Source organism: Lissotriton vulgaris, chromosome 9 (assembly GCF_964263255.1).
Source record: "Lissotriton vulgaris chromosome 9, aLisVul1.2, whole genome shotgun sequence".
In the NCBI taxonomy this organism is placed as follows: Eukaryota; Metazoa; Chordata; class Amphibia; order Caudata; family Salamandridae; genus Lissotriton; species Lissotriton vulgaris.
In genome coordinates this window covers 662985860-663274217 of record NC_141697.1, presented here as the reverse complement: position 1 = coordinate 663274217, position 288358 = coordinate 662985860, and the positions used below count along the sequence as shown (strand labels likewise).

The 288358-nt window shown below is 46.4% G+C and overlaps 1 protein-coding gene and 1 long non-coding RNA gene across 3 annotated transcripts; one reads left to right on the top strand and one right to left on the bottom strand.

The window, feature by feature from the left end:
* The first annotated feature begins 84699 nt into the window (after positions 1-84699).
* On the top strand, positions 84700-288057 carry LOC147692067 (CLOCK-interacting pacemaker-like). Its single transcript, XM_086938369.1, has 5 exons — positions 84700-84861; positions 233604-233819; positions 263449-263624; positions 283449-284420; positions 287827-288057. The coding sequence occupies exons 2-4, from the start codon at positions 233621-233623 to the stop codon at positions 284352-284354; spliced, it is 1281 nt and encodes a 426-aa protein (XP_086794495.1). The 5' UTR covers positions 84700-84861; positions 233604-233620; the 3' UTR covers positions 284355-284420; positions 287827-288057.
* LOC147692068 (uncharacterized) lies at positions 159592-161511 on the bottom strand. Of its 2 annotated transcripts, XR_015299809.1 has the most exons (5): positions 161322-161511; positions 161115-161217; positions 160768-160848; positions 160374-160465; positions 159592-159777 (listed from the first exon to the last, which is right to left on the bottom strand). It is a non-coding gene; the product is annotated as an uncharacterized LOC147692068 (long non-coding RNA). The 2 variants fall into 2 exon arrangements; XR_015299808.1 differs by lacking the exons at positions 160374-160465; positions 160768-160848 and having other exon boundaries at positions 161322-161490.
* Positions 288058-288358: the final 301 nt, after the last annotated feature.

The window sequence follows — 288358 nt, the reverse complement described above, 5'->3', positions numbered from 1 at the left end:
CAACATCACATTGGGCAATTGGGTGCTGCAAATTGTGCGAAGGGGCTACTCCCTCCCCTTCAAGACTACCCCTCCAGCCATGCCACCTCAGTACCAATGCATGTCAGGGGACCATCTTGCGCTTCTTCAGCAGTATGTCGTGGCCCTCTTGGCCAAGGGGGCCATTGAGCGCGTTCCTGAACGTCAATCGCTTCCTCCGAAGGAGAAGTTCAAGATGTTGATGCTAGCTCTGGTCTTGTCTGCCCTCAACCATGGCGTCTAGATGGTAGCATTGTACTTGCAGCACGCATATTTCCACATCCCCGTCCTGTTGGCCTACCGGCGTTACCTGCAATTCAGTAGGCCATGAGTACTTTCAGTTTACCGTGCTCCCCATCGGCCTTACCATCGCCCCTAAGGTGTTCATGAAGGTGATGGCGGTGGTCGCAGCTCATCTGCGCAGATCAGGGGTTCCAGTCTTCCCCTATCTCGACAACTTGTTGAAGGTGGGCTCACACCAGGCATTCGTCTCCTACCTCCAGACTACGGCCAACCTCCTACATTTGCTGAGGTTCTCCATCAACGTGCCAAGTCGCACCTGATTCCCTCTCAGGCGCTAATCTTCATCGGATCAGTTCTTGACTCAGCGCAGTTTTGGGTTTATCTTAATGAGCAGCGAGTCTGGGATATTCAGGCTATGATTCTGATCTTTCAGCCTCTATCCCGGGTTTCGGTGAGAATGACCCTCCGTCTACTGGGTCTGATGGCCTCCTGCATCTTGTTAGTGGATCATGCCAGATGGCATATGCAGACTCTGCAGTGGGACCTGATGTTCCAGTGGGCACAACATCAGGGCAACCTGTCCGACCACGTCCAGATCTCGGAGGGCACTGCGCAACAATTGCAGTGGTGGCCCTCTCTGCCCCGCTTTCAGAGGTCCTTCTCTTTCTCCTTTCTTTGTCCCAGCAGGGCTCTGCTCTGTGCACTATCAAGGGCTATCTCTCGGCTATTTCAGGCTTTTTACAGCTTCCCGATCAGCCTTCCCTTTTAAGTCCTGTTGTAAGTAGATTCTTAAAAGGCATTACTCATCTTTTCCCTCCTGTTCCTTTCATAATGCCTCAGTGGGACTTGAATCTGGTTCTCGCATATCTGATGTGTGCTCCCTTTGAGCCACTTCACAACTGTCCTCTTTGTCTTCTTACTTTAAAGACCGCTTTCCCTATGACGAATCACCTCTAACAGAAGAGTGAGTGAGCTCCAGGCCCTTTCTTCTAAACCTCCTTTTCTCTCTGTCCTTCCGGACAAAGTTGTACTAAGGACTTGTCCTTCTTTTCTGCCAAAGGTTGTCACTGCCTTTCACATTGGGTAGATGTGAGAAGTTGGCCTGATATATGATGTCTCCAATTCTGGGGGCACCTTGTATCAGTCCAAACAATCCCTTATGGTGTCTGGTTGTAAGTCAACCTTATAGACAAGCTATCCTAAGGGTAGCATGGACTAAGCAGCATTAAAGGCTTAACTCAAGAGGTAGTGTTAAGCAAGCTGTTTTACCAATCACAATCCTGTAATATCAAATGAAAGGACACCACACAAGTTATATATTATGAAAAAATATGTATTTATTACTAGAATAATCCTCTGTACTCTTTATGAGTGCAGAGGCACAAGCGTTTAACAAAAGCACAGTTAAACATATAAAAGTTGCACAATTAAGGATGAGGCCGGGGGCCACGCAAACCATATATTAAAAAAGTGGTATAAGTATCACTAATTGAACAGTGGTCAGGCCTAGGGCCTGGGGAATCGCTGGGAGCAATCGGGACTAGCAATGCTGAAGTCGGGAAAAGCCCACGGGAATCGGGTGCAGCGCTTAAAGCAGACACATGCACCAATGCAAAGTCAATGGTGCGTAAAAGTTATCGAGCTACTGTTTTAAGAGTCTTCTGACTGACCTAGAAGGACAAAACTTTAGACTTAGACACTAGAGGTGTATACCAGTACAGGAGCACCAGCGTTTATGAGTTACCTCACCCACAGGAAGCAGGTGCACAGGTGCAAAGTAGTGTCGGCTTTCGTCGTGTAGATCTATGGAGCCTGGAGATGAAGATGCTGTAGGCGGCCAGAAGAGAAGTGTCCGGTGCGATCCAAGGGTGGATCGAAGATGTAGATGACCTGAAAGCAGAGGGGACAGAGTCTGGGTCACTCAGCAGTGACCAGGGTGGAACCAGGAAGGAACCAGGCAATGTCGGGCGCAATCAGGTCAATGTGGTGAAGCTTGTCTCCGCTGCCACGTGGACTCTGGGACACCGAGGACGTCCAGGAGTAGATCACAAGCTGTCCCACAAAGGTTCTCGCTGTCGGCCGTGTCGGCTTCTAGATTGGAGAGAACAAACCTTGGCAAGCACGACCCACGCAGGATTCGAAGATCGCTTCTTACTCGGACCAGGAGGGTCCGAGTGGGTGCTCCTTTTCAGGGGAGCGAGGGCAAGTCTGGAGCAACCAGACTCACAAGTTAGATTTAAAGGTTCGTCGGTACTGGGGGCGTTAGCCAGCGGGCAAGCGACCGGACCAACGTGTTGAGCCAAAAGATGCAGAAGGGCCCCACGCAGCACTCGGCAAGTGTAGAGGGGTGAGCTTTGGTGCAGGAGTAGCTCAGGGCTGGGGCTTCTCAAACCTCAATGCACAGCTTCGAGGGAGCCTCGGAAGCTGCACGGTCAGCGCCTCGTGGTCTTTCCAAGATGGCCGGCCCCACACTTCAGGTCGCCTCCACGGGTCTCAGCTCTGCAGGGATTGTGGATCGGGTTGTTAGAAAGCAGGCACGCTGGATCTTGTCGATCTCTGTCACTCGAGTTTGGGCGGGAACTGCAACAAAGCAAATGTTGAGGTGCTGGATGGTGCCTGTTTGCACAGGGTGGTCACTCCTTGACCACAAGGGAGATTCTTCAGTCTTCTACATCGAGTAGGATGTCGAAGGGTCCAGAGTTTTGTTTCATAACTTTCAGTCAGGATAATCTGATGTGCGTTGGCACTGCTCCCACTCTTATACCAATCTAGTGGGCTGGATTACCTGCTAGGTCCCTCCTATGGGTGGGACCCAGGAAGGGGGTGGTTACACCCCTTTCCCTTTGTCCAGGGTCGCTCTGGGACTGGGGCTGGTGTGCCCCAGAACCGGTTTGACCGGATTATGCAAGGGGAAGCCTTGTGCGCCCCAGGCAGTGTCTAGTTTCTTTCAGCCCTCCCTGCCCCAATACACTATCTCCTGTCTGGGGAGGTGTAGCACCTCCCTGCGACAGGAAACCGTTTGTCCAGGCCTCCTCTGCCAAGTTTCGGCCAGCAGCAGGAGGTCAGACTTGTGTCGGTGGCAGCAGCATCCATTTTGTGATGCTGAGGCTCTGGTTAGGATTAACCATGTTTTAGTAAAGTAACATGTCTTCTCCCTCTAGAAGGGTGGAATGCTATCCCTGTTGCCAGGACTGGCGAGGGGATAGTATTCCAAATCGTATGACACCTTACACGACATGTTTTGATAAAGCCAAACCAAAGTTAGCTCAAAACCGCGATGGATTATAATGCATTTAAGAGTATATGGCATGGCATTATCCCGGAACAGCTTAGGGAATTGGTCCTGACAGCTGCAGACAGGCTCAGCTCATGATAGAGCACCATCTCACATAAAACCACGCACTCTGCCTCCAGGATTGTAAAGGCCTGCTATAGGAGTGACTTATAGGTATATATGTGTCCAGATATAGGTTTAGATATAGGTATACTATATCTAAGCAAGGGGTGATTACACCACCTTGCCCCAGCTGAGTGATCAGCCAGTTGTGTCGATTTAAGTACCAGCCAGGGGTGGCAAAAGATATGCTGCAGCCCCTGGTAGGCCTTGTTGGCACCTATGCCCTGAGCACCTATAGTGCATGGTACAGAGGCTGACAAGGTGTCCAGTTCCAATTGGGTTATGTACCTATAGTACATGTATGTGAATTTAGAGAGAGAATGGCAGGCTGTGGGTCTGATTAGCAGGCCCACAGCCACATTAAGTCGAAAACCATTGAAGCAAAAAGCAAAAATTTGGGGTGACCATAGGATAGCAGACCCTACTCTCCTACACAACCCCACCCCCAAACGCAGGGACATTAAACTTAACCTTGACCAGATAAGTCTTCATGTTCTAAGTGGAAATACCTGGAGAGACCATCCGCATTACCATGGTCAGTCCCTGGGTGGTGTTCCACTGTAAAGTCCATCCCCTGTAGGGAAATGGACCACCTGAGCAGTTTGGGGTTTTCACCCTTCATCTGATTTAGCCACAAGAGGGCCTCATTGTCTGTCTGAATTAGGAAGTGAGTGCCAAACAAGTATGGTCTCAACTTCTTCAGGGCCCAAACCACAGCAAATGCCTCCCTCTCAATAGCTGACCAACGTTTCTCCCTGGGGGTCAGCCTTCTGCTAATAAAAGCAATGGGCTGGTCTTGACCATCTACATTAAGTTGTGAAAGCACAGCTCCCACCCCCAACTCAGAAGCATCTGTTTGAACAATGAACTGTTTGGAGTAGTCAGGACTCTTCAGGATAGGTGCAGAGCACATGGCCTTCTTCAGGTCATCAAATGCCTTTTGACAGCTAACTGTCCACTGAACCTTTTTTGGCATCTTCTTGGATGTCAAGTCATTTAATGGTGTCACAATGGACCCATAGTCCTTTACAAACGTCCTGTAATACCCAGTCAGGCCCAAGAAGGCTCTGACTTGTGTCTGGGAAGTTGGAGGAGCCCAGTCCTTGATGGTCTGGATCTTACTCTCCAGTGGTTGAACCTGACCCCCACCAACTAGGTGGCCCAGGTACACAACCTTGCTCTGCCCTATCTGGCACTTGGTAGCCTTGATAGTCAGGCCTGCCTTTTGCAGGGCCTCCAGAACCTTCCTCAGGTGGATCAGGTGATCCTTCCAGGTGGAGCTAAAGACAGCAATATCATCTAGATATGCTGTACAAAAGTCATCCAACCCAGCAAGGACTTGATTCACCAACCTTTGGAAGGCGGCAGGTGCATTCTTCAAACCAAAGGACATCACCACAAACTGATAATGTCCACTAGGGGTAGAGAATGCTGTTTTGGCTTTAGACTCTTCAGCTAACCTGATTTGCCAATAGCCAGCTGTCAAATCAAATGTACTCAGAAATTTGGCAGAAGCCAACTTATCAAGGAGCTCATCTGCCCTTGGAATGGGATGAGCATCTGTCCTAGTGACAGCATTGAGACCTCTGTAGTCCACACAAAACCTAATTTTTCTCTTTCCATCTTTGGTATGGGGTTTTGGCACAAGGACTACTGGGCTGGCCCATGGGCTCTCTGATGGCTCAATCACTCCAGGTTCAAGCATTTTCTGCACCTCAGCCATTATACAATCCCTGACATGGTCAGGTTGCCTGTAGTTTTTATTCTTCACAGGCAGACTGTCACCAGTGTCCACCTCATGGGTGCACCAGTTAGTTTGACTCGGTGTGAGAGAAAACATATGTCTATGGGCCTGCAACACCTGTCTACAGTCCATCTGTTGCTGGTCAGTGAGGCTGCCTGCCAAGGCTACTCCGTCAACTGAACCATCATCAGGGATCTGGGACAACAAGCCTGGGAGAAGGTCACTCTCTTCCTCCTGTTCCCCATCTGTGGCCATGAGCAAGCTCATGTCCTCCCTGTCAACAAATGCTTTCAATCTTTTCACATGGAGCACCCTGTGGGGGCTCCTAGGGGTGCCAAAATCAACCACATAGGTGACTTCTCCCTTTTTCTCCAGTATGGTGTAGGGTCCAGACCATTTGTCTTGGAGAGCTGCTGGGGCCACTGGCTCCAACACCCACACCTTCTGCCCTGGCTGGAACTCAACCAGAACAGCCTTTTGGTCATGCCAAGCTTTCTGTAATTCTTGGCTGGCCTTCAGGTTTTTTGATGCTCTCTCCATGTACTCTGCCATCCTGGAGCAGAGACCAAGTACATAGTCCACAACATCTAGCTTAGGCTTTTTGAGAGGTAACTCCCATCCTTCCAAAATTTTGAAAATATAGCGTGGGATTCGTATTTTTGTTTTTGTAAATATTAAACATTTTAATGTCATTTTTTTATGTCAATCATATATTTTACATTTTTATTGGTTTAATGCAGTTCAAATATTTGTACTGGAACTGAACAACTCTAATGTTGCAGACTGGAGTGGGAATAGTAAATTCGGCACCTCCCCTATGCAGCGGATGGGGTTGTATTCCCTACCGTGGTGGTGGTGCTTACCAGGCACCGCCATAGGGATTACAATATGCCTCACTGTCCGCATTTTCATGGTGGGTAAACCGCCATGAAAAGGCAGGCAGAAAGCGACTTTAAGGGGCTGTAGCGTGCCCCCTGGACCTCCGATAGGGGTGGCACCATTGGTCCCCCCGCATATCTCTACACCATGTGGCAGGAATATGTCATGTGTCCCTATTTTGCATTGCGGCGGGTGATGCATCCAGCAGCAACTGCTGAAAAGCGAAGTTTAGGCATTGCGTCCGCCGTGGTGGAAGTCACATCAAAATGCCTGTTGGCACCACTGACAGCCTTTTGGGAGGTCCTGTTGAAGGATAATGCCTGCAACCATCCTAATCAGCCCCTATAATTTGTATTTCTTTGTTGTTTGGTCCCAGTGAATCAAAACTTCATAGGTTGGTTAGAACTTATTTTTCAAAAAAATATAATTGCAGGGAACTTACTCGAAAACCATGCAGCGAGTGAGCTGGTGTCTTGTAATCTCTTCCGTTGAAAGTGGATGAATCCTGAGGTGTGATATTAATTTGAGGGGTGTAAGTTGATGAAAAGCCAGGGTGTGTTCACGGAGTGCACCAAGGCCTCAATCCGATGTCTGGTGGCACCATCTCGGAATCTGGACCCTCTTCGGTCAGATTTCCATTGACTCCTATGGGAGCCTGTGTTCCGCCTGACAGCACAGGCTCCATTGGGGAAAATGGAGGTGTGTGAAAATCTCTGCACCCTGTCACTGGCACCCCATTGTGCCTGTGACACAGTGCAACATTTTACAGGGTGGTCCCTTAGGTACCCTCTCTGCCCTCAACTGGAGGCCTCAGGATGAAAGGGGCCCTGCTTGTCGCACCATTCCCGCTTCGTGGTTTTGACAACTAGATGCTCTACTGTGAGATTAGATATGGTAAAACGGGAGGAGGCAAGTAGCCCTGCTGATCCTACAACGCCCATCCGCAGAAGGAGGACTTGTAGTGCCTAACTTCGAGCTATATTTTTTAGTTTTTCAACTCCAGCGGCTGGTTCAATGGTTGGCAGATAGTGGCCCAATAGGCACTGACCAAGGGATCCGTACGGGTCTGATGCTGGCAAAGATGCTAGTACATTGCCATCTCCTCTATCCCTGCTGCAGACTACTGCTCTACACTGTTGGAAATGCTGTCTCTTTAAAGAAGGGAAATCTCTCCTATATGCCCCGGCACTGCCCCTGGTGGGCCTCCCCGCCGGGAACACCAGGAAGATATTAACCCCAAAATTCTTGAAGACCTGGACTGAGGCCAGACAGGAAAATGTTGAGGATTGCTACCAGCAAGCAACCCTGGCTCAATTTGAAGACCTACTTGAGAGCTACAACATACAACGAGGCCAATTCTTAACCTATCAGATAATACTGCGCACCTTTAGAGGGCTATTGGGGTGGTTGAGACAACAGGATCCTAAATCACACTCTATTTTACACTCTGTCCTTACATTAGGCACTGCAAGACACCAGCTAAAATGGTTCTATACATCGCAAATGGAGATGGTCTCCACAACCCTAACAAAACTGCGCACCTGTTAAGAGTGCTCTGGGTAGACCCATCACAGACCCAGAGTGGGCCAAAATGTTGGCATACCCTAAAAGTCTCACGCAATACTAGATTGAAGTACACACAGTTTAATTACATGCACATGACACCTTATGAACTTCAGCTTGACTTTGGAGACACTGGATACAAATGCCAAATATGCGACCGTGTAGACTCAGAGTTCATACACATAACTTGGGATTGTGCCCAACTACGTAAGTTCTGGGAGGAAACGATACAACTCATGTGTGCAGCTGTGGGGCGCATACTAGAACCAACAATGGGAGCATGCATGTTTGGGCTCTTTCCCTGTTCTTCTAAAAGGAAATCAGTAAACAGATTCCTAGATGTAGCCCTGGTCTTAGCCTGGAGAAGAATAGCACTGGCCTGGAAATTCGTACACGGACCAGCAATGGAAGCCGGGAAATGAAATGTAACCCATTGGGCATAGGGGGCAGAAGTCAGAGTACTGACGAGGGAAGAGGGGCTTGGATTGAGGCAATGCACCCTTGCTGACCTCCAGAAACATATACTGGAGGCATGTGAAAACACAGACCGAGACAGGAGCGACCGAGGGGGCGAGCGAAGAGGGAACAAAAACAAGCGGCGAAGATGACAAAAGATATGATGCCTAAATAAAAACACTGAGTTGACCTTCATAAAAACACTACTGCAAACAGACCCTTATATACCACACGACAATGGCCAGATAGGGAATGCACAAACTGCCCAGCTCACACATAAAACTTGGGGACACTGTGAACCTACGGCCCGACGTGTGTATAATGACCCACTGGTGGTCTAGCGCCCACCCGGCCCCACGCATCTCATGCACACGCCTGCTTAACGTATTAGCAAATTCACAACCCTTAGCTCCACTGCTGTTAGATAATTACATAGTATGATTCACCAGTTGTATTGCTTTCTTTTATTAAATCTGTCGGATATTTACAGACTGACAAATTATATGTGACTGTATACATTTACCAAAATAACCTTTTCCTAAAACTTACAGGTGAAATAAGACTTGAACGTATGAGACTGATTTTATGTGTAAGTACTTTTATGGATAACCTTCTCTATGGCTTGTTCGAATTGTAACTAAAGTTAGTACAGGACAATTTTATATATGCCAAAGAAGTGCTGTATTGTGATATATCACTAATTGCTGAACTATATTATTATGGATGTATATTAAAATAAATGGCAATAAAAATGTTGAAAAAAAGGTATCCATGCAATAGATATCTGGGCTTTGCGGGGACAGGGGCGGAGAAGGGAGGAAAAACGTACTGTATGAGAAACTCTGTCGGGCATAAGTTCCCGCCAGAGTGTCTCTTTAGTTTGAGTATGACGTGCTGGTCAAGTAACCTGAAAGTGGTTTGTATTGACAGTCTAGTCCAGAAACCCTGGAAAGCAGCCAGTGACTAGAATGCTAACTACTGTCTGGTATACAAGCGCATCTAGGCATGTAATTCAGTACGCAGTACCAGCAGCCGCTATGGAGAGCCGTTCTGTACAGTCGACTGGAATGCTGACTGCTGTCCTGTGCACATGCGTGAGTTTAGCAAGTAATATAATGCTTACATTCAGAGACCTAGTAACCTTATAGCAGCACAATACATGCTGCATCTCTAAGGGGCCCTCCTCAGGACCCATGCCCTACATACCAAAAGGTACCCCTTACTAGGGACTTACAGCGGTGCAAAGGGCCTTGCCAATTGTGGAACAATTGGGTATTTACATAATTTTTGTGAAATAATACTAGCACTGGCAACCTGGTTAGCAGGAACTCAGTGCTCTTCAAAGTTGCATCAGATATCAGGCAAATCATGGGGGTAACAATGTCCAAAAGGGGCACTTTCATACAGGCATTTTTATAAAAACCTCCTAAACATGACTAAGGGCCTGATTACGAATTTAGCGCTGCAACAACGGCACAATGCAGCCTTTGCTGCGCAAGCACCGCCGACTGTATTACGAGTTGGAAATGTTCAGCTTGTAATATGGTTGGCAGTTCTTTGGCCGTTCCCATGGTGGTGCACCGCAGTGGGAACTGGCAAAATGTTCCAGCATGGCATGGACGGTGACTTCCATGCCGTGCTTTAACTGGGGGAAATATATTCATGGGGGGCACATGTTGTACCATCCTGGATGTATTCCCGGGGCATGGGGGCCCTGTAGTTCTTGCAGCACCAGCTTATTCATGGTGGGGCTCTGCCATGAAATTGCTGGTGGTGGAAGAACTCAAAGTATGCTGCTCGGGACTTTGCCAGTCCCTGCTCAGTATATTGTGTTGTGGCGCTCGTGCACCACTGACAGGGAATCACTGTTCCCTTGTGCAGCTGGTGTTCCACTGGCAAGATAAAACTTTGTTAGTTGTAAACTGCAGTACAGTGGAACCCTCTCACCCCTCGTGTCCCACCTCCATACTCATAATTATGCCCTTAAGTTAGCAAAGTTAGGAGGAGCTTCGCGCGCAACCAAGATGGTCGCGTGAGCACAGGGCTCCCGAGACCCTCGCCACCTCCCGCATCTATCCTGAATTTTATCCTGACTACGACGACGGGTTATTGACAACGTCGCCCAGCTGATCTAATAGCTGTTTCCAGAAATTGATTTGGACTCCGGGAACCGCAACTACGATACTCTGAACTTTTGTGGTCTGCTCCATGGAACTGCCCGGGGCTCGAGTCATCATGGTGCCCAGGTGGTAGTTGAACAACAACGGCTAGCGGAGTCCCGCTAACGACCCCAGAGTTAACTTTCGGTTTCATTTTTGGTTCCCTTTGCCTCCTCCTATTCCTGCATTGCTTTGCCAGCCCGGGAACCGGACCTCGCAGCTTCACTTTGAGCCAACTTCAGGGTGTCCCGGGTCGTGGGATACCCAGCCGGGACTCGCATCCGGTGATCCCCGTGGATGAATTGTGAGGAGTCATTTTTACCAGGTCCCAAAGGTCCCTTCGGGGCGCAGCACCCGATATGGCGGGCAAGCCTGACAGTGAGAAGCGAAAGACCAAGACCGTTCACCGTGGAGGCACTATTTAAATGAACATAATGGATCACTACACCCATCCTAAAGGGTCCCCCGGTGGCGCGAGTCGGTCTCTGGAGGACGCCGGCAACTCCTCAACTGCTGTGGATGATTTGACCCTTCACGATGTTATGGGCGCCATTGCTAGTATGAAAACATCCATTGGTCAACAATATGAGGCTCTGGCTCTAAAGCTGGACACCGTGGCAATTGATGTCAACCTGATCAGGACTGACCTATCGAAAACCAACGAGAAGGTCAAATCCTAGGATCTTAAGACCTCCAGCCTTACGACTGATGTCTCCGATTTAAAGACGGAGGTTCGCAACTTGCGATCCTCCAATGATCTCTTCGCCCGTCGGCTGGAGGATTTTGAAAGTCGGGCCAGACGTAATAACATACGTATCATTGGGGTCCCTGAAAAATCGGAAGACTTCACCGCGGATCTCCTCCTAGAGGATCTCCTCTTGAGCCATCTCGCCCTCAAAGGCCTGAGCAACTTCTTTGCGGTGGAACTCGCATACAGAGTGCCGGGTGGGAAGGCGAAACTCGGTGCCCCGCCGCGGCCTATAATTGCCAGAATCTTCAATTTCAGAGATAGAGACGCTATCCTGCAGGCATGGCGAGTGGGTGGCCCCACGAAGTTTGAAAACACTATGGTGAGCTTCTACCCTGACTTTACCCGGTTTGTTCAGAAACAAAGGATGGGATTCTTGGGAGTGAACCGGCGACTGCGAGACATGGGTATGAAATATGCGATGCTTTTTCCAACTCAGCTAGGTGTTGAACACAATGAACGGACGTTCTTCTTTGATCGCCCCGAGAACGTGAGTGACTGACTGGCTTGACACCTTGCCCGCACAGCGTGATCACTCGGAACATTTCGGTGGGACTGAAGGAGCCGAGGGTGGCCCGCCGGAACAGGAATGAGAAGTGGGAGCTGTTTTTCAGACAATGTACAGAACTGGCAGCTGTGGTTTCATGACTTTTGCGATACTTATGGTACTGTACCCAGATGTGGCGAGGGCACACTGCAAGTTGGGGTGGCTTTTGAGTCTATCGCAGGGGTGCAGGGTGGAGGGGTGTATTTTTGGGCTTTGTTTGGGGGTGGGGGGGAGGTTTGGGTTTGTTTCATTTTGTTTCAAGGCAACACATCATCGTACATCTTGATCTGGGTGTTCTGTTCGCTGTGGGGTAGATTCGTCACTTGCTCTTGGGATGGGGGGTACGGGGTTGAAATTATTGTGCTGGAATGTCAATGGGTTGGGGGACAGGATAAAACGTGGGGTTGTGTTACAACTATTGAGACGCCTCTCCCCTGATATAGTTTTATTGCAAGAGACACATTTGATTGGCAACACATGCCATGCTATGAATCGGCGAGGATATCGCCTGATTGCACATTCTGGATTCACCACTGGATCTAGAGGGGTGGGTATACTAGTCAGGAGTTCCCTCCCACTGGAGGTGGACGACATAATCCTTGATGATAGGGGACGCTATGCTGTGCTCACCGGTAGGTGGGAGGGTAAGACCATCTCACTGCTCTCTGTGTATGTTCCACCTGGGCTGCAGACCATGACCTTTGCTGAACTGGGGAGGGTGGTTCTAGGGCTCCCTGAGGGCACTCTGATTATGGGTGGAGATTTTAACTCTGTTGTTTCCAGTAGGGAGGACCGCAGCCCCCCAGGGACCTCCCGAAATAACAGTCATGGTTAGGTGAATTTTTGCAGATGCTGGGACTGGTAGATTGTTGGAGGCTAATGCATCCAGGACAGGCGCAATTCACCTTTCACTCTGGCGCTCACAGTAGCCTCTCAAGGCTTGATTATATCTTAATGCCAGCGGCGCAGGCCCCTTTGGTTAGGGAAGTTAGACATCTTGCCAGGGGTATTTCCGACCACTCCCCACTGTGGCTTTTGATGGACACGAGGATGGGTGCTGAGGGTCGAGTGGCTCCGATTAACCCTTGGTACCTCCGTAACCCCAAAACCAGGGCTGAATTGATTAAGTCTTTGTATCATTATTTCACTGAGAATGTGGGGTCTGTATCCTCTTCTGTTTCATTGTGGGAGGCTTTCAATACTGTTATCCGTGGACAGGCACTATCGCTAATCTCTGCTGCTAAAAAAGGCAAACATGAGGCAGTGGTCCGCCTAGAGGCTGAAATAGCTGAGTTGGAAGGGGATTTAGAAGTGGTTTTCTTTTTTTTTTTTTTTTTTAATTAAAAAAAAAAAAGTTAGCAAAGTTAAAAGTTTTGGTCTGAATAATATGCAAACTGACTAACTTATTATTAATTTTTTGTTTGATGTGTTTCCTTTTCCAACAGGTACTATGGGGCTCATTATGATCGCGGACGGACTTGAGTCCGTCTGCGTCCATAGAGGAGGAGGGAACCACAGCATGGCCTGCGGAGTTCCCTCCTGTCCAATTAGGATGTGACCGCCACCCTGGCGGTCACATCCTCTATTTGTACCATTGCTGCGGGTGTGGCTTCAAGCTGCACCGCCACAATGGTAAAAATGCATACATTGCGTTGCCTGCCGATTACTGCATACAAATGCAGGGGGGTACCATAGGTACCCCCATGTGCACCCCCCACCCCCCCTTCACCCAGGGGGCCCCAAACGGACCCCCGCAGTGAAGTTCCACATGCTTTTTCATGGCGGAAAAGCAGCTGTGGAAAAGCATCTCTTTTACACCATCCTAATATGGCTGGCGGTGTCTGATAGACACCGCCCGCCATGTTACAGCTTTTCCGCCGCGGTTGTAAGTCTACCGCAGCGGATAAGCGGCGGACTGAAACCGGACCAACCAGCCATCCTAATGAGGCAGTGGGTCTTTGGTGGGTCCGCAGAGGATTTTCCGCATTCTCCTGGCCGGCGGTGGCTTCCGCCGGCCCGGAGGATGCGGAAAATCCTCCATCATAATCAGCCCCTATCTGTTTAATTCTTCAGATGGATACATTTACAATGCTGTCAAACAGAAGAGGCAACCTTACTAAAGCTGTAAGAGTTCCAATGTAGGTATTAATAATCTTTTGAGTAATAAATGCAGAGGTATAACCCCATTATGCTCTCAGAGTACCGAATACGAAAATCGTGATATGTAGGAGGTAGAATCTTAATGTGTTTACAATAATATAAATATCTGCGTTGCTCATTGTTCTAGTTTCATAAGTAAAAGTTTTATTTCATATTTATCTACCAATTGTAGCCCCCTTTGTTTCCATAAGTGGAAAGTTTACAGTAAACATTTGAAAAGTGATTTGTGGTTTTCCTTTATATTGTCCTGGGTGTATCAATCTGTATATGCAACAACAAGGTCAATTTCCCAGTCGTCACTGAGCGAGAGTCTGACTTTGCGTACCAACGATAAAAAAGACCATTATCACCATTTAAACGCATGGGAAACTTCTACCATTAAAAAAAAATGTATTTATTATAATAAAGGCTTGTACAAATATCTAAGCAAACTGCCAATTTATCAAGTAATTGCGAATAAAAAAATTAAAATGTGTTTTTTTTGTTTCCTGTTACTCACTCTAAAATAAAGTGTATCGCTGTAATTATTATTTATTCATAATTATTGTGGTTTTAAAATTGAAATGTCTCTTGAAATCTCACTGTTGTATTCATTTTTCCCTCTAAAATACATTTCAGTTAGTTGGTAAAAATTAAGTATTAACTGGGTATTAATATAATACCCCGCCCATTACCCCTATATCCTGTCGCTAAAGGTGAATCTAGCAGTGCTATTAAACATTATTGAAATTTAATACTAAAATAAAATTTATTTAGACACCAAGGGGCTTATGACAATCTCTATTGTAAACCCTCCGACCTTAGGTCAGAGGCTTTACAACCGAGGTAGCCCATTTCATTTCTGACCAGCTGATTACCATACAGCCGGTCAGAATTGAAACTGGCCAGTCATTGCAGGTGGATTGCGACAGGCTCCAGGAGCCCATTAGCCATTCAGAGACCGGCCTGTAGTCCCATAGGAAGGTGTTTCCACCTTTAAGATTAGGATGCTTGGTTTCCCACAGTCTTTCTGACATGGTAAGCCTGATGGAAAGCGAGTTTGGGGGCCCCCTTGTACTTGCGGCCTCCCACCTTGAGGTGCCTGCCAAGAGTGCACAAATTAACACAATCTTTCAATCAATCAAGGCATTTATAGAGCGCGCTACTTACCCAGAGGGTCTCAAGGCGCTTGGGGGAGAGGGTGGGGTGCCGCTACTGCTCGAACAGCCAGGTCTTGAGCTTCTTCCTGAAGGAGAGGTGGTCTTGGGTCAGGCGGAGGTCGGTAGGGAGGGTGTTCCAGGTGTTGGCGGCCAGGTAGGAGAAGGACCTTCCTCCTGTTGTTGCTCTTCGGATGCGGGGGACGGCGGCGAGGGCGTGGTTGGTTGATCGAAGGTGGCGTTTGGGAGCGTAGAAGTTGAGGCGGTTGTTGAGGTAGCTCGGGCCTTGGTCGTGTAGGGCTTTGTGTGCGTGGGTGAGGAGACGGAAGGTGATTCTCTTGTTGACGGGGAGCCAGTGCAGGTCTCTCAGGTGTCCGGAGATGTGGCTGCGTCGGGGGATGTCGAGGATGAGTCTGGCTGAGGCGTTCTGGATCCGCTGGAGTCTCTTCTGGAGCTTGGCGGTGGTTCCGGCGTAGACGGCGTTGCCGTAGTCTAGTCGGCTGGTGACGAGGGCCTGGGTGACCGTCTTCCTGGTCTCGATGGGGATCCACCGGAAGATCTTCCGTAGCATGCGTAGGATGTTGAAACAGGACGCGGAGATGGCGTTGACTTGTCTGGTCATGGAGAGGGAGGAGTCCAGGATGAAGCCCAGGTTGCGTGCGTGGTCTGTCGGTTTGGGTGCGGTGCCCAGGGCGGGGGCCACCAGGAGTCATCCCAGGCGGAGGGCGAGGAGCCAAGGATGAGGACTTCCGTCTTGTCTGAGTTCAGTTTCAGGCGGCTGGTCGTCATCCACTCGGCTACGTCTTTCATCCCTTCGTGGAGGTTGGTTCTGGCGGCGGCGGGGTCGTTGGTCAGGGAGAGGATCAGCTGGGTGTCGTCGGCGTAGGAGATTATGTTGAGGTATTTTGTGTTCTGCCCGGTTTACGGGTGTAACAGAAGCCAGAGAATGTGACTGCACCTGCTGCGGTTTCATCGTAATAGTGGTGTCTGACATCGTAAATGTGCCCCTAGTAATTAGTACTCGGCAATTAAAAGTTAGATCTGGGTATTAATACAATTTCATCTCCGTACCCTAATATTATTTCCACTTCGTCCCTAAATTTGTTAATGCTGGGTTTAAAAAAATGTATGCTTAATAATTTAAAATTACATTTAAAAGCCAATTTAATTAGTCGAACTTGACTAGTACACAGAAATGACATAGTATTCCCGTCCCTAAAGGTGAGTTACATTAGTTCAAAAATATATTTAAGTTTAAAGGTAAAATAAGGTATATTGGGGTGACATCCACAGGTGCTCAGGGTTTCTGACAAAATAAAGAGAGGAAAAAAACCTAAAATAAAGGATTGCTCAAAAGGCCCTAAAAATAACTCCAATGATGGTAGGGGTAACCAGTCCGAGAATGATCTTAAAATGGGTTCCTTAACCATAGGAAAAGGAGGGTTGCACCTCAATGTACAGAGTGCTACAAATATGGGCACACCAAGGTGAACGCAAATGTCCCATAAGGGCACACCCGCTACCTGTGGGCAGACACCTGGGTTGTCGAGTCTAGTGCTCATGGAAGCGGTAGCCACCGTTACTTTTGGGGTTGACGGGCAGAGGTGACTCTAGTTTCCATGGGTGAAAGAGAAATGGAACCATAAGCCCACAAGCCTTCAAATGCTTCCAGATGTAGACAGTGGAACACCATTAACAGTTGGAGGCTCTGTGAGACACTGAATCCAGCATGACAACTGTCAACTGTTATATGTAGAGCAGGTCCTAATAAACACATTCCACCAAGTCCTAATTGCCGGCTGCCATGCAAAACATCTACCAGTGTCTCCGGTCCCCTTTGAAGGGGGGGAGGGGAATCTTCATAAGTTCACTGGTCAATGTTGTCAACATACAGTTCCACAATATGAGCAAAGGCGTGCAATAGAGCACGCAGGGTTGATGCTTATGGTAGATGGGAACATGGGTTTGCGATTGAAGCTACGCATGGATGAAAAGTTATTAAAAATCTGAAATGCTACAAGCTTCGCTGTGTTGAAACAGGTGAACTCCAAGAAGGTGAGATAGCGGGTGCCAAACCTAATGAAATGTAACTTTTACGCGAAGTAAGTTGTGGGAGTTGTTGCATCGCCATCACAGCCCATGGGCGGTGAAACATTAAGTTATCTGGAGGGCAGTTGTCTTATTCAACTATATTAATATCAACTGTGCAACGTTCAGTATGTGAATAATAAGCTTCCAGTCGGTGTGGGTCAGCGCTTCCAAGGCAAGGTGTTGCACACTTAGTGTAATTGTGAGGTAATAGGCAGGGAATGGATCCCCTATGGTGACCTTGTTCCAGGATCCCTTTTCAAGATGTAGTAATGAGGCTGCAGGAGCATGAGGTGGTCAGTATATCCCACTACTAGCATGCACTGATGTCAGAGGGAAGATGTGGATGGGTATATGCTGGACAAGTAAGCTGGTGTATAATACCATTGAACCATGATGTTATATTTTCCATTTTCCATTTACATGTGGAATTTTAAGATGCATAGAAAGTATTTTCAAAATGTTATAAAGAATATCTGTTTGTGGTGCACATATTTAATCTTATTTATGTAAATATATATTTTATTATTAATTTTCAATTAGCTGAATACAATTTTCTTTGAGTGTAAATATTTTTGTAAACGTTTGATAATTCAGTTAATATGGTTTGACTGTGTATTGCCTTTGATGCATTAATTAAACAACTGCATGGAGAAAATCACTTTCCGCAGATGTTTTGACAACGTGCAGCAATGGTATAATCAATCATCCTTTATTATCAAAGAGACACTTGTTGAATTATTGATTTTCCCTGAGTTTAGACTTACATAAGAACAATAGCAAATAAAACATGCTGCAACATTCTTCTTTGTTTACTATATTGTCATTGCAGTCTGTTAATATAATACAGCCACTAAATCTACATGGTCTGTGAGCGATCCAATAGCAATGTACAAAAACTTAGATTGTTGAGGCAGGTAGTGCTATAAACCTTCTTTTCTTAGTGCATCATAAGCAATAAAAGCACAGTTGTTGCATTAGTGTTCGTTTTGACCAAGACTTAAGACTTACCTAAGAACAATGGCAAATGAAACGAGCTTCAACATTCTTCTATTTTAACTATGTTGGTAGTAAAAAAGTAAATCGCCTAAATCTACATAGCGTTTGAAAGAAAAAAAGAGGTATGTACAAAAGCAAAGAATGTTAATGCAGTTACAGCTGTAACCCGTCTTTCCCTAGTGCATCTTAAGCAATGCATATATTTTAATGCAAAATAAAAAGTATTATTAAATAGAAAATGGGGCACATTGAAAACAACCAACATAAAGGACAAGTTTCTTACCTTCTGTAATGCATAGTATGGTAGAGACATGAACTACTAGAGATTCATTAACTTTCACATACCGGACGTCATGCTCGATTATGAAGATTATTGATAATGGAAATCCTGTGTCCCAAGAGGTGTTGCCAGTGTACTTTGCGTGATGTCTTAGGATTATTGTGCACCATCATTGTGAGATTTGCTTTGACTATAAAGCCACCACTCTTTTCCGCCTATCTCAGTGCTCCGGAAAATATTCAAATGGCTCCCCATCAACACCAGACGCACCATCATCCAAGCCCTCATCAATAGCTGCCTGGACTACTGAAACTCCATCTACGTGGACCACTTTACATGCCATAAGCGCATAGCCATGAATTGACTGACTGGAGTATTACCCAATACAGCTATGGCCCTAAAGGGAATTGCCCTTGACCCAAAAAATCCTCCGTGCTGAGATGAAAAAGTGGGTCAGTAAGGAATGTGCAGGTAGGTCATATCTACCAGATAATACGTTACCTTTATGATCGAGATAGAGTGCTGAGAGATGACTTACCTTTGAACAGATACCCAAGCAATACCTTCCACGGAGTTGGGACCATGTAAAGTTTAGAACAATAAATCATGCAAAACATACCAGACAAACAGGCCATCTGTGAAAACATGAGAATCCAGGAAATAGTGTGCCTTGGCCCTGTGCTAGGATGGTCAAGTAAACAGTTGGTAGTATTCTGTAATGAGAACACTGCTTGAGAGCTGTGGTGGCTGCCTTTGCCCTGGCAGAATGGTCCATAAGACCATTATAAGGTTGTTTCTACGCTAAGGTGTAACTGATCTTGATATAGAGGATGACCCTGCAGGACAAGGTCTTTATTTAGAATGTACATCCCCTTCTTTGCTCCAGCGTACTCTAATTAGAGTTGTTGATTCCCCATGGAAAAATCTTCTTGTAATTTAGATAGACTATGCAAGTGTAGGTTACAAACAGTTGAAACGTCACTCTACCTTGGAACGGAGTGGAGGTGCATAGAAAGTGGGAATAGTAAATGAGCGTTCAATTTGAAAATGTGTTACCACCTTTGGAATAAATAACTTACATTGTGTGTAGCACCACTTTCTCTACAAAGTTAGGTGTCTGCAGCTCACTCATCCCTCTTGCATGTTTTATTGTCAGTAAAAGAGCTCATTTGATAGTGAGCAAACATATAAGAAATTTGCAAAGTTGTTTAACAAAGGTGTGGATATCCAGAAAGTGACAATAAAAATAAGGTCCCACTAAGGCATATTAAAGGTGGAAGACAAAAAATACAGATTTTACACCGTTAAAAATCTATGCGCAAAAAGGGCACTTATAAAGAGATGGCTGGTGGTGCAGCCGAAGTAAAGATACAAGGGCCAAAAAGTAGACATTCAAAGTTCTCAGGGAAGAACCTTGGATGGCCAAAGAAAGGATTAATGAGACAATATCTGACATATAGGCAGATAGGTGGTTAACAACCCATTCGTTATAGGTACAATTATTTTTCCTTTGGCGATATGTGGAGGTGACTCTCTTCAGAAAAGAGTGAGTAGAGGACACAGGTAGATGTTGAAGAAGGTTTATTGAAGAGCAAGCGTTAATGAGACCCCATCCAGTCTGACACAAAGCTCGACTGCCACACAAGCAGTTCAACTCATTGCCCAGCAACCAAGTCTACATTCTGGAACAATAGGAATGCAGGCCTCTGACATTCAGGACACCACACAGTCATATACTGACTTTGTGGCAGAATTGACTGGCTGCCAGAATAACTTGATAGACTTTGTTATGAAGGTTGAACCCCTCTGGTGCTGCGACAGAAGATCCTCCTTAAGTAATGAAAATGTACAACATGGTATTATACGTTCAACATTTTAGAATCACAAATAAAATAATTTTTTCAAATTACTTTGTGAATTTTTTTTGTTATTAAAAGTTGTTGTCTTTTTCCACGTTCCAAAATGTTTTTTAAATGACTATAGATGGGGTGTTATTTCTATACTGAAGTTGATAATAAAATGAAGAATATTGCTTCACCTATTATCCCTTTCCTAATATTGTACTGTTAAAATTTAAATAGACTTCTTTTCTGAAACTCACTATTATTGTAATTTATTTAAATTCTGTTTATATTTGTATTATTTTGCATTTATAAATAGACATGTATTAAAATTATTACCTGTGTAAAAAAAGAATAAAACGTCCATTACCTCATATCACTTGAGTACTGTCCATAAAGGCTATTATATTTTAGCACATTATGAAGGCGGGAGGATCGCCACCGACGGCCCGGGGATGGCGACCCTCCCGCCATCATAATAACCCCTAGGTGTTGTCATTAGCATGAAGAAATTGCAAAGGCCATTGACAAGATAACAACTTTGAAGGCCCCAATAGACAATAGTGTTCCATTTCATTTCTACAAAGTCCTTAACACATCTTAGTGCCTTTTTTGGGGGCAAACTGTTAAGAGATATATCCACAGGCACAGCTCCTCTTGCCGAACTTAGTAGGGGGGTAATTTCATTATTTTTTCAAACCTGGCAGAGAACCACTTCAAGGATCCCACCGAGAACCGATATCCCTCGTAAAAATAGAGTTGGGGATCATGGCGAAGGTTTTGGTAATGTGAAAAATCACTTATAAATAATGATCACTTTAAAAGTTTTTAAACCCTCTGAATGACATTAGGATGTCATGTGGACCTCCACTAAGATGCCGTCTGTGGTGGTCCTCCATAAATCATAATAAAGCTTCGACTGCTAGATTTTAAAAGCGACGGTCTGAGCGTAAGGTCCAGTGACTCCAACTGGGTCAAGCAACCAATTGGTGAGGCTGTTGGACAGTAATGTATACAATGAAGGTGTTGCCTGTGCAAGAGCCGTCATATTGTTTACAACGTTCATGTCCCATAGCCTTGTCCCAGTTGTCCAACTGCATCATAAACTGTAGCAAATCTAGTTTTGCTGTTCATAACAGGGGCAACACAAGCATTCGAAATATATCCTTAACCGTAAAAACTGTTCTATTTCCATGCTATCGCTGAGGGTGAGAGTAGCAGTAGTATTTTAATTTTGATAAATCTGTTATTTTTCATTTATTTTATTTATTTATTTAAAACATTCTACAAATAAGCATGTATTACTAATAATTACTAAATATGAATCCGCAAGATCACTCTCTACCCATGTATACCTTAAATATGGTCACAAAAAGTTAGTGTGGGAGAGGGTTTCCCACAATTGTAATTTAAATGTTAAACTAAGAATTTTGTTTTATGTTTGAATCAACTAAAATGAATAAGCATGAATTAAAGAAAAAATATTACCTAATGCCAAGGTATTTATACTAAAAACAGATTTTTAAAATTAGTTACCCCCATTAATTCCAGTAAGCTTGCTTTATGTCCACAGACCTCGCCAAGCTTTAAAACATTTTTTTTTTACTTAAAGAACCAAATAAATTTTTAAGAAATATTAACCATCTGGTAATTATAACCAACTCTTTGTATTAATAGCTGAGTGTTGATGCACTCTACTTGCCATTTACACTATTTTCCTAACCTCATGTCACTAAGGGCCCGATTACGATGCTGTACGCAGTCTATGAACAGCATTTCCTCTACATACATTATTTAAGCAAAATACCCTTAATAAAGCAAGTTTAAAGCACTTACCGTGTCCGGGGCTCGTCCGGGGCTCCCTCTAAGAATCGCGTCGTCATGGATACCAATGCGCATGCGCGGTCGGTCGCGCATGCGCATTTCTCCCGAGAAATGCGCATGCGCGGTCGGCCGCGCATGCGCATTGGTATCTATGAAGGGACGCTATTCCAAAAGGGAGCCCCTGACGAGCCCCGGACACGGTAACTGCTTTAAACTTGTTTTATTAAGGGTATTTTGCTTAAATAATGTATGTAGGGGAGGGCGGGAGGGAGGCGGGTGGCGGCCGACACGGCTACGCACACGGAGTGGGCGTAGTGTTGCCGGCTACGCTGTCTACGCAAAATGCGTAGGAGGCAACACTACGCCTACTCCGTGGGCGTAGCCGATTCGGACGCCCAGGCCTAATTATTACCTGAAATCCCATTTGTAAACCACATTTCAGATCGACTCAGACACTTTTACCAACGACTTATTCCGATGGCTGGAAAGCGTTTGAACTGTCAGACTTTGATTCGAATGGCATTGGGAGTAACCGAATCCTTGAAAGCCGAATGGTAGCTGTAAATGGCCTGCATTTCCAGCTGAGCTAAAAGGATCTCAGATTTTGACAGCATTTCCGAATCGGTGTGTCCAAACATGAAAAGGCACACGACAGGGTGCAAGGTTTTCAAGAGATTATTTTCCCCATACACAACACTGTTGTTGCACAGAACAGGGTTTCCCATAGGAGTCAATGGAATGTCAATGGGAGTCCTTCCAAACAGGGTTTGGTAGCATTGTAATTGGTCGGGTTTCACCGCCAGTCTGTTGTATCTGAATCCGAGACAGTGTCGGGACGAATTATTCAGCCCAACATCTTTGTGAGACCCATAGTATGTAAGCACGTAAAAGTACCAACTCATTTACATAAACTAGTTTCTTTAAAAAAAATTGTAAATATACAATTTAGAATTGTCTAATTCAGCATTGAAAAAACACACATCAATATATAGATATAAATATATGCATAATGCCAAAAAATAAATATTTCTTAAAAAAATGTAAAAGGCAAAGAAACAACTTAATGATAGATTCATCACGTTATAATGAAGGTCCGAACGTCAGTCTGGATATGGAAAGTTTTCATCAGCAGTACCACTGCCCATCGTAAGCTGGCATCCTGCGGCTCTGCGTCCGTTATGTTTGTGGTAGCTGAGATGACATTGCGGCGTGTACTTAGACGTCGCCCTTGCCCACTGATGTCAGCTCTTTATTTTGCAGCCCTAGCAAGCGCAGATCCAGAGGTTCAACACTTGGCAGGTTCACTGAACGCCAGGGAGGACGAACTCAGCCGCAGGTGCATGATGTTGTCTCCACTAGGAGGTGGCGAAAGGTCTCTTTAAACAGCGGGGAGAGCCTTGGTTTGATCTATTCGCCACTAAAGAGAACATGCAATGTCAGCAGTTTTGTGCGTTGGAATTTCCAAAGAGGCACTCGAAGGCGACGCTTTTCATCGCAAGTGGAGTTGCGGTATGTTGTAAGCCTTTCCACCTATACCACTTCTTACCAGAGTTATATCGGGCGCGACCGGGCCCAAGTCATTCTTGTTTTTCTGGACTGAGCTTAAAGAGTATGGTATCCCAAGCTACTCAGTATGACTATCGACCCACAGATCTGATTGCCTGTTTGGGAGGATCTCATGTTGCAGCATCAGGGGACGGTTCTCCCCCCGAACCTGTCCAGTCTACACCTCTTTGTGTGGACATTGAATAGCGAAAGTTGATTCCATTTGACCTGCCGACGGAAGTCTGTGATGTTATTTTGGCAGCCAGGTGTCCCTCCACTGAGTTGGTATAGGCCTGCAGGTGTAGCAAGTTTGTGGCATGGGGCACAGCAAATGCTGTGGATCCCCTTTCTGCACCTATTTTTGAAGTCCTACTTTTCCTTCTTTCTTTGGCTCAGCAGGGCTCTGCTTTGCTCACTATCAAGAATTACCTTTATGCTTTTTCAGCACTTCCCTGGCTTCCTAATCAGCCCTCTCATTTTAAGTCACCTGTTAATAGATTCTTCAAAGGCATTACTCATCTTTCCACTCGTGTTCCTTTCATAATGCCACAGTGGTCTTTGAACCTGGTTATCACATATTTAATGTGTGCTGTCTTTGAGCTTCTTCACAACTGTCCTCTTCATCTGTTAACATTAAAGAATGCTTTTCTGGTTGCCATCACCTCTGCTATTAGAGTGAGTGAACTCCAGAGTCTTTCTTGCAAGCCTAATTTTCTGTTTGTCCATCCGGACAAGGTTGTGCTCAGGACACGTCCATCATTTATGCCAAAGGTTGTCACAGCCTTTCACATTGGGCAGACCTTCACCTTGACCACCCTCTTTCCACCCGCGCTCCTTCCAGAGAGTAAGCGAGGCTCTACTGTCTGGACCCAAAACATTGCGCTCTCATTTAGCCTGAATCGCACACAACAGTTCCATTTGGATGAACAGCTGTTTGTTGACTACGTTGGAGCAAAAAAAGGTTGGACTGGACTACGGAAACACCCTCTACGCAGGTACCACCGCTAAACTCCAGAAAAAACTACAACGAATCCAAAATGCCTCAGCCAGGTTGATATTAGACATCCCACGCAACGAACACATCTCTGGTCACCTTAAAGACCTCCACTGGCTTCCCGTCAATAAGAGGATCACTTTCCGACTGCTTACCCACGCACACAAATCACTCTACGACATCGGACCAGATTGCCTCAACTCTCGACTGTCCTTCTACACCCCCTCCCGCCAACTTCGCTCTTCCAGCCAAGCCTTCGCCACTGTACCTCGCATCAACAAGACCACCATGGGAGGCAGATCCTTTTCATACCTGGCTGCTAAAACATGGAACTCACTCCCCGCCTACCTTCGCCTCACCCAGGACCACCTAGCGTTCAGAAAGCAGCTTAAAACGTGGATATTTGACAAATAATCCCCCTCCCCTTCCTAAGCGCCTTGAAACCCTCTGGGTATGTAGTGCGCTATACAAATTTTATGACTTGACTTGACTATCTCCAGATCGGTTGTTTTGTGTATTAAATCCTGTTATTCTCTGGCTACAAAAGGAGGCTCCCTTTGGTGGCTGCATGCCCATTCCACCAGGGCGGCAGCAGCCACTACATCATTTGGACGTGGTGTCCCACTTGGGCCTAGCTGCACACTTTTAGGAAACCTTATTTCCTGTACAGCCAAGTTTATTTGTCTGTTCTGTTCTCTGGGACTTCCTGGTGCGATCTTGGTTCGCAGACCCACCACCAGGGTAGGTATTGCTTGGATATGTATTGTAAGGTAAAGAATCTATGTCTAACCTGTTTCTTTCAGATGCACAAGTTAGTAACCTTGGTTAACGATATATCTGTAAGAAACATTAGTTAGAGATAGATTCCTTACTGCCCCACACATCCTCCCCATTCTGAAAACTGATTTCTAAGGTTAAAGCCATCCATTTCAGGGCCCTATTTCCATGCACCAGCGGTCAGTATCTTGACTGGCTCTGCGTTCCAGGCGCAGAAAGTTGTGTACAGAACTGACTTCTGTGAACGAGGGTGGAGTCTATTTAGTTGTCCCAATATCATCTCGACGACCAAGACTCCAATGACGGACGTGGACCCGCATAACGTCAACTTCCGATGCACAGCGGTAATGTTGATGAAAACTTTCCAGATACAGACTGACACCTTGTGTTAATTCTAAGGTAAGGAATCTATTACTAAATAATGTTTATTACAGATATATCGTTTCGGAAGGTAAGTTACTATTGCTTTTTTCAACTTTAATTAAATATGTAGAATGTAATAAATAAACATTTAAAGCTACATGTACCGTTGAACATAATTAGATATTTTTATTTAAAGAAGCAGATACAATTTTAATTACACTATAACAACCAATATTTAAAAAAAAAAAGCAAAACAATACAACAATACAAGACATGAAAAATTGTCCTACTGTGTAGACATATACAATGTAAAAAAAAACACCAAAACATATTAACCAACTACTTCAAAAAAAGCAAACACTGAGTATGAACAATATGAAAATGGATGAGTACAGGAAAACATGCAGCACAACTCCCAATTGAGAAATGTGAGTTTGGAACCGCACTATAGGCTTCATTCCAATTGTGTTTGTAAATCCTCACGCCTACAACTTTTCTGAATTGGAACCCACCGACTCGCATTCGTCAGTTCTGCAAACCCGATTATGATGCGACCGAACACTGTTCTGCCAGAATACCATTGTTTCCTATTTGAGCTGGTGTTGTACCTGACAACTGGACGTAATACAGCCTCTTAGGTGGAAATTATATGTGTGCAGAAAACCATGCACCATGTTGCGGGTGCCCCATTGTGCCTACCAAACATTACAGAGTATTACAGCGAATCCCTTAGGTACCCCATGGCCCCAAAAAAGGAGGGCGCTGGATGAAGGGAGTCTGCTAGGACACACCTAAGTCACTTCCCGTCAGCCTTTATGTGTTTGCAAGTCGGCACCGAAAGGATTGTCGTAATTTGACGGTGATCGGGTTAGCGTTAAGCTTTGCTACACGTATTTCCCCTTAACTTGACTATGGTGTTTAGGAGCCATTTTGAATGCACTGGCGGCCATTTCACGTGAATGCATCGCCTCGTGGCCAGCATACCCTTTTGTCCTTTCTCTGTACCACTGACCACTCGAATTTGCCCAGCAACAGGCTATTTTTGGTACTGGTCAAGCTCGCACATGCACAGTTAAACCCTCTGTATTAGTGGACAGTCATCACTTAGGAATGTTCCTCCAAACTGACCAGTGGTGTCGTAACTCCTCCCATGAGTTGGCTGTGTTCCAAAAATGACCATATATGTACCTAAACTCTGTAAATGTGTTCCGCCTACACTTTTTATTACTGTAAAACTGTATAAAAGATGTCTCGCACCGATGTTCGGTGTGATACTTTTTGCATTGCCGAAGGGTGCTGTAGGAATGTACCACCACCCCATGGGGTCTTAATAAACTTGTCTTTTGCATTTTCCAGTTTCCGTGCCAACATCTTTTTATGGTGTAGTGGGTTTTGCGGAATATGTAGGCCTGGAGAACCCAATACCACAAATTTGCGACCACGAAGGGACTCATCGGCGACTCGGATGCCCGAAGGAGAGGTTGTGACGAAGGATTGGAAACTCGCCATGGACGCGTACGCTGCCACTGAGTGACCCGAGTCTTGGCACCCACGGTGTTTTCTTCCTTTCCTTCTGATCTGACCTTCCAGGTGGCGCCGGTCCTCGACTGAGATCCTGCTCGTTCGAGTTGTCGTACAGTGCCGGTTTGGCTGGTTTGATTAAAGACCTTGGCAGTTGGAACCTGCATATTTGAGAATTTGGTAAGCTTGTGATTGGTAAGATAGTCTTACTGTGGCTCTTTGAATATGTTTTGAGTTAGCTAACATTTGGTTCTCTGATTTGAATTATATGTGCAGTGCACTTCACATAGGCGGGCATGTAGAGATATTTCTCTAAATTTGTCTTTGTTTGAACAGCACATTTGTGTGGAATATATTAAGTGCCATTTCTGTGATATCGCGTTTCTGTGATATTTTGACATGTCTGTTTTAAGCACACTCCGAGGAATGTGCTGTCTTGGAAGAGGTACCAATTATCGATTAAATGAATCTCAGCCAGCTCCCCCGGAGGGAACTCCTAATCGGGAAATGTATATAAAATTTGGCCTTCCCCCTATTCTATATAGGAAATTGTGGCACAATTATACAAAACCTGATCCTGAATTGCAATGGCCACTACATGGGTCGTTTGATTTACGAAAGGTTCAGTATGTGGAGCAATGTTTGTTTCAGTGTAGGTCTAGACAAGATATGTTTGATTGTGTACGAATGTGGGAGAAAGCAGTGCGTGAACGAATGAAGCGTGAAATAGCCTTGGCGGACAAAGAACAGCAGAAGGCTGCTCGGGATAAGGCTTTACAGCTGGAGGAAAAAGAGTTGCAGGAGAAGAAAGAGAGGGAGGTACGGGAACGTAATTTGCAAACGAATGGTCAATTCCCTATTCGACGTCCTCTTTATCCTGTCCTTACTAATGAAGTTGATGATTTTTCATTATTAGATTGGTGCCCGCCTCCGTGTTAGGCTCCTGCCCAACCCACACACTGCAGGAACGTGGTGAGTCCCAACCACTTCCCCGACTCACCGGTCACTCACTAGATGGTACAAATGAGTCAACCGTTGAACCAGAAAAGGGGGTGGAAATAAAGGCTCCAAACCTTCCACCCCTGTAGAACGGAGATTCAAACAACACCCTCCTCCTCGCTTCCGCACCTGCATAGACAGGGAAACAAAAAAGGTATAGCACACAATAATCTTCAGTCCCCAATCCTGACACAGCAACAAAAGACCATATCCAGCAGTTCACCACACTGACACTTACCAGTAACAAATGCAGGTTTTGTTTCTAGGGGGATTATCTGGTAACCACAAGACTGGTATATCGGGTGTTTAAGGTTTGGGCGTGACGGGATTTCACAGGGTAAAAAACATGCAAAAGAAACGTGCATGAACAAAAAACCCCTGTATATCAAAAAATGGAGGTGAGTGGGGAAAACCAAAAACCGTGAGAAACGATAATACTCGTCTCACAAGTGAATGAGTGTAAAAAGATTCCCAGCCGGGATAGTGCTCACTACATCAGATCCGCCCTAAACGAGGCGGATAGTTTCCACAAGACTTGCAGAAAGAACGAACGGCTAGCGCCCGTACTAAATGAGCCACAAGTCTTTGGTTCAACTAGGAAACAAAAAAGACACAAAAACAGTGTCTGACAAACAGGAGCCCCTGGATGTCGTTGGTAGTCTCTAACAAGAGACGGGGGAACGGGAAACAAGTACGCTAACTAACTCACTACGGGAACAAGGGGTGGATAACAACAAAGGAGCAGAAGGGAACAGGAACAGGGAATTTACCACATTGGGAATCAAGGTAAGGGAAGCGGGAAAAAAGGGCAAGAATTCCAAGGTTCCTCACGAGCCCGTGAGGAACGGCAACAACCAACAGCTTCACAGGAACCAAAAATAGCAGGAACCCACAGGTTTGCAATAACAAGCAACGACACTATGGTAGGACTCCCTTTTATACAGCTGGCGTGTCATGTGATGGTGAAAGCTATGGTCAGCAAAAGAGGACTGGGGACCGAATCCCCCCCCAATGATCCTCCCCACAGGTCTCGGCTTCCTGGGATGTTGTCTGTGAAACAACCTCACTAAGCGGGGCGCATGCACCCCTCCAGCAGGTTCCCATGTCCTGTCTTCCGGAGCATACCCCTTCCAATCTACCAGGTAATACAACCTACCCCTCCGTCTCCTAGAATCAAGAATGGCCTGTACTTCGAACTCCTCCTCTCCATCCACAACTACCGGAGCGGGAGGGGGCAAGACCTGATCTGACGGAATAAAGGGCTTTAGCAATGAGGTGTGGAATACTGGGTGAATCTTATATTCTGATGGTAATAACAGCTTCATCGCCACAGGGTTGACTACCTGTACAATTGGAAAAGGGCCTACATACCGGGGCTGTAGTTTGCGCGACCCCTGTAGCCTCAGGTTACGTGAAACCAACCATACTTGATCGCCTACCTTATAATCAGGGGCCGAAACCCTATGGCGATCCGCCTGTACTTTCATAGCCGCCTTGGCTTCCTGTAACCTGCCTCTAGCCACTTCCCAGATGTCACCCAATCGTTTACACACTTCGTCAATGGCTGGCATGTGCCCAGTGGGTTGGATAGCTAGGGCTCTAGGATGGTATCCTATAGAACAAAAGAATGGTGTCATTCCCAGGGCCGTATGTATGCTGTTATTGTATGCAAATTCTGCTATGGGTAATGCCATTACCCAGTTGCACGATAGGGACGTAGTCAAGCATCTCAGATATTGTTCCATTGTCTGGTTGGTGCGCTCTGTCTGCCCATCTGACTGGGGATGATACGCAGATGACAACCGTATATCCAGCTTGAGCACCAGACAGAGCTCCGTCCAGAAATGGGATACAAATTGCGCCCCCCTATCTGAGATGACGGCTGTGGGCAGCCCATGTAACCTCACGATCGACGTCATAAACTCCAAGGCCATTTCCTTAGCTGTGGGTATCTTCTTCAGTGGTATAAAATGGGCCATTTTGGTGAACAAGTCCACCACCACGAGAATGGTCGTGAATCCGGACACCAATGGCAGATCCGTGACAAAATCCATGCTGATGGTATGCCAGGGGGAAGGGGGTATCAGCAATGGCTGTAACAAACCAGAGGGCCTACTATGTGAGGGCTTATTGATGGAACAAACTGGACAAGCTGTTACGTATTTCTGTATATCCTGCGCCACATTTTCCCACCAAAACCACCTCAGGCACAACTCCTTCGTCCTCCCTATTCCGGGATGTGCGACCAAGGAGGAAGAGTGACACCACTCCACCACCTTTGCTCTCAACTCGGGGAGAACAAACAACCTATCCCCCTGATATAACAACCCCTCCCGGAGCACCACCTGCGACAGCTGTAACCACGGGGCCAAATCCATTTGCCTTAACAGCTCTTTCACCTTGGAAGCAAACTCTTCTACCGAAGCCACTCCCACAATCCTCCTACTATCGAGCATAGGTCTACTTTCTTTCCCTGATTTCACTTCCTCCGGATCGATATGTATCCTAGACAGTGCGTCTGATTTAATCTGCTGAGCAGCGGGCCTGTAGGTTATGATGAAGTCGTACTCGTTGAAAAACAAGACCCACCGCATCTGTCTTGGTGTCAACGCCCTGGCCGATCTAAAAAACTCCAGGTTCTTATGGTCCGTGTAAATCGTGATCGTGTGACGGGCCCCCCACAGATAGTGACGCCATTCCTCAAAAGACAGTTTCACTGCTAACAACTCACGTTCCGCCACCGTGTAATTGCGTTCGGCAGGTAACAATGTCTTCGAAAAATATGCAATAGGATGCATATGGCCTGTGCCCTCCTCCTTCTGGGACAGTACCCCTCCTACTGCACCTGTGGACGCGTCTGTCTCCACAAAGAAGGGAAACGCAGGGTCAGGATGGGCCAATACCGGAGCAGTTGTAAAGGTCTTTAAGAACAGACGAAAGGCACCATGAGCTTCTTGAGACCACACAAAAGGGACCCCCTTACGCAACAACCTAGTCATCGGCGCCACGATGTCTGAAAATCGAGCAATAAATCGCCGGTAAAAATTGGCGAACCCTAGGAGTACTTGTATGTGCTTAACCGAGGTTGGTACCGGCCAGTCCAAAATCGCCTGTATCTTTTTTGGATCCATCCGTATCCCCTCCGCCGATATCAAGAATTCCAAAAATTCCACCTCAACTGCATCAAACTGGCACTTTTCTAGTTTGGCATAAAGCCGATGTTCCCGCAATTTCTGCAACACTTGCTGCACATGAGTGTGACGGTCTACACTTGTCTCAGAGAAAATAAGGATGTCATCCAGGTACACGATGACCGTCCTATCCAAGTACTCGCTCAGGACCTCGTTAATGAAATACTGGAATGCCGCTGGCGCATTGCACAGGCCAAACGGCATCACACAGTATTCAAACAGCCCGTGTTTAGTTTTAAAAGCCGTCTTCCACTCATCCCAGGGCCGCATACGGATCAGATGGTAAGCTCCGCGCAGATCTAATTTCGTAAACACCGTGGCCTTGCGGAGTTGATCTAATAACACGGGGATAAGTGGAAGAGGGTACCTGTTCTTAACGGTGGCCTTGTTTAATGTCCGGTAGTCTACGCAAGCCCTCAGTGTGCCTTCCTTCTTCGGTATGAAGAAGATTGCCGAAGACACGGGCGAAGAAGAAGGACGGATGAACCCTAGTTCTAACATCTCATCCAGATAGTCTTTAAGATGCTTCTCTTCCGGTTTGGACAATGCATAGACCCGGCTACAGGGCAAAGGAACCCCCTCCACTAGATCGATTCTGCAGTCAAATGACCGATGCAGTGGTAAACTCTGAGCACAGCCTTTATCAAATACATCGGCATAATCCCCATACTGTCTCGGAACTCCACTCCCCTCCATAGCTGCACAGTACAACGGGGGGACCTTCTTACTAGCCACGCTATAGCAGTTCTTTAGACAATAATGCGAATCCAGAGTGACTAGACGTCGCACCCAATCAATCCTGGGATTGTGCTCCTGGAGCCAAGGCACCCCCAACACCAGCCCGAAAGAAGGCGCATCGATCAAATCAAACACTACACATTCCGAGTGTCCGTTGTCACACACCAACCGTAACGGCACCGTCTGTCTGGTGATACACCCAGATGACAACTCGGTACCGTCTATCGCTCGTACTAGCTCCGGTTGTTTCTTATACTGACAGGGCACACCTAGTTTTTCCGCTAGAGAGATGTCGATAAAATTGCCCGTGGCACCCGAATCTAACAGCACCGATACAGGTACTCTATTCTGTGCTGACAGTAAAAGTTGAGCCGAGATGACAAAATGTCGGGGCGCCAGATCTACCGCCCCCAACACCTCATACTGCCCCCTTTGTTGCTCAGGAAGAGGCAACCTTTCCACCTGTACATATGCCACCTTTTTGCCATAACCCGCCCCTGATGGTTTGACGGGACTCTCCCTTGCAAAGTGGCCACCTTGTCCGCAATAGAGGCATAGGTTCTTGTCTCTTCTTCGTTTCCTTTCGTCCGGAGTCAAAGGCCCCCTTACTCCCCCTATTTCCATGGGTTCAGGCTTCGATTCCCCGAGAGGTTGTTTTACTTCAGGTTTTATGAAGCTACTGCGGGACACCTGAAAACGTAAACGGTCTCCGCGTCTTTCAGATAGCCGATGGTTCAATTTAACCACCAGGTCAATGAATGCGGCACACTCCTCCGGTGGATCCACTACTTGTGATACCACATCCTTTAGATCATCATTAAGACCCTGGTAGAACAACGAGGTCCGCTTATCGGCTGGCCAATGTGTTTCTGAAATCAACCGATTGAAGGTCGCTATATACGTGAGGAGATCCTGTCTGCCCTGTCGCAATTTCAGCAGTTCTGAGTCGCTGGCTTGCATGAATGCATGTTTGGCAAATAACCCCCGCATCAGCTCCTTGAAGGCATCATAATCCCTCAACACCTGATCCTTACCCTCCACTAAGGGGATAGCCCACTGGGCAGCAGTACCAGCCAAATAAGAAAGCGTAAAGGCTACCTTTGCCGCATCGTCAGGAAAGGCCCCCGGTCTACACATAAAGTGTAACTGGCACTGATTCATGAACATGCCAAATTTCCCACTGTCTCCATAGAATCGTTCAGGTTGAGCCAGGGGAACAGGAACAGGGGATGACACAGTGATCGCAACCGGGGTACTACCTCCAGGGTTACTCTGTCCCGCCCCTCCATACTGGAACGTAGCCGGGTGTATAAGGGGTGTCGGTCCTCTTGGTTGCACGGTTTCCCGCGCCCTTACCGCCCCCCAGTTCTTGCCTCAATCCTACGTTCTCTTGTCTCAAATCCTGCACCTGGGCCTGTAAGGCAGCTAAGGCACCCATAATATCGAGCATGGTAGGGGCTTCCGCCCCTGCCGTAGCTCCTCCTTCTACATCCATCTGTTCGGGCAGTGTATTAAAACGTGGGCTTGTTATTCTGTTAGGCTCCTGCCCAACCCACACACTGCAGGAACGTGGTGAGTCCCAACCACTTCCCCGACTCACCGGTCACTCACTAGATGGTACAAATGAGTCAACCGTTGAACCAGAAAAGGGGGTGGAAATAAAGGCTCCAAACCTTCCACCCCTGTAGAACGGAGATTCAAACAACACCCTCCTCCTCGCTTCCGCACCTGCATAGACAGGGAAACAAAAAAGGTATAGCACACAATAATCTTCAGTCCCCAATCCTGACACAGCAACAAAAGACCATATCCAGCAGTTCACCACACTGACACTTACCAGTAACAAATGCAGGTTTTGTTTTGAGGGGGATTATCTGGTAACCACAAGACAGGTATATCGGGTGTTTAAGGTTTGGGCGTGACGGGATTTCACAGGGTAAAAAACATGCAAAAGAAACGTGCATGAACAAAAAACCCCTGTATATCAAAAAAGGGAGGTGAGTGGGGAAAACCAAAAACCGTGAGAAACGATAATACTCGTCTCACAAGTGAATGAGTGTAAAAAGATTCCCAGCCGGGATAGTACTCACTACGTCAGATCCGCCCTAAACGAGGTGGATAGTTTCCACAAGACTTGCAGAAAGAACGAACGGCTAGCGCCCGTACTAAATGAGCCACAAGTCTTTGGTTCAACTAGGAAACAAAAAAGACACAAAAACAGTGTCTGACAAACAGGAGCCCCTGGATGTCGTTGGTAGTCTCTAACAAGAGACGGGGGGAACGGGAAACAAGTACACTAACTAACTCACTACGGGAACAAGGGGCGGATAACAACAAAGGAGCAGAAGGGAACAGGAACAGGGAATTTACCACATTGGGAATCAAGGTAAGGAAAGCGGGAAAAAAGGGCAAGAATTCCAAGGTTCCTCACGAGCCCGTGAGGAACGGCAACAACCAACAGCTTCACAGGAACCAAAAATAGCAGGAACCCACAGGTTTGCAATAACAAGCAACGACACTATGGTAGGACTCCCTTTTATACAGCTGGCGTGTCATGTGATGGTGAAAGCTATGGTCAGCAAAAGAGGACTGGGGACCGAATCCTAACACTCCGTATGTTCTGCCTACGGCCCCAGACGAAGAATCGGACGGAGATGGTCAAGGGAGTAGTCGTGTCAGGTTAAGTGCTAGTGTTTCTGCGGAATTGCGCAGTTTTGCCCGCAAACTTAATTTGAACAAAATAACTATGTCAGAGATTAATGATGAAATGAGTAAGTGGTCCCAACGAGAACGGTTGTATTTTTTGAGTCAGTTTGGAGATGAAGTTGTCGACCGATTTAGGAAAAATTCAACTGATTTAGAGCCTAAGGATATATCAGTTCATTGCGAGAATATGCATAAAGGTTTATTTGTTATTGCAGATGCGGATGGGTTTTTCCGACGGTTGGTCCAGCTACGGGATGAGGCGTCGAGATTACGGGACGCAAGAAAAGCATCAGACGTGCCTGCGCCGGGATCGACGGAGCTATCCAAAGAGTGTTCTATCTTTGGAGCAGATAAGAGTTCTACGGTTCATGTTATGCCTATGCGTGAAGCTGCACCTTTGTATGTCCCTCCTAAAGGGCAAGGTGCAAGTGACGATAAATTGTCCGGGGAGGCAAAGGGCTATTTTGTATATAATTGGGTTTATACACCTTGGAATAGAGCAGATGTTATGGCACTTAAAAATGCTCTGCCTGACCCCCGTAAGAATCCGGCAGCTTTCTATGAAGGAGTGGAAGGGGCTATTTCTTCGTGTGTTATGACGTTAGTTGATATTGATCTTTTCTTTGGGTTAATATTGCCTCCTGATATGTGGAGAGCGATTCGTAAGTTCGATGATCAAGCGATCTTGGGAGCGGATTGGAAAGCTGTAGCTCAAGCTGATTTAGACAGGGAGCCTGCATGTAAGCCGTGTCAATTAATTTTAGATCTTCCAACGGCTATCTTAAATAAATTAAAAACGCTTGTCCCCCCCTAAAAAGATTGATTGGACTATGTTAGCTTCTTGCAAACAGAAGGCGGATGAGTCGGTGTCTGACTTCTTCTCACGTTTTGAAGAAGCAATTCATGATTATAGTGGGCAATTACTAACAGATGATACGGGTAGGCATTTGTTTGTCGACAAGTATGTCGGAGATTGCAAAGCGTCTAAAGACTAGTGAAAGTTCTTGGACCACGGCGACCCCTGCTTCCTTATTGACTATGGCTCAGTATTATGAGCGACAGGAATTAGAGGCTAAAGAAAGTACTGATAAGAAAGCGAAGGAATTAAAGATGAAAGTGATGTTGGCTCAGGTTCGGGTTACACAGCCGAGAGGGAACGATAGAGGTAGGCGTGGATCGTATGGTACGTCTTCTGGTCGTACCGACATTGCTGAGGATCAATGTGCATATTGTAAAGAGTTTGGACATTGGGCCTCAGATTGTCCGGTGCTTCGTGAACAATGTAATCAGCGTGGTCGAGGAGGCGGAAGGACATGGAATAGTTATTCAGGAGCGAGGGGTGGAGCGGGTGATCGTGGAAGGTTTGAGGCGAGGGGTCGTGGTCAGGATGATCATAATACTTTTGATCGACGAAATCAGTATCAGATATCGGAGGGTAAGAATGTGGAGTCTCAGGACTATGTGCATGCATAGGATTGCGTAGGATGGGGTGTGGAATCGGTTGAAGTACCAGTAGATCAAAGAGGTCCATATGTATCAGCGGGCATTTTGGGTTCTATTGATCAGTTCCTGGTTGATACAGGAGCTACTCGTAGTGCTCTGTCTAAAAACTTGGTTCCAAGGGCTCTCCTGTCTGGCGAAACGATTACATCTATAGGGTTCGATGGAACACCCTCTCTTAGCCCATTGTCACAACCCCTTACGTTTTACAATTTTTTTGTCCGTGCCCATTTTTATTGTCGCCAAATACTCCAGACAATATTATGGGAATAGATTTGCTTAAATACTTCCGAGCAACAATACGCTGCGCTCCTGAAGGACTGCGGGTTATCTTGAATGACAATTACCCGGATGTAGAGAGACTGTGTACTATGCAAGAAATTGAAGCGTTAGCTTCTCTCCCACAAACGTTATGGGCTACTTCGAACAAGGATGTGGGACAGATGCTCATCCCTCCTATTCGAATAACTATTAAGGAGGGTGTGTCTCTGCCACGTGTGCCGCAATACAAAATCTCTAGGTAAGGTGAAATTGCCTTAACTCGCATTGTACACAACTTGATTATTGCAGGAGTAGTGGAGGAAGTTCCCTATAATGTTTGTAACAGCCCGATTGTTCCGATCTTAAAGAAAGATACTGATGAGAAAGTCTATCGATTTATTATTGATTTGAGGGAAATTAACAAGATTGTAGTGCCCCAGTACCCGGTGGTGTCTGACATTACCACCTTACTTACTCTGATTCCGCCCACTGCTACTACGTTTACCGTGATTGACCTAAAAAATGCCTTCTTTTCCATTCCCATCCATCCCGATAGCAGATATCTATTTGGCTTCACATTAAATAATAAATCGTATAGATTTTGTCGAGTTCCTCAAGGCTATACAGAAAGTCCTAGCATTTATAGCCAGACTTTAAAAAGACAGCTCGATTCTTTTGATTTACAGTCTGGAGTGGCTCTCATTCAGTATGTCGATGACATTTTACTGGCAGCAGATACACAAGAACAGTGTGAGGAGAGTGCTCTTGCTTTGCTATCCTTTCTTGCTCAGAATAATCATAAGGTATCTAGGAAGAAACTCCAATTTTGTAGACCAAAGGTGACCTACCTCGGTCATCTTTTGTCTAAGGAGGGGCGTGCATTAACATCTGATCGAATTCAAGCAATTTTAGATACACCAGTCCCCCGCACTCAGAGAGATGTGCGCGCTTTTATAGGCTTAACGTCTTTTTGTAGGCAGTGGATAATGGGGTTTTCACACATTATAAAACCTTTGTTAGCGTTATTGTCTGAAACTACACCAATGCCCCTTGAATGGACAGATGAATGTCAGAATGCTTTTGAACAATTGAGACAAGCCCTTTGTTCTGCACCAGTGTTAGGTACACCAGATTATACAAAGATTTTCACGTTGTACGTACACGAGAAAGATGGGTGTGCATTGTCAGTTTTAGTGCAGACACACGGGGATAAGCAGAGGCCCTGTGCGTATTTTTCGGCAATACTTGACCCTGTAGCACTAGGATTACCTGGGTGCTTTCGAGTAGTCGCAGCAACAGCAGTGGCTATATGGCAGAGTGAGGGAATAGTTTTGTCACATAAATTGCTGGTGTTAGTTCCCCATGCGGTAGATGCTCTGTTAAACCAAACAAAGACCCAGTATCTCACGAGTGCACGTTTAACAGGATATGAGCTTACACTGTTGGCGCCACACAACACACTAAAGAGATGTGCTACCCTGAACCCTGCTACTTTATTACCGTATCCAGTTGCTGAGGGCCAGGAGGAAGAACACCATGATTGTGTTTTCCTGACTGAAGAACAAACAAAGGGTCGTGTCAACTTACAGGATACGCCACTTCCAGATGTGGATGGGGAACTGTGGGTTGATGGATCGTGTTTGAGGCTGCCAGATGGTACAACTTCTGCAGCATATGCGATCACAACACTTAAGACAGTGGTAGAAGCAGCACGAATACCACAGATCGGCCCAAGCAGCGGAACTGATAGCCTTTACAAGAGCATGTGAATTGAGTGCTGGCTTGTGTGTGAATATCTACACTGATAGCCGGTACGCCTTTGGAGTAGCGCATGATTTTGGCCTACCCTGGAGAGAGCGAGGGTTTTTGACTTCACACAGAGTGCACATCATGCACGGAGAACTAGTGCGTGATCTCTTGAATGCGTTACTTTGTCCAAAGAAAGTGGCGATAATCAAATGCAGTGCACATAAGAAAGTGACGGACAAAGTGGGACAAGGAAACGCTTTTGCAGACAGCATAGCGAGGGAAACTGCTATGTTACGAAATGCCTCGCCAATGTATGTAGTGAAATCACAGGCTGAGCGATGGCACGATGCTAGAGACAAGATACTAGATATCCAGAAATCAGCGTCTGAAGCAGAACTCGCAACCTGGGCAGCGGAGGGAGTGCTGGATGATGAGGGTTGTTGGAGAAGCAAAGATATGGAAAGATGGAAATTGCCTGCAGCTTACTTGCAAGCGATGGTTCAAATGACACAGGGATTGGCACATGGCGGAGCTCTCGCAATTACTCAATTGCTAACGCGAGTTTGGGAGCATCCTGAGATTGCCAATACGGCCAAAAGAGTAGTGCAGACCTGTTTGATATGTTTACAGCACAATCCTGCTAAAGGGACCCATACTCCGAAAGGAGGGTTTGTTCCACCTACTGCACCATTCGAGGTACTACAAATGGATTACATTCAGCTTGAGCGTTGCAATAACCTTAAGTATGTCTTAGTGGTGGTGTGTGCTTTCAGTAAATGGATTGAGGCCTTCCCCACGAAGGATAATACAGCGCTGACAACAGCTAAGGTTTTGCTCAAGGAGTACTTCCCACGCTACGGTGTTTGTAAATTTTTGTGGAGCGATAATGGTCCTCATTTTGTTGGGAAAATTGTGGAATATGTAATGAAGGGATTGGGAATTCAGCAGAAATTTCATGCTGTATTCCATCCGCAGTCAGCAGGTCTCGTGGAAAGGTATAATGCTACTCTGAAATTAAAGCAAGCAAAGATCGTGGCATCCACGTCTTTGAAATGGCCGGATGCTCTGCCTCTGGCAATGCTATCTATCAGATCAGTGCCCCATTCTCGAACTGGCCTCACACCTTATGAAGTGGTATTTGGAAGGCCTATGAATATATGAGGAGTTCCTAAGCCTCGATTGTTACATGATGTGCCTTGTATAATGATGAACGATTATTTGGCACGATTAACAAATGATTTACTTTCTACAGGTTCGAGAAGTGCTCCCCGACAATTCCATTGGAGAGGCTCACAATCTTTGTCTGGCGACCATGTGATGGTCCGATCCTTTGAGAGAACAAGCAGCTTGGAGCCGAGGTGGCGTGGCCCGAGCAGGTGCTACTCGCAACTCGAACGGCTGTGCGGGTTACCAACAGGAAGCGTTGGGTGCATTCCACTCACTGCCGTCGTGTCTCTCCGGATCTGGTGAGCCCAACTGTGCTGTCTGATTATCGAGACATCTTGGACGAGGAGAAGAGCCCAGCTGTTGCGTCTACTGAATCGGAGGGAGCCCTCCCGGACCACACCGTCTCTGGAAGAGAAAGATACAACCTACGACCAAGAAAAGCAGTTGTTTTGTGCGAGACTGGTTGAGTTACCGCTCCAGGTTTGTGAAACGGAAGCCGGGAATATCAAGGGGGGGGGATCTGTTCTGCCAAGTGTAGCGACACCCGTCTTGAATCTCGGAGAAGAAACCAACGGCTACCTCGGAGCTCAGCACTCATATTTTTATTTTTTAGTTGCCTTTTAAGACATTTTGAACTTTTCAACTATGGCATCTTCTACAATGCGGAATAAGAGAATTCTTGGTGCAGTACTCTTCGTTATGACAATTGTGGTGATAGCTGTGATAGCTTCGGTAGTAGAACTCCTGGTGCCGGCAAGAGAACATTTATTGCCAACTACCCCAATTCCGTCTGAACATTTCCATTTTACCCTGCCTTATCATGAAGAGCGACACAAACAAACTTATTTGAATAATAGTTGTATCTAGATTCTGCATCACACCCATAATATGACAAATACTTCGAACTGTTGGGTATGTGGGATGTTGCCTGGACATCAAAAGAAAGGAGGCACACCACTTATCCCACTCCCTTTTTCTCATAATGGTTCTTGCAATGCTTGGTATACTCTTTTGTTTACTTTGCGATGACCAACAAAAGGTGGACTACTTAACAAGGTCTGCTTTAATGATCGAGATGGTTATCCACAAGCTGAAGGAACTAAGTTCGAATGGGAAGAATACAGACCTGATAATGTATCCTCGCCACGAATTTATAGTAACCAAAGAAATGTAAATATGTCTAATCTGCACGTGATTACTGTTATTGATACGAAAGCCGACCTATGTGTTCGTAATAAAGGTACAATCCCAGTAGGAAGAAGTGAATGTAACACCACTCTCACCTTTGACACTCCAAATGGTATTACCTTTGTGGCCTCACGAAACACGTACTTCATTTACGGAAATAAAGGTTATCACCGTCTCCCTATAGGATGGTTAGGAACATGTTATATATCTTTTGTATTACCCCCTGTGTTTATTGGCCAGCCTATGTATCATAATGACTTTGTGTTGTACCATGACTTTATATTGAATAGAGTGAAGAGAGCATTAGCTCTCGACGATATTGATCAAACCGATACCTCGCTGCAACAGTATGTTGATTTCAATTTAGGCCTCTTTTCATTTGTTGGGGCTGCCTTAAATAGTCGGAAAATAAGACGACTGACACGTGTTGTAGAAGCTGTTGCTAATGAGACAGTTTTTGCCTTAGGAAACTTAACAGAGGAACTTCAAATTACCAGAATTGTAACGCTCCAGAATCGTATGGTTCTAGATGTAGTATTAGCTGACCGTGGAGGTGCATGTCGCATTATTGGAAGTAGTTGTTGTGTATACGTGCCAGATAATTAACCTTCTGTATATGATGCAATATCTAAGTTACACAAGATAGCTGCTGAGATACATCCTGATAATGGTAATTGGACACTTTCGGGGTGGTTTTGGACGTTACTTAGTACTTGGGGTTGGAAGTTGCTGACAATCTTATGTGTAATAATTGGGATATTATTCTTCCTATGTCTTTGTATCCAATGTGGCCCTATGTTATATTCCATGTGCCTTTCTGCTTGTATCCCGTCCAAACGAGCTATTGTAAAAAATGAACAAATGATTCATAGAGAAGTAGCGAAAATTATGTCCATTGATATTGAGGATGAATACCCTGATTATGTCCACAATGAGGTAGCTTCAGCTAAACGCTAAAAGCGTCGTCTGTCGTAATTTGACGGTGATCGGGTTAGCGTTAAGCTTTGCTACACGTATTTCCCCTTAACTTGACTATGGTGTTCAGGAGCCATTTTGAATGCACTGGCGGCCATTTCACGTGAATGCGTCGCCTCGTGGCCAGCAAACCCTTTTGTCCTTTCTCTGTACCACTGACCACTCGAATTTGCCCAGCAACAGGCTATTTTTGGTACTGGTCAAGCTCGCACATGCGCAGTTAAACCCTCTGTGTTAGTGGACAGTCATCACTTAGGAATGTTCCTCCAAACTGACCAGTGGTGTCGTAACTCCTCCCATGAGTTGGCTGTGTTCCAAAAATGACCATATATGTACCTAAACTCTGTAAATGTGTTCCGCCTACACTTTTTATTACTGTAAAACTGTATAAAAGATGTCTTGCACCGATGTTCGGTGTGATACTTCTTGCATTGCCGAAGGGTGCTGTAGGAATGTACCACCACCCCATGGGGTCTTAATAAACTTGTCTTTTGCATTTTCCAGTTTCCGTGCCAGCATCTTTTTATGGTGTAGCGGGTTTTGCGGAATATGAACCCAATACCACAGGATGTTGTAAAGCAACATCGTAAAACTGAGGACAGAAACACTGTCCATCGGGCTGGACAATGCGGCCTAGACCAACACGGATACTCCAAGAGCTTGCTGGAACCGATTCATAATTACTGTGCGGTTAACGTGGCGAGCGCAAACATCTTACTTGGTCAGATGGAATGTAAAAGAACTAGTCCATCCAAAGCATTCATACGCGTTCATTAAAATTCAAACTTTATGAAGAATGATTTCTGCCAGAGCAGCCAGACATCATAATCCGCCCCTAAGTTTTTAGGTCTCACTGGTGTTAGCAGCGCAAAGCGCTGCTCCAGCGAAAGACCTATTGTTGTGGATTTGCCGGGAATGGGGCACAGGGGGTGGTTACGCTCTTCACCTCGGTGATTTCATCTTGAGGACGCGCTTCTGCAGTCGGGCTTGCACCACGTGTGCAGACTCTCCAGGGCGCTGCAGATCTGTTTTTGCGATCGCGCCTAATGACTTCCGTGTCTCGTTTTTTTTAAGGCAAGTTGCACACGCTTTTTTTTTTTTGCAGGCAAGTGGCACGCGCTTGACTCTCCAGTGCGCTGCAGATCTGTGCTGCAGATCTGTTGTTGTGATCGCGCCTAATGACTTCCATGCCTCGCATTTTTTTAGGCAAGTTGCACGCGCTTGACTCTCCAGGGCGCTGCAGATCTGTTGTTGCGATCGCGCCTAATGACTTCCGCGTCTCTAATTATTTTAGGCAAGTGGCACGCGCTTCTGCTGGCCGTGTGCAGACTCTCCTGTGCGCTTCAGTTCAGATATTGTTAACTTATGTGCTTGGTGATTTTTATTTAACCACGGTGTTAAAAGTCGCAAAGGTACGTTAAAAGCCGCCTCACTGGGACTATGTTTGCTTTTAAATTCCAAAGCATTACCACGTCTCAAACTTCGTAACCCTTCTTATCGCTGACACCATTACGGTTAAAAGAACGGCTTACAATATATCATTTCTACGATAGCTCTCATGTTATGGAATTAATTAAAATCAACAAGTTATGTAAAAAGCCGCCTCACAGCCGCTTCTGCTGGTCCTGTGCACACTCTCCTGTGTGCTTCCGTTCATCTGTTGTGAACTATTGTGATTGGTGATTTTTATTTAACCACGGTGGGCTCTCATGTTATGGAATTATTTAAAATCAACAAGTTATGTAAAAAGCCGCCTCACTGCCGCTTCTGCTGGCCCTGTGCACACTCTCCTGTGCGCTTCCGTTCAGCTGTTGTGAACTAATGTGATTGGTGCTTTTTAGGTCTCGCTTGTGTTAGCAGCGCATAGCACTGCTCCAGCGAAAGACCTATTGTTGTGGGTTTCCTGGGAATGGCTGAAAGGGGGTGGTTACGCGCATAGCCTCTGTGATTTTACCTCGAGGACGCGCTTCAGCTGGCGGGCTCGCATTACGTGTTTAGACTCTCCTGGGCGCTGCAGCTCTGGTGTTGTGAACGTGCCGAACGTGCCTAATGACCGTGCCTAATGACTTCCGTCTATCAGTCTAGCCGTCAATGTGCCCCGACGCCCCCACTCACCAGGTCTCTCATACTCCTCTCGTCCTGTCCCGCGGTAGTGGCGCTGCACGGGATTCGTAGGCGGCTAGCTCCCTTCCCTTCACAGGAACACAGGGTAGGCTCCCGTCCGCTTCCTGTCTGTGCTGGTGGCCCCGCCCGCAAGCAGGCAGTCCCGGGCAGTCCAGCCTGGCTTCCTGTGACTCGCCCGTGCAGAGGGACCGGAAACACTCAATCCAAGAAAGGTACGTTGCTTGTTGTGGTCGGCATTTGCTTGCAGCGTTTCTCAGTAGTGTCCACCAACTTCGTTTGATGCGCTCTAAGCTTTCAATTAGCTACATAAGAATGTTTACATTTTTAAAGAGCTGCGAATGTTGCTGTATACAAGGAGGCGCGATAGGCCAAGAATCACACAAACTGATGAAGTGGGGAGCAGGGATCCCAACCTAGGTTTCTTAGAGAGAGAGACACACTTTCTGCTCTGCCCCAGCTCACCTCAGTCTGAAGTTCCAACGCTCACTCTGACCTGAATGGCAAATGTATTTACTCTTATAGCCTTAGACAAACTTTACCATTTATAGACTGTTTTAGGAGGAAAAAAGATTGCCTCAGCTGTGTGAGATCCTGTCTTCCTTGGATCCACCTGTTGGGCAGACTTCACTGCAGGCTCTCTGAGCTGGATGCACCCTGTTTAGTGGCCTCTTTATGCCGGGTGAGACCACCGCCTTTATCCTCTGGGACTCTCTCCCAGCCTCTCTTGGCCCTTCCTGTGAGATTCAAGCAGACCTCTTCTCTGAGGTATTGAGCCCCCTCACACCCCATTGGGCCCCTGCATGCGGGCGCAAAGCCTTGAAGCACCCTCTCTGGGGCTTTGCCTGTGTGGCGCTCAGTCCGATGCCCGCAGCCCTCATTCTACGCCCTGCCTGTACAGTGCAGCTCGCCAAGATCCCCTTCGGGCTCTTTGCCTGATGGGAGCCAAAGCACTGTCCCTCTATCGAGGACCCCCATGGGGTGCGCATCCACCCATTCCTATTTGTACTACAGAGTGCAGAGCCACTGCCCCTTCCTCTTGGCCTGGCCTGTGGGGCTTATAGTGCGATGTCTCTGCCTGTAGAGGGCACCCATGCATGTACTTCCCTCACTGGGCCCGTCTGTGGAATGCAGGGGTAATGTCCTTCCATCGATGCCCCCCATGGGGTGCGCATCCCCCCAACCCTTTCCCATTTGTACTGCAGAGCCAGAGTGCAGAACAACTGGCCCTTCCTCGTGGCTTGGCCTGTGGGGCTTATAGCGAGATTTCTCTGCCTGTAGAAGGCAGGTCTCCATTAACCCCCTTCCTGCTCCCACACCTGCGGAATGCAAGGGGTAATGTCCCTCGGTCTGTACCAGTTCCCGCTCCCTCACACCCTGACACTTTCAGCTTCTGCTCTGCCTTTCCCCTCCGGGTTAAGGGTCCTGCGGGTGGGTGCGCTGCTCGATGGGACTTCGGAGCCCCCTCCCCGCATATGCTCCCAAGTACTGAGTGCTTTAACGCCAATTAGGAGCGGCTTCCACACAGCCCCATTGAGCGCCGCCGGCCCCTGAATGCATCTGCCTGGAAATGAACACGAGGCGGGGAGTGGGTGAATGGTCAGGAGAGGGGGCTCTCCCGGAGGAAGGGACAGGGAGCTATAATTTCATGGAGCGCTCAGAAGTAGAGCCTTTCAGATTTATGTGCACTTCGACAACCTGAAGATCTGAGGAATCCCTTCGAGGGGGCTTCAGAGGGACTTTTGCAACCTCCTCAAAGCGGGCTGGGGCTGATCTCTAGAGGGGCTTGGCATCAATAGTAACGTTTCCAAATTACCATCATGACTTTGGGCAATAGCTTGCTTAATCTTCCCGATGGCCCCCAGCACCTAGAGACCCTTACGGGAGATTGTGCCGCTTTAGAAATGTGGATTATCATGTCATATGCTGTGATTCCCATATAACTGTAATTACTAATCAAAGGCCGGCTTAATATCCCACCCGCATTCTGTTAGCCCCGCACAGCTGGTCAGGGGGCGTCCTCCGAAGAGGGGTCTGGGCTGCTGCTGCCCTCACACTGCACTACAGCTAGTGCATACTGGCCGGGGTCTGCAGGAAAACGCACAGCTGATACAGCGCCTCTCAAGAGACAACCGCGTGGGAGCTATGCAAATGTTTATAAGTGTGAATGCGGTGGCACTGGTGCCTCTCTGGTGCCTATTAGACTCGCAAGTCCTTGGGGAAAAAAACTATTTTGTGTTTGTAATCATTTTGGTGCATTTAAGACAAAGCTGCACTAAACTTCATCTTAAAAGGATGCCCTGCCACGGTCTAAGGTAGCTCTGTGCCACCATGGCTCACTGGTTTTCTCTGCCCGGCCACATGCTCTAGTGACTTGAGAAATCAGTGGCTCACAGGGCTCGGGTGGCTTCCTGACACTATGGAACTGTTCCTTCTATGTTGTCTCAGGGATGTGGCCTTCCCTTGGCACGGCTAGCATTGGGATGCTGTGGCTCACAGTACTCTGTGCCGCCACAGGCGGGGACTCACTAGAGTCAAATCTGTAGTTGCACAGTTCATTAAAACAAGCATTTGCAATGCAATAGGTCTTGCATTTGCGAGAGTTTGAGCTATTGGCATTGTAAATGGCAATGCCTTTTATTAAGAGCGTTTGAAAACTTGCAAGCTGTGCATAAACAAGCACTTTGTAATTGTAGTCCTTGCTTATGAGAAGCAAAGCTGGCAGTCTCTTTTACTGACAGCCTTGCTTCTCGTAAGCAAGGACTACACGTACAAAGTGCATGTTTATGCAGGGCTTGTAGGTTTTCAAAACAAAAGAATAAAAGGCATTGTCATTTACAATGCCAATAGCTCCAACTATTGGAAATGCGAGACCTATTGCATTGCAAATGCTTGTTTCTGATAGTACTTCTATGTGCGTATCTGCTAAAACAATAAAACCTTGTTGGTGGAAGGCAACATCGACCAACATAGTACTGCGGACATAATTTTACTAATTCAATTTAAATATAACTTAAATCATTGAAATTAAACAATCAATTAATGACATCAAAAATATGAAATAATCACGATATGTTGGCCTCTAATTTTAATTTATCATTTCAACTCCAATGAAACTTAATGAATGAAATGTTCTTTACAAATTTTGACCTTATTATGATGTTTTGTCGACGTTGCTGTGTCGTAACCGTCCGTCATACGTTTGGCAGTCCCAACACTGCTATGACAATGCTACCACACATGGGGGTCGATTAGGATCGCGGACGGACTTGAGTCCGTCCGCGACCCCAGAGTATGAGGGAACGTCCGCATGGGCTGCGGCGTTCCCTCATGTGCGATTAGGATGTGACCGCCACCCTGGCGGTCACATCCTGGATATTTAACATTGCGGCGGGTGCTGCTTCAAGCAGCACCCGCCGCAATGTTAAAAGTGCATGTGTAACATTTACATGCACAAAGCGGCAGGCACCGCGCGGTGCCTGCCGCATTGTGCATGTAAATGCTGGGGGGTACCATAGGTACCCCCCATGTGCACCCCCCACCCACCAACACCCTGGGGGCCCGCAACGGGCCCCCAAAATCAAAAGTACACATGCTTTTCCACGGCGGAAAAACCGCTGCGGAAAAGCATGTTTTCAAATGCTTCCTAATTTGGCCGGCGGTGTCTGATAGACACTGCCAGCCAAATGAGAGCTTTTCCGCCGCGGTTGTAATCCGACCGCGGCGGAAAAGCAGCGGACAGAAACCAAGACCCACCAGCCATCGTAATGTGGCGGTGGGTCTTTGGTGAGCCCGCAATGGATTTTCCGCCTCCTCCGGGCCGGAGGTGGCTTCCGCCGGCCCAGAGGAGGCGGAAAATCCTCCATCCTAATCGGCCCCATGGTGTGGTCAAATAGTCCCATTTCTCTATTGGAGCTAGTGCATCGGTCGTGAACAGGCTGTAGCACAAGCTCCCAAAATGAAATGGGACTTTATGTTAACCAGTGCATTGTGTGGCAGGCACTTCATGGTTTTTTTCCACACAGTGCAGGAATTACCAGGCCCACAACAAGAGGCCTCATGGAGAAGGGGGACCAGGTAGTTGCACCCAAACTAACTTCCTAACAGGCTTTACATGTTTGAAAGACTACCATAGAAAGTATAACTAAAATAAACATTGAAATCACAACAGCGGCAACATCTAGCTTACCGATTACGGTAAGGACTCTGACTGGCCTAAGAGCTGCTTGAGACGGTTAAAATCCAGCCTGAATCGCCTGACCATTTCACTTTTGATCACCTGTATTGTAATTCGGCAGTGAAACCCATGAAGTAACGCGGAAGTCCTCATATCTGTTATCTGGCATTTTCTGAATCACAATGTAATTAGGCCCATAGTAAAATAATGTAATATTTTCACTCCCAAGCGCAAACAAAATGCTGATCAATAAACATACAAAATTTACTATTTACAACACAAAAATTAACTCAGGGAAGGTGTATACCAGTAAACATTGTAAAATACTTATTTGCACTAGCTAAATAAATTAATCGATGTAAAACTATTCACACTGAACATATCGAGTCTAGTCTTTCCACTACAATGTAACTTAATTCCTGTAAGTTACTGGACACGAAAAACAGATAAATATACTAACCTCATTGCACAATTAAATTAATTAATGTTAATGTGTTGTTACTTTGCATCAATATTTAAATATTTCACCTCAAACATTAAGTAAGAAATGGAAGGTGATTGACACTAAAAAATGTAAGTATCCGATTTTCATGTGAAACTTAAATTAATAGAGGTACAGTGCATAAAAATTAACAACAAAGAAACTGTACTATTCCCACTCCTAAACAAATGTCATTAGTGATGGTGCCGGACAGTAAAGAAAAATAATTAACAATCAGCAATAGATACATTAATTAATGTAACTTAAGTGATGGACAGTCACAATCCATAATTTTTCTATTTTCTGTATATTTTAACCTTACTCTGGGAAGGTGCGGTACTGTCCAGAAATAAATACTGGTCCCACGACAAATATAATTAGATCCACTATGTGTAGGCAGTAAAATTCTGAAATGAATGTATAGATATAAAACACATAATATTTTTAAAAAGTGTTTAAAATTCAACATAAAAAAAATCAATAGTCCAAACTGAAACCATATCTAATTCACGGAAATGACAGAGCAAATCCAAAATATGTATTTCCCCATTCAGAAAAACATAAACTCAGTTAAAGTAGTATTCCCGAAAAAACGATCTTTAAATTGTAGAAAATAAACACACTAATAAAACACCATGTTCCAGATCATAACTATTATAAATTGGTATATAATTATACCCAAAACATGTTAATTTTAGATATTCAATATTTTCTGAAAAAATATTTAGAATACAGGTTATGACTACAAAAGATTAAACGTATTAAAAATTCAATCAAATAAGTAATAGATTACAATTTCTTTAAAAAAAAGGGTCCGACTAAAATGCCAGTAGTAAAGTCTCTGACCGCTGGTTTGGGAGGCTTTCCGACCGACATTGCATGTTTAAAGTTCAACCACCGCATTACAAATTTGGCAGTGGGAGTTTAAACTGGCATGGAGATATTAATGGAATCCAACGGTCTCAAGGAGCATGTTGTCCAGTTGGAAAAGACTCATGATCCATAAGAGAAGGTGTTTCCACTTTCGGGATTACGATGTTGGATTTTAAACAGCAAATGCATATTCAGACATGAATTTGCTGTTGAAGAGCAACTTTGTTGGCACTTATCAAGACCCTCTTCTCCCATGTCCCTCTGCATGTGTGTGGTGCCTGCCACACGGTGAAGCGATTTACACAAACTCATATTTCTATATATGAGGTAGTGCTGCGGTCTGTTTCCAACTGCAGCAGAAGCTCCCATATGGGAAATGGTAGTTTGCGACCACACAATGTGCACTCACATCCATATAACAGTGTTGTGACCAACAAATGCTGATTAGTACATTTTGCGCTCAGGTCCATCCGACATTGTAATAAGCACCTAAATAAGAAAAAAAGACTAATAGTAATCACCTATTGTTTAAATATAAGTAACATATAATCATTCAAACATATAATTTTTGGAAATACTAAATTGAAGACATTATGGTCACTAAATCAAAATAATTGTTTTAGACTTAATGTTTTCACTTTTATTTGTAAAATGTCATTACATTTTTTTTTAATTATCAACGATAATAAACATACAATACTGTACCATGGCTTCATATTTTTTAAAACAACTATTTTTTCATATAATATTTAAAAAACCTGTCATATACAAAATATTAATGTCAACTATTAAGACCTATTAATATAACACCTATATCCAAAAAGTCACTTTGTAGATTTTTAAATAATATTTTGTAACACCATAAAATACAATTTTTAAAATAATCTCAAAATAATGTAACTAAATTTTAACGAAAACTAAAGGCAGAAAAGTATTTAGCACAACAATTAAAACATATATTTATGCCCCAAAAAATCAAAAATTTTAATACCATTTACCACCAAATTTTAATTGTAAGCAACAAATATTGCTACTTAAATATAATGAAACAACAAACATCATAGTCTGATATTTCAACAAAATTTATATAAATGTAAAAATTTCCAATGAAATGTGTGTTCATCTTTACACAAATTTTAATCATGTATTTAATTACTACTCATGCTAATCCACTATGAACCCAACATCCCAGTAGAAACGTTCTCAAATTCTATTATTAATTTCAATAATAAATGCATATTTCTTATTGCACTTTTTCCGAAATTTTGATTTTTTTTATTGATACTTATTAACGTTAAAACCCAACAGACTCTTGCTTTAAAAAATCATTAAACATTAGAAAACCAAACAATTTTACAATATAAATTCTTTTCAAAATCTAAATTTGTAACCCAAAAAGTATATATTTACATTAATTTAACTTAAATAAGAAAACATAACAAAATTAGCACTATTTTAAAATTTCAAAATCTAGAATGTATTTCAGAATATTTTTAGAAAGACATATTACCCATAACAACTATGAGCTCATTACAATGTCAGTCAGAAATATTGCGCCCAACCCTGTTTTTTATTCGGTATTTTAACAACTAGTGTTCAGCGGTTGAAACTGACAGAATACTATGCTTCCAAACACTGTTTGGAAGGATTCCTATTCACTTCTATTGGAGCCTGTATTCGCACCAACAACACAAACTCCTATGGGGTAAATAACTTTCTGCTGAAAACCTTGCACAATGAAAAGTGGCCCGGAAGATAGTTTCCAACAGACTTTTTGCATGTTGGACAGGCAGAGTAAGAAAGGCTGTCAGAATTCAAATTCGGAAGGGGTAAGTTGAAAAATGTATCTGCAGACATGTATGGATCGCCTCTGACCAACTTGATATCTTCAATTGCCATTGCCATTTGTGACCAATTAGAAATGACCAAACATTTAACCTTCAGACCACGATCATTGTAATTGGTGTGGCTGATTTGATTACAACCGACTTGGGCAGTTGGGTTAGGACTGAGGCGATGGGACCCCGAGTGTAGGTCAGAGGCTTTCAGACCAACATAGTAATGAGACACTTAATTTTTATTATTTTTACATTGTTATTTTATACCACAGTATTTGAACTTCGCAATATTGAAAACACTATGTTTATGTCACACAATATTTTTTCCATAAAGTTTGTCAACAAAACAATTTCAGGCCCAACTTGTGTTTCTACGTTGTGGGCTTCACAATGGTGCCTTTAGCCTCTGTTTGCATGCCCCCTATACCGTGGGCATTCACAGTGATGACAATCCCAAAGCCTTAGGACAACTCTGCACTGGTCACCTCTGTACTGTGGAGAAGAGAACCAAAGGTGTTCCAACATTCCTGTTCATCCTAAAGCCTGGCTTTGTCTACCAGTGAAACCTTCAGCCTTGTATGACAAGACTAATTCACATTGACTTGCATTGTGTAGCAAATTTTGATTTGAAAAATTGCATCTGTGCGGCCTACTGCCACTGGCGGTTAACTGGTGTTGCTGCCATGGAACTTGCCCTTATTAAACTTAAAGAAAGCAATCTCTTTTGTAAGTTACATCAAGGCCCTTATATGCCATATCTGTTTCTCCTCCCATAGGACAACTTTGCAGATTCTATAAACTGCATTCTCAACATTGTAAATGTAAAAAAAAAATTCTTGCAAACCGTACTTAACTGATCTTATAGATTCTTGGGCAAAAATATATATACAGGTACATGTTTTTTATACATTCATATAGATTTCCTTGAGTCATGTGAATCAATTATTGAATAGTGTGTGTGTTTGCAGTTGTCTAACACTACTTGCTTATAAGCATTAGGATACTCAATGACACTACCACGTAAAAGAAACCTTTGGATTGGTAAAGCAACCCATACCTATTTATAAGGGAATACAAGGACTCTTTGTACACAATATCTATTTATGATATACTATATAAAAAGCCAGCTTCCTAAAGGAAGGCGCAAGACGATCCGGCTTCTAGGTCAAGAGCAAGGCCAGGAGCACACCAAGTACCCATCTGCTGAGAGCGGCGTGGACACGGGCCAGCATCTAATTCCCAAATCTGTTTGGAAAACTATTTTATAAAGAGCCTTAGTAGACAGTTAGACAGGCCACCCTTAACAATGTGGATAAAAAATGTTTAAAGCATTTGTGGGCACCTTAAAACGTGAAGGCCTCCTCTTGGGGGCACCAGCTATTGTGTCCAAACAGCATGTTGAGCGCCTAGGGGCTCTGAGGACAGTTGTAGACCGCAGCTGGAGCCGCTTGGCTTGTTAAATGGCCATTCCCCTCTGAAACAACATGTAAGGGGACTGCAGGAATAAGGTTTACCTCTCTTCAGCCACCACACGTTGCATTGCCCTAAAGGTCTTGCCGATTTGATTAGCAGTTAGGCCTGGATTTGACAACTATGGTAACTTCATAGTGCAACCTCAGTGGAACTGACATTACAGCTGTTAATGCCATTACAGATCCCTGGTGCTTGACACAACATAGAGACAAAGACTACCCTTTGACCTTATGCATACAAGGCACACGTTCCCATATTGACTACTTTTAGCTGTTTGTGGGACTGCTTGGTAAGTTAGAGTTTAGAGATAAAATATTGACCAGCAAAATATCCTCATTTTAAAATATTAAGAAAAGAAAACTATACTAGCAATAAAAATCAAGGTATAGTTGAAGACAGTTTTTGTTATTACAAAAAGCATTTAAGCAAATATATTTTTTGTAATATAAAAATCTCAACATTAATAATTAAATAAGTCAAATGAGAACACAAATGTAATAACACAAAACATTCTATAATGGTTTAAAAAATATCAATCAAATATCATTTTCAGATATTCAAACACAAACACATAACTTTGTATATTACTATCTAAATATATATCTCTTCCTAATGAAATATTGAATATTTATGGGTTCCGCCGGGTGTGATATTTTAGGGTGTAAAGTTTTAGGATAGTGTGTATTTATATATTTATTATATTTAAGGATTGGTTTTAGAAATCATTGAGTGGAAAGTATATTTTTATACTTCTGTTTATATATAGTGATTTTCTGAAGGATCGTCCTACAATATTGTATGTATTTAATACTGCGCTGAATCTATTTGCACTTTAAAATTTACTGCAATTTCCTCAAAGATATTAGTCACCTTACTAGCAACCAGGAAGTACTGAGTGCTTTTAAGTTTATTAATGTATTCACTGGATAAATATTGAACTCATTTAATTAGGAACTTTGATAGGTTTCACTATTTAACATATTTGGATACTCAAATAATTCATGCATTTATGCTATTATTTTTCATACAATATTGAAATTTATATTACTGTTTCTTTCACATAATTTTTAAAGGAATTTTGAATTGTTTTTGGTCGTATTTTAAAACATTATGTTTATATTTATGACCTTTGACAAAGAAAATATATTTGGAGTGTTTCTTCTGTATAAGTAATTGCTGCACTAGCATTTTAAATAGCGATGGAAATTGCAAAAAAGTTGTCGTGGGATCGCCCGAAACGTGTAATGGCGGCATTGGCTAAATAAAAATTCTTGCATGAAATTACTTGGGTCCAGGCTTGTCTGTGAAGCAGAAAGAAGTGAAGGCGAGCTTTGGAGTAATATATGTACAGCAAATGCAGCCAAAAAATTATATAATTATCACTGTAAATACAATGGTAGAATAGTATCTAGTAACACGTTTCGACTGTCCTACATATATCTCCAGTAAGCAAAAAGATTTAAAAATTAAACAATTTAGTTTAAAATTAATACATAATAAACATATTAAGAATTGTAGATTTGCTAATTCTATGTAATCATAAACATAATCATATACATTTTCAAAATGCAGATTAGAGAAAAATATTTCAATTCTTAAATATTATATTCACAATAAAATCTATGTAATATTAGGCAAAATGTTAACATTATAACGTGTAAATTGTACGATACCCACTCCAGGCAATAGTACTTTAGTGAGAAAGTTGGATTGTGGAGGGGTGAAATTAAGTTTTCCAATTACAATCAGCATAAAAATTAGGGAAAGTGTTATTTGATATAGGGGTAAAATTTAGGGTTGACACTGCAATAAGCACAACAACAGTGAGATTGTTGTATTGCAGAGAGGTAACATTTATTTATTAATACTCCATTTAGGGGACGATTCCGACCTCATTTGGAAGGGCACCAAACGCGATCCGGCCGGAAAAAGTACGAGCTGTACGCATGTTTTCCGCCCGAATCGTACAGCTGTACGAGCGAGCAAGTACAATGCGAGCAATGTGAAGTTCACAGACCGAGTCGTTTCTGGGTCCGAATCGCTCCGTATATCTCGTCCATAAGTAAACCATTCTGTGCAATGGCTGCGATTTACCACCGAGCCAGTACGATGCATGCGTCGGAACAACCGGTGCAAGCAGACGTTTCCGGCCTGCAAAATGCCTGGTAATTGCCTTTGGGGGTCCACGTCGCACCCCCTGTCACCTGCAGCCTTACGACTTAGACACTAGGGGAGAACCGAGGGTTTCCCCAACACAGGCCTGTACGGTGCGGATGGCACCAATGTATCCACAGTAGGGAGTGCCCTTGTGCAAGACATATCCAATTCAGTCAATAGAAGCCCATTGACGCGTCGTACAACCAGCTCCCATTGACTTCTAAGGGAGTACGAACGAACCGAGTCCGGCCGCATCGTACCTGCTTGGTTGGACTGCAGGACTCCAGCTCGGTGGGAAAACACTCCGGATCCGGCTCGGTCGGAGAGCTTTACGACCCAGATCAGAATCGACCCCTAAGTGGAATATTAAAAACAGACTAATTTTCTTCAACAAAATAAAACAGTTTTTAGAAAATATTAAATACCCAAAAAAAGTTATATTTGTAAATACATAATCTCAAACTAAAGGGGTGATTACAATGGTGGGCAGATCACCACCGCCCGCATTGCGGTGACGATCCGCCCGCCAAAACACACTCTCCACCACCCAATTCCCCCGCCATATTAATATGGCGGGGGACCCCAGTGGACGGAAAGACCGTCTGCCGGTTTTCCGCCCAGTCGATGAGTCGACCGCCTGACAAAACCCACCGTCCACCACCCAATTCCCCCCTCCATATTACTTAGGACACATGCAGGGATTTGCCTTTCCGTAGCAGCAACAAATGCGGTCCTTGGCATTGGGGGCCCGTGGACAACTTGCATTTTTAACCTTGCAGTGGGTGCTGCTGGCAGCACCGCCCGCCGCAATGTTAAAAATGCAGAATGCGCCCGCCAGTGTGGCGGCGCTTCCTAATTGTATGTGCAGGACCGCCGCATGCATTGCGGGCGGTATCATTTCCCAGTGCTATGGCGGGCGAACAAAGTACGCCCGCCATGCTAATCAGCCCCTAAATATTTAGAATAACAAAAAACAAAATCATGAGCATTTAATTGAAATAATAACACAAAAAAATAAGTATAAATATTTCGAAAAATATAGTTTACATATTTTTTATAACTCTAAATACAATGGGGCCAGTTATAATATTGGTAGGAACGTCGGTGTCTTCAGTACTGAGATCTGTACAAGCGGTCAGCCAAATCCACATTAGGCTGCAGTTGGTCCGCTGGAATTGCAAAAAGGATCAACCGAGCAACATCTTCCAATATCCTCAAGGAGCACGATGTTCGGTCGATTGCATTCCACCACAATGGATTACGATGCAACATTCCTCCAACCATTTAACGTAGCGTCTTCTGAATTTAAAAAGCTGGTAGAAAGGTTTTTGTTTGGGTCATGATCAAGGGCTCTGCCACCCATTGACCTACGCAATGGTGAAAGTTTTTCATGGTGCACCACCTAAACATACTTGCATGCCGTGCTCTCACTGGCTGCAGGGATGTTTACAAACATGCCTCTTAGGATTTAAGCTTGTGATGCGGGCTGCACAAGCCTTTATAAAATAGCCATGTTTCAAAATGACTCAAAGGCAGTCAGAACACAAATTTGGTGGGTAGGACTACTGACTACCTGTCAGTCTGCCACATTCTTCCACAATGGCGGTAGGACAGTCTTCCAAATGCAATCCTAATCAGAAGAAATGTTAGTTACATTCAAAAAGCAGAACACAATTAAAAAATACACTAACAAAAAAAGTAATTTGTAAAACATCAAATGACCATTAATACATGTATTATTACTTCACAAAATGTATACCCTTGAGTTATAGAAAGTACAGGAGAAAAATCTCAAGTAAAGTATTCAAATAATCTAATGTACACAATTTAAATATACGAAAATAATAATAACAATAATGTAACACACTATTTCTAATTATTCACATATACATTTTTTTCAGAGGAGCCTATATCTACAAGCGGCTGTCCTGCTGCTGAGCTTGCACCTCCCCTGTCGGAGGGGGACACCGAGCTCTGCTGGAGAAAGAGCTCTTAAGGTGGGGAGAAAGCACGGATTAAGGGCATGCGCAGTGAGAGGGGCCCATGGAGGGTCTTTTATGCACTGAAGCGGGGGTCCATCCAGCCAGGATGTAATCAGGACTGTGGATGCCTGGCTACGTGTTAAAATTACCAAAACAGCCCATTTGGGAAACGATATTTGCCAAAATGAAGAGATTCATAGTACCATAATGCACCCCTCTGACTTTTGAAAACCCTTGAAGAAGTTGTTATACGAAACGTGTCGGTGAGAGTCAGGTGCTTGTAATTAACTCTCAACGCGCATGCCCTTACCATTAAAAGGCTGTTGGGAAAAAGCCTCTGTGTCCCGAGTGCTGCTTAAATGTTGGACGTTTCCCGAGGAGCCTATATATATTTTTGAAATCAATATTTTAACAGTCATCAAAATAATGAAATAAGCCCCCTACTAAATAATACAAGAAGCGCTGTGATGCTGGATATACACAGTATCAGTTTGATTGAAGAAAGGCATTATGATGTTAAATGATTTTCGTGAATTCAATTGGAAAACTGTTGTCGCCCGAGGCCTTCACAGTTGTCATCTTTTAAATGGTCTGCGCAATTTATTGAATCACCTGTTTTGTGGAAGAATGTTACAGCATATTTAACCCCTTGCCTGCTTATGACGAGCCCAGCTTGTCATGAGGCACAGTGGAGCTGTGCTCATGACGAGCTGGGCTTGTCATAACGGCCGCGGCACTCCCATGTGTAATTGATTCCCCGCCTGTGCGTGAGAATCAATTAGTGGGCGGAGTCGTGACAAGCCCAGCTCATCAGGAACACAGCTCCACTGTGCGTCATGACGAGCTTGGCTCGTCACGAGCACCGAGGCGCCCTCGCCCCCCTCTACCCCCGACGCCAAGGGGTTAAGGAGGCAAGTGCCTTGTTAAAATTTCCATTAGACTGCAATATGTCGTGCTGTACAGTGAGTGGCACATCACATGTGGATTTGATGGTCATTATCATTGCATGTGACTGTGCCCGACGCAACTGCGCATCAAATCAGCACCCAGCCATTATCTTTTCTTTAAATGTCTTAGCTTTAAGAAAAAAAGCAATTTCTCTTATTTCTCTGTGTAATAAGGGATTATATTGATCATGGTGAGAAAAAGTAGTATATATTTGCGGGGGTGTTGGTGAAGTGTTATGTGCATGAGTTAGTAAAACGATCATGCTCTTTAACCACTTGCATTGTTTCACCCAACAGCGCTTGAAGGCTGCTGAGTTTCTCAACAAATTTCCTCTCATGGATTAGTTTCTGTCTGTCCAGAGTACCTGTTCAGAGGAAACTAATACAGCATTCTCATCCCAAATTGCATCACAGTTAGTGGCACAACCGATGCTTCTCCTCAGGGGCCTTGTACTGTGTTCTGTTCATGAGCCAGGGCTCCTGGTGGTGTTGCAGTAGACAAGGGTCAAGGTATAGCGACACACAGACTTTGTCAGATGTATGCTTCAGTACAAACAAGGAAGTCAGTAGATCTTGTTTTTCAAAGAACATTTGTTACATTAAATACTGCCATGCATAAATATTGTGTATGCAATATTCTCACACAGATATAAAGTGTGCAACATTATCTGAATCAAGAATATCGATTTTGAGGTAAGTAATACAGTTGTTAGTATTATTGAATTTATTACTATATTTTACAGAAATATCACAGTTGAGAATATTCTAGTTAAATTGGTTCTTTCTTTTTAAATATGTTATCCTACTTTATTGGTTACTAGCGGCCCGTCCCGACGTTGTCCGGGTAAAAAAAGGCTAGGCAGCAATGGTTTTAGTATCATTGTACATTCGTCCCACATGATAAGAGACAGATTTTGAAGCAGTGTCCCCAAAGGTCCGTTTTTCCGAATAGAGCATATTGAATCCCTTTCAAGGGAAACTGTTAGAGGCAGTTCAAAGGTAGAAAGTGCTGTTTTCCCAGCTGTTAGCAAAGTGGCAGCTATTCCAGATGAAGCAACAGCTAGAGCCAAATTCCCAGAAGATCGAACTTTGGCAAGTATGAGGTTGATTAGGTAAGTCTTTCCTGTGCCACCGGGGGCGTCTATGAACAATAGTTTGCCTTGCTTCTTTTCAACACTATCAACTATGGTGTTGTAGGCGAGTTGTTGATCGGGAACTAAGTTAGGCAAGTGTTGAGCAAGGTAGTTATTTAGCTCTGGAATATTGTGTGCGGTAGCGATATTGTGGTATCCAGTTAGGTTAGTTCGGACCGCTGGCGGCAGGCTGAAATCTTGTAAGGACTTCTCGCTCAATAGATACAGTGAGTCTTCAATTTCTATAAGTCCTTAGTTTATGATTTCATTGTTGATAGCAGCCCGTGCCGACGTTGTCCGGGTATGAATTGCTGCCGGCCAGTAGTATATTGTTTTGTAGGATTTCGTTTTGATAGCACTTCTTATCTGTGACAGGCCTGTGAAATGCTCCGATTCACAGTGCACTGCTGATGCACTTAAGAGTGCGCGTTCAGTAGTGTGTGAACTCGAGTTTCCCTACTTTATATTTCTTTGCAATATTATATAGCGCAAACTCGACAACATGGCATGAACACAATTTACATTACAGAAGAACACATTCATTTGTGGTAGGCACGGGGAGACAAAGCAATTTGCCTGGAATCACAGGATGTTGAGCTGATGCTGAGATTCGAACGTAGCTCCCCAGCTCTAAAGTTCGCAATTCTAGAACTTGTGGCGGGAGGTGTGTCTAAAAGTGTATGTTGGTGCTGGCCATCAATGAGAGAGACCTGTGCATTTTTCAAATGGGTGGTGAAAAAATATGAGTATGTTGCTGGAGATGTGGGCCGCCGTGCCACAATGTACTTACCGGGGGAGGGTAAACACCGATTATTCCGCAACTTTCTTTCTGCATACCATGACTCTGCATACTTTCATTACGAAAGTACTGTGACTCCGCAATGCCATTATAACGCATGGCATTACATTTTATATGCTTTTACTACGCATACATTTACAATGAAATTCGTTGTAATTGCATGAATAGTAAAAGCATGTTTTTTTTAATGTTTGGATAAGGTAAGTATGGGTATAGGGGTATATGTTTGGGGTACTGAGGTATATGTTTTGGGGTGTTTTAAGGGGTCAGATATAGTTTTGGGTTATGGGGTACAGGGGTAGTTTTAGGGTTTAGGGATAGGTATGGGTTTTGGGGTATAGGGATATTTTTAGGGTTCAGGGCTAGGTTTGGGTTTTGGGGTACAGGGGTATTTTTAGGGTTCAGGGCTAGGTTTGGGTTTTGGGGTACAGGGGTATTTTAAGGGTTCAGATATAGTTTTGGGTTTTGGGGTATAGGGGCATTTTTAGGGTTCTGGGGTAGGTTTGGGTTTTGGGGTACAGGGGTATTTTAAGGGTTCAGGGCTAGGTTTGGGTTTTGGGGTACAGGGGTATTTTTAGGGTTCAGGGCTAGGTTTGGGTTTTGGGGTACAGAGGTATTTTAGGGTTCAGGGGTAGGTTTGGGTTTTGGGGTACAGGGGTATTTTTAGGGTTCAGGGCTAGGTTTGGGTTTTGGGGTACAGGGGTATTTTTAGGGTTTAGGGGTAGGTTTGGGTTTTGGGGTACAGGGGTATTTTAAGGGTTCAGGGCTAGGTTTGTGTTTTGGGGTACAGGGGTATTTTAGGGTTCAGGGGTAGGTTTGGGTTTTGGGGTACAGTGGTATTTTTAGGGTTCAGGGCTAGGTTTGGGTTTTGGTGTACAGGGGTATTTTTAGGGTTCAGGGGTAGGTTTGGGTTTTGGGGTACAGGGGTATTTTAAGGGTTCAGATATAGTTTTGGGTTTTGGGGTATAGGGGTATTTTTAGGGTTCAGGGGTAGGTTTGGGTTTTGGGGTACAGGGGTATTTTTAGGGTTCAGGGCTAAGTTTGGGTTTTGGGGTACAGTGGTATTTTTAGGGTTCAGGGCTAGGTTTGGGTTTTGGGGTACAGAGGTATTTTAGGGTTCAGGGGTAGGTTTGGGTTTTGGGGTACAGGGTTATTTTTAGGGTTCAGGGCTAGGTTTGGGTTTTGGGGTACAGGGGTATTTTTAGGGTTCAGGGGTAGGTTTGGGTTTTGGGGTACAGGGGTATTTTAAGGGTTCAGGGCTAGGTTTGTGTTTTGGGGTACAGGGGTATTTTAGGGTTCAGGGGTAGGTTTGGGTTTTGGGGTACAGTGGTATTTTTAGGGTTCAGGGCTAGGTTTGGGTTTTGGGGTACAGGGGTATTTTTAGGGTTCAGGGGTAGGTTTGGGTTTTGAGGTACAGGGGTATTTATAGGGTTCAGGGCTAGGTTTGGGTTTTGGGGTATAGGGGTATTTTTAGGGTTTAGGGATAGGTTTGGGTTTTGGGGTACAGGGTATATTTATAGGGTTAAGATGGGTTAGTGTTTAATTGTGTTGGGGTATTTTAAGGAGTAAGGGTGGGTTATGATCATGGGGTGCAGGGGTATTTAAAGGGAGCAGGGTGGGATTAGCACACAATATGAGACATGGCATGAAGGGTGGAACGTAGCACACGCCCCCAGTGTTTGTCACGCCCCCAGCCACGCCCCCAGCACACGCCCCCAGCACAACGCAGACATGCCCACAAGGGACTACTTTGCTGGCACGGTTCTTTTACCTTTTAAATGTATATGGTGGGCATCTGTATAGCCTATGTCCTTCTGCTGCAACTGCCCTTTCTAACGCTGTATTGGGTATTGTGATTGGTGCTGTGGTTCCTGAGATTACCCGCCTCAAAGGTTTGGGCTCTCTCTTTATATTATTAGTATGGATAAAATGTTTGTTTAATTTGGATCGCTTTATTATTGTTTTTAAAATGTTATTAATTTTTTTAATACAATTAGTATTTTTTTACATTTACAATACCCTATGTGTTGTGCCTTTCATAAAAAATTTATGGTGATAATTAAATACATTTTAATTAATCAGCAAACAATTATTATAGAATAATGTAGAAATATAAGTAATAATTAATTGTTGATTCTATAATTAGATGTCTTTTCTGTTGTAAGATTATGGAGCCGCATATTTTATGTTGGTGCATAGACAGTTAAGGAAATTAATGAATTATCATTAGTTATTAGGTTTTGGTTATTATTACTTCTTTATTTGACAAAGATGTAAGTCAATTGTAAATACAATTTTAGCACTATGGGTGTAATTAGGATTGCGGTCGGATAATCACCACGATCGGCATGGTAGCGGGAAAAGACCAACGGCAAGGGCCACGACATAACCGCTGGTCTAATTAGTATTTTCCGCAGTCCAAATTCAACCGCGGTGGTACATCACAGCCATTAACATTGCGGCAGTTGTTGCTGCCAGCAGCACTGTTGCAATCTCTAAAGGACCATGTCCTGCATTTCCCTGCACTGTGTGGCAGGCACTGCATAGTCCCTGCCACCTGGTACAGGGACATGTAGGGGGTACCAGTGCACCCACTCCCTCACACATATTGGGGGCCTGCGATGGGCCCCCGGGAACCAAAGCTAGCCTTTCAATGGCGTTTCCAACGCAGGAGAAAGGCAGGCTTCTGCCGGCATCATAATTTGGTAGGCGATGACTGGCTCTGCACCGTCTCTTTTTTTTTATGTCCAACTCTGCCCAGCAGGCAAGCTTGAGTATTTCTACCGAGGGAAAAGTTGCGGGTGGGATTTCTCACCCCTGCGGTCATCACCGCAATGCTAATGCAAACGGCGGTTTTCCTGGGTCCATTCGCAGACGGATGGCTGCCGTCAAGCCAGCGGCTCCCACCGCCAGCCTGCGGTGGACATCCTTCCGCCATCCTAGTAGACCCCTATATTATAGCTGACTGGCTTCTTTTGTGAAGTGCTATATAATGTGTAGTAAAAAAAATGTAATAACATAATTATTATTTGTTGTTTATTAATATTAATTTGACAATTAATTCTTTAATACAATAGGTTATTTCTGGTTTGTCAGATTTGTTTGTTTAAACCCTGTGAATGGATATATTTTTAATCATTTAGGGGCCGATTCCGATCTCGGTCGGAATGGCACCAAATCGGGTTCGACATTAGCGGGTCGGATTCGGAGGCTGAATTTCCGTCCGGTTCGTACACGGGTCCAGACGTCGAAGTACGATGCGAACAAACGTGAAATCTCAGTCCTAATCGTTTCCGGGTCTGAACCTCTCCGTACGTCTCAGCCGTAAGTTAACCGTGGTGCTCAATGTAGATGTTTTACGACCGAGCTAGTACGAAGCTTGATTCAGACAGCCGGATCGAGTCAGAGCTTCTGGCTCGCAACAGCTCCCAGAGTTCGACTTTGGGGGTCTGCATCGGACCCCCTGTTACCTGCAGCCTTACGACTCGGACACAGGTGGAGACCAATGGGTCTCCCCAACACAGGCATGTACGGTGCGGATGGCACCGACGTGTACCCACTGTAGGGGGTGCACTTGTCCGCAAAGTACCCATTCAGTCAATGGGAGTCCATGTACGCGTTGTACGACCGGCTCCCATTGACTGCTATGGGAGTCCGACCGAACCGAGTCTGACACCATACGGCCGCATCGTACTCGGTTGGTCAGACTGCAGGAGTCCGGATCGGTCGGAAAACAGCCCGAATTCCGACCAAGCCAGAACGATGCTCGATTCGGACAGCTGGATCGAGTCAGAGCTTCTGGCTCGCAATAGTTCCCGGAGCTGGACTGTGGGGGTCTGCACCGGACCACCTGTTACCCGCAGCCTTACGGCTCAGACACAGGGGGAGACCCATGGGTCTCCCCAATACAGGAATGTACGGTGCGGATGGCACCGACGCCTACCAACTGTAGGGGGCGCACTTGTCCGCAACGTACCCATGCAGTCAATGGGAGCCCATGTACATGCTGTAAGACCGGCTCCCATTGACTTCATTGGGAGTCCGACCGAAACGAGTCCGACAGCATACTGCTGCATCGAACTCGCTCGGTCAGACTACAGGCGTCCGGATCGGTCGGACAACACCCCGGATCCGGCTCGGTTAAAGTGCTTTCCAACCCAGATCAGAATCGGGCCCTAAATATAATATATTGAACAAGAAAAATTCTAATGATAAATGCATATGAGCCATACCGACAAAAATGATATTAAATATAGTTTTTGTTAATGTTGCTTTCCAATTGTTTTAGAAAAAATACATTAATTATGAGTAACTTATTTTTATTTCCAACCCTATAACACCATGAAATTCAAAACCTACATCTAAATTAAAGAAAAGATGTTCTTACCAAATGTCATAGGTAATTAACAATTAAAGAAATATTATGAATTACAAAACTATTAAGAAACTATAAAAATTATGAAAATTCCCACACTTTACTCACTTATAAAGGGGAAAAATCTGAGCTAAAATTAAAATGTAAAAAAAGTAACAGAATTAAAAAAATTGTAATTATTAAAGCGAATAGTATTCAAATAGTGATTGTAAAGTAAGTAAAATTCATATACTTAAAAACCTTCACCCTTATAAAAGTAATATGCAAACAACAAAACTATAAACGATAACTCAAAATAAATAACAATTAATTAATTAATAATAATAAACTAAAAATTATCTTAAAAAACTTACACATTTACATATGTAATTTGAAAGTAATTAGTGAATCTTCATTAAGAACTTACTATTAATGTATTAAAAATAAATTGCTTCACACACTGTACCCCTAGAAACCACACAATAATGCATCTAAAAAATTTAGTCAATTACAAAAAGCACAATGAAATCTAAATTAAGTAATTAATAAAAAATAATACATAATCATGAATTTATAAGAATTGTATTAATTCAAAAACTACTCAACTATAAACCCACTACGCACTATGGAAATAAGAGATGCAAAAAAAACTACTAAACATGTAGCACATATATGTTAGAAAACGTAAACAATTAATATAGAAACTTCAAAAATCACATACATTTAAAATATATACTAAAATACATAACACTAATTTTAAATAGAATTTTTTTAAACAAGTTCATTAAAAAAAACGATTTAAAATAATATTTCTTGTTTTATAACCGATATTCTTAAACACAATATTCTTAACGTCATGATTTCTGAGTCATGATATTTAGAAATCAATATTTCGGTGGGGCGACATTTCAAAACACCTATGTCTGTCTGAAAACACCTTAATTTAACAAACCTGGCTGTGACCCGCGTCAATTAGCAAAATTTGAACCAAAATCAATCATAAATGCAGATATAAAGATCATGGTGAAGGTTTTGCACAATAAACTTAAGGTCTATATTACATAATTATTTAACCACCAAAGGTAGGGTTAATACATGATCACACTTCAGCGAATCATGTTAGGAAAAACTCTCATCTACAGTTAGAGATGCAGAACGATGAGGATAAGAAGGTGGTTGTCTCTTAAAAACAAGAAGGGGTTCAAACGTATAAAGCGGGCATACCTTTATGGATGATGGAGATCATGGACCTAAGGGACGCGTGATTTGCTTAAAGAACAGTGAATATAAAGTGCTACTACGGCCTGAGTGACCAGTGGGTGCTTCTCATCCACCTTTTTTGCTCTCCTTTGTAGCACAAGGCAGGAGAGCCCAATATTTCCGCTGTTTTATTTTGTAATTTGCAAAAAAAAGGGTAAATACAACTGAGAAAAAATTAAAGCCAAATATCTAATCAACCATAGCGTCTAAAGAAGAAAAAAAGATCAAAAGAAAGAAAAGATTCAGGAAAGCAAAAAATAGAAGAAAATGTAAAATATTTATTAATTTATGGAGGAAAAAAAACATTTAATTAAAAAAATGGTAACTACAACGTCCCTGGAACTGAAGATCAGGAAGAATTACACCAGTTCAAAATGAAATACCTCCCTCACATGAATATATTAATAACGTTAGAGAACTTATTATGGTGTACGGCACCATAGCCGAAACATGACCGACCAACCTCCAAACGGGGGTCCCGAACAACTGATTACGATAAGACCACACATGGTGCGGTGCAGTCGCATTCTCAAATTCCAATATAGGAACATGTGCTAGAGCCATAAACTGGCCTTAGCTCAAACTCATATAGGGAAATAGGAGGTGGAGTTTATCCATTAACCGTGTACCAGGGAATACAGGGTGCTTGCCACACGGTGCAGGGATCACACATGCTTTCCATGTGTGAAAGCAGGATATTAAAAAATACTACCATAAATAGTACATCATAATCCAGACAGCGTAAATCGCCATACATATAAATTACATGCCAGTTCAGATTGGCCAGCAGGTTCCTAGAGCCCGTCGGAAGCCAGCGTGAATAACCGACCAGTTTCACTTGAGACCGGCAGTATAATGATCAGCCAGTCGTAAGTCAAAATGACGGTTTGAGTCAGAAAACCTCAGACCTAAGGTCGGAGACTTTCATACAAAGATCATAATGAAGACCTAAATATTAGACTTAAAACAAATAAAATAACTCTACACATACTAATGTGAACATAACTTAGGTGGCTGATTACGAGGACGGGTGGACTTTGTCCGCCCACCACTGTAGCGGTGATTGGTACCGCCCGCCAGACATGCAACAGACCCACCACTGCCATCAGGATGCGCCCGCCAAACTGGCGGGTGCATCCTGGGCCTTGAACATATCAGGCAGTGCTGGGGACTGCAAGGCAGTCCGCAATGTTAAAGGTGCTTGCACAGCATTTCCCTGCACCACGTGATAGGCACCACAAAATGCCTGACAGTTGGTGCATTGAAATGCAGGGGGGTACCATGGGTAGCACCCAGGGCAGCTACCACCACCACCACCACCTCCCAAGAGGGGTCTGCAACTAGGCTCCAATTCCCAACAACCTTTCCAGGCCTCTTACAGGAAACAAACTAATATGGCGGACGGTGCCTGCTAGGCATCGCCAACATATTAGTGGCCCTTTGCCGTCCACCAGGCAATAGGTGCGATTGCCACTAGCGGAAAAGTGAAGGATGGACTTTGCATCTGCCACAATACCCTCCGCCATGCAAAGAAGGCGGTGGATAAATCTGTATGTGATGGCTATCATAATGAGCACCTAATATACTACATATTGCTAAGCCTTAAAGGTTATCATGGTAGTAAATATATAACTGTACCTATGTATTACACATTGTATCAAAATCATCAAAAAGACAATACAAATGATATATAAGACTTAAATACCTCCCCTCTAATATTAAAGTAACTGAAATTAAAAGTTTTAAATAAACTTACCTTAACCGATAACCGTAGCTAACAAATGCAAGCTTCTCTCCCCAAAAGCGTCCAAACAATAACAGGGCTAGATGAAAAAATCTACTTGGACACCAAATACATTTTTTTAAAAATAATGTGTACCTTTGAAGTCAATATAACACAATATTATTCTAAAAATATATGTGTCAAAAATATATTCAATTCTAAAAAAAATTATAAAATAGTTTAACGAAATCATACAATATAATAATTATTATTATAATATACATACATCTATACTACTATTATAAAGCGAGAACTGTGAACCTTTGAGGCGGGTAAACTCGGGAACCACTGCGCCAATCCAAACACCCAATACACCATTGGAATTGTCAGGGTCTGCAGAGTGACATAGGCTATATACAACAAAAAATATACGTTCTTTAAAAAATATACGTACAAAAAAAAAGTAGTCCCTTGGAAGTAGCGACGGCCGTGTGCGCTAACGACGTGCGTGCTGACATCATCAGGAGCGCGGACATGAGCGGCGGAAAGGAGCGGTGAACTTTGACGGACTGGAGCGGGCTGAGGTACGTGAAGCGCGGGGAGGAGCGGTGAACTTTGGCAGACTGGAGCGGGCTGAGGAAGGTGAAGCGCGGGGAGGAGCGGTAAACTTTGGCAGACTGGAGCGGGCCGTGTGCAGCTGATTGGGGGGCCTGAAGGTGGCGGTCTGGAGCGGGCTGAGGAAGGTGAAGCGCGGGGAGGAGGGGTAAACTTAGGCGGACTGGAGCGGCCCGTGCACGGCTGATTGGGGGCCCTGAAGGTGGCGGTTAACTTTGGCGGACTACAGCGGGATGAGGAAGATGAAGTTTGAGGTTGAGGAGCGGCGGCGGTGGGCTGACGTAGGTGAGTGTGGGGTTGCAGCGTGGAGCGGACAGGAGAGCAGGGAAGTTTGAGAGCCTGATTGCTCCCGGACAAGGTCGGGACGGGCTGCTAGTTTTAACTATATATTCAAACTAGTTTGGTTAATGTGTTGTTGATTATTTGTAACAAAAGATATACACAACTGTTCAAAAATTTAAGAAAAAAAAATGAAAATATAAAAAGATAATGTATAAAAAAATATTACGTATAAAACTTGATTTCAGGTTGAAGGTATAAATTAAATAATAATATTTTAAAATATAAGATTATTAAGGGGATGATTAAGATGCAGCTGTAAAAGTCTCTGACCCTTGATCAGAGCATTTACAGCGGCATCGTAATATGCCTGCAAGATTACTTTACGAGTGCCTCATTTTCATTATAGAAGTCGTAAAGGAATTCAAATGGTCATTCCGTCTGGCTTGGAGGCGGCAAAGAGAAGTTTGAGCCAAATATGTATTGAACACTAAACAAAGTGAAGGATCATTTTCTTCTGGAGACTTAGGAGGACGGTGTGTGGTAGGATGACAAACAAAATATGTGGAAAATGTGATTTTTAAAACTAAAAATGAGGTTTACACAGAATTCTGGGTAGGAAAGTTTTTGGGGGATAGACGCAAGCCATACCTCCATGTACTGGCCAAGATGTCTTGTTTACAGAAATTTGGAGGTTTGGTAGGTTTTGATAGATGGCCACTGAGAAAGTAGCCAAAAACCCTGGTGACACTCTTTAAAAAGCAGGCCGTTTTGTGATAGGTCATTTTGATGTCTCCTCTATACAATGTTGGACCTTTGCATGACACGGTTAATTGGCACACCCACATGAGTGAGGTAGCACTTTAATAGGAGAGTTTGGAGAATGAGGGGTGGAACAACGCAGATTGCAGAACTTTCCATCACAGAAATGTGATGGAAATTGTTTTTGTTTTTTTAAGTTTGCGTTTAAAAGGGGATTCTGGGTAACAGAACATGGTAAAACACATACAAGTCACCCCATCATGGAATTGCCTGGATGTCTTGTTGTCAAAAATGTATACCTTTGCTAGGTTTTGCTAGGTGCCAGCAGAGCTAGGATTCGGAATACAAAGCTATGCACTTTGACAAACAAGGGTCAGTTTTCACTGAAAAAATGTGGTGGGTCCACGTTGCATTTTGGGATGTTTCCGGCTGCAGGGACTAGGCCTACTCACACAAGTGAGCTACCATTTTTATCAGGAGACTTGTGGAATACGAGGTGGGTAGAATTGTGTAGATACAGGCAGATTTCCATCACAGAAAAGAGAGAAAAATGTGTTGAATCTTTTTGAAGTTTGAAGTTTGCAAGGGATCCAGGGACACAGAACCTGAACAGAGCCACAAAAGTGACCCCATTCTGGATTTCACTTGGGGGCTCATTAGGTTGTCGTGACGTTGACCACCGCCGAACCGGCGGTGGCGACCGCCACCACATTGTAACGTTTGAAACCCCCCTTCGTATTACAATGGCGAGGGTTTTACAGTGGACCCAAAGTGTGTTCGCTGCTTTTCAGCCGGCAATCATTCAGATTGCCAGCCGGACTGAACTAGTATGGTGGTGGTGCCTAACATATTTGGATGCTGTGATGTGAAGGCCTTTCCATGGCGGCTTCGCTGCCATGGAAATGATGGCAGGAATTGCTTTGGTGGCCTGTTGTGAGCCCCCAAGTAGGTTGGAGGGGTGGAGGGCTGCACTTGGGGGGTTCCTATGGTACCACCCCCATTGCCATCCAGAAGGTGGCAGGCACCGCGCCGTGCCTGCCACTTTGTCCATGGCAATGCACGAAATGCCTCTTAGGCTTTGTGGCGGGTGCTGCTTACAGAATCGCACAAAGCAAAGTCAAAGATGCGGGATGCGACCGCCATGGTAGTGGTTGCATACTAATTGGCAGTGTGGGACCTCCCGTAGCTGGCAGATAACAACACCGCTAGGGTTGTCCACCCACCATCCTCATTGCGCCCTTAGTGTATAATTTTCAAAAATGTATAGGTTGTCAAGGTTTCGCTTGGGGGCCGGAAGAGCTAGGATTCAAAATCCATAGCTAGGCAAAAAATGGGGTCGTTTTCATTTTAGAAATGTGGTGGGTCCACGTTGCGCTTTGGGCCAATTCCTGTCATGGGCACTAGGCCTACAAACATAAGTACGGTAGCATTTTTATAGGGAGAGTTAGGGGATAACAGATTAGTAGAAGAACTGTTATTACTAATTAACTTTCTTTGCAGTTAAGCCTTCCTAATGTACAAAATTGGGAAATAAGAAGTAATTAAAAAAAATACATCTAAATCACATAAGTGGGAATCAATTAGACATGGACTAGAGACCTTGCACTGGCTGCCTGTGGAACAGAGAGCCACATTCAAGGTGGGTTGCATTGTGTATAAGGCTCTGGAGGGTAAGGGTCCCATGTTCCTTAGATCACTACTGCGCAAATATATACCTTCGCGCAGTTTGAGATCAATCCACAAAGACCTACTTGAGGTCCCCCGTTTCAAAAAGAAACGTCAGGGAGGCAGCAGTTTTCAATTTTTAGCCTCCTCATTGTGGAATTCCCTCCCTTTGACTCTGCGACATAGCAAGGACCTCCTTGCTTTTAGGAAGGCATTTAAAACTTTTCTTTTTTCCCAGGCTTATTGTAAACAGTGATTGTATTTCTTTTATGTATTGTTATGTTTGACTCTCTCACCAGCGCCAAGAAGCCCCTGGGCGTATGCGCGCTTAACAAATAATAAATAACATAACATAACATAACATAACATAACATGCTTGCATGGGTAGCCACAATTTTGGAGATATGCAAAACATACTGCTTATAAACTCTATATTTTGTTTAAGGAATATATTGCTTTCCTTTGTACCTATTTTACTCTGTTTAAATTTACCAAAAGAATTGCGAGAAACACAGTACACAATGAAAAAACAGTGCAAGATGCAGCTCAGTTTTTGGATCTGGGTTGCTCGGGCTCTTGGTGAACCTATGAGTCCTATATATTCCAAAAAAAGAAGGATCATGCTGATTCAATGTTATATTATTAAGCAAAATTACAAAAATTACAGGTGAAAACGTTAACAGCAACAGTCATTTTTTAATACTTTAGTGCAATATTTACTATAGTCAAATGTAAATTTGTATAGGAACTCGTTAAAGGATTGAGACAAATGCCCCTATTACTGAATTCAAATTTTTGTCTAGTTTTCAAAATTGTATAGTTTTATTAGATCCATTATTTTTTTTAAACCAAATCCTAACACTAACTGGAAGGAGGTTGAAAGAAAAAAATACACAGTAAAAAATAGAAACTTCGTAGAAAATGTTGGTTTACCGTCAAAAGTCTACTTTCCCCAGAAATCTGAGATGATGGTGATTTCATCACCACAAACACTTTGTTGATGCCATTTACAATAAATAAACCAGAACTTTTCTACTGCCACAATCTGGAACAAGTGTTTTTAGAAAAAAGGCAATTTTTTTAAGGAATTTGTGAAAATTTCTGGGTCTTTTCAGGGGAATACACAAACCCTTGGTACCTTTAAAATCATCAGGGTGTTGGGAATAAGGGCACAAATTTAACATTAAAAACCAAATGTGGAGAATGGGGGGGCGTGGCCTGAGGCATCAAGATGGCAAACGCACTCTAAGAGTGCTCCAGGACTCCCATCCATCATCAGCCTTGCATCCACTGGCAACAGCCTCTATTCACCTCTTCTATTTGCCCTCAGTGCCTTCTGAGTTCACTGGCTCAGCTCCGGTCCCTTTCCCGAGAAGATCGGTGCTTTGGCGGCCCGGGGAGGCTCTTCTTCAGCCGGCGGCCTCAGCCCCACGAAATGTCGGACCCACTGTTGCCCCGATCCCGGGCCTGACGATATCCCTATGCGAACCGGTCCCCTGCCTGCGATTAGGGCAACGGCCGTGTCTGGGGCTCTTCTGCTCGCCCCCAACGTCTGCAGCGGCCTGACAGTGAGCCCTCGGCACGGGAGCCCACGCAGCTGCACCGGCAACTGACGCCACGTGTGGGGCTCCGCAGATCGGTGCTCGACTGGTCTGCAAAATTGATCTGCTGGCCCCCCTGGAGTTGCAGCGGAGCGCCTCGGACCTCGGCTGCCGGTGTCGGGCGGTGGCCGGAGCCATCTTCAGGCCTCACCGCGTGTGTCTCCCCCCTGTGACTGTTGTCTACAAGCAGTGGCGGAAGCACTCTGGACCCGGCGAGGGGTGCTGCTTCTAGGCCTTCTTGGGGCCGCCTGGGGAGCGGTGGGCCCCGTGACACTGTGACCTCTGGCTGGGCCTCTCCTGGTCCGGATGTGTGAGCCGACCTGGGCCTAATCGTCCTGGGTCCCTGCCCCCCCAAACTCCATCACTCTCCTGACTCACCCCCACGGTTCTGGGCCTATTCCGCCAGGTCCCCTTCACTGTCGGCCACTGGCCTGTAGCTACTGGACCGCTTGGAGCCCTGCATGGGGCTGTGGGCCCCCCATTGTTGTGGCCTCTGGCAGGCTCCCCCTGGTAGCCGACGCTTGGGTTGCTTTGGGCATGAGCCATCACACCACCTAACCCCATGAGGACACAACAGCTTCACTATTGCTGTCGGGCGACTGGGCCCAGGGACGGGTGAGAGCCTCCTGTCGCCCCTGCCACCAGTCAACCGGTGAGTGCGGTTGGGGAGTGGGAACTGGCCACCAAGTCGGGTGGCGGTGCAGGGGGCTACAGTCGGAGCCTCCACAGCCCCTGCTGCTCCCTCGTTGCCTACTCTCCCCCTTTATACGCCATGCTCCTCGTTGGAGAGTGCCTCCCTGAGAACAGTTGGGGCCCTCTGTTCCGGCTGACCAGTGTCGGTGGCAGACCCACCACAGAACTTGGCTCCTCCCTTACCCCTATTTGTTTCAAGCTACCCTCTCGGGAGAGAGGCCATCTCTGCCGGACAGGGGGTCCGAGCGTGGGATTTGTCTTTGTAGATACTAACTGACCCGGCCCAGCAGCCTTCCACTGGAGTGCTCTGCGAAGGACCCGGCCCTGTACACTAAATGCATCTCGCTGCTCATAGTGGGCTCTGGGGGTGGACCTGGGTGCCCGGACCTGAATATTGATGGCCTGGGTGACCGGGGACCCCCTCCTCCTCTGCAGGACTGCTGTTTTCTCCCCCTGCCCAAGCTGAGGTCAGATCCCATCCTTGCAGGCGTTGGGAAGGACTTGCACCTTACAGAACACTGCCCCTCCAGCCCAAACCAAAACGGATCAATTTACCACGTCAGACACGGCATCCAAGGCCCCTGCCCCCTCAGTGGACGATCTCTCCACCATCCTTCAGCCGATAGTTACCTCGCAGGCCTCCGTTGAGAATAAGATTTGCGAGGTGAGGGTGGATGTGGCTCTTATCCACCAAGACCTGCGCAATGCCACGGCACGGATCACGGAGGCAGAATCCCACAATTCCATGACGGAGGATGATATCGGCCAACTTAAGACACAGGGGCCCGCCTCCAGACCCAGACCTCAGAGCTCCACCGACGGGCGGAGGGTGCCAAAAACAGGTCGAGAAGGAACAATCTGAGCCTCATAGGCTTTCCCGAAGGAACGGAGCAACGGACGCGGACACGTTCGCGGAAGACTGGGTGCGTTAATGGATGCCCAAGGAGTCCCTTTCACCCTGGTTCGCCATTCAGCGGGCACATCGCTCCCTGGCCCCCAAGCCTTCACCGGGGCTCCTGCCAGACCCATCATCCTGAGGTACAAGCACAGCGTTGAACCTATGATGAGGTCAAGCAGAAGCTGCGCAATCTGGTTCTTCAATATGGTCCTCTCTCCCCGGTCAGGGTGGTCTTTCAATACAAGGCATTCTTCTTCGACAACCCTCAGGCGGGGTGGACCTGGCTCACGGAAGACCGGCCTCTTCTGAATAGGCCGATCCCCTCTCTGACCCGGCTGGCCCCCCCGCAGCCATACCCAACCTTGCCTAAACCCCAAAGACAACGGACTAGGTCACGTAAGAAAAACGACCATTGGGTGGAGGCATCCTGCTCACCAGGTGCATCGTCTCAGCGCCCTCCCTCACACGCTTCAACTCAGAGGTCCGCCACTCCTAGTCCTACTAACTCTGTGATTAACTTGAGCTGTGCCCCGGACCCCTCCAAGCCCTTGCGCCCCTCCCTATCTGACTCAGACCTGTCTAGGAGCCCTGCTCTTCATGGATCCGGAGATAATGGGAGAGGTTGAACTGCGGCCTAAACATAAACTCTTGCTTTGTTTCCAATATGGCACCTACACTTACGACTGTTTGCCAACCTCTACAGTAGGTGCGATCCATCTTCACCGTAACCACGGCTCGGTGAAATGTTTCCTATTCCAGTTCCTGAACTTATGTGTACTTCTCGATGCATATTAGTTTAAAAGTAATTACAGCTGTTGACGAATCTCTTATCCAGCTATATGGATGGGGGGCCATCTCTGTCATGTTCAGCTAACCATTTTAGCTTTGCATTTAAGATTCACTAATGGGATTGTTGTTTTGATCGTTTTCCTTTTCAGGGCGACAGATGTTTTGTCTACAGAAGTGTAGGGTGGGTGGGGGGCAAGGGAGGGTGGGTAGACCGTTGTCTCTCGATTGTTTGATGTTTTTAGCCGCCTATGGGCCGCTGTTCCTTATTTTCCTTGGTAGCTACCCACGCATGTATTTTACTGACGATAACATGAGACTTACCAGAACGCACAACATTTACCCAAAGACCCCGGCCATGACACGTTACTTCTCTTGGGAACCGGGACGATCTGCGCTTGCATTACCTATTCCACACACTTTCCACCCCGATGACGTCCACCCTACATAGACCCCTCAACATCCTCTCATGGAACGTCAAGGACCTCCTAGACCGCATAAAATGCAATGCTGTCCTTTGTAGCGCCCAACGACATACACCAGATGTCTAGTTCCTACAAGAAATAAACCTTATGGGCACCCAATGCGATTTCCTCGCCCGGTATGGGTTCGACAGGGTCTGGCATTCAGGTTTTACGGGGGGGTTCCCAGGGGGTTGTCATACTGCTCCCGAAGGGCCTTCCATTTACCCTGGCGCAGGCCGAGATGGACACACAAGGCAGTTACATGGCCCTGACGGGTAAGATCGAGGGACACCCAGTTAATCTCCTGTGTACTTACATTCCTCCACCACGATGGCCTCTGCCCTTCGCCGTCTCACACTCGTGATCTCCTCCTTTACTCAGTATCTGACAGTCATCGGAGGGGATTTCAACACTGTTCTGCAACCCTCCAACCCTCGCACGACACAACAGGTGCCCCTTCGGCATCCCGCCTTGCCTCCGCTAAACGCTTGTCTGACTGGTTCTCTTCTTTGGGTCTTTGCGACGCTTAGAGGGTGTGGAACCCCCGCAGAAAACAATATACTCACACATCAGCGGCTCACCACTGTCACTCTTGCATCGATCTGTTTTTACTACCTGCCCCAGAATGTCAACTGATGTCCGGGGCCTCTGTTTTGCCCAGAGGAATCTCGGATCACTCCCGTCTCCCTGCGTCTCGGGAACCCCCCTAAAGGTACTCATACAGCATGGCGGATGAACGCCTGGCTCCTGCAGGACGCGGAATTCATTGAGTCGCTCTGACAGGAACTGAGGGATTAATTTAAGACTAATACGGGCTCGGTCTCTTCGCCGGGGACGTTATGGGAGGCCGGCAAGGCCAGCATTCGAAGGGTGGCTAGAGGTTTGGTCCACGCGAAGTGCACAAAGCAGACCGCCCGACTACAACAGATGTCGGCCCAGGCGGCACAGTTGGAGGGGGCCATGGCAGGCGCGGACAGCAATAACTCTGATCGTCGGCTTACATTGATCCGGGAAGAGATCTGCCAGATCTCACTGGAGTCCGCTAAAATGCTCTTGCGCTCCTCTGTGGCACACGTGTATGACTGGGGCAATAAAAACTGCAAATTACATCACAATTTAGTGTCCTACCCTAAAGCCAACCGCATTATCCCTGAGTTCTGTGACGAAACCGGGGCTCGCCACGCCACCTCCAAAGCTATTGCCTGAACTTTCGCAAGCTATTATGCTCCCCTTTATGCGGCCCGACCTCCCAGGACGACCACCTTCGCTGACTTGCTATTCGAGACTGAGACTCGCCTGCCTTGCCTCTACCAAACGGTCTCTGAGAAGCTTGATCTCCCCCTCACCCCGGAAGAGATACACGGGCCATTACACTGTTGCACTCCGGCAAAATGCCCGGGCCCGACAGTTACCCGCAAGAATACTACGCGACTTACCGTGGAACACTGGTCCCACATTTAGTGGAGCTTTTCAAACATATAGTAGACAAGGGTTCCTTCCCACCAGAGACCAACATGGCCACGATTGTGGTCCTTCCAAAGACACAGCCGCCCTCCGTTCCCTGTGCGGACTACCGCCCCATCTCCCTCATAAACACTGAGGTAAAAAATTTCGCCACTGCGGTGGGCCAGCGACTCTGCCCCCACTTACAAGATTTGGTTCATCCAGACTAATGCAGCTTTATGCCTGCCCGGGGCACCCAGCACTGCATCCGTCGTCTCCATCTCGCCCTGGCACACCGTCACCACCTCACCCCGTATTTAGCTCTGCTTTTAGTTGATTTCAAAAAAGCATTTGATACGGTGGACTGGAACTACCTTGGGGACGTGTTGGAGAAGATGGGTTTCGGCTCTCTGTTTCGATGCCTTATCCAGGTCCAACCCTAGGGCAAGGGTCCTCATTAACGGTGTGCTTTCAGAAATGTTTCCCATTTGGAGAGGCACTCGCCAGGGCTGTCCGCTCTCACCGGTCTTATTTGCCTTAGCAATGGAGCCTCTGGACTCCCTCGTCCGTCAGCATCCGCTCATCTGAGGCTGGGCTTGGGACCCATACCAGATCGATATGATCGTCTTGTATTCCGATGACGTCCTCCTTTTCCTGGCGGACCCAGAGAGCTAAGGACCAAATGCTAGGACGCCCTCCAAGCCTTTGAACTTGTCTCCAGCATCTGGCTAAACCCGGCGAAGTCCACATTGGTTCCCCTACATCCATCCCGGGCGTGCTGCGACTGGCAAACGACCATCCCCCTACGCAGGCAGTCGTTTAAGTACTTGGGGGTGTGGGTCGCCCTCCTCCCAGACCTCAAATGGGCCCTGAACATCACGCCCCTGGTCATTAAAGCCAAGGCAGACCTCAAGAAGTGGTAATCCCCTTGACAGGAGCGCCCTTTTTAAAATGATGGTCCTACCCCGTTTTTATACATTCTACAGAATATCACCCTTCATCTCCGAGGAGGTTGATTCCGAGAAATAGACAGTACCCTTACCCGGTTTCTGTGGGGTGGCGGGAGGTCACGATTGTCTCTGGCGCACTGCCGCATATCTCCCTAAAATGGGGGTAACCAATCTCCACCTTTACTACCTGGCCCCGAAGCTCATTGTGCTCCATGACTGGTTCGCGGGCGACTGGTCTGACCCGGCGTACCGGGTGGAACTCCAGTGAATGGATTTCCCACAGCTCCAAGCCTACCTTCATGGGACCCCGTGCCATAGGCCCTCCCCCCATCACTCGAACGGTACTTATGGCCTGGCTTACTGCCTTACGCCACACGAAATGGGACCAGAAGCTCATCAGGCAGACGCCATTGTGGAGTGGTGTTTGGCTGGAGGAGGTCTTGTCACTCCGAGACTTCCACTGATGGGACCACATTGGGATTTCATTGCTGAGAGACGTCTGGGTAGGGAACCACATTAGATTGTTTGCAGAATTACAACACAGCCAATCCCTCCACTCCTCCCAATTTTACAAATATTTACAGCTAAGGCATGCCCTCCGAACACACATTCCATCTCCCACCTCCCTCCTGGAATTCAGTACCCTGGAGGTCCAAGTGATGATGGGGAACCTGGGCAGAGGGGGGTCGCCGATTTACCGCTCCCTGGTGAACAATGGCCCCGCATCCCTGGACCTGCTGTGTGCCCGCTGGGATGGATGGCTGGGCCCCCTAGAGGAAATGGACTGGAGGGATGCCCTTATGGCTCTTAAGACCCTGACGACCTCCTCCAGCTGCATCTAGTACAACTTTACTACCTCCACATGGCATACCTCACCCCAGCGTGCCTATACAGCGCCCGTATTCGGCTGTCCCCATCCTGTGCGTGATGCAACCACGCTCCTGCTGACTTCTACCACATGACATGGCAATGCCCCGCTCATGTACCATTCTGGGTAGGGTTAGTGCTAGAGCTTACACAGACCTTGGGATGGGAGGTTCCCCATGACCCACTACGCCTGATCCTGGGTTTGTTTGAGGGCCTCTATCGTGTTTGGACCTATAAGCGCATCCTTGGAATGGCAGTGGCGGTGGCGAAATGCGATAAAGGCGCTTTGGTCTCAGGCCAAGCCACCTACTATGTGGACATGGAGACGGGGAGTGGATTGGTGCGGAACTCAGCAGGAACCGCTCTTTGAGGCCCAGGGCCGTCCCACGCTTTTTGGTAAGATATGGGGCAAGTGGTTCAACTTGGTGCCCTGAGGGGCGTGAATGCGTCTTGTATAAGATTGTTTACATGCAAGTGCTTTATTCATTCCCAAAGTGTTGTACGAGTCTCAGTCGTCCTTCTTCACAATGTAATTTATCTCTATATTGTGTCTGATTGTGCTGCCATTATTTTTTGTGATTTGTTCTCAAAAACACCAATAAACGTTATTATCCAAAATAAACCTTATGGGGACAAAAAGGTACAGGGGCCTAAGTGCAAACTACAACAAATAAACAAAATAAGGCTGAGCACAGGGGGGGGGGGAGGCCCTAGCAGCAAAGGAGTTAAAATACAACTGCTACAATCTGTACATAGTGCTTCACGCTACACTTATAAAGTAGTTAAAAAAATGTATTGATCAACTTAATGGCACTCTAGTTTATTAAATTAGCACAGTTAATTAAAACCAATGCAATAAAATGTCATTATAGCGCTGTTACAACGTTAAAAGCATAAACAAAGCAAACCATCAATATTTAAATGTATACACATATTATTGACGAAGCAGTTATGTTGTTAGTATTGTAATCTTGTGACTGGTTTCCAAAACCAAGGATAAAATAGTTTGGTACATAGAGGCTATGGCAAAGTGCAAAAAAAGTCGGAGCTGAGTTTTTGGGGAGGGGAGGGACTGATAGGGTGCAGACAGAAGACGGTGAAAGCAGATTGTCCAGGAGTCTCACATATTTTCCAGACCATGCAAGCACTTGAATATCTGGGGAAGTAAAGCAGAGAGCAGATGCCTCACAAGATGTACTGATGCCCCTTTTTAAATATAAGGGGGCATATTATCATCAACTAGCGATATTTATCTCTAAATGGGCTTAGCGATATTTTTTTATCGCCGCGCATTGCCGGATTTTATCACAGAGATAATGTGCTATTAGCAAGGTTTATCTCTAACGCGATAAAATATCCGGCGATAGCAGCGAAATGCGTGAATATCGCTGGGAATCCAGCGATATTCAGACATTAACGCCAATAGGGTCTTAGCCTGAATATCCACCTCCCATTACATACAGGCTAAAAAGTGGTCTGAGCAGGCGTTAGGTTTTGGTGATATTCGCGCTTAGCGCGAATATTTCCATTGCTACGCCTGCGTTGATAATAGGCGATAGCGATGTTAGCGATGGCTTTCAGTCGCTAACAGGTTGGGTACGCACACTTTGCATGTCATTAGCGATAAATATCGCTGACATGCAGAGCGGGCCCCAAACCGTCCGCTATTGCCTACAAGCTGTCGCTAACTGCTGTTAGCGACAGCTTGCTAATAGGGCGATAAAATTATCGCCGCTTTGCGGCCGAAAACGGCTGCAAAAGCATCAATAATCTCATATCGCCTGCCTTGATAATATGCCCCAGGGTTTTTAAAAGCAGTCTTCTGGGAGCGTCAAGGGCGGGACAACAAAACAGAAGATGCAACCATGATTCAGATATGTAGTTGCATAGTTTGAAAGCCCCCTCCTTAGTTTTTGGAGCACACAGGTTGAAGGCAGTGGAGCGCAAAAATAGGAGTATTCAATTTATCAACAAATAGCATATTAATTGTACTTTGCTGGATTCATCTTTCTCATTGTTATAAGTATTGTAATATATATGTATATGTAGGTATAAATATATTTGTATATTTATAAAAAATTGTGGTATTCTAACAAAAAATACTTCTTTTGTCAAAATCTAAAACTTCTTTAGAAAGCAAAGAATTGGTGAAAACAAACATTTTCCTTTACCTTGTGCATGCTACATACAAAAAAATATTCACAATTATTGCTTAAAAAAGTAAATAATTGCCAACTTTACACATGCCATAAGAGGCATAGACATATGGCCAGGGAAAAACAAAGCAGGTTATAGCTGCATTTGCGAGCCCTGTAGGGGGAGAACAAACCGATGGGTCGCGGAGCTACAAGTGGCAAGTGGTCGATGACGCGCTGAGGATACTTGACTCCGGGGGGGTCCTGTATTCTAATTCTCCTCGACCTTTCTGCAGCCTTTGACACTGTCAATCACGACACTCTCCTCAACACTCTGCAACAGAGAATGGGCATGGAGGGCACTGTACTTAAATGGTTTGCTTCCTTCCTCTCTGATAGATCCCAAATTATCAAAATAGCGAACAGTCTTTCATCTCCTTTGGCGGTAGGTCAAGGTGTTCCTCAAGGCTCTATTCTTGCACCCACATTGTTCAATCTCTACCTAGAACCACTGGGAAATCTCCTAAGTAAATCCGGGATCCACTATCATCTCTACCTAGATGACACTCCACTCAAATCTACCTCAAGGTTGCCTCCACTCATCAGTGGCATCACTAGGGCTGGTGTCACCCGGTGCGGGTAACTCATGGTGTCACCCCCTCACAACTTACCAGATGGACCATCTCACCCTCTGCCTGCACCATGTCCCCTCTGCCAGCACCATCTCCTGTTCGCCTGCCCCATCTCACCCCCTGCCTGCACCATCTCCCCTCTGCCTGCACCATCTCTCCCTTTGTCCGCACCATCTCCCCCCTGCCTGCACCATCTCCCCTATGCCTGCATCATCTCACCCTCTGCCTGCACCATCTCCCCTCTGCCTGCATCTTCTCCCCCTCTGCCTGCACCATCTCCCCTCTGCCTGCACCATCTGATGTTATGACACTGGTGAATATAGTGGGCTTCGGACTGTGTGTACAAATTTGGGACTCTATTTGTGCCCACAGATTTATCCCACCTAGGCAGACCACTCGTCTGTCTTAAGTGTTTTTGATTCCCCTGCTACTCTGCCTAGTTATAGTTTCCTCAGGGGTTCCCTTTTGCTTTATTAGTATGCTAGAGGTCTTCCCAGTACACCATCCTTTGTAGCAAGCAGGAGGTGGACTGTCTCAACCGGGGGGGGGGGGGCTGGCTAAGAAAACATTGGGGGGGGGGGCCGATTCTTCAAGCAAAAAGCAGAGTGGAGCTGCAGGGGTCCTAAGCACCTGCCCATGCTAGAGATCATCCCGCTCGGAGGAGCAGGGTAGTGGTGAGGATCTCCCTGTAGTGCATCACTCTACTCTTTACCGTGGTAGTGCCTGTCTCTAAAGTAGTCAGTGAGGGCCTCAATAGCTACAGGAAAGGCCTGCTACTCCGTCCCAGACTTGCATCTGGATGGAAGCCCCCTGCACGCTGCAGTGCAACAAGACAACCTTTGGTGCACCTTTACAGATAATCTGCCTATGACCCTGTTGCCCATTTCATACTGAACACCATGAGGCTCAGTTCTTCACTATTACTCACTTGCTCTGTACCAGCCATTCTGTGTAAAAGATGTTGGGTCACTTGTTCTAGTCTAATTTGCCATGAAACAATTGTGGCTATTACTGGAAAAGGAATACAAAAAATATATATATATTTAAAGTTTTGACCATCACTTGCTACTACTAGTTAGAAGGAAAAGCACGAATATTGACCAATGACAAGGTTTCCACTTTTCATCAAATCCAGGATGAGCCAAACCACATTCCGAGACCCAGGGCCATACAATCTAGCCACCCTGACAAAGAAGTGACCCCTGGCATGCCCTCGAGGGCCCTAATCGCCAGACACCCGGCCAGGTTCGCCTGACACTTAGAAGTGTCCTCACCCGAGAAGACAGGGCTGAAAAAAACCGAAAGAAGATTAGAAAGGCATGCCCTAGAGTGAACCGAACACCAGGCACCCATGGTGTTATAGTGCGTTGTGCACAGATCTCCGTACTGGGAACTCCGGGATGTTTTTTCCTGATCTGACCCTGATCCGGACCGTGTTTTAAAGCCTCCCTCTTCTGTCACAATACATTCATCCGAATATTGTTGTTATGTTCATTTAACGCCTGCTGCTTTAAAAAAAGTCCAGAAACAGAAAGTTATCATTGCTTTTGGTGGCACTGCAAGTACCTAAATGCTGAAAGAAACAAAGCATGTATGCGCTGAATCGGATCATCATTTGTGTGCCACTGCACTGCCAGTGCCACATTTTTTACGTACTTTACTTCATGGACATGCATGATATGCAGTAATAAGTATTCATATATTATACAATATCATCAGTATATTATTTCTCTAGTCTCTCAGACTCTCACCATACCAATTTGAAAACTGGGGGAGACACAAAAGATAGTGCCAGTCCGGACCCGTGATGTCGTCGTAATTTCTTCATTATTCTCACGCCGCACCACCACCACGCACGCACTCTCCCTGGCGGGCGCGTGACCACCGTGAGGCGTCAGAGGGCAAGTCAAGTTCGCACAGCGCGCGGGGGCTGTCCCAGGGCAGTCATTGGAGTAGGCTAAGATTGACGGCCCTGGGACCCAAACTGCTGCTGCTGGGGTCGTACTGACTGTTTTGAATAGCGGTAGCCGGCCGTGCGTGCAATGATTCACACTGCACTAAATTCAGTTATTCTGCCCACTGCTTCTGCCAGACAGTGACTGCCAGTGCCAGCTTGTCCAGTGGGTACGAGGTGGTCTGGTGTTGCGGTGCGGTGCGTGAGTGGCGCGCTGTCTAAAGCTGCTGCAGCAGGTCACTAAGATTGGTGTCACCCCCAGATGGGGTGACACCCGGTGCGGTCCGCACCCCCCGCACCCCCCTAGTGACGCCGCTGCCACTCATGATCTCGCCATCCTAAGCTCGACTCTCGACTCCATTCAAAACTGGATGTCAGCTCATCAACTGATTCAGAATCCCTCCAAAACTGAATTCCTCCTTCTCTCTTCCTCACTTTCTCCTCCCCCGGTTCAATCATGGATGGATCAGATGAATCTGCTGAACAATAAACCCATCATTGTCGACAGCGCAAAATCCCTTGGTGTCATACTCGACAACAAACTCAATCTAATCCCCCACATCAACTCCATTGCAAAATCTGCACGATACCAACTGCGCCTTCTTTGGGAATTTGTCGCTTTTTCCCTGAACAAGACCTCAAAACACTGGTGCAATCGCTGGTCCTCTCCAGACTGGACTACTGCAATTCTCTTCTTACTGGTCTCCCCAAATCCCACCTGTCCCCCCTTAAATCTGTCCTCCACTCAGCAGCCCGTTTCAATTATGGGGCAAAAAGAAGCGACCACATCACACCGTTGTTATCCACCCTTCGCTGGCTTCCAATCGAGGCTAGAGCTATCTACAAGACTGCCTGTATCACCCACAAGCCTTGCACTCCTCCTCTCCTCTCTACCTGTCGAATAAACTGAAGGCTCTAGACCATCCCGCAATGCGGAAAATCTATTGCTGAACCCCCCACTTTCAAGAAGGAAAGATCGATGGCTCAATCCATTTCAGGCAGCGCAGTGAGAATCTGGAACTCACTTCCGCCTCAGCTCCGGACCACCTTCTCATCCCAGGCCTTCAAAATGGACCTCAAAGTTCTCATCCTCCAAAGGCACCTCCAAATCTAATTCACGCCCTCTCTATCACCTGAAGGAAGGCCTCCCATTATTGAAAATTCTATTGTCCTTGACTATTGAAGTGCCTTCCCAGTGTGTTCTGGCAGTTTGAGTGTTTACCATTTATTGCAGTATTATCCTTGTTCCTGTGTATGGTACCCTTCTGTAACTTGCACAAGTCACTTTTCTCTGGTTTCACACTGTATGCTACCTCTCACTTTTTGTTTGCTTTAGATACTTGCACAAGTGCCACCAATGCCTATGTAACGCTTGTTCTTGTGCGGGAGTGTCATTTATTGCAGTATTATACCTCTACTTGTACTTTGTAGGCTTTTGTAACCTGCACACTTATCACTTTTTCCTCCTGTAATGTACCGATTGCTACCTCATGTATTTTGGTTGCTCACTATTGTCACTTTTGATTTATGTAACCTAACGTTTGCTTTTGTAATTTGTTCACTTGTAATTCTTCTCCACATGTATCATTGCTGTTCCTATTGTGAAGCGCTCTGACACCTTCAGGTAAAGTCCGCGCTATATAAAATCGCATAAATAAATAAATAAAAATAAAATAAATAAATTAAGCTCCCCTTTCACGTGGGGGAGACCAAACCGACGGGGGAGTGGAGATAATTAGCTTACAGCTGTATTTGTAATCTCCCCTCTGACGTAGGGCGAGATCACAGCCGGGTGCGCGCTCTAAGGGTCCGCCCTCCAGCCTGATTGGTCGGTTGATATCCATTCTGGATGGAGTAGCCTGTATTTGGAAGCTGTCAATTGGACAGAGCGCTAGTCTGTTTTCTTGCTAAGGAAGCGACTCCTTTTAATGTGGATAAATGCATAACAGCGCTTAGGCACGAGTAACGCTCACGACTCGGAGATACCGCACAACCGTAGGCGTCATTACGGGTACTTGGAGCTGAAGGACCTCGGAGCAGAGGGTGAGAAGGCTTGGCAGAGGTGTACTCGGTGACGGCGGCCTTTATCTGATTGATGTTATTGTATGTGGCAGGGAGTTGTATTTTGTGAGAGGGCGGGCGTTTTGTCGAAATGTGGACGATTTATGTGCTATATGATGTGTAGGTGTTCGAACTCTCACAGTAGGAGGTTATGTTCCTAATCCAGTAGAGGTGGGCGAGCGAAAACTCTAGCCCGAAGTCTGGCTTAGCGCAAGGTCCTTTTGGAACCGCGAGCCCATAACGAGCCGAGCTCTCATGTGTTTTTACCTGCCACCCTCCCTCTACCCATGATGTGGCGTTCGGAGCAGAGCTGCCGACTTTGGAACTGGGGTACCAGTTTTGAGTCTCGCTTCTGCTCAACGTCCTGTGATTATCGGCATATCTTCTGAAATCTCCACGCCCATAAAAAATGAACTAGACCTTATGTAATGCAACAGGTTCCCATGAAAAGTCCTGACCTCACCAATACCTTCAGGTGGAGTTCTGTCTATATAAAACAGCCTAAAAAATCACAGAAAAAACAAGCCTTCACATAAATAAAGACTAATGGGTACTTGTTTGTGGATGATTTATTATAAGTGAAACCAGAAAACCTGGATGAATATCGGCTTCCCAACTTAAATTGTGTAGTCTAAGGCATTTAGTTAATTTCACCAAAACTCTTTATTTCCTCAGAATCCTATGAGAGTCCTTTAGAGTATGTGATTTCCGAATACCATTTGTACAAAAACTATTGCGTTTGATTTAATAGACTATAATGTTTCTCTGTAATAATCTGGGCCATGTACTTGACAACTGTTTTGCCTCTTAGTTTATTACTGGTTTAGATTTAATAACTATCACTTTTAATATGTAATTCTCAGTACAATGCTATAATGCGACGTATTAATGTCAAAGCTTCCACGTTAAAAAATTTTTTATTTTCGAGAGAGTTTATTATATTTTAAGTGATGTTTGTTGTATGATTTACATTTGCACTGGCTCCTCGATCCGAGCCTGACCTTGGCTCCGCTCTCCCTGTTAATTTATTGACTCGCCCAACCTCTAGTGATCTTGGAGATGTGCCTGGTGCTGTGTTGGATGGTTTTGGACAGGCTGCTGCTGCTTGTAGGTTGTTGATTCCTCATGACATGCCTTTCACAACCGGACAAGGAGCAGCTCCATTTTGGTATGCCTTTTACTTGTGGTGTTTAGTGCAGCAATGCTGATGACTTGGAAAATATCTACATTTGACACCTATACAATCTGACCACATCTATATATCTCACATAGACACTCTGATATGGGATAATATTAATTCTCATCCCAACAGATCTCTCCACTTCTCCCTCAACCATCCCAGCTCGGGGCCACAACTATATACACATTCTTAGATTGCAGTAACTAGGTAGGCTGACAGTAACACATGTAATATCACAAAGGAACTTGCAGAGCTGTTCAAAGCTAATGTCATGCTGAAAAAATATGTGCGTCTATTACACTTCATTATCCAACACACTGCTACGCACTGCGTCCCGTTACACGATAACTAAACCTCAGTGGTCTTTGCTCATGATGTCAAAATACTTCCCACATGGGATAAAAACTTCCTTCCAACAACACACCCTACATGGCGAAGCATTCTACTCATGTAGACTAGTTATTGAGCACCCCCACATAAGAGTAGTAAGAGCTGAATAAATACCAAAACAAATGAGGGGTCCTACTCTGCCAAAGGGACAGGACGCCACTTGACGCAATGTCTTAAAAATTAGACCCCCTTGGGAATTTCTGCATTCAACACACCACTATTAGTTTGTAACTCTACTCTCATAACCCACGTATTAGTACACACTCACCCAATAGGAGCTTAACGTATTATCCAATTAATCTAAAAATTGTTTTATTTGTACATTCTAAATTCATCATAACACAATTAAAAACATGACGAAGTGCAACTCCACAGATAAAAAAAAAAAGTGTGTGACAATGTGAAAAATCAATATTCATATACAAATAAAAACTTTGTTATAGTAAATCACAAACCATATTGTCCCCAAAGGGGAAAGTTCTCTTTAAAAGTGACCAAGAAGCGACTCGTTTCGGTGGTCTCACAGGCCCAACCACCTTCTTCAGGCTTTAAAAATGACATTAATCATATCACAACACTTCAAATATCTTAAAAACACAGAAAGTATATATGTATATATGCAGATCAATATGATCATATCAATAAACAATTCATATACACAAACAGTTCCTATACACTAGTATGCAGTTTATTCATTATTTTTAACTGTTGGATACTCTATAATCAAATCACATGAACAAATAAAGAAACATATATACATCAAGATCATTGGCCAATTAAACTACCTGTGCTCCCTCAATCAACAATGCCTACATCTCTTAAATCATTGTATAAAGGTTATTGGGTAGTTCAAGTTATTTTATTTACAATGATAGTCTGAATATGTTACTGGTCGGTTTGACCAATAGGAGGTCCTAGATATATGAACTAATCGAATAATGGCCTGTCGAAATTAATATGCAGCTATGGTAGATAAATTCTTCGCATGCCCATAATTTACAACGGTGCATAGCACACGATAAATCTGGAGATTGAGTGCTATGTGCCGGTTATGATTTATAAATTCAGCAGTGCATGATTAATATCTGACCATATATAGATATAGAGATTGAGAAAGCCTTCTGCGAAGGCGAAACGCGTCTCTCTGAGCTCGGGGTCGAGGGAGACCCATGCAATAAATAAGCCATATCCTGACAGCTTCGTGTGCGTGCCTTCTTCTTTGGGAGCAGGACTGGGTGTTCATATATATATATATATATATATATATATATATATCTCCAAGAAAGAAGTGACTCAAACAGATAGATTCACCGAAGAACAAAAATATATTTCCACTACAACGTTTCAGCTTCCGCCTTCCTCAAGTAGTTTTTTTTTAAACTACCTGAGGAAGGCGGAAGCTGAAACGTTGTAGTGGAAATATATTTTTGTTCTTCGGTGAATCTATCTGTTTGAGTCACTTCTTTCTTGGATATTTTATTTCTTTGTGACTCATTGTATCCAGATTTTTGCCCTGGCTGGCTGTTTTCTCTTCATCCACAAGTGTGTGTGTGTGTGTATGTATGTGTGTGTATATATATATATATATATATATATATATATATATATCTCCAGCGCCTGTCTTCGCATAAGGATTACAAATGCTCACAGAAGGAGTGAAAGAATAAAAATATTTTGGATTACCAACTTGATAACGAGTGCGGCTCATTTTCCTCGGAGACCGGGGAGTTTTGGAATTATTGGTAGCATTTTGGGCTTTCAACCGCAGGAGTTGCGCACCCCACAAGAGCGCCGCACAGGCCGGGAAAGGAAAGCCAACTTGTTTGGATATAGATATATATATATATATATATATATATATATATATATATATATATTCCCCTTCATCCCTAAATTAGTATCTGGGTAGTTGGGTAAAACGATAATGAATAACGGGGCCAACTCCATTCTAAGATGTCCGTCGTTTCTGGGAACCGGATATCAGCATAATAGTCCGGTTTCTGTGTCGACGCGATCGTGAGACATATATATATATATATATATATATATATATATATATATATATATATATAGATGGCTAGCAATGAGGGGAAAAAAATACGAAAAGGATACACTTGCAGACGCTGAGATTTTTGAATCCCGGTAAGTGTGTTAGTGGGTTGGGATGTTTTATTGTTAGAACATCGCGGGGCACCTTAGTAAGAGACTGTGATGGATGTTGGGGTTTTGTTTAAAAACAGGATCTTTCTCCCCTGCGTCAGTTCTTTCCTGTCCATATTTATTTATGCCTCAAAGATTACAGATTGGCAAAGGTTGGGACAGGCAGCAACAATGCCGGTTGACACTTCTTGTTTGTAATGCAGGTTTTTTTGCGAGTCCTATGAAAAAATATATTTATTGAAATCTCCACTTATAATTTCATGTTTGGACATCGTATTCTAAGGTAATTTGCCTGCTTTGCTTGCTAGAATAGCCGACTTCACATAGGGCATTTAATAGCTTGGGGCACATACTCTGCATTTTTTATATCCTGTTTGAAAATATCCACATGTAGCCTGTTAATTGCAGACGGCTTGCGAGTCCTATGAAAAAGCATTATACTTATTGAGTGCTCCACCTATAACTTCATGTTTGGATATCGTATTTTAAGGTAAATCGCCTGCTTGTCTTGTTAGAATAGCTGAATTCCAATATGGCATTAACAGCATGAGTTCCATATTTTGCGCTTTTATATCATGTTTAGGCGGAACAAAAACCTACGTGAAGCTGGACCTGGCATCGGACCGGGAAACTATAGATTCTGACAGTGGTATTTTTCCTTCAAACCGTCAATTAGGTAGGTTAAGAAAGTATGTAGGTCAGGAAAGTACACGAAGGATAAAACTCTTGTACAACATTTCGTGTTGTTTTATTTAATAGAAATTGATACCTTCAGAGGATTTTGCCGAGCAAGTTTGAAAATCAGGAGCCTTTGTCCCCGCATATGTATTACAAGCCCTGATCAAGGTGGGTTTAGAGTGAACATGGAAGCTACTAGATGAGTAATGATGTAGTTACTCTGGGCTAAAAATGGAGACTAATCTATTAAGGAGGAGGGTTAGTGCCTCAGTTACACACTTTAATAGGTCCTTAGATTATCATAAGTTGAGAAAGCCATTATATGGTTATTAGTGCAAATATAATGGGTTAATCTTTCAAACCAACACCATAAAGAGAATGGTTGGTCCCCTCTGAGTGTGCATAAAACCTGCTGATGGGCTCTTAGTCTATCAGTGAATTTCCCCCAGACCATTGGTTTCATTATAAACCATGTTGGCAAAGAGTCATATTATCTAATTCTGGGCACTCTGATCATGAAGTATAATGAATGGTTGTATACCTTCTTGTCATATATGAAGGTATGTGAGCTGTAAAGTTGGGTGGGGGCGTAGCTTGACCACCATCGAGCATGGACGCATGAGCTGAGAGCTCCGTGTCGGCCTCAATATTTATCCTGTCATCAAAATGCGCCTGGCGGTGTTTGCGGCTCCGAGGGGGCCCCCCAGGGATGAGAGGTGCTCACACGATAATTGAGCTTCAATAGGGGTCCCCGGGGGCCGCTCGCTTGGCGATTGCTGCCGCTCCCCCTGGAGGGGTCCGGCCATCTTGTGTAGTGTAGTTCCTATATTCCCAATAGGCTCTGCGCATTGGAATAACATAAACAGCAGTGTAGACGTAGGACTGAGGTCTCTAGGTCTCTACTGACTATGTTAGACCTAATTAGTTTTGCCAGCTAGCTCAGAGGCCACTAGAAACTTTCTCGAATGAACAGGGAGGAGTTAACTTCTCTGATTCAGACAAGAAAGGGATTAGCTTCTGACAACCATATAACATGACAACTTTGCTCCCTCAGAATAAAGAGTATATCTCTAGAGTCGTGTGAAAACAATAGACAACTATTTTACTCAGTCAATCGTGCATGCTTAATTTCACCAGAGTGCAGAGAAATAGAGAGACAGCCGTTTTTTTAATGAGCAGTCTTCTTCCTCATGCAAGAGAAATGAATTGCCACAATTGCAATACTTAGCATTAAGTAGTGCGTACAGTAAAAGGAGTATTATGAAATAATACTGTAAAAGCATTGATATGGTTTCTTAGCCATATGATACTTTAAAATGGATAAAATATTTACATACATAAAAACATTGACTAACAAACTCAACTGGTGCTTCTAAGATACGCCTACCCCGGTGTACCTGACCTAAGCCTAATACGTGGGAAGGAGTAAGTAAGTTGCAGTTTTAAGTTAAGTTAGGTTTTCTTTGCCAAGAATCGTAATCAAGAATTCTCTCTAAGGTTTTAATCAGCTCTGTACCTTGGTTATAGAATGAAGGATGTCTTGTATCTCTTTCTCAGAACTCGATCTCCCAGCAACCCGCGAGGGTGACTTGGGAACACCGGAGCTGGATTTTCTCGGCTGAAGAAAAAGACAGCGTCTCTCTCAGTGCGTCAAGGGGAGGGGCGGTTTCCTTCGGCTCTCGTAACAGCTGGGCTCCCGGGCAAGTAGAACGTCGCTGTGCTCCCAGCACCGTGTGTTTGCTTAAGGCATTGTTGGTATATTTATACCTGAGAGGTGCCGGGTTTGACGTAAGGTTGGACATAAGACTTCACTAAGAATCAACAGTTCTTTCTGGACTACAGGAGTTCTTCTGCAAATCAAAACAAAAGCAGGGTGTTTTCCCGAGCTGCTGGAGGCTTGGTTTGTTTAAAGAACGCGTTGTGCTTTCTAGGAGTCTATGGGAGTAGCCTTGCCGTTTTTGGACTGCTTGGGCTATTACTAAATATGGGTATGATTCTTATGCCTTTTATAAGGATATTATTAGTTATAACAACATAAGGGCATGAATCGGGAATATCAAATTAGGCTCCTAGATAAAAATACAACACTTGGTTGCGGCCTACGGAGGGCCTAACATCCCGGCCTTGCGCAAATAGGAGTCCGCCAGAGGGGAGCAGCAATCCGGCAACGGAGGAGCTCTGTGCCGAAGCGGGGTGCGGGAGCTGACCGCGCTGAGAGTGGACTTGCTGACTGGGGTGGACCAAGCTACATGGCAGACGCCGACCTGGGAGGTGCCCTGGAGGCCGTAAAACACTGGCGGCGTCCCTTTAAGGCGAGGCGCGGCGCACGGAGTGGAGCAGGAGTCGCCATATCAGATAGCGGCCGCCCACGCGGATAGCAGTCGGCGACATCGGACGACGAAGCTCATTATGGCGCCTGTGCCCTGATAAGAGGGCTAGACACCGTAGGCAGCGGGGACCATCCTGAGCCTGGCGGGTGGCCGAGTACAGGCTTGGTGACACGGATCGGCCGCCGGCTGAGGTGGCCTGGACGAGCGGCCGCGGAGGTACTTAGACTGGGTGAACATTGCGGGGACCCCCCCCTTGTGCCTTCGCACCCTGCACATGTGGTGGTGGGGAACCTGGCCCACGGTAGGGTGAACCCGAACGAAGAAGCTCCCCTTCGCACCGTGATCTGATGTTTGGCGGCCCAGCTTTCAGAGGGACTGGAGAATTGGGGACTTTCCGGCGTGCACAAGGTGGCCGCACATCAGATCTGGAGGTGGTGTGGGGATAGCTGTTATCCCCCTCCCTTCTGTGACACCATCCCAGAGACCGACCCGAGTCAGACGCTTCGGGGCGGATGGATCTACTTGGTGGTGGACGAGAGGCCCTGGTGGGGATGGCCTTGGCACGACTGACGTAGCAGCTGGAGAAGCTGTGGTGGCCCTCGAGAGCGGATCACCCTGGCTGCCGAAAGGGTGGTCGAAGTGGTCAGGAAAGCAACGCGATTGAAAAAAGCCAATTCCTGGTGGATCCAAGGACGGTGACTGGTGGAGTCGCCTCTCTGGTTAGCGGTGGCTAGCAGTCTTGGCTCCCAATCTGTGCTCGACGAGCCAAGGGGTCACCCTGCAGCGATGTTGACCAGCCGCGAGCATGGAAGCAGAGTGGAGTAACTGGTGCATATATCTTAGTCCCCGGAGAACACGGCTGGAGGCACATAGCCCTCTATCTTTGGGCTGGAGACCTGCTTTTGGGGTTAGAACATGGGGAAACCACGACGGACACACTTGAGAACCAGGAACAAGGCTCGACTGAAAGTCTGGCTGCAGCAACAGCAGGTGGAACAGATCCTCAAAGCTATATCGGACACGAAAAAGGCACTACGCCATGATATAGCGGAGGTGTCTCCGAGCCTCAGATTATTGCGGGTGGATTATGGCAAGCTAGCTGACCGCGTCAAAAGCACAGAACGTGCACTGGAAAAGCTGGAACCAGCCCAAAAGGTGACAGAGGCGTCAGTGGGTGACCTATTACGCAGAGTACAGCAGTTGGAGAAGAGGGCAGAAGATGCAGAAGGGCGCAACAGGCGCAAAAACATTCGGGTGGTGGGCCTACCCGAAAAAGTTGAAGGGGACAGCATGGTCACCTACCTAGAAGCATGGTTGTGTGATATGGTCGCCCCAAGGGTTTGTCGCAGTTCTATACGCTGGAAAGGGCCCATCGTGTACCCGCCCGCCAGCTCTGGGCCGTCCTCGCCGACCAGTGGTCACACGTCTGTTACACTTCAAAGACCGCAACATTATATTACAGAATGCCCGGACGTCTGGCCCGTATCGAGTAGACCATGCCTCAGTCTTATTCCCAGGAGGTCCAACTGAGCCGCTTTTAATTTCTGGCGGTTTTGAGGGCCCTTCGCGAGGAGGGTATGCAGTATGCTCTGTTATTTCCGGCACGCTTGAAGGTGATGGTGGACGGGAATACGACCGTCGACACACCAGATGATGTGTGGCACTGGCTTGAAAAGTATCGTGCGGGAACGGACGGCGCTGGACGATGGGAAAAGACGGCCGAGACTCAATCGAAACCTCGCAGGGGCCGTCGCAATATGAAACGCGTGATGAACAAACAGTCACCATCGACTTCACAGACTGAGCCGGAGAGGCAAGCGGCCTTACCGAAAGTTAAGCCCATCTATTTTATTGAAGCTGTGTTGCCTGGTCGCCAATATTTGCTTGAGATCTGTATCCTGATTTGCTTCACTGGCATCAGATCCTGACTCGTGGGCCTTTTTATCATGGTCCAGTTGCCTCTGCGACTTTCTAGGTTCAAACTGGAGTTTGGATTGTGCTTTCTCTGGCTTCCCCATGCTGCACGCAAGTTATCTGCTGCCTTCAGCCCACCAGGGAAACGGCAATGCCCTCGTACAGTCCAGCACAGTTCTGGAGCCCCCTTTTATGCTTGCTTGATATCTGGTTCAGAAAAGGGGGGGTGGGGGACCACTGCCGCGCTCACCTCAGGCCTCCTCGGATTGTTACAGCTGATTCTCCTCTACCACTGGGCTTGATCTGGTCACCGATGTACCCCACAGGGGCAGGAAGTCACAGGACCCTCGGCACTACAGGCCGCAGCCACTGTTCTTCCATATGTCTGGTGGGCTCCTCCTGCAGCACCGACAGGACGTCCCCAGCTGGCACACAGGTAAGGCCGCTGTGCCCGCCGCAGGTAGGCCCCGACCAGGCCCGCAGAGATCCCGATGTCCCTGGGAAGAGCGTGGCTCAGCAAGCGTCACAAGGGGATCCACCACACCTCGCTCTCAAATGCAGATGAGTGATCAGCTCCTCCTCTTGCAGTGTCGTTGGGCCGCTCTCCGCTGATACCCAGTAAAGGACACCAGGTTCTCCACACGTTGGCCGCTCTTTTGCCCGCAGTAAAATCGATTTTCCCAGGCACGGCAGGGCCTCACAAATGGCTCTCAGGGTTACTCTACGCTCCACCACCTAGTACGCCGAGTTTGGGGTGAGGATGCAAATTAAAAATTAGAATTCTGCAGGATAGTTGGCCAGTTGCGGCAGAGCAGTTCTAACTTGTGTCCATCTCCGAGCCAGGTAAGCTCTGCTTATTTGTGTTTTGTATTTTTTTCTTTTGCAAGTTCAGGTATCTGGGTACTTTACATTAAGCAATATACGCAGACACTCTGTAAGTTGAGCCTCCGCGAAACAAACCCTGTTTGCCGGGCTCAAGGTACCCCGCACTAGCCCTCCCCTCGACATCAGCATGTGAGATGGCTGACAATCCTGTGAAACGCACAATTAGAATGTATTCTCATTATGTATTCCAAAGCAGCGCCAGCCTTCTTGTTTTCTACTGCTTGTATTTTGTTGTTGCTCCCTCTCGGGAAGGAGGCCATTTTCTTTCCTCCACTTGCCAACAACTTTGGCTTTGACGACTGCTTCTTTCTTAGAGCTACATTGAATATTCCCCCTGCCAGTGCTTGCTCACTATCCCATCATGACTAGTGACAGGATATTTGACTTAATTACTTGCTAATAGACAATTAAGAAATTTAGTCCTGGTGCTGACGTGCCAGGTCATAGTCTGTCTAAATTGCATTCATCAAGCTGACTTGTTACCTCTGAGCCCTGATAAAAAGGAACCGTCACTTCAGACATTTATCAGAAAAAGCATTGAAAACATACAAAAAAACACACTAAGTGGCTTCTCTTTTGTGTTTCATAGCACAGCATTACTTTATATGGTTCCTTCATTTTGTCTGTTGCAAGTCTTGGTCGCCTCTAGTCTTGTTAGCTGTTTGAGAGCGGTGTTATTGTCTGCTTCAAACGAGACCTCTTTTGTACAGGATTGCTTTATGTACTGGAAAAAAGGGGGCATTAATCATTCCACCCCCTGTCATTATGTTTCTCCTTTCGTGAGAATAGTTGGAGCAGCCATGTATTTTTTTGTTCTACAGCAGGATAGGGACTTTGTGTTAGCAGTATTGTGTGTTCCAAAAAGAAATAACAGCTACCCCAAAAAAACAGTGTCTTTGCTAATATTTTAGAAAAATAATCATAAAACAGCACTGACTTACTACTTGTGCATTCCAGCGGGATTTAGCATTAACCGCAGGAGATGGGACCCAGAGCGGTACTAGGATCGTTGGTAGCAGGAAGTACCTCTAAGCTTAGTGCTAGTAAGCGCAACGTCCTCGCAGGCTCATGATGCCCATGACTTCATCTTAGCAAATTGACACTGAAGGCAGTACCTTGTTTCAGGCCCTTTCTACCATACTAGGCACATATGGCTATTTCCCACACATAATATTATTTATGTTGAGACAGCATAAATCTGTCATGTGAGTAAGGTAGGGATCTGTGCACATGTCCTGAAGAAGAAGCTTTACGCTTCCAAACATGTTGGCGCACACACAGAAGGTTATGTACATTAAATAAACATAAAAACCTCCATCACACCTTTTTAACAATACCAGCACGGAGGCATATTAAAAGTTTTTTTTAGTCCTCACTTGCCAGGTATTTTTTAAACACTCACTAATCCATTCACATCTGACCCTACCACTCACCAACCTCACACACCACACATAGAGATTACATCAGTGCTCCCGCGTATTTGTTGATTAGCAGCACGCCGCATTCCGTAGAGTGACGCGAAGACCCCTATGATGAAGCATGACACCAAGGGCCCTTTGGTGTGTGAGGGGTATTTAAGAAACACAAAGTGTTTCCCACCACTGTAGGAAACACTTGCCTTTCTAAAACCTGTTCCCCCTTCTCCTTCGCCTATCATTCATGGGTGGATTCTCTATGTTCTTTAAATATTTCTCTTCCCTTCACATATCTGTTCTTTGTGATAAACCTGCTTACAGTTCTCAATCAAGATGTATTTGCCTACTTTTCTATCACACCTTTTCTTTGCTGGTGTTTTTGTTCATCAGGCCTTTATCCCGTAGGCGTTCATACAGATGGAATATATGGTGTTGGTCATGCAGCTCATTTTTCAACCAATGGCGGACCTGAGATTATGCAAACATCTCCACTTCTAATAAGCTACATTCAGCCACATGCATCAACAGAAGGAATTGCGATTCCTAAATAGCGATCTTTAAGGAACCGCTATTTAGGAATTTCGGAGTCGCTATAAAAATAGCGATTCCTACACATTCCTTAATTGCTACTCGCAAATTGTGAGTCACAATTAATGAATGCTGTCCCATTCATTCCTATGGGCCTCCAGTCCCATAGGAATGTAATGTAGATTGCATGCGCAATTTGCGAGTGCCAGTAGGTACTCTCAAATTGCTCATGCAATTTCAAGGGTACAAGGGTGTCAAAATGACAACCTGTTGTACCCCTGAGATTGATCTGTGCACATATGTTGCACACAAACATTCCCTAATGGCATGTGTGTGCGCAACATGAAACTTTGAAAAATGCACAAAAGTGCATTTTTCAAATTTTTAGCACATTACCATGAAGTTCAACTTCATGGTAATTTGCTACTCCTATTAGCAAAATCGCTAATTTCTTTACTTTGATGCATTGCATTTAAGGAATCTCAATTTGGGATTCCTTAAATGCAATCGCAATTGAAGGAATCTCAATTTAGAGATTCCTTAAATTGCGATTTTTTTGCATTTGGAATGATGCATCCCGAATGCAAAAATACCGGTCGCAAAGGGGCAGATTCTGAGAATCTGCCCGTTTGCGACTGGTGTCTTTTAATGTCTTCTAAAGGTTTGATTGCACTCACCTAGAACTATAAGCAAACCATGACGCATTTATTTGCTCTTCTTCTCGGAAAGTGATGTTTTCCCAAAGAAGGTGAAAAGTCATTGTTAAAACAAAAAGAGCGTAAATAAAGATGAAAATGCAGCCCACCCCATAATTTCTCCTACTTTGTCCTAGAAGGAGAGAATGACCCTTGTTATCGGAGAGGAATACCTCTTTGGTGGCGGCGTAGCCATGGGGCCAGCAATAGTGGTGTACCAGTTATGAGGTAATAAATGTAGGAGACGTGCTTTCCCACTCCACCAGATATCTCAGCTAGGCAGCTCTATCTAGGAAAGTCTGTGTAGAATTGCCAGGCCCACCGCCCTAATGTGACTGGTCTTTATTGTTGTCAGCTAGGAAGCCGCAAAGCCTTTACTTTCCTTTATAAAAATATTTTTTGAATTCTGAAGCTGCTTCAGTACACGGACTGATACAACCAAGGTATTAGTCAGGGAACAGGTACAGGTTTCGGGCCGAGACTTTATAATGTAATGTTTCAGTTTAGTCAGCATTATTGTGTAATTTAAGGTCACCACCTGGGCTGTGGAACAACCGAGCTGGATTCCTAGGTAAGTTAGTTTCAACATCCCACTTCGAATCTAGAATCCAACTGGTGTGGTAGCGGGTTTAGAACGTGGGCTTCTTACTAAGCTGTTTTTTTTTAATTTTAAGGCTAGAAGCCATTTTTAGACCCACAGTCCTTCAACGGGGGTTGGGGGGGTTATGTAGGTAGCTGGCTCTGTACATACTATACTATACCATAGTAAGGTATAGTGTGCCACAGAGACCAATGGATCCCCAGAGGCTTACAGAGGCTTAAGTAGATAATACTAAATGCTCTATCTGTGGTAGTGCGGTCGAGCAGTTAGGCTTATCAAAGGGCTGTGTTAAGCATTTGTTTGACACACTCAGGCCATACATTATTACACGTACTCAAAGACTGCAGTCCAAGACTATTTGTTTTGTATAAAAAGTTATTACTTTATTATTTCCGAACCAAGAGGCACTCAGTTTCAAGAATAGCAATAATACATTTCAAGATGCTGCAGGAATTGTTTTGCAAGGCAGTAACATGCTTTACAGTAGTAGGAATACTTTAGTATTGTCAATCAGAAACAGTAGAATTTAGCAACTGTAAAAGATAGACTTTTGAATTCAATGGGAGAAATCAAATGCAATTCTATAGGAGGAGAACAGTTATATGCAATAACAGGTAAGTATAGGTCTTAATCTTCCAGTCTTCAGGGGTTTAGACCAACTCTGGGAAAGGTTCAGTTTAAGGTAGGTACTACACCACTATAGGCCCTGGGGCTCCCGGCTCCAGAGGTCACTGGGCCTCAGTGTTAGTCAGTGGAGACTGGGGGCACCCACAAGAGGTGCAGGTTGCAGGTAGGTACCGGCAGTTTCAGGGCACAGGCCTCGGGGTTAAGGGGGACATGGGGGGCCACAAGGCAGCATCAAAGCTGCAGCATCAGTGGCACAGGGGTGGCCGAGTGCAGGGTACAAATCTGCATTGGGCACCCAGTGATATTCAATGGGTAATCTTGGTCTCACAAAGAGGCTGCAGGCTCGGACCAGGAGGCTGGATGAAGGTGACCATTGGCTGGACAGGTAAGTTGCATTGTAGAGGGAGGTCTGGGCACCATTGGTAGAGCTCCCCAAGGCCGGCCAGCTCATGATGCAGGGGTACCTTTTGGTGTCCGATTTTCCTTGTTGGAGCCAGTCCCTCTCAGGGGGACCTTTCGTGTAGAGTTTGCAGGTGACTTTGTGAGGCCTATGAGAGGTCAGCCACTGATGGAGTCTGGGCCTAGATCGCTGTTCAGATGTCACTGGACAGGTAAGCACTCAGACTCTGGCTATGGGAGTCGGGTTCTATGTGGGCAGGTGTCGCTGATCTGGAGTCCTTGAAGTTAGTTTTCTGGATAGGTCAGGTGTCCTTTGGAGATCTGGTCTTTGTTGAAGTGTGGCAGTTTTCCCGGGGTTCTTGGGAAGTCGCTGGCCACAGGACAGGCGTCATCTTCTTTGCATTGTCTTCAAGCAGGAGACCGGTAGGGATGGGGCCAAATCAGTAGTAGTCATCCAGGCTCGGCTGCATGGCGTCTTATTCTTCCTTTTCTTCTTAGGTTGTAGGAATCTGAGTAGCGAGGTTTAGGGGTGCCCCTAAATACTTCGTTTGGGGGAGTTACAGGGACTGGCAGCCAATGGGTTACTTGCCCTTAGGGTGACTACTCTTTGTATACCTCCTCCCTTTGGGGAGGGGGCATCCCCTAACCTGATTAAGTAGGATCCTTTGATTCAAGATTAAGAGGTCCTAAGGATGGGGTTACCTCGGTCCAGGACACCTTAGGCTTGGTTCTGACAGAGAGGGGGGCACATCTCTCCTGGCTACTAATTTTCTATTGCTTCAAGCTTGGTCAGTGGGTGGGAATCTCCTCTAGCTGGAGAGAGCCTGGTCAGTGTAACAAAGGGCAGGAAGCATTTCTGGCTACCCACCCTGAATGCTGTCCCTCCTTTGAGGGGGGGGGGGTAGTTGTAGGGTGAGAAGTTCCTCCACCCGAAGCAGGCTTTGTTCCTGACCCACGAGAACACAAGGTTTGCACCTCAGGGGGGTCAGAAACATGTCTGTGTGTGGCAGATTGGTACAGACCAGCGAGCTGCACACTAGAGAGTTGGTAGTTTTTCCTTTGAGTGTGTTTTGTAGTAAATCCAACACTTGCATTAGTGTGGGTTTAATATGCTGAGAAGTTTGATACCAAACTTCTTAGCTTTCAGTAAAGCCTTCATGGAGCTGTGAAGTTCGTAATGACAAGCTCTAAGCTTATGCACTTAATATGATTCCACAGCACTGAAAATGTATGTGAATGGGCACAAACACTTTGGGGGCATATTACTCCTCCATCTATGCCCTCACTTGTGGTTTAGTGCACCCTGCCTTAGAGCTGTCTTGCTTCACCCTCAGTCAGATAAAACTGAATACCACTCCCACACAGTGGCTCAAACATGACGAAGCAATACATAGAACACAACACCACCTAGAAAGGGGTTTTACTCTATAAAATGGAGCACATCCAAGACTGGCCTTCAGAATAAGGCTTGGGGTTTTATTTATGCAATGCTCTCCAACAGAAAGGCTTTGCCAGGGGTGGGGAGCGTATGCACACATACACAAGCAATAATAACACACTTGACAAATTCAACAGTTAAATGCATGGATAATAATAAACCCAAGAATAATGCATAAGCAAGTTATACTCGACGTCTTGCAGGAAATCAGATAGATATATACACTAAATACATCAGAGGAATAGTTTGGATGTTCACACTCACTGGCACATCACAAAGTCAATACTCAAAGAAAACACCTCAGATGATTATAGCCACTGGAAACTGAATATGCACACACAAACAGCCACTCATCACATTGGCACTAATCAAAAACAAGATACATCACCAGCTGAAAACTTCATCTTGGCCCCTCCAGACTGGGGAATTCACAGCCGAGGACAAGAGACTCAGCAAAACCTGGCATTGTTGCACTGACAATGCATCCACATTCCGGCTCAAGCAATTCTGGTTTCTAAATCAACAAGCCTCAGCTTTATAGTCTCAAAACACACTAGAAGGTTTGAGGGACCTTCCCTCTGCACCAAGGAAACTTACTGGAATTGGCCTCCTTCCATGCAAGCATTCCAAAGGCAAAAGAATTCCCACGTTCCCTCTGCATTCTCGCATGTTCCGGCCTTCATCTTAACGAAGCTTACAAAAGCCTCTGGCGGTACATTCAACAATCTCCTCTCAAAAACAAAGCAACCTTGAACTGTTTAACCCAAACAACTTGAGAACTCTGGGGGCCTGCCTGTGCGCGCAAAAAGCTCAAGCAAAACAGAGTCCGAATTCAAGATGACATGAGGGCATGTCAAAGGCAATAGTAAGAACTTCATAATACTTCCCAATGTACAACACAATGCACATTTGTGCACCACTGCCTATAGCATCACACACTTCTTCTGCCAATGTACAATACAATGCACATTTGAGCATCACTGCTCATAACACTGCACTACAAGACAAACAGTCTCTCTCTCTTTCTCTCTCTCTCTCTCTCTCTCTCTCCCCACCCCCACGTTCTGTTCTTGGTAAGCTGTTCTACTCTGTGACCGCTCCCGCTTTAAAATTACGAAATCTTCAAGGGAAACAAGGCACATGCAGGATATACATTCATGTTAGGGTAAAATGAAACACCAAAGTCAATTAAAATGATGGTATTCAAAGGTCCTCATGTGGTGTCCAACCATTGAGCGCATCTAGAATTATACTTACCTGGGCCACAGACAGGGGTTTGTGAGTATGGGACACAGGGATGTGTGCCATGTCGAATCTTGAGTTTTGTCTTTACCAAAACTCAGTCTGCAATGGCAGTGTCCATGTTTTGGTCAGGGGTCTTTGAGTGTGCCACAAAATATATATGGGGGAGCCCTTAGAGTCCATCTCTGGCCACAAGTCCCTTGGTACCAGTGGTACCTTTTACAAAGGTCTTGCATGTGGGCTAGAGGTGTGCCAATTGTGAAAACCATGGTACAGTTTTGGGAAAGACCACAGGCATTGAGAACCTGATTGGTAGGCACCCACTGCACACTCAAAGTGCATCAGATATCCGTCAAGAATTGGGAGGGGGAGTTCACCATGCAAAATGGCGCACTTTCCTACAGTTTGGGGCCATGCTTGGGTCTGTCAGGGATACTAATCTATCATCTGCAGACATGTTGAGCTCCTATTCATCTGTACCCTAACCAACCCAGTTTATCTCCTGCCTGATGGCATTTGGCACAGGCTTCTTAATGAGATCAAATGGACGCGCTTAGAGTGGACAGTGCTGCCTCGTGCCTCTTTCTATTTTTAATGGGGAGGATATATTTCTGTTTGATTTATTAAATGCCATTGAGAACTGTATCAGGCTAATGCCCACCTAAGGAAGCATGGGCCAAAGCCTATAGTATGAAATATCCTTGCCATAAACTTCCAGTCCACCCTATCAAACGCCTTCTCCATGTTGAGAGCTAGTAGTAAGAGGGTTCTGAAAGCTGACCACACGCTTGTGCGTGTGATCAGGTTTTCGTCGGCAGGCATTGGTTTATTGTGTTTTTTTCCCCCCAAAAAGGCACGCAATTGGCCAAAGGTGGGCGCATGTCCCGCCTTTGCAACGCCCATTCCTGTCCGTGTCTAGCACGCGCATCAGCACACGTTCGCCTCGCTGCTGCTGCGCTTCCTCCACAGCTCCTCTGTGGTGCTCGCGCACCACTGGTTGTTTGTGTTGTTTTGTCTCGTCTCGCCTTTTTTCGCTCCATGATGAGTTGGCGCCTGAAGCATTTGCATTTCGATTTTACTTTGTGGATTCGTGCTTGATTTTGAAACTCCTTTCTGTTTGGGCACCAGCTCCCCATTGGGTTTCACTATTATATTTACTATGTCCAAGGTCACCTTTGCTTTCAGTTGAGAGGCCAAGAGCCTGCTCACCTCATTGCCACTTTTGTTTGATTTGTAGCATTACGTATTCTGCCCTGTCTAATTCAAAGTCTCTCATCTGGGAATACAACGTCATGATGTTGTGCCAGAGGGTAGAGGATGCAGTTTGTTTGTGTTCTTCTCCATAGCCCAGAGCCATGATTCCAGTTTCCTCCTTAAAGTTGCCCTTTCTTTCTTCTGGTGAAAAACCTACAAGAAGATCAGCTTAAAGGGTGACCCATAGTGTTGGTACACTAATATCTGGGTTATTGTTATTAGAGATAGTCTTCTGTTTGCTTTCCTAATTTTGACCACCACCACAGGATCTTGGAGAAGACGTTGTTTCTTCTCCAAGATCTGTCTCTGTGTAGGGGACTACTCATCACTATTGCAATAAGTTTGTGGTCGCACTCCCAGATGCGCCCGATGATATCCTGTATATATGCCGGGAGGTTTGCGCTTAGAAGAGAGTGATTTAGTTGTGCATAAGTCTTGTGGGAGTATTAGGTATTGTCTAAGGTTCCCCTCTGTTGTTCCTCCAGGCATCTCACCTCCCCCAACCAGCTTAAGAATCTTGGTCTCGTTGCACCATGCCATCAAATCTCAGCTGAGAGCGATCTCTCTGACCATGAATAGCTAGAATTAAGACCCCTTCTATGATTATCTCCCCCCTCCACGCATTGTAGTACCGCGACTGTCAGATTTAAAGAAGCTTTCTTGGTTGGTATTTGGAATTTAGATCAAAACTGTTGTATAATGTGGTATTTGGAATTTGGGTTGTCATTCTCAGGATTTTCCGCCTTTATCTGGGATTATTGTCTTTATTACACCACTGAAGGAGCTACTGCATAGAATTTCTGTCCCTGCCTTTGTACTGTGGGAGGAAAATAATTGTTGAGGGTAGAATCGAATTTTGCCTAGCTTCGTAATGGTAAGTTTCAATTCTATTAAGGACACTTAAGGATGGAGCTATGAACAGACTCCAAGAAAGAGTCATCTAATGGCATGTATTGCGTAGACTCCTCCTCCTCCTCATAATAGTCCCCCTGCTCCATTGTACTAAATCAGTGGAATTACCACCAGCAATTCAGGTCGCCCTCAGCAGTGGCAGGGACAAAGTGTGCACACACACACCCAAAGATTGACCAAAGCAGATGTAAGAATGGCAACTGCCAAGGAATGGGCAATAGACAGAAGAAAAAACCCTTAACAGGAGGCAACCTCCCGATTTTAAGAGACCGGCAGAAAGTAAAAAGGGGCACAATACCGACCCCGAAGGGCGTTCTGGGTTTGGTGGCAGGGGGGAAATGCTCCGGCGGGTTCGGGCACTCTCAGCGCGGCTTCGCTCTGAAGTAACCACGCTGAGGGAGCAACGAGACGAGCGGGCTCCCCCTGGCGGGCTACAGAGCCCGCCACAAAAGGGCTGGCCGCGTTAGGAGCGATTAGCGCTCCCGCGGTCAAACATCAGAGACAGTCAGGGAATCTGCGAATAAAACATCAAATAAGCAATACAGGCAACGCGATTCCCCTCATAATGGCCCAAAGCCCTGAAGAACGAGTAAAACAGTAAATATACTTGACAGTATAGAAAACAACTTAACTTGGCTGTGCAGCATGGAAGAAAGAGGAGGTTTTCTCAGGGAGTTGGAGCTTTCTAGGAGTCATAGACCGAGTGGAAGGACTCCATTACGATGCCAGACCTGGAACTCATGGGAGTTGATGTTCATGGACTAATGTTGTTCGTTTTGTGTAATAAATGATGTATTTTTCTCTGGTTGTAAAGAAAAAATCATTTTTGTCTTTTCTGGCTGCTGTGAGTTTTGTGTGAAGGAATAAATGCATAACCTGAGCCTCCGGTCCTGACATAGAATCTAGATACCAATCTGTTCTCGTCAACTTTGTTTCTTGTAGTAGGCATGTCTCTCCTTTGCTGTCTTTCAAAAGATTAATTATTGCTTGTTGCTTGACTGGGTAATTGAGGCCTTCCACATTAAAGCTCACTATTTTGACCAATATACTCACATCTTTGATATGTTGCCAATGTAGATCCCAAAAGCTCCCCAGAGTGATGCCATTGTCCCTCTTGAGCTCTGTTTTTGCTTCCAGGAATGTGTCTCAAGTCCCAGATTAGAAACTAAAGTTTGGTGGGTTTCATCGGAAACCAGCTCCCCAACTAAAATACCCTTTCTCCAATTATTCCTGCTCCTACAGTGTTCCCAAAAACTATCACAACTGCGAAAATCCCTCTTTCCAAATCATTTTGGGTCCTGGGAACCTTCCTGCCAACGTCTTTTCGTGTGCTATTCTCGTCCCTCACCCAGACCTGCTCCCTGAAATTCACACTCCTGCTTTCTCAGTTGGACAAAAATGGTAGAGCTGTTCCACACAAAAAAAATAATTCATACAGATCTGCTTCTTGTAACGTTTTACCTAAATAGTACTATGAAAAGCACACTATCAAACAATCTGGTTTATGAGTTTCACCCCAGATATTCAGGGTCTGGTTTAAATGTGCAATATTACACAAGCATCCGATCTTGAACCAGATGGCTAAAAGACTTGCTAATCCTTCAAGACTAGGAGCCTTGAATTAAGGAAGATACCTAGGTTGTCTGAGGAGAGGCAACACTCTTTGGTGGATAGGGTACAATCTATGGCCCTTGGAAGTCTTTCTGTCAGTCCTCTTCAGTTTCTAGAGTCCAGCTACCAAAAACAGGCCATTACCATCTTGCCATAATTCTAGGTGTTTGTGTAAGCCCAGTTTCGACTTTCTTCTACTCTGGGCCCTATGTACCAATGACTTTTGCACTCACACGCCCTGAAATATGCAAAATCAAAGGGTCAGCGAACTGAAAAATGCGATATGCCATGTATTAACCCCATTTTGCGAGTCAGAAAAGTTTTCCCACTTACAAGATATGTTCTGCAAGCCATTATATACCATCCTGAATGCAAGTTGCTTTATGTATCAGTTGCAGTCGCTATTCATTAATCAGTTAGACCTCTCTATTTATGTGGTAACTGGTTTGTAAATGTAAATCTGTGCAGCGCTCACAACTTACCCTTTATGAATCCTGTCAAGTGGCCGTAGGCAGCAGACAATGGCCTAGTATGTTCACCCAGATGTCTTTCCTGACGGAAAAGATTTTTTTTTTTAACACATCACCTGCTCCTATGAAGAGAAACATGCTTCTTTCATAAAAATGTTTCCTGGTTTGGAATGAGAATGCATGTCTTATGTCTCTTGCAGACCACCATCCCTGCCCCGATTGCGGCCCTGACAAGCTCAAGGCCACAGGCGGTGGAGCAGGCAGAAAAAGATATATTGAACACACATCAGCTCGCCCCCTGCAAAATATGGACTCCCGGAATTGAGGCGCCCCAAAGTATTGATAAACTCATCACATGCCTTTGCCCCAATGTAGATATTTTAGGGAGCACTATTGAACTAGTATCCTGGAACGTTGCAGGCCTGGCATCTACATTTCAGAATCAGGAGTGGTTGGAATAAATCATAAAGTTCAAAATAATATGCTTAGAGGAAACCTGGGAGGCAGACCACATTCATTTTCATTTAGTCTGGTATAAATCGTTCGGGATACCGGCATGTAAGTCAACGGCCGGAAGAGCGAGGGGAGGACTCTTAATATTTGTAGATGTGGGTTTGGAAGGGAGCTGGGTTGACTTAAAATGGAACTCAGAAGATCTGTTAGGTCTCAGATTTAAAAATAGGGATTTTAATATGAACCTCGTAAATTTCTATAACTGAAGAGGCTCCCGAGCGAGAGAGCTCGATGAGAGATTAAGTCGCCTGAAGGAGCTGAAGCAGGGTACAATGGTGCCCATGCTTTTAGTCGGGGGGGACTTTAACTGCCACTTGTGCCCAAATTTGCTACCTATTAAAGAAGACTTGACCTCCTGCAATTCCGAGGAGGGACTGCATTTTGAGCACACAGTGGAGGGTAGGGAATTGAGTAGTCTGATGATTAAACATACGCTCGAACACACTATGGACCTATTGGTTGTTGACCCTAATAAGCGGGTAAACCCTACTTTTAAAGGAAGAGGTCGTAACCCCTTCGTTGAATTTATTTTAGTGTCCGATCTGTTAAAGAAAAGGGAACATGGTTTTCTAATGGAATTGAGCGGCTTTGGTGACCACAATCCCTTAGCACTGTCTTTTATTAGCACCAAATGCAAGTAGGATGACCAAGAGGGGGGTGGGTTAAAATTTAGAAAAGATCACTGATCAGGGTAGGCGCTTGAAATGGGCGAGAATTAATGGGGAAGACTTTTATAGATCTTTAGCAAAAGAAACACTAAAAAATGGCAGATGGCGGAACCTTCATGTGGTTGCACCTGATCCGAAATAACCTCAATAGTAAATTTGCCCCTTTCTAAATTTTTACAAAGGGAATATGTGCACACTATTAAGACACCCGCCTTCACAATGTCAGTCCTGAACAGAACTTAAACAAGTAACATAAAAAAGCACAGGTGCACCATAAATCAGAATTATGAAACAATATCCATATTCATCACAAGGCACAGATAGTGAAGTCCAGAAGTCTTGTTTGTTTGATTCTGTATTTTTCAACAGAAGGAAAACGAACAGCCAACGCGTTTCGTCCCAAGACGGGACTTCTTCAGGGCAAGGAATGAAGAGACAAATTCCTGGCGACGAGAGTGAATGTGTGGTGAACACCCGTTGGAGAAAGTTAATCTCGTAGCTCCAAACAAGAAATAGAATTGTAAAAACGTTGGGGGTCTATATATTATTTCAATCCACCAGGGTTGAAGTGCAGCCGGGCTCGAGTATAGCGCTATACGTACTGACGGTGGGCAGCACACGGGCTTCGGATGACACTTCATCCTCCTTTCTCTCGCGGAATCCGGCGGGGTTACAGGAAGAACTTCTTAAAGCTATACATATCCCACTTTGAGGGGTCTGTTACACAAGCTCAGGTGCACAACCTATGGATGGTGCACCGCGGATACTTTGATCCACATCTTGACTACAAGTGATCTTCCCAACTTGATAAATACATCTAGCCATACTTCAAGCCCGGCTGCACAATAATCCTGGAGGATAGAACTTCTATACAGATCCACAGGCGTTACTGTCACACTCTCGAGCCCGGCTGCACTTCAACCCTGGTGGATTGAAACAATATATAGACCCCCAACGTTTTTACAATTCTATTTCTTGTTTGGAGCTACGAGATTAACATTCCAACGGGTGTTCACCACACGTTCACTCTCGTCGCCAGGAATTTGTCTCTACATTCCTTGCCCTGAAGAAGTCCCGTCTTGGGACGAAACGCGTCGGCTGTTCGTTTTTCTTCTGTTGAAAAATAAAGAATCAAACAAACAAGACTTCTGGACTTCACTATCTGTGCCTTGTGATGAATATGGATATTGTTTCATAATTCTGATTTATGGTGCACCTGTGCTTTTTTCTGTTACTTTAGCAAAAGAAGGCGGATTGCTTTTATAGAAATGTCTAGATCTATCAGTGGGAGGGTCACGTTTAGTTGTCCTTTTCGAGGAAATGGGTCAACTGATAGATGCCCTTTTAAAAACAACTGGACAGGGTAACCCTAAAAGGATCCTAGGTGGTTTGATAAAGCCTGCTCAGTCGCACAGAGCAAGTAGAGAGCCTCTTTGAGATGTAACCCAAGGGACAAACAAAGGGTGATGCAATCTAGGCTAAATTACAAGCAGGAACTAAATCGACGGAAGAAGGCCCTCCAAATCCAAATCTGGGAGGACCTAAGTGGAGTTGCTAAAAGGAAGAATATAACCACCTTTTGGAAGAAAATTAATAACACCTGATTTCAAAATGTAAATAGCCCACAGATAGGATCTAATGTTCTCCCGGAACAGTGGGTGGAGCACTTTAGAGGGCTTTATAACCGGAGGTATAAGGAGCCACCGGACAATGGTGAGGAGCCGGGGAGGTTGAACGTAATACTTGAATTCTCCCTAGAGGAGGTCACTGCAGGTATCCAGGGTCTCACTAAAAATAAGGCACCGGGACCAGATGGGATTCCGCCGGACCTCTACCTAAGTAAAGTGGATCTGTGGGCTCCAATTTTAACAAGAATATTAAACGCTGCTATAGCTACAGGGCTTCCCCGCTCCTGGTCGTCTGCCACAATAGTGCCTATCTTTAAAAAGGGGAATAGAGAAAATCCTCAGTGTTACCGCCCAATCTCCCTTATAGACGTCACGGCCAAAGTCCTGGGACGTGTCGTCCTAAATCGCCTGATGAATTGGGCTGAGGACCAATACATTATCACTGACGTCCAGTATGGTTTTAGGGCTAATAGATCAATTACAGATCAATGCCTAAACTTATACTTATTGGTGGCTAAATATACCATTGCTGGCACTGAAGCGGTCTATTTAGCCTTTATGGATCTCACCGCTGCATTCAACTGTGTAAATAGGGAGAAGTTGTGGGACCAACTGAGTAATTTAGGGGCAGATCAGGACCTTATAAAGATCTTAAAAGCACTACATTGGAATATGACGGCCAATGTAAGGTATAATTTGAAGATTGGATGCACTGACCCCTTTACTTGAAGTAGTGGTGTGCAACAAGGGTGCATTTTGGCACCATTTTTGTTTTCTTTGTATAATAAATGGTTTCGAACAAGCCCTACTAAGCCTTAACGTGGACTCACCAAGAGTAGGTAGAAGAGCAATCCCAGTCTTACTCTACGCTGACGACGCAGTACTTTTGGCACGTACTCCACGGGGACTACAGACATTGATAGATCTAAATTACTCATGAAGTCCACAAAGCCATCTATCTGCCAACCTAACCATGTCGTATGTAATGGAAGCAGGGTTAAAACCAAGGAAAAGTTTTAATTATAAAATAGGCGAACACAAACTAGAGAAGGTGCAGTCCTTCTCTTACTTGGGCATTTTATTTGATGGGCACTTACAAATTTAAAGTGTTACTTGAGGTGCGTTGTAACAGGTTATTGTCAAGCACAGGGGCAATAATGAATTTTGGTCGTAGAATGGGGCGTTGGTCCCCGGAGCAAATGATGAACTTCTATAACTCTATCTGCTATTCTAAGGTGGCGTATGGTGCGGAACTCTGGGGGTTCACCAATTCTGATAAATTGCAGGTAGAGGAGAATAAATACATGAGAAGGCTCATTAAGGTCCCAAAGGGTGTCCCTGCTTACATTGTCCATGAAGAGCTGGGGGGGGGGGGGCTTTATAGAGGACAGGATTCACGTCGGACCCCTGTTAGCATGTCTAAAGATTTCGGACAACCCGGAGGCAGAATTGACCAGGCAAATAATTACGGATTGCCTTGGCAGGGATAGGGGAATGGACATTCCATGGCTGAAGTCTCTTAAGGTCGTTTTTGAAAAAATTGGCTGTAAGGATCTCTTCTCAAACCCGCCCGGAGGTGTAGGCCGGGATAAAGCTAGTCTGAAGAAGTGGTTTACCATCTATAAAACAACCTCTAGAGAGAAGAAGGAATGGGGCAAACAGTCAGTCAGAGCCTATGGCCTAGTGAGGTCTAGCGAAGGAATGGAACCGTACCTTGCCCTTACACACAACGCTCAGGACAGATTTTTAATAACACGTTTTATGCTCAACCTTTTACATTATTTATTAGCTGATCCGGCAGGTTTTACTAATTATGTAGAACCAAAGGGTCCCTGCGGCTGCAATCAACGATCTCCGCAGGATACCCTTCATTTTGTATTGTTATGCCCTTTTTATTCATTGCCCAGGTGCCTGTATCTGAATAACTTGAATTAAATTTAGGCATGCTTAGGTTGCTCTTTCACACTTACAAATGGCGCAAGATCCCCTGACCCTTCTCTCCATCACAAGCCTTTTAAGGCTAGCACTTAAATTAAGAGAGACAAGAGGATCTGTGGAAAGGAGTGGGGGTTAGACAGAGGACTAACTATTTGTAATGAATAGTAATGACTACTTCTGTGCCCTTTTTTTAGGTCTCGCACCTGCGACGCATCGTGAAGCGATGTCGCAGCGAGACCTATTGTCGGCGCGTCTGCTTTCAAGGAGACAGGAGATGGGCGCACACACACACACACGAGCGCACACAGAGAGACACACACACGCACACACATGCATGCGCACACATACAGAGACACACACCACACCACACGCGCGCACACACACATGAGCGCACACACACCCACACACACACACACACACACACATGAGCGCACACATACAGAGACACACCCCCCCACGCCGCCACCACACCTACTACAACTTAGCCCCACTCACCGCATTGGCGCCACTCCAGACTTCTGCATCCTCTGCGGGGCTCTCCCTCGGGCATGGTAGCCCGTGTCACCACTGCTCCTCTGGGCCAGCCAGCCACTCCGTGGGCGCGGGCTTCAGAAGACTGAAGTCCTGCCCCACGACAGGCGTGACGTTCCCCCTAGACGTTATGTTGTGCGTATGTGCTCTTCCCCTTTCTTTAGAGGCGGCGACCATCCCTGGGGCTCAGGTAAGATAGTCATTCCCCAGTATAATAGCTGTAGATAGGGGTAAAAAGTGTGTGTGTTTAATTAGCACGATTGTTTTCAGCTGATCTTCGTTAATTGGTTCAACTTACGAGGATCACCTGAAAACACAAGCACTTGTTTTCATTTGTCATTAAGTATTCTCGCGCCACTGCATCCACTTGTTTTTTTTTAAACAGCACTTGCTGTCCCTTTATACCTCACACTCGTCCCAGTGCCCATTATCCCACACTCTCCCACCTTCTTACCTTGTGTTTCTTTTCTCTTGCCTGAATGCTGATTGGCACTTGAGTGCACGATTGCTGTTGGGGGGGATGAGGATGCATATGCACCAAGATGTACAACTGCGTTGCCCAATAGAAATTAGATTGTATGTGTCCATTCATTGACCGTGATACGATGCATTCCAGAATTGGTGCTGGTCTGTACAGCACGTCCAGTGAGCTTCTTTTATCAACATCAGGCGGTCGATGAAAGGCATACCAATAATTTAGGGAAAGAAACACTCTGATGAATGCTTGCTCCATTGACCCTCTGGCCTCCTCTTAATTCACCTGTGTAATTAAAGTGCAGTATCGGGGAATTGTGAATTATATGTAAATGCGTAGCACTGTAATTTCACTTTGTAGGATTCACAATAATCTGAGTAAACGGACTCATCCTTTCAGCATTCCGAGGCTGATTAAAGGAGCGCTACTTAGCAGGATAATAGTTTGTTAGCCACTAAACGCCAAGAGAATTGGGTTCTGCACAAAACAAAACTTTACCTCTGTGTGGACTTACATTTGTTTTGCATACCTTGGAATTGGCTGGTAGTTCAATAACACTCCAAGGTGAGCCCTGAAAAGTGTCTTAAAAGAATAAAGACAATAATTTTTCTTAATGTTTTGTACACATAGTTTGTATTTTTTTGCACATTTTCAAATATTTTTTAGAGTTATAGTTTAATGTCTAAACACTAACCTGCAATTAGAAACACAAGTCACACGGAAATGTTTCTAAGTATTATTCAAGTAACGATAGGAGTCGAAATTTGCCTAGCGTAGTAACGGTAAGTTTCAATTCTATTAAGGACACGGAGGCGAGGATTATGCTTATCTCTCTTCGCTGTTTATTAACATAACATCGCACAGCAGCCAGAAAAACATCAAACTTAAAAAAAAAATTTAGTATTCCCAACACAGGAATATCAGAAAACATCGTAATAACATTGTTTAATAACTACAAATCCCATGAGATCAACATTAGGCAGTCCTTTTTTAGTGTCCATAAATCCCAATATAAGGCGTCCATCCAACAAACTCCTCCTCTTTCTTCGTGGCGAGTCAGGCCAAAGTCTCAAACATCTCGTTTCGCACCATCATTCCCTGGCGGAAAAAAGAACAGCGTGAGCTAAGCCATACCCGCTAAGCTTGAAGGCAAATCAACAAAGCAGAGCATCAAGTCAACGACATGCAACCCAAGAAAAACAGTAACCATACTGCAATTCAGAAAACTGATTACTTACTCCAGTACGGGCGGGATCTCCGCAGGAGGTATGGGTGGGATAATCCTCGCCTCCGTGTCCTTAATAGAATTGAAACTTACCGTTACTACGCTAGGCAAATTTTGATTCTATGTCAGGACCGGAGGCTTCGGATTATGCTTGTTTAAAGCTTGTCCACCACCAAACTAGCAATATCCACCACTGGCTTAAAATAGAACCTTTTGAAGGTGGAATTCGAAGACCAGTCCGCAGCGCGCATGAGGTCTTCCAATCGTGCCCCAAGGGCAAATGCTTTAGAGGCCATGGCCCCTCTTGCTGAGTGAGCTCCGAACTGCCTCGTATCAATACCAGCTTCCTGCATCACCCAACGCACCCACCGGGCTATAGTGGGGGAAGAGACAGCCTTGTGCGGTTTGCGCAGCGCAATCAGTAACTGCCGTTCGCCCGGAGGGCGAAGTTCCGTTGTGACATCCTCATAGGTTTTCAAACACTGTACCACACACAACTTGGGGGCATCTGCAAATGCCGGATAGGAAATAGAACTCGTAGCCGATTTTGTGCGTCGGCCCACGGTAAAGGTCACCCCATCCGGGGAGAACGCTCTCGCTGTGACATCCAGGGCACGCACATCAGACCCCCTGCGACAAGACACTAAGCACAGGAGCATCGCCAGTTTAGCTGACAGTTCTTTTAAGGAAAGATACTTGTTAGGCTGCCAGGAAAGAAAAAGGTTCAACACCACGTTAACATCCCACAGGACGGAATACCGTGGCTCCGGCGGTAAAGCCAGACGCACTCCTCTAAGGAGTCGACATACCAGGGGATGCTCCCCGACTGCCACTCCATCCAGCTGCACATGAGCCGCTGATATGGCAGAACGTATCGTATTAATCGTCCGGTATGCTAAGCCGGCGGTAGAGAGTTCTGCAAGAAAATTCAGGATAGGAACGAGGCCTGCGACCATGGGATCCAAATCCCGTCGAAGACACCAACGAACCCACCTGGTCCAAGCCGATCTATACCTCTTGGCAGTGCTGCCTGCCCAGGCCTTGGACAAAAAGTGCTGAGCTGAGTTCGAAAGGCCAGGGAGCGACCAACGTCGCCTGAAAGCCTCCATGCCATGAGGCGGAGAGAACCCTGGAGGAGATGGTGAGGGACCCCGTCTGGATTGAGGCGAAGACGAGGAAGCCGGGGGAGTAGGATTGGAGAATCCCAGGAAAGTTCCAGAAGAACTGGAAACCACACTTGCGACCCCCACACGGGCGTCACCATCACCACGTCCGCCATCTGACGGCGAATCTGGGCCGCGGCCCGCACTATCATGGAGAAAGGCGGGAAGGCATACGGCCGTTCCTGACTCCAGTCTTGGAGGAACGCATCCGTTGCCTCCGCCGAGGGGTCCGGTCTCCAGCTGAAGAACCTCGGGAGCTGGAAGTCCAGACGGGACGCAAACAGGTCTATGGAAAACGGTCCCCAGCACGCCGCCAGCCAGCGGAACACTTGAACATCCAGCTTCCACAGGCTGGAGTCTCGAAGATATCTTGAGTGCCAATCCGCCACCTGATTGGCTCGACCCGGCAGGTATTCTGCCGTAACCGAGACTTGATGGGCGAGGCAATAATCCCAAAAGTCTTTCGCCAGGTCCGCTAGGGCTCTTGATCGCGGACCCCCTAAGTGGTTCACATACCGAACCGCTGAGACGTTGTCCATCCGCAGAAGGACGCATGACTTCACTGAGTCCCTCGTCCAGCAACGGACGGCGAACGAACCTGCTAGAAGTTCCAAGCAGTTGATGTGAAGTCGCTGTTCGTCGGACGACCAAGCGCCGCCTGTGGAGAAATCCCCGCAGCGGGCGCCCCAGCCAGACCTGCTGGCGTCGGACTCGATCACCAAGTCCGGAACGGACCCGAAAATCGCGCGGCCGTTCCACGCCTCCATGTGGGCGAGCCACCAAGACATTTCCTCTTTGACCTCCACCGACAGGGGAATCAAGCGGTCGTAAGAGAGCCCTCTGCGCAAATGATGCGCTTTTAGTCGCTGAAGGGCCCGGGAATATCGCTTGAATGGACGATGAGAGAAGGCCCACTACTCTGGCCACCTGTCGGAGGGAGGTGTGTGATTTGGAGATAGTTTGCCGAAGCACATGCTTGATTTTGGCCATCTTTCTGGACGGCAAACTGAGAGTCGATTTCACCGAGTCCACCACAAAGCCCAGGAACACCATCTGCTGGGCGGGGGTGAAAACCGACTTCTCCCTGTTGACAATAAACCCCAGACCTTGTAACAGGGAGACTGTCCGAGACAGATGATCGGCCAACTTGCACGGGTCCTGGCCCAGCAGCAAGATGTCGTCCAGATAGACGATCAGCCGAATCCCCTGACTCCGCAGGGTTTCGATGGCCGGGTGCAGAATTTTTGTAAAGCACCAAGGGGCCGAGGAAAGACCGAACGGAAGGGCCTTGAACTCGAACACCATGTCTTTCCAGCAAAACTGGAGGAAACGACGGTGCGGGGGGTAAATCGAAACCACCATATACGCATCCTTGAGGTCCAGATGGACCATCCAGTCGTTCGGGAGCAAAACGTCCCTCAAAAGATGGATGCCCTCCATCTTGAAGTGGTTGTACACCACCCAGCCATTGAACTCCCTGAGGTTGATGACTGGTCGTCTGCCCCCGTCCACCTTTTCCACAAGGAAAATATTGCTCAGGAAACCCCGGGGGTGGCGCGTTGTTCGACAAATAGCCCCCTTGCGCAGCAGCGCCAAGACTTCTTCGTCGATCAAGAGCGCGTCCGATTGAGAAAACGTTATGGGCAGAGGAGGCTGTAACTGGCACGGCTGGTCGTAAAACTCTATGCGGAACCCCTGCACGGTCTGGAGGACCCATGCGTCCGCTGTAATTGCCTCCCACGCCTGGGGGAAACACGCCAACCTCCCCCCAATCACCACCTGATCCGCCGGGATAACACTCACCGTGTGAATTGTTGCCGCCGGAGTCGTTCCGGAAGTTTCCGCGTCCTCTGAAACGCTGACCTCTGGTGGGGTAAAAGTTGTTGTAATTCGCGGAGGAGTTGTAACCTCCTCTGCCGGAGCCATGCCCTTTTCCGGGCTGTTGCTGACCACCACGGCCGGTCGTGAGGCCCCTACCACGACCAGCCCCCCGTGAAAAACGCTGGTGGAAGACCCGCTTGATGGTTGACTGGGCCTTGTCCAGGGAGGTGAAGGTGGAAACAAACTTCCCTAGTTCTTTAATGAACGGCTCGCCAAAGAGCCCTCCTTGGGCAACAGCGCCAGCTTCCGACGACGCCAAATCGCCCAATTTAGGATCCAGTTTTATCAGCAGCGACCGACGCCGTTCGGTCGAAAGGGCACAGTTGGCATTCCCCAGGAAGATAACAGCCCGCTGCGCCCAGTTGGACAGTACTTCCGGGCAAATGGCGCTGCCCGACACCTTGGCTTCTTCGGCCATATCGAGGATCTTGGTGAGGGTGCCAATGGTGTCCAAGAGCTTGTCCTGACAGGAGCGCCAGGAACGGTCTATCCCCTTCCGGGGGTCCTTCATGAACTTCGCCATGAAGGTGGCCATTTTCCCATCGAGCTCCGGCGTCATGGCCACCTTCCCATCCAAAGTCGGGCGGGGACATTCGCCCCTCAAACAGCTGTGCGCCTCCTTCTCCGAGGGCTTGCGGAGGCGGCCCGCTACAAATTGCGCCACCTTGTCACCAGGCGCCCAAGCGGCCGACACGGGTGCATGATTTCGTCCGGGTCCAGCATGCCTGAAGTGTCTTTGGGCAACTCCGTCGAGTTGGACGTCGGTCGCCATGACCGCACGGAGTCCTCGTTGTCGTCGTCCGTATCCGCGGGGGAAAAACCCCCGGGGAGGCCGGGACAACATCCGCCGGCGTTGAAGGGGTCTGAGGCGGAGGCGCCTCGGAGGCCTACCCGGACGCCTTAGCCAGGAAAGCGTCGCGTAGGCGCTCGAAGGCGTCCTTGTCCACTCCTTGTGTACCACTGGGACCCGCGTCCCCACGTGGCTTCTCGGCCGCCGGAGGCCGGCTAGGATCGTTGGCGGGTGACCCCCCCTAGGGCCGGTGCCAACTTGGCACATTCTTCGACAATGCGGGCTGAAAGTCTGTCCTCCCTAGGCCCAACGATTTCCTGCACGCACCGGTAAATCGACTGGTCCACAGCCGCATAGAACTCGTCGTCTTGGAGGTACTGGTGTGACTCCTCCTCGAGGTAGTACCCCTCAGCCATGGCGTCCACCACGCAGTAGAGAAAAATTGGAAACTGAGGGTTCCGATGGCGTACACAGACAGCCACGTGTGGGCCAACCGAAGGTTAGCAAGGGTTGTAGGCCGGTGGAACCAGGCAATCAATAAGGCAGCACCAGCCTTCACAGCGCGCCGACCCTCTCTCCAGAGACCGGGTCGCTCCACCTCCCAGCGCGCTCGAGCGGGGAACACCCCAGCGGAAGCTGATGTAGGAAAAAGGTGCTGAAAATCGCCCGCAGGCGTCAACGTGGTCACAACCACCAGTACAGACCCCACCGGGGCGTTCAAGTTCAGGACAGTACAACCCAAGAGGGCGTCCGGGTTAGGCGGCAGCAGGGCACCTGCGGTGTCGACTCCCCAGCGCGGCTCCAATCAGCGAGACGGAAGCTGCGCGCGGGCAGGCGAGACGCAACGGCGCCCTCTAGCGGTGAACTCCACACCGCGGAATACACGGGTCATCGCGTAAGGGGCGAAGGCGTCCCCGCGATGGAAGGGGCTCTGGAAGGGAAAAAACCCCCACAGACCCCCCAAAGCAACAGTCCATGCAAATAGAATATGAGAAAAAACACAAAACCTCAACAAACACAAAATGTGCAAGAGAGGGAGAATAGCACTTAACTGGCTGCGAAGTAGCGAAGAAAGAGGAGGAGTTCGTTGGATGGACGCCTTATATTGGGATTTATGGACACTAAAAAAGGACTGCCTAATGTTGTTCTCATGGGATTTGTAGTTATTAAACAATGTTATTACGATGTTTTCTGATATTCCTGTGTTGGGAATACTAAACATTTTTTTTCAAGTTTGATGTTTTTCTGGCTGCTGTGTGATGTTATGTTAATAAACAGCGAAGAGAGATAAGCATAATCCGAAGCCTCCGGTCCTGACATAGAATCGAAGGGCTTGGTGTTCTCTTTAGAATTATGTTATTGCTTGTACATTAATTACAGGTAGAACAAGCCATGTCATTTCAGTCCTTTAAACTTAGACCGCCATGCTTGTATATATTGTATGTGTAGCCCGTGATTATTTAGTAAACCAACTCGTGAAAATTGCCCTTAAATAATTAACATTAATTTAATGTAAAAAAATGACACACACAGAAGTGTTGTATAAAACCTAGTCTGCATGTTATAAATATCTACGTGAGCTGTGTCAGACCTGATGTTGAAGCAGCGCATTAAGTTTCTGTGTAAGGGCTTCTTGCCGTTTCCCGCCCCTTGCCGTTTCCCGCCCCTCCCCCTGTCGTTCTCTTTCAATTTAGCACCTAATGGGACCTGTCTGGACGTCAGACCCTATTGTTGTCACACGATCTAGCATTGGTTCAATCTAAACTTTTCTCTTCCTCTGAGAATTGAGCACACCTGTGGACTAAATACTGACTGAATGTATTTACCACCTACGATATGATGGATTTTGCATTTGGACTACTGACGTGGAGAAAAAGATTGTACTTTCCTTCTAAAGTCGACCATATGGCTTCTTTAGGCAGACTTAATTCGGTAAATGTACAGAGCGATGCAGAAACAGTATCAAATCTGCTTCTGCTTGACATCCCTCCCTTCCAAGGAGTTGGGCAGCTCTCTGAGGCAACATGCTGATTATTGCTAATAAAATGAGACCTACAACATATACATGTCAATATTAGAAGTTTGATAAGCGGGAGGAACGTATATTGCTGCAAATTCAGGAACATAGTGAGGGGGTAACTGGGAGAGATTGTCTTTACCATCCTCAAGATATAAATAGTGCTTTATAGAAAAAGGTCTGATGCACACCTGAAAGTAAAATGTAGCACACTTAATTCCAGGAACTGGGCAATTAGTTTTAATGTCACAGATGTATGACAAGGGATTCTGACGGGCCACCCTCTCTGTCCTCTCTGTCAGGTCTTTTTCTTAGTCCTTCTCTCTGCCCCCTCTATCTCTGCCCCTTCTCTCTGCCCCCCAATCCTTCTCTCTGCCCTCTCTCTGACCCCAATCCTTTTCTCTGCCCCAATCCTTTTCTCTGCCCCAATCCTTTTCTCTGCCCCAATCCTTCTCTCTGCACCCAGTCCTTCTCTCTGCCCCCAGTCCTTCTTTCTGCCCCAATCCTTCTCTCTGCCCTATATCTGCCCCAGTCCTTCTCCCTTCCCCAATCCTTCTCTCTGCCCTCTCTCTGCCCCCAGTCCTTCTCTCTGCCCTCTCTCTGCCTCACAGACTTCGCATTTCCCTCTCTCTACCCCCAGTCCTTCTCTCTGCCCTCTCTCTGCCCCCAGTCCTTCTCTCTGCCCTCTCTCTGCCCCAGTCCTCCTCTCTGCTCAATCCTTCTCTCTGCCCTATATCTACCCCAGTCCTTCTCCCTGCCCCCAGTCCTTCTCTCTGCCCATTCTCTCTGTCCCCAATCCTTCTCTCTTGCCCCAGTCCTTCTCTCTGCCCTCTCAGTGCCCCACAGTACTTCGCACTGCCCTCTCTCTGCCCCCAAGTCCTTCTCTCTACCCCCTCTCTCTGCACACATTTCTCTGATTTTTCGACAGCCTCTTTCTGAGTAAAGTCCCATCAGTGCTTAATTTGTAAAAAACATAAGTGCCAGGCCCTTGTGAGGAGGCCACCACAGTTCGCACCACACACTGCCACTGTACTTACACAACTACTAACCCTCACACTGTTACAAGTGCATCAATTCAAACAGTTCAAGGCCGCCAAAGTTTTAAGAATGGCTTGGGTAGCAGATATTAGTTGTTTTTAATGTATATTGAATTAACAATCAACGATTTTTCTGTTCTCTTTAAATTGCACAAACAGCGCAATCATGTGGCAGCTGTCATAAGTGCAGGTTCTGGCAATTAAGCACCGGTGCAGAGCACCGGAAACCACCATCTCAAATTAAGCACTGCTTCTCATCTTTCAATGCTTTCTATTCTAGAGTACGGCCATTTACAGCTTCAAATGTAATGGAAGGATGGTGGGCGTCTGGTGAAGAGGATATTGCAATGTAATTAATTTATTCAACAATCTGTTCTTTTGCACTTTTTGGCACGGTCAAGGCCAGTTGTCTGCCACCTTCCTATAAAATGTGCAGACACCTAGGATGGTTTGTTATACAGTTCTGATCTCCATGTTTGGGGTTTTGCCTGGAGTATATCCCATTTGAGGCCAACCTAGGTAGATTGTGCAGTCCACTTTTTAGGTCTTGACCTACAGCATTGCTTTAGCAGTGCTTGTTTTTTTAACTGTCGCCTGCCCAAGATCAGAAAGCAGGCATACCGAACCGGCACCTCCTTACCGCTTCTTGTCAGCCAACAGCAAACCACATGCCCAGCATACTCGGAGTACTACACTGCTATGGCACAGCACTACCAACTGCCTGCCTTCCTGCCCCTTCACTGTTACCCCGCGGTGCAGCCACAGGACAGTAGCTACATTGCCCGTGTCTGCCCCTCAACACGTTGTTCCTGCCATGGAGGTTTCCCACAGCCGGGTGCAGTTAATAAATACAGGGACCCAAAGATATGTGGCATCGCAGAATAAGAACGAATGTGGTACAGAAAAGCTTGTTTTTATTTATTTATTAGTTTTCACTTTTATATAGCGCAAACTTTACCCGCAGGTATCACAGCGCTTTAAATCAGCATGCTTATAACAAGCAAGATTAGCACTCTATATTACTGCTAACTTTGCTTAGCATAAGCAACAGCTAACCATTCACAAACCATGTTTATATACCAATTGCAAATAAAAAATTTAAAAATTTAATGCAAAGCATTGTCATTTACAATGCAAGTAACTCAAACTTTAATGCTGCGAGACCGATTGCATTGTAAATGCCTGTCTTTTTAATCTTATGTATAGATGACAAGAATATGTATATTATTAGCATTTTTAACTGTACTTCAATGGTGTTTTGTATAATGGCGAATAAAGAAATTTACCAACTGGTTTGCATATGGAAATCTGTGCACCGGGCACAGCTTACCCTTTATGAATCATGTCAAGCGGCCGTAGGCAGCAGACAATGGCCTAGTATGTTCACCCAGATGTCTTTCCTGACGGGAAATATTTTTTTTTAGCACACCACCTGCTCCTATGAAGAGAAACATGCTTCTTTCATAAAAACGTTTCCTGGTTTGGAATGAGAATGCATGTCTTATGTCTCTTACAGGCCACCATCCCTGCTTTGTAGCCCTTAGCATGGAATTGGAAATTGTGACTTGCCTGATTTTTAGTATTCATGCCGTTTTGTGCCCCTCAACCCCCACACTTGACTTGGCAAAACTGCAGTGCGATTACATAGGTCCCATCACAGATTGAATCTCTCTTCACAAACCAGTCAGTGTACAATTTGCACATCCTGGTTTAAGACCAGGAATATAGAAACTCGCCCCTGAAAGTGAAACACACAGACTGATGCTGTTTGCCTTTTGAGCATTGCTGTCCCTATCCTGTTTGATATTGACACTCAGATTACCAAAAACTGGATGCTGTTTAACATTTAAAAGACTGCGTTATAACGCATGCCGTTACCCCACATTTTTTAACTCCGCGAAGTCTTTTACAGTGCAGGGCTTTACACCTCAAACCATTACAACGCATTCCCCATTACAGCACAATTTACTATTCTAACTCCACCGGGGCTTTATAATGGGGAATACGTTGTAATGGTTTGCGGTGTAAAGCTCTGCATTGTAATAGAATGTGGAGTAAAAAATGTGGGCTAACGGCATGCTTTGTAAGGCAGTCATTGTAAAGAATGTTTACCCATTGTGGCAGATGTTCTAAAGGCAGGATCACTGAACAAAGAGGCCAGATGGTAGTTTCAAGGACCAGTATACCCCAATGTGTTTACAGTTCTGCCTTTGCTCTTACGTTTTGGTTCTCTCTTATTAGACCCTTTTTGATTTGTTGTTGGTTTTGATCCCTACATTTTTATTTCCAATTTTGCTGTTACAAAACTTGCTTGACTAGCACACATCTGCAGTACTTGTGCAAAATATTGTTCTTCCCCAGTGAGTTAAGAAGGTTCCCTATTTAAGACATTGTCTTTTGTCAGCATAAACTTATCTGTTTCTGTTCCCCTTTCTGAATCTGCCAGAGATTTGCAGATGTGTTTGTGTGTGACAGACTTCTCACTGGATTTCAAATATAGTTTAGATTGAGTGCTTGCTCGTTTAAAGGTATTGTTATCTACGCTGATCGCCAGTTGTGTTTCTATTTGTGATCTGTACTGTGATCTGAAATCAGTGATTTACAAAACTTAGTGACTGTTGCAAAATATTTACACCTGTCACTTTTAGTGAATCATTACAATCCAAATATTGGTGTTGCAAAGATTCAAAAGAACAGTCCCCATATCTTCTACACAGGAGCCAAGCTCCATAATAACATTATACAAGAACGATGAGCACAAACCATTAATTATATAAATTCCTAATTGATCCATTTTACTTGATGCACAGACTCCATCCAGGTTTTTTGTTTTAATTCCTATATTCCTAAATTCTTGTTTTATAATAAAAACGTTCTCCAAAGTAGCCAACGCTTTTCGTCTCTTAGAAGCGACTTCTTCAGTGCTACAAGAATACAAATAATACATACATATTTAAATCTTATTGTAAAAAAATCCTTTCTATACAAATCGCTATTTATCATGTATATTTCGTAGCTAATAACTATATAACTCATGTCGTTTCAAAATTTCTTATCCTACATAGAGTATGGTCCCAGTGCACATCTTATTGTCTCCATCATTCAATAAGTTATTACTCTTTATGAATTATCCTAAACCTGAGGCTTTGTGGTTCATATTCAAGTCATAAGTTCCCATGAACTCCATATCGTATTCAGAACGGGGAAGATGTATATTCAGAATCAATCCATGATCTCAACACCATAAAATCGAACTGTTACTGTTGAATAATATTTACATCAGTGGTCATCACAATACCAGCTCTCACTGTACCTTGTATTTCTTATAGCATTGTTAAAGATCCAGATTTTGTAATCCATATTTGCATAAATGCTATCCCATCCTATGTTGTCATTAGAATATGTCCAAATCAAAATTGAATGTAATTACATAGTGGAATTCTACGTTCTTTCTTAATCCCCCGTTCAGCGAGTTAGCCCAAATAATATGTATGATTGCCCAGTGTCGCACATGCATACATTTAAATAGTCACTGATTTGTTGGAGCTCGCGGGCTGGTGTAGGAGTTACATCCGCTGACTTATTCACCATGAGATATCCCATTAATAACCAGAACAATACCAAAAAAAGACTGACTGAATTGATAAAAAAGACTGACTGAATTGATATCGGAGGGACAATCTCCAACTTCAACATAGTACTCAATATGTTTCAAGTGGGTTATCATAATATGATATCAAGCCATTGCTAGGAGTTCGTGTGGGGCAGGATCATGTGTACGTAGAGAAACTACTACGGTGTCTGATTGGGGGGAGTGCAGAGTAGTCGGGGGGGGGGATAGCAAGTGGGAAGCGTGCCATGTTCCCAGTCATGCCCCCTATATATTCACCGGAGTGGCAGCCAACCGTATCATCTGGAGCCGCAGGTGGGATGTCCACCAGCGAGTCCTTGATAGCGGTGAGACATACCCTCCAATCAGGAGCGTTTGGTGTGCTCGGTGGCCTGGTCTTGGCTCTTTAGAGATCTCCAATTCATCTATACAGGCTCTGGTAGATCTTTGAGCCATAATTGTATGGGGGGAAGCCAAGAGTGACTTCCAACTCATGGCCAGTCTGCGCTTAGCGACCACCAGGGCCAAATCCAGGAATTTATTCAGTGCCTTGCATTTTGATGAGCGCTGGGTGATCCTCCGCAGGAAATGCAGGCCATGTACCTGTAGTGTTGTGTCCTTGGCCCCCTAAATATGGAAGCTATTTTTAAAATGCATGTGGCTAGTCTTGGGCAGGACCACACCATATGTGTAAATGTTGGCTTGGGGATGTCGCACCAGGGAAAAGTGTGTGAGGAGCCAGGGTACATCATGGTAATCCTATGGGGCAATAAGATCGGTATGGTGAATATAATTGAACTGGGTATATGTGAGGGTGGGTGTACGGCGGGCCGGAAAAGCAAGCGAGGAGGCCGTATGTAGTGTGCAATAGTAGGGGTTTATTGTAGAGTCACAAAGGTAGAACACAAGGAAAACAAAGAGGACGTCCGGGTGCTGGATCCACTCCGGGCCGGCGTTGCTGCTTGCGGTCTTCGGCGGTTCCAACGGAGGCTCCGGCGACGTGGAGGGTCCACGGAGGGCAGGGAGCAAAAGAGAAACAAAAGGGACCGTTAGTCCTATCCTAGTCGTAGGATCTCTGCTACAGTCACCGTCACCCGGGTGTGTGGGGGAGGAACGGAAAAACGAGACAGTGAGGAAAGGAAGGGACCGGGAGGAAGGAGTACGGGGCGGGAGGAAGAAAGGGTGCTCGGTCGGGACGTGAAGAGGGGAGCGGGTCAAACAGTGCAGTGCTATACAATTATAATACAGTGCAGGGGACGTGATTCTAAAGAGCAGGGGGATTTATACAAGGACTATACAAGGGGACTCCTAGTGAGTAGAATTAGTGAGGTTAAAGGCACTCACGCGGTCCGCCGTAACTCTCCCGTTGAGTTACGGCCGCTCTACAGCCACCTCCTGTGGACTCCACCACTCTTCGGTCCACACGTCTGCTTCAGCCGTCTGCTCTCCGTCTCCTCCCTCTTCTCCTTCGCGTCCACCAGTCCGAGGTTCCTGCCACAAATCTCCGACAACTTGCACTTCCGGGTTCTCCCTTTTATCCGGTGCTGTCGCTGCCATAGGGGCGGAGTTTCCGGAGTCCGCGATATTTGAGGCTGTCTGACCCGATGTTCTGGTTGGTCCCTGTGGGGAAAAGAAGGGGGTGATTCTCTGGCGTTTTGCTGGCGTCTCAGGTCGAGTCCTTATGGTGGTATACTGAGGCCGGGGATACAGTCCTGGGGGTGGCGAAGGAGGTAAGTGCGGGGAAGGGCGGAGTACCGGTCGGGTTTGTCGGGAGGCCGTCTCACAGTATATTTAAGCCTGACATTCATTGAAATGATTTTTTGGGGCTCCTAGACATTTCTCCCATTGCTTGTTGGTAAGAGTGTCTGAAAGTTCTTCATCCCAGCAGGCCTGGCAAGTTGTTAATGGGGGGGTACCCTATCTTGGCATAGGGGTGTGTATAGTATTGTAATTGCTCGACGGGCTGCACCATCCGTGAGGAGCGTTTGGCGGAGACTAGATGTCTCGGGCTCTGCATGTTTCTTGCCCCAATCTGTTCGCCGTTGATGCGTCCGGAAGGCATACAAAAGGAAGGAACTTGGGGGAATCCCATAGTCTTCCATTAGAGAGTCAAATGTATAATTATAGAGTCTGTGAACTAGTCCCCCCAATGACTTAACTCCAGCATTGGCCCCGTCTGTCGCATTGGATCTGAGGCCATGTACTATGTAGCCCGTAACCGCGTAGAGAGGCAGCAGTGGAGCATATGGGGTAGGGAGCGTTTTCTGTGCACGTAGTGGGACCAACAGGACCGTCCCGTGGTCATTAGAAGGTTGCCTGGTCTTTTTGGAATTATAGCCTCCGATCCTAATAGCAACTCCAGAACCGTGGTCTGGCAATTTACAGAAGCCTAATGTCCTAATTCCATTCTGTTTCGCACGGCCACAGCAGCTGCGCAACTGCATAGTAGTATTCATAGTTTGGGGTTCCCAACCCTCCCTTTGACAATGGTGAATACAATTTTGGGATTGAGACCGCTTTTTATTTTTACCCCATGTAAGGGCTACCAGTAGTGCCCTCACGTCACAAAATAATTTCTGGGGCACTTGGAGGGGAAGGGCAGCGAAGAAGTACAGCAGTCTAGGCAGTAATGACATTTAAGAGATTGCAATACGACCCATGGGCGAGAATGGTAGTTCTCTCCAAAACGGCAAAGAGGATCTGGCCCTAGTCAGCACTTTGTCAGATTGCCATCTAATAGGTCAGCGGCCGAGTAGTACACCTGGACCCCTCCGTATTTAAAAGAATCGCAGGACTAGGGGAGTGGTGAAATGGGGAATACCCATCTCTGGTGATTGGTTAAATATGTCTTTGGGAATAACGTCAACTTGTGCCTGTTCACTTTCAGCCCTGACACACTGCTAAATCGCTCCAGCAATGCCATCAGGTCAGGCAGATCCATCGCATTTCCGCGCAGGCATATTAGGGCATCATCTGCTTACAGGGAAATGATTCAGAAAAGGGGGTACAGGGAAATAACATGCCACTGGTTATATGCCTTTATCCCCCAGTCCATTGCTCGCAAGCGGAGCACACACGCGAGTGGTTCCATTGCCTGCACAAATGTGATCGGTAAAAGGGGACATCCTTGACCATTGTCCTGTTCAGTGTTAAAAGGATCCAATATAACTGAGCCGGTCTGCACTTGTGCAGTCGTGGAATTCTATTGCAAGGATACCCACTTTAAAAAATGGGGACCTAGTCTATAACGTATGAGCACTGCTCGCAGGTAGCGGCAGCCCAAGGTGTCGATAGCCTTCTCTGTCGAGAAAGGCCACCCAACAATGTGCTTTGTCCGTATTCGTCCAGCCCAGTAGCATAAACAGTCTGTGTAAATTAAGGAAGGTGTTCCTTGTAAGTATAAATCTATTTTGTGTTAACAAAAGCGACAGGACAACACGACCGAGGTTCAGCACAACCAAAACATTAGTCCAGTCAAAAGTAATAATGGTGCAGCACACTTCCCGTGCCTGTTGTCCCTGGGCACAAATACAATCAACAGGTTTGAAAAAGAAATGGAAGGCGCACTCAGGAATTACGCAGGTACTTGTAATCTTGAGTTTTCTTTTCTTTATTTAGGTAATTCTACCAAAAAAGACATACACAGCCAACGCGTTTCGTTACTTGTTGTAACTTCGTAAGGGCTGAAAACAAACACAACATAATACAAATTACTTAAAGTGTTCATCATCAAAAAATGTACAAGACATTTTTTTATCATATCATTAAAATCCAATTCAAAACGGAAGATACGACAAACCTATATATTAGAACAAAAAATACAATCACATATAACACACGAGATGTCCATGGATGTTCTAAAAGGACTTAAACTAATCAGAATACAGGTAAACTTGTGTACAGATCTTAATCACTATTCAGAATAAATATATATATATATATATATATATATAACACTTGGTTAAAAAGCAATTGATCCTTTTATAAATACATTTCTAAATACTGGGCCATGCGAAATTCAGACTTCCAATGAGCTCTGGGGGTGTACCCAATGAGCACACTGGAGAAGAAGGGAAAAAGAATGGAGAAAAAGAGAGATATGCAGGAGGAGAAGAAAAGAGGCAATCATGTTTACATCTGTCATGTTGGTATGGAGGTGACATCCTGATGTGCTCAGGAGGAGAGTGAAAACAATATATGGCTAGCCAGATAGATGCCTTTAAACAGCTGTGAATCTACAATTGCTCACCTAAATCTGTATTGTAGATATTCAAGCCACGAACAAAAATGAAGATAAATGGGTGGGCGTGTTCTGAAGCAAGCGCAATTCCACACATACGGGAAGTCCTATGGACCGGCAGGAGCAAGGGAAAAAGAACCGTATTTAATATTCAAAAAGGCATGAGGAGTACAAGAAACATGCCTGTGTGTAATCAAAACTTTTTTTTTAAGACCTTTATTAAAGGCAAGTAAGGAATACACAGCTCTAACGCCTACAACCTGTGAGAGCAGGCCGGCAGCAACAACATGCGGTGTCATAACCAATAGGTATTATATGGGGAGGCACATTTAATTAACACAGCATGTCTCCTACAACCCTTTTGGATGAAGCTGTCAAAGGAGATGTTATTTCGCAAATAAACTACTGAGCAGTTTACAAGCATTGAACATTTGAGGTTATTTTTTCTTATTTTTTGGTGTCTAAAACAGTTCATAGAGAACAATAAAACAGATGTGGTCAATCCTACCCACAGTGTATCCACCATACGTAGTATGTGGTACGGAGGATCTTTTAGCGCAGAGTATGGATGTAATGTTTCCCCGAACCGGGAGTAGGCTGGATGTGGAGTAAGTAAACTCTGTCATCGAATGACCAACACTTGTGTCGTGGGGGGGGGGGGGGGGGATAGGTGTAGTCTGTGTTGTCACCTGAGGTCTAGTGAGATAGCAACGCAGCTGAGTGTCATGTATCATGTGTTGTATAGCAAGTGGGGAATGTCTCCCGCACAGGCCTGGAGAGCGGCTAGAGCACAGCTCGGTAGTTCAGTGTGAATGTGATGGTACGCACGCAAACGAAATTTTACTACTAGGTTTACGACCCAGACAGCCCCAGGGTCCAGTACAGTGTGGTATGTACCGTACTTGGAGGGGGGGGGGGGGGGAGTATGGGTCTAAAGTAAGGGAAGGAAGTCAGGTAGCATCATGTGGGCGTGGAGTAGACACACCGTCAGGCACACGGGGTAGTGCAGCCTGGCCTGTATCAACCTGACGGACCGGCCCAGAGTCATCGTCCTCCAGGGCCTTAAGTAGATAGGCCGTGAACGGGCCCCAGAGATCTCTGGGACGCGATTTGTGAGGTAGTAGATCAGCGTAGCTGGTCCTGCCAAGTGGACATGGTGGCCAGCCATATTTTAAATTTAGGAGCACGTCCACGGCCCCATCTGCAGGCTACGTGACGCTTTGCAAGTAGGAACACCAGGGCGAAGAATTTCCTGTTATTTTTAAGAGCCGGGGTGGAATGGCCTAGGAGAGCAATTTTGGGACAGGGTGTTACTGTAATCCCTAACATGTCAGACATGGCTGCAAAGATCTCCACCCAGTACGAAGCAACAGCCTGGCATGACCAAGCCAAGTGAATGAAGTCCGCTCCTGTCTGGTTACATCTAAGGCATCTGTCATTATCCCGCAGCCCAAACCGGCACAACCTGGCGGGGGTGTAGTAGAGACGATGCAGAAATTTTAAATGTACCAGCCTGAGGCGAGCATTGCCTGTCACTGCATTCGTGTGTGAGCAGCTTTCCTCCCATTGTTCATCAGAGAGTGGGGCACCCAGATCTTCGTCCCAATCGCGTTTTGCTCTAAGGGATGGGGGTGTGGAGGCAGCATATGCGTGGGTATAAAGCATGGAAACTACATGTTTCGGTGTATCCGTGTGGAGAAGAGTATGCAGGGGGGGCCATGATTTCCGGCTCTTCTGGGAAGCTGGGGGTAACTGCCTTAACGTTTTGTCGCAGCCTTGTGTAGAGGAATGTGTCCATGCCTGAGGGCGAGTGGTCCCCAAAGAATTGAGCCGCTGTGCGAAATTGTCCCTGTATGTAGAGGTCCCCCCATGTATGAAGCGCTAGTTTGGTGAGCAGTTTGCGGCCAATCTCTTCACAGGAGACACTCAATCTAGGATCATGGGCAAGGCTCATGCGTGGGGAGTATAGGAAGGCAACATCCATGCGGTCTGCTATCCTACGCCAGGCGCGCACCGTACAGTCCACTGTGGTGGGGTCACAATCTGTTATTCGGGCTTCCGAATATAGGTAGCCCTAACGCTTTTCAGGTCTCATGTATCCATCTTCTACGGCAAGGTGAGCCATGAAGGGAGGCAGGTGGATCCAATACGCAGCAAAGTGGCCCTGAGCACAGTCATAGTACAGTCGAAAGTTTGGAACATCGAATCCAACCTGGTGGTAAGGCAACATAAGTGTCCTCAGTCCCATCCTGGCCGGTTTCCCTCCCCATATAAGTCTCGACAGCTCGGAATCTAGGGCGCGGAAAAAGTATGAGCCCGGATTATATGGGATATTAGTAAAGAGGTACAACATTTTAGGGAGTACTGCCATCTTAATTAGAGATATACACCCAGCCATGGATAACGGGAGGTGGATCCATTTGGTAACGCTGTCAGCAAGTTTGTCGAGGACCGTACCATAGTTCGCCCTGATTAGGGCCTCACGGTCCCTGGTGATGTTGATGCCCAGGTACTTTATTTCATCATTCTCCCATAGCAGTGGGTAGTCGAGAGGGAACTGCAGAGTTTTGTCTGTCGGGGGGAACAAAGCGGACTTAGACCAATTTATCTGTATACCCGCTATGGCTCCAAATTTAGTGATCTCGCGCAGAAGGGGGTTCAGATTTTCTCGCGGTTTGTGGATATATAGGGTAATGTCATCTGCATATAACAAAATGAGCAGTTGTCGCTCCGGGTAGATCAGGGAGCGGTGGTTATGGTGCTGTCGGAGCTTGGCCGCAAGAGGCTCATTCGCTATAGCAAATAGGACCGGGGAGAGTGGCCACCCCTGTCGAGTTCCTCTATGAATGTCAAAGGGGGCCGATCGGGACCCATTTAAGAGCACAGCAGCATGCGGTTTATTATATAAGAGCCTGATCCAGTCTATAAAGCTAAAGGGGGTTGCCATGCGTTCCAGTAGTGACAGCAGGGAGTCCCATTCCAGGGAATCGAAAGCTTTAGTGGCATCTAGGAAGACCGCCGCAGCCTCGCAATTAGGGTTAATATCCTGCAGAACAGCCTGCAATGTACGAAGGTTATGAGAAGTGGCGCCTGAATAAAATGAATTTCTACTAATTTGCTAAAGAAGATTCAATTGAAAATGAATAAATATACATGATGATCTCAAAAAAGATGCGATTGTTTCATTGAAAAGATAATTGAACATCACGAAATTGACGGAGAAACCAGCTGGTTTCATGTAAAATTAGCGCGCCTTTCAGTGATTTTCTTATCACAGTTTGTATCTAGTGTCATCAAGGTACTCGCGTAGGTCAAGTGTTGTCTGTCTGTGGGAAGTGTACAATGTTTTGTAATGAGTGGTAAGGACGCGCAGTTTTTCGGGTAGGTCTCTGTGTGGTACACCCTGTTCGTCCAGCAGGGTGGTGACATAGTTGTGGTGTCTGGGGGGCCTAATGGCAGAGGCGAGCGCCCTGCCCGGTCTGTCCCCTTCTCCATAAATGCGTGCCGTGTAAGGCTTCCCCAGGAATTTACATTCCTTTTCAGCAGCTACAGTGTACTCATTAACTTTTTCCCTGAGCTGAGCCAGATCTTCACATCTCCGAGAGCTGTGGGATACGGCCTGTTCGAGAGTGCGCAGTACTGCCTCTAGTTTGCGCAGATCTCCCTGAAGGGATTTAAGGACTCCGCCTCCCTTGGATATACACCACCCCCTCACCGTCACCTTAAAGGCTTCCCAAACTGTAGTAAAGCTGGAGACTGAATCAATATTGCGATCAAAGAAATCTGTTATGTCCTGTTCTAGGCCTGCCCTAAAGGCTGTGTCTGTGAGGTGTGCGGGGTTGAGGCGCCAGCTTAAGTAAGGAGAGACGTCAAGGGGAATGCGCAATGAAAGGAGGACTGGAGAGTGGTCGGAGAATGTACGGGCCAGGTGCAGAGTCTTGACCCCCCATGGGGTGAGTCCCGCTGACACGAAAATGTAGTCAATGCGTGCCCAGGTGGCATGAACTGCGGAGAAATGTGTGCCCTGCCGCAGAGACGGGTGCGAGTGCCTCCGCGTGTCTGTCAAGTGGTGGTCGTCGACTATGCCAGATAGTGTACGTTGTATATGGGTGTAGTGAACTGGCTGGGGGTTGGATCTGTCCAGTGCGGGCCGCAAGGCAGTGTTGAAGTCACCCCCCAGTACCATATGGGCTATGCCCAAAGTTTGGATTTTCCCCCACATAGTGAGCAGTGTCGTTGGGTGATCTGTATTGGGGCCATAATAACAAGCAAAGAGTACAGTATGGGTGTGTAATTTCCCCCAGACCATGCAGTATCTACCACCCAAATTGATTTCAGTGCCCGCCGGGGTAAAACCCACATTTTCCTTTTCCAATATTGTGACCCCTCTAGAGTAATTTGAGAAAGATGAAAACACCCTGGTGGAGGCCCATCTGGATGCGAATAAGGGGGAACCATTTGGCAGCTAATGCGTTTCTTGTAGCATGGCAATAGATACTCCCTGCCTATCCAAGTACCTCAGTATTTGTCGTTTCTTTCTGGGGTTATTCAGTCCGCGTACATTCCACGACAACAACTGAATTTGAAGGGCTGGCTGTGTATCTGTTACGTCACCCAATCCCACAGTGAGAGATAAATGTGACATGCTCGCGAAGCAATCGATTTCAGACAAACATCAGTAAAACTTTGTAAATGATTATTTCCCAATAGGAACATAGTAATCCTCACTTCCCCCAGTAATTCTGCAGCAACCGTGCTGGCAGAATGCGGACATACTCTATGCCCCTCTGGCCAGACAGTCTGTCGCTTTCCAACAATAAACACACTTTGTAGAACATTTGCAGCTAGCGTAGTAATTGGATCATCATTAAAGCAAAGTGCTCGCCCACCCACTCCGGCAACCCCAACTGGCCGGGTACTCGGAGCCCTCCCCCCTCTCCCTGTATCTAAACCGTCCCAAAACTAAAACAAGCACTACAATTGCTCTCACCCTATGAAGGGAAGAGGCGTTTGGGGGATCACCCATTGGGGACGGAACCTAGGGGCGCCAGACCCGCCCTCCACCTCCCTACTCTCACCCACTGGCAACCGGGTCTATGCCCAGTCAACTGCGCGGGACGGAGGTGGGTGATCAAGCACTCAAATGTATCAGTGACCCGTAAGTCTTAAAGCAGTGCGGTTACCTCACCGGGATTAACAGTGAGTGGTCCCAATAAGATCAGATCCTACCATCTCTGCAACCTGGATGAGCTCATGGTGCATTAGTCTAGGGTTGAATCATAACTTACAATACATATCTCGCCAGGACAGTTAGTGTTCAGTCACCTGCTGTGCGGGATCAGTGGGTGCACTTGACAGTGAAACAGCAGTCTGTCTTAATCCTGCTGGGACAACGGTGATGGCGACCTGGAACGCCTTTCCTCAGCCGCTTCCCTGGCCTGATCCCTTCTGCGCTCCGGAGAAAGTCCTCTGCCTGTTGTGAGTTGAGGAAAATTAGCTGCTTCCCCTGATGAGACACCTTCAGTTTCGCTGGGTAGAGCATAGCGTAAGGGATCTCCTGGGCCTGGAGTTTCTTCTTCACCGCAGCAAATTTACGCCTGGCCTCCTGCACCGTCGGGGTGAAGTCTGGGAAGAAGGATAGTATTACGTTGCCATACTGCACTGTGCCCAGCTCTCGAGCCCGCCGCAGCACAGCGTCACGGTCTCTGTAGTTTAGGAAGCGCGCTATGATGGGTCTCGGCTGTGCTCCTGGGGGGGGGGGGGGGCGTGCAGCAAGAGACCTGTGGGCTCTCTCCACAATGAGGTGCGATGAGAAGGCCTCTCTCCCAAACAGCTTAACCACTAGGTTTTCCATGAAGATTTCCATCCTCACTGTGTTGATGGTTTTTGCAAGGCCTAAAATGCGGACGTTATTACGGCGGGACCTCGCTTCCAAGTCCTCATTCTTTTCCGCAATTATTTTAAGAAGCTTGTCCATTTGCGTGACTTGCCTGGCATTGGAAGTGACCCCATCTTCCAGTGTTGAGATCTGGTCTTCAGCTTCTTTTATACGGGTATCATGATGCTCCAATTTGGCAACAACACTGTCCATGCGAGTGTTAATGGTGTCTATTTTGGAGTCAATCGTGGATAGGCTCTGTTTCATGCCCAACAAGAGGGTCCTCCAGTCCTCCTCCTGGGGGGCCGAAGAAGAGGGGCCGCTCTCCACCACGGGCAGTGGCGTGGGGGTTTTCTTAGATTCAAAAGGAATTTTTGACTGCTTGGCATCGTTGCAGCCCATGGTGCGCCTCGGCGTTCGCGCCGCAGTGGAAGAAGCGGCCGCCAGGACGAGGCCCGGCTCCAGCAGGAGGTGGGAAGAGTACTGGAAAGCTGAAAGCTTGAGTGGCAAGAAGAAAGCTCCCTGAGTTGCAAGCGGCGTGAAAGTATGGAGTCCGGGACAACCCTCACACGGTGTCTTTCGAGGGATCTGGAAGCCCGTTATATCTGTCAATAGGCAAGGGTGGGTTGGCCCAGTCGCAACCAGCTTCGAGGGCGTCAGCTGTGGACGAACCAACGGGCCAGGCTCATCCAAAGTGGAGACCTAGAGACGCCGAATAGGCCACGTGTAATCAAAACTTAAACAACTAGGTACATGTTAAAGTAAACGAAACAACCATAAAAAGTGGAGAAAGCGGGGGCGTGTCCAAGATCGCGATTGAGTAGGACGTGCTTTCAGTCCCACCGACGCTGCGCCTGCATTAGCCTTGTGCAGCACCTTCCCGAGCCCTGCCTGAACACATCCATCCTGTGGCTTTAGCTCCGGTGCCAGTTGGGAGCTTTTTCGAGCCGCCTGCGGACTCTCACGGACTTGCCTGAGGGGAGATCGGCCCCTACCCGCTTAGAGGTCTGCTGCGTGGCTGGACCGCTGAAGCCGGGATCTTGCGTGACCCGCTGCAGAGGCTGTGGGAACCCTTACTACTGCGACGGCCGCTGCCTGTGGCTCCTGGGCGGCATCCGGACGGGGGCGGCTGAGATCTCTGCTGCCCGCTATTACCCAGACGGCCTCGCCGCTGTCCCCCTGGGGTGTGCCTCCGGCCCGGGAATTGGCGACGGGCTGGCAAAGGACTGCAATTGAGGCCGGGGATTAGAGAGCGAGCCAGGCCTGACACCACTGACTCGGCCCATCTCGACGGCCTGCTGGTCGGACCGTGGCGCAGCGACGGCTGGAGGTCGACCACGATCCTTGCTGCCGGAGACCGGGGCCTACTCTTGGTGGCTCTTGAGCCCTTGCCGGGGGTGTTTCGGGAGGCCCGTGACGTGGGAGCTGAGCTTTTGCTCCGTCCAGGACAGGGCTGAGGAGCCGGAACCCGAAGAAAGGGCCTGCCTGTCTGCACAGGATACCTAGTGCACCTGCGGCCCGCGGAGACGTCCTGCTGGGTAGTGCTGCCCGCCCCGGTGACCAGGAGCTCCGTTGGGAGCTCGCCCCCGTTCCTGCGCCCTTTGGCTAGCGGATCCCACGCAACGAGCGGCGACTTGGCAGACCTCGATCGAGGTGTGGGTGGCCTGCTTTTCGGACACCCTGTGAAGAGGATCACATGAAGCCGGGGTTGCTGCGGTGAGTGCCCGCTGTTGCCACGCCTAGCTGTCTGGATCACTGCACAACTTGAGCCTGGGGATCTCCGGCCTGTGGGCCCTCTCGCTGCGTGGTGCCGACTTGGGGAGGGGTGCTGAGTGGCGACTAGTATTCCCACCTCTGGGGCACCTGGCATTGGCGTTGGCTCTGGGGCCGGCCTAACTATACCCCCCCCCCCCCCCCCCGCATGGGTCGTGCGCTGACTTCGGACCGCCGACGCCCCTGGACTGCGGCAGCACAGCGCTCCGAGATCGCCGCCTGTGCGGCCCTCATCTTCCCTGCTTGGACCCCGGCCTTCTGCCCCCTGAGGGAACTGGGGGGTGACTTAGGCTGCGCCTACCTGGGCGAGCTGTCGGCTGGTGCGGACAATTGGCACACTCCTGACTCCTGGGCTCGGCGAGCTATAGGGGGGTCACGAACTACTGCTGCTGCCTCCGTGAGAAGGTCGAGTCGCTCCCTGCCCCGTCGGGGGGAATCCCCCTGGCTGCACATCGCCTGGCGAGTCTGCTGGACCTCTGTGGCATTGACGGCAATAGGGAGTTGGGGTTACATTGAGGGGCCTCTCCCCCCGGCACGTGGCCGAGGGTACCACACTGATTTAGCCTCCTGGGGAATCCTGCCCTACTCCGCATAGGGGCCTGCAGGGGGCTACAACGACTGCGGAGCTTCGGGGAGGCTTCTGACGAACCCATCCGACGGCACAGCCACTGCTCTGAGGCTCCTTCCAGTGTGGTGGTCAGACGACGTCGGGGCCATGACCGGCAGGCCCCGTAAAGATAAACCGGGCAAGGATGCCCCACGAGGGGGTCTCAGCGGATGGTGTCGCCGGGCACCAGCGCCTCGCCCAAACCAAGAGACGATGAAGCACCCGCCACTAAAGCCTTCATGCTAGAACTATTCTCCGCTATTAAAGAGGACATCTCGGCGCTCCGCTCGCAACTGACTTCGGACCTCCGTGAGATGAGGAGGGATGTGGATGACATTGGAGAGCGAGTGGCCAAGCTCGAGGACCATGATCTGGGGATGACTGGAGAGGTGTGCACTAGCTTCAGCAGGATGTGATCCGCCTCACGGAACAGTATTTAGACCTTCAGGCCAACGCGGAGGACCTGGAAAACGGGTCCCGCCGGAATAACATCCGCATCCGAGCAGTGCCCTGGGATAGAGAAGCTGGAGACCTGCGGGGCTATGTGGAGACCCTTTTCCTGCAGATCTTGGGAGAGGAAGATCTTCACGAAGTCCGTATGGACAGAGTCCATAGAGTAGGCCTGCTGAGAAGTGGTGGAGCTCCCCCCCCCTGACATCCTGGTTTGCGTCCATGACTTTCAACTGAAGGAGCGCATACTTCGGAAAGCATGTGGGATTCCTTCATTGCAATTTCGGGATCATCACCCTCAGCTGTTCCAGGACTTAGCGGCCTCGATGCTTCAGAAGAGGCGCAAATTTCGGCCTGTTACCGCTTTTTTGCGCGATCAAAATGTGGCTTACTCTTGGGGCCATCCCTTTCGTCTCCTCTTCAGATGGCAAAATAGGTTGGTCCAGATTCGCTCCCTGCAGGCTGCCAAGGACCTCCTAGGTCTGGAGGATGCGGCCCCCTCCCAGAGAGGAGGGAGCTCCCCACCGAGGCGGAGACGACGCTCTCCGTCCTGGTACAGAGTGGCCAACGCGACCTCATCGAGGAGACCAGACCCCACGACTAGCCTGCAGGAGAGGGGGGCGAGCGGTTGCTTCTGTGACCACAGTGACGGTGGCTTCGTCACAAGATCACTCCGGAGCGGCCTGAGTTCTGGGCGGCTGATTAGATGGCGTTGGAGGGACACCCCCGATTCAGGTACCGTGGGTTCTTATGTACTTTTTGGGAAGACACCCCGGACCGATCCACTGGGGGGGCCACTGACTGTTACCCAGGCCCCCGCTCCCTGAGGATGCCTGTAGACGTCCACATTCTGGGACTGTCGATCCCTCTGAACTGTTTGGTGAGATTTCCCTTCGAACTTTCCCATTGCTTCCCCCTGTTCTGTTGTATTTTGGTGGGGATTAAGGGGTTAAGCGGGGAGGAGATTTGTGGGTGGGCTCTTGAGGGAGGTGAGGAAGTTGGGGACTGGGGCGTCAGTGGTGGTGACCAAGATGTGTGCTTGCAGATGAATGTCAGCTGGTGGTGCGATGTGTTTTTGCCTTCAAGCCCAGCGGATCTGGGTTCATGGGGAGTGTTGTGGCCGAGGGAGGAAGGGGGGAGCCCAACGAGGTGTTGGTTGTCATACGTTTCCCTGGATTGGGCTTTCTGTGGATGTGCGTGCTGGGATACACTGGCACGACGTGACTCTTGGTGGCCTTGGGTGGGGAGGGCTGAGAAGTCTCTTAACTGTGTGCGGGTAGCGGGGGAGAGGTCTTCACTGTGCAATGCTGCTTAATATAGGAACATGGAACGTGAAAGGTTTGAATTCCCCGCAAAAACGCCAGAAAATTTGGAAGTATGTGCATGATCACCAGCTGGATGTAGTGGGCCTCCAGGAGACTCACTTAGCACGCAAGGACGAGCTCCGCCTCAAACATAAAAACTTCCCCCTTATTTACAGATCGGCTTCCACAAAGCATTGGGGTGTGGCCCTTATCTTCCGGTCTGCCCTTCACTTTCAGCCCCTGGGTGTTCGCAGCGATAAGGAAGGTCGTTGGCTGATGGTCAAAAGGGTTGATGTATTATAGAATGTGCACCTTTGTGGTAGTGTATGCTCCGAATGCGGGCCAGAATAGCTTTCTCCAGGACCTGATGCGGAAAGCGGATGATTTTGTGGAGGGTGCCCTGTTTTGGCTGGGGGACTTTAATCTGGTATGGCACAAGGAAATGGATAGCTCTCATACTCAAAGGTCCGATACTGGTGTGTTCTCCTCCGCAACGCAGCACCTGATAGGTGACTTGGGGCTGGTAGATGGGTGGCGCTCTCTCCATTCCCAGTCTCGGGACTACACCTTCTTCTCCCATGTCCATCACACCTATTCCCGCCTGGACCACATTTTTTTAAGCCAAGCCCTTAGAGGGGATATCCGCGAGGTCCGTATTTTCCCCCTCTCTGTCTCTGACCACAGCCTACTCATGCTGTGCTTGCGCTGGTTGGCGAGGGGTGGCGGTCAACGCAAATGGTATTTCCCGGCCTCGCTTGTCCGGGAAGAGACTTCCTGTAAGGGGCTGCGTAAGGCCATATGTGAATTTTTCGATCTCAATCCCGTGTCAGATACATCGCTATTCACCACTTGGGACGCCTTATCACCACTTGGGACGCCTTTAAGGCGTCGATGAGAGGCACCTGCTTGGCCTTCAATGCCAATCTTAATAGACTGAGATGTAAGGAGCGAGAGGAGCTGGAGGGGGAACTCGCTGCTCTTCAACAAGACCATAAATGGAACCCTTCTAGGGTGACCCTTCGCCCATTGACGGCGGTTAGCTTAGAGCCCACTATAACAATAGAGCGGAGTTCACTCTGCTGAAACTTTGACGCCTCTCCTATTCCGAGGGGAACAAAGTGGGGAGACACCTGGCTCGCCAGCTCCGGGATAAACTGGAGTGGGAGTATATAGGGGGCATTCAAGATATTGGCGGGGACTCTGCACAATCGGGACGAAGTCAAAGCTGACCTCTTTGGACGCTTTTACACAGCGCTCTATAGAGGGGAGGCCTCTGACCCTGAGAGCCAACGGACCTACCTGGATGGTCGTCCGCTGCCCCGGGTTTCCGAGGAGTGGAATGGATTGCTCGCGGCCCCATTCACCAGGGAGGAAGTCCTGGATGCTATTAAAAATCTGAAGCCTCATAAGGCACCTGGGCCGGATGGCTATACTGCTCTATTCTATCAGACTTTGGCGTCACAGGTGAGCGATTTTATGGTTTCCCTTTTTAATGCCATGGCGGAGGCTGGGGAAATGTCGGGCTCAATGGCTGAGGCCGTGATTTCGATTATCCCCAAACCGGGGAAGGACCCGTCTAAATGCTCCTCATACCGACCGATAGCCCTCCTCAATATCGACGCCAAGTTGTACTCTATCATTGCAGGGAGGCTCCAGGACCTGATGCCGGCACTCATTCCCCCAGATCAATCTGGATTTATTAAGGGGCGCAAGACTCATGACAACACGAGGAGAGTCATCCACTTGATTGAGAAGGCTCACAGGTTCAGGATCCCGGCGGTCCTGGTGGGCCTTGACGCCGAAAAGGCCTTTGACCGGGTGGACTGGGGCTTCCTATTTCACACTTTGGCCACCTTCGGCTTTTCGGCTAAATTCCTCTCGATGGTGAGAGCGAACCACAGCAGCCCCCGCTCATGGGTAGCGGTGAACGGCCACCTATCTGCGTTTTTCTCGCACTCGCGAGGCACCAGGCAGGGCTGTCCCCTCTGCTCTTCGCCCTGAGTATTGAGCCGCTGGCACTCGCTGTGCGAGAGCACGAGGAGATACAGGGTCTTTCATTCACCGGAAGCAGCACAAGATTACCCTATTTGCTGATGACGTTCTCCTCTCTATTAAGGACCCAGCTCATCCTCTCCCGTACGTCCAGCAGGTTCTGCTGCGCTTCGAAGACGTGGCCGGCTTCAAAGTCAACTACGATAAATCCTTTGTCCTTAACCTTACACTCTCCTCAGCGGAGGTGGATAGATTGCGGCCAATCACGCCCCTGTAGTGGGCCCCCCATTCCATCCTGTACTTGGGGATCCGGCTGACTCCCACGATTGGACAATTGTACTCTGCAAACTTTCCCCCATTAATGGCGCAGACTCGGGCAGACCTGGAGCGCTGGAAACCGAAGTACCTATCGTGGCTGGGTAGAATCCACGCACTTAAAATGGTTATTCTCCCTAAGTTCCTATATCTCTTCCAGGCGCTTCCTATTCCACTGGAGACTGACTTTTTCCGACGTCTCAAGACCCAGATGCTGCGGTTTGTCTGGCAGGGGGGCCGGGCGCGGTTCTCTTTTGCTACTCTCCGCCGGCCACGGAGGGAGGGTGGGGTGGGCCTCCCCGACATGCATTTATACTACAAAGCCGCGCAATTGCGGGTCTTAGTGGAGTGGTCCCAACAACTCTCGGAGAAACACTGGCTGCACATGGACAGAAGTGTAGCGGGAAGATCGATCTGGGATTTGGCGTGGAAGCCTAAAAAGGACAGGCCCAAAAACGCACACATTAGTACTCCCACCGGCACTACTCTGAAGGTCTGGGACACACTGGCTGGCGATGATCGCTGGACTACGTTCCCCTCCCCCTTTACGCCAATTCACTTGAACCCGGCCTTCCCGCCGGTACTGCAGGAGGGGCACTTCGACGTTTGGAGAGAAGGGGTATGCCGTGCCCTCACGCATCTGTTCCATGGCCATACTCCACTTACCTTTGACAACTGTATGCGGGACTACGGAGTGCCGCTGTCCGAGCACTGCCGTCACGTCCAGCTGCTCCATTGGGCCACGTCCCCTGAAGTAAACAACGCAGCCAAAAGACCCCCCTCCACTTTTGAGGCATTCCTACTGCGAACCTCCTCCATTAAAGGAGTTATATTCCTTCCTCTTCTGCTTACCTCCGCAGTGTCGCCCGCCCCCGTTATATGGGTACTTGGTAGGACCTCCTCGGGCGAGATATTTCAGACCGGAGTGGTCGCGTCTGTGGCAGGCCATCACCGCGCATAACCATTCGGTGGAACTCAGAGAGGCCCACCTTAAGACTCTCATGGACTGGTACTTGTACCCTGCCAAGTTACATCGCATTTTCCCGTCCTCCGACAGATGCTGGAGGGGCTGTGGTTTGCTTGGGGATTTCCGCCACATTTGGTGGGACTGCCCGGTCATCCTCCCCTACTGGGAGGAGATTTTGTCCCATATCAAAGAGATTCTAGGATACCCTGTAGCTGACTCAATGGCTCATATCCTGCTGGGTCTTCGAGACCCGGAGCTTGAACACCAGGCACGAGCAGACAAAAGATACTGTGGTTATGTACCGGAGCTGCTAAACTCACTTTGGCTGTAGCCTGGAAAAAAACGGAGGCTCCGATCTTCCTGTGGCACGCAAGGTTGTGGAAACTGCTGAGCATGGACCGGGTAGCGGACATTTTCCTAGGCAACTTAAAAAACTTTATGTTGCTCTGGGGACCCTTGGTACGCTTCCTTTCCAGAGGTCTACAGTCAGCGGTTTGTCCATCCACGGTTCGGGCCCTCCACTTGTTTCTGGTATGACTGTTGTATATGGATTGACTGCCAGAACGAATGATGTCACCACCACTGGGGGGGGGTATGTTCTTTGTTCATTGTTATTCTTGCGACACTCTGAATGACAATTGAGGCAGGCACAGGACCTAAGCAACAGGCAATTTTTCTTAATGTTGCTAGCCTACCTGACTGGGCGTTCCTCTTTACTGGGACTCTTGCCTTGTGAATCACTTAAGACATTGCTTGGACTATCTTACTGCCTACTGATCTGTTCCTCCGAGCTGAATGATGTTCGCTCTCTTGCCTTTAATGTCCTGGCGACTTGCCTCTTTCTGATTGCCCCCTGTGCGGGAAGTTGTGCAGAAATTGTCGCTTTTTTTCCTATGTCCTCTTTCCTTAAAACAAAAATAAAGGTTTAAAAAAAAAAAAAGTGGAGAAAGGAGCAATAACTATCCCCATCCGATCATATTTAAGAAACAGGTAGGCATGAGTACAAATAATTAACATGCCAAAGTATGATACAGTCTTAATAACCAGGTACTGTAGAGACAAGAAAAAAAGGGCAACAACAAGGAGGTCAACAAGGAACGGTTCCTGTCATAATAGGGTCATATGTATGAATACTTAGACATAAGCAGAGTACCACACAAAAGAAACTCGCTCTTTGTTTTCTTGTTGTAATTGAGTAAAAAAAACAGATTCCTAGGCGACTGTGACACGAAAAAGGAATAGACGGATCCACAAATAATAGAGGGCACTCTGAAAAAAATATATATATATGCCAAAAGTAAGTATGACAGCTTGTCTACTAATCTACTAGATTAGCAATTAGAGGGGTACCTACAATCATGATTAATTAGTATCCCAAGTGACCAATACAAACGAGCACTTACCAAATACTATACTTGGCAAGGCTGCTCGATGTGCCTGGTTCGAAATCAAGCTAAATGCAACCTGTCGCCGTTGGTAGAATAGGTACTAAGGAGCAAAAAAGAGGGTCAAGATTTACAAATAGGAAAAACAGAAACCGCACATTCTATTCGCCAAAAATCTTGAACAACTTCACTTATAATTATGGACACCCCGAGGACACATATCAAGTGGATAGAATGTCAAGGGAGATCTAATTGAAACATACATCATAGGTAAATGTGCATGTTTAGTGCTACTTGAAGGTGTGGAGCAGGAGTAAAGAGGAAATGTGTAAACACGGGATGCCCACAATATCTTACCTTGTCTCTAAGATGTATATAGAGCTACTTCTATGCAGGATTTAGCTTACAACGTATATTACACGCCTCGGTAGTGAATGCGAGATTTATTCTTGGACTGTGTCGAGAATCCAGACAACAGCCCCATGGACATATTAATCTCCTGTACAAAAAGATATAAGGTAGGACATTTATATTAGGTAACATGCCGAGAAATCAGTCAATGCCACCAAGTAACCAAATCATGGGAAGAGGTAATTACCCATAGATAGAAGTTTTAATTTACATGTGCAGATAGTGACCGTCACTGAGGCACAGTGTATACGCTATTGTAAACATAGGGGGAACCAACTGATTTAAAAAAAGGGTTTAAAAAAAGGGGGAGCCCCTACCCGGTTTGACATAAATGCTGTGTATAAGAAAAACGGGCCCCTAGGCTAGTGATCGGCATGTCACACGTGAAAAAAGGCCACACATGTATAAGAAAGCCCCAGCGCAAGATGAGATGACTTAGATGCAACCTTAGTATATATACGGTGCATACCAAACTTACGTGGATACTACGATAAAAGCTTGTCCACGCTATGTTTTAATCCCCAAACGTCATCCTATTTACAATATTTTGGAAAAAGGGCATTATCATTATCAGGAGCTACCCACAGTATCATAAAAATACGTGATCCGAACTACACGGGCTAACCATGAATAGTAATAACACAGGCTAACCATGAATCGTAAGGATTCGTATGCCACGTACCCCAATCAGAGATGACGGTCTCCCGGCACAGTAACACGGGTTTGTAACAAAGGTCCGAAAACCGGAAACGAAAATCTATTTTGGTCTTGGTGCATGATCCAACACAACTCATTCCACCTAACCCAGGAACTAACTTATTTTACTCATTGGTGGGGCCCATAGCACAGTGAGTCACACTTTCACACAGCATACAACTCATGGGATCAGTGAAAACAGAAAGCGAGCTGCTGGACAGCGGAGCACCCTGTTAGGTAAACACCCAGTATTCTGCAACTTTCTCTGTAAAGCGCTCTGACACCTTCTGTTCAAGTTTGCGCTATATGATACACACATAAATTAATGATAAATCTATGATAAGTTAAGGTAATTTAATTTAGTTCTTATCTTTCAAAACGTAGAACTTTAGATGTGATTTGTGTTTTTCCTGCATGCGGGTTAGTTGCTTTCTTATCTCCAGTGAAATGAAGGGAAGTGACTGTTGGGAGAATGGGGACGGAATCCACTTGAGGCCAGATGTAGGTAAAAGTAATTTAGCGAGTCCTTAATAGAGATTTTTAGGGAATCGCTATTAAGGACTCGCAAAATGCTATGTAGGTAGGAATCGCAATAATTTTTGCCATTCCTACACATTCCTTATTTGTAACTCGCAAATTGCAAGTCACAAATAAGGAATGGCTTCCAGTTCATTCCTATGGGCCAAGAGGCCCATAGGAATGAATGGGAATTGCACGCGCAATTTCAAGGGTGCAAGGGTTCCAGAAGGACACCCTGTGCACCCCTGAATTGTGCATGTGTGTACATGTGGGGAGCGTACATGCCCTGCCACATGGCACTTTAAAAAAAAGCAAAAAAGTGTTTTTTTAAATGAAATCGCAAATTACCACCAACTTGAAGTTGGTGGTAATTTGCGATTCCTTAAGGCAATATCGCAATTTGTGATGCTTTCTTGCATAGCATTTAGAGAATCCCACCCGTCCCCTCGTTGCTTGTCTCGTACATCAGTAGCAATGTAGCGATAACACATTTATATTTAGTTGGCACGGGTAGATTTAAGTGTTTTATCCAGAATCACAGGATGTTGAGCCTATGCCAAGATTCGTCCTGCCTCTTGCTCACTTCCTCCTCTGAACGCAGAGAAGCTTCGAGAGTTGCACTGCAAGCCTGCCAGGCTTCCTGGCAGGCAAGTGCTGATAATGGTTTGGGGTTCAGGGTGAGTCCGTGCTATCATAAGGAGTTTACAAGGCGTCTGTGAAGTGTGGAGACTGGTGCAAAGTGCATGGATAAAGAGTGTTGCAAATTCTCATATTCTCATGAATTGGCTGTTGAGATTTACGGCCCGTGGAGGACGTGAACGAACATTTCCCATTGCTATTAAATGCAATCCAATACGAATAGTTTTCCCATGTTGATGCCGCCGTGTACACTTCTGCGTTACCTTGTACAAGACACTTTGGGAGTTGTTATAGATTAAATGAATAATGTCGAGACTCGAACTTGCTTCCCCAGTTCTCAAGTCCTCAGCTCATGCTATTATACCTCACTAACTCTCACAGTCCATTTTTTTGTGAGTTGTGTCCGTTTCCTTCATTTAGTTAGCCTTCCTCCATGCATCTACCCTTAGCTCCTTCCTCCCTTTTGTTTCCCTGAGCGCCCCAACTGTGTACTCCACGCAGCGCAAGGGAAAGCAAAAAAAAGGGAACTGCTTTTGTCCTCTGCAGAAAGTCACAGAGGGGCATTTGTTACACATGCAATCTTTTGAGGGGTTGTTTTGGGGAAATAAATGAAAGCGAATTATTCACTCAACCTGTCCTTTCTCTATCAGGTCCTGCAGGACGAAATTCAAGTTGGTCGACTGGGGGTGGTCTTACTATATGGACATGCTGATTACCACATTCCCCAACTGAGTGTCCTGCAGTCTAAAAAATAAAAACTTTTTTCAGCGTGGCTCTTCAGGGGCTGCTCTGCGAACACGCCGAGTCTGTGTGCCCCTGGTGCTCCCTCCCTCCCTCCCTCCCTCCCTCCCTCTCTCTTTGCTCTGCTGCTCCAGCCTGGTGTGGCCTGAAGGGAAATGCAGCACTGGCTGCTGCCTCTGTTCTCATTCAGGTGCTGGTATTACAGCGCGCTGCGCTAGCATTATTTTAAATAATTTCCCGTTTTTGTATTTTGGTTATAATTATTTTGTACTGCCTTGCTTTTAACCTCCATCGTGTTCTGGCCCTACACTTGCACTATAATTGTGCCCCCACCGCGTTTTGGACGGATTATTTCACCTTCTGGTTGCCTGCTTTTGGCGCCGGTCGCCATCTTGGGGGGGGACTTCTGAATCACGAGCCACCTGCCTGAGCGTTCTAGCGCTTTGCAGGAGTTCAGGTGAGCTCCTATTTAAGGCGAGCATTTCCGCTGCTCTGCCTTTGGTAAGGTGCCTTTGGGTGCATTGTGGCTGCTGGTATTACAGCGCGCTGCGCTAGCATTATTTTAAATAATTTCCCGTTTTTGTATTTTGGTTATAATTATTTTGTACTGCCTTGCTTTTAACCTCCATCGTGTTCTGGCCCTACACTTGCACTATAATTGTGCCCCCACCGCGTTTTGGACGGATTATTTCACCTTCTGGTTGCCTGCTTTTGGCGCCGGTCGCCATCTTGGGGGGGGACTTCTGAATCACGAGCCACCTGCCTGAGCGTTCTAGCGCTTTGCAGGAGTTCAGGTGAGCTCCTATTTAAGGCGAGCATTTCCGCTGCTCTGCCTTTGGTAAGGTGCCATTGGGTGCATTGTGGCTGCTGGTATTACAGCGCGCTGCGCTAGCATTATTTTAAATAATTTCCCGTTTTTGTATTTTGGTTATAATTATTTTGTACTGCCTTGCTTTTAACCTCCATCGTGTTCTGGCCCTACACTTGCACTATAATTGTGCCCCCACCGCGTTTTGGACGGATTATTTCACCTTCTGGTTGCCTGCTTTTGGCGCCGGTCGCCATCTTGGGGGGGGGACTTCTGAATCACGAGCCACCTGCCTGAGCGTTCTAGCGCTTTGCAGGAGTTCAGGTGAGCTCCTATTTAAAGCTCACCTTACTCGCGCAGCGGTGACGCGCAGCGGTGACGCGCAGCGGAAGCGCCTGACTCGCGCCGGATTCAAGCCAGAGTCCTGCCCGTCTGCGCCCGTCAGCGTCCCGGAGGCGTTGTGGCGGCGGGTGGGGCCCTGGTCACCGAGACTGATCTCTCTGGGCGCCCTCTCGATGCGGTACTCTTCTATGGAGCTGCGCTCCTTGCATGTCAGGGAGAGCTGCTGCCGCACTGTTTTTCCGGCCCGCCATAGAGGCAAGCTGCGATGTCCGGGTTGTGGCTGGCATCCTACCCGGGTTATGTCATCTACCCCGCCTATTGACATCGCTGGCGCTGAGTACGCCTGTATGCTGTTAAACACCAGGTCGGCTAGCTGCCATGCGCAATACATCTTTGAGCTCCTCGAGACTGAGAGGCCACTCTGTCTTATGTTGACGGAGACTTGGTGGGGTGAAGCGTCTAATCCTGATGTGGCTTTGGCCATTCCGCCTGATTTTGATATCTTCAGGAAGGACAGAGCAAAGGGCAGGGGTGGTGGTGTCGCATTGGTGGTAAAGAAGGGCACACCTTGTACCATCTTGCCTACTGAGGACATCCGCGGCTCTGAATCGCTGGCTTTTTCTATCGCGCTAGCGTCGCACCAATCAGTGAAGGGACTGCTAGTTTACCGCCCCCCCCGGTCCGCTCGGGACGTTCTTTGCGGACCTCGACTTGGTGGTGGCGGGTCTAGCCCTGAGAGCAGAACACTGCTTAGTGGCTGGGGACTTTAACATCCGGATGGATGATCCATCGGACCCCGCCGCTATTAAGCTCTCGGAGGCTATGACGCCGCTGGGCCTGACCCCACATCTACAGGGTCCGACCCACGAGAAGGGGCATACCCTAGACCAGGTTTTCTCGACTTCTCCGCTGGTAGTGAAAGAGATTCTCCCGGTCCTGTGGTCGGATCATTGGCTTGCCAAATTTGTAATCAGTGGCAAGGTTAGGGCGTCGAACCTTGTCTCACAGCAGAGGGGACGAGCCTGTAGAGCATTTAGCAGGGTGACCCCTGAGATGCTGGCCCAGGCTGCTGTGACTCACCCTTGCCCTCTGTCTGGCGAGTTAGAAAGCGACCTGGAGGCCCTGCAAAAGTGGCTGACGGAGAGGCTGAATGACCTGGCCCCTGTTCTGCCCCCCCGCCCGACATCTAAGCGGGTCTCGGCCCCTTGGTTTACCTCGGCTCTGTGGGCTACGCGGCAGCAGTGCAAGGTAGCCGAAAGGGCCTGGCGGGCACATTATGACAGCAAGGACAGGTCTGCCTATAAGGCTGCGGTTAAAGCCTACCACCGCGATATCCGCCTTGAAAAGAAAGCCTACTTCGCGGGGAGAATCGAAGCAGCTTCGAACTCCAGTAAGGAGATTTTTACTATCGTTCGAGAATTCATCTCACCCCGGACCACCGCCTCGGAAGAGGGCCCTGCAGAATCCTGGGCAGCAGATCTGGCGTGCTTTTTTACAGGCAAGATTAAACTCATCCAGGACTCCTTTCCTTCGAGTGGACCGGTCACGTTGCCGGTGCCAGAGGCGGATATGCCCCCCACAGTCATGTAGGGCGCCATATTGACTGAGTTTCCATCTTTGCCAGCCTCCGCCTCCCTTGCGCTCATGGGCAATTTAAAATCTGGGTCTCCGCTTGACCCCTGCCCAGCTAAGCTTCTGGGTAAATTGGCGGAGGTGGTTAATCCGCTGGCTCACCCTCTTCTCAACCTTTCGTTGAGTTCGGGAGAGGTGCCGCCATCATGGAAGCAGGCAATGGTCATCCCGCTGCTTAAAAAGCCGGGACTCGACCCGAAAGCCCCAGCCAATTACAGGCCTATTTCGCTGCTGCCGGCTTTTGTAAAAATCTTGGAAAAGCACGTTCAGTCGGTGCTCTCCAATTTTTTGGAGTCTCATGAGATCTTGCATGACTCCCAGTCAGGCTTCCGCTCAAACCGTAGCACCGAGACTGCGCTCCTTGAGGTTTCGGAAACCATCAAAGGGGTGCTGGATTCTGGGGGCAAAGTCATGCTGGTGTTGTTGGACCTGTCGGCGGCCTTTGACACCGTCCCCCATGAGGGCCTGCTCGCAAGACTCTTTGAGATTGGCCTGCGGGGGACGGTGCTCAAATGGTTTTCTTCCTTCTTGGCCGGCCGCCGGCAAACGATCTGGACATCATCTGACACCGCTGTAATGCCGCCTTTGGGAGTCGGGGTCCCTCAGGGCTCTATATTGAGCCCGACCCTCTTTAATATCTATATGACCCCTTTGGCGGCGGTGGCGGAGTCTTTTGGTGCCCGGATCGTGTCGTATGCCGACGACACTCAGCTCCTCTTCTCATGTGAGAGGGGTGCTGACTTTGACGGGGAGAGTATCCAGAATTGCCTTGGGGCTGTGTTCGCATGGTTCCAACTGCACAGCCTCAAGTGCAATTCCGATAAATCGGAGGTTCTCTTCTTCGGGTGCGATTCGGAGCCCAGCTGGCAGGCCTGGTGGCCCATCGACATGTTCCCTCCGTCCGGCTCTTCTCCCATGGCTAAAAACCTGGGGGTTAAGTTGGACAAGGGGCTGACGATGAAAGCCCAGATTCTGGGGGTAACTGGCACCTGTTTCGGCCTGCTAAAAATGTTGCGGAAGTTTCTGCCTCTCTTGTCCGAGGAACACAAGAGGCTGACGGTGCAGGCCCTGATAGGCTCCAGGTTGGATTATGCCAACAGTCTGTACCTGGGCCTGCCAGAGTATTTGCTGCAGAGGCTTCAAGTGGCACAGAACGCGGCGGCCAGGGCCATCTTTGGCCTTAGTAGACGCACCAGCGCCTCTGGGTTGTTGGTGACGCTACACTGGCTACCCATCCGCAAACGGATTGCCTTTAAGGCTCTGACCTTGGCCTATAAAGCTCTCCATGCGGTGGGAGCCAAACATCTTCAAAAGAGACTCACTTTTTACCATCCTACTCGCGCGTTGAGGTCGGAATCTTTACTGCTGGCGGCTGTTCCGCGTGTGAAGAGGGCTCGCCTAGGTGGCCGCTCCTTCAGTCTGCTGGCCCCACAGATGTGGAACTCCTTACCGCTCCCTTTGCGGGGGGCGCCTACTCTTCTTGATTTTAGGAAAGGCCTCAAAACCTGGCTGTGTTCTCAATAGGTTGCTTGTAGCCCCGTTTCTTGTGTGGACTTTTGAACTGTTTTTATCTGTGTTGTGTTATCTTGAAACCTGTTCACCTTACCTAAAGCGCCGGGATTCTCTTTTTGAGTAACCGTTGCGCTATATAAAAAAAATTAAATAACATAACATTAAATAACAGGTGCCGCCCGAAACCAATCGTAAGAGCAGAGGCTTGCTTGCTAGAAATCTAATCTCAATAAGGTGTCAGTCTAGCTCCCTGGTGGGAGAAGGCAGCTCTTTTGTGCCCGCCTCAGTCTTAGAAACCTGAGCGGTGGAAAACACTTAATCACAGGAACATAAGGAGGCCTGTACCTCAGACTCTACCCCGAAAATGTATTTTTAGGTCTCGCCTGAGCCAGCGCAAACCTGGCTCTGGCAAGACACTTAGTGAGTGGACTTTAAAAAGCCGACCCCAGCTTTTTGGGTGGCATATAGCGTGCGGTTATGAGCAGAGGCGCCATTTGGTTTTCCTCTCGTCCTCCCAAGCGTGAGCACCTCGCTCCACCTCTCTGTCTTGCTCACGCTGCTATGCTTCCTTTCTCTTTCTGACTCGCGCTCTCCTCCTCCTGCTTCGCTTGTTTGCCTCTCTGTGGGTTTCCTGTGAGTGGCTGTCTCAAATTACAACCCCAAACAGGCGGCCCACAACTTTCCCTTAACCGGTCTGCCTGCCCTGCACCTCATTCTCTGCACTGCCAAACTGCCCGACCTTGCCATACAGTGTTTGCCCTGGGCTCTGTCCTTTATCTATTTCCCGCCGCTGCTCTTTTCCTCTGCATCGCCAGCTTGCCTTGCACTTTTCCCTTTCACTTTAGTCTTCCTGCAGCTTGGCATCAACTTTATTGCCAGCCTACAATACCCCCATTACTTTGCGGTGCATATCTGCTCTGTACCTCTTACCAGCATACCCCTCGCCTCTTTCCTGTCTGCCCTGTACTTTAACAAGTGTGTGTTGCTACCTCAATCCGCCTCCATAGCCCCTCAATTCTATTATTTGCGGATGCGCACGTGTATATATCTGCTCACATGCTGCGTATTCAGTTTCCAACTCCCAAACCACAGCGTTTTCCGCCAACCCCCAGCCCTAATCTCTCACTGCTCCATGTTGAATCCATCCAACGTCTTCCTAACTACGTGCCGCTTTGTCCTTCAGCGACTTCTGCCAACCTGAACAGCTTCCTGAAATCCTCTTCCTCTAAACATTTCTGGCTCCCAGATAATCCTCCAGCCGCTTCCTGTTTTCCTCCAAATACTGATATTTCCTGCTAACCGTCGAACAAGATCTTTAAAGCATGCGCTGACACCTCACCTATAATTCTGTCACTTACGTCCCTCTCCTAAGTTTCCCTCGCAAGGGTGATAGTTTTCTTTATGCCAAAAACGCACACTCATGAGCCGAGGTCACCGTGCACAGCAGGGGCGTTGTACTGTGTCTGTGGTAATGCATTTGGCTCTTGTGAACATCTTTACCATGCACACCACATAAATGACCTGCACCACATCCGCTGCGCTGTACGCTCAGTCTCTGCACTGAGTGCCTCTACACATGAGAGATCTTCTCTGCTTCTCCCCTCAGCTAACACCCTTTCTTCCATCTCATCCTCTGCGCGGCAAGTTTGTCCCGCTTATCCTCAATATTTCCCAACTGCCCGGTAACTTCTCTTCAGCACCGCCTGCTTTGCATCTCATTTTGTGCATTGTCCGGCAGCCATGCTTCTCTGCCATATCTACTTGCCCTTCACACCATCCTCTGCGCTGTCAGTTTGTCCTCTTTGTACTGTCAGCCTGTCTTGTAACTCATTCTGTGTGCTGTCTGTCCGCTCTGCAGCTTATCTTCAGCGCTGTCAGTTGGCCCACAACTTTCCCTTAACCCGTCTGCCTGCATTGCCAAACTGCCCGACCTTGCCATACAGTGTTTGCCCTGGGCTCTGTCCTGTATCTATTTCCCGCTGCTGCTCTTTTCCTCTGCATTGCCAGCTTGCCTTGCACTTTTCCCTTTCACTTCAGTCTGCCTGCAGCTAGACAAGCAGCATGTGAGATGGGACCCCCTCAAAAAAAGTTAAGTTGTGGCCACGGAACAGAGAGGAAGGTTAACAAATCTTTATGAAGAGGTTGTTCCAACAATGGCCCTAATTATCAAGAAGTGATGTACATCCTATTACTTCAAAACATGTGACAGAAGTCTAAGAAACAAGTAATCATTTCTATTACTATTTTATTAGTATTTATTATGTTTTTTTTTTCTTTTTTTCTCTTGTTCAGTATAAAACATTATCTCATTTGCATATTTTATAAATATTTTCACTCAAAGGACATGATTTTTGGCAAATATATACAAAATATCACAAAACAATTATAAATACACAAATTACAAAATTTGAAAAAAACACCACCTGATATCAAATACACACACTCAAAAATTCATACACCCGCACATCCAAACTTCATTCATACTACACCAATAAAGGAAAAAGGGAAGAATAGATTCTGGGTTGGCCCGATCTCAATGCCAATATAAAGGTCTCAAAAGGGAATTGAGACCCCTGCACCAGGTCGATGCGCGTTTCGGCGGCTCTAGGCCACCTTCCTCAAGACCATCTTCTTAACAGATTCCTTCCAGATATCAGGGGACCTAAAGGTTATATGAAGAAGCCAATATTCTGTCACTGGAGTGAAAACGAATAAGTTGATAGACTTTGAGTAAATACGCATAATTACGATTAATTCAAAGCCTCCCCACATAACCAGAGGTTGTGACAGCAAAATTCATAATGAATGACCTAAAGAGCAATCTTTTGCAAAATGTACATCGGGGTGTACTGGACACAAGGACATTTGTAAGATGAATAAGAAAACAGTAGTACAAAGACACCAACACAGAGATTTTCAAATTTGCATTATCCTTCCATAATATGGGATCATGATGTATCAGATTTATATGATCGTCTACTTACATGCAAGAATGAGTTTTTATTTGGTTTGTGTTTCTAAAATCCTATTTGCACCGGAGATCGACAGTATGGGTAGACAGGGTATATATATATCAGGCACCTGAAAGATGGATAACGGTGTCTTGAAACTTCATATTTTTAAATAGCTTTACTTGTGTTGATTTATGCCTAAATCCAGGGTAAAGAAAAGTATTCTTACCTATTAAAGGGACCACATTGTAGATACTTGTGATGGAGTACGTATAGTCTTCTCTATGTAATTTGTGTATTTATAATTGTTTTGTGATATTTTGTATATATTTGCCAAAAATCATGTCCTTTGAGTGAAAATATTTATAAAATATGCAAATGAGATAATGTTTTATACTGAACAAGAGAAAAAAGGAAAAAAACATAATAAATACTAATAAAATAGTAATCGAAATGATTACTTGTTTCTTAGACTTCTGTCACATGTTTTGAAGTAATAGGATGTACATCACTTCTTGATAATTAGGGCCATTGTTGGAACAACCTCTTCATAAAGATTTGCCTGCAGCTAGACATCCACTTTATTACCATCCTACCGTGCCCCTATTACTTTGCGGTGCATATCTGCACTGTACCTCTTACCAGCATTCCCCTCACCTCTTTCCCGTCTGCCCTGTACTTTAACGAGTGTGTGTTGTTCCTCCCAAAGAAACACATTTAGAAATAGCAACAATCACCCCAAACCTTTAAAGGATCATACAGGCCAACATTTTAAAATTATGATTCAGAAAAGGGGGTGGGGATGAACAGAGTGTCTGAATTAGGCAGACCACTCTTACCCAGTCCAAAGATCAGGGCTTGATCCATCACCGTTATTTATCTCACTGCACCATCCCAGCTCAGAACCTGGCTATATGCAAATCAGTCTGTCCCTGGCCCAGTGCATCATGGGAACAGGGCAGACTAAACTACCAAGCCAATTCTTCACCAGAAAGGAGACAAGCTATCGGGGACCGGTTTCTGGCATTTCAGCCGTCTTCGGCCCGGCTTCCTTGAATCCTGATGGTGCAGTGAGAAAGGGACTCATGTCTGAGTATACCCTGCCACACCTATAGTGGCCAAAAACGATTCAGAAAAGGGGGTGGTGATGAACAGAGTGTCTGAATTAAGCAGACCACTCTTACCCCCTTTTCTGAATCATTTTGTCCACCATAAGCGTGGAAGGGTATACTCAGATGTGAGTCCCTTGCTCATTGCACCATCAGGATTCAAGCAAACCGGGCCGAAGACGGCTGAAATGCCAGAAACCGGTCCCCGGAAGCTTGTTTCCTTCCCATTATAAGAATTGGCTTGGTAGTCTGGTCTGCCCTGTTCCCATGATGCACTGGGCCAGGGACAGACTAATTTGCATGTAGCCAGGTTCTGAGCTGGGTTGGTGCAGTGAGCTAAAAACCGGTGATGGATCAAGCCCTGATCTTTGGACTGGGTAAGAGTGGTCTGCTTAATTCAGACACTCTGTTCATCACCACCCCCTTTTCTGAAACATTTTAAAATTAAGCATGCATTGGCATAGCCAATATATCTCGCCTTTGGGACCTTGTAAGTATTTAGTTATGCTGCACAATATTCTTACTGCAACAACATTAACTATTGCATGGCTAAACACTAATAAGGTCCCAAAGGCGAGACCTATCGGCTATGCCATTACTTGTTTGTTTTCTATTTGAGAATGATTTGGTATTTTTGCCTACTGGGACTCACTTCTGTAAGCTTCCCTCGGATGCCCCTACACCACTGCAAGCTACCCGACACTGCTCCCAATTATGCAAGCGTCCACACTTTCCAATTTCAGCTTCATATACCCTTACATATATTCAGAAAGTAGGCTATAATTGAACCACCCTGGATAATGTCCTGCATGGCTAAAGACTTATAAAGTCCCAAAGGTGAGACCTATTGGCAATGATAATGCTTGTTTTTTGTTTTTGTTTTGCGTTTTGGTGCATTTAACAGCTGGTGTAGTGGGGACAAAGGGCAATTAAAACTGAGGTATGGGTCCCATCTGTCCCCCCTAGTAAAGCCACCATATGAATAACCGGACACTAACAGAGGTTCAGTGTTAAGGTTTTCAAAGCACCAAGTTTTCTTCTATCTAGGCGGAGCCACTCCTTACACTGTAACAGTCACGCCTGGAAAAACCAGTTTTTACTGGGTGTTGCTGCTTTTTCAGACTTTAAATAGCTTAAAAACATGCTGCTCTTTATGTAACAATGCAAGGCAGCTGGTACTTACTTATTACATAACGTATCACTTTATTCCAAAGAACAGGATGTGCTACTTTGTCACCAGCACACGGCTCTCTGTTATGCAATCTACCGAAACATGCGAGGGTTTAATGACTTCTGCTTTGTTACGCAATCTACTAAAGCATGTGAGAGAGTTAAATGTTTCTTCCTCGGCTACATTGTTACACATTTTCCACCCGGCATGTAACAAACACCAAAACACACAGGACAGCAATAGGCGAAAAACAAACTATGTTTCAAAACACACGTTTAAATTATGAAACACGTGGTCACATACTTTAGTGATGGTGTTCAAATAACTGTATCGTAATGTGAAGCAGGTACGTCACCATCAACACTTGAAACCCATGAAAAGTAAGAAAAATCAGTTGATGCCTTATACCTATACTCCTATTCGCACACACTGTAAATACGTTGTTTGCCCACACTACCAGCCACGCCCCACCTCAAACCATTGACACCATCCTTAGAGTGGAGGTTCTGATTAGCCCAACTCCCACTGCTTTTGGATCGCTGCCGTGAGGGCCTTCTGCAAGAGGGGACCTTGTGCAAGAGGAAGAGCCCTTGCTGTACATCCTAACAGTCTCTAAAGTCTCCAAAGGGCAATAAAGCCATCTTCATACAAGATCTCCATTGCTGTTGTGTCAGCTGCCACCCATTCCCTCAGCCTGTGTTAGTTTCCGCCATGCCTAGTTTTCAACTTCTGCAGGCTACTAACCCAGCATCTGCGGAGTGCTCTAAGTTCAGAACTGTCTTCTGTTGCCAGAGCGTGTAGCTGCAGTACAATGCGGGACAGCCGATGGAGACCTGGCACAGAAGGAACCCCCATTTCTTTGTCCTACGGACCCTTCCAGTCACCCACTGCTTGAGCCATTGTAGCTGCAAAGTCAGATACTAGCTCTCAAAGTCTGGAAGGGCCAAGCTGCCTGCTGCTGTAGGTCTCTGCATCGTGGTCAGTGCCACTTTGTGCCTGTCGCTGATGCAGCAGAGTTTACCAGCTCAGATTACACACCCCACAATACTTACCTGGGTCCATACACATTAATACAATTAGCTAGTAAATCCCTGCTCGGATCCATATATATATATACATATCTCTGTGCGTGTGATTTTACCTCACCAACACCTACCAACCCTGTCTCATTTAGGGATAATTTCCTCTGGTCAAGCGATCTGATAGTAGGTAGCCTAGGGAAAACCTATCATTTAAACTTTATTTCAAATGACCACAGACTCAAAGATTTTTAAAAGTTTATCTGGTCAAATGTTTTGTGAGTTAAAACAAATACACGGTAATACACCATTTCTCCATTAGGAAATAAATTCCAGTTAGCTTAAATTAATTCACAGTTTAGAATTCTTGTGATGACAGCACCTGGAGGGGGAGAAATAAAGAGCAGTACGGGGACATACTACACAGAATGGTGTGAGGAGCTGGACAGCAGAGTCAAAGATTCAGGACCGCTTCAGGGCAGGATAGGTGACCTCTTCTAGTACAACGCCAGTGTTGCACCCCTCTCTATTACTACTCATTCTGGCTCGTCCGGACCGCTTCCTCGATGTGCCTCCTCGGTTCTGATCCTGCGATTTTCCCTAGTGTTCGATTTTTCGTTCAGCTCACGGACAGCATGTCCGCATAGTATTGAACAGCATCTCGCCATGGCATCTGCGTCAAGACGATTGTGCTAACTAACTAACCTACCTCTGTTATACTATTTCTTGTGTATGATCCACCCCCAAATGTTTCAATCTCATGAAAACCCCTAATTCTGATTGGGCCAGGCAGTGGGGAGAGATCATCACACCATACCAAGGGTACATATTTTCTTTAGTCTCCTTGTCTAATTTCCCGCCCCTTAATTTTACTTCCACAAGCTTTATTCCCACCTGCATTTCACATATGGATCAATACATTTAGGCAACATTTGTTGCATCTAGTTCCTTTTGCAGGTTCAAGAGTTGAGGTTTCCAGGCGCTTGCAATGTACATGTCCTTGGATTTAGTCCAATAGTGCCATCAGGGTTCCGAAGGCATTTACAGCGCGGGTGCGCATTATTATTATTATTATTATTATTATTATTATTATATTTATTTTTGTAGAGCGCACAGCTACCCTAAGGTTTCCCGGCGCTGAGGATGAAAATGAGCGAAATAACAAAGAGGGGAATAATGAGCTATTGAGAGCAGAGTTATTGGTTGAACAACCATGTTTTTAGGTTCTTACGAAATTGAAGATAAGTCGTTCGTGCGAAGCTGAATTGGGAGGGAGTTCCATAGGGAGGGGGCCAGATAGGAAAAAGAGCGGCCACCCTGTCTAACTCGATTGATCCTGGGTATCTGGAACTTGTGTTGGGTCGAGGAACGTAGGATTCTTGGAGGGGCGTATTGATGGACAAGAGAGCTCAGATAATTTTGAGGAAAAATGGTTTTTAGAGGTCAGAGAATAGGCGCACTGCCAGTATGGAAGCACTATAGGATAAAGTGGAAGGTGGTGCAACTGGGTGAGTGGGCAACCATATAACCACTCAAAGGAGAAGTCAGCTAGCTGTACTAATCCAACGTTACAAAAAGAGACATACCCTATGCACACACTCAGTGAGTATAAGAAGGTCACAATGTGGCCATAAACAAATTTACAATTGAGTGCAGAGAAACAACAGTAATACACAAAATGATAAGCAGTTGATGCAAATAAATGGACATATATTGGCAAAAAAGTCTTGGTGTCTTTGCTTAATATATCACAGCTTGAGAACAACCAGCCGACACGTGTTTCATCGCATCTCGCGAATCATCAGGGCTCTGAATGGTTGTGCTTGGACCAAGAGGTCTTATAAGCGTAATGCGCTCTTATAGGTCACCCGGGAGAAGGTATAACGATCAGATAGTGTCAATTCGCTCAGTATCCAAGTAATCTTAAAACGAGGGCTGATAGAGGTCACTCTATGGCCTCGTGCAAGTTGCCGTCTAAAGACGTCTTGTTCCCTTCGTAGCTCCCGAGTCTCCGTGTTCGAGAGCTCAGATAGGCAGGGGCCTTGCCAGCCTTGATTCTATGCATGAAACATAGAGCTTTAAATTTTGCTCGTTGTTCAATACGGAGCCAATGTAGACTCCAAAGACCAGATGAAGTTGGGGATTTTTTTGGTAGCATGCATATCAGCCTCACTGCTTCGTTTTGCACTGTTTGCAGTTTCTTAGTGACCTCTTTACATGCCCCCAGATATAAGATGTTGCCGTAGTCCAGTCTAGATGTAATTAGAGCTTGGACTACGGTTTTTAGTGTATTCTGGGGGAGCATCCACCTGATTTTCTTGAGCCACTTGAGTATGGTGAAACAAGTGGCTGGCACTCTGACCGCTTGTTGTTTCATGGACAGGTGTTCATCAAAGATGATGCCCAAGTTGCGAGCGGTTTTGGAGGGGGTGGGTGTAGGTCCCATCTGAGGAGGCCAATGTTGTGGGCCCCATAGGGTAGTGTGTTTTCCAAACAGAAGTAGTTCAGTCTTTCCTCCATTGAGTTTTAGTTTGTTTTCAAACATCCAATTGGCAATGTTGTTAAGGCCCGAATGGAGGGAGGACGGGTTGGTGTGCATTCGCCGAAAGTGAATAGACAATCTGGGTGTCGTCAGCGTATGAATAGATAGTCAACCCAGATTTTTCGACTAAGGTGGCAAGGGGACTGATGTATAAGTTAAATAGTATGGGGCTGAGTATTGAGCCCTGAGGAACCCCAAATAGTGAGTTGTGAGGTTTGGAAGAGAATGTGGAGGAGAAGACTTGAAAAGTTCTATCGGAGAGGAAACTTTTTAGCCATGCCAGGGCCGGTCCAGTAATGCCACAGGTTTGCAAGGTGTTAAGGAGGATGGTATGAGAGACCGTGTCAAATGCGGCACTTAGGTCGAGTAAGAGGAGTGCCACGGGCTCCCCGTCATCAACTTGCCGGTGTATAGTTTCGGAAACCCCAAGTAGGGTAGATTCCGTTGAAAAACCTTCCCTGAATCCCGACTGGGATGTGTGAAGGAGGTGATTGGTTTCTGTGAAGTGGGTGAGTTGGGTGACAATATGTTTCTCCAAGATTTTGGAGAATAAGGGTAGCAGCGAAATTGGACGGAAATTAGAAGGGTCATTTGGATCTGCTGTGGCTTTCTTCAGAAGAGGTGAGACCATAGCATGTTTCCATGCCTTAGGGACTTTGGCCTCTCTTAGAGGAATTCAGGAGCTCTAAAATGAGCGTAAGGGAGGGGGTGTCGAGTGAAAGGAGGATTTGGGGAGGAAAGGGGTCCAGGGGAGAGCCAGATTTAATAGTTTTTATGATTTCGTACAATGAAGACCGGTTGAGGGGCTCCCAGTTTGCTAGATGCTGAGGGGGGGACAGAACGTCCTAAGGAAGGGTGTGTACTAGCATTTTCACAGTTGGATATGCTTACTGGGGGATTTGGGAGTGATGGGGAAGAGGTTGAATCTTTGAACTCTTCATATATTTTGTCAATTTCGTTTATGAAGAATTCAGCCAGAGCATTGCACTGTGCAGAGTCCAGGGAGGGTGCTTTTGGTTGGCAGGATGAGCCAGAGAGTTCCCGGACTATTTTTAAAAGTGCTTTGGGCCGATTTTGAGCATTCTCAATGGTTGTTTTGGCAAATTTAGCTCTAGCTGATGCACAGTTAGCATGATATTTCAAAAGGGCTGCTTTATATAATGATTTTTGTGCAGGGTCATAGTGGACACGCCATCTACGCTCTAGATTTTTGCAGGCCGTTTTCTCAAGTCTAAGTGCATCTGTATACCAGGGGGCCAGGGGATGAAGTGGAATTTGTTTTTTATTTTTCTGTGGGAGGCATATGTTGATGGCAGAGCTGATTGTGAGACCAAACAAGGACCCCCTGATTCAGTTCAATTTCGGTCAGGGCAAATTGCATATGTGAGTAAAAACCCAGGCAAATTATAAAGAACAACTAACACATATGAAGTGGATGGACCACAAAAAAGAATTACATACCACTACTAATTGTACATATCAAATTACAAATTTAATACACGTTTGAATCACATTCAATAAAAAATTGATACATTATTTTACACACTATGATAAAAAAGCATTATAGCATATGCATAACTTCAATCATAAAGATAATCATTTTTTTTTAAAATTAGTTAGATGGTTTCCTGTCTCCTGTCTACGCGTTTCGACACTGTAAAAGTGCCTTCCTCAGGACTGTACCATCGTGCTGTAAAAAACATTTAAAAAAAGATTTTTACTATGTTGTATTTCTATGTACAAATTAAATAGTGTTATAACTATACAGCATGTGCTAGTTGTTATCGTCCTAGCTAGATAATACCGCTTCTACATATCTCATAGTGTTTGCAATACACAGCTTTGCCATAGTTAATACATATATCATAGATATTACATTACACATGGATTTCAATTTTATAGATACAACACATTATATATGGCTAAAAACCTGTTGATAAATTGATTTGTCCATTTCTATATTATACATGGATGGCGTCTTTTTCCCAGTGTTACCACAGTACTTTGAGTCATACATCTATTTGTAAATTTATTCAGTCATTCTTACTTCATGTATAGGTAGTCTAATCCAACCAGGGTAGAGAGGAAAAAGAAAAAGAAAGAAAGGGAGAAGGAGGAGATATAGGAGTCACAAAAAGATACGAGGACTTTGTTTTGCACTTACACATATGACTAATGTACTGGCTATTGACTTTTTACATTATTTAGTGTTTAGGGGATCTTTTTACAATTCTAACCTTATCAGATGAGCATCCTAGGTGTTAGGAATATATCACATATGCTTACCGGTTGTGCAGACAGAAATGAACTAAAGATCACTTAATACTGCAGTTAGATGTCACAAAAAGGATTGGTATAAGAAACGGGATATGCCGAATCTGCAAAGTTGAAACAGTATACACTTATTATATCTTGGTCACCCTTGAGAGATAGCTTCCATAGTTCATGCATATATAAATAGCATTCTCTTAATTTTTAACCTTAGCAATGAGGTATATATACCGTCAATTAACAGATATATTTTGTGAAAGGTACAGAGGTGGTTATTTATTCGCTGTATATTTTTGATCTTAGGCTGCATTTCTAGTATTATTTTAGTTCTTGGTTGTAATTCAATCACCATAGATCCCTAATTGCTATTTATATATGCGTACCCTTATGAATTTTGGGTGTTTCTTACCGTAATGGTGGGCAGATCTTTGATTAATGCTGTTATCAGGTTACTGGTCAAGTAGGGTTCAGAGTGCATACGGTCAAAAATCTATCAAGAAAAGCAGATAATGTTTACCTTTCTGAATATATATTGAAGTTTCATTAATATTGAAGGAAATTTACTTGATTTACCTAAATGTTTTTTTCAGATTGGCGACCTGCTAGCAATCTGTGTTAGTAATATACTCCCATTATTCCTACCGATATACTGAACCTAAAGCCAAAACGGGAGAAACGTACATGGGATTATGTTCCAACCTGTTTATCACAAGGATCACTTAAAGTGCGCTTTGTTGGCGGCTGCTATAAATTTACCTCATATGCTCTTGAGAACAGCCTAGCTAGAGCAGCCTCTCTGTGGCTGTATGGCTCGGTGTTTGTAGTGCTGACACAGAGGTAATATCACGCTGTGAGGCAGCTGAAATGATTAAGACGAACAGTGCTAGCATTAGAATTGTGGTTCGCCGGTATACATTTAAGGAGAGCGCTAAGCGTTTAAATTGCGGTTATGCAAGTATATACCTGTGGTTCTGTGTTGCTTGGCGGACCGGCTAGGGCGGCGTTTCGGCGTTTCCGTTGTTCGTGTAAGCGGTACGCTAAAAGGATTAAGACGAACACTGCTACCATTAGATTGTGATTCGCCGGTTTAGATTTAAAAGGGCACTAAGCATTTAAATTACGGTTATACGAGTATGTACCTTTTTAGTTTTGTATTCCTCGGCGGACCGGCTAAGGCGGCGTTTCGGCGTTTCCGTTGTTCATGCAAGCGATTTACTACGCGCTTTCCTATTGGTTTATTTATTTAGGATGGCTGATTGGTTCAGCTATTTTTTCCATGCCTTTTAAAGCGACAGGCATTACCTTGTCCCTAGTTACATTATATATAGTTGAAGCAATACATCTACCTATCATGTATAGCCCTTCATTCATGATTTATTCACGATGTATTCTCTGTTGGCCAAATTACTGATAAAACAGATGAATAATAAACGTGAATGAGATGTATTTATTTTGACTTTTATGGTTGTTATGAAGAAGTTTGGTCCTACGGGATATTATATTAATTAAAGTAGGTCTACCTACTAATAATTTGGTATTGGCAGAATAAGTTTTATCCTACGAGATATTTAATTATGTTAAGTTGGGTCTGCCTACAAACAATTAAATGTTGGCATATGTACTGCCTTCTTCTGCACAGAAGAGGGGTAAGGAATTTACCATGATTAAAAAGCATATTAAAGAGGTCATGAAGCAGAGGTCTATTTATACCAGATATTAAGAGGTGTTGGTATAGATAGATCTAGTATTTACTTTTCAAAATTCAGAAAACATGGATATTCATCTTAAAGGATAGCATTAATCCATGGTAGATCGTTATTCAAACCATGGGTGAATGTATTAAGAGTAAAGATCCAATACACTTCTCTTTTCTTTCTGATTTTATCTCCACCATTATTATTGGCTATATGGATCTTCTCTAAGATCCGCCATCGAATTTGGGATGGAGAGTGATGGGACTCTGAAAAATGAGAAGCCAGTGGTGCAGTTAGTCTTTTTGTTTTGATTGCCGATCTATGTTCCGTAAGGCGCAATTTCATGGTCCTCGCGGTTTCTCCAACATAACCTAAGTTACATGGGCACAATAACAGGTATACAACATTGGTTGTATTACATGTCCATAGCTCCTTTGCTTGTATCTGTGTCTGGTTAAATATAAACGTTTCACCTGGGATTATGCCATCACAGGATTGGCATGTGCCACATCTGGAGGTGCCTTTAATAGCATTGTCTCCATTAAGTGACTTTGTATAAAGGGAACAGAATTAGCATTTCCATTAAACCGCGATCTAACCACTAGGTCTTTCAAAATTTTGTTGCGTCGGTGCGCAAACATGGGTTTAGGCAATTTTGGTTGAGATGGTTCAATATTTAGTAAATGCCAGTTAGAATTGATGATCTGTCTGACTGTGGCATTTAGAGGGGAATGCTTTGTTACACAGACCAACTTTTGTTCTTTCTTCTGTTTATTTGAATTAAACAGAGCATCACGATCGTAGTATCTAGCTCGCTTATATGCCTCACGTATCAAACGGTTCGGATATCCGCAAGCACGAAACTTTTCCTTCATTTTTATGGCCTGATCATCATAGTCTTTTATATTTGTGCAGTTTCGCCGCACTCGTAAAAACTGCGAGAATGGTATCCCATCTTTTTGGTTTCTAGGATGGTAGCTGCTAAAATGAAGCAAGTATTCCTTGCTGTTGACTTGGTGTATAAGTCAACCATCAGGGTGTCAGATTCATTTTTAATATATATGTCAAGGAATTCTACCTTCGTGGCATCTATCTGTGCAGTGAACCGAAGATTATTGTCTGCCAGGTTAATCAATTCTAGGAATTCTGGCAGAGCTGAGCCAGTTGTGAATGGTTGTAGCTTCCTCTATGTTTGTTATATTTGTAAGGGGCCTGGTGTCGTTAAGATGCGTATTCAGTTTGGTAGTGTCCAGCTTTTTCCAGTTCCTTAATATCCTAGGCCCGGGTGGAGCCTTATGAAAGATGGCCGGTCGCGGCACTTCTATTGTAAATTCCACTGGATGTATGTCGTTACAACGCATACTTTTACTCCGCATACCATTACAACGCGGTATTTACAACGCATACCGCTACAACGCATAGCGCTTTGGGGTGCTGGATAGTGGTAAGTATAATTTACTATTCTAACTCCAGTCCCCGTGGACCCTAGGGAAGGTGTTGGATAGTAAATTAAACTTACCTCTTATCCTAGAGCGCCCCCCAGCGCAATGCGTTGTAACGGTATGCGTTGTAATGCCTGCGTTGTAGTGGTAGTGCGGAGTAAAAAATGCGTTGTAACAGGTGCATACCAATTCCACTAGGTAGTGGTCAGACCAGGGGATAGGTGTCGGTGGTTGTCTTGGTTGAAGAAAATTGGATCAAGAAGGTTGCCCGCCTTATGGGTCAGACCCGCGTTGTGGAGTTTGAGGTTTAGGGCAGATAGATCCGCTATAAAATTAGTACTGGTGTGACTAGAGGTGTCATTTAGATGGATGTTTAAGTCACCGACTATCAAAGTTAGTTGCATCTAACAGAAACGGTGCAATGAGTTCCGGAAAAGAGGCTGCCCAAGTGCTGGCTGTGCCAGGAGCTCGATATATTAAAGCACCAGATAACGTGAAGTTTGGAGATAACAAGAGCTTAAAGGATCCGGCTTCACAGTTGGGGATGTCAAGATCTATCCATTGACATGTATATATGTTTTGAAAAATGATAGCGATTCCACCTCCCTCTTTATGGGTTCTGTTTTTGCTAATGTAGCTGTAATTAGCGGGTAACGCAGCTGCTATGTCTGGACCCGAGCTATTAGTCAGCCAGGTCTCCGTGAGGAAAAGTGCAGCTGGTTGTGACGACGTGAGTAAATCAAAGATGTCCCTTTTATGTTTAGGTAGTGACCTGCAATTCAGACTGATAAAAGAGAGGTCAATTAAGGGTGGGGTAGGAGTTATTATGTGCCGTGCCGGTGGGAAGTCGGCGATTTCCAGATCAATTTCAGAGGGTAGGGTATGAACACAAAGGTTGCAGTCAGGGCATGTGAAAGGGGTATACATGCAATTAATGAATTAGCCTTTAGAGCATATAGGAGGAATACATGCCAGAAGAGCCTCTTTGGAGTACGTAATGGGGGTGTAGTTGGATGATCCAAGGGTAGTGGCCCCTGGCCGCGTCTGGTCGCGGACGGGCGCAGACGGGCAGGACTTTGGCTTGACTTCGGCGCGACATGCGCGCCCGCTGCGCGCGTCCGCTGCGCGGCCGAGGACACATGGGTTAAATGGACAGGGGCAGAGTCAGCTGCAGTTCGCTGATTGGTTGGGCACAGGAAGTAGCAATCACTTCCTCCGTGGTGGGAGTGCCGCCGTCCCTCCACTCAAACCAAACTTTTGGCGGTGGACCGGGGAACAAGTGCGCTGTACAAATATTCAAGTGAATGCTTACAAGTTTTAAAAACACATTATTTCCCTTTTAAAATAGTGTGCAAATGCATCAGTTACCATCAGTTACCAGCGCTCGAGATAGCGTAGTCTCCTGCTTGTCTCTGCGCTCAGAATCCAGCAGAGTAGGTAGGGATCTCAGTCACCCTCCAAGGCCCAAATATGAACTAATAATAAAGTCAAAGAAAAACATGTTAGAATACGAAAATAAATGAATTCACTGTATACCACTTATTCCTACTCTAATCCCATTTATATAGATAAATCTTTAGCATTAGGCATTTAGTAAAACTTGCAAGGTTGTAGTTGCAGCATAGCATGCGCATTACCTTGTGAGTTTCAAGTGCCCATTTTTAAAGCTATTGCATAGCTGCAAAGTTTCACACCATGCGACATAAGGCGTCATACTACGTAGATGCAGTAGACTTATGTGCAGAGACTTTCCTGTGTTTTGACAGCCATTTTTAATGACACTCGGATTACTAGTTGGTAATACACATATGCAAGCGTCCCCTGGATGTGTAATTGTAGGAGAGTAGGATCTGTTTACTATGGTTACCCCCACTTTTTGCTGTTTCACTGATTTTCTGACTTAGTCTGGCTGGAGCCCTGCTAACCAGGACCCCAGCCTAGCTGCACTCTCTTTAAATTGATTGCATGTACATTAGGTACATTCCAGATTGGTTACTTGGTTACCCTTGTGAGTTCCTAGTATATGGTACCAAGGGCATAGGTACCCCAGATGCCTACCAGGGGCTAAAGCATGTATTTTGCCATCCCTGGGAAGCCTTCCACAATGACACCACAGGTCTTCTGCTGCAGCCTGGGTAAGGTGGTACTTGTACCCCTTACTTAGATATAGTATACATATATATATATATTATATATACATATAAACCTATAAGTCACTCCTATGGCAGGCCTTGACATTCCTGAAGGCAGAGTGCTTGGTTTTGTGTGAGAGGGTGCCCTAGCATGAGCTGAGCCCCTCTGCAGCTTTCGGAATCCCTTCCTTATAGCTGTTCTGTTATACAGCCATACCATATACTCTTAAGTGCATTATAACCTCACGGTAATTGCTAACTTTGGAATGGCTGCATCAAAACATTTTATGTTTGGTGTACCCCGCCAGTTCTGGCGGCAAGGGTAGATTCCCACCCTTCTAGAGGGAGAAGACCTGTACACACTTACTTACCCGGTAAATGTTTTAAAGAGCCCCAGCATCACAAAATGGATGCTGCTGCCACAGATACGAGTCTGACCCTCTGCTGCTGGACGAAACTCCGGCAGAGGAGGCCTGGACAATACGTTTCCTGTCCAGGGAGGTGCCTGCACCTCCCCAGCAGACTTTAGTGTATTGGGGCAGGGTGGGTTGCGTTCAGTGAATGCTTTCCAGACATTGCCTGGAGCACACAAGGTGTCCCTGGGCATTTCCCAGTTCAAACCGGTTGCTGGGGCACTCAGCCCCAGCTCTGGTGTGAAACTGGACAAAGGGGAAGGGGTGTAACCACCCCTCCCCAGGTCCTCCCATAGGTGGGACTCTAGAGTTAGTCCAACCACTAAACTTAGTATAAGTTTAGGAACCCAGTCACTAAGACTTTAGATTACCCTGGACGAAACTCTGAAACAGAAATCTTGGACCTTCGACATTCCATATCGACTGGAAGACGGAAAAAATCTCCCTTGGGGTCAAGGAGTGACTCCCCTGTTCAAACGGGTACCAAAGAAGCATCTTGCCAGTCTGCATTTTCGAGGCTCCTGCCGGATCCCGAAGAATCTGCGACACAGAACACGGACTTCCAGACATCTCTGAGGCTGACATGAGTCCCCAGCAAAGCTGAGACCTGTAGCTATCACGGGAGACATGGGACCGGAACTCCTGGACCTCCTGCACATTTGCTAGTGCACCTACGTCCCGAGCTTTCCCGAAGTTGTGCATTGGTCTAATTGTAGTCCAAGCCCTGAGCACCTTTTGCACCGAAGATTGTGGGCCTACACTCCACGAGTGTTCCGTGTGCCCGCTTTTGGCATTTCTGCTCGAGGCTCCTTTACGATCCCTAGTCCGTCGACTGGTGGGTCCACATGAAGGTAAATCCTTTGTTACTTGGGCTTTCATGGTTTCTCCAGACGTGCCCTGACTCCCCTTCAAAGGGTAAGTCCCTCGACCTTGCTGGTCTGCACCAAAGCCAATCTTTGCATTCGGCGTGGCTTGCTGTTGCCAATGCTTGTTGAGTCCAATCCGGATACCGACGCTGCAGCACTCAACATCCTTCGTGGGACAGCTCGAATCCAGCTCCTGGTTGTTGTCGACGCCTCCTGGTCCTCATGGCTGAGGAGTCAAGCTTCACCTACAGCACCTGAAATCACCCGACATCGGCTGGCATCTTCTTGTTGCCATCCTGGTCACTGGCAAGTGACCCAGACTCTGTCTCCTCTGCTTTCAGGTTCTTCTGATCTTCGATCCACCCTTGTATCCATCCGGACACTTGTCACCTGGTCGCCTGCAGCACTTCTTTGCAGCTCTCCATTGGAAACGACGACGAAACCCGACACGAAAAGACACCTATGCACCCGGCTTCCCTGGGTGAGGTAACACGAGTACTTCAGTGCTCCCGTGGGTCTTGACTCTCGAGGTGTCCAGTACTGAAAGGGTTTTACCGTAGTCCACTCCGAAGTGTCCTTATTCTTTAAAATTGTAACTCTAATTTCCTCCATCGAAGTCAATGGTGATTTGCGGCTGTGTTTAGACACTGCACGCGTCCCCCGTGGGTCTCCTGCATCCCTACCTTGGGTGGCTCCTGGTTGCCCCAGCGGTTCTACAGGCCCTAGGCCTTGTCTCTATGTTCACAGCGGTACTTATGGCACTTTCTTTTTTTTTTTTAATATCTTTATTAGATTTTATACAAAAAAAGACAAGACGAGACAACACATATAACAGCACCCTCCCCTCCGGTCGGGCAGGTTGTATATGGAACAAAAAGGAAACCATAAAACATATATGTAATAAAAGAAAAATGTAAACTAAAGTATTATCAGATAATCATTCAAAAACGGATGAACTTCAGGTTACAAAGGTACACGTGACAGTTAAATCATTACAACCAGGTTGTTACTATATATGTAATTGAGATTGAGACCATTCTATTAAAGGTGAGCAGATTCTTAACCCTTTGGTCCTACACTTCCTACCTTTTGTTTTATATATTGCCATTTCTAGATTAAAGATGACTAACATTCTTGAAAACCACTGTTAATTCGAGGGGGCCAAGGGATCTAGCCAGGCTGATGCTATGCAAATTCTTAGTACTGCCATCGAGATAAAAATCAATTCATGGCCGAAATTCTTGTTTGTACGATTTGTTACGCCCAGAACAACTGTTTGATCAGATAGGGTAACCACTATTTTGAGAATTGATGAGAGGAAATGTTCAATTTTTGACTTAAGAGGAGTTAAACCGGGACAGAATGAGAAGATGTGTACACAGTCCGCATTTGGTAAATTACATCGAACAACATGTACCTCTCCCAGTGCCCCATTTAGCAATTATGTCGGGAGTATAATACATAAAGAAACATATTTTATAGAATTGTGTTTGTAGTTTCGTCGACATAAGAACAGTTTGCGAAAGGCCATATGCATAATGAAATTCTTCTGTGGAAATAGTGATTTTACTTTGCCATTTCTGAGTGATTTTCTGCATATCATCCGTAACATGCATCAATAACAGCTGATATAACCCCCCAATCCTGAGTTTTTTCTGAGAGTTTCTTAGAATGTCGGCTATGGCGTTTTTAATCAGTGTGCCATCTCCCTCTATACGTCGTGACAGAAAATCTCTTATTTGGAGATATTTGAAGAAGTCTCTCCATTCCAAATGATATTTATCTTTCAAAAATTCAAAAGAATGTAGCCCTTCTGAGGAAAGAAAACACCCTATATGAGTAATTCCTTCTGTAGTCCACCTATTGATGTAGGTATCTTTAAATATTTCTGGTAAGGAGGGATTATTTTGTATGGGGGTGTAAAAAGATACACGTCCCAAACCTATCATTTTCCTCACAGATTTCCAAACCTTGAAGGTTCCTATGAGTGTTTTTATTCTCACTTTTTATGGTAGCTATCGAAGAGATATCTCCACAGATAGCCAGTGCTTCTATCGCCCAGTATTATTTGGTGGATTGAAGGGGCGTCCTTATCGCTTCTGTCCCTGTCCCATCAAGATGAAAGAGTTCATGACTATATAACAAAACTGTTGCCCAGTAATATAACTTAAGATTTGGAAGGACTAATCCTCCTCTTTCTTTGGGAAGTGTCAGCAGTTTATAGGCGCAGAGGGGCTGTGTGTATGACCAGACAAAGTTCGTGAAAATACGCTCCATTTTTTTAAACCATTGGTCTGAAATTTCTAGATTAATGGCTCTAAATATGTACAAGAGTTTTGGAAAGTAGACCATTTTTAATGCATTCACCTGTCCTATCAAAGAGAGATGTAAATTATTAATACGGCGGAGATCTTTTTGTATTTTATTTAGTGAGGGTTTAAGGTTCAGGTCGACTAACTTCCCTAATTCAGATGTAATAGTGACCCCTAGATAGGTAGCTGATTCTGTTATGCGTGGATCTGCCATATCACATTTGTTATTGATAATTATTTGGGTTTTCCCTTGATTCAGGGCATATCCTGAAACTTTCCCGAATCTTACAGCCTCCAGCTCAATAGTGGGCATACCCAAGTTTGGATTAGCAGTGACAATGGCGATATCATCGGCATATGCAAGAGTCTTTGTTGAATATCCATGTGTCGAGATAGCAGTTATATTCCTATTATATTCCAATCTCCTAATAAACGGATCAATGTAAATAGCGAACAGCAACGGGGAACACAGGCATCCCTGCCTAGTTCCTTTCGAGATTTTTAGTTCTTTAGAGATACATCCGTTGACCATCACCATAGCCCGAGGACTAATGTAGAGTTTTTGAATTGCCTGTATGAAAACATGCTTGAATCCGACCAGGTACATAGCCTGCCAGAGGAATGACCAGGAGACCCTGTCAAAAGCCTTCTCGGCGTCGAGTAATATTAACGCCATCGGGTCTCCTGTCACCTGGGTATTGTCAAATAAGCTGATTACCCTCCGTGTGTGATTGGTAGTGTCTCTCCCGGGGATAAAGCCATGCTGAAATTTAGATATAACCTTATGTATAATTAATGAGATACGATTCGCGAGCAGTTTAGAGTAGATTTTGGAGTTTACGTTTATTAACGTAATGGGACGATAAGAGCCCAACTGGTCCGGGGGTTTGTTTTTCTTAGGGAATATAACAATTTTTGCCCTTGACCAGGAGTAAGGGGGTTGCCCTCCTCTAAATAAATGTAGGCATAAGTTTAACAATATTTCTTGAAGCTGATCCATGAATACTATATAAAATTCCTATGGAATAGCATCTAATCCAGTTGCCTTCCCACGGGAGAGATCTTTTACTGTTTTTACTACTTCCTCTATGTCCGGGGCCTTTTCCAAGCTTTCCTGGTCTTCTGTGTTAAGTTTGTTGCAAGTATCTGTATCTAAATATTCAGTAATTTTCTCTTGATCTATTTCTCCCTCTTCTGTATATAAAGCACTATAAAAGCGCCAAAAATCTTCCCTAATCTTCTCTGAGTCGGATACTCTGCCATCTATAGGGTCCTGGATTTCCTGTATAATATTCTGTGAGGTCTGCTGTCTCATCCTGATGGCTAATTGCTGACCAACTGATTCGCTAACCTCATATATTTATGCCACTTTCTTAGTATATGGTTTGTGAGGCCCCCAGGGCAAAGTGTATACTGTGTTAATTTACTGTGTGCTATTTAAGTTCTTGTATTGTACTTTTGCCTCATAAAGATACTCGAGGGGTGTGTTTAGAATAAATGCATATATTGTGTATATATATATATATATATACCTGGTGTGGTGCTCCTTTCAATTGGTCATTCAAGAGATTATAGACTGCTAAAGCAAGCTGCTTTACATTCATTCAAGACTTAGTCTGAAGGCTGCTCTCCACAGCTACCACTAGGATAGCTTCGTATGTGGAATCCAGGACACCTGACGACTTGCACCAAGCACAACCCAGAGGATCTCCATGATCAAATTGAAATTGGTTGTAGGGACTGTAAATCTCCCGTACCGCTAATTAATAATAAAGTCAACCATCTGACTGATGTCTCCACTAAACTTACTAATATATCTATCTCCCTTATTAATGCTCGCTCCTTGGCTCGGCATAGGCAGGATATAGCCGATTTAATTGTGGACTACGCAACAGATATCCTTTTTGTAACTGAGACATGGATGGATGATTCATCCGAGCCCGACTTACAGGTAGCAGTACCAGACGGCTATAAGGTGTTTAGGTGGGACAGGCAGGGGGGAAAAAGAGGAGGAGGCTTGGCAATTATTAGCCGAGATATTTTCTCGGTCAGAATTTCCCCTGTGCCATCGCCAGCATGCGAGGCGTTACACTTTACCATCAACCTAAACCCTTCACACAACCTTAAAGGAGTGCTCATATACAGACTACCAGGTCCTCGCGCAGAGTTTCTTTCCTCTTTCACTTCTTGGATGGAACCCCTAGCCATCGAGGACTCCTTTATGGCATTGGGAGACTTAAATTTTCATTTAGACAAGACGGACGAGGTTGACACTCAAGCTCTTTTAGCTGAATGTCACACACTGGGTTTAAACCAGCACATAAAGGCACCAACTCATGAAGCTGGACATACCCTGGATGCCATCTTCTCTAACATCAATGAGTTGGAGGTATCCAATATATTGCCGCTGACATGGACAGATCATCATGCCATTCTGTGTCATCTACCGATTAAACGGACTAACCCTTTTAAACAGATCTCTTTTCAGAACAAATTATGGAAGGACATCGATTACGATACCTTCAGGATATCCTTGTCTAATACTCGCCCGGAGATTCAGCTTAATCCTACTGAAGCAGTAGGTCAGTTTCTCAATTGGGTAGGCAACGCGGTGGAAAAGCATGCTCCACTAAAAACCATCTCGAAAAATAGAAAAGTGCCTTCAGCACCGTGGTACTCAGAGATCCTCAGAAAGCAAAAACAGATCTGTAGGAACCAGGAAAGAATATGGCGAAAAACTTATGATAACATAAGTAAGGCCAAGTACAAAAACGAACTAACCACTTACAAAAAAATGATTCAGGAGGAAAAAAAGAATTATTTTGAGCAGCAAATTGAAAAATCTAAAAATTCAAGTCGACAACTGTTTGAAGTAGTCAAGACTCTGTCAGGGAAAGCGGTAGACCTGAGCCCTCCCCAATCACAGGAATTCTGCAATAATTTAGCAGGTTTCTTCTTCTCAAAAGTCAATGACATTTACTCAGAATTTTCGGTTATTTCATCTAATACCAACATACAACCTAAACAATTAAGAAACATCCCGGACTGCTCATTTACTAAATTCAGGGATGTGACGAATGAAGAGATAAAAGATCTCATGAGACAGGTAAAAACTGGCTCATCTCTAGATCCTTGCCCCCCTAAAATTCTTATTCCAGTAAATGACTTGGTTAGTGAAGTCATCACTCCAATCTGCAACGCCCTGTTCCAATCCGGGATTTTCCCGGACAAGTTAAAAAACACACTACTGAAACCCCTCCTCAAAAAGAGTGGTCTAGATAAAACAATCCTCAAAAACTATAGACCTATCGCCAGCTTGCCTTTCCTAGCCAAAATAGTGGAGAAAGCTATGAATAGCCAACTAGCCGAGTATATAGAACATAACAACCTCCTGGACGAGTCCCAGTTCGGATTTCGCAAACTACATGGAACTGAGACCGCTCTTATAAAGGCTGCCGATGACATTAGAACCATCAGGGACCAAGGAGGAACAGCGATACTGGTCCTGCTGGATCTCTCGGCGGCCTTCGACGCGGTCAATCATGCTATCCTGATTGACCGTGTCGAAGAAATGGGCATTCGCTCAATGGCCAAAGAGCTTCTGGCTTCTTTTCTGTGGAACAGAACGCAAGCAGTGACCTTGGGCGAATTTCAATCTACCGAGCTCGCCCTCCCATGTGGCGTTCCGCAAGGCTCATCCCTAAGTCCGACACTTTTTAACATCTATGTGTCGGACTTAGCTAGGGTAATCAAGAACTACCGGATGAGCCTTACCTCATACGCCGACGACACCCAATTGGTGATCGCAATTAAGAATGATGGGGAGGAAGTAGCTGCCAGCTTCCAGGAAGGCATGGTGGCCATCAAGGAATGGATGGCTGAGAATTGCTTACGTCTCAATTCAGATAAAACGGATGTAATGATCTTTGGAAAACTATCGCCACAATGGTCCAACACATGGTGGCCGACTCCTCTTGGAGCCCCCCCAGAACCTGTGCATAAGGTCAGGAATCTGGGAATTATTTTAGACGACAATCTCAATTTCGCCAGCCATGCCAATCAGGTAGCGTCATCTGCCTTTTACAAGCTTAAGATCATCAGAAAAATCCTGCCCTATCTGCCTGAGAGTACAAGGAAAACAGTGGTGAGCTCCTTAGTACTCTCATCACTTGATTATTGCAACGGACTATTTGTAAATGCTCAGGCACGGGTGGTGGCCAAACTGCAGCTTATTCAAAATGCTGCCGCAAGGCTACTATCTGGCATTCCCAGATTTCAGTCCACCAAGCAAGCAATAAGAAACTACCACTGGTTAACGGTGAGAAATCGCATTAGATTCAAGACCTTGTGTCTCACCTTTAAAGCTCTCAAGGGTCATGGCCCAGCGTTTCTCAAACAGAAACTTTGCCACTACCTTCCGAAAAGATCTCTTCGATCTGAACAGAGACTTCTACTGGTAGTGCCACGAACCAGGACGGTTAAATGGGGCGACAGATGCTTCATCAATTCCGCAGCCAAACTTTGGAACATGCTTCCAATGGAAATAAAATCGGCACCCTCGTTACTCCAATTCACATTTCCTAAGGTAGACACTTGCTTAATCAGAGATCGTTAGCTAAGTCATAGTGCCAAGACACCCACGGGTATATGCTGCGCTTTATAAATTTTTAAAATAAATAAAAAATAAAATTCCTATGAAGATTGTCTAAACCTATTTATTTATTTATTTATTTATTTATTTATTTAAAACACTTGTATAGCGCGGCTGTCACCTAGCAGGTATCCTGGCGCTGGAAATAACTCCTAAGGTGGAAGGTAGAGGGGAACAACAGAGACAGGTAACCAGAGTTTAACATTTAGGGAAAAGCCAGGTTTTGATCCGCTTTCTGAAAGGAAGGTGTTCCGTTGTTTGGCGAATGTCAAGGGGCAGGCTGTTCCAAAGTTTTGCAGCTGCAACTCTAAAGGATCTTCCCCCGGTCCTGACCTTGTTGAATCTTGGTACTGTGACAAGGCAGGCTGTGGAGGAGCGGAGAGCTCTGGTTGGGATGTATCAGGTGAACATGGCTTGCAGGGAGCTGGGCCTGACTCCGTGCAGTACTTTAAAAACAAGACAGAGTGATTTAAAAGCCACTCGCTGCTTCATAGGGAGCCAGTGCAGCTCAGCCAAAGCCGCTGTGGCCGAAGATCTCCTGGTCCAGCCAAGGGCCAGTTTGGCAGCGGCCGTTTAAACTCTTTGGAGTCAGTCTAGCAGTACAGCTGGGGCCTCGAGTAGCATTGCATTGCATTGCAATAGTCAAGGCGACTAAGAATAGTACACCTGACTATTAACGCCCGGGCCTGTGAGGGGAGAAGTGGCATGATCTTGCGTAGAGAGCGCAGTAAGGCCGAGCAAGTGGACACTGCTTTCGCCACCTGAGTTTCCATGCTAAGTTTGTTGTCCATCATGAGACCCAGTTTGCGGACGGTGGTGACCGGCTGTGGCTTTTCCGGGGCTTCCGGGGGCCAAAATTCGGCTGGGAACAGGCGGGGGATCCGGCTTCCGGCACAGAACAGAACCTCGGTTTTGGAGGAGTTAAATTGCAGGGAGTTTTTATGCAGCCAACCAGCTGTATCTCTCAGACAGTCGTGAAACGATTCCAGAGGGATTGATTCTTCACCCTCCCAAGAGAGGATGAGCTGAGTGTCATCAGCATAGTTTATGGCTTTTAGCCTATGGGATTTTATTAACGTGATCCAAGGTTTAAGGTAGACGTTAAATAAATGGGGCTGATGGACGAGCCTTGAGGCACCCCATGGGGTACTGGGGAGAAGGCAGATTGAAACGGGGGAAGGGAAACAGCCTGCTTCCTATACCGCAGGAAGGAATGAAACCAGAGCAGGGTGGTGCCGACAACCCCAGCCTCCCTTAGTCTCTTCAGCAGAATCACATGATTGACCGTATCGAATGCGGCAGACAGGTCCAGCAGGATCAGGGCTACTGCCTGGCCCCTGTCTGCATGCATACGAAGATCCTCCATGGCAGTGAGAACGGCTGTTTCAGTGCCATGGGCCGGACGAAAACCAAATTGTATTTCGTCCAGGATGTGATTCTGCTCCAGATGTTTGGAGAGACAAGAGCTCACCCAGCGCTCTGCAATTTTTGCCGGGAATGGTAGCAGGGAGATAGGCCGATAGTTCAGTAAACACTCAGGGTTCAAGGAGGGTTTCTTCAGCAGTGGAGTAATGAGAGCCTGCTTCCAGGGAGCCTGAACAAATCCGCAGCGCAGGGATTGATTGCAGATCCTGCAGAGAGTGCAGAAGAGTTCCACTCCGAAAGCTTTCCAGGTTTTAGGGGGCAGAGGGTCGCGAGGGGAACCCGAAGAAATCCCGCAAGCCAGTCTATCGAAGTCCGCCTCCAGAATGGGGTAGTTTGGACTGGTGCAAGGTGCCCACTAGAATAGTGGACATCATATGCCTGGCCAACTTCTCACAGTATTAACAAATGTAAATGCCTTATTAGTATTTAGACAGATTGGTTACATTATTTGCTATTCGAGAGGATTGCGTACGAGCAAGTTTCTTTTATTACGAAACCTTGCTCCATCAATCCCCTCTCTGATGGCATTTCATGCCATCACTAATTTCTTTTCTTTTTTTAATCTTTATTTTAAAAAGCTTTTTTATACATATACATTTCCATCCAGTGTTACAGCACACTATATCCAGTCATATTTCAACACGTTTCCAACAAGAAAAAAAAAGGGAAAACAAAGTACACCTTTATATAAAGGAGAAAGCCATTTGGCATATTATTTTAGTCACTTTTTACATATTCCTGATAGCTCTCTGCTACCTAACAATCCCTTGACACTAAACAATAGTAAAGAGTTAGAAAAACAGAAACAAAGAAGCTAAAATTGCAAAGAGCCGTAGAAAAGCGCGCTGCAGGAAGAGTCCTATCTACGTGACACAGTTCATCCCCCTTTTCCAATGTGCTATGGGCCTCCAAATTTTGCACCCCAGAGCTCTGGCTCTGCGACCCTTCCTGTCATAAATTGCTTTCTCTAAATTGTATGTAGACAGCAGCCTGGCGATCCAGGTTTGGAAAGTTGGAGGAACCTTGTCTAGCCAGGCCTTTGCTATGCATATGTGGTATACTGCCATGGCCGTAAATAAGAACTCCGTAGCCTGACCATCTGCTACTCCCGACACCCCAAGAATTATTAATTTTGGCGACAAGGTTACCCTAAACCCTAGCGAGGTGTCCATAAACTGCTCGATTGCAGTACAGTTGTGGGCAGCCTGCGAATATGTGGATTATATCAGCATCGGTTGAGTCACACCGCGGGCAGGTTGTACCTGTGGTGCCCCCCCACTGCGCTATTCTGGCAGGAGTGTAGTACAGGGAGTACAAAGTATTATAATGTTGTGCTTGTAGAGCTGCTGAACATAATAAAGTACGTCCCATATCCAAGGAATCCTGGAATCCCTTGTGTGGTGATCCTAGTTTCTCTGCCCACTTGGTGGCGTGCTTCTCCCTGTCGTCTATTTTAAGTGCATTCAGTTCAGCATATAACTCCCGTATCGAACAGTTCCCACTGCTCTCTACATAATCTAATATTCGGCAATGGCCAAATCCTAGTGGACCACCCTGTTTATTGGCAAAGAAACTTCTCACTTGTAAGTACTTAAAAATGCTCCTGCTACTTAAATTGAAATTAGTTTGTAGCTCTTGAAACTGAAGCATTCCCCCCTGATCACATAAATCCCCAACTTTCTTATGCCTTTATTCTCCCACTCTGTCATGACAGCATCCCTAAATATAACCCCCGGTAATGAGGCATTAGTAGGCAATCTGGTATACCTACTATATCTACCCAGCCCTTTTTATTTAGTAAACGCTCTCCAGATGTTGTACGCTGCTTTTAACGTCTTAAACCTAGTGTGCTTAAAATAACTGAAGTCGATTGTGTTTAACAGGCAGTTCTCTGCATCCATACCCAGCAGTGCCCTATATACATTTTTGCCTGCAGGTCTATCACCCGATTGCTCGTGTCCATTGCTTCCACCCCCAATTAATCGCTGAAAATATTGTAGTGCTGCCGCCCAGTAGTACAGCCTAAAGTCTGGGGCCCCCCAGCCGCCTTTTTCTCTAGGAAGGGTGATGTGCCGATACGCCCTCCTCGTTTTCCCTTGTGCCCAGATGAACCTATTCAAAATCAACTCCAATTTGTTAAACCAGGCGTGCTCAAAGAATAACGGGATTGCTCTAAAAACATACCATAGCTGTGGCAAAGTAATAATTTTAATGACATTTATACGGCCCACAAGAGTTAGATTTAAATGATGTATCCTTTCCACATTCTTCTTGACTTTTGTTATTAATGGCTCCATGTTTACCTCTACCAGGCTATCCAGATCTGATGTTACCCTTATCCCTAGGTACACTGCCACTGGAACCACCCTCGCATCCTGATAGGCTGTAAAGTTGTTTTGTACAATTTGTGTCTTCCCTTTATTAATCGAGTACCCTGAGATTGCCTCAAAGTTCTTTGCCTCCTGCTCGATTTCCACAATGGCTCTACCTGGAGCCACGTCATCCGCATAAGCGAAAGTTTTGTATTCGCTACCATGCAGAATAACTGGGAGGATGTTATTATTGCCTGCTAACCTCCGTAACAATGGGTCTAAGTACAAAGCAAACAACAAAGGTGAGAAGGGGCACCCTTGCCTAGTCCCCTGTTTTATCTGTAATGTGTCTGTGTAGCCTTTATTAATTTTAACACTTGCAGTGGGCTGTGTATATAAGGCCTGGATTGTCCTAATTTAACCCCTACCAATACCAAACCATTCCATAGCCTTCCAGAGGTAGTTCCAGGAGAGCCTGTCAAAGGCCTTTTCCGCATCTAAAAATACAGCCGCAACAGGATCTCCTGAAACCGCCGCTGCGTCCAACCGAGTTATCATCTGCCTCGTGTGCTGCGTAGTCCCTTTCCCAGGGATAAACCCATGTTGTGTGTTGCTAACCAGGCTCTCTATGACCCTCCCTAATCTTAGTGCCAGTGCTTTTAAGAACATTTTTGCGTCAGCGTTCATTAGCGTGATTGGCCTGTAGGAACCCGGTTCCAGGGGAGGTTTATCTTTCTTTAATATAACTATTATGTCTGCCCCCTCCATGAGTGGGGAACAGAGAACCCTTGTTGTGCCTGTCGCAGGGTCTCGTGTAAGTCTTTGCCCAATGTTCCCCAGAAAATTTTGTAAAATTCTGCCGGAATTTGGTCCGGGCCTGCAGCTTTCCCCGAGCGGAGCTTATTCACAGCCTCCCCCCACTTCCTGTAGCGTGAAAGGGAGGTCTAACTCCTCTTTCCCCTCTTCTTCTAATACCGAGTGTGGTATGTCCTCAAGGTATTCAGTAGTCTCTACCTCAAAGGTTGGAAGATTCTGATCATATAATGCTGCATAATACCCTCTAAAGTCCTCCCTAACATCTTCTGCCTTATTCACCACTCCCCCTTGCCGTCTGAAATTTCCTTTATTTCCCCAGCTGCCAGATTCTGCCTCGTACGAATTGCCAAAAGGTGTCCAATCCTTTCGCTAAATTTGTAGCATTTCTCTTTTTTGATTACATAATTACTGGCTGCTTTCCTGAAGATGCTTTCGCTTGCCTCTGCTTTATTTATATCAATTTTTAGGAGAATGTCCACCAAGGGCTCCTTCCTTGCTATAGCCCTGATCAGAACTTCTTCTAGAGCTGCAAGCTCTTTAAGCATTTTTTCTATCCTATTCCGCTCCTGTCTGTTTCTATAAAGCGTGTAACTCAAGGTTTCCCCCTTGATTCCAGCCTTGAATGCATCCCAAGCAATGCCCGGGGGTGGCAGACCCTCTAATAATCTCCCAAAAAGAAGCTATCCAAACGTGCATGTGCTTGATGTATTCCTCATACTTTAGGAGGGCCCTCTCAAATGTCCAAGATGACTCCTTCTTCCTATGATCCCCCAGTGACAATGTTAAAACTAACGGGTTGTGATGGGACAAGATTCTTGGCAGCCTCTCCAACTGGCTACTACCTACTAGGGAACTAGAGATAAAAAAGTAGTCCAGCCTAACCGTGATTTTATGGGGGGCCGAATAATACGTGCTGCCCGAGCCAGCCGGGTTACCCTGGGCCCACATGTCCACCAGTGCGTTGTCGTGCTAGATTGAGTATAGCTTGGCAGGTCCTTTTCTTACGGCCCGAGTAAGTTCGGCCAGCCACCGTGCCCAGCCTGCCAACCCATTTATATTAAAATCCCCGCAACAGACCACCGGCTCTATCCATAAAGGTAACTCTGAATCTAAAAATTCGAATATATCTGGATCGTCTCCGTGGAGCCATAAACAGAGACAAACTTAAAGATTCCGCCCATCGTTTCCCCCTCCACCATTACCCACCTACCCCACTGATCTTCTTTTTTCCTCCTAACCGTGACCACCCCCTTCCTGGCTCATATGGCCACCCCTCTTGTTTTAGTCTCCTGCCTTGTGTGCGAAAGTACCTCGAATCCAAGCTGTTCCAACAAGTGTTTATTGTTTCCCTCAATATGAGTCTCCTGAAAACAAATGATGTCCAAACGTAACATTCTCAACATGGCAGCCACCCTCTGTCTTTTACCCCCGTCATTGAGGCCACAGACATTAATTGAAGCAATTATTTATTTATTTTTTAAAAAATTTGGAAACCTTTATTGTGCATTAGTAAAAGAACAAATACGGGCCCACAACCCACAGGCCGGCCACGAATACGTTTGAAGCACCAAAGCAAGCAATACGGTGACACAGTAACACATTAGTACGAGAAGCAAGCATTTAAAAGTTACACGGTAGATTATCGTGATACCGTGTCCCAGGAATAATGAAGGTTTGTTTTGCATTTTTGTTGCAGCCATTGAAGTTCGACATTTTAGTTTTTTTACATAAACAATAGGCTAAGAAAGTGGAGTCCGTGCAGGCGTGACGTGACAGTAGCAACAAGTTTACCACGCAATCAAATTACACAATTATTGAAGCAATTTTTAACGCCATCTGTATTCGCTTGGTATTCCCTTCTCAACCAAGAGCTTTGCAGCAATCTTCCCTAATATAGCTAACAAGAATGTGTGATGCTGTGCTATGTTAATGTGTGCTGTACAAACCGTTCTACCACCACAGACCCCCCCCCCCACCCTACCCCCATGTACCCCCCTCCCACTGGCAGCCCTCTCCCCCCTTCTACAGGCAAATAGGTCAAGCATAACCTATGTGTGACTACTGTAGGTCATAGTTATCGCATCCCTCTCCTTCCCCAACCTACATTGATCTGCTCCGGTATCCCTATGGACCCTCTCTAATCGCTGGTGGCCCTTTCCCTCTATTCGCCTGTCCCCCTTTCTGGTCTTTTAATTCATCAAGAAACTGCCTTGCTTTGATCTCTAAATAAAACATCCTGACCTGGCCTCTTGTGATAACTTTTAGCCTAGCAGGGAACAAGAGGTATGCCTCTGAGCCTTGACCTTGGAAGGGCGTGATTAACTGCCTTAATTTCCACCTTCTTTCAACTGTTACGTGGCAAAAATCAGGCCTTGCAAAAAAGGTGGTGCCGTGGTATGATTTTTTTTAGAATCTGACCTAGCCTTGTCCATGATCTCCTGTATTGCCAAAAAAATTCCTACAAACACCAGCATAGCCCTAGGCAGGTTTTCTTGAGTTAGCATCCCTTCTTTTCTTTAATGTGAGCGGGAACCTATGCGCCCTTTGGACCTCGGTTTCCCACTGCCACTGTGACTCGGGGAAGGCTCCTTTTAACAGATTAATCATGTAGCCCCTAGCATCCTGTCCTTCCACCCCCTCAGCTAGTCCTAGAAGTCTGACATTGTTCCGCCGTTGGCGGTTTTCAAAATCCTCCATTTTCCATTGTAGGTCTTCTACCACTTTCTCTTGATCTGTTTTGAAAGACTGCCATTCCACCATATCCTCCTCCAGTCTGCCAGTTCTTTCCTCCACGTGTGTTACCATGTCCGCCACCTCTTCGTACAATTTATTCGCTTTCCTAAGTGAGGTTTGGATTTTTTTGGTAGCCTGCCTAGCCCTCCGACTCTCTGCTCTTGCTTCCCCCTGCATTTGTTTCAAAGTGTTAAATAACAAGTCCATCGTGGCATGCTGAGGGTGTGCCTCCCCGACGTTCTCCGCTGTGACCACTGCTGAGGGGTTACCTTCTTGATACACATTTGATGTAGCGGAATAATCCCACAATAGTTTTTTATTCATGCTGGAGGGAGAGCCTACCCCTTGCCGCCTTGTTTTGGATTCCTTCTCTTTTGAGTACTTTTGCCCCCTGAAGTGTTGGAGCCTGTAGCTGAGCTGACCCCTGTGGAGCCTTTGCTGGATAATATTGAGTCAGACTCCTCATTCAAAGAAAAGAATCGGTCCCCATCTGGAGAGCCTCCCTCTCTGTCCAGCCTATTCTGGGATTTAGCCTCTGTGCACACGTTTTGCGATGCCAGGCTCGCTTCCTGTTGCGAAGTGAGGATTGCGCAGCCCCGCCTCCACTTGCAGCAGTGCGTCCAGCATATCAGAGTTGCCCGGCCTCAATGTCACCACCCTCCACAGCCGCCCCACAGCTCACCTCCTGCTCTTCCTCGCTGCCGGCTGCACGGTTGCCTCCTTCCCTGATCCTGCGTTCAAGAGCAGGCGTTGCTTCGCAACCACGCCACTAGCGACCTCGAGGACTGCTTCTCCGTGTCCTGGGTCAATGTCCGCCTGAACTGCTTGGTTCGGCTGTGCTTGGGCTGCTGCCACGGAGGGATCTGGCGATTTAATGTTAAAAACTTCGGACAAGGTAGGCTGCTGTAATACTGTGTCTTTATTTGATGTGCCTTCTTTTATGATTCTTTGTGGTCTTTGACCTGTAAGCCCGCGCGTCTCCTCTACTGCGTCCGACTCCGTAGGCTTGGAGCGGGATTCTGCCTTCTTCTCAGCCTTCTTTTGCTGCAACTTTAACACTGTATTAGACAGGGCTGCCAGTCTCCTGGTTGTGCCAGCAGGTTTCTGACTCAGCCCCGAGGTTGGAGTGTCTTTCTTGCCTGCCGAGCCCTTTACGGTAGAGGGAGGCTCCGATGGTGGCTTCTCCTTCTCTTGCCTCTGTGTTTGTTGGGACATCGTAGATGTTGCCTTGTAGCTGCTAATGAACCTGCACAGGTCCCTTAGGTTTATTTTCAGGAATTCTAGGCTCGATAATATGGCCCAGGGAATCAACCGTTCAGTCACCAGGCTTTCCTTTCTTGAGCCTACCGCGAATCGGCCTTGTAAGCTCCTATGGGTCTACAGCATTCCTGAATAGAACGTCCGTCTGCATCCTGGTCAGGAGAGGGAGTTTTACGACTGCCCTCTACGACCCTGTAGCGGCCATCTTGCCTCCCTTGCCATCACTAATTTCTAAATGAGATGGCAACTTTAGCATTCTACCATTTCAATTTATTCAACTCTTTCATTTCTTCCCTTATTCTTTTTTGTTTTGTAGACCCCTCATTCTTTTGTAAATATTTCCTTTCATTTCTTCAAGTTGTATCTCATCAAAGTTCCTTTTCTTTCCCTTCTCATTCACTTCATACCTTTTTTCTTTTCCTGTAACATGTGTGCCAACACATTACTGTCGAAACTAGCAAAGTTATGCCATTATCGGCATTAGTATTTGACCTAAAATACCTTTTCCTAAGTTAGAAAACCAACTACCTATAGCAGCAAAACTATTAGTTATTTTCTTCCATCCAATGTCATCCTCCAGTGGTGTCAATTCTTCTTCCAAATGTGTGATATTTTTAATATATCCTCCAATTTCAACGCTTTTGTCAGGTCTCTATACCCAACCGGTGACGAGGGTTCGCACCGGATGGTATATCTCGGATGTAATACCCATAGCAAGGGGGACGCGGCAGGGGGCCCGTTCTCCCCCTTGCTGCTCGCCCTGGCAAATGGAGCCATTGGCCTGACCAATTCGGGGGGGCCTAAAGGGACAGGGCATAAGGATTGGGGGTTTGGAGCATGTTATATCCCTGTATGCGGATGACGCACTCGTATATCCGACTCGGCCGACCCAGTCCCGGCCAATCCTGATCGCTGCCCTGGTGCGTTTTGCGGCAGCTTCTGAAATTTCCGTCAACAAGACGAAATGGCAGCTTTACGCGATAGGACCGGAGAGTGATTGGGAGGGAACCCAGCATCCGGTGTTGGAACTCCCTTGGGCAGCGGACACGCTCCGGTATCTGGGGATATGGATCGGCATTTTATCTACATAATACGGGGAAGATTGTCCATAGACCACGGGGTAGTATTGCCTTTTGGAACAATCTCAACCTCTCCCTCATGGGGAAGATCGCCTTGATCAAGATGGTGATCCTGCCTCAATGCCTCTATACAATGCAAGAGTCGTTTTTTGAACTCCGGCACAAAATATTCAAGGAACTGGATGCACTCCTGGTCCTATTGTTATGGAATGGGAAGAGATGCCAGGTTAGTCTGGAGACAATGAAGCGTAGGTGGGGAAAAGTGGGTCTAGAGGTCCCAGATTTAGAACTTTACTACTTTGCAGCACAATTGCAACATGCCATCGCATGGATGGATACGGACCACTCATGGGAGAGGTCACTACTAGAGGGCACTTATAGGGGTCGACAGCTAGGAGCACTTCTCTGGCGGGCGGGAGGAGGACGGGTTCAGAGTCCTCTACTGGTGAGACTTGGGCGGTACTTTGGAACCGGGTGATGCAACGCCTAATTTGCGGTCGACCGTTTGCCCCGGAGCCGGACTTCTCGCTCATGCCATCCTTTTCCCACATAGACCTGGTTAATCCATGGATAAATGGAAAGATGGGGGCTGCCTGATGCTATCTCACCTTGATCCGGATAATAAATTCATTACATATCATGAGGCAGTAAATAATTGTGAGCTGGGATCGGGCAGTTTCTGCAGTATGTGAAGATAGCGGCAACAGCGCGGCACCTGTTGCCCTCGTTCCCAGAAGCCCCAGAACACACTCATACCCTGATCACGATGCTTGCTATGGATGGGGGTGCGAAAGAATGGCCCCCTGAAAATAGAAGATACTTGGCAGCAGGTGTGTCTGCAGGAGATTACGCCTCAAGACTGTGAAAAGATACACAAAGGGGTCCGGAAGGTATCGGTCTGCAACCGCTTTACACAAATTCAATATAACATAATACATATGACCTATCTTACACCAAAAGGCTTCACGCCATTGATAAATCCAGAGATCCACACTGGCCCATGTGTTGTGGTGTTCCGGCGGATTTCCCGCACATGGTGTGGTTGTGCCAAACGATCCAGGAATACTGGCAGACAGTCCAAGAGGACCTGACCATGATAACGGGATGGGTATTTGACCTGGACCCACGCGCTTGCTTATTAGGCTTGATTTAGCGAGATCATAAGCACAAGACAAGTAGGCGGTTCCTAGTTCTGTGCCTAGTTATAGCTAAAAGACGTATTTCGATCCATTGGCTAACCCAACAGGGGCCACTAGTGGCGAAGTGGATAACAGATTTGAGGGAGTGGGTGCTGGCAGAAGAAGTGCATATGCGTAACACCAGGAAAGATCACAAACTACCAGAAGTGCTGCTGGCGTGGGGAACAATGATACAAGCGATAGCGGGACACACCACACAATCCACACAAGCAAGTGAGGAGCAGACGCCTTCTGCAGGGGGGCCTCCCCAGGTTCCAGAGAGCAGGCACAAGGAGACCCAGTATAGACGATACGAAGTACAGACCTCGAGTTACCCAGACCCGGCGGGGGGGGGGGGTATAGGGACGGGAAGGGGTTCGGGGGGGGTGAGTAGGGGTGGGGGGTGTGTTCTGTTGCAGTTATGTTTTGATGACATTCATAAAAATGAGAAGGAATATGGAACGAAAGACTTCTCCACTGTCAAGACCTGTGGTCTAAATCCTGACTTGTATTGATCGAAACCGGGCTCCAGAGATTGCTGCTGATTATTGTATGTTGTCTGTTGCTATGGAGGAACACCTAATAAAGAAATAAAAAAATTTAAAAAAGTATGCACCTACTACTAGCAATAAGGCCAACCACTTTATATAAGGTCCAGACAAGGTCTGAATACATTAGCCCCTGGCTCAACGCTTGGTAGCTGGCTGCGAGCAGGCACTCTTAACTCAGGAGACGGGTATGTAAAGCATTTAAATACAACAATACATTAAATAAGGAAAACACTACACACAATAATAATCCCACACCAATTGTATAAACCTAGAAAATATTTTTATCTTTAAAATGACACCGAAACAAAAAAAATCCAATGAATCGAACCGGAGATATGACTTTAAAAAAATAAGCCACTTTATAGTTCTTAAAAACATATAGCACCAAACTAGGACATCTGGTAACGCTTGGCCAGGACAAAGTCAATTTGTGGCGGCCACAATGGATCCCTGTTCAAGTGAACAAAACCGGAGGACCCTGTAAAAATGTTACCTTCCAGCTTAGAAACGTTTCTGGGGGATTTTCTCTCAACATTGTGTGGTCCCCTTCAGCAGTCAGATTTCGATGCAACGTCGTCTGATTCTTCACAAAGCCCCAGTCAAATCCTGGCCGTCTGAAGCTTTCAGCTGGATGAACTTGCTATCCAGGCCTGGTTGCAGTTGAAGGTAGTCGGTTTGACTCTTGACGTCGGGCCAGTCATTCCACTTATGGAGCTTTTTCCAAATGCCTTTCGAAACTTCTCCAAGCTTCTGGAACTTCTTCCTCAAGTTCCTCTTGAGGGTTCAAATTGTCCAAAACACTAATTCAAGGGTCTAGAACATAGGTACTCACAAACAATTCCCTGGGGGCCACAAAATACTGTCTGTGGCGTCCCGAGGGCCGCACCGATGCCAGCAGGGCGATGGTCGGGTGATGAAAGGTGGTCGTAGAGGGACGCAAAGCAGATTCATGCTAAATATAAGTTGTCCAGGAGACATTCTTTCCTTATTTCCCTTTAGTTAACTTACAATAAAAGTATGTCTGTTTCACAGCTTTCTGAAAGTTCCTACTCTGTGATGTGAACAACAGCCCAGAGCTGCTGTTCACCAGGGGAATGCAATTAAAGGTTAGGGGGGCCGCATGCGGCCCTTGGGCCGTACTTGTGTATCCCTGGTTGTTAGAAATGGGGTTCTCTAGTTGGCAAGGGTTATCACCTTTGTCCAAGTATGGACCATTCCTTCTAGTCCGTATAAGGGAGTTACACTCCTAAAATAATACCTGCTCACCCCCTTGGTAGCTTGGACCGAGCAGTCTGGCTTATCTTGGAGGCAATGTGTAGAGCATTTGCACATAACCAACAGCAACACAGTGCAAGAACTACAAAAGGACACCACACCAGTTTATAAAAATATCTAATATTTTTATACACTTAGGACAAAACAAAAACATAAAAAAGGATCCACAATACAGTACTTAGAAATCTTCTGTTACCAAAAAAGACTTGAAATAAAGTACCTGGAACTCAGTGGTTCAGTCTGAGTCTAATTGTGGCGTTGTGATCCAGCTACGGTGCCGGGAAGACTCGCAAAACAGTACCTTTAAAAATGCAGGGCGTCTGCGACCTCTGGTTGAGCTCCGAAAGCACAGCATCCACAGGCGTCGGTTCCAGAGGTTAGTGCAGGAGTCGTCGGGCCCTTTAAGGCTCACCCTATGCAGATCGAACTCTTCGCGGTGGAAGTCAGGAGCGCCGACGTTGACCGGCATCTGGTGCTGCAGTGTCAAGTGCAGTGGTGCTGCGTGCAGTGCCCTCAGGTCACGATGCAGGCAGCGACTCTGTGATGGTCGTCCAGCAGCATCAGTGAGACCAGGGCTGCGGTGCTAGTCGGTGCTGGTAGATCACGGTGCAAGCGGCGGCATCATCGTTGCTGAAGCGCTGTTGTCGGCTGACGAACTGGAGTCGATGACGTCGGTAGGCCAAGGCTGCGGTGTGAGATTAGGATGGTGCTTTGTGTAGCATACGAGTGGTGCCCTCAAACCACGGTGCAAGCAGCAGCATCTATCTCACCTTGAGCGTCATCGTAGGGAATACCAAGGCAATGGCGTGAAGCGAGGTGGTGCTGAGTGCGGTGCCCACAGGTTACGATGCAAGCAGCAGCTCCGTGGCGGCGGTGAGGCATTGCGGCGGTGCCTTCAGGACACTAAGGGGCCGATTATGATTGCGATTTTTCCGCATCCTCCGGGCCGGCGGAAGCCACCGCCGGCCAGGAGGATGCGGAAAAACCGCTGCGGAGCCTCCCAAGACCCACCGCCATATTAGGATGGCTGGTCGGTCTGGAATTCCATCTGCAGCTTTTCCACCGCGGTCGCCTTCCGACCGCGGCGGAAAAGCTCTAACATGGCTGGCGGTGTCTATAAGACACCGCCAGTCATATTAGGATGGTGGAAATGACATGCTTTTCCGCTGTGGCTTTTCCGCCATGGAAAAGCATACAGACTTTAACTTCTGGGGCCCGTTGCAGGCCCCCTGGGCGAAGGGGGGGGGTGCACATGGGGGGTACCTATGGTACTCCCCTGCATGTGCATGCTCAAAGCAGCAGGCACTGCGCGATGCCTGCCGCTTTGTGCATGCAAATGCGATGCATGCATTTTTAACCTTGCGGCGGGTGCAGCTTCAAGCTGCACCTGCCGCAATGTTAAAGATGGAGGATGTGACCGCCGCCCTGGCGGTCACATCCTAATCTGCTTGAAGGGAACGCCACAGCCCCTGCCGACTTTCCCTCCTCCTCAGGGGTCGCGGACAGACTCAAGTCCGTCAACGATCATAATCGGCCCCTTAGTCGGCAGCGGCGTCGTAGACGGCGGCGTTTTGCTTTTCTTCTGTTGCAGCACAAAACACACAGTCCCTAGTGCTGATGGCATAAGAACTTGAAGTCTTTGCTTTTCCTGAGACTTCTTGAATAGTGGGCAAGCTCTTGGAGAAACTCAAGAAAGAAGTTTGTAGAAAGTTCCGTCCAGTCCTTTCACTGCACAAGACAGAAGCAGCCACTACCAGTCACCACAGCAAAGCCCCCAGCATAGTGGTAGTTCCTCCTCACAGCTTCGCCAGCTCTTTTTCTTGACAGTCTTCTTGGTTCCAAAAGAGTTCTAAAGTTTAGAGGTTTGGGCTCCGCTTTTTATAGCCAAAAGTCCTTTGTTCTCTGGGGCAAAGAGTGTCCGTGCCCATCCAGAAGGAGGTGGAGACAGCATTGTCAGAGGCAGACAAGGCCCATTCAGGTGAAAGAAAACCTCCTCCCCCTGCTCTAAATGTAGCCAGGGGCTATTCAGCCCATCCCTGACCCATCTAGACTCTCTAGAGCTACAGCTCCTCCCAGCCCCTGTCATCCCAAGCCAGACAGTCAATCCACAAACCCAGCAGAGGCACACTGGATGGCTAAACAATAACATACCTACTTTCTAAAAGTGGTATTTTCAAACACAAAATGTAAAAATCACCTATACTAAAAGATGCATCTTTAGATTCTGAGTTCATGCATATTAAGCTTAACTATCCCCGGGAACAAGGTAGAAAAGTAATCTTTACAAGATGTTCTAAACAAACTCCCCATTCTGTCCTATGGGTATAGGTAGCCATGCAATAGTTGTGAGAAGTTGGCCTGGTATATAATGCTCACTAATTCTAGTGATCACTTTGTACCATGCCAAGCAACCCTTATGATGATTGGTTGTAAGTCAACCTTCTAGACCAGTTATCCTAGTGGTAACGTGGACAAAGCAGTCTTAGGCTAAACTCTGAAAGGCATGTGAAGCCAGCTGTATTACCATCCACAACCCCCTTGAATACCAAATGAAAGGACACCACACAGATATATATATTGAAAATATATATAGATTTATTAACTACAAATATCCCCTGGACTCTTTATGAGCACAGAAGCACAAGCGTTAAACACAAGACAGTTTAAAATACACAAAAGTTGCACAATATGGATGAGCCCTAGGGGCCACCTAAACCATATACTAAGAAAGTGGTATAAGAGATACCAATCGGAAAGGAAACAGGCCTAGGGCCTTGGGAATCGCTGGAGCTATTCGAGACTAGCAGTGACTAAGTCGGGAAAGGCCAGCGGGACTCGGGTGCAGTGTTTAAAGTGCACGCACTCACCAATGTAAAGTCTATGGTGCGTAAAAAGTACAAAGTTAGTTAGTTCGGAACCTTCCGAGTGACCTAGAACGCTGAAACTTAAGACACAGGCCCTTGAGATGTGTACCCGTGTAGGAACACTGGCGGAGCTGAGTTACCTCACCCACAGGAAGCGGGTGCACAGGGTCGAAGTAGTGTCGGGTTTCGTCACGCTGGTCGATGGTGCTTGGAGCTGAAGATGCTGCAGGCGGCTCGATGTGAAGAGTTCCGGTGGATCCAAGGGTGGATCTGAAGATGTGAAGACCTGAAAGCAGAGGGGACAATGTTCAAAGTCACTAGCCAGTGACTACCGTGGAACCAGATTGGAACCAGGCGGTGTCGGGTACAAACAGGCGTTGAGGTGTAGCTTCTCTCTGCAGCCACGTGGACACCGGGGGTCGAGGACGTCCAGGAGTCGGTCACGAGCTGTCCCACGCAGGCTTCTCGCTGTTGGCGGTGTCGGCAACTTGATTGTAGAAAACAGGCCTTGGCTAATGCACGCCACGCAGGAATCAAGAAAGGCTTGTTACTCGGACCAGCAAGGTCCGAGCAGAGGCTCCTTTTTACAGGAGCGAGGGCAAGTCTGGAGCAACCAGACCCGCAGTGTAGTTCGTCGGTTTCGTCGCCAAGATGGCCGCTGACCTCGTGGCTAGTGGCCGGGATGGCGCGTCGAGTGGCGCAATGCAAAAGGGCCCCACGCAGATCGTGGAGATGCTGGAGGGCTCTTCTTCGGTGCAAGGGCTGCTCGGTGGTGGGGGTTCTCAGTCCCTCAAAGCACAACGTCGAGGATGCCTCGGGTGCTGCGCAGTCAGCTTTTCGAGTGTCTTCCAAGAGGTCCGGTCCCACGTCACTCGGTGCCTCCACGGGTCCCTTCTTTGCAGGGACTGTGGATCGGGCGGTGAGAGGTCTGGGAGTCTGGGTCTTGTCAGGCTCTGGGCTCGGGCTCCGGTGGGAGGCGGCGGCAAAGCAGACGTCGAGTTGCTGGTTGGTGCCTGTGTTCACAGGGTGGCCACTCCTAGGCCACAAGGGAGATTCTCTTCAGTCTTCTGTGCAGCAGAATGTCGAAGTCCAGTCTTCTTATTCGTGTAAAGTTGATTCAGGATGATCTACTGTGCAATGGCACTGCTCCCACTCTTATTCCCAATCTGAGGGGTGGATCACCTACTAGGTCCCTCCTCTGGGAGGAACCAGGAAGGGGGGCGGTTACACCCCCTTTCCTTTGTCCAGCTCCTCGCCAGGCCTGGGTCTGGAAAGTCCCAGGACCGGTTTGGACTGGCTTATGCACGGGGACACCTTGTGTGCCCCGGGCATGTCTCAATCTATTCAGCCCTGTCCTACCCAATACACAAAACCCTGTCTGGGGTGGGCTCGCACCTCCCAAGGCAGGAAACCCTTTGTCCAAGCCTCCCTCGCTGGAAGGACTCCCAGCAGCAGGAGGTCAGACTCGTGTCTGTGGTGGCAGCATCCATTTTGTGATGCTGAGGCTCTGGTTAACTTTAACCGGGGTTAAGGCTACACACATGTCGTGTCCCTCTAGAAGGGTGGAATGCTATCCCCGTCGACAGAACTGTCGAGGGGATAGTATTCCAATTCGTATGACACCTTACTCGACTTGTTTTGATAAAGCCAAACCAAAGATAGCAAATAATCCGAGGATTATAATGCACTTAAGAGTATATGGTATGGCAATATCCCGGAACAGCTTAGGGAGTGGTTCCCGACAGCTGCAGACAAGCTCAGCTCATGCTAGAGCACCATCTCACATATTTCCAAGCACTCTGCCTCCAGGATTGAAGAGGCCTTCCATAGGAGTGGCTGATAGTAACATATGTGTCCAGTTTAAGGTTAGATATAGGGATACTATATCTAAGTAAGAGGTGATTACACCAACTTACCCCAGCTGAGTGATCAGCCAGTTGTGTCAAATATGGAGGCCAGGCCAGGGGTGGCACAATACATGCTGCAGCCCCTGGTAGGCCTTGGCTACACCTATACCCTGGGTACCTAGGGTACACTGTTACAGGGGCCTATAAGGTGAACCAGTTCCAATTATGTTATGCACCTAAGGTACATGGAGTCCATTTTAAGGAGAGAGCAATCAGCCTTGGGCTCTGAAAAGCAGGATCCCAGGCCAACTAAGTCAAAAACCAGCTAAACACCAGGCAAAAAGTTTGGGGGTAACCATAGTCAGATATCCACCTACCTACATAACCCCCCCCCCCCCAAACAAAAGGAGATAAGGCTATCCTTGTCCAGGTAAGCCTATATTGCGTAAGTGGCCATATAAGGAAGTACCAGCTCTGGCTTGGTTACCCCCTGTCTCATGGTCCACTAAGCAATCCCTCACCCTAAGGGTATCTGAGGGTCTCCACCATAGGGAATCTCTACCTGTGGTGTGTCTTTGCAAAGTTAAAGGCTGGTTTTGAGATGGAGTACTGAAGTGAGTTTCCTCTGTAGGACTCAGCTTCCTCCAATCACTCTCCACCATGTGTGCCTTTCTTTCTCGGACTGAGTTGCACTGTGCTCTCAGGGTCAACCTCTGGCTACCTAAAGCTGGAGGCTGAGTCCCTCTGTTTGGTTTACTGGAGGGACAGTTCAGGTTTGGGCCCTTAGGGTCCCAGGTTTGGCTGTGCCCAACAATATCCATCTGGGGGAGGTCGCTAACTACTTTTAAGGGGGGTCCCTCAGGAGTTTTTAAAGTTTGCACCTCACTAGGGCTACTAGTTTCGGTGCCCCTAATCTGTTGATGGGGGTGCTTTATTTGACAGGGGGCCCTTTGGGTCTCACTGTCCTTCTTGTCCTCTGCAGCCCTGGGCTGAGTAAGGCAAGGTAGAGAGGGGCAGGTTACCTGCTCCAGACTGGGTCCCACCTGAGAAGGGTCCACTGCCTCACAGGCTCTGTCAGGCTAGGCCTAACAACCTCTGGGACAGTTCCTTCATCAGGGGTAAGATCAGTTCCCTGAGGAGGCTGATCCTTTCCTAATGTCTGGTGGGAGGGAAATTTCTCTTCCTCCTCAATGCTCTCAGTTTGGGTGGAGTGATCCATCATTTCAGGCTTCACTACCCATGTATCAGTTTGGGTATGGGCTGTTACCATCACAGCCCTGCTACTCTTTTCAGGAGGGAAGTTAGCTAAAGATGGGGCTGAGGTTTGCTCAGCCCTCCCAACCTTTTCAGGAAGGACATCTTGGATTGGGGCTGTAGCCATCACAGCCCCACTAACCTTTCCATGGAGATTTACCATTCTAGAATGGGTTTGCTGTTCAACCTCAGCCCAGGCTGAGATTTCCAAATCATTACCCAGTAGGCAATCTACAGGCAAGTTTGCTGACACTGCCACTCTCTTTGGGCCAGTGACACCTCCCCAGCTAAGATTGACTACTGCCATGGGATGATTGGTTTCTATTCCATCAATGTTTGTCACCTGATATTTGGCATCCGGTAAAAGTTGCCTTGAGGGGACTAGACATTCAGCCACCATGGTGATGCTAGCCCCTGTGTCTCTGAAGGCCTCAACTTTCAAACCATTGATGAGGGGCTCCTGTCTATACTTGCTCAAAGTGTTTGGGCAAGCAGTGAAATTGGCAAACCCCATGCCAGTCTCATAGACAAGAGTATCTGAGTTAGGGGACCTGGATAGGCCAGAGTCCACCTGTCCTCCAAAGGTAAACCCACCCAAATTCTTGGGGGTGCTCCCACCACCTGGGGAACCACTGCTAACAGTGACCGGAGGTGTTGGAGCCTTACCTGGAGGTATATTCTCCTTATTGCCATTCTTGGGACAACAGCTATCTGTTTTGTAATGCCCCACCTGTTTACCGGTATGACAATAAGGCTTTTTCTGGGTTGTAGAAGTGTCTTGGGACCCACCCCCATTCTTGGAGTTTTGGGGCCCTGGGGAAGTCTTTTCCTTACTTTTATCCCCACCCTTCTCTTGAGGCTTGGTAGTCTCTTTCTTTTGGTCACCACCCTAGTTCTTAGGCCTGATCCTGGTTCTGACCCATTTGTCTGCCCTCCTACCCAATTCTTGTGGGGAGGTCAGATCAGAGTCAACCAGGTGCTGATGTAGAAGCTGGTTTTGACAATTACTTAAGATTTGCTCTCTCATAATTAAATTATACAATCCTGTATAGTCAGTAACCTTACTTCCCAGCAACCAGCCCTCCAGAGCCTTAGTGGCACATTCAACAAATTCAGACCAGTCCTGAGTCTGTGTCTTCTGGGTATCTCTGAACATTAACCTGTACTGTTCAGTGGTTAAGCCTAACCCTTCAATCAGAGCACTCTTCAGGACCATGTAGTTTCTAGAATCCCCATCACTAACTGTGAGGAGTCTGTCTCTGCCTCTACCTTCAAAGGAGAGCCACAAGATTGCTGCCCACTGTTCCTGAGGGATCTGCTGTACTCTGCAGGCTCTCTCCATTGCAGTTATCCATTTTTGGATATCATCCCCAGCTTGGAAGGGGGGCACAATCTTACTCAGGTTTCTTGTATCAAAGGACCTGTCTTTATCCTTCTGGATAGTGCTGCCACCAGTGGATCCTAATCCACTCTCTCTAGGCTGTCTTGCTCTAGCAGGTTTCTCTTGGCCAGGGCAACCTCTAATTCTTGTCTCTGGATCCTCAATTCAGCCTCTCTCATTTTGGCCTCATGTTCCCTTCTCTGAGGGCTAGTCATCTCCCTTCTGGAGTGACCATGGGAACCTCTAGAAGCATGGGAGTTGTCAGTCACCTGAGTGAGTCCTTCTCCTCCTAGGCTTCTGGTTAAGTCCACCTGGGGGTCTGAATGGGTTGTTACCAGATTCAGTCCCAAATAGGCTTAAGTTAGCCTGGTTCAGTCTACTGACCAGCACCTGACTATTTCTGTCATCATCTGACTCACTGCTCCCCCCTTCTGTCTCTTCTTCCTCCTCCTCATCTACCTGAGGAGCTCCAGTGATGGGGGCTTCCTCATCTACCAGGATGATAGGAACAGGGGTGTCTACAGTGTCATCCTCAGAAGGATGGCCTCCTTCAGCATCCCCTGTGGGGTCTGCCTTAGAGGTCTTTAGAGTCTCAGACTGGTCCAAGATCTCTCTAAGGTGGTCTGTGGTAGGGGAAGGCCCTGTCCTCAGACCCCTTAAGACACAAAGCTGTCTTAATTCCTTAAAAGAAAAAAATAGCAAATTTGGATGGTGCCCTTGGAGGGTCACTCTCAACAGGGATGTTCTCAGTGGAACCCTCAGCTCCAGACATTGCTCTAGTGTGGGTGGATGTGTTGCAATCTACCTACACTGGTGTTTACCTACTAAACCTATCTAGTAGTTGTAGTCAGGGTGTGCTACTCCCTTTGCTCTACAACAACTAAGTTCAGTAGAACTTAAGTATACTAGTCTTGTTTTATATGTACCTAGCAGGTACCTGTATGATCTTTCAAATGATAATCTCAAAGATTGTAATTGGTAAAACAACAGCAAGCTCAGATCCCAATCCGCTGCTCACCAATGTGAGAAGTTGGCCTGGTATATAATGCTCACTAATTCTAGTGATCACTTTGTACCATGCCAAGCAACCCTTAAGATGATTGGTTGTAAGTCAACCTTATAGACCAGTTATCCTAGTGGTAACGTGGACAAAGCAGTCTTAGGCTAAACTCTGAAAGGCATGTGAAGCCAGCTGTATTACCATACACAACCCCCTTGAATACCAAATGAAAGGACACCACACAGATATATATATTGAAAATATATATAGATTTATTAACTACAAATATCCCCTGGACTCTTTATGAGCACAGAAGCACAAGCGTTAAACACAAGACAGTTTAAAATACACAAAAGTTGCACAATATGGATGAGCCCTAGGGGCCACCTAAACCATATACTAAGAAAGTGGTATAAGAGATACCAATCGGAAAGGAAACAGGCCTAGGGCCTTGGGAATCGCTGGAGCTATTCGAGACTAGCAGTGACTAAGTCGGGAAAGGCCAGCGGGACTCGGGTGCAGTGTTTAAAGTGCACACACTCACCAATGTAAAGTCTATGGTGCGTAAAAAGTACAAAGTTAGTTAGTTCGGAACCTTCCGAGTGACCTAGAACGCTGAAACTTAAGACACAGGCCCTTGAGATGTGTACCCGTGTAGGAACACCGGCGGAGCTGAGTTACCTCACCCACAGGAAGCGGGTGCACAGGGTCGAAGTAGTGTCGGGTTTCGTTACGCTGGTCGATGGTGCTTGGAGCTGAAGATGCTGCAGGCGGCTCGATGTGAAGAGTTCCGGTGGATCCAAGGGTGGATCTGAAGATGTGAAGACCTGAAAGCAGAGGGGACAATGTTCAAAGTCACTAGCCAGTGACTACCGTGGAACCAGATTGGAACCAGGCGATGTCGGGTGCAAACAGGCGTTGAGGTGTAGCTTCTCTCTGCAGCCACGTGGACACCAGGGGTCGAGGACGTCCAGGAGTCGGTCACGAGCTGTCCCACGCAGGCTTCTCTCTGTTGGCGGTGTCGGCAACTTGATTGTAGCAAACAGGCCTTGGCTAATGCACGCCACGCAGGAATCAAGAAAGGCTTGTTATTCGGACCAGCAAGGTCAGAGCAGGGGCTCCTTTTTACAGGAGCGAGGGCAAGTCTGGAGCAACCAGACCCGCAGTGTAGTTCGTCGGTTTCGTCGCCAAGATGGCCGCTGACCACGCGGCTAGTGGCCGGGATGGCGCGTCGAGTGGCGCAATGCAAAAGGGCCCCACGCAGATCGTGGAGATGCTGGAGGGCTCTTCTTCGGTGCAAGCGCTGCTCGGTGGTGGGGGTTCTCAGTCCCCAAAGCACAACGTCGAGGATGCCTCGGGTGCTGCGCAGTCAGCTTTTCGAGTGTCTTCCAAGAGGTCCGGTCCCACGTCACTCGGTGTCTCCACGGGTCCCTTCTTTGCAGGGACTGTGGATCGGGCGGTGAGAGGTCTGGGAGTCTGGGTCTTGTCAGGCTCTGGGCTCGGGCTCCGGTGGGAGGCGGCGGCAAAGCAGACGTCGAGTTGCTGGTTGTGCCTGTGTTCACAGGGTGGCCACTCCTAGGCCACAAGGGAGATTCTCTTCAGTCTTCTGTGCAGCAGAATGTCGAAGTCCAGTCTTCTTATTCGTGTAAAGTTGATTCAGGATGATCTACTGTGCAATGGCACTGCTCCCACTCTTATTCCCAATCTGAGGGGTGGATCACCTACTAGGTCCCTCCTCTGGGAGGAACCAGGAAGGGGGGCGGTTACACCCCCTTTCCTTTGTCCAGCTCCTCGCCAGGCCTGGGTCTGGAAAGTCCCAGGACCGGTTTGGACTGGCTTATGCACGGGGACACCTTGTGTGCCCCGAGCATGTCTCAATCTATTCAGCCCTGTCCTACCCAATACACAAAACCCTGTCTGGGGTGGTGCTCGCACCTCCCAAGGCAGGAAACCCTTTGTCCAAGCCTCCCTCGCTGGAAGGACTCCCAGCAGCAGGAGGTCAGACTCGTGTCTGTGGTGGCAGCATCCATTTTGTGATGCTGAGGCTCTGGTTAACTTTAACCGGGGTTAAGGCTACACACATGTCGTGTCCCTCTAGAAGGGTGGAATGCTATCCCCGTCGACAGAACTGTCGAGGGGATAGTATTCCAATTCGTATGACACCTTACTCGACATGTTTTGATAAAGCCAAACCAAAGATAGCAAATAACCGCGAGGATTATAATGCACTTGAGTATATGGTATGGCAATATCCCGGAACAGCTTAGGGAGTGGTTCCCGACAGCTGCAGACAGGCTCAGCTCATGCTAGAGCACCATCTCACATATTTCCAAGCACTCTGCCTCCAGGATTGAAGAGGCCTTCCATAGGAGTGGCTGATAGGAACATATGTGTCCAGTTTAAGGTTAGATATAGGGATACTATATCTAAGTAAGAGGTGATTACACCAACTTACCCCAGCTGAGTGATCAGCCAGTTGTGTCAAATATGGAGGCCAGGCCAGGGGTGGCACAATACATGCTGCAGCCCCTGGTAGGCCTTGGCTACACCTATGCCCTGGGTACCTATGGTACACTGTTACAGGGGCCTATAAGGTGAACCAGTTCCAATTATGTTATGCACCTAAGGTACATGGAGTCCATTTTAAGGAGAGAGCAATCAGCCTGGGGCCCTGAATAGCAGGATCCCAGGCCAACTAAGTAAAAAAACAGCTAAACACCGGGCAAAAAGTTTGGGGGTAACCATAGTCAGATATCCACCTTCCTACAATAGTGAAAAACAAAATTGGCAGTAATTCACTAACAGGACATGCTACACACACCAGGGTATGTCCTACCTTTCACATACACTGCACCATGCCCACAGGGTACCTTGGGCCTACCTTAGGCGTGACTCACATGTAAGAAAAGGGAAGGTTATGGCCAGGCAAGTGGGTGCACTTGCCAGGTCGACATGGCAGTTACAAACGGCGTGCAGACACTGCAGGTGGCAGGTCTGAGTTACCTTTTCACAGCTACTTATGTGGGTGCCACAATCGGTGCTGCAGGCCCACTAGTAGTATTTGATTTACAGGCCCTGGCACACTCAGTACACTTTACTAGGGATTGACAAGTAAATCAAATATGCCAATCATGGATTCACCAATCCATAATACAGATTTCACAGAGAGCATATGCACTTTAGCACTGAATAGCAGTGGTAAAGTGCCCAGAGTCCTAAAACCACCAACACCACCAGGTCAGGAAAAAATAGGAGGAAAAAGCAAAAAGTTTGGGATTAGCCCTGGAAAATGGGCCATTTCCAACGCTGGTCTAGAAGCTCTGAGATGGTCCTTGAAAGTCTGGACTACAGTTCTCACAATGCACCTGACCAACTCCTTTAAAGTCCACTAAACTTACTTCAGGCTGGGGTCTTCTAGAGGGAGAAGGGAGAAGGTCTGGAAGCTCTGATAACCTGTTGCTTTTAGGGAGTCCACTCCTTAATCCTTTATAAAGCACGGCTGGGCCGTAGTTCTACGTATGCAACAGGAGCAACTGAGGTAGCAATCCTGTGTGGTCCAGACAAGGGTTCCAGCAGGGCACTCTTGTAGTTTCAAGCAACAACTTTGAGTTCCTGTGCAGCTCTCACCTATGTATTCAATGATCTGGGGTGACAAGTAAAGGGACCCTCCTGTCCAATGAGGTGTCAGGTGCCACCCGAAAGCTTGACAGCTTCCCCCAAAGTGTGGCATATTCTTGTCCCACAAAGCACTGCATTTTAAAATTCAAGATGGATATTTTCTCTTGTTTCAAGTAAGAGCTGGCTAAACTAACCAGCTGGGGTAGCTAATTGCCATGAACACTCCCCCTTCACCTCCTGTAAATTTCATTCCAGGGCCTGACATCTGGCTTTGGTTACAAAAAGAGGTGTGGCATGTCTTGCTCTCTCTTTGAAGCCCAGTTTGATGTACCTAGCCCCTGAACTGGCCAGTTCCTTGCAGCTTCAGAGCTCTAACCATCAGGTAACCTCTGCTCTCTGAAGCCACTTATAACCTCATCTAAGTAGCCTAGCTATGTCTGTTAAGGCTGGCCAATCGCGAATGGCTGCTTGAAGGCTGGATTTTGGCTCAATGAAAAGAAAGTTCCTTAACTTCTTTTCTGTAACGTTATGATAGATGTAACTGTGGCAAGTTGTTAGATTTATCATTGGCAATCAAGTCTTTACATTTTTAGCCCCTTCCTAGCAATAGTTACAGTTAAATAACATATTCCAATGTTAACCTATGAAGCTAATACTCTGCAATGGGGACAAACCGAGAGTGCAGTTTTCCCCCACCAGGGCTTATAAAAGATCTTTTATAATGTCTCTGATTAAAGTTACATGTAACCCCAGCACCTGGGGCACCTAGGTGAGACCTTGGGGATGACTTATATGTAGAATGCAGGTAGATTACCACTTTGTTAGTACCTGTACCACCAACATTGAATCGCATGTAATTTACCTGTAAAGCAAGCTGCCTTTAAAAACAAGCATTTGCAATGCAATAGGTCTCGAATTTGTGAGAGTTTAAGCTATTGGCATTGTAAATGACAATGCTTTTTATTTCTGTTTTAAAATCAACACATACATGAAAGGCATTGTCATTTACAATGCCAAAAGCGCAAACCCGCGCAAATGCGAGACCTATTGCATTGGCAATCAATAATTATAGAATGATCATGCATTGCAGCACTGTGAACTCCAGGACTCTCTCTGTCCAGCGTGGGGTGGGACCCAGGCCGGCCGCTGCTGATGCTAGAGTCTCCATCAGGATATGAGAAGCCCCAAAAACGGTTTCATCTCATCATCAGCTGCCTAATAATAGTCACTGTTAGATTGAGTCACCGGACTCGCTCGAGTCGCCCGGGTGCCGCAGGCGACATCGGACATTAAGTTTTTGAGAAGTTCAAGATTTACTGTTGACGAGGCGGAGACCCACTGAGACGCAGGTAAGTCATATAAGTCATAGCCAGGCAGCCTCCAGCTAGCTGTATTATTTTACAAAAACACTAACGTTTTTTTACTTGTGGCTGCACAGGACAGGCAACCAGCCTGTCACAGAGCCCCAGCTGCAGCAGCACCAGATCACAAAAACTGCACTCAGCCACTCCACTCACAGAGCTGAGCTAGGGCGGCTCTGCTGAATTTTAGTGACTGGAGCAAATTAAGCAATATCATAAGCAGCAAGTACTGTTAATCAATAAAGTCATCATTTTTTCTCGTACAATTTGAAATAAATAATAAAAATATGTAATCAAACCTTTATTACGATAAAAGTGAGATTTAAATATGGTGGGATGCGGTAATGTGAAATATGAGGTAATGTTAGTACTTCAACTGAACACTCAACCTCTCATGCAGTTGGGAGGTGTGGAGTACAATTTATTTTTTTGAAACTATCTTGTTAAGCGACTATGAAATGTCTTCATGTGAAAGGAAAAACCGACAAGAAAGCAGCCGACAATAATGATGAAAGCGAGCGCTGTGCCAAAATCTAAAATGCGGCGCCCGTGCATATTTAAGATATGTGCATGGCTACCCATGAAGCGGGCGCCATGGTGGTAGATTAAGAAAAAAAACCTGAAGCTGGCTGCCGCACTTGGCGCCGTCGTGATAAAATATCCCTAGCAAAAAACAAGTAGTCCCTAAACAAAAGAGCTAAACACTTACTGCGTAACAAAACCGTAGTTGGTCGGTGCTGCTTCCGATACAAAGGAAGGGATGTATCTGAAGAGCCAACCAATAAAGAGGCAGGAAAGAAGAGCAATGGACAAGTTCGCCAATGGCAAACAGCAGGCGGGATTACACTCCTTATCCTGCTTACACCAGGTCTTGCAGACAACGCATGCGCTGCCTAGGCTTATCCTAATGACAGCCGGCAACACAGTAGTGCACACTTCAGCGCTGGAAGTCTACTAGCCTCTAACCCCCTCCCTGTTACATACCAAGGACTTATAGAGAGATTGAATCCCCCTCCCCTCTGCCCTATTATCCTATAGACTGAAAGGGTCTATCCTTGCCAATTGTAAATATTCCTAATTATCATATATCTACTTCATCAGAGCACTTGTCCTGGGCCTGGTTAGCAAAGCCTAGGGCCCAGACTAAGTCCGTTATCACCAATATCAGTCAAAGAATGGGGGGTGAACACGGCTAAAAGGATTACTTTCTTACATTGCTCCCTCCCAAACGAAAGGTGATGGATAACTTAACCTACACTGAGGTAGCTAAGTAAAAAAACTGGAAAGTCCACCTGCATTGCCATGAGCAGCCTAGGTCTGTGTTCCACTGTGAAGTCTATTTGAAGTAGAGAAATGGACCACCTCAAAAGCTTTGTGAACTGCATGAGCCAACAGAGAGGTCAGTTTGCACATAGAAATGAGTCCAATTCAATTCAATTCAAAAAGTCTTTATTCGAATTTGAAAAATTCATAAAAGTAGCCACATGACAGATTATCATAAAATCCCATTTAAAAACTTTAAACAGACTTTCAAGTTTAGGCAACATATTGTTATGGCAATTAAAACTAACTACAGTTCACGGGTTTTCCATCATTTGGCGAATACGGACAACAAGTCTCAGAAAAGTGCTAGTGCGGAAGACTAATTCTTCGGTGTCCAGAGAAAGCAGCATCAGATACGATTCCCCCAGGGAAAGGGGTCTGTGTTTCTTAAAATACAGAGTTAAAAACCATTTATCAACAGAGGGAGGAACCATAGACGGACTATATTTAACGGGGTCCAGTGTACATGTCCGAACGAACAGTGGCACAAGAAGGGTACAAAGTTCCCCAATGTGAGTAGGAAATTGAATCTAGCGTAAAGAGAGAGGAAAAAGGAAAAAAGGGCAGGGAATTTCCCTTTTCGGAACTAAAACCCTTACACACCCAGCAAGCTAGGTGTCATGCTTCATCATATGGGTTCTGCTCCTCGTCAGACTGGCGATGCAATGTCTGACGGGCACCCGCGAAGGGGCTCTTTATCGGAGATCTTTTGTTCCTGCCATATTTTGCATGCATGTAAGAGGGGAAGATAAACGCGGGTGAATGTGTAGTCTAAGTGAGTGTAGATTAAAAAAGGTAAGTCAATCCAGTGGAGACTTTATTAGGGTGGTTGACTCCCTTGATTAAAAGGTGGGAGGGAAGATATGTACTGGTGTAAGGTTCACAGTAAAAATCTACTACCCTCTGTTCAGGTCAACATGTTTCTTGCATTCTAAGCAATTCGTCAGGACCTAAGTGCTAAGTACTACACAATGAAAAAAAGATATACAACCTTATGTCTTGAGGTCAATGGTAATGCAGGCCGAATGGTCCTGCCCCTAGTGATGCAACCCTAAGTATTTCCCTAAGGTGCCACTGCAGTCAGCTCCCGTGGAACCAGCACCTTTGAGTAAGGTACCCAAAACGGTGTGCGGTCTCAGCCGTCAGCACCTACCCCCACAGCGTCCGGTTGTGACTTGGAGCGACTGGTACCTTACTCAAAGGTGCTGGTTCCACGGGAGCTGACTGCTGTGGCACCTTAGGGAAATACATAGGGTTGCATTACTAGGGGCAGGACCATTCGGCCTGCATTACCATTGACCTCAAGACATAAGGTTGTAATTCCTTTTTTCACTGTGTAGTACTTAGCACTTAGGTCCTGACGAATTGCTTAGAATGCAAGAAACATGTTGACCTGAACAGAGGGTAGTATATTTTTACTGTGAACCTTACACCAGTACATATCTCCCCTCCCACCTTTTAATCAAGGGAGTCGACCGCCCTAATAAAGTCTCCACTGGATTGACTTACCTTTTTTAATCTACACTCACTTCACGACTACACATTCACCCGCTTTATCTTCCCCTCTTACACGCATGCAAAATATGGCAGCAACAAAAGATCTCTGATAAAGAGCCCCTTCGCGGGTGCCCGTCAGACATTGCAGCGCCAGTCTGATGAGGAGCAGAACCCATATGACGAAGCATTACACCTAGCTTGCTGGGTGTGTGAGGGTTTTAGTTCCGAAAAGGGAAATTCACCGCCCTTTTTTCCTTTTTCCTCTCTCTTAACGCTGGATTCAATTTCCTACTCACAATGGGGAACTTTGTACCCTTCTTGTGCCACTGTTAAAAACCGTTTGACATATTTTAAATAAAATTTGCAAAAGAAGAAAAAATTTAGATCATTTTGTGTGCTCACTCCATCGCAAGAACAAGGTTTACAATGTGATTTTGTAAAATAACCCAAGTTAAAACATAACAAGACTCTTACATTTCCCGCCCTTAAGCAAAACAAGAGGGATCTTTCCCAATTTGTCATTGGCAGAATAAGGTAAAGTGGTAAAGGATACCTATGCATCTCATTATTCATATATTCTGCCGCAGATGATTTAGTAAGTACCTTTTTTGTCCTATCTAGATTGTAAAGTGCATATAGTGCAGATTTTAACTCCTTCGTATCGCTAGGCTCGATTCTAGTGGGGTCCAGGAAAAGATGACGTTTATCCACGCTACATAGGCTCTTGTAAACCAGAGCCAGGGGATCTCCATACCTTTGTCACAACTGAGACAGTCACTTATGATTTCTTGCGTCAAAGTGGCTGAATTATTCCTCCAAATGGAGAGCCAAATGGTGCTGGTCTTGTCCCAATAAAATCACAAATAAAGTGCAAATTTAATTCCCTTTGACAGATATACTCCGAAGTAGAGATCGGTGCACCCAAGATTTTTCCTCAAAATCGATTTTCTTCTAACTGGATGCAGTGGTTTTTTGCCAGGTCTCATATCTTTGCCGCATATGTAACCACTGGAGCGCACTGCAATTTAAACATTTTTAAAATAGCCTTAGTGGCACCTATTTTCCTTGGCCGTGGTAGGCTGAGTATTGAGTTGATGGCCTTTGAGAACTTGCTCGTGGAGTGGGCCAAATGTCCAGTCCACGAGCCGTTCGCAGCAAAGACCATCCCTAGATATGGGAATGAGCTAGTAGAGTGTAATATATCGCCTCCCACTGAGATGGAGGTAAGCTGTCGTTTCCCTGGCCCAAACAACATGATAAAAGATTTTTTTTAAATTCACGCGTAGGTCCAGGTCATCCATATGTTGAGCGAAGGTTTTAACCAAAATACGCAGGGAGTTAGGAGTGTGGCCCATAAGGACCGCATCGTCTGCGTAGAGTAGTGCTGGGAGTAGTTTCCCTTTAATTTTTGGTACATCTGAAGTTGCCTTCCTTAGGGAATTGCTCAACCCATTAATATAAATAATAAAAAGCAGGGATGCTAAAACGCACCCCTGTCTAACGCCACATCCCACCTTAATCGCGCCCGAGATCTCCCCATCCATCCCAATCTTGACTTGTGCTTTGAGATCAGTATGTAGAAATGCCAGGAAGTGTACCAGGGGTTTGTCTAATCCATAATCCAAAAGAATGGACCAGAGTTTGGCCCGATTGACTGACTAGGTCGAATGCGGACGATAAGTCTATAAAAGCTAAGTAGATCGGTGAGGATCGAGCAATACTATATTTACCAATTACTAGTTTGAGATTCAAACATTGCTCAACCGTACCAACCTTGCTTCTAAATCCCATCTGGCAGGGATCCAGTATCCCGCTTTCCTCTGTCTATTCCAAAACCCTGTTATAGAGTACCCTCTCCAGAATCTTCAGCGTATTGTCCAACAGTGAGATCGGCCTATAGTTAATAGGGTCAGATCTATCTCCTTTTTTATATATTGGCATGATAATGCTAGTTGTCCAATTGTCGGGCATGGGAGCTAAAGGCAGGCTATTAAAACATTTAATAAAATTGGAGCCCAGAGTTCCGGTTTCCACTTAATGATATCTATTGGGAGGCCATCAGGACCAGGAGCCTTGTTGCCAAGGCTCTGTCTGATGGCTACATCCACCTCATGCAGCGTGATTTGTAAGCAAAATAGTTGTCTGGGTACATAAAAGACTTTATTCTCTATTGGGGCGGCGTATATTTTAGAGAAGTGGTTCTCCCATAGGTCACTCGCAATGGTGCAACTAACTGTTGTCAGATGTTGGCCCATGTTGCGCATATTCCTAACTGCGGGCCAGAAGGATTTTCCATTCTTCCCGACCACGGAATCAACTAATGCCTCCCAGTGCTCCGTCAATAAGGCAGCCTTTCGTTCACCAATCTTAGTTTTATATAACTTCCTTGCTGCCCTTATCTCCATGGGGCACCTAGGTTTGGAGGACAGAACCTTACGTAGGGCCCTATTCGCTTCTGAGCAGCTATGGTCGAACCATCTAGGTACTTTCTCTATCTTGTGTGTTGGCACTGACAAAAGAGATTTTATTACACAACATAGTTTAACAAACTCTTCAATTTTCCTTGTATGATTCCCATCTATTGATATGCAAGAATTGATTAAGTGCCCATGTTCCGCTAACACAATTTCTACTATACTACTACTGTCTACTCCCCTCCATTTTAGCCTTAAGTTGTTCGTTGAGGGTGTAATGTCTCTTGCCCCATGGGAAGTGGCATATACGTGACTAGTTCCTAAACATAAAAGTGCTAATAGCGGATTATGATCACCAAAAGTTGTGACGAGTACTTTAGCCTCTATAAGCCGATCTACTAAGCATGGGGATTTAAAAATGTAGTCAATGGTTGATGAGCAGTCTCTACCACTTAAGGTTGAAGTTCAACAAAGTTCTTGTTAGGAACCGAACTAAAATCATTATTATAGAAATTAATGAGATAAAACGGCACCCGTCTCTTATATTCTGTTATCTGAATGTTTAAGCTGGTAGTAGGTATTACCTTAATGCTTCCGGCGGCTATCCTGACACCAGTTAATAATCCGCCAGATGCGCGACCAAACGCGGGCTTGTTGCTGTCATGCTAGTACAATGATACCCTTCTATGTGTAGGTCATTAGTAGCCCATGTTTCCTGAAGCATTATTATATCTATCCCACGCAATATATGCAACCAATCGGTGTCAGCCAGTCTTGATTCAATGCCGGCGACATTCCAACTTAAAATTTTAGGATCTTGTCTATTAGTTGTTTCCTTTGAGTCACGGGCATTCGCCAGTTTGCTGTTGTTAATCTGTCGCCTTGCACATGACTCAGCCGCCACCTTAGGGCAATCGGTAGACTGCATTACTGAGCATGTCAGTGTCAATTCCTGGGCCATGTTTCCCTCAATTGAGCTTATTTGGTCGTGGGCTAAAATTTCCACTATTGGTCTTCCCTCTTGATATCTTACACTAGACAACTTATCGGGAGTCAATCTTGATCATCAAGGTTAGAAAACGCCTGTTCAAATCGGTTATATGTCGGGACATTGTAATTATATCTCCCATGATTTTGTGTAGTGGGTTGATTATTACGCCTGAAGGCAAGTATTATCGGTGGGTTGCAGTAAAAGAAGCCGAGAGGTAAAATGTGGATCTCCTCCCTTCCCATCTATGTTGTCCCTGCCCTCTCTAGGATCGTTCTCACTAGCTCAGGAGAGCCAAAATTCAGGACTATACAATCACCCATTACATTTTTGTCTGAGCTCCCTATCCAGGGCACCCTACGCACCATTTTAAATTCTTCAAACAAGTGGTTTGCCCAGCCCAGTTCTAATATTTAATAAATGTAGTGCCCTTTGTTTTAGAGTGGTCCAGTGTTCCTCCGAATAGGGTTCAATCGTTGGAACATTCAAAAGCACGACAGTATAAGGCGTGGACTCTGGTGGTAGGTTAAAATGTCCCTTTCTATTTCTGATGATAAGGTCTCCCCTATCTTGTCTCTCCAAACCCTTACTTCCTCCTAGTTTCCCGAGGAGAATTAACAACTATCGGTTGAGTATTGACCTTTTTTAGTTTTGGAGCCTGCATGTCCTCTTTTGTTGCAACATTGCTAGGTACTGTGATAGTGTTGTCCCCAACGGGCAAATGTACTGTTTGTTTCTTCAAAATTGGGGGCCCCTTATTTGATACTTGACTAGAGGGCAACAGAATGTTTTGGTCTATTGCGTTAAGGCGGTTTTCAATAGCCACAAGTTTATCTAATAGCGGTTTTAGCAATGCATTTAGCTTCCCCTCTATTTTTGCCATAATTATGTCTTCCGGCTCTGCTGGGCAATGTTCACTTAGACTTGTTGATATGTTTGTAATAGAGAGGCCACTAGCTGCCGCTTGTGTTTCCCGGCACTCTTTACCAGGTGCGTTACCCATTGTTTTTGCCACTTTACGAGTTTGTTGTATTGCAAGTGGTGCCTTTCCAGCCTTTCTTTTCCTTTCTGCCACCTTGGCCACACCCCCTTTGGCTTTACGCTATGTCTGCCGTGTAACTCTTGCTACAACTGTGGAGGGTGATGGGGTTGGTGATGATGTTATGACAATGGCGTGTGGCATAACTGGGGATTCTGTGACGAATAAAGGGTTCTAGTGGTACATGTGGTGCAATTGTCAATCCAGAATTATTGAGCCTAACTTCTTTAGTGTTCGTATTAGTATTAATAAGGGAAGCCCCCGCTATGATGGGTTCTATGGAGTTTCTACGTGGTTCTAGAGAGTGTCTTCTCTGCGTAAGTTCTATTTCCTTTATTAGGACCGACTCTGCTCTGATGAGGAAGGCATCGAGGGTGCCCACTACCCCTTGGCCCCCTATTCCTTGCAAGTAGACATACTCTGATTTTCAAGCCACCACAATTTAGAAACAGTATTCACATACCCACAGTCAAAAAATCATAAGACACTGACCATTTACAATGTTTTAAGGGGTCCATATGCCAAATCCAGAGTGTCCCCAGTAGCTAGATATTCGATTTGAGGCCCTGCCCTGCCTCGTTCTGCCCCGGACGGCCACAGACGGCCCGCCCTTGTCCCAGTTTTCTCCCGGCGCCACCCGCGCGCGTCCCGTGAGGTGGGAGCTTTGATCTCCTTTAAAGCGTCGCCTGGCGCAAAATCCTTGTGTGGGCGGAGTCGGTCGCGGGGAGCGCTGGGGGTTGTGGTCTAACCCCTCGGCAGCCGTGCACAGGTGGCAGGGTGCAGCAGCAGCGGGGGAGACACACGGAGAACAGTTGTGCGCGTCCTCTCACCCCCCCAAGCCTCGCAACAACCACGGGAGCACCAGCGGGGCAGTAGCGGCAACAGAGGATCCCAGGTGAGGGCAAAGTTCGTTATGAAACAAAGAGTCATTATCAAACTGGTATGGTCTTAACTTTTTCAGGGACCAAACTACAGTAAAGGATTCCCTCTCAATGGCACTCCACCTCTGCTCTCTAGGGAGAAGCCACCTACTAATGATGGCAACTGGATGATCAAGGCCCTCCTCATTTACTTGTGCCAACATTGCCCAATCCTTGTTTTTTTTCTATTTCTCTGAGTTTTATATAGCGCGAACATGACCCGAAGGAATCGGGTATCGGAGCGCTTTACATGAGCACCAGTTGAATTACTCAAGGACACATTCATTTTGTTAGGCACAGGAAAATTAAGTGATTTGCCCAGAATCACAGGATGTTGAGCGTCGCAGCTGAGACTCAAACCTGGTTCCCCAGATTTGAGATCGACCGCCCTAGCTGTTAGACCACATCCTCTCCCCAAGATTCTGAAGAATCTGTCTGAACCACAAACTTTTGTGTAGTCAGGGGCCAGCAACCCTGCTGCTGAATACATAGCATCTTTCAGTTTCACAGACTTTCTGACTCTCTGGGGTCCATTTGATTTTCTTTGGCTGCTTTTTAGAAGGGAGTTCTATTGGGGGGGGGTGCACAATGTTCCCATAGTTCTGAACAAATCTTCTATAATACCCAGTCAGACCAAGGAATGCCCTGACCTGTGTCTGGGTTGCAGAAACCTTCCAATACCAAAATGGTTTGGATTTTGGCCTGGAGAAGAATGTACATGGCACCCACCTACAAGGTCTTTGATTGGTGCATGGCACCCACCTACAAGGTGACCCAGATAAACAACTAAACTCATCCGTATTTGGCAGTTACTGCCTGGTGCAAGGCCTTAAGCACTTCCTTCAGGGGGCTTACGTGATCCTTCTAGGTGGAACTGTACACGGCTACATCATACAGATGAGCTGCACTAAACTGCTCTAGAGAGGACCCTGCTCACCAGCCTCTGGAAGGTGGGCGAAGCACTATGTTCAGGCTTAGTTTAAATTGGTAATGTCCCTCTGGTGTGGGGAATGTAGACCTCTCCTTTGCTCCTTCACGGAGGGCAATCTGCCAGTAGCCTTAGGTCCAATCAAATGTACTCCGATTCTTAGCAGACCCTAACCAAACAATGAGCTCACAGCTCTAGGTATAGGGTAAGCTTCATCCTTGGTGAATGCATTCAGTCCTATGTAGTCTACATTGAACAGTAACTTCTTCTTTCTCCCCTGTAGGTTAGGTATGGGCACCAGTACCACTGGGCTGGCCCATGGACTGTCAGAGGGCTCAGGTATCCGCAATTCCAGCATCAGAGCTACCTCAGTCTAGATGCTGTCTCTGACCCAGTCAGACCACCTGTACAATGTGCTTTTGACAGATAAGTGGTCACCAGTGTCAATGTTGTGTATACACCAGCTGGTGATACCTGGGTTGAGCAAGGGTCTTGGACTATTAAATCATACAATTCCCCCCCCCCCCATCTACTAGGTGAATTAAAGGATACCTTGGAGTGTGTAGTATGCTGGCTCTCTATATAGTGCACTAAAATGAAGCACACTGTGTGGAGAGTCCAGGGGGACCCGGATTGGTATATAGAGGCAAAAGTAGATAATACTAATGTTCTATTTGTGGTATAGGCGAGCAGTTGGGCTTATCAGAGTGTAGTGCTAAGCATTTGTTGTACCCCCAGAGGCAATAAATGTGACAAACACTCAAGAATAAATCTGTAAACACTGTATAAAAATAACACTTATTTTTATATCGTTTTTTAAGACCAAGTGCTTTGTTCTACTGTAAGTACTTTTAAGATCTACATTTTTCAGGTTCGCTAAATAAATCATTTTTGTGCGCAATTAAGCACAAATGAAGTCAATGGGAGAAAATAGAAAAATGCATATAAAAACATGCAGTTGGATCTCAAGGTTCACCTTTGGGATTTATGTAAGTAGCAATGCCAGGCCCAATGTTTCACCAGTGGGTTCTCTGGACTGTCCCGGATTTGATCTGGAGCAGGGTGTTGAGGTCGTTGGTAGCTGGTGAGCTACGAAGTAAGGGGACACTTGAAAACACACTGCACAAGGAGACTTAAAGGTAAGTCTGAGAGGTCACACTTTAGGGAGCAGGTCGCAAGGGCCTCAGGATGACAGAAGCTCAGCTGGTGCATCGGTACCCAGGCCAAGCGAGTTGGGTGCGGAGCAGATGGGTCAGCCAGGCGACACGTGTCCAGATGTCCTTAGGGTGAAGAGCAGGCAGCATGGAGAGCCAGTTCTGGGACAGCTGGGCCACTCACGAAGTCAACGTCCGGGGTCTTGACCTCCCTCACGGCTGCTTGCTTCCTGGGCATTTGGAGGCCAGATTGGACTTTTGGTCTCGGTGAATGCCTAAGAGGATCCGGTACCCTGGGTATTGTTGAGGCCGGCCGCTGGTAGGTCTTGGTGTCTTCAAACTTGGGCCTTGTGTACCACTTTTGGTTTGGGTGCTGTATCGGAGTCCCTGGGGAGAAACAAGTCGTAACACTAGATTCTGCGGTTCAGTGCCTGCGGCTGCAGGAGAGCTGTACCACCATCATTGTCGAGTCCTTGGCAGCTGGCAGGGTTTGACGCCAGTTTTGTGCAGCAAGGCTTCAGTCCTCCGGTCAGCAGCTCTTCTTTATCCTTTTCTTCTCTGTGCCTGTCGAATCTAAGTTCAAGGTCCAGGGATGCCACCTAACTGCTAAATTTCAGGGGGTTAAATGGGTTGGCAGGTTGTAGCCAATGGGCGACCTATCTTTATGGTGTCTCTAAGTGACTACTTCCTATGGGAAGGGGCACCACCCTGATCCTAATTGGCAAATTTCCTCCTAAACTAATCAATCAATCAATCATTAAATTTGTAAAGCGCACTACTTATCCATGAGGATTTCAAAGCGCTGGGGGGGAGGGGAGGGGGGGGGGGTGCGCTGCTGCTGCTAATGGTCGAAGAGCCAGGTCTTGAGTTGTCTCCTGAAGGTCAGCAGGTCTTCGGTTTGTCGTAGGTAGAGGGGGAGGATGTTCCAGGTCTTGGTGGCACGTGGGAGAAGGACCTGCCTCCGGAAGTGGATGCGCGGTACCGTGGCCAGGGCGTGGTCAGCAGAGCGGAGTTTCCTGTTGGGTACGTAGAAGGAGTGTCGACTGTTGAGCTAGGCTGGTCCGGTCTTGTGGAGTGCCTTGTGTGCGTGGATCAGGAGCTTGAAGGAGATTCTTCTGTCGACGGGGAGCCAGTGCAGAGGTTCCTCAGGTGGGGGGTGATGTGGTCGTGGCGCGGGACATCGAGGATCAGGCGTACAGAGGTGTTCTGGATTCTTTGCAGGCTGTTGATGAGCTTGGACGAGGCTCGGGCGTAGAGGGCGTTCCCGTAGTCTAGTCTACTGCTGACTAGGGCCTTGGTGACTGTTTTCCTTGTGTTTGTCGGGATCCATCTGTAGATCTTGCAGAGCATGCGGAGGGTGTTGAAGCAGGTTGAGGAGACAGCGTTGACTTGTTTGTTCATGGTGAGTTTCGAGTCTAGGATGAATCCAGGTTGCGTGCGTGGTTGGTGGGGGCCAGGGGGGTCCCCAGTGATGCGGGCCACCATGAGTCGCCCATGCTGAGGGGTTGGACCCGAGTATGAGGATCTCCGTTTATTCTGAGTTCTGCTTAAGTCAGCTTTTCTTCATCCAGTCGGCGACTGCCTTCATTCGCTGGTGGAGGTAAGGTTTGGCGGTGAGAGGGTCCTTGGTGAGGAAGAGGATCAGCTGAGTGTCGTCGGCATAGGAGATTATGTTGAGGTTGTGTTGTTGGACGATGCGTGCTAGTGGTGCCATGTAGACTTTGAACAGCGTCAGGCTGAGGGAAGATCCTTGTGGGACGCCGCAGATGATCTCGGAGGCCTCCGACTAGAACGGGGGGCGGCCGACTCTCTGAGTTCTGCCTGAGAGGAAGGAGGTGGTCCAGTCCAGGGCCTTCTCCCGGATCCCTGCGTATTGGAGTCACGTGCGTAGTGTGTGGTGGCAGACGGTGTCGAAGGCGGCGGAGAGTTCCAGGAGGATGAGGGCCGCTGTCTCGCCGTTGTCAAGAAGGATCCTGATTTAGTCTGTGGCGGCGATGAGGGCGGTCTCGGTGCTGTTCTTGCTGCGGAATCCTGATTGGGAGGGGTTCAGGATGTTGTCTTCGAGGTGACGGGTGAGCTGGGTGTTAACTATCTTCTCGATGACATTTGCTGGGAACGGGAGCAGGGAGATGGGTCGGAAGTTCTTGAGGTCGTTCGGATCCGCCTTAGGTTTCTTCAGTAGGGCGTTCATCTCTGCGTTCTTACAGTTCTCAGGGAAGGCAGCGGTCTCGGAGAGGTTGATGATTTTGTGCAGGTGGGGTGCGATGGAATTGCTGGCTTTGTTGAAGATGTGGTGTGGGAGAAGGTCAGACGGGGATCCGGAGTGGATTGGGCCCATGGTCTTGATTGTGTCCTCTATGCTCACGTTGGCCCAGGTTGTCAGGGTGTTGTGGACGGTGGGGTGTGGTGGGTCCGGTACGGTGAGGTCTACAGGGGTCGTCCTGGGTTTGAAGCTGTCATGGATGTCAGTGATTTTCCGATGAAAGAAGGTGGTGATGGAGTCGCACAGGGCTTGCGATGGCGGGATGTCGTTGACACTGGAGCTGGGGTTGGAGAGTTCCTTCACGAGTTCCTTGCTGTTGTGTGCGTTGTTGAGGCAGTCTGTGAAGAAGGTCCTTTTGGCTGTCCTGATGATGTGGAGGTGGTTGCGGATGGCGTCTTTGTGGGCGGCGCGGCTGTCTGGCGTCTTGGCGTTGTGCTATATGTTCTCCAATTTCCGGCAGGTGCGCTTTGAGTGGAGGAGTTCCGGGGTGAACCAGCTAACTCTTTTGCTGGTGTCTCTGTTGGTGGGTTTTTTCAGCGGGGCTATGGTGTTGGCGCAGTCGTTCATCCAGCGTTCGAGCGTGAGTGCACCTTCATCGGAGTTGGTGGGGTTGGTCGGGGGTTTGGGTGCAAGGCTTGTCTGTAGTTGTTCTTCAGTGACTTTGCCCCAGCAGTGGCGGCGGGGGGTCTGAAGGGCGCGGTCGTGTGTGAGGGGTTTTCGGAAGGAGAAGTGGATGCAGTGGTGGTCTGTCCAGGTGAGTTCGGAGGCGTGGCTGAAGGTGACGTCGGGGCTTGAGGAGAAGATAGCATCAAGCGTGTGACCGGTGATGTGGTTCGGCGTCGTGACGAGCTGTTTCAGTCAGAGGTTGTCGATCAGGGTGGAGGAGTTGTTGTCGTTGTTGTTCTCCAGATGATAGTTCAGGTCTCTGAGGAGGATGTAGTCGGTGGAGGTCAGTGCGTGTGTGCTGATGAGGTCGGCAATGGAGTCGCAGAATTGAGGCCGGGGTCCTGGCGGTCTGTAGACGAGGGTGCCTCTTAGGGTGGTCTTGGGGTCCATGTGGATCTGGAAGTGCATGTGTTCGGCAGTGCTGAGGGTGTCGTTGGTGTTTGTTGAGACCCTGATGATGTTTTTGTGGACGATGGCGATTCCTCCTCTGGCCCTGTTGGTGCGGTTTCTACGGGTGATCTTGTACCTGTCTGGGATGGCTATGGCGATGTCTGGTGAGGAGACTTCGTTCATCCAGGTCTCGGTCAGGAAGGCGATGTCCGGTGATGCGGTATCGAGTAGGTCCCAAAGTTCGACAGCGTGTTTGTGTGTGGAGCGGTTGTTGATCAGGATGCATCTAAGCTGGTTGGGTTCCATCGTGGCAGGCGTCGCAGCCCTTTCGAGGTAGGAGAAGCTGCAGTTCAGGCAGGTGAATGGACCGTGGGTACGCTTCGGGCGGCCTTAAAGCAGGTGTGGATCCTTTGTGGGTTGAGAGCGACGAGGGTGTTGGTGTTGTAGTGGCGGCGGTCTTTGTGGCTGGTGCGGGGGCAGGGGTTCTGGCGCTGGGCGTGGTTCAGGTCCCGACGGCGCAGACGGGTGGGCGCGGCCGCCATATATGGGGAGGAGGGGAGGGAGGAGCAGCTGGGAGGCGGGAGGGGTGGTAGCAGGGGCAGCGAATGGGCGCGGAGGGGGCAGGCCGCAGGGGAAGCAGCGGCGAGGGGAGTGGAGCAGGGCTATCTCGGGAAGGAAATGGGCAGGGGCAGGGATCAGGAGGGCATGGAAGTTAGCAACGGGGTACAGAATCAAAGGCGGCAGCAGCAGAAAAAAACAGGGCACAGAATCAAAAGCCGGATCCATACACGAAGCCCTCCACCTGGGCTCGTACTCCCGCGCCATATTTCCAGCGCCTGATGCTCATCCTCCCCCATTGTGGGTATCGCAATTCGCGATCACGGACTGACTAAGGTTCTCACTCGAACCTCTTGCGGCTCCACACTCGGCTAACGGAAGCTCCCCAACGCGGGAGCCCACACGCCCGGCGGACGTCCCCGCCTTGGAGCTGCCTCACTGCTATCTATTCGCAACTTACTTAGTGCCCGGCGGACGTCCCCGCCTTGGAGCTGCCTCACTGCTACCTAGTCGCAACTTACTCAGTGCCCTATTCGGGCAAATATCCGGCAGTGCGACCATCCTGGCAATTACTCCTTCCAGCAGTGCGACCATCTTGGCAATTACTCCTTCCAGCCGCCGTCCTTGCACAGCAAGCCGCGATCCTTCGCTTAGCCGCTACTTACAGGCTATTGTGTAATTTACTCCTTAGGCATAATATTTTTGTCCTGATGATGATCCCGTGTATTAAGGTCAAGGGATCGAAACGCCGTCGACTTACTGTAACACCATATATGTGAATGTATACCGAATGAGATATGTAATTAATGGTGTAACTGAATTTCTGTTACTTTTTTATCTCTCAGAAATCGCTCACTTTCTGCCTAAACATCTTTTCTCTGCCTTTTTCTATCTTTCTACTTTGCCAATTTGTAAGCGTGAGGGCACAGGCTTGTGTCTCACTCTTTGGGCATTTTCCTTGTTGAATTTATTTTATAGTAAAAATCTGTGATCACTGTCCGGCTGGACAAATCACACTACTCAATATAGCTCCATTGTGTCTATATTCATTCTTTCTTGTACCTATCTATGCATGGGACAACTGTTGTTAGATAAAATTATGTTCCCCGAGGTCCTGTGCTGACTCGTTGGGTGCCCTTGTTGTTTTTTTGCAGGGGAAGCAGCGGCGGGGGGAGTGGAGCAGGGCTATCTCGGGAAGGAAATGGGCAGTGGCAGGGATCAGGAGGGCATGGAAGTCAGCAACTGGGTACTGAATCAAAGGCGGCAGCAGCAGAAAAAAACAGGGCACAGAATCAAAAGGGGGCAGCAGCAGAGAAAAAACCGGGCAAAGAAACAAACTGGGCAGCAGCAGAGAAAAAAGTGGCACACAATCAGGCAATGGGGCGACAGCAGAGAAAAACGGGGCACAGAATCAAAGGGGGCAGCAGCAGAGAAAAACAGGGCACAGAATCAAGCGATGGGGCACAGAACAGAGTGGCGGGCAGGGGGGCACAGTGGAGGAGTGGACAGACCGAGAAGGCACAGTAGAACGGATACAAACCATGGCCACCAGGGTTGAGGCGCAGGTGGAAGCCTGCAGGTGGAGGAGGGCCTCGACTTTGGCGGCGATCAGGACACTTCAGCGGGGGTGCTGGCGGAGCTGCAGCGGGGGGGCGACCTACCAGGAAGGTCAAGGGTCGCTAAGAAGGAGGGAAATGAGGGTGGTGCTGGCTGAATGTGGATAGACCTCCTAATTTAACTAACTTTCCCACCTGTCCTCTGGCCAAATGTAGAGCAGGAAATGGGAGGTTAGCATCCTCCGCTAGCTGGAGCTGCCCGGGTCGTATTTCAAAGGCAGCATCCCCTTTAAAGCTTCTCACCTTGGAAGGCCATCCTGGACTGAAGGATGTGTGAAGCACCTTTGCCCAGAGCAGGCTTTGTTCCTGGCCTCTAAGAGCACTGGCTCTCACCCTAGTAGGTCAGAAACATACCTGGTGGTGGCAGGCTGGCTAAGACTAGTCAGAGACCACACCAGTGCTTGGTAGGCTTTCAGGCACACCATTTAAAGGGTCTCCTGTGTGCATGTATTAATAAATCCAACACTGGCATCAGTGAGGGTTTATTAAGACAAGATGTTTGTTAACCAACATCTTCGGGTACAGTGAAGCTAACATGGAGCTAGGAGCCTCGTAATCTCAAGTATCCAGCCCATGCACTCTCTAAGGCTTCCCTGTGCACTTCCAATATCCAAGAACAGCGCTGATATTGCAGGGTCATATCTGCTTATGCAGATGTGTCCTCACATGGCACAGAGTGCATCCTGCCTCAGGGCTGTAAGGTGACTTGCCTATACCTCATGCAGTGTATGGGGGTATAAATACAGGGCTGTGTACCATGTCGACTCTTCTGGTATTTTTTTCACCAAGACACGCAGTCTGCAATGACAATTTGCATGGTCTAGGTTAGGGGTCAGCGGGGTGGCACAATTTGAGCTGCAGCCCCAGTAGACCATCTTCAGTCCCAAAGCCCTGGGTACGAGGAGTACCATTTACTAGCGACTTACAGGGGTTACTGAAGTGGTACAGTTTTAGGAAAGAGATCAGACACTGGGACCTGGTTGGCAGGGACCCAGTGCCCTTTCAATTCGAAATCACAACATTCACTAGGCATAAAGTGGGGGCTAACCATGTCAAAAGAGACACTTTACTGCAGAGTGGATGAGGGATTTTTGTCTTCTAATTACGCCCCCTAGTCTTTTGTTGTTTTACTTTTAAGAGCTCCCTGGAATACGGTCGAGCCCACCCTGCTCTTTACTAGTCCGGGTGAGCCCAATGATGAAGCATAGCGCTAATAGAGGGTGTGAGAATTACATATGAAAAATAAATGTTTTCCTTTCCCACTCCTAGTAAGGTGAAGTCTAGGTGTGTCAAGCGCTTCCTCTCATCTGGCCCAGTGTCGAGAGGTTAGGAGGTATACTCTGAAGGTATTGTTACTACCAAGTCGGTAACCTCACCCTTTCTCTCTAGCATTGGATAGGGCCCAATCCACTCGTCCTGGAGGGCCCTAGGAGCCACAGGCTTCAACACCCACACCAATTGCACTGGAGTGTACTCCGCATGGTAGCCTTTTAGTCATACCAGTGCTTCATGAGCCCTGGCTGGCCTCCAGTTTTCTGCTTGCCTTGTACTTGTACTCTATCATGTCAAATCTCAGGCATGGCACATAATTAATCACATTGTCCTTCACTTCTTTGAGAGGCTTTTCCCAAGACACTCAACAGGCACCATGGCCACCCTTACAGGGTGCCCAAACAACAACTCAAAGGGACTAAAGCCAACCCCTTTTGTGGGACTTCCCTGTAGGCAAACAGTAGGCGTGGGAGAAAAACATCCCATCTCCTCCTGAGTTGCAGACAACCCATTGATCAGGCCCTTCAGGTTCTTATTGAATTTTTCCACTGGACCATTAGTGTGGTGATGATATGGGGTAGTTAACTTGTAGGTAACCCCACACTTTCCCCACATTCCCTTCAGATAGCTGGACATGAAATTTGTGCCCCTTTCTGAAACAACCTCTTTAGGGAAACCAACTCTGGTGAACTCAGCAAGTAGGGCCCTAGCCACCAAAGGGTCCATGATTGTTCTGAGGGGTATTGCTTCAGGGATCTCGAGGCATAGTCCACTACCACCAATATATACTTGATGCTGTTGGTGGTTCTCGAGGTCCAACAATGTCCACCCAAACACTCTCAAAGGGAGTCACAACCACTGGCAGTGGTATCAAGGGAGCATTTGGCTTGCCCCCTGTCTTGCGACTGACCTTACGGGTTACACAGGAGCTGCAAAACTCCCTCACTTTTACAGATATCTTGGGCCAATAGAAATGATTAACCAACTGGGTCCAAGTCTTATTCTGAGCCAAATGTCCTGCCAAGGGTATGCCATGGCTTGAAGTCAGGAGGAACTCTTTGTACTTCTCGGGGACCATTAACCTCCTGGTAGCCACTTTGTTTAGGTCTCTAGCCTCAGTGTGGAGAAGACCATTCTCCCAGTAGGCTTTGTGGAAGCCACTCTCATCACCCTTCTCTTGCCTGGATGCAGTCTGCCTCAAGCTCTCAAGGGTGGGATACATTGCCTGGAGACAGTGTGCCTCAAGCTCTCAAGGGTGGGACACACTCTCTGCCCCTGACAAGTCCTCTCCGGAAGGTCCACCAGCTCCTTGCAATTCTGCCTAGTCAAACAGATCTTCAGGAGTGGAATCCCTACCTCCGAGGTCAGATCCTCCCCATCAGGGTTAGATTCCTGCTGCACCTCTAGAGTTCCTTGGGATTGATCACCAGACCCATTGCACTTTGCCTTGTCATTGGATACTTAGCCCTTTGTTCCAGGGTCCAAGAGTCCAGAATTTCCCTTTTGCGCAGTCTGTGATCTGGTCACAGCCCATACCCACTCAGGAAAATCCAGCATACTTGCATGGACCATTCTCTCCACCTCTGACCAGTCACAGGCTTTAAGATAATTTCCCAATAGACAGTCTACTGGGAGTACAGAAGACACAACTACTTGCTTGAGGCCTGTCACACCTCATCATTCCAAACTCACCATTGCTATGGGATGGAGTTTGGCTCTGCTGTCTGCATAAGGTACCTAGTGATACACACCAGGCATGACCTGTCCTGGGAAAATTGTTTTTTCGTTGACCATAGTCACATTGGCTTCTGGGTCACTCAGAGCCGCAACTTGAGTTCCATTGATTTTAGGCCTCTGCCTAGAACTGTCCATGCTGAGAGGCAGGACTGCCAGGGATGCAATTTCCACCCTACCCAAGGACACTAAGGGTGTGTCTGTCATCTTGTTGTAAATGAATCTAGGACCCTAGTGTAATTTTCCCGATTCATGCTCTTATATAGGTATAAATTATCCGTTCCTTATATAGGCATAAGAATCATTACCATATTTAGACTGAGCCAATAAAGCCCAAATACGGAATTGCTACTTCCACTAAGTTCAGAGAATCAACAACGATTTCTTAGAGAAACCCGCCTTCAGCAGCTAGGGACTTCCCCTCGCCTGAATACTAATTTATCTAGGAAATCATGGAGTTTTCACAGAACTTGGTCTTTGAGTGACGTAATTAAATCCAATCATACGTCAAACTCAGCACCTTCAAAGTATTAATATGCCTATATTTGCCCAGACAAAGACACAGTGGTTTGGAGCAGATCGACTAACTACTTGCCCGACGCCCTGCAGCAGCAAGTGCCGAAGGAAGCCGACCCTCCAGCTGACGCACTGAGAGACGCTGTCTTTTCTCCAGCCGAGATATCCAGCTCCAGTGTTTCCTGGCTACCCTTGCGGGTTGCTGGGAAATTGAGTCCTAAGAGAGAGATACATGACCTCCTTCATTCTAAACCAAGGTACGGAGCTGATTAGACTCTTAGAGAATTCTTGGATAGATCTTTGGCAGAGAAATACTAAACTTAAGCTACTCCTCACTTAGTCCTTCCCTCGTACCAGACTTAGGTTAGGTACACCGGGTTAGGCGTAATTTAGAAGTACCAGTTGAGTACTTTTAGTCATTATTTTATCACTGTATGTATTTTAAATGTATTAAGGCAACTTATGGCTTAGAAACCATATCATGCTTTTACAGTACTACTTTATAATACTGTTCGTATTATATGCCTAGTACTTTATAACCAGTATTACGATTGTAGCAGTACATTTCTGATGCTTGAGAAAGAAGACTGATCAATAAATACTTTTTATTGAAAACGCCAGTCTCTCTATTTTCTCAGCACCTCTGGTGAAACAAAGCATGCACGATTGACTGAGTAAAATAGCGATCTATTGTTTCCGCGACTCTAGAGATACGTTTCTTATCCTCGGGAAACAAAGTTGTCATGTTTATGCGGTTGTCAGAAACTAATCCCTTCTTGTTTATTCGAGAGTTTCTAGTGACCTCTGAGCTAGCTGGCACTCACTATTAAGTCTAATATATACGATAGAGACCTAGTCGACCTCAGTCCTACGTCTAATCTATAGTATATGTTATTCCAATGCGCAGAGCCTATTGGGAATATAGGAACTACACTACAATCTCCTTCCCCATCTCTGGGAGAAACTCCACCTGTGCTGGCAATCCCCTGGGGCTGCCTACTAGTGGGTGGCTTATTTGTGCAGACAGCATCTTTCCGCTTGTTTCCTGGCTGCAAACAAAAAACATTGACCTTCCTTTATCAGGTCACAAACTTTCCTGTCTTTGCAGAGTCAAAAAATGTCCCCTGATACCCCTTCTTGAAGGTGGTTTGTGAGGTCCCTCCACCCGCTCAAATTTTTGTGAAGACTCTTATTGCCTTTAACCTTTTTTCCCCTAGCCTTGTGCTGTGTGTAGCGTGCATTTTCTGTATACCTAAACCTACCTAAAGAGTGCATGAACATACTTAAAGGAGCCTGCAAACCCACTCCACGTCCGTTATGCTGCTAAGTGGAAGAGTTTTGTTAAGTACTGTACCTCACGCTGCTTAAACTCTTATACCAATGGTCCAAGACCTTGTTTTCAGCCTCTTGCATCTGTTGAACGTGAGACTAGCTACACCTGATAAGGCTACACCTAGCCCCCGTTGTCATCCTTATATGCCGTACAGGGAACACTCTTCCTTGTTCAAGATCCCTTCCATTAAAGCCTTCACTGGAGACTTTAAGTATGTCATTTCCCCCATGATGTCTGTTGCTCCATCCTGGATTTTCAGTGTTGTCCTCAATAGGCTCATGGGCCCTCCTGGCGAGCCACTCACACTTGCCCTTTATAGTTCCTCTCCTCGAAAATCGCTTTCCTAGTTGCCATTATGTCTTTTGATCGTGTTCATGAATTACATGCTCTTGCGCTATTCAAGCCTTTCTTTTAGTTCGACAATGACAGGGTTGTCCTTAGAACTAACCCTAAATTCCTTCCCAGGTTTGTCTCCCCTTTTCACCTTAACCAAACTTGGAGCTCCCATTCTTCTTCCCCCAGCCTGACTTTCAAGCTGATAAAGTGCTGCACAAACTTGACGTCAAGCGTGCTATTATGTACTACAAAGATGGTACCACGTCCTTACGTAAAACACAACAGCTTTTTGTTGCCTTTCTGAAATCAAGTTTGCTCCATATCAAAGGCAGGGGGGCTCATCGAATGCATCCAACCCTGCTACCTCAAAGCATGAAGAACACTATCTGCACCTTTTTCTAGGGAACAAACTCATAGCTGACATTTGTAAAGCTGACAAATGGCCATCTCCATACACCTTCACATGTCTTTATGTGTATATACTTGCAAGGCAACAAGCCAGAGTTGGTCATACTGCCCTAAAGACTTTGGTTGAGACCTCTGCGCCATCCACTTGCTAGCAACCGCTTGGGGAATAACTGCTTTACAGTCGATGCCAAAAATGTAAATCTACAGCCAAACATGCTACGAACATTACAGAACCTTTTAATATCCGTTTGTTGCATGCAGATTCTCACACCTGACTCCCAGAACGCCGCTGTTTGCTACAGAGCTCCTCGATGTTTTAAATTCTGTATCATCTCCACTTAACACGTATAGTCGCCATACTATCCTATTTACTACCCCATACCTACTGTCACCCGCTGTGCGGAAAACAATACAACAGGCCCATGCGCATTCACAACCAGAGGAGGAGTCAGTGATACTTTGTGACTTCTTCAAAGAAAAACGAGTTACAACAGTCCGAGCCCAACACTAGATGTCAAGAGTATGCAGAGCATTTGAAACTACAGCACTACATGTTACAAACCAATAGCTTACACAGTATGTAAGATAAGGCCATATGTACACATTTTCTGAATAGCTATTACCAAAAAGCAAATCCTTGTGAATTGCAATTTGATAATCACTAATTGCTATGCAAGTAATGAAGTGCTAAAATGATTGAGATTGGTTATTTAATCGATTGAGTATTTAGGAAATCCCCTTTAGGGTTTCCTAAATAGCAAATGGAGTAGCAGATAGCAGGAATCGCATGTGGCATATAGTGATAACATCAGAAGCAGAAAGTAGGCCTTGTTTAAACCTGAGTATTGGTGCTGGAAATCCCTGGGAGAATCCATTTGGAATCCAAGTAAATGTTTGCCATCTAACCTTTCATGAGGCCAAAATGCCGCAAGGACAGTGGCAAAGATGATGGCAGCAGAGAAAGAAAGCTGAAGATCTCGGAGAAAGAACTTGAAATCTTCATAGAGGATTGTGTTTTTGCCCTACATGTTTATGACGGTGCGTGCACCACTTACTTAAGATATAGGTTTACTATCTTAAGTAAGTGGTGCATGCACCAACTTTCACTGGCTGCAATGGCAGGCCTGTTCCATTTTGCATGGCCTCTCATGGGTGGCATCTGTCCCGGATGTGGAGTCATCCCTGCCCCTGGATTTCCTTTGACCGACTGGACGACTCCTCATCCTATGGTTTCTGCGCACGTACCATATGGCTAAAACTCCAGGACAGATGTAGTGAACTGCACAACCAATAGTGGTTGTACGCAGAGCATACTGAATAGTCAAATCCACTGGTTCAGTATCATATTATTGGTTTATGCACGTGTTTTTTACGTTTTTTCTCGTTTTGCACCTATATATTGCAGTATCTGAATCACTGACCCCGAAGAAGGCCGTGACACTACTAAAGGTCCCTCTGGCCGAAACATGTTGGTCCATTAATCGACCCATCTGCCTCTAATGTCGGCACCTGTGGTAGGCAGCTATTCTCTGTTTTTAATCCTGACACCGGGCAGCTGAATAAAGCCATAGCATAGCTAACCCCGTAGCCAGTTTTAACTTTTCACATCACTGCACTTTCACGCACACGCCAGTTTCAAATAGGGTTTTAGTACACCAGCCCTGACCCAATAAAAACATTCCTGAGCTCCTCCCTCGTAGAGAGGGGGTTGTAGCCCATGTGAATACTAGGTATTTCGCAAGAGGAGGCACCCCTATGATGAAGCAAGACACCTCTGGTGTATGAGGGGAACCTTCCTAAAAAAAAAAACACTCTCCTTCCATGGAAGAGTACCCTCAGACAGTAATGTAACCCGCGGCTCTTTTTGTGTTACAATAATTCTGTGGGGAGTTGGCTCACGCAGGTCCTTAAAACTCCTATAGCCCCCAAGTGTATTCACAAATACAATATATGCCAACAAATTAACAACTGTATCTCATCAGTGGAAAACAGAAAGGAAGTTAAAACTTAGAGCTGGTGTGTTAATGCTTAAAAACTCTATGTAGGGAGGCTTGGCCGGCAAGATGGTGGGCGAGATGTAGCCTAGTGGAACTCCGTACCGGCCTTTACGATCCGGACTGAATCCTGTTGCCCTGGGATCCATCTATCTCCCAAAATCCACATACTGTGCCTCGTGAGGTCTGTGGCACTTGCCAGGCTCCTTTACCCTGCCTGACAAAGATTTTTATAAATTTAAACATTTTTGTCAGACACTGAAAATAAATATCCACCATAATCCTCAATAATTTGAAACTCAAATCGGGAAAGGCCTACCGGTTCTGTCAGCTTAAAGAATTTTCTTCCCAAAAAATCTCTTTCAAGGCCCCTAATGCAAGCTTTCAAGGAGTTTCACACATTCGAATGTGGAGCTGTTCCATATAATTAAGAATGAATTCATTAACGTAGTGTCGCCAGAGCAAAATAAGGCTTTCTCATGATAGTAAAAATCTTGGATATGTGTACCTAAGTTGTGTATTCCCTTTCTATCTCCAGATTTCAAATTGGTCTGATGCATCATCCAGTGTATCATGGAATGAAATGTAGATCGGGCTTGGTTGCCGGTAGTCTAGTAAGGTAGGCAGACAAAATATCAAAATTTAAATATCGACCTACAATTGTATATATCGAAGTTAAAATATCGAAGGGACAGAATATAGAAGGTAAGTAATATCGATGTTAGTAATATCGATGTTAGTAAGATCGATGTTACTAATGATTTTTATGTATATTATGTATTTAACATGTATGTGTTATTTTTTTTAATGTTATTTTAAGTTAATTTTGTATTTTAGTACTGTAGCAGGTTGTGGGTTTATAGGGGAATAGGGTGGGAAGTAATTTAAATGTAATAAGTAATGTATTTGTATTAATTGATATTGCTAATTATATTAGTGTTAATTATGAATTGATAATTAATTTTTATTAATTGATAATTAATTTTAATTGATGTATTGATAATTATTAACCCTGGGCGCAAGACGTCGCTCCGCCCACGGAGTGTACGCAGTGTTGCCTCCTTTGCATTTTGCAAAGTAGGCGTAGTAGGCAGCACTATGCACGCTCCGTGGACGGAGCGAAGTTGCCCGCCACCCGCCCTCTTCTACATACATAATTTCAAGTAACAACTACAGTAAAAGTACACTAAAATCACTTACCTGGTCCACGGCGTCCCAGGGCTCCCTCTTCTATTTCACTCCGACTGCTCCCATCCAAATGTGCATGCGCGGCCGCCAGTGCATGCGCATTTCTTGCAAGAAATGTGCATGCGCAAGAAATGCGCATGCGCGGGCGGCCGCGCATTTGGATGGGAGAAGTCGGCCCGAAATAGAAGAGGGAGCCCAGGGACGCCGCGGACCAGGTAAGTGCCTTTAATGTACTTTTACTGTAGTTGTTACTTGAAATTATGTATGTAGAGGAGGGAGGGAGGCGGGCGACGCATAGTGGGGCTACGCGAAGCGTGTGAGTGGGCGTAGCATCATACCCACTAAGCGTAGCCCCACTGCGCTTACTACGCCCACCCTTAATAATTATGTTCCTTAGCAGGTTCTGGGTTTATAGGGGAATAGGGTGGGAAGTAATTTAAATGTAATTAAGTCATTTATTTTTATTAATTGGTATTGTTAATCATATTATTGTTAGTTATTATTTGGTAATTCATTTTTATTGGTAATTAATTTTTGATTGATCATTATTTTATTATTGGAGTTGTGTGTTTATAGGGGAATAGTGTGTACAGTAATTAAGTAATTATTACATTTATAGTTGGGTATTGATTAATTTATTGAATAATAATTATTAATTGGTAATTAAAAGTATAATTTTTTGGTTATGAAAATTAATTTGTTTAATCATTAATTGGTAATTACATATTACTAAATAATATTGATATTTTTAATTATTATATTAAGTAAATATTAATTGGTAATGTTTGATTAATATTTTTGGTTTAGCAAATTATTTAATTATTCAATATTAGTTAATTGGTAATTACTTTTTAATCAATATTATGCTTTTGTTATAGGAAATATGTTATTGTTCAATGTTTATTAATTGGTAATTAATAAGTATTAATTATTATTAATTGGCGTTTAGAACTGTATTACTTAATTATTCATTGGTAATTATGTTTTAATAACAATTTATTGGTATTTGTAAGTAGTTTAGATGTATTTAATAATTCATTCTTTTAATATTTTAAAATATTAATTTATTTATAAGTATGTTATTTTTAACTTCTACGCTATCCAACACTTTCCCGCCTGCTGCACTCTCTGGAGTGGGAATAGTAATTTTTACCCCTACGCTATCCAACACTTTCCCTACTGTTGTACTCTCTGGAGTTGGAATAGTAATTTGTACCCCTACGCTATCCAACACTTTCCCTACTGTTGCACTCTCTGGAGTGGGAATAGTAATTTTTACCCCTACGCTATCCAACACTTTCCCTACTGTTGCACTCTCTGGAGTTGTAATAGTAATTTTTACCCCTACGCTATCCAACATTTTCCTTACTGTTGATTTTTTGGGAGTTGGAATGGTGTTTTATTCCCTCTTACTTAATATTGTTTGTATTGTTTTAGTTAATGTAGTATTTAATTAATTTTAAAAATATTAAAGGTAATTTTTTTATTTGTTTTGTATAATTATTAACTGTTTAGTATAGATAAATTTGTAATTAATATTTTTAATTATTTATAAGTTATTAAAATTAATAAAACTGATTAAGAATCTATATTACATAGTATATGTATGTTTAATTAAAACATGTTATTACATTATGTATATTATTAATTTAAAATATGTTTAACTATGTTTATTATATTTTTAAGTATTTAATTTATTTTACATATTTTTTTTAACAATATTTTTTACATCGATATTTTTTTCTCAATATTTTTGTACTTACCATGTTGTAGATAGGATGTCGATATTGTTGACATCGATATTTTTGCTCCGTTATTTTTGTAGGTCGATATTTTGTCTTTCTATATTTTGTCAGACATTCGTCTAGGACACTAAAACCAAATCAGTTGTAGAGTGTTCCTTGTGAAGGATAGAATAAAAGTATATTCACTGTTCGAGGCATGTGGGCTGCTGAATTCATATCTGTGCATAGATCGCCACCTAGTGTTGGGTCCGGATGATTGCACATTGTTGTCCTGGAAGAGTCTTCGAAGTATCACGAGATAGGTGGCTCCTCCCCTGGACTACAGTGCGCATGGGCATCGCCTCCATCCCCAGATTGTTTTTTTCCGCCATTGGGTTCGGATGTGTTTCGGTTCCCTCTGTCGGAACCGATAGTTGTTCAACTTCTGCTCGAGACCAAAAAGTCTTTAGGCTGGGCGTCGGTATAGTTGCGTACGGGTTTCTATCTGACTCTCAGCTCCGATCTCTTGCTGCCCTTCCACGTGCTTTCGGCGCGGTCGGGCCTGTACTACACTCTTGCTATGGAGCGAACTCCGTTTAAGAAGTGCCCGTTGTGTCACTCTAAATACTCGCACCTCGACGTGCACCCGGTGTGCAATACCTGCTTGTCGCCGGATCACCTCGAGGACACCTGCATGGCGTGTTCGAAATTCAGGAGCAAGAAGACTTTAAAGATTCGTCGGGCCAATAGGCTCCAGGCTAGGTTATCGGCCACGGCGCCCCCGCCTGACGACATTTTCCAGGAATATGTCGAGGGAGAAGACGACGTGCAAGGTTCGGACTCTAATCCCGCATCCGAGGGAGAGGCCTACGACGCGGGTGAGGAGAACTTTGACGAAGTCACCGACGAGGTAGGGGACGACGATCAGACTTTTACCACGATGGGAGATAGCTCGGAGGAAGAGCATCCCCAAACTGACTCAGGGGTTGTTCCCCTTCATACGACCCAGGTCGAGGGATCGCCTTCGGGCCTTACCCAAGATCTAACTATGAGTCCTACGTCCCCGCCTCCGGGCCCGGTCACGGACACTTATGAACAATCACTTACGTCGAAGAAAACGAAAGTGAAGCCAACTGGTCACGCATCCTCGGATGCGAAACCGAAACTGAAAGTGGCGCAGGTGAAGAAGGTTCTGGAGGTGTCAACTTCCAAGAAAACCAAAATGGCCGACTTGAAGAGCCACGCCAAAATGGCCGACCCGAAGCCCTCGGGGTCGGCGCCGAAGGCGAAGTCCTCCGACGCGGCTGCGTCGGCGCCGAAAGGGGTCGCGGACCCGAAGACTGCTTAGAAGAAGCGTCAGGGCGACGACGCGCATAGGCATGGGGCGTCGGCCCCGAAGACGGTGCCTGCCGGCGAACAGGCTCTCGAAGATGAGGGGTCGCTCGAACCGGCCCAGCCCTCTCCGGCCTGGACAAAGAAGGTAGCGGAATCCTTGCAGCGGATTCGAAAGGCCAGTGTGGTTCCCGCACAGGACACCAGTGCGCCTAAGCTGACGCCTAAGCCTGCGAGGGAGCAAACGCCTATCCGTTTCACCCTGCCGCCCAAGTCGGCGCCGAAGGCCTTCGCACTTAAACAGGGCGGACCCTCGAGGGAGGTGTTGACGCCGAAGGCTGCCTTGGCGGTGTCGAAGCTGCGTCTCCAGCCGCTTGCGGAGGAGGAACGTCGTGCTGTAATAATCGACGCCAACACCGGAAAACTGTCGCTCCTCAAACGGAAGATCACGACGGAGCCGACGTTGGAACCCTTTAAGATTCCTCTCAAAAACAAAAGGGACTCCGAGGACTCTCCGGCTTTGGTGGAACCTGTGTCCCCGCAAACCCTAGGGCACTCGCCGACGCATTCCGCAGCAGCCGATGCGGACGAGGAAGGTGACGAGTACAACTATCCGGCGTACTCGGATCCGGAGGAGGAGCACGTACCGTGGTCCGCCGGAGGCGACACGGAGGACCCGCAGTCGGCTCAGGACACTCAACTTTTCGCGGCCAAGACGTCCCCGTCTGAGGACTCGGCGGCCTTCAATGCTCTGATAGAGAGAGCTGCTGCTAACCACGACGTCGAGCTGCACTCGGACCCCGTGGATGTGGACTTCTTGTTCGACACCTTCTCGGTAGCCGAAAAGTCTGTCAAAACACTACCGATGCTTAAGGGGGTGCTGAAAGATGCAACGGAGGTTTTCAAGGAGCCCACCCGAGCGCGTGTGGTCAACCCTCGCATCGACAGGAAATATAAGGCAGCGCCCACGGATCCTACATATATTAAGGGACACTTGCCATTGGACTCCTTGGTTGTTTCCAACGCTCGGAAGAGGGCGAACTCTCAAACTACTGGTGACGCTCCTCCCCCAGACAAAGAGTCCAAGATCTTTGAGGCCTCAGGCAAACGAATTGCTGCACAGGCAGCTAATATCTGGAGAATATCTAACACCCAAGCATTACTTGCACGTTATGATAGGGCCCATTATGACACATTAGAGGCCATACTGCAACACTTGCCTGACCAATACAAGGAGGCGGGAGAGATGCTCATTCAGGAGGGTAAACTCATTACGAATGCATCCATCAAATGTGCACTGGATGTGGCAGACACAGCCTCCAGGGCTATCAATACCAGTGTGCTGCTTCGACGCCATGCCTGGCTTAGAATTTCGGGGTTCAAACCCGACATCCAAACTACGATCCTCAATCAAACAGTGAATCCTGACCACCTGTTTGGCCCTGAGGTGGATGCCACACTGGAGAAAATGAAAAAAGATACGGAAACTGCCAAGTCTATGGGGGCTCTACAAAGTCAGCAGTTTCGGAGTGGTTCCTTTCGCCGCTCAAACTCCAGAGGCACCTCAAGGGGACAGGCGTCCCAGTCAACCCAATATTACAAGAGTAACACCCAAGCCTCGTATAACAACAAGGGTCGAGGTGGTTACAGAGGTAATGTCAAGGGCAGGGGACGTGGAAACAATAGTTCCAGGTCCACCACGACCAACAAACAGTGACGTCTTGTCACTGCCCCCCGACCATGCAACACCGGTCGGGGGGAGACTCCAGCAGTTCCTGCCGGCGTGGAAGACCATCACCACGGACAGGTGGGTGAGGTCTATTATCCAGTACGGGTACTGTCTAGAGCTTACGTCCATTCCACCGGACATACCCCCAAGGAGCCGTCCTATGTCAGGCGAGCACTTGACCTTGTTGCAGCAAGAAGTTCTAGTCATGCTGCAAAAAGGGGCGATAGACCTCGTTCCATTGCAAGAGCGGGGAACAGGGGTTTACTCCCTGTATTTTCTGATTCCCAAGAAGGACGGATCCCTCAGGCCGATCCTGGACCTCAGGCCCCTGAACTGGTACATCCTCTCGGAGCACTTCCATATGCTCACGTTGCAGCAGGTGCTTCCCCTGCTTCAACAGGGGGACTTCCTGGCTACGCTGGATCTGAAAGATGCCTATTTTCATATCCCCCTGCATCCTTCCCACAGGAAGTATCTCAGATTCACGATCTTAGACCAGCATTACCAGTTCAAGGTTCTGCCGTTCTGGGTCACCACGGCACCGAGAGTGTTTACCAAGTGCCTAGCGACTGTGGCAGCGCATCTCCGTCGCCAGCACGTCCACGTCTTTCCCTACCTGGACGACTGGCTCATTCAAGCAAGGACAGAACAGCAGTGCGTCGACCACGTGTCACGCACCATTCATCTCCTGCACGATCTGGGATTCTCTCTGAACTACCCAAAGTCCCATCTCCAGCCCGCCCACGTGCGACAGTACCTGGGTGCGACAATCAACACTCTGGCAGCCACCGCGCAGCCAAATTCAGTGAGAATCGCCAGTATCCAGGCGCTGATCCAACGATTCAGACCCCAACACTCGCTTCCAGCAAGAGTGTTCATGCAGTTGATAGGCATGATGGCCTCCTGCATCTCCATTGTCCCGCACACGAGACTACATATGCGTCCGCTTCAGGAGTGCCTTGCACGTCAGTGGACTCAGGCTCATGGGCAACTGACAGACCTAGTGTTGGTGAGCGGTCGGGCATACAACTCTCTGCATTGGTGGAATCCACACAACCTTTGCAAGGGCCGACCATTCCAAGAGCCTGTCCCACAGATTATCCTGACGACGGACGCCTCTCTCCAGGGATGGGGAGCGCATGTACTCCATTACACTGTGCAGGGACTATGGACACTACAGCAAAGGAAGATGCACATCAATGTGTTGGAACTGATGGCAATCTTCATGGCCTTGAAGGCGTTCAAAGTACATCTGTGCAACAAAGTCGTGTTGATCCGGACGGACAACATGACGGCCATGTACTACATCCAGAAGCAGGGAGGCACACACTCTCCACAGCTGTCTCATCTGGCTCAGAGCATGTGGAAGTGGGCCATTCAGAGGAACATCTTCCTCATGGCAGAGCATCTCCCGGGCAAGGACCATCAAATGGCGGATCTGCTCAGCAGGCACAGCCATCAGATGCACGAGTGGGAGATACATCCATCAGTACTCCAACCGTACTTCCAAAGGTGGGGTCATCCAGAGATAGACCTGTTCGCCACAAAGGAGAACGCAAAATGCCAAAGCTTCGCCGCCAGATTCCCACACCCCCAATCACAGGGCAATGCGATGTGGATGAACTGGTCAGGCAAATTTGCGTACGCTTTTCCCCCAGCACCTCTGATACCGCTGGTGGCACGCAAGCTCAGACAGCACTCGATGACTCTCATCCTGGTTGCTCCAACGTGGGCTCGCCAACCATGGTACACCACGTTTCTAGAACTGTCCGTGGTGCCGCATCAAAGGCTTCATCTCACTCCCAGCCTTCTGACGCAGAGCCATGGCGACATTCAGCACCCAGATCCGCAACAGCTCAACCTGGCGATCTGGCTCCTGAAGTCCTAGAGTTTGGCTACCTCAATCTTCCTCCCGATTGCATGAACATCATTCGGGAGGCAAGGAAGCCCACTACCAGAGCGTGTTATGCGGCTAAATGGAAGAGGTTTGTCATCTACTGTGCTAACCACAATATTGACCCTCTAGATGCTTCCATTCAAAACATCATTTGCTATCTTTTCCACCTGTATCAATGCAATCTGGCATACTCTTCCATCCGCATTCACCTGTCTGCTATGGCAGCATACCTCCAGAATAGGCAACACCTGTCACTCTTCAAGGTCCCTGCTATCAAGGCCTTTCTGGAAGGACTCAAAAGGGTCATTCCACCAAGGACCCCACCAGCTCCAGAATGGAACCTCAATGTGGTTCTTACGAGGCTGATGGGTCCTCCCTCTGAGCCACTGCACTCTTGTGAGCTTCAGTTTCTGACTTGGAAGGTTGCGTTCTTAGTAGCAATTACATCGCTACGGAGGGTTAGCGAGCTGCAGGCGCTCACCATCCAAGAACCTTACTTCCAGGTACATGCTAACAGGGTAGTGCTCCGCACTAACCCTAAATTCCTACCCAAAGTGGTATCCCAATTCCACTTAAACCAGACAATTGAATTGCCGGTGTTTTTCCAAAACCCGGAGACACTGGCGGAGCGCATGCTCCACACCCTTGATGTTAAGAGGGCCTTGATGTATTATGTAGACAGGACAAAAGATTTTCGCAAAACCAAGCAGCTTTTTGTTGCTTTTGCCACTCACCACAAGGGAAACGCTATCTCTAAAGCAGGGATTGCTAGGTGGATAGTAAAGTGCATTCAGATCTGTTACGCTAAAGCTAAGCGCACTCTCACTATCCCACCGAGGGCCCACTCCACCAGGAAGTTGGAGGCCTCAATGGCTTTCCTAGGTAACATTCCCTTAGAAGATATCTGTAGAGCAGCCACATGGTCTACCACACATACTTTCACTAAACACTACTGTGTAGACGTGCATTCCAAACAGCAGGCAGCTGTTGGTCAGGCTGTTCTAAAAACGCTTTTTCAGACTGCTGCAGCTGGCACGGGCGGCCGCCGATAATGGAGGGACTGCTATGTATTCTATGCACAGATATGAATTCAGCAGCCCACATGCCTCGAACTGCAAATGCTACTTACCAGTATGCATCTGTTCTTGGCATGTAGGGCTGCTGACATTCATATCGCCCACCCTCCTCCCCGGCGCCTGTAGCAGCTGCAGAATTCATTCATATACATACATATGCTCATAGCATGGTCATCACTCACATTCTTCACTCCATCTCTGCCAATGGCTAAAAACAATCTGGGGATGGAGGCGATGCCCATGCGCACTGTAGTCCAGGGGAGGAGCCACCTATCTCGTGATACTTCGAAGACTCTTCCAGGACAACAATGTGCAATCATCCGGACCCAACACTAGGTGGCGATCTATGCACAGATATGAATGTCAGCAGCCCTACATGCCAAGAACAGATGCATACTGGTAAGTAGCATTTGCATTTTGCTGGATAGGCAACTCGTCCAAGCATAGATTAATACTAGTAGTATCATCATTTGTTGAATATTTTTACTTGTACAGTTAGTCTACAAGTAGGAATAACAGACTTGCCCAAATTGCTAGGAATATAGTAAGTTCTTGAAAGAATCTGAGGTCATTAATATTTTGGGTACTTAAACAGCGGATGGAAAACATGTTATCCCCTGTTTCAAACCGGTGCTCCAGCACTTCTTCATGCTGAATCTATTTTTGATCGTATTCTCCAGTAATTACAAGCAATGTAATTGGGGTCCCTCGGACAGAGGCAGCATTACATGAACAATGGTAGCTCCTAAAATCCATTAAGCAGAAAGCTTATGCCACATGTGATTTAGTCACATGGGTGTAAGGATTTAAATGGTTTTATTCCAATATATTACCTACTTTGTAAGCATTGATATTAGGTCACTTGTTTATCTCCCCGACCTTCGCCCCCCCTAACCACTCCTCCCTCCTCAGTCTGCCCTCCTGATGTCCTCCACAGTCTACCCACCGCCACCTTATATCCTTGAGGCGACTTCCTCCCTTGGCGCTCCTGCTGAGAAGAACTATTAGTGCCGTCCTTATCCAATTCCTCAGCCTGCTCACCTTACATTCTTTATTGTAGCTGGAGTTTTAATTCGAAAGATTAATTGTTTTTCATAGTCCTGTTGTCCCACAAAGATTAATTACATTTCTGTCGCCACAAAAATAATTTTCAGTGTGTCTTTCGTATTTATCATACGTTATTTTTTTGCCATCTCTTCCGGTAAATATTGACTTGGTTATGGTTATGCTCATCTGACAGATTAAAAAAATTCTACGATTTCACTTACTTTACCATTGCTGGGGTGCCTAATCTGTAGTCTCAGGTGTCAGTGAACAATCGGTCATTCTACAGTCTGGTACTGCAGACCATTATTTAACCTTCTTTTCAATATTTCCGTTTGTTCTGGGAATACATGATCTATGTACCCCATCTTTGAGTGTATACCTGTGTCCCTCCTGACATTGTTTTCCTAGCATTGACCAGCACCTCTCTTATTCTTTAAAGGTTAAAAATCCTTCACAATGGTACCAGAAGCGCCGTTGCAGAGAGTTGTGCCTCAGCCCTCCAGCGAGGGCATCGAGGCGACAAGCACTGTTTCTGACATGAAGAACGTCTCTTCGAAAGATGAATCTGAGGGGATCACAAAGATGCCTGATGAACGGAGGACTGACAGCCCGAGCCAGACTTTCGTTTACTCCGAAAAAGATTCTGGATTCTCTGGTGAGTATATGATGCTGTTTCTTACTCCGTCCACTTGCACCTTTCTCTTCTTTTTCCACCTTGTGTTTTTTCCAATTGTGTAGATTTCAATTTAGAACTGGCTTTACTTAGTTGCACACAAACAGCTCGTCTGCTTCAAACTACATTGACATGTATAAGGCCTGGCCCCAGCATGCTTTGAACTCCCACATGTTTGAATTGCTTGGGTTTCATTTTTGGCAGACCGATAAGGAGATTGTCATTGATACCGCTCCAGTAACATTAGTATTAGGACTCAAAAAGTTAGTATAAAATAAGTATGTATACTTGGGTGTTGTTTTGGCGAGGGAGCAACCAACCATAATGTGCAGTTGAAAAGAAGACTTCCACTTTATACATGAAACAAGCAACTTCGCAGATCCTTTCCCTTTGCTTCCAGTCCCCTTCTTTCCTAACTTTTGGACATAAAGTTTTTCTCCTTGCTTAATATGAATCGAACATTTGCAATTATTATTTAATGAAAGCCTGACTTTGGTACGACCACTTTCTCTTCTTCCGTCTAATGTTTGAAACACTTGCACACAATTTACTTGAGGTTCAATCATTTTGTATAAGAATAGAGCTTTTTGTGTGAAAATATTCGTGTTACAGTTAAAATAAGATGTCTCTTTCTCTCTTACTGCTTGGGATCCAAGGCCCTGAGACTCTCACAGGGGTGCTCTAGTTACTGGTGATCATGGGGTGTGAGACTCCACTGAGTGTGCCCAATATCACCTTGACTAAGAGCTGTCGGCAGATGCAAGGAAAGAGGAGTGAGAGACTTTCCGAACCTGGCGATGTTGATGCAGTGGCTTTAGATGTATGTGCTGCTCTGGGCGCCAGCACCAGGCCCTGCAGACCTGTGAAGACCTCCCTCATGATGGGGTTTCAGGCATCATGGGGCTGCACTCGAGAAGTGTTGAATAGATACGTGCTCAGGAGCTGCATCGTCGCCCGGCATGACTCATCTGGAAGGAGTTGTTGCTGCTGGCTGTGCTGGAGACCTGTGTGCCACATAGTGGAACTATATCAGCAGAATATTGAGCAGACCTAAGGAGGCTACCGCTGGGTGCTACAAGTCACTGTGCTGCATCTTGCAGGATGGCACGTAGCCTTGACAGTCTGCTTGGACAACTTGACCAGTGTGCTGTAACACTGGATGCAAAAAGACCTTGCCAGAGAAATGAGGGAGGCAGGTTCCGATTTGGTGCTTCGATAGAGGCTAGTGCCATGCTCCCGTAATAAGCTTAGCAGAAAAATTGTGAAAGCCTACAGTTTCAAAAGCTAGCTGAAACAAGAAATCAAGAACAGATAATCTATGCGTAGACATACTATTGAAGGGTGTGAGGTAGCTCCAGCAAGCTGTTGTGCACACCATGAACATTAGCTTCAGTCATCCTAAACAGCTTTGTCTTGTACCACGGCTTGAATGACTGAGAAAACCCAGCAGGAGCACGGCTCTTTGACAATAGAGAGTTGCAGCTCGTACTCTAGATACAATTGCATTCTTATAAACTGCGCAGGGTGAATACTTCTGAGGAAGAAATTACGATTGAGGGACAAAGTTGACCACTCACCGAATAGGACCATCCCAAAAGGCGACCTACTGGATAGCCTACAGACTTTAAAACAAGATGAGGAAGAGCTTAGAAAGGACATCGATGGGAGTCTTGAAGACCTAAGATCAACCTTAAGTGCCAAAATCTATGGCAAACTGTAGACGTAGTATTCTCGAAACAAAAAAAAGTTGAGAACAGGCGGGATGTTCTTGAAGCGCATAATACTACCACTGCAGGTCAGTTGCCAGCTAAAGAAGCACAACTTGAAGCGCTAGAAAGGTAAAGTGTTTATTAGGGCTTAGGGGTTGGTAGAAGTAATGGAGTTGAACAATAAGGGGGTTCTGGGATACCACCTATACAAACCGACCCATACCAGAAAATCCAGGTTTTGGAGAGTCAGACCCCCTAAAAAGGAGGGCGGGGGGCTCACCCCCCCAAAAAAGAGAAAAGTGTGTGTGTATGTGTGTCCGTCCATCCCCCTCTCCCCTTATATCCTGACTGGTGCCTAAGAAATGGAATGCCCCACTGTTTCCCTATTTCTTAAGAAACCCGCACTCCATCCAAAAATTATGACAAATTTCCGTCTGATCTCTCTTCTTCCTCTATTTGCCAAGATGACAGATCCCAGTACACAATCAGCTTATCCAACATCTGGAATCACATATACATACCTTCAACGAGCTAAAGAAGCTATATTTGCTTCTGGTCCAAAACAGATGTCTGTTTAAAGCTGTATGTTCATGCCCGACAAAACTATATTGTGGGCAAAGTTCTTATAAGGCCACTTTATTTTTCTGGTATCCGCTTTCCTGCCCTCGCAGATCTGTCTGCCTGCTTAGTAAATGTCCCCAAATAATAGAATTGGTACCCTGATCTTGTTTAGATGACATCTCAAGGCCATCATTTTCACCAACTCTGTATGTATCATTTTCAATGTCTTAGCGGACGTGCTTGGCGTTGGTCTCCCTTTCTGTTTTTAGCACCCTGACACTTTGTCATATAGCTAATTCTTTTCTATATACTGTGTTAAGTTAGCATGAGCTTATTAAATGTTTAAACACCATTTTTCCTTTCTGCTTCATTTTGCACACAACACATAATTGTTGTTTTAGCTTTCAACCCAGAAGAGCTTCGTGATTTACTTGAGAAATAATAAGTTATTGCTCTGATATCAGTTTTGCTTGGTACACTGTCTGCACAGTGAGTGCTGAAGGCTCCAAGGATAACTCGACACGATGTTGTTGTAAGGTCTGATCTGCGCACCTCCATAGACATAACACACATGCTGTTACCAAAATCTGGCTATAGGCGGGTTTTATATTGTTGTGCTGAACACACACGTAACCCACTTGATGGTGCTTCGCATGCAGAGAGCTGGTGGAAGATGATGTGATCCTCTGCCACTGAGATTTTGAGGTATGGGCCCGCCCTGCTAAAACCCAAATGAGACCTTCATAGATATAAAATACTATGCTAAATAGGGAGGGTGAGAATTAGGTGTTGTTAATTCCTATTCATTACAGCATCTTAGTATGCTGTCACCATTCGCCTTTTATGGACTGATAACTATGCTGATAACTTTGTTGCTTATAATATGTTTGCTTGTATTATATAAGATACTGCGTTTGAGAACCCTGCATTAGTAAATAAATATTTCAAATATGCACGTGTCCTCATTTACTCCACGTTCTGGTTTGAAATGATTATATAGCGAAAGAGTGTTCATGTGTTCCACGATACCTGAGGTAATCTAAGTTCATGTTCTGGTTTGTCTAAACATTGGGAGTTTGTTATGACCAATGAGACACTGTAGCTAGCTCGGTAAGGGGATTTTGGGTACTGAGGTGAGTTTTGGGCCATCCTAATTCACAGAGGTTCCAGGTCTCTATGCACAGTTCTGTAGGAGAACGGAATTCCCGCTACATGGCGCCCAAACGTTGTTGGCCTTAGATCATGACACTCGAGTAGTATATCATTCAATCATTAACCCCTTAACTGCCGTTTCCGGAAAATGGTGGAGTCGGACAAATCTACCTATTTTTGAAATAGGTCTTTTCAAGCTTGATTCTTACTAAAACGGTTTCCTTGAATTACTACCCAGTTGTGCTACAAAGTTTCCAACATTTTTCAACATTCCTGTGCTGTCATGGCCCAAGCCGTGGACATACCGCAGCATAGTCGCATTGCAGTGCGAGATCATTTGCGGAATTACAATGTCCCTTTGGAAGGCTTGGCTGTGATAATGGTGGTGAGTGCGGATGCTGCTTACCCTTACGAACTATTTTATTCGTGGGTGACATTTCCGGAGGTGGACACTAATTCTCGTGTGTTCCACACATACACTCCCATGACTGTACCTAATGAGTATACTCCGAACAGGGCACAGGAAGTTCCTATTGACGTTTGGCAGCATCGAGTTTGGTTTGGTGGCGCCCTACCCCACACTTTGACCGCTCCGAGGTTGGGTCCTTTGTCCATTCCAGGCGCTAGTTGGCCTGTTTTGGCTGGATTTTCTCCTCATCCTCTACACGGCAATTGTACCGTAGCTGAACTTCGACGACTACACGTAGTCGCAATTGCCGTGATTAGAGCCTTAGTGCATTACATGGGCCGTAATCTTCCGGGTGGAGCCCCGGTAGGGGCGGCGCTTCCGGCCGGACAGGGTGGTTTGAAACTCAGTCCCGTCATGGTCAATGCCGTCATGGGCAAGAAGCCCCAGGATAAGGATGATTTTCCTTTCTGGCTTGCCGAGAAATTTGACTCGCTGGAAGCTGTATTTCCTAATACGACTCCTAGTGAAAAACACCAGATTCTTATGCTTAGTTTGCCGAAAGATTTGGCCCCTGAGCTCGTTGACTGTGAGACCTGGGGTAAGACTTTTGCAGCGGTCTATGCAAGGTGCTACGGCACCCCGTCTATGTCTGTGCTGTCTACGGTCCTTAAACGTGTTCAAGATGATCACGGACCGGAGTCTGCGGTTGAGTTGGGCATGCACCTGTGTGGCACCTTTGATGTAGTTTGCGATCTCATACTTGCTAATGTCAAGGGGGATGCAGTGAACTTTCAGGTTGCTAACGCTTTGGCGGCGCTTCCCGATGCCGAGAAACCCCCGACAGTTAGCAAAAATTATTGTGGCAGCTTATAAAACCGTGGGTCGCAATAGTAAGGGTCTTAAGCCTTTTTCTGTTAAGGAGAAAAAGCAGCCCCAGGGACAAACTTCGGAAACGGAAGTTCAGCCAAGTCCAAGAAACAAAATTGGCCTAAAAAACAAACAGGGAAAGCAACAGCAACAACAACAAACACAGGTTTCTCGTCCTGCGTCTCCGTTGCCTGCGCAGTCGGAACGCGTTTATGACTTGCGCGATCGCGCGACGATTCGACCTCCTGATCAATTTCAGGCTTCTGACCAACACTCTCCTCGTTCCTTTCAGGACTCATCGGCCCCAACTACCGGTGGTGGAGGGGGCGGCAGGGGTCGGGGTGGCCAGCAAGGACGTGACCAGCCCCGCCCAAAAAACGGTGCAGAAAGGCAGGAAGGTTCGACACCGAAGAGACCGCAGTTTGCCAAGAGGAAAGTCGCAGCCTTAACAGCGCATCGATATGCCACAGATAGTGAGAACGCGGCTTCGGAATCTGACGTGGGCTCTGACCTTGCTGGACAGCGCGGCGAAGATTACCATAGTGAGAGAGGCCCTGCGTCCACTACTGAAGGTGACAGCGACTGATACTTATGTTGTGATCGAAACAGCTGATACAAGAGTTGCTCCCCCTGATAGACTTTTTGAAATTGTCCTGTTAATCGAGGGTGACATACAGCGAACCATTAAAGGGGTATTTTGGGAAAATCTTTCGTCTACATATGACATTTTGCTTTCGGAGGCTGACTGGCCCCCACCTTTTGTTCTCGCAGCTCCGCGAGGGGAGGTGGTAATCCTCCCCAGTTTCACGAACACAGTCTCGAAAGAGGATGCGCTGCATTTTGCAGAAGAGTGGGCTCTGGCTCTAGCGCCGGCTGTGTACCGCAATCAACGTGGTTGGGATAAATTGTCCCCATGCCACGATATTCCTTTACGGTCTCAGCCACAACCTCAACCTCAATATCCCATACGGCCTGAAGCAAAGGCTTCCGTCGCGGCTATCCTTGAACAATTGGAATATCAAGGTGTAATTGAAACATGTGTGTCACCGATGAATAACCCTCTTTTTACTGTGAACAAGCCAGACGGTTCATATCGTTTGGTATTGGATTGTAGCGGGAATTCCGTTCTCCTACAGAACTGTGCATTGAGACCTGGAACCTCGGTGAATTAGGATGGCCCAAAACTCACCTCAGTACCCAAAATCCCCTTACCGAGCTAGCGACAGTGTCTCATTGGTCATAACAAACTCCCAATGCTTAGACAGACCAGAACATGAACTTAGATTACCTCAGGAATCGTGGAACACATGAACACTCTTTCGTTATATAATCATCACAAACCAGAACGTGGAGTAAAAGAGGACGCGTGCATGTTTGAAATATTTATTTACTAATGCAAGGTTCTCAAACGCAGTATCTTGTATAATACTAGCAAACATATTATAAGCAACAAAGTTATCAGCATAGTTATCAGTCCATAAAAGGCGAATGGTGACAGCATACTAATATGCTGAAATGAATAGAAATTAACAATGTCTAATTCACACCCTCCCTATTTAGCATAGTATTTTAGATCTATGAAGGTCTCATTTGGGTTTTAGCAGGGCCCATACCTTAAAATCTCAGTGGCAGGAGGATCACATCACCTTCCACCAGCTCTCTGCATCAAGTGTGTTTTTGTGCCTAGAGCCAGATCTTGGCAACAGCATGTGTGTTATGGCTATAGGGGTGCGAAGATCAGACCTTACAACAACTTTTGCAGTATTTTTTGAGGGGGGACATTGAACATTCCCAGAGAATGCTACCTGCGCAACTCACTTGCTACTCTGATTATCTGTGATGCAACACATCATGCGCTGCAAAATGTTCCTGAACTGGGCCTATATGTCCATAGTGTCTTTGTTTAGAGGCCACAGAGTAGCCATCTTCGATCTGTACTACGAAGATACACTAAGCACAATATAATTACTTGATGGCAGCCCAGTGTGATGTTCACTGGACAGCCAACTTGGAATCATGCTGTACACTGCAGTGTTTAATTTATTTTATTTTTTTATTTAAATTCGGAACACGCACTTGCCATGTTGGTACGGGCTGTATTTTTTCTAGTATTCTTTTAATTTCTTTTGTATATGCTTGTTAAGTTCATGTACTTCATTGTGAATGGGCAAATGAGTGTCGGTGGATGAGTAGATGCATAAGTGCAAGTGCAAGGATGAATGATGGAGAAATATTCAAGATAAGTTGAGTCTTTAAACTCACCCGAGACTGGGGCACCTTCAGTTTCATGCTAGACCTGCTGTTTGGGGGTTGGGGGGGGGATATACTGCACCACCTATTAAGCTAGGTGATAGAACAAATAACCGGTAAGATTTTGGCCAAGCTACACTGGACTCAATTTTTACTTTAGATCTTTACTTTCTGACTATTTGCCCCCCCATACCCTAAATCAGGAGGGGAGAGAGAAGCACTTCACTCAGCTTCCCATTGTAACATCACTAATCAAAGGAGAGTGAACCACATTTATTCAACTGGATCTCCAAGAGGATTGTCTCGTAGACCCTCAACCACGCCTTCACAACTGATGGTGTATGTCATCACCTTAGGTGTGATATGCTCAATAGTATCCTCATCGGGTCTAATCACTTGAGTGTCCGGTTTTTGGTTGTTGACCATCCTGTCTCACTTTTTTCCTGGTTTGAATTTTCCTGTGTTTTTATCTTACGGTGACTTTTATTCTCTTGTCCATAGGAGGACTGACTTCAGGTTTGTTATTGTTCCCTGCATCAGAGGACTGGGCTGTTTGGATCGTAGGTGCACCCATACTGCATGAGATAGTAGGCAGTGCCTACTGCCAATCAACAGGCTATTGAGAGACTGCTTATCGCAATAAATCGAGTGATATACAGATATAATGCCTTTTACCTGTGTTCCTGGGGGAAGTGATGTAGGACGTGCAATGTAATGTGTATGGAGCCTGTGAGCTGAGGAATGGGCATACTGAATGTAGCATAGAATCGTGGTTCCCTTTGTGTATATGAAGCCAATTTTGGCTTTATGTCCTTGTAGGAGCCACTGCAACAGGTTTCAAAAACCCTACAGTAGATTGGCTTATTTTTGTACTGGGGCTGACTTGCTACTGCAGAGATGTGTAGCAAATTACAAGTCACATGATTAAGCATTAGACTTCATCCCCTTACAGACTTCCTAAAATTTACAGAGGATCTGTTGATATATGTCCTAGATGCTCATAGCCCACTTTTATTATATGGTGTAGGGGTGTGTGGTAATGCAGGCATATTGGAGTGAGATACTGGATATATCGAGAATATCTCCGGGCAGGAAATCCTTTTGATGCCATTGCAGTGTTTGTTTGGCCAGTTCACTAAGCTTAATTCTCTAAACAAAAAAGTAGTTTAATAAATCTGGCACTCATAGTTGTTAAAAGGAATATAGCAATGAACTGTGTAGCACACACAACACCAGGGGCTGTAAAATGGATGCAGGATTTAATGAAATGGCCACGAGCAGAAATATCCGCTTTATTGGTCAACAATAGAAGTGCTACACCCATGCTTACAGATGTATTGGACAACACATAAAAGCGTTGGAGGCAAAGTCTGATATTTGTCCACAATGAGGATAAAGATGAAAATGGTGTTGTTGTTTGTTTATTTTACTGTTGTTCTTTTTGTCTTAACATCCATATTACTTGATGTAAATACAAGCTGAACTATGGTGTGAGGTGCATGGAGCACAGTTGATCAAAAAGGGAGCGGGTGATATGTTTACAGTTTTTCTAGACTGTTATAACACGTGTTCTCCTTACAGTGCAATCAAGGGTTGTGGCATTCGAGACTATCCTGGCAATGAGTCTTCCTGTAAATCTTTTGATACCTGTTGAAAACCTAGTAAAAATCTAATTAAAAAAAGCCATAAGAATGAATCGTCTCAGCCGGATTCAAACTTCCATAGTTATTAAAACCAGTACACTAAATATTTAGAGTACTGATTTAAGCTCAAAGATACAGTTGCATTTGTGGTGTGCACTATAAAAGTGCTCAACTATTACAATGATCTTTTCTGGTCCTCTTATTACCCTTTATAGCTTGTGATTGTCCCCACGCCCTAGATTAACCTTACTCTTACTTCTAGCAGGAGACCTTTGATCTAAAACAAATGTGACCGATAGGTAGAATTTCCTGTCCTAGACCACTCCTAATTCCACCACCCTGAAAGCAGGCTCAACCCAAATAATATGTTAATTGAGACTTTTTTAAACTGCATATCAAGTCTGCCTGAGAGAGCAGAGACTTTGCCTGTATTATTCATCCAATAACTCTGACCATGTGTCATATAGGGCACATTGTAGAGAAAAATCCAACTTCAAGGTTGGTTGCTACGTCTTGAGCTAGCTTTGCTGATGGGCACCTGACCGCATCCTTCTGATCCTTACCATTGAGAAGATATGATTAGCCATCTGCATTCATATAGTCCTATAGCCCGCTTTAGTGGGATCTACCAGCCATTATTGGCCCGCTCCAACATTAACGGTCAGAGCCGAAGGCAAGAGTCTTTACCAAGGTAGCGGACCTTTAGTGGTCGGTAGAGCCCACTACAGAGGGTTCTATGGCTATTAGAACATTCTGCCCATAGTGGTCAGAATGTTCAAATTTGTAAAACAAAGGCTTCATGGAGCCCAAGGCAGTTGAGATCCCCTCAGGCTCTGTGTGGCCTTTGTTACTTCTATTGCTGTGGGCAAGCATTGGAATGTTGATGCTCAGGGCTTCTATCAGCTATAAGGAACCCGGAGCACTCCATTGTTTTCAATGGAGCTCTTAACAGACCAATATTCTAATCGGCATTCAAAGACAAGAGTAAGCTGAGCAGCGCGAGCCAGGAAAAATCAAACTACTGTCTCCAACTTTAAAGCTGGCCCCAGTGTCTCAGACCAGCCTGCCTGATTCCAGCCCAGATCCTGCTGATCCGCAACATTGCAGAGAGGTTGCCCATAACCTGTTGTTATCAGCATTTGAAAGTGAAGTACATGGAGCCGTGCCCACTAGTAACAATACACACCCTTACTTAAACAGAAATGTTTTGGTAGCAGGTTTCTTGGTTGCTGCAGTTATAGTATTTTGCCATTCAATTCTGCCTTTTAGGAGAGAAGTCCTTACTCTCTTGTAGTATTGTATAAGATTGTGAGGATTAGAAAGGGAATGCCTCCTTGTTTATTAAATGGCCTGAGATATGTTTTTTCTTTCCTTAACTAGCACAATCCCACTACTATTTTCTAATTATATTTGACAACATAGATGTTTTGCATGTGCAATACTGTCTATGTAGGCAGTCAGTAATGATTGTTATTTTCTTTCTTCCAACATATAGTTGGAAGTTGGAGAGCGCTAATATTTGATAGATATCTAGCCACAGATTTCTTAGCTCCGAATCCTCCCCAGGTACCAGACTGGATCTGGAATTTTGTTCAGCAGTACCTCTGCGCATCAGTAGAGGGCGTTGAGGAACTCCGCAGTGACGTCAGCCCCAGATTGCGATGCCAACAGAGTCCATATAAGCCTCATCCCACACCTGCTGATATTTTCTTCTTTTCCAGCTAACATGGAGCCGCACTGCAGTCCCCCCCCCCCCACCCCCTCAGCCTTTTTTCTGCCTACTTGGCGTTTTTTCGTCGGCTGAGGTTGTCAATGTCCTCTGGGTTCAAGCCTTGTGAGTCCTGTGGACGACAGATGTCTGCCATGGACCTCACACAATTTGCATGTGGTGCCTGGGTGAGCACCATGACTCCGAAGCGTGTGACTCCTGTTGCCAGCTCTGACCAAAAGCGCTCAGGAAACCTTGCATGAAGCTCCTTGCAGCGTGTATTTCACAGTCATCAAAGTCTTGTCGTTGTCTTTGGCCTCCTACGCCCTCTATGGAGCGTCTGTGCGTCTGTTAGGAGCTGTCCCGCTGGATCGTCGTTCTTCGACGTCCAGAGGTTTGGTTCGGCGGTTAAAGTTTGCTGCACTGCCCACCTTCCTTGCCTACCTCTGGTCCCCACTCTTCTGTTGAAGGGTCAGTGCATGGGCACCCCGCATCTCCCAGCTATCCTGGGTCCAGGGAATCTTTGACCCAGATGAGACGTTATTCTCAAACTCTTCATTCTATTCTTGGATCGTCACCTCCTTATGGAGTGACCTCAGACCCCATGGAAGTAAGTGCATGAGGTCATGCCTGTGACGCTGCCAGTTAGTCTCCCCGGGCTTCGGTCGGTTTCCTGTGTGTAACATCTTTGCTTCACCAGTTCATAGCCCATCGAGGCTCCCACCTATGGCTCATGCTTCTCGGCTGTCCAGTCGGTAGTCTGTATCGAACTCTTGTCTGCTGGCCTCCATAGTGGTGCATCGCCTTCTTGACGTCGATCAGCTTCAGTTATAACGCCGGATGCAGCACTGATGGAGCGGACTTTCTCAGACTCCCTTCCTCTGGTTTTTCCTTCTGAGGACAGTGTGTCCCCCCCAGTTCAGAGATGGATCCACACCCTTTACAGTCTGACTGGTTACTTGACTTTGGTGACGCCAGTGGGTTGAAATATTCCTTAGCCTCTCGTCTCCTACTGGTTTTGTCTACAAAGGTGAGTTCAGCTCTGGCAGACTTCCTCAATTGAGTTTTGGTTGTACTTTCTGTGAAATTTTCAACTGACCCTTTACTTGGCATTCTACATTCTGGCAGTCTAATGTTGAACCTCTGCTTTCCTACAGTGACTTGTCTTTTTCATATCCTACTGGGTGCTTTGGGCTAAACCTGTAGCACGACCCTGTGGATCTCTCTATTTCTCACAGGCATTGCCCGGCCCTTGGGGGATCTCTCCTGTCTCCTTAGACATCCTTCTACTAGAAGCTTTATAGTTCAGGCTGCTTTGGCCACCAAAAATATAGATTTTCTTCCTCCTGTCCGTCTGGAAAGAGGCCATGAAATTTGATGCTTGTAGTAGGCGTATTCTCTTCTTCTAGCGCTGCTTTGCGCACTCTGAACACTTCTTGTGTCCTCACCCGCTTCTCCCACGCCTTGTGTGACTCAGTGAAACACCTCCTGTCCTCCCTACTGTAGGCAGCTCAGAAAGCTCTTGTTACCCTGCTATGTGATCGTCAACAAGCTGCCACTCTTTTAGCATCCACTGCGGTATGGATATAACTGATTCTGTTGGTCGGGCTATGGCCTCTTCTATAGCTTTATATTGGTGTGCTTGGTTGCGTACTTCCAGGTTTTTGAAGCCTGTGCAAACTACTTTAAATGACATGCCTTTTGATAGCGCCATCCCTTTTTGGCGTACATGCAGACTCAGCCTTATGCCGGTTCAGAGATGGTCATGGTGGTGTGGAGTCTAACTATTCATTGTACTAAGGTTGAAGGGGCAGTTTTTTTCTTGCCTGTTTTGACTCTTGCCCGCCTACATAGGGCGGAGCACTCTCTCCCTTCCAGGGTTGCCTCCGGTGTGGTGGACCTGCTTTCTCCAGATGCTTTTCTTCTCACTTATGCTGTCAAGGACAGGTTTATTTCCAGCCATCTGGAACACATCTTGCTGTGCCGTCTCGTGGGAGTCCTTTCTTAAGGCTTCTTTCTGCCATTTGATTTTTCCTACCTGAATGCTACCTGTCTATACACCTAGAATCCCTTGTAGGGACTCTTGTTTTTCTTTTCTCTGCCCCCTCAACATGGGCGACACTGGCACTGCAGACAGACATGCTCTTGGCCTGGTTTTCTTCTGTTCTGATCTTCGATCATCTGCGGTGTGTACCTGCTCTTTGTTCTGTTTTACTCTGTGAGACGCATGGATTTTTTCCTACTCATAGAAAGTACCAGGAATCCCCCCCTAAGCCCGCTGCCCTTATATCGGCATCTGGTTTCTTCTGTGCCCCCCCCTTCCCTCCATGATTGTTCTCCTGATGCTCTTTATCTTCTGCAGTCTTGTGTTCCCCTTGGCGGTTGTCTTCTTCTCTTTCATAGTGGACTTTCCACATGCTATTTATTATTTACTTCTCCTGCTACCGCCTGCTGGCATTCTTCCTCCGTAGGTGCCCTTGGTTCTTGGACGGTTGCCCTTGTTCTCCTGTAGTGGGTGATGCCTTCCTCTTTCTGCTCTGAGGCATTGTGTTGCTGTTTCCCAGCTTTGTCTTTCTGTCTCCAACTCAGTTACTCTTGTCACCTCTTCTTTTAGGATGTATTATCTCTGTCCTTCCTTGCTTACCTCTGTTCTTGTATCAATCAATCAATCTACTTATAAATCGCACTACTTACCCGTGAGGGTCTCAAGGCGCTGATGGGAGGGGTGCTGCTACTGCTCGAAGAGCCAGGTCTTGAGGAGTCTTCTGAAGGCGATCAGGTCTTGGGTCTGCTGCAGGTGGGTAGGGAGGGTGTCCCAGGTCTTGGCGGCGAGAAAGGAGAACGCTCTGCCGCCGGAGGTTGCTCGAAGGATGCCGGGGACAGCGGCGAGGGCGAGGCTGGTGGCGCGGAGCTGCCGGGTAGGGGTGTAGAAGCTGAGTCTGCTAATAAGGTAGGGTGGTCTGGTGTTGTAGAGTGCTTTGTGAGCGTGAGTGAGAAGCTTGAAGGTGATCCTCTTGTCGACAGGGAGCCAGTGTGGTCTTTCAGGTGGGGGGTAATATGCGGCTGCGGCGGGAGATGTTGAGGATCAGTCGGGCGGAGGCATTTTGGATGTGTTGTAGTCGTCGTAGGTGTTTGGCCCGAATTCCTGCATAGAGTGTGTTGCCGTAGTACAGCCTGCCACTGACGAGGGCCTGGGTCACTGTTCTTGTTTCGGTGAGGATCCACTTGTAGATCCTGCGGAGCATGCGGAGGGTGTTGTAGCAGGAGGAGGAGACGGCATTGACCTGTTTCGACATGGAGAGGGAGGTGTCGAGAATGAATCCTAGGTTGCATACGTGGTCGGTGTGTGTCGGTGCCGGTCCCAGCATGGTCGGCCACCAGGAATCGTACCAGGCGGAGGAGGTTGGTCTGAGGAAGAGGACCTCCGTCTTGTCAGAGTTCAACTTTAGGCGGCTGCTCCTCATCCAATCTGCGACGGCCTTCATTCCCTCGTGGAGGTTGGTTTTGGCAGTGAGTGGGTCCTTGGTGAGGGAGAGGATGAGCTGGGTGTAGTCGGCGTAGGAGATGATATTAAGGTCGTGTTGGCGGGCCACTTGTGCGAGGGGGGCCATGTAGATGTTAATCAGTGTCGGGCTGAGGGATGAGCCCTGGGGTACTCCGCAGATGATGTCCGTGGCTTTGGAACGGAAGGGTGGGAGGCGGACGCTTTGGGTTCTGCCAGAGAGGAAGGACGTGGTCTGTTCTGTAGTTTCGTCTGAATCCGAACTGGCATGGGTCTAAGATGTTGTTGTCCTTGAGGTGGTGGGCCAGTTGCGTGTTGATGATTTTCTCGATGACCTTCGCCAGAAACTGAAGCAGGGAGATCGGCCGGAAGTTCTTGAGATCCTTGGGGTCTTCTTTGGGCTTCTTGAGGTTGAGGAGGGCGCTGATGTCGGCGTGCTTCCAGCTTTCCTGGAATGTAGCTGTCTCGAAGGAGATGTAGATGACCTTCCGTAGTTGGGGTGCGATGGCTGTGTCTGCTTTGTTGAATACGTGGTGTGGGCAGGGGTCTGATGGTGAGCCTGAGTGGATGGAGTTCATGACCTTGCGTGTCTCGTCGTTGTTGGCGTTGGTCCAGGAGGTTGGTGCGGGTGGTGTTCGCAGGGGGGTGGGGTCTGGCGTGGTCGGGGTAGAGTTGGTGTTGAAGCTGTCGTGAATGTCCGCGATCTTGCGGTGAAAGAAGGTGGCTAGCGAGTCGCACAGTTTTTGTGATGGTGGGATGTCGTTGGCGTTGGCGCTTGGGTTGGAGAGTTCCTCCACGATGCTGAAGAGCTCTTTGCTGTCGTGTGCGTTGTTATCTAGGCGTGTTTTGAAGGAAAGTCTCTTGGCTAGTCTGATGAGGTGGTGATGTCTGCGGGTGGCGTCCTTGTGCGCTGCGTGGCTGTCCGGTGTATGGTCGTGGAGCCATTTCTTCTCCAGATTCTGGCATGCATGTTTGTAGGTCTGGAGCTTTTCGGTGAACCAGGTGGCTTTCTTGCTGGTGCGGCTGTTGGAGGGTTTCTTGAGCGGGCGAGGGTGTTGCCGCAGTCGTTGATCCACTGTCTGAGGTTGTGGCGGCGTCTGGGTTGGTGGGACTGATGGGTGGGTTCTGGGCGAGGGTGATCGTCATCTGGTCTGCGGTGACTTTGTTCCAGCAGCGGCGTGGTAGCTGTTGGGTGAGGTGGTGCGTGGTGGGTTTCTTGAAGGTGAAATGGATGCAGCGGTGGTCCATCCAGTGGAGTTCGGTGTGTCGTAAATATTTAATTTACCATCGTAATTTCTATGCAGGTAAGTACTTAATCAATAATAACTCAATCGGAAAGAAAGAAACAGAGCCCGTGGTGTTAGAGTTCTTAGGGGTTTTATTCCTCAAAAAGGAATGGTCATGACCTGGATATCATGTTCCTGCAACCACACGGGGTTCAGGAAGGGATAGAGCAATATTTTATTGACAATACATAGCTTATATACTTAATTTACACCATAGAAAGCAATATAGTAGGCGTAACAGCTGAGAGAAAACAAGATAACAGCATCCACGTGTTACTAGTACGTAATCAGAAGGCGTGAACTAGGCGTGAACTAGAGGTGTGTGCTAGAAACGTCACAGGTAGGTGTCACATGGGGGTGGCACTAAACGGAAATGTTGCAATGTCAGCAGAAATCGGAGGCTTGGATGCGCGCGCAGCTGCATGACGTGTGATTGACGTGAAACTGGAGGGTGCAGGGGACTTGACATTTACACTAGCGGAAAGAGACAGAAGTCTGACATGTCAGATCAACTTGTACTTCTATCATATCTAATATCTGATGTTTGGGAACCATATTATCTGAACGGAAAAGGTCTCTGGGGCAGAAGCTATTCTATACTGACTGTGAGTGCGTGTATAAGCGCCTGAGTGTCTGCATGAGAAGCGTGGGGGCATGGGCCTTCCATGGGAGCATGGTAACAGAGGCTATGAATTACTTGCACGGAGACAGGCCGGCCCTTTGGCTCTGCAGCTGGGGAATGTTTACTTAAACTAGTAGGCAGGAATGTATTTTCGAGGAGCGGAGCAGATAATTCGAAGGTTGTAGTCAGTCTTGGCAGGCAGCAGGCTGAGCTAAGCGCGGTGGGCCGCGCTGGAAGTAAGTCAGAGTTCACGGGTACAGGGGCAACCTGGGCTGAGGCTTTCAGAGTCAGAAGCCAGGAAAGGCTCGATGGCAGAAATTCGGGGCCTACTTTGCCAGAGCTGAAAAACGTGTAAAGTACACTACAAAAAGACGTTGGCATAGCATACTTAGGAACGGACTATTCAACCCATTCAGGGTGGGTCTGAAAGAGGACATGTTAACGTTGGACGCAAATGTATTTGCGTCTTCATAGCTGGCACAGGAGGGAAGTTACATGCACTTTAAGCTGGTACATGGAGACGGTGGGGTACACGCTAGGGAACACAACTTGACCAAAAATTTATATTTCCTCATTCCCTCCTTGTTCCCTACGGACCCTTCATGATATATCGACACTCATGAATCGATCAGTTTGTTCTTGTAATATCATTTGCTCTTCTTTCTTTCTTTCACGTCTTAAAAGAAAACTGGAATGTTCAATGCATGATGTGGCACACAGTCCACAAATCGCTGGCCCACACTGTAAGCACAGGCAGCAACTGAATACTAGGACTAGGCCAATGCCTAGGAAGGATAGGATCTTCCATCCCCAAGCGGTTAACGTTGTCCAGAACCAACCGGACCAAGTCCAGGTGCCTGGATTCTGATGTATCAGATTGGCAATTTTATGAAGACGTGTAATAGCTTTGTATACAGATGGCGCGTTTTCTGGAATGAAAACACAGCAACTTGACCCGATGACCTTACAGGCTCCACCTCTATCTGCCAAGATGACGTCAATAACAAGACGATTCTGAAGGACAACAACCCGCATGGCGGACTGCTCTTCGGTTAAGTTACCTAGGGCGGAGGCAGTTTCATTCACTACTGCTTCAAGGGTTCTAGTTAATCTGCGTATTAGTTTACTATTTTGGACAGGACCTAAAAAGAAAAAGAATCCTTTATTAAAATCGGTGTATTGTTCCCATGCCGTTTCTGTGTAGTCGACAAGCGGGAGATCTCTTCTGAGTCTACTCTTTACTAGATTTGTATTTCTGTGATAATCAGGAGGAGCTAGAAAAACAGGTGGCAGAAGGAATGCAATATAACAAGTACCATCCCAATCTGGAGGTAAGCGCGTGTATGCGGTATGACCATAAACAAAATAAGAATGACGGATAGCTTTAAAGGACGATTTACCATGATCACTGAATTTGACCACAGTAGTACATTTACTATGACCTAAGTGTACTGAACCTTTCTTTCTGACACACAATTCACCAGTGACTGGTAATACTGACATAGCAGGCAGAACTGGTGCAGCTTCGGATTCAACAGTAAGAATCATAAGGTTTATTGTGTAATTACCTAATCCATACACTTCGTTTTCTAGATCAGTTCCTATTCTAGTGGGGAGTCCCTCCTTATCAGGGTAACAGACATCGAGCAGAACTAAGTTCAAGTTTCCCCAAACCCAGCTCCCTTCGAAAACAGCAATATCAGGATCTAAGGAATTAATTATTTTAAACCATGCACCACAGGAGCCATTGTGAGTGAACGGGTACGGAAAGAGGGGCAGAGCTCCCTTGTAATTCTGGTAGGGAGGGAGTCGGCCACATATCCAGCAGTTTGTAGCATTATTAGTCTGATGGGAATGATGTAACATACTAATGAATGTGTTGTTGCGCAGCGCAAGTCTGTAAGAAAGTTCATGTGGAGGTAACTCACTAAAAGAATGTTCAGCAGAAACATTGTAAGCAGATTGTTCATGCTTGAAAATAGGACAATAGATAGGAAGTAGTACACTTGCAACAATAATCAGAAGACTTAGAAAAAACATGATTAACAATGTCACTATACAGTGACTACGCAGTGATTTGCAGTATGTACGTTTCTTGAATTGTCTCTCTCTCTATCTCGATCTAGGGGATACATGTCAGAAACTATTTAACCGATTCACCTAGGAGAGGACTTAAACAATTAAACTGTCTGACTTGCTAGATCGGAGCTTTAATCGGTACTCTTCTTGGGGAGTTTTCTCTCGGTCAGAAACTTTAAAGTCACTGGGCTCGATACAGTCTTTGGAAGGGGTGGACGAGCCTGGGTCTAGTTTCAGTTCATTGCATAGTTTGATATGGCTCGTGTGGATCCACCCCTTTCTGCCCTCCACTTTCACCGCTGTCCTCGTAGTAAGTAGAACGGTCTTCGGCGCTTTCCAGCGGGGCTCCAGCGGACTTTTCCTGTCAAAGTTCCTTATTAACACCAGATCGCCAGGACGGACATCATGCGGCTTTACATCAGTGTTGTCAGGGAAGGCTGCGGCAACCTGTGAACGACATGATTGGAGTGCAGACATCAAGGAGGCAAGGTAATCTGTCAACATATTGCAATCAACATCAGTAATTTTCTTAGGGATGGGCGTCCCCCACATATTTGGTGGTCTTCCAAAGACCACTTCGTACGGGGATAGTCCTGATCTCGAATGGGCAACCATTCTCATATAGAACAGTGCAACGGGCAGGGCGACTATCCAGTCGACCCCTTTCTCTTGACATATTTTACCAAGGCGGGTCTTTAATGTCTGATTATGCCTCTCTACAAGGCCTGCGGCTTCGGGATGTCGGACACAATGGAATTTCCATTGATATCCTAGCAGCAAGGAAACTTGCTTCATTAATTCGGATGAGAATGGCTGGCCGTTATCTGAGTACACGACACGAGGCATGCCGTACCGTGGGAAGAATTCACGAACCAGCTGCTTGGCAGTGGTCGGAGCAGTATAATCTGGGACTGGATATGCTTCGGTCCAACGGGAAAGTGCACAAACAACTACGAGGACATACTTGAATCCTCGACAACGGTCCATCTGGATATAATCCATCTGGAGGACTTCAAAAGGGTGATCGGGAGGATGAAATCCACCTTGCTCTACAGGGACGCTTTTACCTGGATTGAACTGACAACAGATCATGCAGGTACGCACTTTCTGTTTTGCTGCTGCTCGTAAGTGTTTGTTGCTCCAAAGATTTTGTAAACTGTCTAACATCGCTTTCTCTCCTAGATGTGCTGGACTATGTGCTGTATTGATTATGACTTGAACCATAGAGTCAGGGAGAAACCATGTAGATTTTCCCTTCGTCATCCAACCTTGATCTGTCTGGATCCCTCGTAGTTCAATCCATCTCTTTATTTCATCTGAGGTAGCATGTGTCTGAATATCTATTACATCTAATGTCGGATCCCTGACTGTCATACAATTTGTCGGTCCTATTGTCTTTGTCATGTCAGTTGTCTGAGTGTGAGTCAATGCTGTATGTTTTGCTGTCTGGTCTGCCAGGCCGTTACCCTGGGAAACAGAATCTGTAACTTTAGTATGTGCTTTACACTTCATGACGGATATGCCTGAAGGCAGATGTATTGCTTCTAACAGTGCTTGAATGAGGGGACCGTGTTGTATCTTGGCACCATGAGAGGTCAAGAAACCTCGTTCTTGCCATAACATTCCGAAGTCGTGTACAACTCCGAACGCATAACGAAAATCAGTGTATATGTTGACATTTCTGTTCTTGGCTAGTATACAGGCTCGGGTCAGAGCGATGAGCTCTGCTGCTTGAGCGGACAGTGTGTCAATACGATGTGTTTCTTTAACTTCGGTTTCAGTGGTCACTGCATATGCGGCCACTAATTCTCCTGTACTTGTTCTCATACATGAACCATCCACATAAAGTGTCAGGTCTGGATTTGTCAGTGGAACATCTGTTAAGTCTCGTCGAGGCTTTGTTACTGCATTAATGATCTCTATACAATCATGCGGAGCTGGATCTGTCATAATTGAAGGTAACAGTGTTGCGGGGTTCAGAATGCTGCAGCGTCTGATTTCTATGTGTGGCTGGAATAGCGTTAATTCGTAACCTGTCAGTCGTGCTATAGTTAAGTGCTGAGTCTGGGTTCTGTTTAAAAGAACCTCTACAGAATGTGGAACTTGTACTGTTAACTGATGGCCTAAAACAATTGAGTCGCTCTGTCTGATTGCTAGTGCTGTTGCTGCTACAGACTTTAAGCACGCAGGGAGTGCCTGGGCTACTGAATCCAATGTACTTGAAAAATAAGCGCAAGGCTTATGTGAACCTGCTTGATCTTGGGTGAGGACAGACAACGCTGTACCATCACGTTCTGTAACAAAAAGTGTAAACGGTTTACTGTAACATGGTGTCGCTAAAACTGGTGCTCGACATAAAGCTTTCTTTAATTCCTCAAAGGCTTGTGTGTGTTCCTGAGTCCAAGGGAGGACAGTCGAAGTCGCTGCCTCCTGTGTCGTTAACTGGATGAGTGGTTTGGCTAAAAATGCATATTGAGGAATCCATTGTCTGCAGTACGAGGTGAGGCCTATAAAGGCCCGCACTTCCTTTTGTGTCTGGGGTTGTGGCATATGTACAATTAACTGAATGCGATCGGGAGTGAGCTGTCTCCCCACTTTGGACAGCAAGTGACCCAAGTACACAACTTGCTGAACACAGAATTGTAGCTTCGAAGGAGACACCTTGTGTCCCTTGTCGGCCAGAAAATGTAAAACTGTCAGTGATGCTTGTTCACATTCGGGCTCACTTCGTGCGGTGATCAGCAGATCATCGACGTATTGCAGTAAAGCGGTGTTAACTGGCATTTGAATACAATCTAGTTGTCTTTTCAGTGCTTGACTATAGATGCTGGGGCTTTCTGTGAATCCTTGAGGTGCGCGGGAAAATTTGAAACTTCGTCCATTTAAACTGAATCCGAAGAGATATTGGCTCTCTGGATCAATAGGTACACTAAAGAAAGCGTTTTTGAGGTCAATTACAGTGAAGAACGTTGCTTCAGAATCAATAGTAGTCAATAGGGAAGAGATATCAGGGACCACAGGGTACTGTGGTACAATGCATTTATTCAGCTCTCGCAGATCAATCACCAGCCGATATACTGGCGGTGCATTGGGGTCAGTACGTTTAAGAATTGGAATGATGGGTGAATTACAGATATTGGAGTCGGTCTCTACGACCACTCCTTGGGCAATGAGCTCTTCAATGATTTCCAGTAAAGCCACTACAGCATCGGGTGGTAACTTGTATTGTCTGATTCGTGGTAATACAACTCCTGTCTTGAGTGTAACACGGTATGGTGTGATATGCATACAACCTACATCAGTTGGGCCTTTTGCCCACAAGTGATCTGGTACATTTTTCAATCTGACGTCAAACTCCCGTAAAACGTAATGACCCTTGAAATCCCGTAGAAAGAGTCTAACTCCCTCCGGGGAACAGCAAATTATGGCTCCTAGAGCCTTCAACGTTTTTATTCCTAACAGATTTTCTGGACATGATTTCGTAAGTAACAAGTCTGTAACACGTGATAATGGACCCACAGCCAGGGGGACAGGTTCTGATACTTCATTTACAATGGGCTGTCCTGAAAAACCAAGGGAAACATTCTGTGAGCCTGAGAGGGGTGCCCCTGGGACTTCATCATGGCTTATTGTGGTGCGGCTTGCCCCTGTGTCAATTAAAAACTTTCTGTCTTTTCCCAGTACTTGACTGTGTACATAAGGACCTTCTTGATCTACGGGAATTTCAATAAGAGGCAAACCCAACTCCCTCTCCAGGCTGTTTCATGCGTATCGTTGGTAATCGGGGTAAGCAGCTTGGGCATACTGGTACATTTGCTGGGAAACTTGTTGGGTCGCGGCAATGGGCTGTGATACCGCTACTGTCTGTGCTGTATGAGATGAAGCATGCATAGGCTGCGTGTTTTGCATGGGCTGTACGTTCTGTGAGGTCTGTGGCTGGGCCTGATCTTGTCTTGGTGGATGTGGTCTCTCTTTAGTTTTACCTGTTGATATGTTATGTTTCAGAACTGGACATTCATGTACGTAGTGACCTGGCTGCTTGCAATAGTTGCATGTCCCTTTAACGGGAGCTGCGGTGTGACCTGTCTGGGTCGTACCCTTTCTGTGGCCGTCGGTTGGGACCGACTGGGCTACTAACATTTTCATTTTCGTGTCTTTCATACGTTTCTGTTCCTGATCCTGTTCTTCTCTAATTCTGTTCTGATGGTATTGTAACATTTGTAACATCTGTGATGGCGTATTTGCTTGCCATGTACTCTCAACCTTGTATACACGGTTTTTGACTGCTAACAGGGAATTCTCGACTAACTTTGATACAAAAAGATGCGGGTACGACTCGCTACTTGGCTTAAGACCGCTATTAATAATAAAACATTTCTCGAATCTTGAATAGAAGTCACTAGTATCTTCATCTGGTTTCTGTTTACATGCTGAGATTGCATCCCAGTCTTCCTTTCTTGTTGTCAATAATCTTGGCAGAACCTGTACTATCAAACCTGGTAATGCTTTAGTTTTCTCCCCAAGGCCTACCCCTGGGACACGTGTGTTCTCTTCGTCTTCTATTTCTGCCCATACAATCTTTTTCTCTCCCACCTCCCATTCCTTTTCCTTGAGTTTCTCGTAGATGCCCGTGGGCAACAGTACTTTTAACATTTTCATGATATCTTCATATGTGTAATCCCCCATCAGTAACATGTCTTTAAGTTCTCTGTGAAAACCTGCAGGGTCTTTATCATGGCACGGGACTAGTTTCTTCATTTCTAACAATTCTAACTTGGTCAGAGGCGTGTGTACATACACACGTTTCAAGGTATGATCCTCACCCATAACTGGATGTACTTCTCGTAAGGGGTTCTGACTTTCAATGCCATTCAGACGTTCCATATGATACATTTTTCTTTCTGGAGGCGGAGCAGGAACATATTCGGAGCTTACGAAAGTGTCATATCTATGTCGTTGTTCTAGAATTATTTGTATTAACTTGGTATTTAGACCTCTCCATCTATCCATGAGTAGTGCTTCTAATGTTTCGTGTAAGGGACCTGGATCGGAATGTTTGTTTCTGTATTTCGTGAGGAGGTGCTGCATCATGTATACACCTGCTAATTTCTGCTCGTCTGGGGAAAGGTTCAAGAATGTCTGTGCTACGGTGTCATCATTGTATATATCCGGATTGTCAGTCCATAATATGGCTGACCGGGCTAGTTCTTGTTCATCCATAGAATTGAGTACATGGTACCCTATTCGGTCTCGAAGTCTTTTATCAGTCTCCTGGAACTGATGTTCAGGAGAATTCGGGTTTGTTAAGGCAGAGAGAAAAACTCTCTTGCTTTCTGGACGAATACCTTTCCTAAGGTAAGTTCCCTTACCTACATACGCTATAGTATCTGTAGTCTTTTCTGGTTCTTCAAGTTCTTCTTCCCCCTCGGAGGAAGCCCTTTCTTTCTCTTCTTTGTGTATGTCTATCACTGTCTTTCTAATTTTCTTGTACATACTGGATATGCAAGTCCCCTTGTCGTGTTTTCCTTCAGATATATTTTGACCCCACTTGTTGAGTGCATCTAATTCACCCTGATCTGTCTCAGGCCTGTCTCGTTCTCTTATTAGGCAATTTATAAAAAAACGTAGCATCTGTCCTTGAACGTCAACTTTCTGATGCTCCATGGCATCCTTAATACTATCAGGGTCTTTCCCAGTCTGAACAAACTGATATATTCTATCTAGGCGCTCCTTCATTCCTGCAAATAACAGCAGGAAATCAGTAGCAGATCGTAACCGTAATGATGCCATCATCATTCTATCATCTTTGCCGGGTACTGGATCATATCTGCAAACTGTAAGTTGTCCTTTGAGTATGTCGAGACGGGGTGACTTGAACGTGAAAGGACTCTGCAAGTCCCCGAGCTGTAACCTGCGCGTTAATGGCGGGGTGTGGAGACCCCCGGTCACACCCCCTGAGGCGGAAGCTTGGACATTATCTCTCTGTGGAGTCTGTATCTGAACTTGAATTTGTCTTTTAGTAGGGTCAGGTAGACGTGGTTTCAGTAAATCAACTTTAGGTGCGGGAAGTGGTGGAGGTGGAGGAATGGTTGATCGGACGGGAAAACCTGGTTGCAGTTGTGGCCGAATTTGGTCTGGAGGCGGATTGACACCCCCGTCCCCGTCAGTAGGCGGGGCGCGAACAGGCAGATTGGTGTAAGCGGGTGCTACATCCTCTAGATAGGAATTCAGGAATATGTCTTTAGTGGTCCTGTGAGTTACTTTAGTTGGAACCAATGGTGGCGGCAGATTGTTCGGTATTTCTGAAATGGCCTCAGGCGAACCCTCGGCCACGAGATACATACCGTTTACGAGATTGTTTCGTGCACGGTCTACTTGCTCTGTTTTCACTCGGATCCCTTCAGTAACTAATTCGTTTTCTTGGGCTTTATCTGATTCTTTAAGTCTGTCTTCTCTACGTAGTGCTTTTTCAGCACGCTTATGTGATTCCTTACGCCAAAACTCTATGGCGTCTTTCTGAGATTGTCTGGCTTTCTTTTTCCATAATGCTTCCTCTACCTTCATGATGCACTCGGCATCCCATGTTCCCGTAACAGGCCATCTGTGTCTCTCGTCTAGATGTTTAGTATAGTCGGCCCATAAATCTAGATACAATATGGCATCTAAGCCATGCTTATGGTACATAAAATTTCCTGGAGTGTCCCTAGGGGGGATAGGAATTTCTTCCTCTAGTATCCCTTTCCTAGTTCCTATCTGCTTTTAACTTGTTGAAAAACGGCATTTTGTTTACTTAGTACTGAATGCTCAATCCTTGCTACTTAATACTGGATACAGCTAGTTATACAAGAACACAATAATACACATTAAAAACAGTCACACTCATACCACGACATTAATCACATGAAAAGACATTTGAGACATATATCACTACCCCCTATACCGGATGTACTGCTAAACAGCACAGATACACTGCTAGGAACAGTGCAAAAACTTGAAATAACGGATGTACTGCTAAACAGTACAGATACACTGTCTAAAAACAGTGCAGACCGGACTTGTGTACCCAAACCCGTCTAGATACGTCCCAGCAATGGTACTCACCGGGAAGCACGGAAACAGAAGGCCTCGGAAAACTCGACTGGACTGGACTCGACTCGACACGTGGATACTTCGGAAAACTTCGGAAAACTGGTGGGCCTCTTGACACCTCGGACCTTGCTTCTTTCGGCTAGGCTCTGGTCGGGATCCTCCGCACTCCTCACCGCCTCGTCTGGGTACTGATCGCAGTCTTCGTCACCTCCGTGGGCCAGAGGGAGATACAGGAAATCCTGCCGGTACGCGTAGTTTCCTTCTAACTGATGGCAGGGGACAGAGCTTGCAACGCACCAACCGGCGCGTGAGGTGGGGGAGGGGCCCCTATTCGGGCGCCAAAATGTCGTAAATATTTAATTTACCATCGTAATTTCTATGCAGTTAAGTACTTAATCAATAATAACTCAATCGGAAAGAAAGAAACAGAGCCCGTGGTGTTAGAGTTCTTAGGGGTTTTATTCCTCAAAAAGGAATGGTCATGACCTGGATATCATGTTCCTGCAACCACACGGGGTTCAGGAAGGGATAGAGCAATATTTTATTGACAATACATAGCTTATATACTTAATTTACACCATAGAAAGCAATATAGTAGGCGTAACAGCTGAGAGAAAACAAGATAACAGCATCCACGTGTTACTAGTACGTAATCAGAAGGCGTGAACTAGGCGTGAACTAGAGGTGTGTGCTAGAAACGTCACAGGTAGGTGTCACATGGGGGTGGCACTAAACGGAAATGTTGCAATGTCAGCAGAAATCGGAGGCTTGGATGCGCGCGCAGCTGCATGACGTGTGATTGACGTGAAACTGGAGGGTGCAGGGGACTTGACATTTACACTAGCGGAAAGAGACAGAAGTCTGACATGTCAGATCAACTTGTACTTCTATCATATCTAATATCTGATGTTTGGGAACCATATTATCTGAACGGAAAAGGTCTCTGGGGCAGAAGCTATTCTATACTGACTGTGAGTGCGTGTATAAGCGCCTGAGTGTCTGCATGAGAAGCGTGGGGGCATGGGCCTTCCATGGGAGCATGGTAACAGAGGCTATGAATTACTTGCACGGAGACAGGCCGGCCCTTTGGCTCTGCAGCTGGGGAATGTTTACTTAAACTAGTAGGCAGGAATGTATTTTCGAGGAGCGGAGCAGATAATTTGAAGGTTGTAGTCAGTCTTGGCAGGCAGCAGGCTGAGCTAAGCGCGGTGGGCCGCGCTGGAAGTAAGTCAGAGTTCACGGGTACAGGGGCAACCTGGGCTGAGGCTTTCAGAGTCAGAAGCCAGGAAAGGCTCGATGGCAGAAATTCGGGGCCTACTTTGCCAGAGCTGAAAAACGTGTAAAGTACACTACAAAAAGACGTTGGCATAGCATACTTAGGAACGGACTATTCAACCCATTCAGGGTGGGTCTGAAAGAGGACATGTTAACGTTGGACGCAAATGTATTTGCGTCTTCATAGCTGGCACAGGAGGGAAGTTACATGCACTTTAAGCTGGTACATGGAGACGGTGGGGTACACGCTAGGGAACACAACTTGACCAAAAATGTATATTTCCTCAGGTGGTGTGGTTGAAGGCGACATGAGTGCTCGTGGAGAATACGGGGTCAAGCGTGTGGCCTGCGGCGTGAGTGGGTGTGGTGACGAGTTGTCTGAGGCAGAGGTTGGCGAGGTTGTCGATAAGTGTGGTGGAGTTTGCGTCGTTGTTGTTCTCGAGATGGAAAATCAGGTCCCAGAGGAGGATGTAGTCCGTGGAGGCGAGTGCATGTGTGTTGGCGTGGTCGGCAATGTGGTCGCTGGACTGTGTCCGGGGACCAAGGGGTCTGAAGACCAGTGTTCCTCTGAGGGTGGTGTTAGGGTCCGTGTGGATCTGGAAGTGCAGGTGTTCGGCGGTGTTGAGGGTGTTGTCTGCGTGGGTGGAGACCTGGAGGGTAGATTTGTGGACTATGGCTATTCCTCCTCCGATTCCGTTGGTGCGATCCCTGCGGGTGATCTTGTAGCCATCCGGGATGGCTATGGGGATGTCGGCTGCCGAGGAGTCGTTCCACCAGGACTTGGTCAGGAAGGCGGCGTCCGGGGCAGAGGTGTCGAGCAGGTCCCAGAGCTCGATGGCGTGTTTGGGTGCGGAGCGGGTGTTGAGGAGTATGCAGCAAAGGTGGGTGGGTCTGGTCTTTGAAGGTTTGGTGGCTCTGTTGCAGGTGAAGCTTCAGGTGCGGCAGGAGAAAGGTCTGTGGGTGTGTTTCGGGGTGGCCTGGAAGCAGCGGTGATCTCTGTCAACGTTGAGTGTGTGGTTGGTGCTGGCATCGTAGCGGAGTCTGGTGTTGCGGCGTCTGCGGGGTCCAGGGGTTCTTGCGCTGGGCGCAGTCCAGGCGTGGATGGGCGCAGACGGGCTTGCCTCTGGCGAGCCAGCGGCGCGGCCGCTAGGGGAGATGGGAGGGAGGGGATGTGGGGGCGGGGCCGCAGGGAACGCAGCGGCGGGAACGGCGAGGGACACAGAAAGGAAAAGGGGGTGGGGCACAGGGAACGCAGTGGCGGTACGACGGCGAAGAGGGAACAGAAGGCAAAATGGGCAAAAGAGCACAGGGACAATACAGTGAGCAGACAAGAAATACAGAGATACAGTAAGAACAATAAACACACTGAGCACACTAAACAGAAAACCAAAGCAGGTATACCAAGGTGGCGATCGGAAGCACAGCTGTTCAGGGGTCTCGAACACCCTTCAGCAGAGGTAGTAGGGAACGGGCGCAGTCCAGTGGAGCTGCGCGGCATGGGGGCGACCTGCCTGCCAGGGGCAGGGTCATGGGTCGCTCTCACTGTCGTGCAGCGGCCGCCATAAGTAGGGAAGGTGGGAGGGAGGGTCAGCTGGGTGGCGGACGGCGAATGGGTGAGGGGGCGGGGCCGCAGGGAACGCAGCGGCGGGAACTGTGAGGGACACCGAAGGGAAAAGGGGCGGGCCGCAGGGGAGGCAGCGGCGGGACGACGGCGAAGAGGGAACAGAAGGCAAAATGGGCAAAAGAGCACAGGGACAATACAGTGAGCAGACAAGAAATACAGACATACAGCAAGAACAATAAACACACTGAGCACACTAAACAGAAAACCAAAGCAGGTAGTACCAAGGTGGCGATCGGAAGCACAGCTGTTCAGGGGGCTCGAACACGCTTCGGCAGAGGCAGTATGGAACGGGCGCAGTCAGGTGGAGCAGCCCGGCGTAGGGAGCGACCTGCTTGCCAAAGACAGGGTCAAGGGTTGCTCCTGTATGACTTGTGTGTCTACAGGAATTTCTACGTTTTTAATATGCATGTATATACCTATCTCTTGAATGTTCTCTTGTAGATGTCTTTTACTTCAGGTATATACATGTGTGTGTTTTGCACATATGGTCACCTGGTCTACTTACAGTGTACGTAGCTGCATTTGAACTACACCCTTGGTGACCTGGTTCAGTCTTCTTGATTGTACTTATCTGTTTCCTTCCCTCTCTTCAATGAGCGTCTCAGTTACATTATTTCGGAGGATTCCTTATACATCTATGAAGGTTCTCAGTATAAGAGATGTTTCTTTTTTCCGTTAATGTCTTTCTAAAGATACTCTTACCATTTATTTTTCTCAATCAAGTTATGATTGGCGGTCCCTTTTTTCAGAAATCTGTTTCTCCGGATAGTTTCCTTAGTCAGTGGGTGCTCTTTATGCGTTGTATGATTTTGCTGCGGCTGAGCATGCAATGTATGCTCCTTCCATTGGTTTTGAGCCTGGACACTATGGACTATTGTCCGTGGTCCCTTTGCATTCCCCTATCGTAGGTTGAATACCCACTTTGGGGCTGCCTCTTTACTGGGTCTTTACTGTGTTTACTATGGCCCTGTAGCTTTCTACTCCCTGCTGGCTTCCCGTAGTCTTTCTTGGGGTTCAGTACTTTGGTTTGCATCTTGCATTAACTATCATCTTTAGGATGGTGTGGTCCTCAACTATCTTTTGGACCAGCTTCTTCTATATGGGGATCTTTGGTGAGGTCATTTCGCAAACTCTCCTCTTGGGTATCTGATTTAAAACTAAGGAATCTGCAGCTAGATGCCTCTATCAGATGGAAAAGTTACTTACCTTCAGTAACGCCCTTCTCTTGTAGAGACAGGATATAGCCACTGATTCCCTATCAACCCATCCATCCACACTCTGCAAACTGAGGGCCCTCTGGTCTCCTAGATTCCCTCTTTGCTCCATACTGCAATTCTTTTAATCTGCACCTTTTTGGCACACTGTTTCCTGAGACAGTCTCTCTAAGTGGCTCTGCGTTGTTGGCGTGGAAAGGGTCACAAAAGAAACTGACATCCGCGCATTGGGGGAGGACTTATATGGATTCCATTGACGTCGCATTCAGGAGTCTGAAGCGCCGAGATACTGCTCACAAAATTTCATGATCTGTCCTCGTGCCTGGGGAGGATTCTAAGATCAGGAATCTGCAGCTAGGTACTGTCTCTACCCGATAAGGCGTTACCCAAGGTAAGTAACTTCTCTAACTAGAAATATTGAATGTTAAACTGCCTTTGTATCCTACCAGGATCCATAAATAAAATAACTGCCAGATCTTGTACATTGACTAAACCCTGCCCACTTACAAATCTGAATGGGGAATTGTTCAGTTTTGTGTGGTAAATAACTTGTGTTGTATTTGGGGATTCAGTAGTGCTTAATGTTATTTTATGTAATGTCCTGTTTTCCCCTCCTCCCAGATGCTAGTTCTGATGACTTGAGCAAGGTGGAGCAGACTGGCATCGAGTATGGTTCCTTCAACAGGTCTGACAAGTCTGACCAGCTGGCGAGGTCAGACAAACCACCAAAACGCACTAGCAGTGCCTTCACCAGCCTGGCCCCAGTGTACATTCTCAAAAATGTAATCGTGCAAGAGGTAGGAGTAACATCATTACCCACTTATGTCGTCTGCCTGTTTAGTGGTTGTTGAGTGTGTCTACAAGATTTCTGGTAAAGGGCTGGACCATACTAAGTGTCTGCAAAGAGAGACCTAGTGTGTATGCAGAGACAAAAGGTGGTGTGTTGTCAGAAAGGTTGGGGTGGCAGTGGTTGCCACTCTCCTAAGCAAGACTCCAAGAAAAAAGCTGAAGACTAGTGTGCTGTATTACCATTCATAGAAATTGTAAATGTGTTGAGCACCTAGTTCACAAAGAATTGTTTTTCACAAACATGAATCCACTGCCAGTGGCAATGAGAATCTGACCCTTTCGTTAAAGCTGCAAATTAGTGTTGATAGCATTCCTGTTCTCTAAATGTTACAAGACCATTAGGCTATTGTCTCTGTCCGTAACGTGCTGCTGAATTGCACTAATATAATTATATAGGTATTCTATAACCTCATACATGTAAGTTATATTCCACAACAAAGTTGCTTTATAATGCATTGCTTAGAATCGATTTAGGGACTTGAGGCGTTGATTTGCTTGACATTTTTTAGGTAAAATTGAAAATGTCTTTCTTTTTCTATATCTTAGCTTAAAATTCCTCATTGGGCACTTGCATTTATATCAAATAGTTGGAACACTTTTGGCGCACTTTAGCAGCCTAACCTGAATTCTAAATTTTGGATCGGTTCTGGCCTGTTAACAAGTGTTTAGTGGCAGTCATTAAACAGATTTAAGTGAAGATAAAATATTGTGGGGGACCTGTTTATAATATGGCAATGCCCCAGGCATATATTTCCCCCTTAAGCTGTTTGGATGTATGGAATTATAAGTGCTGCTCTTTGTGAGCTCGCTGTTGAAACCCCTCCCTTGTTGCATGCTCATGCCTGCCCACAGGCCAAGATGGATCACCGAGTGCACTGGCCACGCAGGAGCAACGGTAGGACACATCAGGGGCGGGAGCTAGACAATGGTCTTTTGAGGCTCTGAGACTTTTTGAGGCTCTCTCGCCCTCACCAACAATACCCTGGGAGTATGGAAAAGAGTGTTTTGCTTCGAGCGTTTCAAGTACATTGGAAGAAATTGAAGTGTTCTGGAGTGCTTCAAATGCTCCTTTGTTTGGGCTAATCCAGCGAAGAATGAGCCACTGCTGCTAAAACTAACACCGGACACCACCAGGACGGTAATGAGCCCAGCAGCGAAATCGGCGTAGAGGAGCAGGGGCGTGCAACTGGCATAAGGCTGACCGTGGAAGTGGCTGCGACGGAAGGGGGAGAGCGCTGGAGGTGCGTCCTGACTTCCCCAGACCATCCTCACACAGTGATCAGACAGCCCCAGCTTGGCACAGGTGGGGCAGGACCCAGCATTGACGGAAGCGGCCTGGAGGCGGGGTGCCACTGAAATGGAGGTCGGCGGTGCGTAGCAGTGGCGGCACCAGAGGGCTGACATCAGGGGATCGGCTAACCTTGGGGCAGGCGGACAGCTGTGGGTCCGTGCCTGCCTGAATCGCTGTTCCGGCTGCTCCACGCTTGGGCGAGCATGAATTGAAGAGACTGACGATCTGAGGGACTCCCGCCTGCCAGGTCCTAGAGCTCAAAATTCCCTGTTTGTGAGTGCCGAGTGTAGCGGCCTGCCGAAAGGCTGTGGAGCACTGCACTGGTGCACAGTCAGCCAGAGTCGACAGCGGCCGGGCCAGGAACTGGGGGTAATAACCTGGCAGGCCTCGCGAGCAGCGAGTATATAGGCACGCTTGGACCACACCACCGTGAGAGGCAACTCCACCCCAAGCCCCCATCGCACAGGGACTCTTCAGCTGGTGACCAGGACTGTGGGCAGCATTTCCATCCGCTATGGTGAGGCACCATGGACCCCACAAGCAGGGCGCGTGACACCACACAGGAGAAGGGTTGCAGACCATCAGTGGGCTGCTGGTTGGACACTTGAACACCCCCTGGTGCAGGTGAACTCCGACAGACCTGCAAGAGCACAGTCCGCCTCGCCCAGGATGGTGGAGAGTAGCCTAGGGTGGATAGGCTGAGTAGGCCTGGTGCCACCCAAGATGGCCGGAGGGCGAAGTGGAAAAGCTGCGCTGCAGACGAAGATGGATGAGTATTCCTTGCAGAAAGGGTCAAACCTGCAGGAGAAAGAAGTGGACGAAAGTTCTGGGACGAAGCAGGCTGGGTAGTCGGAACTGACCCTGCAAGATATCATGACAGCGATTACCCCTGTAAGAACCTCACTTGAAACCAAGATTGACTCTGTCTCAGCGGAGGTCGCTTTGGTCAGGGCAGATGTTCAGAACATGAACACTAGAATCCATGAGATCGAGGCCACCTCCACCTCATTTGTCAAAGACACGTTGACTATCCAGAAACAAATGGCGGAACTATAGGCACAGACAAATAGAATGGAGAGTCAATTGGATGACTACGAAGGGAGGGTGCGCCGGAACAATGTTCGCAGACGGAGGGGCAGGCAATGGTCCTGTTGGTTGAGGAACTAATAGTGCAGCATTTGCAACGTAAGGGTCTGTTGAAATTCTTCACGATCGAGAGAGCACATAAGGTGCCGGGGGGAAAGCCAAAATCTGTGGCACCCCCCCATACCCATTGTGGCCAGGGTGTTCAACTACCAAGACAACATATTGCAGACGGGACGTGTGGGGCCTCCACTTGAGTATAAGAACAGTAAAAAAACTTCTTTCCAAACTTCACTTCGAGGTCCAACATCAAAGACCAAGCTTCCTCGAGGTGAAGAGGGCCCTACGGGAGGAGATAAAGTATGCCTTGATCTTCCCGGCCAAACTCGGAGTAGAAGCAGAGGGAAAGTTCTGCTTCTTTGTTAGTCAGGAGTAAACGTGGGACTGGCATGAAGGGTGGCACACAGAACGGAAGAAGTTGCCGCCTTGACAACTGAGGAGGACCTAGTCAACCCCATTTTAAACACAGTAAGTCGATGTCACTGGTGGCTGTCCCCCCGGACTTTAGCAGTAAAGACTGATTGGAGGCACAGACTGCTGCTCCAGATTAGTACACTTGGGTGACACTCTCTGAAGTGACGGTGTAGTAGGCCTGACGGTGAAGATGTTAAAGACATACCTATGATTAAGATATGGAATGTACAGCAATGGCTCATGCAGATAGAAGCTGGTTATCGGGTGCAAGGTTGGGCCACGCACCTTGACACTTTGGTGGTCTGGGCGAGAGGCGCTCTGCGGAGTTGGGGAGGCGAGTGTTCCACACCGTGAGGCAGGGAGGGGGTTGGGGGCGGGTTTGTTTAGGGGGGGGGGGGGATTTTGTCACTGTGATTCAGTAGTTGTAACGGGGACCTTGCCAAGTTCGTAGGCTAGAGTACATTGGGTTGTACAGGCTAGTTTGGCAAGTGCTACACGTAGTTTAGCTGACACTAACACGAAGCGCCTAGTAGAGCGTAGGAATTTTTACACACTTTGAGCGATGGAGTATCCACTGTCGGATATTAGAGTATTGACTGTCCCACACAGCGATCAGGTGAGGACCACAACAATTCCACTGACTGGGGCAGTAATCAAAACTGACAGGAATGGGTCCGATGCCAGTGTGAAGTATTAGACTGCCCTTCTGGAATGTTAATGGACTGGGTGACCAGTTAAAGAGGGTCATAGTATTGCAATACCTAAAACGACATGCACCGGACGTGGTCCTGTTGCAGGAAACGTACTTCCCCGTGGAATGCCTGTGAAGCAATGAATAGGTGGTGATACCAACTGCTAGCGCACTCCGCATTTAGCTCGGGTTCCAGGGGCGTCTGCATTATGGTGAAAAAATTCTTCCAGGTGGCAATTGACTACTCATGGGCAGACACTCTGGGCAGGTTTGTGGCATTCTCCAGGAGGTGGGAAGCCCAAGTATTGAATCTAGTGTCCGTGTATGTGCCACCTGGTCTTCAGGTGTCCGCTTTCTAGGACCTGGGGGATCTCCTACTCACCCTTCCTGGGAATTGTTATTAGCAGATTTACAGATCCCACACGACATCCACGGAGCAGGAAGCAGGCTTTTTTTTTGGCCGATCTTTCCCTCCCCACTCTTTCACAAGATGAACAGGCGGACCTCACTGCGGAACTCGCATGCACGGAGGTAGAAAGGGTGATAGGGGATCTCCAGGTAGAAAAGACAATGGGCCCTAATGGTCTACCGATCGAAGTTGTATAGGTTGGCACCAAGCAAACTCGCTCCATATCTCATGTTGTTGGCGAGCCAATAGCAGGGGATTCTTCCATCAGATCAGAGGCTGGTCACCATTGTGGTCATCCACAAGGGTGGGAAGCCAAAGGATAGGTGCTTGTCGTATTACCAAATCTTCCTGCTCAACACGGATGCCATGATCCTGATGAAAATTGTGGCCACTCGTTTACTACCAGTCTTGATCAAACTTGTGCACCCAGATCAATCTGGCTTTATACCAGCTCTGAACACCTCTCTTAATCTCCGGCGGCTACATCGTGTAATGGGGTGACTGGACACAGGCCGGAAAGAGGCGCTGGTGGAGTCCCTCAATGCTGAAATGGCGTTTTATACGATTGAGTGGTCCTACATGTTCGCAGTCCTGAAGAAACTCTACTTTTGTCCGGGTCTTCTGAGCTGGATCCAACTCCTGTACCGGGTCCCACTGGCTCAAGTTGTGGTTAACAATCGGAAGTCCCCAGTGTTACCCCTAAGGTGGGGACCAGGCGGGGTTGCCCTTTATCCCCGTTACTCTTTGCCTTAATGTTGGAACCACTTTCTATGTGGATACGGAAAGACCCAATACTGAGGGGTCTTAGGTGGTGAATGGGAGGACCGCGTCTCCTTGTACACGGATGACCTTTTATTGTACATGGCGTTGCCTGGTCCCTCTATGAACAGGGCGCTGTACATCTACACTACTTTCGGAAGACACTCGGGGTACTGTATCAACTGGGCGAAGTCTGTCATTTACGTTCTTAGCGGCAAGTTCTCACCCCTCCCTAAGGGGTACAATATTACAGAAGCTACGGAAGGGTTCATGTACCTGGGGATTTATATCACTATAGGCAAGGTTCTATGAGCGTAACCTCTTGCCCCCAGTGCAGAGTCTTTGAAGTGATATCAGCCACTGGGAAACGCTCCCGCTTTCCCTGCTGGCCTAAAAAATCAATTTCCATGACATACAGGAAACTGATCAATAATTTGACAGATCCCATTGTATGGCTTTGGGCTCGATGGGAGCATCATGTGGTAGGGCAGGAGGACGAGGAATGGTTGGAGGCCCAGGCCTCCCCTCGGGAGGAGGCCATCTCCTCCAAGCTTGGCTGGTGCAGTTAGAAATACGTCACAGAATTTACTTTAACGGCCCTGCACTAGAGAGGATGGGTTATAAGACCGACCCGGAGTGTGTGTGGAGGTGTGGGCAGGAGGGCACCTTCGCACATATGATTTGGGAATTTGAGTACATTCAGAACTACTGATCGGAGTTAATGAAGTGTATGGAAGAAGTGATGGCAGTTAAAATTGAGCCGAATACAAAGTTGTGCCTGTTGAATATATGAGGACCCACAGACCTAAACAGTAAAGGGAGACTTTCGGGGACGTTGGGATCCATGGTCGCCAAGCGGAATATTGCCAAATGTGGGGAGCTCATGAGGCACCAACTGTTGTAGTATGGCAGAGAGACATGGACTTGTGCATGTTGATGGTACAAACAGCTTATGAATCTAGGGGCTGTCCCAAAAAATGGTCGCAGGTATGGGAAAGATGGAACACTTTCAGGGGCGGAATCTGCAAGGCCCCAAGGGTGGAGCATGACCGGGGTTTTATACAGTGAGTGAACACAGTGAAGTGGGTCTTTGTGCAACCAATTCTGAGCAATGGCTACTGATCGAATGTAATGGGTGCATGCATACTCCTGAACTATTGTAATTGTGTAATGATAGTATGAGTTATGTGGTCGTCAATAAAAATAATTTAAAAAAAAATCCCTGGAGGGACAATCGATAAGGTGATCTTGCTCAAGGGTGCCAGTAAGACCCGTTTCCATGTAGAGGCCCAGGGGATATGAAGACGTCGGAACTACACACCATTCTTTCAGAACAGGCAGAACTACCTCCTAGACCACATGTTCTTTACAAAACACTGAAGTCTGTGGCCCAGTCAAAACTCTCTCTGGGCCCTCAGGGCCAGTTAGTCCAGCCGCAGTCATGTAAATTCCTAAAAGTCTTTCGTTTCGTTCACAGCCCAAACGGAGGATGTGGTAAGCAGAATGGGTGTCAACTGTGTAGAGCTGAACACGGATCCTAACCCCCTCTTATTTTGGACATAAAAAAGTTACTCGGCTGGATACAGTTATGGCACCACGGTGCATGTGGTTATTTCCCCCGGACTCGGTCAGATGATTCCACTAAGTCTCCTATGGTCAATCTGGTTCTACCTCCTGACTCAGCACCTAAAGTATTGGTTATGTTTGGGAGCCCCCCACCTTTCCAGGAAATAAATCTGAATAATGGAGGCAAATGTGATTATGGTTAGATGGCTCAGTTGGGTTGGAAGAAGAGCTAAGATACAGGATGGGAATTGCATTGTGATCAACTTCCGTGAGCCCACATTGGATGAGAAGATCCTCCATGTCTGTAACAGTACCCTCATTTTGCCAAAACCATTAGGATAGTCCCATTGGAGTATTTTTTTAGACCGTCTAAGATGGCCACCTCTGTAAAGACCCTACATCCCTCCCAAGACATGGTTGGCACCCTTCCCTTTACCTATAATCACCATTGCCTCCAGTCTAATGATAGATTCTTTCCCCAAAGCTGTCAGGATTGACTCCCTCTAAACAGCTCACAGCATGATCCCCTGGCATGGATCCCACAGAGGCCGATCTATCTCCATTACCTTTAAGTAATTTGCCACCGGGGAGCATTCATGCCTTATCCTCTCAACCTCCCACGATCACAAACCCTGCAACCACTGATGGTTACACTAGTGACTTAGCTAAAGTTGGGTCCTTTTATGGAATATAGCCTGGATAAAGAAAAATGTGGGTATGGCGAACTGGAGGGAGCACATATCTTATCCTATCATATCCTATGTTTTCAGGAGATGTGCGAGCTTCCGGAAAGATTAATTGATGGGTACTCTGTGTATAGAACACCAGCACAGTCATCATGCGTAGGTAAAGGTGAGGGCGGCTTAGAAAGTTATGTTTGAGGCATGTGAGCTGTAGATCACATGCTTTGCATGCTCCTGCCATCTAGTGTTGGGTCCAGATGTTTGCAAGTTATTTTTCTTCGAAGAAGTCTTTTCAGCCTCAAGGTAGGTCACAACTTCTTTCAGTGATAGTGAACATGAGCATCGACTCCATTGTTAGATTGTTTTTATCTGCCATCGGGTTCGGACGTGTATTGCTGCGCTCTGCTTCCAAACTGTTTCTTCTGGTTCCCCTCGGTTCGAAATCCACTCTACCCGCGTCCGTCGAAGAAAACTTCTATTTCAATCGAAGATCTTGGAAAGGCTGTCCGGCCTAACCGCTTCGGTCCACTTCGCAGTCGATGGAACGGACTCCATTTAAATTCTCCTTTTGGTGTGGCACCAAGTACACGCGCACCGACTTGCACAAAGTGTGCAATTTGTGCTTGTCTCCAGAGCACAACGAGAAGACTGTGACATTTTCAAATTATTCCGATTGAAGAAAACGCTCCGTGATCGTCTGGCTCGACTTTGCTTGATGCAGAGTCAAAACGTCGCATACACGCCGCATATTTTCGGTGAAGGACCTGAGCAAGAATTCTACACACAAGGGGCCGACGAAGAACTAGTCCCCATCCCAGAATCGGACCCTGAGTTGGAAGAAGACTTGCCACAAGGTCAACCTACCGTGAGTAACCAACACCCCTTAATCCATAATCCTACTCAGCCAAAACAAAAGGCTCCGGTCGCACTGACCTGATGTTTGTGACTCCCCGCCATCCGGCTCGGCACCGAAACTCGTCCTAAGCCTTCCGGCTCAGGATCGAGTCTACCAAAGACTGGCACTGAGCCGAAGCCTTCAGGCTTGAAGCCGAAAAGCGCTTCGGAGCCGAAATTCTTGACGCCGAAGACTAAGCCTCCTTTTGCACCGAAACCTTTGGCACTGAAAAGTGATTCCACCCTCGGTGTCGAAACCTAAAACTGTGCCTCCAAAGCGGCAGGACCGATTTTCAACACCCAAATCGGACCCAAAGCAAAAGGAACTCTACCTAAATCCTGATACAGGAAATGTTCTCACTAAGTCACCTCAAAAATGAAAACCTGGAAGGATTAGCACATCAATTCATCTACAGATAACAACACAAATCTTTTCTCTGCAAAGCCTTCCCCTCCTGAAGACAATGTGGGATAGATATTTATAATTACTTGTTGAGCTGCAGAATATCATGGGGTGGAGTTACACAAGGAATCTGAAGATATCCTATTTGATACGCTCAGTACCACACACAGGGTTAGGCACACTCTGCCTATGCTTAAAGGCATGATGAGACATGCCGATGGCATCTTTAAAGACCCAGTGTGGGCTTGCATTCTCACTACCCCTGATTGATAAAAAATATAAGCCTGCTCCCTCAGATCGAGTGTTTATTAAAGGTCAGCTACCACTAGACTCTTTAGTGGTCTCTAATGCCCGTAAACGGGACAATTCACAGACTACAGGTGATGCTCCCCCTTTAGACAAGGAGTCAAAACTATTAGATGCCTCTGGTAAACGAGTAGCCACCCAAGCAGCAAATCAATGGCGCACTGTCAGCACCCAGGGCCTGGTAGCCAGATATGATAGGGCACACTGGGACAAAATGATGCAGTTGCTACAACACCTCCCAGATGAGCACAAAGAAAAAAAAACACGATTTAGTCCAGGAAAGGAAGCTCATATCCAATTCCTTAATAAGATGCACTTTTGATTCTGCAGACACTGCAGCTAGAGAGATCAACATTAGTGTGTCACTAAGAAGATCTGCATGATGAGGGCTTCTGGTTTGAAACCCGAAGTACAGCAGTCTATTTTAAATACCTAATGTGACAAGGAACATCTCTTTGGGCCCGAAGTAGATAAATCATTGGAAAAAATGAAAAAAAGACACAGAGGTAGCCGAGTCTAAGGGAGCTCTGCAGTATCCCTCTAACTGGGGCTCCTTTTGTCGCTCCGTCTACCGTGGGGGTTCCAAAACCATGTCCTCGGCCAATACTGCCAACACTTACAAACGCAACAATCAATCTTCCTCTACAAAGGGTTTCTTTAGAGAAAGATATAGAGGGAACAGGAACAAGGGTCCAGGCAAGGGTTCAGCACCATGTAATTCCCCCTCCCCAACAAGCAGTGACTTACCTACACTTCCCCCTGATCATCTAACACCTGTCTGGGAAGTCTTCTACAATTCCTCCTCTTTTGGCAATCTTTTACCACAGACAAATGGATGTTTGGAATTATCCAACACGGTTATTGCCTGGAGCTTACCAACAATCCTTCAAACATACCACCACGTTCTCACAAAGTGTCACCAGAACCTTTGTATCTACTTCAGCAAGAAGTAGTCTCTCCTCTCCAAAGGAGCCGTGGAACCTGTGCCGTTACAACATGATGGCACAGGGGTGTACTCCCTGTACTTTCTCATCCCCAAAAAGGACGGCTCCCAGAGACCTATTGTAGATCTCGGAGAACTAAACCTCTACATAATGTCAGAACATTTCCACATAGTGACACTTCAACAAGTGCTCCTGCCTCTACAGCAGAGCGATTTTATGTTTACTCTAGATTTAAGACACATATTTCCACATTCGAATCCATCCCACTCATCGCAAATACCTCATATTCATGAAAGGCGGGTCACCATTACCAATTCAAAGTGCTACTGTTTGAAGTCACCACTGCTCCCAGGGTATTTATTGAATATCTGGCAGTAGTCGCAGCACATCTTAAAAGACAACAAATTCATGTCTTTCCATATCTGGACGACTGGCTCATCAAAGCCAGTACTTACCAAATGTGTCTCCAACACACTCAAACCACTATTCACTTGCTTCACCAACTAGGGTTTATAGTGAATGTGTTAAAGTCTCATATACAGCCTTCCCTTGGATCCAAGATAGACTCTCATAAAGCTCTAGCCTCTCCCAATACAGCCAGGATTCACAGTATTCAGTCCCTTCTACCTCAATTTCAGCTCAACCAATCATTGCCAGCAAGAGTCTTCATGCAACTGCTAGGCATGATGGCGTCTTGCATTACAATTGTTGTCCATGCAAGACTTCACATGCGCCCCCTTCAAGAAGGCTTAGCAAGTCAGTGGAACCAGTCGCAGTGTCAGTTAACCGATCTAATGTTGGTAGACTGCCGCACCCATCGCTCTCTCTGCAGTGGTGGAACCTACAAAATGTATCAAAAGGGCGGCCCTTTTTCGACCTGCTCCACAGACAGTGCTAACAGCAGACTCATCGCTCACTGGTTGGGGCGCTCAACTACAAACTCACACAATCCAAGGATAGCGAAGCAACAAGCTAATTTAGGCCAGGCAGTACTTAAAGCACTGTTTCAAACAACTGCAACAGCTACAGGTCAGCCACCTCTTTCGGAGAATACTACTGTACAGTCAATGCAAAGCATGTGATCTACAGCTCACATGCCTCGAACGGAAAATGTTACTTACCCAGTGAGTATCTGTTCTTGGCATGTAGAGCTGTAGATTCACATGCAACCACCCACATCCCAAGGTACCTATTACTGTTGCAGTTCTTTCTCATCTCATATCCATACGCATGGACATCTCTAGTCTACCTTTACTAACTCCATTCTCACCCTCTGCGGGAAAACAATCTAACAATGGAGTTGATGCCAATTCGCACTATCACCAAAAGGAGGCGTCCCCTACCTCTTGACTGGAAAGGCTTCTTTGAAGAAAAACAACTTGCAAACATCCTGACCCAACACTAGATGGCAGGAGTATGCAAAGCATGTGAATCTACAGCTCTATATACCAAGAACAGATGCTTACTGGGTAGGTAACATTTTCAGTTATAAACACCTTTCCTAGGAGGTTGGTTAGGTTCATTAATGACTCTGTTCTATTCCATCTACTCGTGGTTGATGTTTCAGAAGAGTGATTCTAGTTCATCTTTACAATAACTGTTTTAATGCTAAAAGATCTTGGGTGGTTTAGACCTAAATGACCCCTTCCAGACAATTTTTTATGATTACCCAAAGCCTGTGTAGGTGTTCTGTTTGGGTGATTGTATTGCCCACCACTGCAGACCCCCTGCTAAGTTAGCCTGTGGTTTAGTGGACACCAATGAGGAGCCAATAACTCACTTTATTCAGTGCATTCCCATATGGGTCATGAACAATCTCCTGCTTAAATATGATTTAATAATGACCAATGATTTGGGTGTAGTAGCTACAAATCTTGCCCCTACCTTCTTGTTTTAGTCTCTGCAACTTTTGGTCATTGTGTTAGTGATTTTGAAGCCACATTTCAGTGACCATTTCAGTGGGTTTAGTAACAATGCAGCATTAACTGTGATGGTAGGGATCAAGGGGTTGTTTAAACCTCGCTCTAAAGTTGGTTATAAACTATGTCTTGTCCCAGAAAAATAGTTTCTTTTTTAAATTGGCCGAGGTGGATAACACCAGCTTCCTTAACACACACTTTCAACTTAAGCACTTAAAGGTTGCTACCTGCCTTGATACCCAAGCTGAGGTTACAGAGTTAGATTGGCCTGTATAGATATCACAGCAAATATAAGACAGTCTCTTACAAATGTTGCCCAATCCCACTCACGAACGTCATGGAACTGGTTCAACGCAGCGTGCACCAAAGCCCTGTCAGCCCTTCATTCGGCGCTTCACTTGAAACCCCATGCTGTGGAATTGAGCAGGAATGCACAAGCTCTTTATAAGTCAGCTCTGGCAGCCAGCAAAAGGCAGATGGAGGAGGCCTGGCATGCCCTTCTGGCGGTTGATTAATGCTCCCTTTTTTGGTGTCACCGGATCCCACAATCTAAGTCCGTATTCAGCAACAGCAGTGGGTAGACTACTTTTTCAGAATACATACCATCCAAAGGGCACAGGGAGTCCTCGGAGATCACCAGCTTGCCCTTGTTTTTTGATTACACAGAGGTTTGTAGGTTATTGGCTGAAAGTAATATGGGCAGGGCTCCTAGTCCGGATGGGGTACCCTAGATGTATCTACTGACAATTCACATTTGTGGGCTCCTTTGCTTACTAATGTGTTTATGCTCTTGCAATGGTAGGCCCAAAGCCCACCTGGAATGGTTCAGAAATAATACCTATCTTTACAAAAGGTGATAAAACTAAGCCTAAGAATTATAGTCCTATATCAGTTTTAAATTCCACTGTCAGCCATGAGACGAATTTTACTGAATAGGCTGAAGGACTGGGCGGTGACGAATGCTATCTTAACTGACACGCACTATGGTTTTAAGTAAAACTTGTAAACCGTAGATCAGTGCCTTAACTTGAGCTTAGTCACTGGTAAATACAAGGATTTTATCTGTCAATCTTTTGTGGTCCTGACAGCAGCTTCTGACTGGTATCACACTCCAAATTATGGTGCATTATGACGGAGTTGGGTGTGGCGCAGGGCATTATTTCTTTTATTTGACAACTCTAAAAGGATACCAGTGCCATTGTCTGCTTTGAAAAGGACGATGTATGTACTGACACCTTTAGGATCTAAAGAGGCGTTAGACAAGGATGTGTACTTGCCCAGTTTTTGTTTTATTTATTTATTAACCGAGTTGAGTTGGTAAAGTTTTAAAATTGAAAGCAAAGGGTATACCTTCTATTGGGACCAATCCTCTCCCCATTCTTTTCTATACTGATGATGCGGTCCTTGTGGTCAGGCTGGAGAGAGGACTACAAAGTTTAATTGATGATTTTATACATTTTTTGCACGATCTAAACTTAAAGGCCAATGAGAGTAAAACGTTCACACTGATCTCTGGGGCAAGATTCACCAAAAGACCCTCTCATTTTAAGACCCTCTCATTTTAACATCTCAAAGCTTTCTGGGGTGGCTTGCTTCTATTATCTAGGTATCCTTTTTGACAACAAATTGATGTGGAAACCAATGCCGCTAAATAGGTTAGCTCTTTTCCAAAAGTCAATCATCAACTTTGCATGGATTTTGTAAAAAGTTGGGCTCTAAATCAGTGAAGTATTTGTTGGAGATTTATTTTAGCAAAAGTGTTGCTAATTCTACGTACCGGACAGGTATCTATGATTTAATAGATGTACATAAGCTGCAAGGTTTGCACATATAATTTGGTACACATTTACGAGGGTCTTTAACATTAACATTTTTTTATCCTCAATATACCGCAGCGTTTTGTACTCACCAGAATTCATTTTAATTTATGACCACTCGGTGGGATTTCCAGCCAATAGTTCCTCTTCAAACGATTTGAACCACTGCGCATGCGTTAGCAAGTCTGTCCAGTCGACTTTGCATATTATGTTTTTTGCTAATTTTATCAGATACCTAGAAGAAAGTTTTTATTGCCACTTTTTAAAGTTTGTAAACGTAGCCAAAGTAAACCTACCCTGATTGTACAACAGCTACATAGTCTTCTTAAGTGCTTCTCCGTGGCCTCTTTTATATTGCAAATAGTTAAATTAAGGAAATGTGCAATAATGTGAGACCACCATGTATTTTGTTTTATGGATTTGGTACAGTTCTATTATATTTGACTTGATGCTTGAGTACATCCGGTACACATTTTCTGTCATTCCTATGTTAGTTGTTGATATCCCTATCTGATTTTCCAGATCACCCTCACTGTGCTAGCAGACCACAAGCTAAGCACTGTAGAAAAAAGGAGATAGGGCGCTGAATAAGCATTCAGAATTGCCATTTCAAGCCCATGATTTTATGCAGCTGTTGATACCTTCTCCAATCCCATGAGGTTCCTGTTGCTTCTCAGAATCAAGGGTGGGTTTTGAGCTCCACTATGTTGGTGGAATCCATGGAGTTTTGGTACTCTGTGCTTTGCTAGGAGTGCAGAGTTTGGAAAACAATAGCTCCACAATACGCCTGCATTAGTGAGTTAACCAGCGCCTACTACCTCTACTCACCATAATCTGCTGCCTGTATCCTCGTATCCTCTGCTAGTCTTAGATTGACGCTCCCGTTATATTAGTTGATAGGAATACTAAAGGCGTGTTCAATAGGCATGAAACCAAAGAAAGAACAGTACACCACACAAATGAGTAAATGTATTGGCCATCTTGGAGTGGGAGGATCTAACTGTAGTTTCTGCCATCGGGGGGCATTTGCTAGAACGGGATGAAAGTCCAAGATAGCATTTCCATTCCTGCCCCTGTGCTCCAGAAACATTGTAAGGTGCCACCCCTCTGTCTTGCCCTTTAGTTATACGTATTGACGTCCGCAATGCTGAACTAACCAATATGAAACTAATTTTAATTCATATGTTTACAATATCGTTGTAACACATAACCACCACACTGGACAGCCTACTAATTTGACAGCCTGTATCACAGCACACCTTAGACACCTTCTTCAACCATTATCATTCCAACGCCAGAGAACTGTCCAAAGTAATTGCCAGATTATGTACAGATACAGCCGTATCATACCGACTGCAAGAGCATTGTGCAGCGAAGAATCCGAGAGGTGCAGGGCACACACACTGTACATTGAAAACCTTTCACTGGAGCGACTTTCAAGAGGTGTTTGACAAATATAAATTTCAAAACCATGATGGACGTAAATTACTCCTAAACATGACCACCCCCTAGAGTTCTGCAAACCGCTTAAACATGTCCAGGATATAACACACTGTTCAATCGACTCATCCCCAGAATTCAACCCAATGTCAGTTGTCCTTTGTTGATGTTTTAATGGATGTCATGTGCCTGTAATTTCAACACTTCCGGGTTGTATGCCAGCCAATCCCACTGCTGAACATTTCTGAGCATCTGCATGAGAGTGGGCGGCAAAGACTGTTGAAAACAGCAGATCCTGATGTGTACAGCAGGCAAGATCCCTTGGTGGGTTCCTGCCTGGCAGGGAGCTGCGGAATCGCTGAGGCAGAGCAGGGCGAGGGTCGACAGGGGCTGCAACAGAAACCCTTCAGGAAATAGGTATGTGCTTTCTGCCCAGCACCGCAAGAGCGCCTAGGTCTGTCCTTGTGGCTGAGAAAGTCTTTGGACCGCCGCTGTGGGAGAGTAGGGTCTGCTTTCTATGGTTACCTCACTTTTTGCTGTGATTCTCTGGTTTTTCGACTTTAGTCTGGCTGTGGCCCTGCTAATCAGGCCCACAGCCTAGCTGTTCTCTCTCTAAATTGATACCATGTACATACCAGATTGGTTACTGGGTCACCCTTGTGAGCCCCTGTATAGTGTACCCTAAGTACCCAGGGCATAGGTGCACTCTAGGCCTACCAGGGGCTGCAGCATGTAATGTGCCACCCCTGGTTTGCCTTCCAAACTGACACCACAGGTCTGTTCACACAGCCTGGGTAAGGTGGTGTAATCATCCCTTACTTAGATATAGTATATCTATATCTACCTTATATATAGACACATAAGAACCTATAAGCCACTCCTATGGCAGGCCTTAACAATCCTGGAGGCAGAGTGCTTGGTTTTATGTGAGAGGGTGCCTTAGCATGAGCTGAGCCCCTCTGCAGCTTTCGGAACCATCTCCTTATAGCTGTTCTATGATATAGCCATACCATATACTCTTAAGTGCATTATAATCCTCGCGGTTAATGCTAACTTTGGTTTGGCTTTATCAAAAAATGTTGTGTAAGGTGTCAAACACTACGGAATACTACCCCTCCACCAGTTCTGGTGGCGGAGGTAGCATTCCACCCTTCTAGAGGGAGAAGACATGTAGTTGCTGGTAAACCTGGTTAAACAGCCTCAGCATCACAAAATGGAGGCTGCTGCCACAGACATGAGTCTGGCCTCCTGCTGCTGGACGAAACTCCGGCAGGGGAAGCCTGGACAATAGGTTTCCTGCTCAGGGAGGCTTTTGTGTATTGGGGCAGGGAAGGCTGCATTCCGTGAATGCTTTCCAGACACTGCCTGGAGCACACAAGGTGCTCCATGCATAGCCCGGTTCAAACCAGTCGCTGGCGGACTCAGCCCCAGCTCTGGCGCGAAACTGGACAAAGGGAAAGGGGTGTAACCACCCCCTTCCCAGGTCCACCCATAGGAGGGACCTTTCAGGTAGTCCAACCCCTAAACTTAGTATAAGTATAGGAGCTGTGTCCCTAGTACTTTAGATTACCCTGGACGGAACTTTGAAACCTAAATCCTGGACCTTCGACGTTCCATTTTGACTGGAAGACTGAAGACCTCTCCCTTGTGGTCAAGGAGTGACCACCCTGTTCAAACAGGCACCAACAGCAACTTTGCCGGTCTGCATTGTCGAGGCTCCCGCCGGATTTCGAAGACTCTGCGACACAGGACACGGACTTCCAGACATCTCTGACGCTGCTAGACATTCCCAGCAAAGCTGAGACCCGTGGCAGACATGAGAAACGTGGGATCGGACTCCTGGACATCCTCCATTTTGCTAACTGCATTGACTCCAGAGATAACGTGCAGTTGTGCATTGGGATACGAGAAGCCCCAGCCCTGAGCACCATTTGCACCAAAGCTCAGGCCACTACACTCCACGAGTGTCCCGTGGGGCCCGCTCTTGCATTTCAGCTCAACGCATCTTCCCGGTTCCTAGTCCGTTGGCTAGTGAGCCCCCTGAAGACTTTCTTTGAAATCTAACTTGCTTTCCTGGTTTCTCCAGCTTCCCTACAAAGGAGAAGCGCCACAGACCTTACTGGTCTGCACCGAAGCCAATCTCGACATCTTGCATAGATTGCGTTTGCCAAGGCTTGTTGGGTCCAATCCGGATACCGACACCACAGTCAACTAGATCCTTCGTGGGACAGCTCGAATCCAGCTCTTGGTTGTGGTCGACGCCTCCTGGACCTCGTGGCTGAAGAGACAAACTTCACCTTTTTACCTGTAATCACCTGACATTGGCTGGCATCTTTCCACAGCCATCCTGGTCACTGGCAAGTGACCCAGACTCTGTCCCTTCTGCTTTCAGGTTCTTCAGATCTTCGATCCACCCGGACACTTTTCCTCTGGTCGCATGCAGTACTTCTTTGCAGCTCTCTTATTGAAAACGACGACGAAACCCGACACCAAAAGGCGCCTATGCACCCGGCTTCCCTGGGTGAGGTAACACGAGTACTCCGGTGCTCCCGTGGGTCTTGACTCTCGAAGTGTCCTAGACTAAAGGGGTTTCATCGTAGTCCATCCGGAAGTGTCCTTTAATTGTGAATTTGTAACTTGTTGGTTTCCTATAGAAAGTCAATGGTAACTCGCGGCTGTGTTTAGACACTACACGCGTCTCGCTTGGGCCTCCTACTTCCTAAACCTTGGTTGTTCCTATAAAGCCCCAGCGATGCCCTAGGCCTACTTTCTATCTCCGACATGGTTCTTATACCACTATTTTAGTATATGGTTTGTGAGGCCCCTAGCGCAAAACGTATTCCTTGCAACTTATTGTATGCCAATTAAGTAACTTGTATTGTACTTTTACCTCTGATCTCATAAAGAGTGCAGAGGGGTTGTGTTTAGAATAAATACCTATGAATTTGATATATACCTTGTGTGGTGTCCTTGCATTGGGTACACAAGGGATTATAATTGATAAAACAACTTGCTTAATGCGCTATCTGAAGTCTTAGCCTGATGACTGCTGGTCCATGCTACCACCAGGATAGCTTTCTACAAGGTTGACTTTACAACCACCATCAATAAGGGTCGATTAGAATGGTGCAAGGTGCCCACTAGAATTAGTGGACATCATATGCCAGGCTAACTTCTCACAAGCGCCTCTTGGCTTTGCAGCTCCTTCCAGTACACACAGAGCATCTCCCTGTGTGAGCGGAATTCCGTGAAGTAGAGGGACTGTCTCCCCTGCTCGCCCTCCTGATCCCCGCTGCTGCCTGCCTTCTCCGGCGCTACTGGTACACCTGTTCAAACTTTGTGGCTTACCAAACTACGACTCTGACTCCCCAGCAACCCTGAGCTTTTTGCTCGCTTTAACTACGCAATTGTGTTCGGTGATCCCCAATCCCCCTCCCTCCTTGCTCCAGTGATGTCCCTCCCACCTCAACCCTGCTCCGTGGAGCCAGCACCCTGGTTATTTCGTGGATTGGATTTCTTGAGTTGTCCAGCCATTTTGTAACTTTGAAAACGGCGCCCGTGACCCGGGTCCTCCATCTTGGATGTTTCATCTGTTCCACATGTTGCTGGACTACGCCCTTTGTCGCCTGACAATACCTTTTACTCTGACTTTGCCTCCCTTGGTCTTCCTCTTCCCTCCTTTCGTTTTTCAGTCATCGTTGCTTCCGGATGTTATCACTACTGATCCCATATTTTGACTTTTCGTATTGTCTTCTGGTTCCCTTGGAGTATTTCCCTCCTTGCCGGTTCTAACTGGCCCGATCTTCTTTTCTCCCCTTCCCCCCCCCCCCCCCCTCCCACCTTCCTTACCCCTTTGGACATATATATATATTGTATTCTATGTTATTGTAACTGATGTTTTTTGTTGCAACACTGTTTTTTTCCCTATTGAACTGTTTCTTTTTCCTATAACTAAGTCAATTTTGTAACTCGTTGATCCTTCTATAAAGCGCTCTGATACCTCGGGGTCTAGCCAGTGCTATTTAAAACTCTGCAAATAAAATAAATAAGTAGGGCAGAGTTTTTGGGGGTGCTTTGCAGAGCTCCGCATAGTGGAACTCGGTTAACTCCGCCCAAGCCTACTCAGAATTCAAAGTTCATGTATCACTGCAGGAGGACGTGTCTTGTTTATACCTGAAATATTTAAGTACAGTGAAGCAATTAGACAGTTACAATGTGATACATCTTGAAAGACTTAATACTTTTTTTGCATTTTAAGGGGTACAAATAGACCCCCGCTATTTCATACAAGAAATGAGAATCATTGTTTTGAGTAAATAACAGGTATACGGTGAAGTCCCACATGTAGAGACACACAACTAAAACGAGATATATAATGATCTGACCTCTGCCATCTCTTGGCTTTTCATATCCTACCTTTGAAAATTGTGGGGCAAGTTGATTAAGGCCCACTTCAGAGTATCACTGTCAAAATCCTGAATAATTGTAGCTCTGCATGTCCACCTTCGTATATAAAGGCTACCCCACAATCGCTCACACGAAATGTCCAGCTCTCCAAAGTTAAAAAATAGAGCAGACACTACTTGAGTCTCACTTAAGCTGGATATTGAAGAGGATCCCCACCACAGACTTTATTGAAAGCAGGTGACTGAAGACGCTTGAGGTGTGTTTTGAAAGAGGACTAAGGCAGGTGGCTTATAGAGGTGGTTCAGAGTGAACCTTTTTTTAGTTCTTGCTTAGTTCATTAACAGAACTTCTATTTCTGACCATTTTCTGCCATTGTTTTGTCTTTTCCTCGAGCATTAATTTAATGTTAGACTGCCTTGCCTGTGTGTCTTTCCAGCGATGGGGTTGAATGTGCAGTCACCTACCCCTATCTAGTTTAGAACTGCTGGTAGCAGGTGAAAGTAGCAGCTTTTCCAGTCCATTCTGGGAGTGTGTTCCAGTTGGGTAATTATTGTGCAGTTTGTATTTAACCAAGACTAAAGTTTCTCATAATTGTAAATTAAGACCTCCATGCTCCTATCAGTATGGTGCCCACAGCATGAAAAATTTGTCTCAAACACTTCTCTCTTTTCCTCTTTCTCTTCTAGCCTGTTAAAGGAGCACAGTTCTTGCAGACTCAGATGGAATGGAATGGATGTCGTGCTATGGACACAACTGCAGGACAGACAAGGGTCATTATCATTCAGCCCCATATTACCGCTTCTGTCTCAAACCTTTGGCCGGAAAAAAAGAAACCAGCAAAACGAGCTTATTTCCCCATTGTGAGGGCTCTACCACGGATTGCCCCACACCCAAGTAAGGATGTGAAATGGCAGAGTTCGGTTTCAGTTGCGCCCATCGGAAAAAAGACCAGACCCTGCAAACGTGTGTGTATGTTCACTTCCAAAGAAGAAACTACTAAGAGGTCTGAAACATTACTAATAAGTAAACAGCATAAATCACAGGGGAGAATCATAGAACGGTCACCTTCCCCTAACACCACAAGCCACAATCTTTTGAAGCCATCTGCAAGAAGCACCGATATGGGCCTCCAACCTCTATCCATTGCCCCAAGCACAGTAACTACTTCGGTAATGCCATCCTTGCTGCATGCACACCAAGACAATTTGACAATGTGTTCCTCTTCTTATTCCATTTCTGAGGCAGAAACAATATCCAAGGTCTCCAGGAGGCTAGCTGCAAATTTGAAGAAGCAGCATAGGTTCCATAACACTGTGGATGTCCTGAAGAAATCTGGTCTTCTGGACATTACCCTGATGACCAAAGAACTGATAGGGAGGAACAAGGCTACCCAGCGTAACATTAGTGAACTGAAGGAGCACACATTGCTTTTTTGTGAGGCCATGAAAAGCAATGATTGTAAGTTGTGGGAAAAACTCCAGGATGCCATGAACATATCCAGCTTCTATTGGAATGTTAGTGGCAGCAATGCTATCAAACTAGACTGTGCTGCGCCAACTGACAATTTACCAAAAGGATCCACAGATCTCTGAAATAGTTCCTATCCAGCATCTTCAGTGGATTAGGTTCTCAACCATCATTGCTTTGAAGGACTTCAGGTAAACGTAACCATGACATGACCATGAAGACATGAGTGCCTTAATATTAAACAGCTACTGTGTATCTCCTGCATAAAGCTCTACACAATTCTGAGTTACCATAAAATAAAAAGTACACATATAGTTGTGTGTGCTTGGGTGCCTTCATCCTCTTTTTGTAGGAAAATGAACGTTTATTATGTGGATCTATATTGTTTGGTAAATTTGAAAGAGGTTTAATGTGAGGTTTTCCAGTTATCTCTTAAATCATCACCTATGTTTGCAAATCTCTCCTTTTGTTTTGTGCAAGTAAGAGCCCTGGTTGTATCAATCAGAAGTGGGGCGAACAACTCTGAATTACAGATGCCACATCAACAGTTGTTGAAACTGTGCGGTCATCACAATTGGCCAAGAGAAACTTCTTTGAGCTGCTACCGCATTAATATTACATAGTTGACTTTGATTCTTTAATTCATTTGACACACTGAAAGCATACAGTATTATCCAGTGAGGTACTTTGCAAGTCCTAAATAGTCAGCGTTACACTTGGTAGCAGTGGATTATGCTAACTGCTCGTCCGATGGCTAGTAAGGCAATACTGACAAAACACACTAGTTGGTAATATATAGATGTACAAAAGTGGGTGCTACATTGGACTGTGTCCTTGCTACCCAGAGGGTACACAACAGATAGTGGTCAGACACCAAACCCAGGGCAATATTAACAAAGGTTCAGAGCACACCGTATTACTTGATTCACCATCCTCACCGGACATGCTCTCAATATGAGCAAAGCATTGCTAAAATTTTAAAATGCCCACAGGAAATCCAACACTGATATTACTAGAGAAAGTAAATAAACAGGACCAATACTTTGGTGTTTTGGCCATATGCCGTTGAGAGCTTCACAAGTCATATTTGGCAATGCAATAAGAAGGTATTGTGTACAAATGGGAGACTTCTCTCACAATAGGCACAGCAGGCAGTACAGTGAGAGGGTTTGTGTACAAGTTGGACTTCTTGAAAAAGTGGCAGAGCCAACACGTGTTTCGTCCAAGGAACTTTCTCAAGGCTGTAAAATACATATGTGAATCTCGGTTGGCACATAGTGCTATGTTGGAACATAGTGTTTGCCAAAGACCAATAGATAATTAACTGGTGGTAGGATATAGTGTGCTATGGGCTGCAAAAAAGGTTAACTCTACAGCCAGAGTAATATTTAAAATAATTGAAAGGAATAGTAATCAAACATACCACCTCAACCTTACCCATTGTAGTGTGTTGAGTCAAATATGCCATTAATTGTACCTTAAGTCCTTTATTGTACAAATCAAAGCAAAGGCAGTTTGTAGTGAGGAATCGTACTGGAAATGAAACATACAAGCCAATCGCTAGATAAAAAACAGTGTGATAATGTAAAATGTGGTACTCTCTGCAGTGTAATCGAGAGTCACAAATAAGAAGAGAATGTTCGTATAGTGTATGACATCACATGTTAATAAAAGAAGGGAACAGTAGACTTGTAGTAACATGGGCATGTGCTAAGCCAGAAAAAAACGAAAACAACCTTTTTTGGAATATGAAATACTGCAAATAATGTACTATGTGTAAATAAAAATATGACAGTTGCCCGTGCTGTGGAGCTCTGGTGGAATGTGTTGCCCATGTCTTGTTTGCTTGCCCTGCTTATAATAAATCTAGGAAATATTGTTTTATTGTATAGATGCAATTTGAAGCTTTTATGATACATGCTGTTGAATAACGCTATTTGAACTGAACTGAAATAAAAAAAATCTGTTCCAAACGGCACGTGCCACTTTAAACGGGCACACAGCATTGACATGCCGTTAAAACGTTAAAGAGTGAATTGATGTTTCAGAAAAGTCGATTGAGAAAATAACATACAACCATGTCAACACACCAGAATAATAAGCATGGAATGCCCAGTTATTAAAGATATACAAGAGATTAAATATTTTGGCATCAAAAGTCACTGTAGCACAACGCTGTTGAAGTCATTCAATGAGTGAAAGCTGTTTGATTTATAGCGAATATGCTCCTAAATCAATTAGACAAATTGGTGCTTAGTCGACATCCACATTGAGAGTGTACCATCTACAGCTACAGAGCCACTACTTAAAATTGTGTTGTGTTATTGGTGCAAACATCAAACTGCCTCCGCCACATTCAGACTGCCAGGATCAAAAATATCATGCACAGATTAAAAAAAGGAACACTCAGGCTGTAGGGTTGACATTTCTCCACCCTATATCACTGTGTCGTACCACTGGTTACTTACGAATTTTCGCTACGCATGTTAGTCTTTCTGGTTGATCAAACACATTTCTTGTCTTCAATGATGCATGAAAACCATGCACCTCTTTACTTTGGTTTTAGGCAAATATTATGTGTCAACCGTGATTCATAAATGTATTTTACAGCTCCTGAGAAAGTCACTTGGACAAAACATGTGTTTGCTGTGTCTCTTTTTCAAGAAGTCTTCAACCTGTACAAATACTTTCACACTGGATTTCTGACTGTGTTGCTTCTGTTAGAAGTCGTTGATCTGCACAAAACCTTCTTATTGCATCGCCAAATAAAATATCTGAAGCTCTCAAATGCTACAACACCACAGGATTGGTCCAGTTTATTTACTTTATCTAGTGTTATCACAGTTTGATTTCCTGTGGACTTTGTAATATTTTAGCAATTGTTAGCTCCTATTTAGACTGTAATAAAAGTTCCAAATAGTAATATGGTGAAGTGGTCACCTTTGTCACATTAAGTAAACATTACCGTACTGGTCTAGTTGCCAACCCTCCCTCATTAGCTTAGAATCTCCTGGAACTGGTTTAAATATCCAGTTGACTGGTTAAGATAATACACATAGCGCTCTCTTGTGGAATACGTACAGTGCTGCTCCATTGAAATTTGTATAAGGGGCATTGTGCTTTTAGCACATTTTATGAATGGCACTTTTGCAACTCTGACTTAATATTGAAGACAACTCTTAATTGTTAATGCTATTGAAACCTATTTAAGGTGGTGAGAAAACAAACACTAGTCCACATTGACCAAAGTTATCTAAACTTCTCTTGTTGGGCTTATAATTATGGTTGTAAACTTTGGCTTGTATATGTACGTCCTAAGAATTTTAAAGATCCCATCACAGAATGCTATGTGGTTCAAGTATATATTTAGATAAATGAAACCCTCTTCTCCAAAAGGGACATCTTGCACTGATTGGCATGGCTGTAGTTTTAGTGAAATGTGTCTTTACATTATTATCTCTACATGTGGGGCAATGAGTAGGTAAATAACTAAATAAATTGTACAGTGTCTCATGTTCAAAAAAGTCACAGACTGTTGGTCGGCCAGAATATTTCACTCACATCTAATGCTATTGACTGTTTCCGTCTACTTCACAGGGAGTTTTCTATTGAAGTGCATGAACTGTATTGCCCTGGAAGAAGAGACCATATGCTTCAATGTAGAATTAATCTTGGAACTAGCATTGGCAAAGGAAATACAGCTGGTGTTGGTCACTCGTCTTTTGGCTTTGTCAATGCTTATTTGGTCATGTTTTTGCAAAGGTTTATTGTTGGGGAAAGCTGCCGGTCTCGCAACAATGTAAATAAATAAATAATGGCTAAAAGCAATTATATTTTCGTGGTCCGTATTTCCATAGCATTCCTGACACCTGAGGTAAATATTTTACGTGATGAGGTACTCCTTGTTAAAGGGTACTGAAGTCAACCTGTGGCTGAAGTGGGCTTCACCCATTATCCCAGAGTGTATTCTGTAGTGCGCAGAAGAAAAATGTGAATGACAATAATGGGCAATGAATGAAGAAGGCTGGCTGAAAGCGCCTATAAGTAAGTATACATATAATTTTAGTAGAATCAAAATTCCTTGGCAAATGCCAGACCTACATAGGCTTCCCAACTAAAAGGAATACAC

Bases quoted from the DNA above. Each gene is read 5' to 3' on its own strand.
- LOC147692067 (XM_086938369.1), top strand. From the start codon at position 233,621: ATGGTACCAGAAGCGCCGTTGCAGAGAGTTGTGCCTCAGCCCTCCAGC. The intron at 233,820-263,448 runs GTGAGTATATGA...CCCTCCTCCCAG, and splicing joins AAAAGATTCTGGATTCTCTG to ATGCTAGTTCTGATGACTTG. The intron at 263,625-283,448 runs GTAGGAGTAACA...TTTCTCTTCTAG, and splicing joins AAAATGTAATCGTGCAAGAG to CCTGTTAAAGGAGCACAGTT.